Consider the following 229918-nt stretch of genomic DNA (forward strand, 5'->3'; position numbering starts at 1 on the left):
GGGTCACAATCACATGACGCTCGCAGACTCGGGGAATTTGCGTTAGGCTGTATAATATTTTAAACATTGAACTTTAATTTACGTATTAATTTGGTCCATATAGGTAGAGATGGCAACCGCAAGGTTCCGGCCGGGTATTGGTCTCCGTCCCCATTTAAAAATTATGTACCCGTTCCCGTTTAAAAAATCGCGAGGATTTAAACGGAGATATTCATCGGGTAATCGGGGAAAACCGCAGGGAAACGAGTATCCCCGTTTAGCATAAACGGGTATCGGGCCGGGTATCGGGCCGGGTATATATATTTAAATTAAATACATAAATATTATATATATATATATATATATATATATATTAATTTAAATTAAATTTATTAATATTATATATATATATATATATAATTATTATTTTTAATATTTATCGGGCCGGGTAATTGGGGCGGGGATTACGAAACCCGTCTCCGTTTAGTATAAACAATTTTTCCCCGTCTCCGTCCCCGTTTATCATCCCCGAACCCGACCAATTTAGTTTGGTTTTTTGATTTTCCCCGACAAGTTCGGGTTTTTTTGCCATCTCTACATATAGGAAAATTGTCAATTCTCTCGATCATCGTTATTGGTCAATTGATGTCTGTCATCGGTCATCATCCGTGACAAGAGCAATATTAAAACGTTCGCATTTAACTTTTCTTTCTTCTATTTAGATTAATTTTTCATGAGACTCAATCAACATCGATAAAACTTCATTTAAAAGTTCAACATTATAATACTTCAATCTTCTCTGACAGCCATTCAATTATTTTCTAAAGAATGTTTGTCACCGTTTTGATTTTCGAATAAACACCTCAAACCTCTTAAATCCTAGAAAGCCCCAAGGCCTCCAACCATGAAAGAAAGTCTTTCACCATTTTGATTTTCAGGGAAATCACTAAAATTCCTCAAATCCCGAGAGCCCTCAGTCATGATGGATTTTTTGTGTTTTAACAATGTTTTAGGAAAATTCAAACTATCATATAGTCTGTCGTTAATGATTTAATGATTCGGTACTTTAATTGAACCTAGAATTAAATTTAAATCCTAAAAATCCTTGGTATTTGTGATAGTTTATCCTGCAGGTTATATTGTTGATGCAGAAACGATAGTTTGTATTGATAGCAATAGGACGAGAAAACATTCGAGGCTGAGCAACACAACAACTGCGTACATATAAAATTAAGACGCAATAAAGTTGCATGCGGCTCGTTGCGTTAGTCCAAAACCAACTGCTAATTGCTTCCCACCCTGCACTTATTTTATTTTATTTATATCGCTTCATTGTTCATAATTCCGGTAAGCTGTCAAATGGACGATCCTTTTGGGGGCCTACTCGCCTCCTTTCACGTAGATTTGTCAACAAATCATATGCCAATTCCAATGCACCTATGCCCTATGCATCTGTAATACCCATAATAACATGAATGATAATGAGCAGTTCTGCGGTGCGGTTCCTTAGTATACGGTTAAAATAAGGTGTTATCGGTTTTGTTATTATTTTAAATAATAAAACCAGTAAAAAATGATCGAAAATAATATTATTTTTACCGGTTCTAATTACCTATATAGGTAAACACGGTAGAAAAAATTCGGTCACAAAATAATGTCTTTGATAAAATGCTACCTATATAGGACATTTTTTACCGGTTTTGTTATTTAAAATAATAACAAAACTGGTTACGCCTTATTTTAGTCGTATACTAAGGAGCCGCATGTGAGTGTTTCCCAATTATAATAAAACAAATTGAATCAATTTCTCCTCAAGTCATTCGAGGTTGACTCATCGCAAGTCTTTCTCATGTCATACTTATATAGAATAAGTAAAATGCACTCAATGCCTCACTAGTAACATTACTTAGCTATTCTAGCTTCACTTTTGAACCTTTTCTTTAGTTTTAATTTTTTTTTTGATCTCGATCTTCATGTTCATCATTTATACATCACATACATTCTAAAGCATATATTAGTATCTTACTAACGTAGGCACAATCTAATAATGAAGTTCATAAAAATTCTATCGATACTTATTTGATACTAAATTCATTTTAAAACGTTAATGCTAACCGTTAAAATGAATTCTTTTACAAATCTTCTAAACATTTCCAATTTATTTCAAATGGTCCTTCGCAATTTAACTTCAATTACAAGAATCTAAAAACATAATCAAGCATTCTAATCCTACATTTAATCATTACTTTTCAACTTCTTATCCATTTCCACTTCATTTCTAAAATTTTCATATTCTGACAACTTGCACTACATTTAAAGAATCATTATTTTGTATTACTATACAAACTGAAATTTAATTCCATATCTTTCGTTTGAAACTAGATTCGAATACAAATCTAACCATATAAAGCACTCCTTCTAATTCGATTTGTACAATTTATAGTAAATTTCTAATCTAATTTCCAGAATCTGTTTTGATCAGAATTTGTTGCCTCGTTTTCTGACCTATCATTGATTAAAAAATCATATATTTCATTATACAATTCGAAATCAATCATTGTTTGTTTTAAACAAAACTAGATTTACATAGAACACAACAGTATAAAAAATCATCTCCTAATCATTTTTATAGAATTTTCTGGTAATTTTTCAAACTTATTGCGAGATTAAAAAATCTAAACATTTTTCATTATTTTGCATCTTTAATTTCTTCAACAATTCTTACAACTTGCATCTTGGTCCTTTATCATTTTTACTTATTCAAGTCAAACTCCAAACATTTCAGCATTGTAAAATATATTCAATTCAACACCTTCACATTTACATAATTACAATTCAATCCATTATTTCCTAATCCATTCGAATTCAACCACCACACTTTACCAAATCTGCAATTTGATCTTAAATCAACATTCTAACTTAAAATTCAGCACTCAAATATTAAATTTCAACATTGAATACTAAAGCTCCCAATCTCTTAATAACCTCCCAGTGGCCGAACCTAATGAAGAAATTAGGGTGTACTTTTTTTTTCCAATTTCAAGCATGATTTCAAGTTCCTATGATTAAATTCATGCAATTCTAATCATTCAACCACCAAATTCAATCATAATTCAATCAATTCTCCATAAACCCTGCCTTGGCCGAAACTTATTTATGGATTTCTAGGTGGTTTTAATCATCATACAAGCATGGAAATGATTCTCCAACATCAACTACATCATAATCCATCCTTAATTCATCAAAACCTAACCTCCTCTTCATCCATCCAATTTATAAAATTCATCATCCAAGCATGATTTCCATGAAATAATTATACCAAATGATAGAGAATTTCAAGTAGAACAATTTTCTATTTCATGTTTTCATTCAAATTCCTACTAAATTGGCTTGAAAATCAAAAAAAAAAAAAAATCTTACCTTGTATTAGGAGTTCACGGCACTTGAAGAGAAAGTTGAAATTCTCTTGAAAATTCTTCATCTTTCTTTTTTAAATAAATGAATTTAAATTTTATTTAATGTAAAAGTACCAATTTACCCTTAAAATTAAATATATTTACCAGTTTATACTTGAATTTCATGATAATTACTAAATTATCATGCTTTCATCATCCCTTACATCATATATGAACAAACAATTTCTCATTTTTTCAAATTTTACCCTTGAAATTTTTTCAAAATTACAATCTAGTCACTTAAATCCAACGGTTCATATTTATCATGGAAAATTATCTTAAATCCAATGATCCACATTAAATCCTTCCAAATTAAGATATGGAAATGAAATTCTTGACATTGCCTTACCATCCTTCAAAATATCTCATAAATCCAATTCTATCTGATTATCCAAAAAAAATTCGAACTTCATCGCTTTATAGCTTTTAATTCAAAATTCGTACGAAAAATCTGATTCCCATGGAAACGTCATTTTTGGGGGTAAACTATTCATTTACGGGACCATATTACATAACTTTTAAAAATTACACTTTGGTCCCTAAACCTTTTCCAATTTTACACTTTGGCCACTAGACTTTCAAAATTTTCATTTTGGTCACTAGATGAAATTTTGGGGTATTACAACATCAACCTCTTAATACGTTTCTTTATTTTCATCGTTTATTTATCAATGTCTTTGTTACAGTTATAGTTTCAAACAAATTGTTTTCATTCTTATTCATTCCATTCTTTTAATAAACGGAGTACAATACTTTTCAAAAATTGAATTTGTTGATGGGAGAAATAGAATTGTGTTGGTTTTTTATGGTTCATTCCTTTTGATTTCAACGGAAAGCTATATACATTTGTTTAATCGAGAGAAAATAAAAAAACGATCAAGAGAATGTTATTGCAAAACATATATTTGACATAAAATCATCTCAAGTTTTATGCTCTCTGAAGATGTTATTGCAAAACTCATAAAATGAGTCAATTTAATATATTTTTCAAAAAGAGAATGTTATTGTTGATCGACTGACGACACATTTTTTATACAATAAGTCTTTATACAATGAGACAAAAAAAACCCAACAGATCCTGTCATGGTGAATTCACTTTTTGTTTGGTATTTGAATTAAGTTTGATACGAACTTATTACGTAACTTCATTGGTAAAAAGAAATGTATTTTTTAAAGGATTTGAATTTGAATAGTTACGTCTACAAGGTGTATGTGTTGTTAGTGTTATGAACTCAAACAATTAAGAATTACAAATAAATTGGTCTCATTAGTTCAGCCAATCCCAAGTAGCACAAGAAATGTGTTTTAACCTCACAAATGCCACAATTCATTGTCAAACTTCCACCATCCCACTTGAGCAGCTGAAACTGCGTGAACAACAAACAACTCAACCACATTGAAAACTCACCCTTGCTATATCAATGACCCTATTACCTGTGCCCAAGAATCTATTTTTAATTTACCTTTTTCTACTATACATCTTCTTTACACCTTGCCTTTAGGCTTGTTTCACCCTTTTTTATTTCTATATATACAACAACAACATGACACTGATTTGTCTTGAAAGCTTCCCTCATCACAATGAAACATTTCTTCAAAGACAATGATCTCCCCACCTCCATTCCCGACAATGAATCAATCGGTCATGAGACCGGTTCTAGCCCTACGTCACCCAATGCGGATATTTCGATCGAGAATGCCACTTTCCGTTGCTTCCCTCGGGGCAAAGATCTCGACCCTGCTCGTGCGGTAAGAAAACTGATTCCGCGTCCGGTTTATTTACACAATGACGTTACTTACTCACACATGTACATGTACATTACAGATCTTGGCTGAGATGTTGGGGACATTCATTTTAATGTTTTGCATAAGTGGGATCATTGCGAGCACTAAGCAGCCAGAAGGAGGGGAAGCTTTGCTGGAGTATGCCATTACGGCCGGGCTAACCATCGTCGTTCTGATCTTCTCGATAGGATCGATATCCGGTGCTCATGTGAACCCGGCTCTCACCATAGCCATTGCAGCATTTGGCTATTTCCCTTGGTCCAGGGTGCATTTAACAATACCTTGGCCTATTATACGTAATTTGCAGGTGAGAAGATGCATGAAATTTGTTTGGTGTTTTTGGTTGAACAGGTACCGCTTTACATATTGGCACAGATTCTGGGGTCGTTATTGGCAACATTGATGGGAGAGTTCATCTATGGCATAGAATCAGAGCTTATGTTGACGCAACCGAGCCAAGGGTGTCGATCGGCTTTCATGGTTGAGCTAATTTCCACGTTCATCGTCGTTTTCGTTGTTGCGGCAGTCACTCAACAATCAGAATCTGTAAGGGAACTGCCCATATTTACTCCAATATTAATCAGATATTTTTTTAGAAAAATTAAACATCTTATATATATAAATAAATTAAACGATGGGTAAAACACGTCATTAGTCCTTATGTTTTAATAAATTTTGATATATAGTTCTTTTTAGGAAAGGGCATGGGGGCGGAGCAAGACGATTTTCGGACCGTCCCGACTCTAACCCAAAAATTATAAGTTTCTATCAGACTCTATCTGATCCTAACATTTTTTATGTTTCATTCATCCTGAATGCATCTTAATTTTTGGGGTAAAATTATGTCTCGAGATGATATGAATATTTTTGTTTATTTTTATTCAACAAGATAGGAGGATAATTGAAAATATATATAGAAAGAGATATTACAAAAATATCTCTAAATATATATGATAATTATAGTAAAATCCACAATTAAATCGATTCGAGCAGATCCGGGGCTAGGACGTTGGAGGCCCTGTGCAAATTCTTAAAAAGAGGCCCTTAGTAAAATTTGCAAAGCTTGAATGTAGTATATATAGGGAGATTGGTGATATTACTAACTCAAATCCTAACGGTGTGGGATAGGGAGATCATGAAGATGAGCTCATTTCTCGTAAAGTAAATTTAGACCCAAAAACAAAGTGAGATTTTTATTGTAATAAATCTAATTTTTTTGCGGCCATTGCTATTCGAAGGCCCTGTTCCGTCGCTCAAGTTGATCTTGTCATAGCCCCGCCTCTGGATTCTAGATTTTTTACGTTATATTTGACCTCAACTAAACCCTAATTTTATCTTTTATAAAATTTATCCAAACTCATCTCGAATCTAAATTTAAAATAAATCTATAAGACTGAATCGAAATCTGTTAAATTCGAATAATTTTACCCTTCCTAATTATTAGATAAAAATGTTTAAATGAATATTCTTACTTTTTTTTTGAAAAGGAATATTCTTACTTTTCTAATTTAAAAATTCTAGTTAAATACATTGTAATTTTGATGTGGACCGTCGTGCATGAAGGCTCTAGCCTCTAACCGCAAAAGAACTTGGGAATTTTATATCTAGTCCTTCAAAACTTTGTAAATTTTAATTAGCCATCCTCAGAATTTTTAGAAATTGTCATTAGCCCTCCCAAAATTTAAAAAAAAAAACTTAATTAAACCCCAAAACTATTTTGCCAAGCTCAAAAATGATTTTCTTTTGAAGTTGATGTTTGAATGAGTGTACCAATAGTAAATTTTGACGAAAAATATTAATGATGTCAACGAAAGAACTATTATTTTTCCAATTGAATTTATTAAAGTACAAAGATCGACATCATATTTCGACCAAAATGAAAATAAAAATCCAATCCATGACCCTGGAGTTTTGCAGGTTGGTCAAGTATCTGGCTTGGTTATTGGAATAGCCATTGGGCTTGCAGTCCTGATCTCAGGGTACATGTACACGCATTAAGCTCTTGGTTTCTTTCAACTAGGCCAACTGCTGAGAATGATCAACGCTTTCCGGTTTCGATATTCCTTGCAGGCCCGTTTCGGGAGGATCGCTGAACCCCTCGAGGTCCATAGGACCGGCGATCGTCACGAGAAACTTCGAAAACATCTGGATATATCTTACTGCCCCGATAATTGGAGCTGTCCTAGGAGCCCTCGTGTATAAATTTCTGCATCTCCACGGCCAAGCCTGTGGTTCCGGTTCCTCGCCCGACAGCAACATGCTTAGCCACTCCTTGGCTTTTGGAAGGAGCTAGTGAAGAAGACAGTTGATTTTCTTCCTGTGTGGGATGGAAAAGAAGTCATGAGAAGCATGGTTGAACCAATGGTATTATGAAGAAATATTGAGTTTCTCAAAACATACATGTTAAATTTTGCATTGTTACAGATTTATTTATTAGTTGATATGAAATGTTAGTTATATATTTCGATTTTGGCTGAATTTCTCAAATAATGCAGTAAAAAAAATTATTTGTTCGAATAATACAGTCGACAGATTATTTTTTGAAATAGGATGAATGCTACAGTAAATTTTTTCTACTACATTATTTGAGAAATTTAGCCGATTTGGATTTTTAAAATTTTTAATCCATACATATAATGTATCTAAATTTGCGAGTTTAATTAAGAAAAGAAAGGGTAAGAAAACCAACTTATAAAAAGGTACTTGGACTTGAACTTAAATTTTTAGCTAGATTTAGCACTTGTGTTGTTTTCGATACAACGGTGTAATATTAGATATGATTTTAAAATAAAAATTAATTAATTAATTAAAATAAAAAAATGATAATTATGTACTAAACGTGTAATTTAACCTTAATTTTATTAATAAAATTAAATATTTAAAACCAAAAAACATTTTGAAAAACAATTCAATAAAATGTGGAATGCATATAACTTATAATATATATTTTTATTAAGGGTAAATATATAATAATATATATTTAAAATCATTTAATTATTTGATATTAAATATTTATATATTTTTATTTATTTAGTATTCGAATTGAAAAACTAAAAAAATATCAACAATTCATTTAATAACAAAATCTATTGATTGGTGAGATAATATTAAGTTATCTATATATAAAAGAAAGTTTTGTAGGGGTCACTGAACAGTGAAGACGCGTGAAATCCAAACGCCAAACACCATCTGATGATCATAGTCGAGAAGAAACCAAGCTAACTTAACCAAGAAAATATCCCTTTTCTTCTCCCAGAAACAGAAATCAGAGAACCTATAGTATGGTGGATACAGCTCCACCCAGTAAATCAAGAGACCCCTCCTCCGACCGGGAAACCTCGTTGGCCCGACTTTCGACCCTGGCATCCAAGTATACTTCTTTATCTCTCTCTTTGTCATTTTTACGAACAGTTTATTTGCACTCTGTAAATATTGGGTTTTTTTTCAGCTTTAGAGTTTTCATTTTTGAGGGTTTGGTTTTTTGTTTTTGGTATTTGCAGTTACGAGATGATTTACAAGAAATTGTTAAGATAACAAATGATCAGTTAATTTGTTAGTAGGTGGTTAGTAGACTGTTAGAGAATTAGTTAGAAGCAGTTACTTTTCAGCTCTTGTATTATAGCTTGTACATTGTATTATATATTGCAGGTCAGCTAAGCAATAAAAGATACGAGGCATTATTTTAACATGGTATCAGTTACCAGGCTTCTTACAGTTGGGTTACTCTACTTGGCCCATTTCTAAACCAAGTAAGTGTGGTTCAGCTTCCTTCCACTGTTGTTCTCTTCTCCCTCGTCTTTCCCCAAAATCAGTCTCCTAGGGATTTCGTTTCTCCTTCTCCATTGCTATGCCTCCACTGAACGAATCAACTATTGTTGATTTCAATCATCCTCTCTTCTTGCATCCATCAGACACTCCAGGTACTCTGCTAATCTCTCATCAGCTCGTGGGATTAGAGAACTACAATGTCTAGAGCAGATCGATGCGCATCGCGCTGTTGGCGAAAAATAAGCTCGGCTTCGTTGATGGTGCTTGCCAGAAGGAGAACTATGATCTTGATTTACATCCTCAGTGGGAGAGGTGTAATGCCATTGTATTATCCTGGATTCTCAACGCCGTGAGTAGGGAGCTCTCGGCTGGCATAGTTTTCGCCTCAAATGCGGCGTCTGTTTGGAGTGACCTGAAGGAACGATTTGACAAAGTGCACGGTTCCAGGATTTTCTTCCTCCACCACGAAATAGCCACAATTTCTCAAGGTGAATTGAGTGTTTCGACTTACTTCACTAGATTGAAGATACTGTGGGATGAATATGCTACGCTTGTGCCGATTCCATCATGTGAATGTGCAAGCTCGTAGCAATACTCTAGGCACCTTGCTCAGCAGCAACACCTTCAGTTTCTGATGGACTTAAATGAGACCTACTCGTCGGTTCGAAGTCAAATTCTGCTGATGCAGCCCCTTCCTTCGGTGAACCAGGCGTACTCCATGGTTGCTCAAGAGGAGTCTCAACGAGTTCAGCTCTCTGCTGCGCCTTCAAATCTGGATTCGTCGGTGTTCTACTCCAAAAGCTCTGGGACTCTTGATCGTCGCCGGTTTCAAGGCGTTTGTGACTATTGCAAGATTAAAGGTCACAAACGAGATAATTGTTATCGTCTTATAGGGTTTCCTCCCGATTTCAAGTTCTCTAAACGCAAGAACGCACAAGCTGCAGTTGTTGTCTCTGACCCTGTTGCTGCATCCGCTCCTGCTGGTGCCTCTGCCAAGTCGTATTCATCGGTCCCCTTGGCACCGACCTTTACTCAGGAGCAGTACAACCAGATCATTAATCTTCTTTCATCTACTGCTTCGGTTGATTCCGCTGTGAATCTTGCAGGTATTGTCGATAATTGTTTACCTACCTCTAGTAAGTCACTGACATGGGTCTTAGATACAGGTTCTACATATCACATATTATCTGATTTACAATGCTTGCAATCTCCTATCTTGTGTTCCTCCCGGTCAATTCAATTGCCTACTGGTAAAACTGTCCCAATTAAATATGTTGGTTCTTGCTTCCTAAATTCTGCCATAAAATTGTCTAATGTGTTATATGTCCCAAATTTTACTCACAATCTACTCTCCATTTCAAAGCTCACTCGTGACCTGCATTGTTCTGTTGTTTTCTATCCTGACTTTTGTCTTCTGCAGGACCTCTCAAGTGGAAGGATGAAGGGGATTGGTAAAGAGTTTAGGGGGCTTTATTTTTTTCAGTCATCAGCTTTAACTACTGTTTTGTCATCTACACATACTTCCTAAAATGCGCAGTCTTCTAATGTTTCCTCTAGTTTGTCTTATGATTCAAAATTGGTTGACTGTAGTCTTGTGTCTGAATGTATGACTGTTGTTTCTGGTAATAATACAAGTCTTTGGCACTCTCGTTTGGGACATGCTGCTTTTTCAACCATGAATAAATTGCCTTTGTTACATTCTGTTAACTTGGATTCCAAATTACTACACTCTTGTCCCATATGTCTTTTAGCCAAACAAACTAGACTCACATTCCCTGTTAGCTTCACTTCTTCACTAGCTCCTTTTAGTCTAATTCATATAGATTTATGGGGACCTTATCGAATTGCTACACATAGTGGTCATAGGTACTTTTTAACTATAGTTGATGACTTTACTCGTATGACTTGGGTGCACTTATTGAGATTGAAGAGTGAACTATTATCTCTCTTAAAAAATTCATCACCTTTGTCAAAACTCAATTTTCAGTCGTTATTCAAATAATTCGTAGTGACAATGGCATTGAATTTTTTAATTCTCAGTGTTCTAAATTTTTTAGTTCACTTGGAATTCTTCACCAAAGCTCATACGTTCAGACCCCCCAACAAAACGGGGTTGTTGAACGCAAACATAGACATATTCTCGAAGTTGCAAGGGCACTTCGTTTTCATTCAAAAGTTCCTATTAAGTTTTGGGGAGAATGTGTTACTACGGCTTGCTATATAATAAATCGGTTTCCTTCCTCTGTTTTGCATTTTAAAACTCCTTTTGAAACCCTTCATCATAAAGTCCCTGACCTTTCTTATTTAAGGGTGTTTGGATGTCTCTGTTATGCTACCAAGCTAAATTACTCTGACAAGTTTTCTTCTAAGGCCATGCCCTGTGTTTTCATGGGTTATTCTTCAACTCAAAAGGGGTACCTTTTGTTTAGTCTTCAATCAAAACAGTTTCTTGTGAGTAGAGACGTTGTGTTTCACGAAGTCATCTTTCCCTTCCATTTTCCTATCTCAGAATCTTCTCCTTTTTTTCCTTCACATTCTCATATTCCTGATTCTGATTTTCTAGTCCTTGATTCTTCAATACCAACTAATATGTCTCTTGTTGATAATTCTTCTAGTTCTTCCCAAGAATTTCATACTATGTCTCCTATTTCCTCCATTTCTCCTTCTAATTTCTCAACAGGTGCATCTGGTAGTCCATCTAATTTTTCAACAAGTCATCCTCAAGCTAGTACATCTCCTTTAGCACAAGATTGTGTTATGTCTAGACGTTCCTCTCGTGTCTCCAAGCCTCCAAATTAGTTAAACGATTATGTCTGCTCTTGCCAATCTACTTCATCCTCTACTACTTATCCCATTTCTAAGTCCATTTCTTACTCTCATTTACCCTTACCTACTCAATATTTTTTAGCCTCTGTTTCTCGTTTTCATGAACCCACCACTTATCATGAAGCTTGTCAAAACCCGCAATGGCAGCAGGCCATGAGAGAAGAGATTCAAGCACTGGAATTAAATAATACTTGGACTGTGGTACCTTTGCCTTCTGGAAAAGTTACCATTGGCTGCAAGTGGGTTTATAAAATTAAGTATCATGCTTCGGGTGAGGTGGAAAGATTCAAGGCTCGGTTGGTGGCCAAAGGGTACAATCAAAAGGAAGGGGTTGACTATGTGGAAACATTTTCTCCTGTTGCTAAACTCACCACTGTGCGGCTGATTTTGGCCCTCGCTTCCATCTTTGACTGGCCGTTGTGGCAAATGGATGTTCACAATGCTTTTTTGCAAGGCGATTTGGTTGAAGAAGTCTACATGCAGTTGCCAGAAGGCCAGCCAGGGGGAGCGTATGGTTTGTCGGCTGCAAAAGTCTCTATATGGACTCAAACAGGCTTCTAGACAATGGAACAAGAAGCTGTCTGAAGCCCTTATATCAGCAGGATTTCAACAAAGCAAACATGATTACTCGTCGTTCACAAGACGAGTAGCAGACAGGTTGGTTGTTGTGCTGGTTTATGTAGATGATTTGCTGGTTACTGGAAGCAGTACTGATATGATAGAAGAGCTCAAGTGTATATTGAGTTCTAAGTTCAAAATGAAAGACTTGGGTGAATTGAGATACTTTCTTGGACTTGAAGTATTGAGGTCAGAGAAGGAAATCATATTAAACCAGCGTAAATATGCACTAGAATTATTAGAAGATAGTGGGACAGGGGGAGCAAAGCCTGCTTTAACGCCATTGGAACAAAATAATAACCTTTCTGTTTTTTTCGGACACAACATGCTTGAAGCAAGATGAAGAAAGTATGTTAGACAAGACACAGTTTCAGAGACTCATTGGGAGGCTTATATACTTGACTCACACCAGGCCTGACATAGCTTATTCAGTACAACATCTGAGTCAGTTCATGCATCAGCCTAGAAATGAGCATATGGAGGCAGCCTTGAGAGTTGTACGATATATTAAGAAGAATCCAGGACAGGGAATACTGTTGGACTCCTCAAGTGCGTGTTATCTGATTGCCTTTTGTGATTCTGATTGGGCAACTTGCCCAATATCAAGGAAGTCTGTAACAGGATGTTGTGTAAAACTTGGGAATTCCTTGATTTCGTGGAAGTCAAAAAAGCAGAACACAATAGCTCGTTCTTCAGTTGAAGCTGAGTATAGAAGTATGGCTATGACTACAGCAGAATTAGTTTGGCTAAGTGGACTGCTAAGCGAGCTAGGAGTGAAACAGGACCAACCAGCCAAGTTGTTTTGTGACAGTAAGGCTGCACTGCAGATTGCTTCTAATCCGGTTTTCCATGAGAGAACAAAGCACATTGAGATTGATTGCCACTTTGTTAGAGAAAAAATTCAAGAAGTGTTCATCACTGCTGAACATATTTTCTCAAGGGAGCAGCCTGCAGACATCTTGACAAAAGCACTCGGAACACAACAACATGAGTATTTGACAGCCAAGTTGGGGTTTTAAATGTTTTTTACCTACCAACTTGAGAGGAGTGTTAAGATAACAAATGATCAGTTAATTTGTTAGTAAGTGGTTAGTAGACTGTTAGAGAATTAATTAGAAACAGTTACTTTTCAACTCTTGTATTATAGCTTGTACATTGTATTGTAGCTTGTACATTGTATTATATATTGCAGGTCAGCTAAGCAATAAAAGATACGAGGCATTATTTTAACAAATATGCGTGGGTTTTGGTGGTGGGAGCAGGAGGATTGGGTTGTGAGCTGCTTAAGGATTTGGCTCTCTCGGGTTTTAAAAACCTTGAGGTCATCGACATGGATCGAATTGAAGTTACCAATCTCAACCGTCAATTCCTCTTCAGGTTTTTGTTGTTTTTCTCATTGTGATTCTCTTTAATTTTCTTTTTGGTTTTTATTTCTCGATTGAATTTGCTGCTATGTTTACATTAAATTGATTATCTAACTAAAACCTGAAAATAGCTAGCACTTAAATATATTTAAAAGCTTCGAATTTTAGGGTTCGATCTTAGGGAAGGAGATGATTTTTCGTATCTCATAGCAACATTCTGGTGAGGTTTTCTCATTTGTAAAAATAATAACCGAGCACATAAAGATGCATGGCTGTTTTGAAAAAAGATTAGATATTTATTTGGTTTTGTATATATATTATCATCCGAGCTAGTTTTTTGCCATCATTTTATTTGATTTACTACCTCTTTCTGCTGTTTATATCTGTACATTTTCTGTGCTATTTAATTTGTATTTGGGAGTGTTAAACTTGAAGTTTGTGTAATCCCGGGTGTTAACAATACTTGTAGGCTGGAAGATGTTGGTAAGGCAAAGGCTGAGGTCGCAGCAAAGCGTGTCATGGAAAGAATTAGTGGTGTGAATATTGTGCCCCATTTTTGCCAAATTGAGGATAAAGATATTGGATTTTATAACGACTTCAATATCATTTCCCTTGGTCTTGATTCCATTGAGGCTCAAAGCTATATTAATGCTGTAGCTTGTAGTTTCCTTGGTGTGTTCTTTTAACCTATTTCAAGCTGACTTTAATCTCTTGATTTTTGCTTTTTATAGCTACTATGTTTGGCCAATGGCATTTAGAATTTTGGATTTTTCAGAATGCATCTTAAAGCAAGGGATAGAAAAAAAATGCTCTAATACTCATTTCTATAAGTTCATCATCATGGCACATTGATGGCACGTAAGGTTAATAGGTTATAAGTAGCCTTCTAGCATATACTTATGTTTATATGATGAGATGTGAAAAGAGTGAGAGCTTAGAACTATGGCATGTTTCTCAACATTTTTTAATAGCTCAAGACAGTTTTAATCCCGTAATACTTAGCATTGAAGGATGAGTGAATTGATCACTAAAAGGAGTGAATGTGATACTTTGAAGTGCAAAAATGATAGAACCTGGTGGCCGGTAACCATGCCATTTGATTCTTTTCTTTTCTTTTCTTTTCCCTTTTTTGCTTGCATGGTTTTTCTAATATTCTATCCTCTAGGTTCATCTTCATGGCCCAAATATAGTAAATAGGGATAATATATCATACTTAAGTCATATGGCATATGCTCATTGCTTATATGATGAGATGTTAGAAGCATGAGAACTCAGGAGTTGGGACTATGGCATGTCTCAACACGTTTCGAGTCTGAGACATTTTTAATCCCTGTGTGTATTCTTTTTTTTTAATCATGAATTCTGAAAATATATCTTATCTTTTCCATCTACATTTCTTTTCTTCGACGTGCCAGACATTTATTTGTCACAATGATTTTCTGTGTTGAAAGTGGCTAATACTCTAATGTGCCTATTTTATTTAAGAGTATGATTCTGATGACAATCCACGAGAAGAAACTATGAAGCCTATGGTAGATGGTGGGACTGAAGGTTTCAAGGGCCATGCTAGGGTGATTGTGCCCGGGGTCACACCATGCTTTGAATGCACAATCTGGCTATTTCCACCTCAAGTGAAGTTTCCTCTATGTACCCTAGCAGAAACCCCCAGAAATGCAGCCATTGTATTGAATATGCTCACTTAATTAAATGGGATGAGGTAGTAATTTTTCTTGTTTCTGCTTTCTTAAATAGGTGCCGTATTTGTTGATTCTGATATTTCATGGCTATTCTGTTCTCCCAACATTATAGGTTCACAGTGGGAAGGCTTTCGATCCGGATAATCCGGATCATATGAAGTGGGTTTATGATGAGGTTAATTATATGGATCTTTCTAGCATTTTTTTCCTTCAAATTGATTTTACATTTTTCATTCTTTCGCTAATACACCCATATGTCACAGGCTGTCAAGAGAGCTGAGCTTTTCGGCATTCCTGGAGTTACTTATTCTCTTACTCAGGTATTCTGGGATTTGTGATTTATGTATGCTTGATTGACGTGCAGCTACTACTACTGGTGTTCTTACTGATTCCTGAAGAAAATAACTTATATTTAAGTTGTCCAACGTGTCAATGTGGCTTCTTAACAATTTCTTCTTAGCTACTTTTTGAGATTTTGATACTTCTCAACTTATGTATCAGCAAATGACATTCTTATGCCAGATTTAAAGTAATAGTTTTAGTTTGTTACAAGTATAAATTGTTGCATTCAGAGCGTCGTCTTCTTTTTGACAATGGAGTTTTTGTCTTCCTTCTTTGTTGCAAGTGTTATACAAGTTTCTTTGTTACTTGCAGGGTGTTGTAAAAAACATCATACCGGCCATTGCTTCCACCAAAGCAATTATTTCTGCTGCATGTATGTTGGAAAGCTTGAAAATTGCATCTGGATGCAGTAAAACTCTATCAAACTATCTTACGTATGTACAGTTCTATATCATTGCAACTTGTGATGATTTGGTGGCAATATTTGAATGATTTTGACATATAATCTCGTTCAGATATGTTGCTTTCGTTAGTTATTTTCCTTGTATAGTGTGTACATAACACAATGATAGTAACAATTATCTCTGAATCTTGGCTGCCAGTCTCCCTGAAGAAATGCAAAAATGTCGATTTTCCAATTGCGATAAATTGATGAAGTCCATAAGCTAAATTGATATTTGCAGTTGGATGAACAATTATTGTTTTAATTTATCTCTGGCTTTAAGACAATGATATAGGTTTGCTTATTATTATCTTTCCATGTTGCTCATCTAGCTAAACCTCGGAATCCACTGTCAAACTGCTTCTGTAGGTATAATGGTGTTGAAGGTCTTCATACAAAAGTGACTGAATTTGTGAAGGACAAGGACTGTCTTGTCTGTGGTCCGGGTTTTCTCATCGAACTGGATACTACAGTTACCCCGAAAAAGGTGAACTTTTTGCAAAATTTATGAAGCTGTTTGTTTTTGTAAATTTTAATATGCAAATCTCATTTATGCTTTTTTTCCCGTTTGTTTTCAAGCAGTTCGTCGAAATGTTGGAGGAGCATCCTAAGCTGCTGATGACAAAGGCCTCAATCACATATCACGGAAAGAATCTATACATGCAGGCTCCTCCAATTCTGGAATAGATGACCCGATCGAATTTAGAGTTACCCCTATATGATCTCATGGATAATATCACCAAAGATGTGCTCCATGCAACCGGTATAATCGACAAGGACAACAAAAAGTCATCTGGTTTAAGAAAATTACAGGTTGTTTTTAAGGGAGTTGATGGGGTTACAGATATGGACATGGATGGTGGTGCATGATCATCACTAATATAGATCATACTGATTCTTGAACAAATTTTCAATCATAATTGCAGTATTTTCTTAGATCCAAGTATTGTTACATTTTGAACTTTTAAGTTCCAAACTGTTTTCAACGGTACATTTGTTTTAACTTAAAGATTAAGGTGGTCGTCTTATGAACCTCTATTCTATTTTATCATCATCATCATACATGTCTCTTTTAAGTCTTCTGATACCATTTTTGTAAATAAAAATTTTCGTGAACTCGGATGTGAACCCAAGTGCTTCATTATGCCCAAACATGAGCTGATCGTTCGTTGGGGGGTTTTGTAGAACATCAAATTCCCTCAAATGGAAATGAAAAGTGGGTGCATGTAAACGATCAAGACCTCTTATGCAACACTCCTTGTTTGGAGTTTGGAACAAGGAGGTAATCATTAACTGTATCTTCTTTGTGTCATTTGGCCTAAACCACACCTATTTACTGCCGGAATGGGGCTCAGCCACCAAACCGTGCATGGGACGAGTTTCTGCCCCACACAGCTGGGGCCAAAGGCCAGGGAAAGCTTAGCATTAGGAAGTCGGGATCTTGGTCACGCTACCAGAGGTGATGGTATTATGACTTTACTTGAGGGTCAAATTAGAGCTTTTTCGGATTTAAGTCGAACAGAGCAGTTGAATCTGAGACCGAAACCGATGATCCAACCAGTTCAACAGGTGGCATAACTGATTATAGTGAATCGTTAAAACTGAATCATTTTTCACATTTAGATCAAAAGGCCCAAATGAAAGCTGAATGTCAAACTTGTGTTGTGAGTGATCAAATATACAAACAGCATACCGAATAGGAGAGAAAAATAAACACTTTTCCTAGGAGTGATTTTGACAACTAAAGTTGAGACTCTTGGCACATGTATAAAGAAATAAGCAATGCAGGACGCGAGACAACCCGCTAAATCAGTGTCCTCACTTTACGCCACTTGCATTAGATAATATCCATCATGACGAAAAAAGTTATTGCCACCACCAATCAGCCAATGCCTTGTGCCAAATGCATCATTGATCACTCTGAAACACAAACAAAGTCATCAAGGTTAAGCACTTCACATGACCTAATATCCATGTCCAAGGAATATTCAATTTACATATATAAAAAAAATTACTGAACAGAGAAGTGAAAGAAGACGCCCATGTTTCTAAAGGAATGTTGTTACAATAATGGATGCTAGATCAGGTGATTAACCATCAGCAGCAATGAATTGATATAATTTACATTTAGAAAAAGGTTCGGGATACCTGGTGGAGAGAAGCTTCTAGTTTGTCAGGCGTGATACTAGAGAGATGAGATGGTGCTTCGGATTTTAAACCACGAGCAAATTCTACGTGGTTATTAGCAAGACTCTGAGCAATAACATTTTCTTCCACGTCCTTTCCCTTAAATAAAAAGTTTAAGGTGCAGCCTGTGCCACCAGAAGCAGGCTTGGAGGCTCCAGGTCTTTTCGAAGAAATATCTAGTCGCTCAATCATTTTTGCAACCCCGGCACTCATCTCACGCTGCACTCCCTTGCTGACCTCCTTAACAGAGTTATTACGGGCAAGAAGCTTCTCTTTCAGACCTCTGGTACCTTTAGAAATTGATTCCTTATATCTGTTAAAATGCATTAATGCATTTAGTAACAAGTAGATCTGTCTAAAAAGCTCAATGGACACGCAAATACCTGGCTGAAGCATTGGACCATTTAGATTTTATAGACTCGGAGAAAGAGACTGATTCAGCTGAGCTTGGTCTACTTGGAGTACCTACTGGTGGTTGACTGAAGAAAATCAGAAAATTTCACGGCGTTAATGACTAGATAAACAACAATATGAATTGCCAATAAAAATAGACCACTTCAGAGAAAAACCATTTATAGGTTCAAAACATTATAACATATAAGTACTATTATAGTTTAATGAATTTTGATAGGCAACAACTAAAAGCCATGTCAGAAGATCTCTAGTGTATACATAATATAAGCCTCACACATTCTTTGATGGAAGCAAATTTTAAGGATGACCTTCCAATAAGACATGTTACAAAAGGCATGTTTCTAACAAGGTAGGACAGTAATACGAAATAAGAACCTCAATTTGATAGCTTCATCTCCACTGGAAGCAGCACTAGATACCCTGTTAACAGATGGAGTCACGGGTGACCGAGGGCTAGTAATAACTAATGGTATGCCCGAAGCACGTGAATCACACTGGGGTAACCCATGACTCAAGGTTTGGCTTTCATCAGGTGAATTTGGATATAGATGCAGCGTGCCTGGCATGTTTTCAGGAGAGGTAGAAAAAAACACTTGCGAAGGGCCAAGTCCAGAAGATCTTTGTCTTTCCCTTCTGCGAACATAACGAACTCTGCTCGCAGCAAATGCTAGATGCTGCAAAATGTGTTCATCAAAGTCCGAGTCATCTGAATGAAACGCATCCTGAGACCACAAGAAGATTTCATCAATAAATAATTCTGAATGAGTAGAATAATGAGAGTAAATACAGACAAAAACTTCTAAAGAACCAAATAAATCACCTCCTCAACACCAAAGCTGTCGTGGAAGTGATGCAAATCTGTGGGCATGACTGATGTGTTCCTTGACCTGTAGTTCCTTTCAATTCTGACAGCATCTAGAAGCTGTTGACTGCAAAGATGCATAATATATAACCAAACTCGTTGATTAGCTGATGGTTTCTGCCTATTAGCATCGGACTAAAAAGAATACACATATGAACAGAATCAGAGAATAGGCAGGGAAATTAACATGTTACACACCTGGCAGGGTCCTTTAGGACAAATGACTGCCAACATATTGGACACTCTTTGCTTCTTTGTGACCTAGTCGAAAAACAAGTTCAATTAGGATTGACAGCAATAAGAACATATAACTATAACATTATTGCATTCCGAGAAAAAACCATGGAAGATGCTCTGTTTCCTAGAAAGAAACAAGTCTAAGGGACTGTTTGTTTGCCTCTTAATGGAATCATTCAACGCTGAATGCTAAACTGTTTAGCATTCAGCGCGTTTGTTTCGCACCTTTGAATGATTCAGTACTGACTGATTAAGCAAAACAGTGTTGAATGATTCAGTACAGAAGTACATTCTGAATGATTCAGAGCCATTATCAAACAACATGTCACATTCAGAGCTAATTCATACAGAGCCTCTGAATCATTCAGCGCTTAATCATTCTGAAGTAAACAAACATCCCCTAATTTTAAAGTTAGAAAGATACTTACCATTCAAGAATGCATTGAAGATGATATTCATGTCTGCAACTGGTAACCTAAAACAAAAAATAAGATTCAGAAAGCTTGACCCTTCAAACAAAAATCTAGAGGCAGTGACACAACCAGATAGAAGGCGTATAATATAGGTTTATAACATGAAATGAGTAAAACTCATCATAATGCAATAGCAGAGAATAACATAATGAAAACAAGTAAAAATACTCTAATGTTGTTGGCAGTGTTGATATTCATAATAGTAGAATTAACAGAAACCCATTCCCCCTAATAAATAGCACAGATAAAATAATGTGTTCAAAAGTTCGACATCCGAATAATCAGAACTGGCAAAGTTAAATTCATCTCTATTCTGTGCTTTTGAGCAAATTATCTGCCAAAGAGGGAAACACGTACAGAGTCCGTGCATCAATATCCATAAGACATGTGTCCTTCAACTGCACCAAACATATTGCTAAATCATATACTAAGCCTCGGGAGTAGGGGAAAATTAACAGTAGATTTTCAACCTCATAGAGCTAATAATAAATCGAATCAAACAGTAAAAGTAAGCGATCAGACATCACAATTTACCTCAAAGTTAAAAGGTCACAAAATCAAACAATAAATTAACAATCACGGCAGTAAACGCAAAATCATAACCAGGCAGCGAGTCCAACCAATGCTAATTAAACAGTGGCACAAAATCTCAAAGAACTACAATCAACCTAAACTGCAATCTACCAACTCAATCACAAGATTAACAGAGTACAAAAAAAGGGGTTAAATCAATTATTTAATAGGAGAACGAGAAAGTGTGATGATTCGTACACTGGTGGGGTCATGAACAGTGAAAGGCTCGAGACAGATACAGCAGCCGTCTTCGACACCGTCGTCAAGTGCTCCACCAAAAGAAGACGGCGGCGGCAACGACGAAGATGAAGCCGTCGTTAATGCGATCGGCTTCTCGAACAACGAACAAGCAGCAGCAATAGAAGGCGAAGGAGAGGAAGTGAAATTAGCCATGAAAGCAAAAATTTGTTAGGCAGAGCAAAGAAGACAGAGAAACGTGAATTCTGTAAAAAGAAAAGAATCGAAGGAAAGCAACCCTAGAAGAAAAGGTCAGTGTTTGCGTTTGAAAACAAAAAAAGTAAAATACCGAAAGCAAAAGAATATTAACTTATGTAATAATTACGAGAATTAAAAAAAGAAATAAAGAACTGAAAAAAAGGTGGTTTTTTTTTAATATATTACCCGTGAACAGTATATTTTTTGATTTAACATCGATCAGATTATATTTTTTGATCTAACACTTTTAGTAGTAAAACGTGCCTCCTGCACCGCGCTATATGATGATTTGGTGTCACGTGGGGTATAGTGCGCCCTCTGCATCGCGCTATACGGTGATCTAGCATACACGTGGGTATAGCGCGGCCCCTGCAGCGCGCTATACGCCACGTAGGGGTATAGCGCGGGGCAGGTACCACGACATACCTTTACTACTGACATAATTTTATATAGCGCGGGGCAAGTACCGCGACATACATTTACTCCTGACATAATTTTATATAGCGCGGGGCAGATACCGCTTTTTGTATAACTTTCATAAATATCATTCTCCACCGGTTAAGTTTCTCACATCTCTCCTCTCAACTTATAAATTAATACAACAATTCCGTCAATGAGTCAATAATTCTGGCAATCTTCTCATATTTTATTTAGAAGTTCGTGCGATTTTTCGTTATAAGGTAATTTTGTTATAATTTTTTATTATATTTATTGTTTATTATGATTATTTGAAAAAAATATTATGCTAATTATTTTCAATTAATTTTTGTGTTTGTAAAATTGGAAAGCGAGAGCATACGTCAAAATAGTTTTGCGGTGCAGGTAATAATATTAAATTATATTATTTAATTTATTTACGTTGATGTGTAAAAATTTTATTGTGTTATATGTTCGTTCATATATAATTTATTAAATCATGTTTGTTTCATTTATTTTTTTTACAGATATAATAGTGCCGCACTTTTAAACTCAAATAATGGCGCGACTTTCAGCTATTGTTTATTATGATGGTGAAATTCGAGAAGATGAAACCGGCGTTGTTTTCGTATCAAATGAGTGTGTTAAAATATCATTCAAGAGAAACATAACTCTTGAGGAGCTGATAACGAAGATTTCGAGGAAGATTCATGTTGGAAGTAGTAGAAGAGTGTCGTCATTGCAATATGGATTTCCAACATCATTGTTGCCATTAACTTATACAGCGTTCGAACTTTCGAACAATGATGATGTTGAAATGATGGTTGAAGCTCAAAGTAATTATTCAGACGCCGCTATTGAGATGTATGCACATTTTGTTCAAGTGCGTACTGTTCGGGGTCAATCATTAAAGTCCCACTCTGGGCTGACTGAACAAGTTGACAGCCCGACGACAGTAATGTGTAATGATTTTAATGCCATAATGGGGAGACATTCATCCGCAACTTCTTACGATATGTACCGAGGTAGGTCGACGAACAACCCGTATGCCAACATAGCGTCCAGTTCAAGGGGAAGGCATTCATCTGCTAATCCGTTTGACCTTATTATGGAGATGCCGTCGACGCAACCATCTCTGCAGTTTTCATTTAACGCGATGGCTTCAAGCTCTAGGGGGAGGCATTCGACTGCGAGCTTTTTTGATCTCAATGTCGATATGCCTTCCAGTTCAAGGGGAAGGCGTGCAAGTAGTAGGTTCTACGACCTAAATGTGGAGAGCATGGAAGAACCATCATCTCTACCAGAAGAACCGCTTCGTGAGCCTGGTGCGGATGGTGCTGAGACTGGACTATTCATTCACCCATAATCACCGCAATTCAACTCCGATGATGATGAAGTTCCAGGAAATGTGGCACAAGCTGACCCTCCTGCACATATGTATGAAGCTAATTATGGTGCAATATACGGGCCAGAATTTGCGGATATACCTCATCTCGGTGATTATGAGTATTACTCATCAATAAATAATGGTGAGTTATCTTTAGGCATGGAGTTTTCAAGCAAAGAAGAAGCGATGATGGCTATCAAAAATTACAATATCCGTAATTCTGTTCAGTCCAGAGTAGACCGCTCCACGACCGAAAAATATGTATACTACTGTGCCCAGCGTGAAAACGGATGCAATTGGATGGTTCGCGTATCGAAGAGGAAGAGGAAAAACAACAGATGTGAACTAACAGTATACAACGGTCCTCACACATGTTGTGCTGGAGGGGTCAACCAAGATCATCCCAACTTGGACTCTGAAGTGATATGCCAAGCCATCGTGCCCATGGTCAAAGCAAGCTCTCATATAGTTGTTGCAGTGTTGATTTCAGCTATACAATCGCAGTATGGGTACACTGTCTCCTATAAAAAAAACTTGGTTGGCAAAACAAAATGCCATTGTCAAACTTCATGGCGAATGAGATGCATCTTACAACGAACTTCCAGGTTGGTTTAGGCTGGTGTGGACGTTGAATTCTGGGACAATTGTGGACTTCGAAACCTCCTATGCATACCATAATGATCGAGTTCTTCGCGATCGATGCCAATTCTACCGGGTTTTTTGGAGTTACCCACAGTGCGTTAATGCTGTCAAATACTGCAAGCCTGTGGTCCAGATCGACGGGACTTTCTTGTATGGAAAATACAAGCAAGTTTTATTATTGGTAGTTATCCAAGATAGCAATCGCAACATTCTTCCAGTTGCTTTTGCTCTTGTCAAAGGAGAAGATACATCTTCTTGGGCTTTTTTCCTCCAAAATTTACGGGCACATGTTATCACGAGGGAAAACATCTGTGTCATTTTAGATCGTGGAGCTGGGATCAAAGCAGCAATGGGGTATTTGAGTCCAATGTGGCAACCACCCTTTGTCCAACATAGGTATTGTCTTCGACACATTGCCGCGAACTACCATGGAAGGTACAAGAAGAATGATGAGTGTCAATTAATTATGCGCATGGGTAAGTGAAACTTAGCAATTTTATTTTCTTTCGATCGTTTTAATTTTGCAAAGACAACAAGTTAGTAAGTTATACATTTTCTGATCAGGTTACGAACTACTTCCTCGAACGTTTGAATCAATGTTTCAAGAGTTGCGGGAGAAGAACGAGGAAGGATATGATTACATCAGCCTCATCGATAAAGAAATGTGGACGAACGCATATGATGGTGGATATCGATATAGACACATGACGACCAACTTGGCAGAGGCAATCAAATCAACCTTAAAGGGTGCACGTCACTTACCAGTAGCGGCTTTGATAAAGGCTACATATTTTTGTTTGGGGGCGCTTTTTACGAAGCTCGGGGGACAAGCTCAAACCTGGATGCAAGGCGGTCATGTCTATCACCCTAGATTAGTTGCAGATCTACAGAAAAAAATTGTTGCATCAAATGGAATGTCTGTAACAAACTTCTCTAGAAGGCATGAAATGTTTCGTGTTACAGAGTTACCGCGAGCTCTTCAAGGGATTGAAGCTGTGTCGTTAAGAGTAAATCTAAGGGACAGAACGTGCGACTGCGGGTTTTTTCAAGCTCTGAAGTATTCATGCTCTCATGTGATAGCAGCTTGCTCGCATACACGTCAAGACTATAACCATTTTGTGGATCCCGTATACCTACTATCTGAAGTTTTTAAGGTATACGAATTTGAGTTTCCCCCCATAGGTAATGACAAAGACCCTGATGAGGTTCAAGATTGGCTTCCGATTGTACCAAATCCGAGTTTATTGAGGGAGCGTGGTCATCCAAAATCCAATCGAATTCATTGCGATATGGATATTAGAGAAAGATCTAGACAAGACAGAAGATATAGGCATTGTAGAAACCCAGGACACACTAGAAAACCATGTCCACTTCTGTTGTCATCAAGTAACAATTGATGAGGAAATGATGTATTTTATTATCAAATAATAATTCTTGTACTTTAATTTGCATTTACTTCAAGTTAATGTCATTTGATAATCACCGATGAAGAATAAAAAAACAAACACAATCATTAAATTTTAACAAACTAATAACAATAAGTATTAAATGGTAAATGATAACCAAATTAAAATAACTGATATTAAATGGTAATAAACAAAAAGAACTGAAAAACATTAAAAAAGTCCAACAAATTTAACAAAATAAAGTAAGTATTAAATGAGAAATAAAAAAAAATTACAATTTAACAAAATAAAGTAAATACAAATATAATAAAAAACAAAATCTATCGATGCCTGCGACGCGAATGTGTTCCTCAGGGCGGTGGCTGTCGGTCTCGAGGAGGATTTCTTCGTATCATTGGTTCTGACTCCTCGCTGTCATAACCATCTTCATCGTCGTCGTCGTCGTCTTGCGTATGTACATTAGGTTGATGAGGAGCTGATGACGATGAAGCACCTCCATAGAATAAGGACCCTGGAGGTGTATGATTGACTATCCCACCGGCCTGCGAAAACTGGGAAAACTCATAAAACCCAGACATCGCTGAGTGTGAAAACTGTACAGGAGGCGGTATCTGTGCTGCGGCCATGGGTGATGAGGCTGAACCCGCCAAATATCTAGCATATGAACCCCATGTCGGATTTGCGAACATAGACTCATAATAGCCTCCAAGAGGGGTCATCTGTGACAGTGGCGGTGGTGGGGTCATAAAACTAGGTGAAGGCGGCGACATCTGGTAATGGAAAGGCAATGGCGGCATCATATATGGCTGCGGTGGCTGCTGGGAAGGTCCTGCTTATGCAGCTGAGGATGAACCGGAAGCACCTGCTCTCCGTCCACGAGTCGGGGGACGATGGTACTGTGTCGGTGAACGTCTCTATCGACGTCGTGGAAATGTCTGCCCTCGTGCATCCTTGGGAAGTAGAAACGGTTTCCCGTTACTGTTGAACCACTCATAATAATCATCAGCATACATCAAGAGGTTATAAAAAATGGGCTCTCTACGGGGAAGGCGCCGATGTCGATCCTCCCACAACACGACCCACCCATGATGCCTCACCAGCCAATATGTATCTGTCTTGTCGCGTCTATCTAAGCTATGCAACTCGTCCATATTGCGAGGTGCTTCCGGAATTGGTTGAAAACAACCAAACTGCCGGAGCACGCGATCAGTGGAGTGCCACTCGACGGTCGCATAACAGATCAGAGGGACCACCGCCATCCAAACATCTAATGGACCCCTCAACTCAGGTGGGATCACCGCCCTCACATCATCAGTAGAATATGACATCCATTCAAACTAAAATAAATAATATATAATTTTTATCAAAATAATAATCTAATTATATAACTATAATCTAAAATCGATTTTTAAACATTAAAATTCATACATGTGTGCCAGCCTTCTGATCGATTAGCACCCTAATCTTTTTTAAATCATCAGGTAGCTCCTGATGATTTTTCCTATCAGTAGACCACCTATTCAAGGACAAAAATTTGTTATACGCTGTATAAAATTATTAATATACAAAATCAGTTTTATAATTACCTCAGAAGTAGTGGAAATACGAATGGGTTCTTCACAACGGGACATAAAAAGGGCAATCGATACCATGCCCAAGACTGCAGCAGCAGGAGACATCCGTCGATAGCATTACGCCTGTAGTCAGTGGCTCCACACATCTCCCTGTACAGTAAAGCCAAAACTGTCGAGCCCCAACTGAATGATCCGGCGAGACAAAAGTCACTAAGATGTCGCAACCACATGCAGTGAACTAGGTTGCGCGATTTGTCCGGCATCAGCAACCCTCCTATCAGCTGCAGTATGCATTCCTGTGCATACATCTTAACCTCATCCTCAGAGGCGTCTGCGCTCAACTCCCAAAAATTGGCATCTAACCAATTTAACGGTATCCTACCTCCGATAAAATTTTCCGGGACACGTCCTAGACTATCCCGACACAAAATAGTCCAAGAACCGGAAGCTATCCCCGATATCACATCTCCATCCACTTGAAGCCTCATGTGCATAGAAACATCCTCAAGCGTGATCGTGCACTCTCCGCACGAAAGATGGAATGTGTGGGTCTCCGGCCTCCACCGCTCTACTAAGGCAGAAATCAGGTCTGGCTCTATCTTATAGTGACCCTGATATCTACCTATGTAACCGAATCCAGCCTCTACTAAATACGGCAAGACACAGCTGAGTATCACTAACTTAAGATTCCTAATAAAAGAATCTAATATACGGTCATTCTCCTAAAAATAAATAATTACAAAAATTAATTCTTAATCTAATAATCATGTATTAAATGAATCAACTAATTATTACTAATAATTTAAATTAAATTAAAATGTTAAAATGTTACCGTATCAGCAAAGTGTCGAGATATTTAATTCTTAATCTAATAATCATGCATTAAATAAATAACTAAATATTACTAATAATTTAAATTAAATTAAAAAGTTCAAATGTTACCGTATCAACAAAGTGTAGAGATATATGATTTTCATCCGAGCGAAGTAGATTGCCTTCCATTATATATCTGTAAAAGAATTATATTAGTAAAATATTAAATAAAGTAAAAATATAATAGTAAAAATATTATAAAATATACCTTAAAAAGAGAGTATTTGAGAGAAATTTAGAGAATTTGAGAGAATTTGGTGTGATAAAAGTGATTGAGGATGGGGTATTTATAGGGAGGATGGGGACGTGAAGGGTGGGTAATTAGGAGTATAGTACGCCCCTTGCACCGCGCTATACCCCACGTGTCAGATATCCAGGTATCCACTGCCATTGCTTTCAATTCTTGTCCCTTGGGCTTTTCACTGAAGGAAAGTATCCTTCCTTTTTTGTCTATCTTCACTAGACCGAAATCCGAGGCACGGCTGTGATAAAAGCGACAAACAATATCATTACAATTATGGAATGTATGACTGCTTACAATAACTATGAGAAATGAAAATTAAAGATGTTGCCTATCATCTATTGGAAGGGCAGAAATGGTGATGTCTGCACCACTCTGCCTGTGGTCCTGCATGCAACAAGGATGAATCTCAGTATCCGATATTCGGAGAAGCAATGTCATTAATGTATGTATATCAAGTATATAACATGATTGCAACTATATGTATATCTTATGGTGCCTTATTACCTGAACGAAATCCATATAGTCCATTCGATATAAGTGGTCCCCCTATAGAATCAGCACATCTTCGATCTCTTTACTTCTTGCATCCTACAAGAACGGTTAACTTGTAAACCGAAAACAATGAAACCATCACATTCCAATAATGCAGACTATGAATCCATACATCGAAAAGCCAGTGGAACTGTCGCACTGCGTCTGCAGTCCCTTGGAACCATCTTTTACCGGCCTCTCCCGGAGTTTATGTGGCTTCAAGTATCTAGGATAAGGCAATATGATCCTATGAGATGCCCTCTAAGTCAGAAAATCAACCGGCATTGCGCGTACACAAATGGTGAAATGCTCTGATCTCAACGTAGCCATCTCCGAAGTTGTACAAGCGAGAGGTATGTCTGTTAAGTGAAGCCAAGTTAAACCGAGTGAGAATGTACACTTTGTTGATCCCACTGTCGATGCAGTTGTTCATTGGCACATCAATCAGCCTATATGCACCTCCAATTGGAACCTACAAAACAAATGCCATAATTTAACTGCAACTTATATCTATACACATATGATTCGGATTTAGGAAGGTATTGAAAGCTTACCGCCGGCTTTGCACGTCGCTTAGTGAGCGGGAAAAGTCGAGTACCAGCTCCTCGTCCGAGAATAACAGCCACAACGGTCCTCGGGTCCCTCTTTTCCATCTCTAGGTCCCTTCGCTGCATTTTATAACCCCACTAATTAATTATCAAAGAATGATATGGCAAATATAAAGTGTGAAACTACAGTCACCTTGGACTCCCCTGCAATATTAGCAGTGAGGGACATGCAAATGTTTTTCTTCACATTCCTATTACAAACTCTTTGACACTTTGGGGTCATGTTAACCTTCTTCCCCATGAACTCTCCATTGCAAAACTTAGCAAGCCGACATCTCCTCCCGGACAATGCCGACGTGCTACCAAGTTGACCGGTGGCCGAGAGCGATAACGGAGGTTGATATGTTTTAGTCCATAGTTATCCAAATTGAATTACGTCCACTAATTACATTGTTTACCACTTGAATCAAAGAATATTAATGGGCAAAATATTGGGCTGGGACACATGGGAGTGTTCATCAACTGAGTTTAAATTAAGGATAAAGTTCGTAACGTATCATTGAATTATACTTAAATGATTATTTGGTCATTGAATTTATTTTAAAATATACTTATAATTTAATTTCAGCACATATTGTTTAAATATTTAATTCTATGACACTTAATTTTTCAGTTTTTCAAATATCTAAGTTCGGCACAATCGACTTGTCCAAATTATTCTTTCTGTTTAAAAAATAATAAAATACTTAAAAATATAATTTATATCGATATTTATATATTTTTATAATTAAAAGTGAATCAAATGTATTTTAAATTATATTTAGATCGGACTGAACCGACCATCGCATGGGCTAAAATATTTTATTTATGTCTAGCCCAAGTGAACCTTAAACATTGATTTCGGTGGGCCACCTAGTCGCTAGAGAGTTCCAGTCCGCAAACATTGGTGGAGAACTCAGCCCAATTGTAAAAGGGGTAGCAAGCATGAGTTATTTGTCTAGTTCCACAAATAACTCATGAATAATTCAGCTTTTTTTTATCAAGCTAAATAAAATTAACATGAATAAGATTTTTTACTCATATATTAAACGAATTAAATACAATAAAATATGTTATTGGAGAAAATTAACGATTGAATTTTCATGTTCTGTTCAAATAAATCATACACAACGGCGGATTTAGAAATATTTTGAAGGGTGGACACATATATGTTTATAATAAAAAAAATTCCAATAATAAAATGAACCGGTGATATAAAGAAATTCGGATTCCAAGATATGCACGTGCTTACACTGAACAAACCCTACGTCTGCCACTGATCATGCATGTCGAAATTTTAAGTAAATAGAAAATATCCAATTATATATTTATATATATAATTTTTTTTGGAAAAAGGTATAACATAAAATAACTTAATAATTGGAACATGTTTTATTCATTAGCAAAGTGGCAATGATGTTATCCACAATGAGTCGATGTTTATGATCACTTTGAGACCAAGGCTTTCCATCTCATTTTTGGTATGCAAAAATGGGCGTCGTAGTCGATATATATTGGTGGTGACGGCGTCTAATGGAGGATGATGGGTTGCTTTTCCATCACCGTGGTGCATGCTTTTGCTGCTTACGCCACCACCCAAGTTGACCCACAAATATTCGTATTGATAAAAGGATCGAGACAAACCCCCCAACCCACACCCCTAAAGTGTTGAGTGACAATTGAATTGGCTTTACAATGTGGGAAAGATAGTGGCAACTTTCTTTTATGGACATTGGGGGGAAACTCCTTAAGAACTAAGAATGCTCAAATTTATTGCAATATATATATATATATCAACTTTTTTTCTTTGCATTTTTTTTCTTAAATAAAGAATATTGTTGAGTTTACCTAACATTTGACAAGTGGAGTGTCGTGATTGGTTACCAATCTTTGTTATGGATCAGATCAATAATGGTTTGTAGGATTGCATTGTGCAGAAATCAATTACTTAGTGAAAAAGGAAATAAAAAAATAGATTTTGTTTTTTTAATAAAGGAAGAAGAATCCATTTGTTCATGGAGTTGTTAAATCTATTGTATGCAAAAATAAAGAGGGATATATGCAAAAAATTTACATCGATTTTAGAAATTTGATTATCTTATTAAATGATTAATTTTGTTGATTTCATAAAACTCGATATGGTATATGTCAAAATTTATCCTTAATATTTTTTGAATAATCATTTTGATTTTTTTTAAAATATTTTAACCTTTAACATTTTAATTTATAATCAAAATAATATATTTCAATGTAAATTATTAATTAATTAACTATCAGCACTTATTAGTGATAATTATGATATAACATACATCACATCAAAAATTAAATATACATAAAAATATATCGTCAATAATAAGTAATTATCATTAGTCAATTAACTATTTTCATCCTAAAAAGAGTCATTTTAACCAAAAAAAAATTGAAATAATGAGGGCTAAACTATTTAAAAAAAAAGAATATATACTAAAGTAATTATTTTACCAAACGTTAAGAGTAAATTTTTACATTATATCATTATTTCATTCAAATCTTTTCAAATATCGAAACAAAGATAAATTTCAAACATAAGTAAGGATGTGTATGTGCCAGGTCGGGTTTTCGATTGACCCAAATTTGATCTGATCATTTTATCCCTTTACCCGTCACTCAACTCAATTCGGGTTTAGAGAGGTTCCACCCTACTTTTTTTTGTGTGTGTAAAAGTAATTGCACCTGATCCAATATAAATATATATGAGTATTATATTTTTATTAAGTGAAATAGAGACCTAATGAAAAAAATAGAGGTAAATATATTATTGCAATTATCCTTATATATATATATATGTGTGTGTGTGTGTGAGATGATTATACTATTATATCGTGTTGAAGATTTTTCACCCTAAACTCAATCTAACATGATATTATCCTTTAAAAAAAGTGACTCTATTCAAACCCGAATTTTTTATATAAAAAGTTAATCCTATAAAATTAAATCAGATCAAAACTCGTTAAATCTAGATCTTATACTCAACCCTAAACATAATCCTTCAATAATAGCCATCAGATATTACCTCTGCATGTTAATTAAACATAAACTATCTTAATAAAGGATCATGTTTTGTTTATTATTATGGTGGTTATCATATTATCCAGATGTATGGAAATACAGACACGCACAAACATTGACGTCTCCCTTGTCGTTGGTTTACAGTTTCCCCCCTTCCCCTTTAACACCATTAATTTATAAAGTGAAAGCAGGTTCTTTAAAATCTATTTGTGGATTGGCTTGTACTCTGTGGTATCTCCTCCACATATTATATTTTTACTGTTATTTCTTTACATACCTCTGCTACCACTCTTCCACGCGATTAATTTCGAGGCTTAAATTTTTTTAAAAATGTTTTAGGATTCAATTAGAGGTAATCTTGTTACTCTCTTCACTTAACTATTATCTTTTGATATAACTTTTATTAATTTTCGTCGCCCAATAAATCAGTAACGGAGGACACATATTTATTAATAATATAATTTTTTTCGTATGGGATGAACACAGAGTAGGCACATTCAGTAAAATGAACTACTAACATAAAAAAGCCTACATCCGCCATTGAACCATATGATTGATATCAACCACCCTACTACTTGGTGTCATAGATATATATAACCGCACATGCAAGACTTGAAGAGAACTTCAACTCAATACTCACTGTTTATTATATTTTTATTTTTTTAAAATCAATCATCGATTATAATTCTCTATCAATTTAAAAAGAATGAACCGTCTAAAACCATATTTTTTTTATTTAGATCATCAACTTACTTTAATTTTAAGAAAAATAAATAGGTCAATTTAATGCTGATTTCATTTCACATTTTAATAGAAGATTATATATATAAATATGATTCAATCACGTTCGTTTTACTTTAACTCTATATAATATACAGGGAAAGTAAAATCAATTTGCTTGCACTTTTCATGCAGTAACTCATTTTGGACCTTCATGTGCAACGCTGAGAGCAAAAAGCCTTTTCTTCATTACCTATAAAGATTAGAGTAGTTCAATTATAAAATATATATATTTAATATTTTTCCGAGTTAAATGATCATTTTATTAATTAAAAAATTGTTTAGGGTTATTTAACTAAGGGACAATAGGGGTGTATTCGGTTCGGTTCGATTCGGTTTTTTTATCAAAAATTGAACTGAACCGAAATAAACGATTTTTTAAAATTTAAATCGAAACCGAACCGAATCAAAAGAATTGAGATTTTAAACGGTTATTTAATTAAGGGACAATAGGGGTGTATTCGGTTCGGTTCGGTTTTTTTAACGGTTGGGATTTTTCGGTTCGGTTTGGTTCGGTTTATCGGTTTTTCAATGAAAAAATCACTTGAAACTATAATTTTTTTATAAAAAATTTTTTATTCGGTTCAAAATAAAATAAATGAGTTCCATATAGAAAACCCAAACCGAACCGAATCAAAAGCATTGGGACTTTAAACCGAACCGAAAACCGAACCGTATAATGTCAAACCGAACCGAACCGTTTTACTCGATTCATGTCGATTTTTCAGTTTTCTCAGTTTCGTTACTTAACCCTAAGGGTGCGTTTAGTTCACGGAATCTAAGATTACCAGTGGGAATAAAAGATTACCAGTGAATATGATTACTGAGAATGTTGTATTTTGTGTTTGGTTGGTTTAGCAGGAATGTAAGATTACCGTGTTTGGTTAAAGGAATAAAAAATTATTGGAATGTATATTTGACCAAATTGTCCTTATTATATGTTTGTATAATATTACAAATTGTAAAATATTTATATATTTTCTTTAAAAAATTAAATTCATAATATTTATATAATTTTTTTACAAAATTAAAAATATAAAAAAGGTTTAATAAAAGGGTAAAAAAAATTTAACCCCTGAACTTAATATAAAATTTTAATTATAGATTTTTTTTATAAATTTAAAATAATTTTAAGGATAAATTTGTAATTTAACCTTCGTTGAATTTTTATTATTCAATGACAGAAGAATGATATTTTTGACAAAAAATAAAAATTTAAGGGTATTTTAATCTAAAACGTCGATAATATTATAATATTTAAGGGAATGGAGAAAATGACATTCCCGGTAATATACCCAAAAATCTACTATTGATAATAAAATATTACCGAGAATAAGATTCTCGATCAACCAAACATGAGAATGTTGTATTCTTATCCCATAAAAATCACACAACCGTTAAACCAAACACCCCTAAAGGACAAGCGTCCCCAAGTTGAGGGAACTCTACTTGTTATGGCCCCCGTACTCATTAATTAAATAAATAATAAAAGAACCAAAACATGCTTACGTAGGTATTTGTCAGAGGGTACCGTACGGACGCGAATCTTCCTGGGGCAGTGTTTTGTAACCTTTTGGTTTGGTTTATTTACCCTTTTATCTCTTTCTGTCTTTACAGTCGAACCTCTCGTGATGTATATTTTCAAATTTTCTTTTAAATATTTTTTTGATAAATTACTTATTTAGTTATCTAGATATTTCTAAATTTTCATTTGCATCATTCATCTATTTTTTTATAAAAAAATTATATAAAATTTCGTTTTACTTTTATTTTGACCGCTCTCTAATAAAAACTACAAATGTTATCTATCTTTATTTCCTATAAAAATCAATGTGAAATTAGATGTTAAGATATTAATAAAACAGTTATCAAATTTATCTTTAGTATACCAATAATCATTTGATTTAGGGTCTGTTTATTTGCCGTAATTAGAATTACGGAATTGGTTTTCCCCGAATTCCCGTGTTTGTTTCACGTAATTCGTTTTTCGGAAAATATTTTCCCGTGTTTATTTCACTTAATTCGTTTTCCGGAAAATGTTTTCCAGTGTTTGTTTCACGTAATTGGTTTTTCTGAACGTAATTCATTTTCCTAGTAACAAAATTTCCTTTTTGTTTTCTGGAAAATGACTTACGGATTCATTTTCCGTAAGTCATTTTCCAAACTTTTCACTTCAAAGAATAAATACTCAAAATAATTTTATTTTATGAATTTAATATTAATAAAATATTTTAATATCATTTTCATCAAAATATTATTTATTAATTTATTAATATTTATAATAATATAATATTGTATTTTTAATACTATATAAAATAATCAATTATATTATAATAAGATAAGATATTATATTTTTATTTTAATAATATATAATAAAAAAATTATATTTAATAATGAATAATATTATTTATATATTTAAATAATATTTTAATAAAGATATTTAAAATATACTAATTAATATTTTTAAAATATAATATAACACTATTACTTTAATAAATAATTTATAATATTTGTAATATTTTTATTTCACTAAAATCTACAAAAAATTAATATTTTTATTAATAAAATTATAAAAATACTATTTAATAATAAATAAATTATTTTTAATAATAAAAAAGTTTTATGATAAATAATATTATTAAATTGTATTTAATATTTGTAATAAATAATTTTTAAAAAATTCTTCAACTAGTGGAAAAATGTTTAAATAACATCTTTCAAATATCATAAAACGTTTTCCAGATGTTTTTCAGAAAAATGTAATTCATTTTACAGAAAACATTTTTCGGAAAACGTTTTTCAGAAATGTAATTCATTTTTCAGAATTCAAATTCCAGTAATTTATTTTGTAGTAATTCCAATTTCAATAATTCATTTTCCGGAAAACCAATTACAGCCAAACAAACAGACTGAGATGTAATAAATGTTTTAAGTAAGGTCAAAGGGTCAAACATTGTCGTTTACAAATGGAACAAACTAAATTAAGAGAGTCACTCTCATAATAAACCTTTATAAAACTCGATCTAAATTAATCGATCAATACATCAAATATCAGTGATTAATTCAAAAATATATATTTTTGTTATACTATTGACACTCCACTCCATCGCCTCGTTAGTGTAATCTTGAAAATATTATCATACTTGTAGATTCAATTCCTATTCAAATTTTATTAATAATCTCATCAATTTACCGAAAATATATGACGTAAAATAAATTACATCTAGTGGAAAATAATTTATAAAATTATTTTACGATATTTGAATAATTTTATTAAAATTATTTTCATCCATGAGACGATTCGAGTTTTATTATTCCTTCTGAATGTTTTTAATCACATTCAATAGCAATAGTTATCCAAATCTGTTGAGATCCAATCCATTTATTTCTAATGTATTGATTATGATCATATATATATATATATATATATCGAATCTAAACATAAATTATTATCATACAGGCAAATCCAGAACAAAACTATGGATGTAGCCACCCAAAAAACCACCCAATTTAACCATCTTTTGTTCTTCATGTCCACCTCCTTCACACCTCGCCCCGCCGCCACAACCGCCTCCTCTGCTTTCCCTCCTTTCGAACTTTGCCCTCCCCATTTCTTCTTCTTCTTTTTCGACTATGGCGGTGTTGCTATCATTTTCAAATTCTTCTTCTTCACCATCTTTATTATCAATGTTGTCGTTATTGTCATTTTCCTCGTCGGCTGCTGTTTCTTCTTCATAGTCTTTCAAAATGCATAGTCGAAGGCGGCCATTGCTTCGTTCGGCTCGGAAGATAGTGCTGTTATATGGGGCCTTCTCGGCTGTAATTACCAATCTTCCCTTTTCGCGATAGGGCCGAACTCGAAGCGATTCGGCTCCGCTTATCGTTGTCAATGGAGGCGGGAAATCGACCCCAATTGCTTTCTTACCGCCCGATACTCGTCGCGATTTATGTTGTTTCCCTGTCGGAGTATTCGATGAAGGCAACAACGAGAAAATGTCGTCGTTGAGGACATCGTCGCTTCCCGTCTCGCTACCCAAATTCTCGGTGCATAATTCCAGATTTTTATCACTCAAAGCAGACAAAGAACGCTTGACTAAAGGATGAACATAAGTATTCCCATTCCCTTCAATCGACAACCGAGGACCATCGAACATAGCTTGGAGTAAACTCCAGCCACCCGGTTCAGGATTTGAATTAACAGAATGGGGCCTCGACGAAGATAGCGTTAGCCTCAACACCCTCTGCTCGATCATCGGCGACTCGAGACAGGACTGTAGGCCTTGGTGGTGGTGGTGGCAAACGATCGTCGCCATAATACAAAGGAAATAAAACAAAGTCGGAAAGTTGAGTGAGATGAGGTAAAGGGGAGGGACTGGGGATGTGCATTTGTAGTACTCAAAAAGTGGCAGCATATGACACCACTTGGATTATACAAATCTTAAATCTGTCACACACAGGTAAAAGGGAACAAAGAAAATTGACAAAAAAGGAAGCATTTTTAATTTGGTACATTAATTTGTTTTCTCTTTTGTGTAGTTGATAATAATTATTTTTCACTAATTTATATGAAGTAGTATACAGGCTCGTTATAAAAATAATTCTTTAACTTTCACAACGTTAATATTCGAACTCTAAACTTCTTTAAGGGATCTATTAATAAATTTATACAATATACCATATGAATTAATTAATTAATTAATCAAATACAATTAATTATAAAAAAACTATAAGTAATTTTTACCATCAAATTATTTATATTTGATTCCAAAGATTTTACTGAACATGGAAAGCGCAAATAATCCATTGTTTGATGTATGATTCATATGTTTTACGAGTCAAACACCTCAGTTGATTGCATTCAAAAAGAGGAATAATCATACGTACCATCATCAACCCACAGCCTTTGGATTTTCCAGCGACTAAAGTTGCAGAAATGGACATTAATTCTAGCAATACCAAATTCTGTCGAATTTACCAAAACAACACTTTCTTTATGCTAAAACACCACCCCCTGGCCCCAGCATACCCACACAATTAAGGGCAAATTTGTCAAATCATAAAAGTTTGAGATCCTTGAAAGGTGTTTGGACCGACAGCCTCCGACCCCACCAAGGAAATCATTTAAACAAATGGCAAATCCAAGTGTGAGTCCCACAAAGACAAATTATTATTCAAATTGGGTCATGTTACGCCACAATTTTCTCAGTTACAGTTTATTATCAATGGAGAATGCGTTCAAAGAATATACAGTTGTTTCCCTGTTGTAATTGAATCTTTAGTTAATCTTTTTCTGTATTTGAGATTCTTCGATGTTCGATAGTTATAAAAGATTTAATTAAACTTAAATTCGAATTAGGTCGAATTTTATGTTTAGAGATAAGTTAATGTTTTTCTTTTTACATCTATAATGTTTAAATTTAAGATCTATCTTGCTCTTATCTAAAGACTTATTTAAAACAAGAATCATAGTTTGAGGATGAAGTTAAAATGTTCAAAAGTTTGACTTCATTCAACTGAATTGGATAACTTTTAGTCTAAGGTTGGTTGAGTTCGGTTTTGGTTAGCATCATTCTTCTGTTTGGTCCGTGGCTATGGTTTTCATTGAAGAAAAAGAAAAGGAAAACCATGTCCGGCCATAAATGACATGATTCTCCACTAACTCACCCCTTTAGCTTTGTCGGCTAGGGGCTTACCTATGAATGCCAAACATAGAATCTGTCTCTAGACATATAAAAAAACCATCGGTGTCAATGACCAAGAGACTAGGCCATGTGGGCGGACAACCAATGACCTACCCTATAAATGGTTAAACTAATGGCAAAGGAGGGCTTCCCAAACAAGCTGGTCTTTGCCATTTGAGGGTTTTGCGGTTTGTGGGTTTCCTGGTGTACAAAAGCTGCCTTTTTGAGATCACACATGCATGAACAAGCACACATTTTTTACCCTCTCCTGCCATGTTGTTGCTTTGCTGTTTATGCTTACTTGTGCCTAACAAGTACGATGGGAATTCCAGCACTCACATTTATATTCTTCTCCCTTTCTTATTGGTTTGAGACCGCGTGATAAAAGATTAAATGTTAATATTTTGAAAGAATAAGACTCATACACTATGTTTAAACCCTAAACTCTACATTCTAAATTTTAAAAAGTATAGGGAAAAATGAAATTATATATGCCTAGATTTACTAGGTCAAAAAATTAGACGTCTCAGCTCATCTACATCTCCTTTTGGGTGATGATTATGGAATCCATTGAACGGTATATGTCACACCCTAATTTAGGGGTTAAATTTTTAAAATTAAAAATATAGGATTAAATTTATAATAAGGTAGTAGTTGGAGGACTTAAGGTATAATTTTACCATTTTTAATGGGATAAAACTCCTACCCCCATAAGTCCGGAGTAAATCAAGTCACATTTCATATTTATTCAATTTTTCTCTCTCTCTTTATTTTTTTCTTTTTTTTCTTTTTCTCTCTCCTCAAGAAAGCTTCCATCTTCGTTTTGTCGCCGACCAAGCTTCCGGTTGCTACACCACCGACACCGTTGTGTTCTCGGCGTTGAGAGGAGTCGGTCGATGGTCGTGGTGTTGTGGTTGTCGTCGTTATTGAAGGGGGTGAAAAAAGAAAAGTTCGAACATTCCTAAAGGTTGACTTTAGTTGTTATCCGCTGCTCTCGGTCGCGAAAGGATGCTTGCATGAGATTCTCGAGCAAAAGATTTACAATTCTGGAAAATTTCACATCGAACTGACAACCAGAGCCGTCGCACGCGCAGCTCCCTGCGTGTGGGTGTAGTCTGTCAACCAAGGGGTCTATTAGCTGGCTGAACCGATCTGAACTGATTGGATTGGTCTAAACCGGTTGGGCAAGTCTGGACCGAACCATCGAATCGAGCCGAGCTGAGCCATTGACCATGCCTTGACCGTTGACTGAACGTTGGTCGTTGACCAGTCGTTGACTTTTTCCAAGAACACCTATCCTAAGTTTTTTCGATGTCCTGAGTCTGTTTCACCAAATTCGAACCTGGTGAGCTATTTTTTACTGTTTTTCTTGTGATTTGATCCGTTTTTCCCGATTAAGATCCATTTTTGATGTAATTTATCGTGTCATGCTTTATGGAACATGTTGATACTAGATAAATGCATGGATGTATATGATTGGTCTATTATGCATGTTTTGTTATGGATGGACTCAAACTGAATACGGTTTAACTGATAAATTGTTTAAGACTAGATTGAATTACACAAAGGAATTGGTAGATTGATAAGAAATAAATTTAAGGTTAGTGATTAATAGAAAAAAGGAATTAATCTTAGAATCCTTAAACTTTGAATATCATCGTTAAATGTTGTTGAAACATTTTAATATTTCGATATAACAAATTAAGTTAAATTGATTTTAAGATTTTCCAAATGATTTTCTAAGTATATTCGATATAACTATTCGAATATCAAAACATTACTCCAAATATTTCAAAAATCATTTTTAATCCTTACTTAAGTGTAAAATTAAGTTTTAATCATAAAACAATTTCAAAATAATTTTACAAAGTATTTCGAACCAATTCAAAGCCAAAAATTACAGATTGCTCAGAGGGAACCGATTCCCCCCCATAGGAGGAACCGATTCCCCCTGAATGGTTTGGCTCCGAGATTTCCAGAATGCTCGGAGGGAACCGATTCCCCCATAGGAGGAACCGATTCCCCCCTAAACATTTTTGTTCCGAGAATTCCAGTATGCTCGGAGGGAACCGATCCCCCCCAAGGGGGTACCGATTCCCCCCTGTTCAGCGGTCGAAATATTTGAATTTTACACTTAGGGAACCGATTCCTTATGAGGGGGAACCAATTCCCCCCACGCTCCAAGCTGTTTTATTAAATGTTTTCACACTAAAACGGCTATAATATCTTCTCTAATCATCCCCAACGTTCAGAAGTGATCCAAGGTGTATTTAAGCAAGCTTAGAAGCCATTGATCAAAAACAAGAAACATCAAGCAACTAGAATCAAGAGAGAATCAAAGAGAAAGCATCAAACCTCAAGTTTGAGCATTTCAAGCCTATTTTCATTCAATATTCATTTTGCTTTCAAGAACACTTTTTGTGCTCAATTGTATTCATCTTTGAGTGTTCTTTTCTTTGTTCTAGAATTGTGCAAACATCTTACCTTGTGAGGTTTTCTTGTAAGTTTGCAAATTTGTAATCTTCTCTTTGAGAAAAGAGTGTTCTCAAGAGTTGGGGTATACTCTTGAGGGAATTGTAAGGTTATCTCTTTGGCCTCAAAAGAAAGAACAAATTAGTGAATTTGTTGGAAAATCCTTAGAGTGGATAGCTAAGGTAGTGGACGTAGACTTTGTTTGAGAAAGTCGAACCACTGTAAATCGCTGTGCAAATACTTTCAATTTTCTGCAAAAGCTTCCACAAAATTTTTATTGCCAATTCACCCCCTCTTGGCCAATTTCGTCATTCGATTAACTCAACAATTGGCATCAGAGCCTAACTCATTTGAAGGTTTTATCGCCTCTTGAGTCGATTCGGGAAGAGTTATATCGATTATTAAAGTCATCAATGGCCTCCTCTTCAAACTTCGACTCCGGTCTCGATTCGATGCCCGTCAACAAGCCTCCTTTCTTCAATAGAGCTAACTACGCATATTGGAAGAATAGAATGATGTACTTCATTCAAACAAGTGACATGGGAGCATGGAATGCCGTAGAAGAAGGATACATTAAGCCTATCACTCATCCAAGGTTGTGGAGTGAAGGAGATACAAAAATGTTCCAGCTCAACTCCAAAGCCATTCATATTATCTTTTGTGCTCTTAGACCAGATGAATACGGAAGAGTTTCATCGTGTACAACCGCCAAAGAAATATGGGACAAGCTTCAAGTCACACATGAAGGTACCGATGAGGTAAAGAAATCAAAAATTAGTATTCTAACGCATATCTATGAAAATTTCAGGATGAAACCAAATGAAGACATCAAAGCTATGACAGATAGATTTTCAACGATTGTCAATGGTCTCAAATCATATAGAGAGATCATCTCAAATGAAAAGCTTGTGAGGAAGTTAGTCTACTCCCTCCCAAAATCATGGCAATCAAAGAAGACGGCAATCATCGAGTCTAAGGACCTATCGTCCTTAACTCTTGAAGAACTTATCGGTTCACTCCTCACTCATGAGATAATGCTTGAAGATGAGGTGGACCTTGATAAAGTTGAAGAGACACCAAAGGAGAAGGAGAAGAAGAAAAACATTGGAGTTGCTCTCAAATCCACAAAAGATGAGAATGATTCTAATGATGATGATGATGACGAGAAAATGGCATTGTTTGCCAAACGGTTCAGAAAAATGATGAGACCTTACCGAGGAAGAAAATTCAAACGAAATGAAGGCCTCAAAGATGAACCAAAAGAGAAGGACCCGATCATTTGCTATGAATGCAAAAAGCCAGGGCATGTCAAATATGATTGCCCACAATTGAAGAAGAAGGGTCAATCAAAGAATAAGCACAAGGCTCATGTGGCTACATGGAGCGATGAAGAAGGTTCCGATGAAGAAGAACAAGAAGTAGTAAACTTGTGCTTAATGGCATTTGGGGAAGATTCTAAGGTAACCTCTAACTCATCTGATTTTGATGATTTATCTTATGATGAGCTATTAGAGGAATATAATGGGTTGGCTTCGGATTATGAGAAATTATTTTTAAAATATAAAAATGATGTTTCAAAGTTGAAAAATGAAAATAAACTCATATCCAAAACCAACAATGATCTTGAAAGTAAAATCAAAGATTTGCAAATCAAACTAGAAGAGTTTGAAAAGAAAATTTTAGATTTGCAAAATTTACTTTCAAAGGTCAATGATGATCATCAAAAGAAAATTGATGATCTTAAAACTTGTTTTGATAAAGTTGGAACAAAACGTTTTGAAAAAGGAGAAAATTCAAAATCCAACTTTGTTAGAAAAGATTTTAGAAACTACAATCATAGATATCCTCAACGAACCTTAAATGGTAAAATCTTTAGAAGTATATGGGTTCCTAAAGGACTCATTACTACTAAAGATAAAGATATCCTACACAAATGGATACCTAAGGGAACTAGGATTTTGGAAACTAATGAATATGGACCCAAAAGAATTTGGGTACCAAAAATCAAAAATTAATCTATGTTTGTAGGGAAAGGAGCATTGCTACAAGGCACGGGAAACAAATTCAAATTCATGGTACCTTGATAGTGGATACTCAAGACACATGACCGGAGACAAAAGCCGGTTCATAGAGCTTAACGTCAAAAATGGAGGAGATGTGACTTTTGGTGATAATTCAAAAGGTCACATTGAAGGTATTGGTACAATAGGTAATACCTCTTCCATACAAATTAAGAATGATTTATATGTGAATTGATTAAAGCATAATCTATTGAGTATTAGTCAATTATGCGATAAAGGATTCAATGTCTTATTTGAAATTAATGGTTGTAAAGTCATTGACATTGCATCTAATCGGATTATGCTTGTTGGTCATAGAATAGGAAACATTTACATGGTGCATTTAGATTATATTGATATGACTAATTTATGCCTAGTTGCTAAGGATGAACATGATAGTTGGTTATGGCATAGGAGACTAGGACATGCTAGTATGAGTGTTTTGCAACGGCTAATTCAAGGTAATTTAGTTCGAGGGTTGCCTAAGCTTAAATTTGATAATGATAAAATCTGTGATGCTTGTGCTAAAGGAAAACAAAAACGAGTTTCTTTTAAATCTATTAATGATGTATCAACTAGTAGAGTATTACAATTGATCCATTTAGATCTTTTTGGGCCAACTAGAACTACTAGCTTGGGAGGAAAACAATATGCATTTGTCTTGGTAGATGACTATTCTAGATACACTTGGGTTCTATTCTTAAGTACTAAAGATGAAGCATTAGAAAATTTCATCACATTTTCAAAAATAATCCAAAATGAAAAAGGTTACTCTATCACTAGTGTTAGAAGTGATCATGGAACTGAATTTGAAAATCTTGGATTTATTGAGTTTTGTAATTCTAATGGTATTAGCCACAATTTTTCAGCACCTAGAACCCCTCAACAAAATGGAGTTGTTGAGAGGAAAAATCGAACTTTAGAAGAAATGGCTAGAACCATGCTTTGTGAAAATAATTTGCCAAAATATTTTTGGGCGGAAGCCACAAATACCGCTTGTTATGTTGTAAATCGAGTAATGATTAGGCCAATTTTAAAGAAAACTCCATATGAAATTCTCAAAAATAAAAAGCCTAACATTAGTTATTTTCATCCTTTTGGATGTAAATGTTTTGTTTTAAACAACGGTAAAGAAAATCTTGGTAAATTTGATGCTAAAAGTGATGAAGGAATTTTTTTTGGGTTATTCCTTAAATTCTAAAGCTTATCGTGTATTTAATAAAAGAACTTTAGTTGTAGAAGAGTCTATACATGTTGTTTTCGATGATAATCCCCTTCCGAGGAAGGATTCTTCTGTTAATGATGATGTAGGTATTGTACAAGCAAATGACGTTAGACATGACGTTGGAGAATCATCATCAAAGGAAGAAACAAAAGATGAGGAAACTCATGATCCCCTCGAGAATCCAACCATTGAAGAAAGGGAAGTATCTTTTCCAAGAGAGTACAACTATGTCAAGGATGGTGAAATTATAGGTGATCTATCAAAAGGGGTAACTACTCGATCTTCTCTTAGAAATATCTGTAATTATGTTGCATTTATTTCATGCATAGAGCCTAAGAACATCAAAGAAGCATTAAAAGATGAACATTGGATTATGGCTATACAAGAAGAATTAAATCAATTTGAGAGAAGTAAAGTATGAACATTAGTTGAAAGGCCTAGTAATAAATCTATTGTAGGTACTAGATGGGTTTTTAGAAATAAACTTGATGAAAGTGGTAATATAGTGAGGAACAAGGCTAGACTTGTTGCTCAAGGCTATACTCAAGAAGAAGGCATAGACTACGATGAAACATATGCTCCCGTAGCTAGGATGGAAGCAATTAGAATGTTATTAGCATTTGCATGTTTTCATGAATTTAAATTATATCAAATGGATGTTAAAAGTGCATTTTTAAATGGTTTTATAAAAGAAGAAGTGTACGTGGAACAACCTCCAGGTTTTGAAGATTCAAATTTTCCGGATCATGTTTTAAAATTGACAAAAGCTCTTTATGGTTTAAAACAAGCTCCTAGAGCTTGGTATGAAAGATTGTCAAATTTTTTAATTGAAAAAGGTTTTTTAAAAGGAAAGGTTGACACTACATTGTTTTTAAAGAGAAAAGGTAAAGATTTATTAGTAGTTCAAATTTATGATGATGATATAATATTTGGTTCTACTAATGATGTTCTTTGTCAAGAATTTTCTAAGCTAATGCAAAGTGAGTTTGAGATGAGCATGATGGGGGAGCTCTCATTTTTCTTGGGACTCCAAATCAAGCAAAGAAAAGATGGCATCTTCATTAATCAAGCTAAGTACGTCAAAGATATGCTCAAGAAGTTTGGACTGGAAAATGGGAAACCTCATAACACTCCAATGAGCTCTTCAACAAAGCTTGACTTAGATGAAGGAGGTAAATGTGTAGATGTTAAATTATATAGGTCAATGATTGGTTCTTTGCTTTATCTAACCGCAAGTAGACCGGATATTATGTTTAGTGTTTGCATGTGTGCTAGGTTTCAATCATGTCCTAAAGAATCACATTTACTAGCTGTTAAGAGAATCTTTAGATACCTTAAGGACACTCCTAGTTTAGGACTTTGGTATCCTAGAGACTCTAGTTTTAGCTTGCATGCTTTTTCTGATGCGGATTATGGAGGATGCAAATTAGATAGGAAAAGCACATCTGGTACTTGCCAATTCCTTGAAAATATGCTGATTTCTTGGTTTTCAAAGAAATAAAATTGTGTTGCATTATCTACCACTGAAGCGGAATACATTTCAGCCGGTAGTTGTTGTGCACAAGTTTTATGGATGAAACAACAACTTTTTGATTATGGAATTGAAGTAGGTACCATTCCTATCAAGTGTGACAATACTAGTGCTATTTGTCTCACTAAAAATCCCATCCAACACTCTAGAACTAAGCACATTGAAATAAGACACCACTTCATTAGAGACCATGTCACTAAGGAAGATGTAGTTCTAGAATTTGTTGATACTTTGCACCAATTAGCGGATATCTTTACAAAACCCTTAGATAAGGAAAGATTTTGGACACTTAGGAGAGAATTAGGTTTGACCAACCTATCTTCACTTAGTGTTTAAAATAATTTTAGCACTTTTAATAAATCTTGAAAAATGCTTATAATAATAATTTTTGATTGCATTCTTGCTATTAGTTAGGAGTAGTTTGTGATTCTTAGTGAAAATTAATTTTATGTTCAAAAATCGATTAAAGATTAATTTAATTGTTTGAACATAATTAATTTTTGATATATGAGTTGCCAATACCACTAGAAAAGATTAATTTAGCATTTTGTGCTTAAAAATCGAATTTTAGCATTTTGGTGCAGAGGGAATCGATTCCCCCTTGAGGGAATCGATTCCCCCTTTGAAGGGGAACCGATTCCCCCCACATGGGAATCGATACCCCCCTGGGGTTCTGCTAAAATCGGGCAGAACAACCCCCAAATCTCAAAAACCCTCTTCTTCTCTCTTCGTCGTTTCTTTCCTCTAAATCTCTCAAATCTCATTTCTTGCCTCAAATCAACGATATTAATCGAAATTCGAATCAAACATCATCTTCTAAACCTGTTGGAATCATTAAAATCGTGCAAACAACATCTAAATCCCCTCAATCTTCATCTTTCAAGGTAATTTTTCTAAACTCTCTATTTCATTGATTTTTTGAACATAGGATTAGTTTTAATTAGTTCTAGGTTGAAATAGTGATCGGGCATTGATTATTTAGTGATTAGAAACTAGATGTTACAACTAATTTCATCAAAAACACAAGAATTTTTCAAATTTTTTAAATTTTCGAAATAAAAAAATGTTATTTTTCAAATTATTGTGTTTTGATAAATTATGTTGTTGTTATGAAAAACTATACATATATTGTTTCTCAAAACCATATTTTTCAAAAGTTTTTCAAAAACTTTGCCCATTAGGATTGATTTAGAGAATCTTGAAATATTGAGGACTCATTTGAGTTTTGGGATTAATTGAATTGCATACATTTGTTTTTTTTTAAAAAATGCAGGTTATCAATTCTATTCCGATTTCCTAAATCATGTCCAATCCTAAACGTCCTAGGTCTTCATCTAGTCGTTCTAGTCGTCAACCAAATCCTCCTCCTATTCCTCAAAATCCTATTCCAAATCATGATCCCAACTTGACTATCCAAAATTCGTGTTTCAATCATCTTGGGTCTAGAAATCACCGATATTGGTATTATCAATATTTCGATTCTTACAAAATCCGGGAAGAACGTATTCCTTCTCGTCAAGCTATGTTAGCTATCGATTTTAAATATCTTCCCATTTTACAAGAATGGAAATTTGATAAACTATTTGATCTTGAACCCATCGTTTACCATCAACTTGTTCGTATATTCTACTCTAATGCCGTTTGTGTTAAAAATCAAGATGAAACCGAAACCATAGGAATTCGTTCCTACCTTCTAGGACAATTCTTATATATTGACCCGGCATATATAGCCAATACATTTGGATTAGATAATGATGGTATTTCAAATGAAAAACAAATTTTAGGTTCTCGTTATAAAAGAAGAGATAGTGCGAGTGTCTTAGACCTACATGAGCGTTTTCTTCATCTAATGATTTCTTGGTGGTTTCGACCATCCGGAGGTCGTTATTCTACTCTTAGAGCTTTGGATCTTTGGTGGTTACATTGTTTCGAAAACCATATTAAAATTAACCTACCTCAGATTATTTTTGCTGAAATTGTTGAAACCGTAAATCTTGTTCCTACAAGAACTCTGTTCATCTCTAGTTTACGGTTGCTTTTTGAGTAATCTATTTTCCAAAGCTGGGCTTAGAGTCGGTCTAGATGCCGTTTTTCCTCTTAAGAAACAAATCAATCTTCTTTCCTTAACGAGAGCGGGATGGGTAAAGAACAAAGAAACCGGTGAATGGGTTCGATCTTCTACTCCGGGAGCTAATTCTTCACAAGCTCCACCCGAAGCTGACGAAGATCCTGAGTTTGAACAATTAATGAGGGATATTGATGAAGCTGAAGAAGAACCTGAACAACCCGAAGAGCAGCCCGAGGAGCAAGCACAACAACGCATCAAATGCCTCAATATTTTCAATCCTTTATGGAGACATTCGATTTCCGATACGCTACCATGGACTCGCGCTTTTCCTCTATAGAGTCTCATTTATCCACAATGGGAGCTCAACAATTAGAGATTCTTCGGGAGATGCGTGCAAACAATGAATCAACCAACGCTCGTATCAATGAACTAACTCATGAAATGGCTGCTATGCGAGCCCGTTTTCCTCCTACCGATCCGGATGCTTGATTTTATGTTTAGCTTTAAAACTTTGAACAAATGAATATTGTTTCAACATTTTGAATTGTTTGATTTTGTGGATTGTTGGATTTTGGATTTATGGATAATGTGAACTTATATGTTTGGTGTGTTTTATTCGTTATTGCATCATTTACATCATTATTAGCAATATGACCAATTTTGCCATATCACATTATTTATGAATATTGATGAAACTAATGGCTAACCTCTCTTTTGATTGTGATCTTAGCAGCTTAAGCTTATAATTAATAAATCAATTGGCTAAATGATTTCAAAACCTTGTTTTACAATGTCTTTTTGATTTAACAAAAGGGGGAGAAGAATAAGTTAAGTGTTAAATGTTTTACATGATAAATTGAAGAAGTGTTAAAGTAAGGGGGAGTAATTTCAAAACTCGATTTCAAAAATCTTAAAATTACTAAAATGTTTTGTTATATCAAAAAGGGGGAGATTGTTGAAACATTTTAATATTTCGATATAACAAATTAAGTTAAATTGATTTTAAGATTTTCCAAATGATTTTCTAAGTATATTCGATATAACTATTCGAATATCAAAACATTACTCCAAATATTTCAAAAATCATTTTTAATCCTTACTTAAGTGTAAAATTAAGTTTTAATCATAAAACAATTTCAAAATAATTTTACAAAGTATTTCGAACCAATTCAAAGCCAAAAATTACAGATTGCTCAGAGGGAACCGATTCCCCCCCATAGGAGGAACCGATTCCCCCCTGAATGGTTTGGCTCCGAGATTTCCAGAATGCTCGGAGGGAACCGATTCCCCCATAGGAGGAACCGATTCCCCCTAAACATTTTTGTTCCGAGAATTCCAGTATGCTCGGAGGGAACCGATCCCCCCCAAGGGGGTACCGATTCCCCCCTGTTCAACGTCGAAATATTGAATTTTACACTTAGGGAACCGATTCCCTATGAGGGGGAACCGATTCCCCCCACGCTCCAAGCTGTTTTATTAAATGTTTTCACACTAAAACGGCTATAATATCTTCTCTAATCATCCCCAACGTTCAGAAGTGATCCAAGGTGTATTTAAGCAAGCTTAGAAGCCATTGATCAAAAACAAGAAACATCAAGCAACTAGAATCAAGAGAGAATCAAAGAGAAAGCATCAAACCTCAAGTTTGAGCATTTCAAGCCTATTTTCATTCAATATTCATTTTGCTTTCAAGAACACTTTTTGTGCTCAATTGTATTCATCTTTGAGTGTTCTTTTCTTTGTTCTAGAATTGTGCAAACATCTTACCTTGTGAGGTTTTCTTGTAAGTTTGCAAATTTGTAATCTTCTCTTTGAAAAAAGAGTGTTCTCAAGAGTTGGGGTATACTCTTGAGGGAATTGTAAGGTTATCTCTTTGGCCTCAAAAGAAAGAACAAATTAGTGAATTTGTTGGAAAATCCTTAGTGTGGATAGCTAAGGTAGTGGACGTAGACTTTGTTTGAGAAAGTCGAACCACTGTAAATCGCTGTGCAAATACTTTCAATTTTCTGCAAAAGCTTCCACAAAATTTTTATTGCCAATCACCCCCCTCTTGGCCAATTTCGTCATTCGATTAACTCAACAAATGTTTTGATGACGAAAATGTTTGAAAAAGAAAGTACGAAAAATACCCTTATGAAGTAAAAAGAGCATGAAATTGACCCGAATAGTGGAATTAACCTCATAATTCATTCTTGACCTGATAGAAGTACAGATCCATCGATTGAACTCTTGACTTGTTTGAAAGACCTGAAAATCAGTTCATAATCCTAAAGATTAGTAATAACTAAAATAACCCTAAAAAGTCATCCTTGATGTGATAGACTACTTATTCACTTGATAAATACTAGGTTTGTTCAGAAACATCATTTTTACCAATTTTAATTCTCGTGGCGATAAAAGATATAGAATTTCTGATTTTGGAATAATCACCTGATGATTAAATTACTAGAAATGGTATATATGGCTGAATCAAAGAAAATGATTGGAATACCTTGAACTCTAAGATGGTCGAAGCAATCTCGAGTACAAAAATGACCCGACTAACCTCATGACCTAGAAATAATTGAATGTTATTTGATAATTCTGGAAACACCGAGAAAACCTAAGTATTATATCGCCTTTAAAGGTTGTGAAGTATGACTAAAGTACGTCGCTCATTTTGAAGACTGTTGCAATACATAAATAAAACAAATACCATCAGAATACGTGCAGTTCCTCAAGATTCGTTCAACGATGGTTCTGAAGATGATCAGTTCGACTAGTATTGTTAGTATTAAAGTGTGAATATTTTTGAAGTGCACCAATTTAAGTGGTTGACATGTATCGCAGTGCTGGGATTTGTTCAGTTCGAGTTAACCCAATATCTTGATAAATCAACATGAATCTTGAATACCGTAAATCATCGTTTCACCCTTATTGGATTAAGTTGCTAAAAATCCATTAGAAATCAAAGTGTCGGAAATACCCCTGATGGCCTAAATAATGGAATCACTCTGGTTATATCTGAAATATTAATTTATTTTGATGTAAAGGTTCCTAAATACCTTTCTGGTACACCTGAAATCCTAAATGGTCCTGAAGCATCAATCTCTGAATGTTTGTTTAGATCTTTTAGCAATTAAACCCCTTTTTAGTAGGGATCATGTTTCTGAAATCCAATTAACTTAAAGAAGCTCGTGTTCCCCTTCCTGATAACTACTACGTGCCTTCAAAAAATAATTGAATTTTCTAGTGTGTTCCTTATGTACTATATGATTGTTTTATCTATCCTGGAATGTGATTTACCGAAGTTACTGATTTACTGAGTCTTTTAATAGTTTGAAATTATGAATTACTGATTTATTGATTTAATGTTTGTGAACTATGGCTACATGATAGATGCTCTTTTGTTAAATGTTTCCACTGGAAAATATAATTATGCATGATTTATGGATCATGGAATTTACTATTTACGATATGAACCATTTATTAGGATACTGTCTGGGTAGGATTATGGAGTATGAGGTTCAACTTTGATCAAGCTAATTCCTTACGAACCTAAGGTGGCCTTGGGTAGGCTCCCAGACCCCAAGGCATTTCCTTAGGTTGGCTCCTAAGTCCATTGGGCCTAGGGTAAGTCCTTACTGGATGTAGTTCTTGAAAATTGCATATGGTGTCCTAGTAGAGGGCATTTATGTGATTTAAATAACTACATTGTCATTTTTACAATATTATATTGGATCATGATTTTGATATTATAGTTTACTGCTCAATCTGATTTCTACTGGATATTGTATGGGTAGGAGTCTGGAGTACGAAGATTTAGCTCTGATCAAGCTGGTAAATCCTTACGGGCCTAAGGTGACCCTTGGGTAGGCATATAGGCCCCAAGGTACTCCCTTAGAGTGGCTCCTTTGTCGTGTGCTTAGGGTAAGCCCTTATGGATGCAGTTTTGGGGGAATGCTATGAAGTGTTCAGGTGAAGGATATTACAGTGATTTTAAAAATTTGTTTTACTGAAATAATATACTACTATTTTTAATATATGATTTTATTTATTCTGGATTTGTGAGAACACACTAGACATCCTATTTCGATCTTCTAAAACTGGTCCTTTGAACTTTTCCTCTGAACTGTAAGCTTCCTATCTTTTACTTGAAGAAATATCGGTGGAACCTCAGTTCATTACGAAAACCTGTAGATGCTTGTTAATTATGTGCATGTCTTTCAGCATCACCTGGTAGTTCTGTATTACTGAGTTTCCTAAAGCTCACTCTGTTATTCACCATTTCAGGTTAAAAGATCAATCCAGTGCAGCTATCGACTTCAGTTATGGGAGTTCCTTCGGCTTTGCTTATAGAGTATGATACAAGTGTAACTAGGGGGCATGTAGGGCACATTTGATTTTTATATTGAGTCTGAAACTTTTATGATGGGAGGTATGAACGAATTCTGTTTTACGATTTGAAAGATCTCTACACTTGTATTTTTATATGTTTTAATAAAACTTTTAAAATTTTCTGTTATTTTTATTATTACTCTCTCTAGTGGCTCTAATATGACACATCAGATCGGATCAGATCATCCGTATCGATCTGAGGGTGTTACACTGTGTATATATATATATATATATATCATTATAATAAGGCTGGTTGGCATATAAATATTATGGTTTCTACATTAAGCAAAGATATTTACCCCATTTAGTCAAGTAGACCCCATTTAATCAAGTAGACCACCTTCATTAATTATACACCTTCACTTTACACATTCAATTCCCAACCAACCTAACATTTCTCACCAAAGGAAAATAAAAAATATATATAATAAAGGCAAACTTTCATCGAGTATCTATTATGTAGCTATGTGGCCCTTGTCACCAATTACTAATCAGTGTTAAAAGAATTAATATTCAGCGACAAATATTGATAACACAATATTGAAATTTAATTAAAAACAATATATATATATATATATATATATATATATATATATATGTTGAGTGTAGATTTTTATATTAAAAATCGAGTTGAATTTCGAATTAAGTGGAACTTCCTTAAGCCTAAATCAAATTAAGTAAAGAAGTATTATATTTGGATCGGATTTTAGTGGGTCAAAAATTCAACCTAATCCAACCCATAATAATTAGGGGTGTATTCGGTTCGGTTCGGTTTTTTACAAAAAATTAAACCGAACCGAAATAAACGGTTTTTCAATATTTAAATCGAAACCGATTGGTTTTTCAATGAAAAAATCACTTGGAACTATAATTTTTTTAAAAAAAATTGCCTATTCGGTTCAATATGGAACAAATAAGTTCCATATGGAAAACCCGAACCGAACCGAATCAAAAGAACGAAGACTTTAAACCGAACCGTATAATGCCAAACCGAACCGAACCGTATAATACCAAACCGAATTGAACCGTTTTACTCGGTTCGTCGGTTTTTCGATTTTCTCGGTTTCGTTGCTCAACCCTAATAATAATTCCAAAGCAAGAGGAAGAAATAAATGTATTTTAATATTGTAATTTTCTTTTGACACCCGAATTTTATTTTGGATGTATTTTACTGTAAAAAACATATATATATATATATATATATATATATATATATATATATATATATATATATATATATATATATATATTTAAGATTTTATTAATAATTATTGATGTAATGTTAATTTTAAGTTACATAATATAAATATCTTATTTTTTTAACAAGATATTTTAAGTATAAATGTTAACATAGAATATTTTTTTATATAAAAAAAAGTCATACATTAAATTGAAGCATAATATTTACATCAGAATCTATCTGATTTCTCTGATTTTTTTAATTCTGTGCTCCTTGTGACAGAGAGAGGGAATGAAATTTGTTGCATCAACATCCATCTATTTTTGCTCAATATATCACTAAAAAGTCATATATTACGTCATTTTTATAATAAGCAAGCAAACTTTTTTTTTGTACTCTTTTATCATTTCATAAAATATTAAATTGTGGTTTATTTGAAACAAATTAAGGATGATATATAAATCTATCGTATCAGTTGTTTTAAATGTCGAATGTTTTTAAGTAGATTTTTGTAGTGAAGAATAATAGTTGTGAAGTAAAATCTTCTCATCGTCTTCGAATCGTCATAAATATAACCGGTGATTGATCGAAGGAGAGGCGATCATCTTCGTATTTTATATATTTGTTTCCTTAATATAAAATCATATGTTTGCCCTAGATATAATCGATATCTACGAGCGTGGATATTTTTTAACATCGCAAATAATTACCATGTTGTCATCCTTATTAATAATTATAAAATTATTTAGATACAAAGTAGAATATAGAATCTTAATTTAGTAAGTAGTGTAGAGCATTAACCAGGTGTACGTCATATTTATTTGGAATTAAGTGGGAGCCTAAAGTTGAATATATAATTGGCATAACCTAATTATTATACTTGAGACCTTTACGAAAGACGAGAATCCAATTCACAGCTGAAGTAAGCACATATACGAGGCACCTTCAGTATGCTTTTCCACAACCATTCCCACTTATTTTTATTAATTTTAAAATTCGTAGAGACAACGTAATCAATCCATGCAAATAAATTATTGCATTTGGGTTCGTTAATGTTAAAATATAACCCTTTAGTCAAAGGAATTACAATAATTTATTTTTTATAATGGAATTTTCTCATGTTTCTAGGAATCGAATTCGAAATAAAAAGGAATTATTGGAACGTTTAACCTCGATGCCAAGAAAATAACTCAAATCACGAAATCTTTAAGAGAAAACCTATCCTTCGGCATGCAAACAACTTTGTCGATGGCAGAAGAGGATTGACCCGTGATGACTATATCATCAACGTAAACCAGTATGTAGATGGAACCATGTGTATTGAAATGGATGTATATTATTGAAACAATATTGCTCTTCAGCTACAAGAGTAAGTATTCTTTTTATACACACTGCGTGCATGTAGTCTATTAGCCTTAACATAATGCCTAAAAACATTATTTATAAGGGTTTTTCTAACCTTAATGGACACAGGCTGACTAAATCCAAGTAACAACAAGACCAAATAAGACACAAACAAGTAATCCTAATTAAAATAACTCAAGGCCCAATGTAGACCTATAGTAAATTAAATAAATAATTATATGATATATTCTTTTTTTTAATATAGATATGTTCTTCTTTTATATAACTATCGATATCTAATCTATTAATTAATTAATTGGAATTGAATTATGTAGGAATTTATTACGAGATCGAATTTTTCAATTTAATTTGTTTCACTCACAGCATCATAATTCGAACATCTAACCATACTTAAAGAACCTAGTATCTCATCTTACTAAATCAACTTGTAGTCGATAAATAACATATATTCTATTATTATTTATTAATTTACTTTTTTAGGCAACTAAAGTCACTAATTTTATTAAAAGGGGAAAATATTCAAAATTATAATGAAGTTCGTAAACTAAACACAATTAAAATATCTTTCTATAACCATTGACACGGTAAACTAGCTACTGAGGTCATACGAGGACCATACAAGGAAAATGCCAAAATCTATCGAAAAACTCGAATAAAAGACGGATGCAAACAAATCTAATTGCATCGACAAACGAACTACAACATGAGATTAAAATACTAAAAGACCATCGACAATCACAAATCAGAATCAACCGTTACGAGAAAACTATATGTAAATGCAAACGACATATCCAAATCTAATATAAAGGTATAAAGTAGATAAGATAAATAATAATATGATTGTTATCGATGGACAAATAAAGTAATTCGGTTGTAACGTTTTAAAATAAAATAATTTAATTTTGAAACTACTCGTAATAGAGTGACCTATTGTGTAATTTAATCTTTTGTGAAAACAAAAAACCGCCTTGAAACTCAAAGAGTTTCAGAAAAAGAAAAAGAAATACTTGAAATCAAAAGGATAAGGCGAAAGCAGTGGCAAAAAGGACAAGAAAGAAGCCATGGAAGAGAAGCTATCTTCAGTTGCTAAAACTTTTAGTCCTTCTCTAATACAAGAGCTCTCACACCTTGCTCAGAGATGCAATGCCATTAACTTAGCCGAGGGCTTCCCTGCTCCTCCTTGTATCAAACAAGCTGGCGTTTAAGCCATTAACAATGACTTCAACCAGCACAGGTTTAGTTTCTTTCTTTTTTTATTATTATTATTTTTCAAAGGAAAAAAGTGGGTACTAATTCTTATCAAATTTTGGTAATGGAAGGCATGTGCAAGGAATTTGTGATCTGTTGGCTCTTAAAATGAAGGAAATGCATGGTTTAAACATTGGCCCTTTGACTGATATAGCAATTTGCTATGGACAATCTGAGGCATTTGCAGCTGCAATTTTTTCCAGTAGGGCTTCTTCTTTATGTTGCAATTATTGAGTTTCTTTCTTTAATTTGTGCATTTTGTGTATAATTTTGAATTATGGGTTTATCTAGGCAGTTATAGACAAAGGAGATGAAGTATTGTTGTTTGATCCTTGTTATGCAACTTATGAAGGATCCATAACCATAGCTGGAGGAATTCCAGTAAGCATTTTTAGATTATTAGCCATATATTATGTGTAAAACCGAAGCCGATTCTGTTCGTTTTCGCAGGTATATGTGTCGCTCGATCCGCCTCAGTGGACCCTGGACCCTGCGAAATTTTCGAGTTCTTTCACGAGCAGAACAAAGGCTATAGTATTAAACAAGTCATGGATAATTTTTATGTTTTAAGTCAAGATTTGATACTGTAAAGCTGTTTTAAGACTCACATTTTATATTTTTATGCTGGGAATCTTATGTTAATGGATGAGAAGAAATACAACTTAACATATTCTAAAATTGTTCTGATATGAAGGGTACAGTCCTCACAACCCAACTGGCAAAGTCTTCTCCAGAGAAGAGCTTGAAGTTATTGCTGAATGTTGTCATCGATGGGATTGCATCGCTATAACAGATGATGGCGTCACTTGCTTATTCTTGTGATGCATTAAAAAGATCCAGGGCGACGAGTTTATATATATATACATATATATTGTTCTTCCATTGCAGGTATATGAATACATAACATTTGATGACCAAAAGAACGAGACTATCGCCTCACTTCCGGAAATGCAGGAGCGGACAATTATAACATTGTCGTTGTCTAAAACTTTTAGCATTACAGGTCCAAAGACAAAGCTGACATAGTATTTTAACTGCTGAAAATGCTAAATGCATGTTTATATTGCCTCAAGTATTTGTTGCAGTTCCAAAGCTTATTATTGCTTGGTATTCATGCTTGTTCATTTGTTTATATTTCGGATTTAGAGTTCCGCAGTTATGTTTACTCAGCATGGAGAATTGGATGGGCTATTGCTCCAGCTTCTGCTGCATCTGCAATCCGAAACATTCATGTCAAAATTACTGATTCAGCTCCAGCACCTTTCCAGGAAGCTGCCTTGACTGCTTTGAGCAACCAAATACTTCGAAACCCTGAGAATAGTAAGTTTAATGCAGTTTACACATTAGTATATCACGTAATTTGTCACCTTGATTTTTCGTTCATTATGTTGATTAACAGGAATATCAGTTGAAAAGAGGTTTCTGTATGAAGTTGCTCGATTCAATCGGTTTTTGGATTCAGTTCAAGCCCCAGAGTTCCTTCTTTTTGTTTGCATCCAAAGGATTGCTTGCTATCTGATGTAAGTGTATGCAAATTATGTACTTGTATTTGATAAACATGGTGCTTAATTCCACTATTTGTCAGGTGGAATATGTGAAGGAACTGATCAAACAAGCCGGGGTCTTGGTTGTACCTGGATGCGGATTTTTCTGTGGTTCGGATCAACCTTCGGATGAAAATTGCAGATATCAACAGAGGTATATTAGGGTTGCATTTTGCAAAAGTGATGCAACATTGAGCACTGCAGCACTAAATTTCGGTGAGCTTATGAACACCGGAGGTTGCCCCAAGCTATACTGCTAGAGAAAGATAATGGACCAATGCATGCATTAAATTCTCCGATTAAAAACTTCAATTTTTTTTTATAATTTTAATTTAGTCCTTGAATCAAAACACCAAGTGAAGGTATGAATTGCATAGGTTCTCTCATTGTGATGAAAGACTAGAAAAAGATTGTTAGATTTTATATTTTATAGGGTTCAACAGTTTCAGACATGTATTTGTTGTTTCTTCACGTGTTAGATAAAAATATTACTCGTGAAAATATCTTAACAGTTTTAGATATGTATTAGATATGATAAAGGATAAAATTGACACTTATGATGACTTTATGATGACTATATTGATGGAAGATTAAATTATATTATACATCCAAATTTAAGTCAAGTTTCGATTTAGTTGACAATCATTGTTGAAAAATATATTTTTAAGGGATTCCGTGGAAGAAGTGGAGAATATATTCTCAGGTTGAATAACTTGTTCGTCGATGTAAATAATTTTTTTTATTGAGTTTAGATGTTTCATAGAATTTGAGATTTTGTCTCAAACACTTTGTATTTTCAGAATTTGTGTCAAAGGAGAAATTGTTAGAATGACCCAAATTCGATTTGACTCGAATTAATTAGGAAAAGTATGCAATTTAGTTTGATTGAAAGCAGAAAATATATTTTATTTTATGTTAAAAAGTAGATACTTCTACTAACATGATTTCTTTGTAATAAATAACTATTCTTATAAGTAAATATATTAAAGATTATATTAGATAATAAATTAGTAAAGATTCTTCTTGCATTATTTTATTTTTGACATTAATAAAAATTCTCATATGTTTAATTAATCATGCCATTATTATACATATGGTTATCTTTTAACAATAGTACTAGGAGCAAGGTTTGACACCAACATTGTCACAACCGACATAAACTCAAAAGAAGTCGAGGAGAGTGGACAGCCAAGGTTCTTTGTTGGACTCGCCATCAGAATCAGAAACAGCCCATTGCAGATCAGCCCAGCTCGGACCAGGAATCATCATAAGTAGTGGGGCCAATCTATACTCAGATCCATATACAACAGTGTTGGCTAAACAAGCCAAGCGGTTCATAACAACGGTATCAGATTCCAGTAACATGGAGAGATGTTGGATTTCTTTTTTGGAGAAACAACAAACATAACATTGGAAAAAGGAAAGGTCGTCACAATGACTTGTTTTCTGTCTCTGTCCATGTCCTACACATTAAACAAGGAAAGACGCCAGCCGTTTGATGTGTTTCTTTGCATTCTCAGAAGCGTAAACCTTAATATGAAAGGTGTGATCTTCACCATTAACATCCACCAACTCCACTTCCCCTTCCCACCCACTTTCCTTCACTGTATTATAATACAAAATCCCTCTGTCCCTCAATAAATCCTTTCCCGAAACACTAATAAGCAGCCTCGAATATCCAAGTCCGGCCAACCTCGGAGCTCCGGGAACCACCGGATTTATCATCGGATTATCGATACCCCCGGTCACCTCTGGATACACCAAGTGCCAGATGGTGTACGTTGCCACCTTCTGCCGTTGCTCAATATCCTTAATCTCGGACCCAACTGGCTTCGAACCCCAGAAATAAGGGTGTGTTAGAAAAGCTCCTTTGATTTTAACACCATTATGTAAGCCCTCTGAACCAGCTCTCATCAGTGTGTTATGAGCAAGGTTGGCACCGGCGCTGTTACCGCCGATATAAATCGATCGAAATCAACATAAGTAGAAACCCAAGGCTCCTTGTTGGAATCATTGTTTTGAAAACTGGACCGGACCGGCCGGTTCAACCGGAAATCGTTGTCTAGTTCGGTTCAAACTAAATCGATTGAATCGCTACTAGTGAACCGGCCAGAACCATTGAACCGTTCGAACCAGACCAGCTGAAAATCGAAAAAAACCGTCAATTTTGTTTTTTTTTTAAAATTAAACCAAACGACGTCATTTGTTAAACGAGCCAAGTCAAACTCAAATATTACTGAGTGTCGTAACCGTGTTTCGGCGGGGACGATCGTTTGTTGTTTTTTAAAAACAGTTAAGACTTTTATTTTTGGAAAAATCCAGTGATTTGGAATTAAATTGGATAGAATTGAAAAGAGTCGCAATCGACCTTTGGATTAGGTAGGTCGAATACCTAAAAATGTCTTTTAAAAACAATTTTAAGAAAAATCATTTTTTAAGACAAAAGTTAGTCTGCGTTTACCAAAGATTTTATTAAAACGGATTCGAGAGTCGGTTACGCGTGGAGAATGATTAACACCCCCACAGCGCCCTAAATCGGTACCTAGTCGATTAATTAATATCTTTGCAATAAAATTTACAAATTCAAATTTAATTTGGTTTATGATCCCCAATAAAATAACAACACATGAATTTCACCATGTTCAAAAGTACACAAATAGATTAAGTTAAAATTACCCAGCCTTTAGAAAGATAAAGAATATTCGATTATTTAAAAATATCGAGACCATATCTTAAATAGTTATAACAACCTTTTCTCGATAAATTTAAATAGCCGAACATTTCTTTTTCTTCCATTACCAAATTTTAAAGTGACAAGTCAATTTATTAGGTGTCACTGATGGGATACACTTTTATTTTAAAATCGTTAAAAACGAACCTCGAATAAGCTAAGACAACCCACTTAAAACAATTTTAAATTAAAAGGGTATTACCCTTAATTCAATTATGTAATTATGAATCGAGTTATGCACATGAGGGTATCATACAAATTATAAAAATGATGTCCTATAATCATAAAAATACATTGATAAATACATTAAAAGCTATCTTGTAGAATAATATATACATACGAAGATTATACACATATTTAGAAATATTATACATAATTTATACATATGTTGTGACATATAATATATAAAAAAAATATACGATATAATAATTAAAACATATTTAATATAAATATATACCTAATATTTACAAATTAGAATTTAATATGAAAAGCAAGATGGATATAAATTGTTCAGTGCATATATATATATATAGGAAACATTAAATTATGTACTGAATATAACGTAATATAAAATAATAAATGTATATTATGACGACCAGAATAGACAAACAGCAGAAACATGCGAACAAAAGCAAGTTTTAATTACGGATTAAAATAAATTAAAAGTAAAATAGTATGTCAAATCTAGAGAGTACAAATATAATTTTCCTTAATATTATAGGACTAAAGTGATTCTCATTCAAACTAGAAGGGGACTACATGTGTGTTTACCCATTAATTGTGAAGAGCACGTGGACATCACTTAAACACAACAGATTCACAAAGATACATAACCTTTTTTTATTTTGTCTTCTCTCTCTAAAATCACCCAAATCATTTAATATATATGTACTACTTATACTAAAAAACAAAGACCCGAACATGAATTTACCCATAAACTAGTGAGCAAACATGAAATCACGCTAAAGGTATAAGGACCTTAGCGTTATTTCCCCAAAAATTATAACAGTTTAATACTTCCCCATTTGTTTCGTTTTTGCCTGAGAAAACTAAAACCAAAGCCTAAAAAAAAATTTCATCTCCGCTCACCCTCCTCTCAACTGAAACGGCGACAGCCTATAGGACCCTAAGCCGACAACGCTCCGGCCATCGGGCCTAAAGTCCGGTGCTCCGGTTCACAACCCATACCGGTTAAAGGAAAACCGACGACGACCTCCCTGCCTGGCGCTAGATCTCCTATAAAGGGTAAACTACTTTCCTCTCTTCTCTTATGATTTCAAAATAGTAAATAAATAAGCAAATTAGTTACTGGAAAATGAATGACAAAGATGAAAAAAAAAACCTTCTATTTGCTTGGTATTTTGTTTGAATCTGGAAAATCCCCGTGTACATTGCCCCCCCTTTTTTACATTATGATTCGGCCTTTTTTTATAGCCATTTTACATTGATTTTTACATATATATAAAAATACCACTAGCTGTGTGCATCAGATATGCACTTATCTTTTTAGTAGAAGGAAACAACGGATAATAGCATGGTAGGTATGGTGGGGTAAGAGAATGGGAGCATGGTGGAGGCATTGTAGTGGTAGGGTATAGTAAAAAAAATGATACTTACACTGAGCTCGACTCAAACTTTAAAAGTAAGTTCAACTCGACTTAAACTCACAAACTAAAAATAATCAAGTTCAACTCAAACTCGAAATATAATATTGAAACTTGAACTCGAAAAGACTTGAACTAAAAAAAAATTTAGAAGCTCGATTGAAGCTTAAAATTCGAACTTGATTGAAGTGAAAGAATAGTTCACTCTATGCTCACCAAAAGGCTCATGATTTTGAATGTCAAATTACTTCTATTATTTATAGAAATTAGTTTGGATGCTCTTCTATGTTTCTTAGCCATGTGATATTGTTTTGTTCTCATATTTTTACTCTTTAGACTTTTGGGATGTTCTTCTATGTTTCTTAGCCATGTGAGATTGTTTTAAAAAAATTAAACCAACCAATATCATTTTGTTATGATTTTTTTAGCCCTAAATTTATTTTTTAATTATAGTATATAATTATATTTATTATTTAATATGTTTTACCTTAAATATTATGTTGTAGTTAATTTAAATCATTTTGTTTCACTTGATTTAATGGTTTTTAACTCATATATGTTATGACTTGCTTTGAATATAACTTGTGATATATAAATTATTTTTTATTAAATATTTTTGATATTTTTATTTAATTTTTTAAATATTATGACGTCGTCCGGTTCTTTCGACCGGTCGGACCGGTTCGACCGATTGAACCAGTAAATCAATAGTATAACCGGTTCGCTAACCGGCCCGGTTCTGAAAACCATGAGAATCACCGTTGGAATGAGAAACAACCCATTGAAGACCAGCCCAACAATCTTCATAAGCAATGGGGAGAGGGTGTTAAGGGGTTAGCCACTTAGCCTATACTCGATCGATACAACAACAGCGTTGGCTGAACAAGCCAAGCGGTTCATGAACTTGGTTTCGACAAAAGAGAAAGCTGACCCGAAGCAAAAGCCTCCACCGTGGAAGTAAACTAAAACGGGAACCTTTTGGTGTTGGTGGTGGTCAAATATGTGTTTTGGAAGGTAGATTCGAGCTGAGATTTGTGGGTTTTCTGAGATGATATATGATGTCTTTTGATGAGACGCCGGTTTCAGGGTCTGAGGCGGAAGGTGGGACGATGGGAGAGCCTGCTAATCGCTTGACTGAAACATCTTTGTAAACCCGGATGCGAAAGGGAGAATCTCTGTGGCTACTTCCTTGACATTCGAACACATAGTGTTTAGAGGAGGGAACTACGCACAAACTTTGGCAAATTTATGTAAAGCCTTGATATATTTGTTATTGTAAAAATTATCTCTCTAAATACAATTAGGTATCTAAAAAATGTTTCGTTAAAAATAAGAACATGATGTTTTCAACGTTACACTTTTAGTATCTAAATCGTAACGAGTGTTAAATTTAATTGTTATCTGACACGTGTATGTTCTGATCATCATTATGGTAAGTTTAATAATATTTTAGTTCTTCAATTTTTTTTAAAAGCATGTTAATATCACCTTTATATTTTTTTCCCACTCAATATAACATTTAAATTAATTTTTTTAATTTTTAATCAATGAAATATAATATTATGATATTGCCATGACATAAATAATTTTATGAAACACATATGCTCATTTTATGCACTTCTAGTTAGGCCTCATATACGCATGTTTGCACTTCGTGTGTCGTGTTCGATCTCACACCTATATGCATATGAGATTTTAAGGTCATGTTTTGGGTCAATTGTAAGAGATTATAGTGGGTTTTGAACCCTAAACTATTGAATATAGGCCATCATTTTACAAGTGTGGTACCACTTGGGTTATTATTAAAATTATTTTCTATTGAAAGTGACATTTTTTGTTTTATATTTTCATGATTTTCTTTTACTTTATATATCCTTAATTATTATATATGATTTGATACAATACACAATTTTCTAAAAAAATTAATAAAAATATGAAAGTTTAATATAACAAAACAAAACTTTTAGTTAAATGTGATGTATCGAGAGGTTGGATATTCTTTTTCGTAGGGACCATGAAGAATATAAAGGCTAAAATTAACACGAATAATTAAGCAAATTTAAGATGGGAGCATCGGATTCCTTGTTGGAAAACAACAATAAATATAACATAATACAAGCAAATATGCTGAATTTATATTCTGGATTGTTAACTACTTCTTGACTGTTATTGGGTGTCGGCCAAAGCATTGGATTTTGAATGCCAAGTTGATGTTATCGTTAATAATTTATGTTTCATCTTGTTCTCAATCGATTTCTTTCTCTAGCTTGACTAGGTTTTATTGTTATGTCGATAGTTTAGCTGGTTTTGAGTCCAAACTTTTGCAATTAGTCCTAACTAGACAACACATTTGGTTTTTATTTTCCTACACATCTTTTTGATTGTGGATTGATGTTCAAATGGATATTGACCCATATCTATGCTAGATTTTTGGATGGAACAAGCACTGAATTCGTATTCACGAGGCTAAAAAGAAGTGAAGTGGAAATTTTAATGTCTGATAATCGTTGACGGTGACCGATAACATTCGAAAGTGACTAATGAATGTGGTGACCGGTGGTCCGCGGCAGGGGATTTTGATCGAATTTATGGGTTAAATTGATATATGATCTAAAGTTCAAAGGTCAAATTAATATTTTATCTAAAGTTTAAGGGTTAAAATAGTATTGTATCTAAAGTTCAAGGGTCAAATTAAAAATTAACTCCTTCTGTTAACACGTCACATAACCAAATTATTGGTATTTAACTTCTTAATCATTAAAACTTTATAAATCAATAAAATAAGTGACTAAAACAATAATGTAAGTGATCGAAATGTTAATTTTTTAAATTCAATGATCAAAAGTGACCATTTACATAGTTGACCTAAAATCAAATATGCTGAATTATATTCTAGAGACACAGGGGCCCAATTGATTTGATTTTTTCCCATGTTCTTCCACACATGAACCAATGAAAGACGCCAACCTTTTGATGTGTTTCTTAGCATTCTCAGACTTATAAGCCAGAATATGAAACGCATGAACTTCATCTTCAACATTGCAAATTATTGGTGCAGACAGCTTCGTCTGCCCCAAGCTGTTATTAACAAGATCGATCAGCTTTGTCCCGTTTCTTCTGGAAAGGAATAGATTCAGCAGCTACATGTGCGAGAGTCAGTTGGGCTAAAATCTACCAGCTGAAATTCGAGGGAGGCCTTGGACCGAAGAACTTAAAATCCTGGAACCGAGCTTGCATGATTAAACTCATAAAGAATATTCTTGCAGGAGAAGGATCGTTATGGGTTACTTGGATCAAAAAAATATGTTTTAAAGGAGAGTAATTTCTGGCATATTGAAGGAGACTCCAAATTCAGCTGGAGTTTTAACAGACTACTCAAGATACGCTCAGAAGCTTTACCAGCCATTTCGAACAGTACCCTCTCTATAAGGGAAATTAGAATGAATGGGGATAAAGTTCTTGGCAATCCTTGATTTGGTTCCCACTTTATATTCCGAAGCACAGTATAATTGCATGGATGACTCTTCTCGACCGCCTCCCTATTCGAGATCGACTTCAACGTATGGGGATTATTACTACCGGGAACTGTATTCTCTGTAATTCAACAATGGAAACTCGCTCCCATTTGTTCTTTGAATGTTCTATGGGAGGCAATTTTACTCCATAATGGGATAAAGAAAACAATTTCGTCCTGGGAAGACATGATCGATTGGGCTTGCAACACTTGGAAGGGCAAGTCCCTCATTACAACTATTATAAAACTAGCTTGGTGTGCTATAATCTATGTTTTATGGGAGGAACGCAACCAAAGAATTTTCCAAGGTCGTACAAGAACAACTGAATACCTATTTATTTGCGTCAAAGATGTCGTTGGTATCAAATTGAGAGGGAAAAATATAAATAGGTCTGATAATATTAGCACTATCCTTTGTAACTCTTGTGGTATAGATTAAACCGATATTTTATTTTGTAAGTAGTATGTACATATGATTTTGTGATCGGTGATTTTTTGTAGCAGTTTCTGCTTCTTTAGGTAATAAAAATTGAATTATCCAAAAACAAATATAAACTTTGATCAATAATATTTTACTTAGAGGATCTATAAATAAACACACATATGAATCGAATCGGACCACGTCAAACAATTCCTAATCCATCTAGAATATTTGGTGTTGCCAACAATTCAAACTTATATATGTTTTTTTAAGCGTTTAGAGGAGAGGAACTTGTGAAGAAAGGGGGCCAAAAAGAAACAAAAATTTCTGCTAATTTTGTAAAATTTGCAGTTTTGCCCGTGAAATTATTAATCAAGATTAATGGGTTTGAATCTTATTTTATTTAAATAAATAAAATGTTAGAATAATTAATTTTAGCTCAAGTGGTACCACACTTGTAATGGTATATGTCTAATAGTTTAAGTATGAAATAGAACATGACATATACATGTGAACATGTGTGCATGACACATAAATAAAGATTTCGGGATCTAATAGTTACATCGATAAAGTATATGTGTATTGTCAATAACTTAAAAAGATTTAAAATAAGTAACCCTTTATATTTAAAATTACTTCATTAGCATATTTAAAGCATATAACATCATCCATATGTGAAATCATAAAGGGCTTTCAACAAAGTACGAGGGATAAAACCTTAATATCGATTGTTGGAGATTTCGGCTAGTTGTTTTATTTAAATCGAATAACACAAAAATTTATTATAAAGATAATCCTTTCAATTCAATTGGTTACATTCACGATATTTAAATTCAAATTCTTAATTTTTTATTGTCAATAACTTATATCGCACATCTAACATTGGTAGATGAATCTTCTCGTGAGAATTTTCATAATATTTAAATTCAATTCTTAATTTTTTTATTGTCAATAACTTATAATGTTAAATACACAACTAATCTTTAAAAAATTAAAAACTTTATTTTTACAAATAATGCATAAATGGCCAAAAGTTGTCTCGTAAAGTCGTGGGCTACATACTGGCCCTAAACCCCAAATAATTTAGGCAGAACAATTTTTGCCCCTTTAACTTTATCAGTTTTATTATTTTATCATTTAAACTTTTATTGCATTCGTTTTGGTCCTTTAACTTGTATTTTTTTTATTTGTAGAATTGACCCTAATCTGATGAAAAAATAATGCTATTTTATCCCTACTAAAATGCGTGTACCCACCCTTTTTACCATGTCATTAAAAATAAAAAATATTAAATATTTGATTAAAAAATTTAGTTAGAGAAGTTCAATAACGACAAGTGAGGATGAATTTGGCAAGTGCAAGGTCAAGGACCAGTGTCTGTTGGTATTAATTTTCAATTTTCAAGTGTGCTTGGTGTCTCTGTATTTCATGTGGCAAGAAAGAAATCTTAGACAATTTCAAGGTGTGGAGAAGATAATTATACAAATTATAGGGCTTGTTAAAGATAACGTAAAGAGTATGCTTTCGAATTAAAAGATTAAGAGTGGTACTGTTGATTTTTTTTTATTATTATTTTTTACAGATTGAAAAGAAATTGATGTGGCAGATTCCTGCTTCTTGATAATGAAATTGACATCTACGAAAAAATGATAAATTAAAAAGCCAATCACTCAATTACATTTTTCACACCTACTTTACCTATTAAACTTTAAGGGGGATTTTTTAGTTTTATCACTCAACTTTTAAATTATTTCTATTTTGATCATTATATTATTACATAATTAAATGGTTATGGGATAACAGGTAACACTAAAACGACGTTGTTTTGGAAAAAGTCAAATTTACTCCAAATCAACATCATTTTAAATTTATATAATTTTTTATTTTTTCTTTCTTTCCTTTAATTTATTTGGATTTTGACCACCGCCTGTTAGTTTGACCACATACGGGCAATCATCAACGAAATTTGTAATCTTGAATGCGTATTGACTGTTCATTTAATAAAAAATATTTAAATTCCACTAATTTAACATTAAACATTTTGGTTTCTTATTTTTACTTTTGAATTTCGATAATATTTTTGTTTTTATATAAGATTATTGGTATTATCACTTTTGCTTTTGAATTAGACAATATTTATGAAAAGTGAATTGTATGCTCAGTAAATAATATATTTTATCATAATGTTATTTTTAATTTATTTATCGAGTGATTAAAACATAAATAATATTAAAATTAAATGATAAAAGTAAAAGGTTTGAAGTTTTAAAAATAAATTTAGAATAAAAATAAAATTAAACAATTTATTCAAAGCTTCAACTTCGGCTGGCTTGTTTGAAGGCAGGCGTTGTATAAATGGCGTGGCGTAGAGTTCCAGATTACTCGGGGGTTCCAAGGAGCAAAAGTCCACAAACATTTACCAAAATTCGCCCGAGTTTTTGCCTCTTTTGAATATGTGTTCCACTGGCAAGGAAGTAGCCACCGAGATCCTCCCTTTCATCCGGGTTTACAAAGACGGTTCAGTCGAGCGATTAGCAGGCTCTCCCATCGTCCCACCTTCAGCCTCGGACCCTGAAACTGGCGTCTCATCAAAAGACATCATCGTCTCACAAGACCCGCCAATCTCAGCTCGAATCTATCTTCCAAAACACCTACTTGACCAACACCAAAAGCATCCGATTTTGGTTTACTTTCATGGTGGAGGCTTTTGTTTCTCGTCAGCTTTCTCTTTTGTCGAAACCAAGTTCATGAACCGCTTGACTTGTTTAGCCAACGCTGTTGTTGTATCGATCGAGTATAGGCTGGCCCCTGAACACCCTCTCCCCATTTGTTATCACGATTGCTGGACTGGTCTTCAATGGGTTGTTTCTCATTCCAACGGTGATTCCAACGAGGAGCCTTGGGTTTATTATACTTATGCTGATTTCGATCGTGTTTATATCGGCGGTGACAGCGCCGGTGCCAACATTGCTCATAACATACTGATGAAAGCTGGTTCAGAGGGCTTACGTAACGGTGTTAAAATCAAAGGAGCTTTTCTGACACACCCTTATTTCTGGGGTTCGAAGCCAATAGGGTCCGAGATGAAAGATATGGAAGAACGGGAGAAGCTGGCAACGTACACCACTTGGCACTTGGTGTATCCAGAGGTGCCCGGGGACATCGATAATCCGATGATAAATCCGGTGGTTCCCGGAGCTCCGAGCTTGGCCGGACTTGGATGTTCGAGGCTGCTTATTAGTGTTGCTGGAAAGGATTTATTGAGGGACAGAGGGATATTGTATTATAACGCAGTGAAGGAAAGTGGGTGGCAAGGGGAGCTGGAGTTGGTCGAGGTTGAAGATGAAGTTCATGCGTTTCATATTGATGTTTATGATTCTGAGAATGCTGAGAAACACATCAAACGGCTGGCGGCTTTCCTTGTTTAATGTGCAGGACATGGAGGAAAAAAAACAACTCAATTGTGCCACTATGTCACTAGAATATATATTTCGGCATCTTTTATTTTCCCAATGTTATGTTGTTGTTTTACCAAAAGGTATCTAACATAGTTCTATGTTGCAGAATCTGATACTCCTATGTCAAGTTTGTTTAATTATTCGAAATAATTTGAAGTAATTACAAGACTGAATCATTCTGTAACAATATAAATTCGAACTTAATTCAGATTTGAAGTTCTTAGATTCTAATAAGAATTTACCTGCTTAATTTGTATAAGTTATGTAAAATGCAATGATTAAAGACCGACACAATCAACAACTCAATAAAATGTGGTGGTCCCAAATGGTATCATTTTCCTTCTATCAATACAGTGTTCAATTCAGGTTTGATTAGATGAGATAGGAATTTTGATAATTAATGGCATATCTTAGTCTATAAATGATGCATTTAAAATTTAACCGACGGAATCCGTTAGAGATTTACAAATCATATGTTTAAATGCAATTAATTTAAATTTAATGACTTAAAAAGAGATTATAGGTACTTAGATATCTAATAAAGAAACGTTACCATCCACACGTGGTGCAAGAGTTTACTGGACAGGCTTTTCATACTAATGCCATATCTTTCCTTACATCACATTAGCGAATTGATTTCTGGAACAAACTTGTAAGGCCAAGGCTAGTGAAAGAAACGCGCAAATTGCTCAAATTTAACAACCGTTACCGTCGTCGACGACAGACTCCGATAACACTTTCGGTATATCTAATAACCAACACAATCCACGATATTTCCCCAAACGACAACGAATCAAAGAAGAAATCAATACTTTCTTTGCTCTACGAACCACGCTACGAATAATCAATCGGGATCAGAATCGATGAGGCCTGCTACTTTCTGTACAACATACCTAGTCAGAGATCAGGAGTTAAAGACCAAGACTTCTATAGCCGCAGTTTATGTGGGCTGCGTCTCGTGAGTGCTTTAGCGAAGTAATCGCGGATCTCGGGAACAATTTGCTGGACTAGATGCAAGTGCCTGCAAATTATTCAGCATGACAAAACAAACGCACAACGCTCATTTTACATAAACTTAAATTCCTAAACAAGGGCAGTGTCATGGCAAAACATACCCGGGTCTTGCGCTCAATTTATCAAAATGCTCCAAGATATATAAAATGCAAGTGTGCCTCAACGATATGGCATGAAAAGCTTCAGACAGTTCATACATGCTCGAAACATTATCAAGCGAGATATCCTTCAATGAGAACATCAAAATGATCAGATGCCAATCCCCGATTTTAAGGCAACGGAAGGGATTCAAAATATATACGGACAACAACCTTTCGCTCACCTGTGCGATGGTATACTCGCAAAGTCGCTTAAGCCCCTCCAAAAGATATTGATCAGCTGCTCTAAGCAGATCTTGTGCAATATCCAATGTAATATCTACTGATCCGGTATATATAAATCTGTACAAAGAACAAAATCCAAGTAAATAAAATGATGCTCGAAAAGAACGAAAGATATAAATCCAATGTATATACATCTGGATCCAAGCATTTGTAATACCTCATCATCAACTCAAAAACCTCCCATTTAATGTTCGGTATTTCAATATCCCTTGCATCTTTTTCCTGCAACAGAGACCACAAGGAAGTTAAAAAAAGAACATCATGTAGCTCGACAACATCATTTATAAGTTTAAAGCTAAAGTGATAATTATCGTACTATTAATCTCATATTTTCAAAAAGACTAATATAAAGCTACCGTTACAAATGAAAAACCCAAGTTTGAAAAAAAAAATAGATGAGTTTAGACACATCCAGAATCATCAGACTTATCTCACAGATCAGCTGCAAGATAAAGCAATACAACATGGAGTCTACCAGTTGTTAGAAATGTACTTGAATAAATAAAAATACTGGCGTCCTTTTGGGGCGGACGTACAACAGGAAAATTAGAAGGATGCAAAAGGGAACTCACCCGATAACCACCATCAAACATGGCACGAAATGCATCTGAAGAAGCAAGCAGGCAGATTCTGTGAGCATAGAATCGTCTACCTGCAAGAAAAGGACATAAAGGATCTTAGTTGCAACAAAAGCTATATTTTGACATTGAACCAACTATTTTTTTTTTCATATCAAGTATCAGTGCCTTAGGTAAGCAAATCGTATAACCTTCAACTAGGAAGGTAACATCAGATAATGTAGCGTTGTTCACATATTGCTCCCCTAAATAGACCTGCAGAGAAGTTGTATGTTATAACAGGAACATACACAGAACTTCCATAAGTATGAACTATTCTCCTCCGTAAAAAGCCAACTATAAGAATGTTGTCGATCTACCCTTGCAATAACAAAGGAACAGTATATGGCCATACATAACATCAATTTCTCGGAATGATGCTAATTCAGGCAATCGGAATGCACGACACTAGACTAACCAATGTTACAAACTCACTTGTGGTGTTGGAGAAGGGGGAGCTGCATCCATAGGAGAAAGTGTCATAGTTTTGTTGGACAACTTGTACAGAGCTACAGCACCATCAAGTTGCTGCTTAGAGCTTGTAGAACCAAGAAGACCAAGGAGGAGTTCAAGTCCTGCATGAAAACAGAGCACAATCAGCCTTTCAAAGCAACAAAACATTTGCACCCCATTTATGCAGTATGTTATTTTAAATTGCACATAATAAAGAATATGACTGATGTTGAGTAACTGAGGAAGAGACTCTAAGAAAATGACCATTATTATCAATGAATATAGTTCTATGGTCATCAGGGGAACAAAGATGAGCTAGAGCTAAAGCAACTCGTCTTTGGACTGCCTTCTCTGCTACACGCATGAGATACAGCAAATGGTTCAAAACCTACAAAATAAATAAACCAAATAAGACCTAAAACATAAAGAGCATTGAACAGCCAGACATTTGTTTAGTCCGAAAATATAAATATATAAAGGCAAAGGATAGTTATAGGATGAAAATGCTTACTCGCCCATGAATCTTCTCCTCTAGTCTTTTCAATGTCTTGGCAACACAATCTTTTGTTGCCTGAAAGTACCATAAACCAATAATATTAAATCAGTAAGGAACTAAAAACAACGCAATGAGATAGTGAAGTTTTTGATTTCTTATGGATATCATGCAAAGCTAAGAAAATAGTAGCATGGAAACCATGAGGAGTGTAAAAAGGCAACATCTAAAAGGATTGTCATACTTGTACTATAAATTCTCCATCTTGCAGCTGTTGGACACCCCCCACCCTAATAAAATCTGATACATTATCCTACAGGAGAGAAGAATATATTAACAATGTGTACCATGACCCCAAAATATAAGCCCAAGAACTTTGAAAAGGTTAACAGCTACCACACACTACCATACCTCATTATCTGCAAGACCATAAAGAGCAAACGCAGCATTGTGTTGCAATGACCCATTCTTTGAATCTAGAAGCTTCAACAAAGGAACCAAACCACCACTATGTGCAATACCAGCTTGATTGTGTGCATCCTGCAATCAAAATTACTTTTTAGTGACACAAAGCTATCTACTAGTTCCAGCTTGTGAAGAAAGGAAATTTAGCAGAGTATTAAGTTTCTCAGAAGCAACTATAAAGACCTCATCAAGTAAAGGGAAACCCCACAAACAAGAAAAATAAAAGAGAAAAATAGAATGAGCCCTTTCTGTTCAGTGCTGAGGAGCAAAGTTATCTTAAGATATCATGCAAAAATTTGATATGCAAAAAAGCATGCTGAAATTTTGAGAGGCGGGATATTTTAAATAGTGGAAAACAAGGGATGCATATTGGCTACATGCCGACAAAGCCATGATAATTACATGACTTACAACAATCCTGGAACCAAAAAAACAAGTGCTTGGACAGATGCATTAAGTGGAAAAATTGTATTAGAAACTGGAATGAATTCATAAACTAAATTAACTTCAGATTTTATTTAAAAAAATACTTGAAGTAGAGATAAGTGATCACATTATTGCCTCAGCAAAAAAGGACAAGCATCAGCAAGATTTTAAGACAAAAGCCATTAAGCATCTTTCACAGCACAGCACTAACGAAGGCTTGAAATTGTACAACAACGAAAATAGCAATAATAACCTGTGCCAACCTCCCCAAAGCAAAGGCTGACATCTCTTTCAGCTGCACATCAGGAGAGTGAAGCATTTCAATCAAGGGTCGGACAGCACCCCTTTGAACAATATGAACCTGCAAATCCAATGTAGCATGTGTCAAAAAGGAGAAATGATGAAGGTGAAGGGAATGAAATTTATAAGTACTGCATAGAGTCCACTGCTCGTCATAATCACTTAGAGAACAGAGGCAACCATATGAAAAGCTAAATTCATTCAAATAGGGCAGTAATTCCAGAGCCAATAATCATTTTTTTCATCATGTGCCACTAAATTCACAATTATAGCCAAGAAGTATCTTAAGCCTAGTTAAGTACGAAGAGAATGGGCAGTCCACACCTTGCAATCAGAATCAGTTGCGGCAAATTGTCCAAGCAACAAAGCTGCCTCCCTTTGGCTCTCCGAGCAGCAGGAGCTGTTTTTTTTTCAATAAAAACATAATTAATAAAAAATGAGAAACCTGGATAAACTGCAGTTCAAATGAACAGCCAAAGAGTAACAAATCATAACGACATAACCCCATGCTAAAAGTAAAACAAGTTAAAGAACCATGAAACCAAATTAAACATACTTAAGCAAACCAATGACAGGTTGCAGAGCTCCAGCAGCAAGAACTTCTTTCTTTATGTTTGGTGATGAATGCACCAAATTGCCAATCACACCAACCTAAAAGCCATTCGGAAAAACCTTTGATGATGCAACAGCTGGTAAAAAAATTAAACCACAATGGAATTTGCCTAAAAATCATCCAAGTTATATTGCTCCTACTCGTTATTTGTCTTGAAGTACCTGTGTTCTACACATATCCGGACATGGGTACAATGAAATAATCCTTGAAGAACTCTCCAAATGCATGGAAATCTTGAGAAAGAAAATAACATACTGTGACAGATGTATACCCATGACTGACACCTCAAACCCAAGTCTAACATGACTGACACCTCAAACCCAAGTCTAAGTACAAGAAGGATCCAGGGAGTCAATCACAAAGGGGGGCAGTGTTGACAAGTCTGGATGTTTCACATTATTTGTTGAACATTTACCAGAGAAGATCCATTGGAAGAGGTTTGGATCTTTATTTTGCTCTCATGGTTGGGTACTTGATGCTTTTATTCCTAATAAAAGGAATTTAAAAGGAGATCGTTTTGGTTTTATTCACTTCGCATCATTCGAAGAAGCAAGGAGAACGATCTCAAAAATGAATGGATCTAGTATCGACGGTAGCAAAATTGGTGTTTCTTTCGCTAAATTCAAACCTCGAAATTCCTATTGGAGAAAGTCTTCGACAAATGTTCTTCACAAGTCCGGGATGGAAGATGATTCCAGGAAGAATCATTATAAAGTTGAAGGTGTTATAGATGAAGAAAAACTTCAGGTGTTGAGCAATTGTCTAGTGGGGTGGTGTAAGGATTTTGTCAAAATTGGTTATCTCGCTAGACAAATGCAAGCGAAGGGCCTCACTGGCTTCACCTTAATGAGAGCTACTAGAAATGCGATTTTAAATATTTTCAAAGATAATGCTTCATTGAGAAGTGTGAAAAACGACAAATCAAAGATTCTCGCAGAGTGGTTCTCCATTGTCGAAGTTTGGTCAGAGAGTTTGGTAATGGAGTGTCGTCGAGTATGGTTAGTTTGCGAGGGTGTTTCTTTTCACGCATGGAATTAGGATACTTTCAAGAACATTACGGATAAGTGGGGTCTTTTACTAGCTATCGACGAAAGTTGTCAGTCTCCATCATCCTTTGATCGGGCAAAAATTCAAGTCCTCACAAAGGCTGATGCAAGAATTGATGCGATGGTTGAATTGAACGTTGGTGACAACTTCTTCAAGGTCATGGTGCATGAGATAGAGCTTCATTCAAACCGAATTCTTGGGCTCCTAAAGAAGACGAGTCTCTTTAGATCTTGTCTCTTCATTCGTGGTTTTATTTTAGTCTATATGATTGTAGGTGTTGCTTTTATTTGTATTATGTTTTGTGGCGTTGTTTTAGTCCTACTGCTGGTGGTGTAATTAGAAGTATGGTGATTTGATTGTGGCTTTAGATGAGGGTATTTGAGGTTTAGGTGTTTGTTGTAATGGGGTATATCACCATGAGAGGATATTCCGTGGTGTCTTTTGTATCGGGTATTATTATTAATAAAATATGAGGTACTCTTTTCTTCCTTCCAATGTTCGTTAACATACTTTTAGTATAGGAACGAATATGAAGGGAGTTTTTAATGAGACCTCCAACTTCTATAAAAAAAAAACATAAACAACAAGAATCCTACCACTTCATAGTGTATAGCAGGATCCTCTGATCTTAGCATTAAGATGAGAGTAGGTAGAGCATCGCATTCAACAATCTGCAAAGCCATGGTATTCAGTCCATAAACCGGCATGGAAGGCAGTTTTATCCATTCCGACTTCCGAATGCAGATCTGTTACCTGATTCTTGTTTTCATCATTTTTGAATGCTAAGGTTCGTAACGCACCGGCAGCTGCTCTTTGCACCTTTGTATCAGTAAATTCGAGCAACTCAACAAGTGGTGGAATCCCACCTTCCATTCTGTCAAATCAATCAAGATAATTATTAGAATAAACAAGGAGCTATTACAAATAACTTCTGTTAAAAATGCACAATTTTAGCAAACCTGACACGGGTTTTAATGTTGCTATTCTCATGAGCAAGGTTGGTGACAGCATCAGCTGCTCTTCTAATAACACTGGTCACAGCACGAGTAATAGAACTATCCTTGTGCCGACGCAACAAATTCACAAGGTGATACAAGGCCCCCGAATCAACTATAAGTTGCTGATATTCTGGCTGTTATCAGCAACGGCAATAAAGAATTTAGCATATTCAATGATAAAGCAGTGAATAAAAAACATATTTCCATTAATATCAGGAACAAAAACCATGCAAACCAAGAAAAATACCAGACTCAATACATAGCCAATATTTAGTGGTTTAGAAATGAATTCATCTCTACTCTATGTCTAAAATTTTTCTTGCTTTTCCACCTTCATTTAACAGCCTATATCAACAGATTAGCATAACTCGAACTTTCTCAAAGTTTACCATGAACATAATTTTAACGGAGGAAAAAAACTTATATAGAACCTCGAATATTTACTAAAACTACTAAAAGGAAATTCAAATATAAAAAACCATCCATATGAAGAAACAAGTGAACTAATACATAATTCAAATTTCAAAATGTAAACTACAGTAAAAAAATACGTAAATTTATATTAAAGTATGATAGTAACAATTAACGTACCTATTTATTATTTTTTTTGTTATAAAAGAAATATTCAGTAAAATCACCTTTACGGCGAGAAGCCCCAATGCAAAAGCACTTCCTTTCTCAACTTCGTGCTCGAAAGGCTTCGGGCTTCGGTCGTCATCCTCACACGGCGGCGCTTGCAGATGCTTCACTAAAGCCGGAACCGCACCACCTTCAACGATCACATTAACAACTTCCTCTGCCAAGAAAATAAAAACACGAAGATCATTACCGTCAATCGTAAAATTATAAAAAAAAGTAAAAAAAAAACGAAAAAGAGAGGCTAGAAAATTCAAATTAGAATGAGATCGGAATTCGGAAACTGAAGATTTTCAAACAAAAAAATACCGTTTTTGGCGAGTTCAGCGAGCACGTGAGTGGCACGCTTGGCAGCGGCGCGATCTGATTCACGCCAAGAGAAGGCGGAATCGAGCACGCTAACATGAGCGGTTACTTCGGCCAAGAGGGCACGGTGGGCGTCGCCGGTTGGTAGGGAGATTTCACAGCCCTCTTGGATCTCTTCCTCCAGTTTCCGTTTTTGCCCCTTCCGTTCTGGAAGGCCTTGTTCCTCTGGGCGCTGAAGCTCCATATCAAAAGAAGGAATAATAGAAACGAAAGGACTTAAGAAACTGAGAGATCGAAGGTTTTATCAGAAACGAGAAGCGTGATTTGACAGAGAAAAGGAGAGACTGGATCAGGGGTATTTTGGAGATTCAACGAAAACAGGAGGCTTTTTCTTTCTTTCTTTTCTTCCTTTTTCCTTTTTCCTTTTTCCTTTTTCTTTTTTCTTTTCCTTTTTTCTCCTTGAAGTAAAATTTTTAATCTTTTATCATTTGAGGATTAAAATAAAATTTAAAATATTATGTTTAATACATAAATTAGCCCTTGAGGATGGAAATTTTGTCAAAATACAAATTAAAGTTAAATTTTATACAAGGAACAAACATTTGAAAATATCAAATAATGACTAGATTTATTCAAATATTTAAATAAGAGTAAAATATTTTAATTTTTTAATAAATAGTAAATCTTTTTTTTAATTAATTCATGATGATTATAAGGGTTAAATGGTAAATCTTTTTGAGTGTGCTAAATAAGGGCTTTATAATTGTCATATATCACGTTTTAGTTTTTTTTTCTAAGTAATATTCCACTCAATTATCATGTGTTTAATTTTAAAATGTATTTATCCATTAATTTTGTATTACAGACCATGGTAATTATAATGTTGACCCATTTATTATGAGATGTAATTTTATTTAATCATTTTTTACAATTTCTTATTATCCTTACCACCTTAATTTCTATTTTTGTTTAATTTAGTTCGCTTACATATTAATTGCCTTTTAACCCCTATAATTTTTTTGCAATTTAGTCCTCTAATGTTAATTATTTATTTAATTACTTTTAGTACTGTTTATTTATTCATTAATTTTATTTTATGTATTATTATTAGATATTTTTTTTTTCATTTATTTTAAAAAATAAAAAAATGTAATGATTTTTGAACATCGTGCAAGTACTTTAAATTTAAAATGTAGACCTAAAAACTTTTCATTTTATGTAAAATGAAAATGATTTTATATATATGTTATGTCATGCTTAATCTAAAATTATCGATGACAACCTCGTATTTTTTATACACGAACGAATTCAGATAAATTCTTAAACCTTAAATGGTTTCGACGCCACTTTGTATCTTTCTTTTTGAGTATCTGACTACTGATTTTATAAATGTATAGAGTCCTTCAACGTTGATTAAAATGATCATTTTGCCTCTATTTTATTTTTTGTAATATTTTGACCATCAATATTTTATTTTAGGGTAAAAAGACCTTAATATTTGACAAAATAATCAATTTGCCTCATTTCTTTTATGGACATTTTAGCCATCGACGTTTCATTTTAGGTTAAAAATGCTCATATTTTGGAGCATTAATTGTATGTTAACTAATAGTTTTCATCTATAAATTGAGTTTTCTCTTCCAAAGTGGAATGTTATGGTCAAAATGCTCAAAAAAAAGAAATAAGGGTTAAAATGATTATTTTGATAAATATTAGGGGCTATTTTTGGCATTACGCCTTTTAGAAATTAAATGCCAAAAACCTATATTACTACTAGATTTTAATTGATTCTTTTTATTAGTAATAATGATTTGAACTACATTGGACCAATTTAATTAAAAGATGTTTGTAGTTTGCACAAATCGAATCATGCCCGACCTATGGGACAGGTCTGGTTTAAAGCCATCAACCACGTAATTCTCTAATCCTAATGTATATTGCGGCTTAATATACTAATAAACCCCTAAACTTTGCATATTTTCGAAGCCATACCTAATATTTTTCCCTGAACCACTTTGATACGTAAACTAGACAATCGTTCTCAAAGTAATAACTACGATTAACGTCATTTATTTATAAAAAGGTTTAACATCACGAGTGAAGCTAGAAGTTTTTTAGAGAGTTAAATAACAAAGTTTATTAGACCGAAACATGGTTTTTTTTATCATTATTTTAGTTTAATATTATATAAATTTTAAAAGGATTAAATTACTAAATTGAATTCTATCATTTTAGGGTCTAAAAACAATTTTACAATTAATTATCTTTAAAACCTAAGGGTGCGTTTGGTTCACGGAATATAAGATTACCAATGAGAATAAAAGATTATCAGATAATAGGATTATTGGGAATGTTGTATTTTGTGTTTGGTTGGTTTAGCAGGAATGTAAGATTACCGTGTTTGATTAAAAGAATAAAAGATGATTGGAATGTATATTTTACCAAATTGTCCTTATTATATATTTGTTCTTTTAACAAGTTGGAAAATATTTATATATTTTCTTTAAAAAAATTAAATTCATAAAATTTATATATTTTTTTACAAAATTGAAAATATAAAAAGGTTTAATGAAATGGCAAAATTTTATTTTAACCCCTAAACTTCATATAAAATTTTAATTATAGACTTTTTTTTATAAATCTAAAATAGTTTAAGGATAAATTTGTAATTTAACCTTCGTAGAATTTTTATTATTCAATGACAGAATAATAATACTTTTGAAAGAAATTTTTTTAAGGGCATTTTAGTCTAAAATGCTGGTAATCCAACAATACCTAAGGAAATTGAGGTAATGATATTCCCGGTAATATACTCCAAAAAATCCATTATTGGTAATGTAAGATTACCGGGAAATAACATTTCTGGCCAACCAAACGGAGGAATGTGGATTTTATTCCTATGAGAATCTCACATTCTTCCATCCAAACACACTCTAAGGATTAACGTTTACTATTTGGGTGGGGCTAAGTCCCTACCCAATCACCTTGTCTATGTACTTGCATAATATAATAAACTGAGACTGATTTCAAAGTTGAAGTGCTTAATTGGTCTAAGAAAAACTAAAAAAAAGTTTAGATATCATTTTGGGAATGATTGGAAAATGCAGGTACCAAAACGATTCAAAAAATAAATAATGTTAGTCATATGAACCACTTTGATAACAATAGCCAAGTTTAGGTTCCAAAGTAGTCATTAAAAAGTTTAGATACCATTTTGAGAAAGAATACCAAAATTAGGGGCTAAATGATATATTAAACCTTTTACTTTTCCTGCCGAAAGAAACCTTGAGTTTGCCTAATGTACTGACTGAATTCTGTGACGGTAAAAGCGAGAAAAAGAGAGAAGGCGTATCACGTGTTTGGTCCGTGAGTGATAAAAACCTTGGGCACCTCAACAATCACTTGTTTGCAAATCCTGGTACCCGAATTTTTGGGTCGTTAATTTTTCAGCATGTGTCTCGACACATGTTGCGAGTATCAGTAATTGGGTACCCGATATCTTTTTTTTTATATTATTAATATTAAAAAACATATATATAAATTTAAATATTCGAAATTCAAATTATATACTATAACATTTGAACATAAAATTTAAAAGTTTAAATATAAAGTCTAATAATCTATAATATAAATAATTCATTATATTATATATATATATAAAAACTAACCGGTGTTCGGATAATTTTACACACCCCTATCAATAATGTTAGGCTCCACTTTGTTCCGCGTAGTTTTACTAAATCATTAGGGGTGTTTTATTCAAGGATTGTGGGATTCTCATGGGATGGGAATCCCACATTCACATGTTTGGTTGGCCAGGAATCTTATTCTCGGTAATGTTTTATTACCAATAGTATATTTTTTAGGGTATATTACCGGGAATGTCATTACCCCTTCCCTTATGTATTGTAACATTACCGGCATTTTGGACTAAAATGCCCTTAAATTATTATTTTTTTCAAAAATATCATTATTCTATCATTGAATAATAAAAATTCTACGAAGGTTAAATTACAAATTTGTCCATAAATTATTTTAGATTTACAAAAAAAAAATCTATAATTAAAATTTTATATGAAGTTCATGGGTTAAAATTGTTTTTACCCTTTCATTAAACTTTTTTATATTTTAATTTTGTAAAAAAATATATAAATATTATGAATTTAATTTTTTAAAGAAAATATAAATATTTTACAATTTGTAATATTATACAAATATATAATAAGGACAATTTGGTCAAATATACATTCAATAATATTTTATTCCTTTAACCAAACACGGTAATCTTACATTCCTGCTAAACCAACCAAACACAAAACAACATTACCAGTAATCCTATTCCCTGGTAATCTTTTATTCCCACTGATAATCTTACATTCCGTGAACCAAACGCACCCTTATAGTTAAACAAATTGTATGTTAACGTAGAAGATTTAAGGATTTGGGATGTGAATGGTCGTTAAGATGTTGTAATTTTTAAAAAAAAATAATTTTATTTAAATATAATAAATAACACATAAATGAGGGCAACCATTTTTTGAGCAGTTTTCATACATTATTATAATGTAAATAACTAAATGATTTGAATATAATATATTATAATCACTATTTTAAAATATACATATAAATTTTTATTTTTTAATTTTTGAATATATTAATAACCTTCTATTCATATTATTACTTATTTTTGCATAAACCGAGCTAACATATGGAGAAGTATCAAATTTCATGTTTGATATATATAAGGTTAAGATTCACTTACTCTATATAAATTTTTTAAAATTTTTTTACACAAATTTAAGATCATCAGATGAGTAAAAAATAAATATATGAGATTAATTCTTATATTTTTCTACTTAATGTCTTTCCATTTTCTACGATTAATCTCACAATCTATTTTTTTACTCATTTAACGGTTTTAAATATTGTAAAACTAAAAGAGCTTTACACAACATAATTGGATCCTATCCACATACACAAGTCAATGAATCAAAGAGTTTAGGCGTTTTAATTTTTTAAAAAATAACTCGTTAAGTGGTTTTAGTTGTAAAATGAGTGTTGTTATCCTTAGATGTTTTGGATTCGAGCAAACGCGTCTATAGAGTTTGTGTGCATTGTCAACTGCTAAGAAAAGATAACGGTGATACTCATGCGACACTATAAGATATTGTCATGTCATCATTAAAAAAATTGTTATATTTGCAATTTCGTCTATTTTTTAACAGATGGTAACAAAAACGAAATCAGAACATAACATTAAGTATATTTTTTAAAAAATATAAAATTGAATAACCAAAACGAAATAAAAAAAATTATTGAGCGACTAAATATATAATTTACCCTAAAATTTGACATGATATTTCTTTAACACACTAGATCCAAGTTGCCCAACAACAATGCATAATGTTAAAAAGTAAAAACATGTTTTTAAATTTTTAATATACTTCACAATATATCTAAATTGACATTTAAATATCAAATGGTATGTTAAATACATAATGACGATTCTTAGTGTAGCGATCATTGACAATTTATATCTCTCAAATGTTAGAATTAGTTTTTTTTAAAAGCGATAATAGTATAACAATTATTGTGAAATTAATCCGAATATATTATTAAATATGATATATAGGGTAAATATATATTTTAGTACTCGAATTTGAGTTTGAAGTTTAATTTATTCTTTAAATTTTGTTGATCCAATTAGGTAGTTGAACTTAGTTCAATTTGGTACCTAAACTTGTCTATTTGGACCAAATTGGTACTTAAAAGGAATGATTTATTTGAACAAGTTTGAACTATGAAACCAAGTTTAGATACCAATTTGAAACAAAAAGCCAAGTTCATGTACTTAATTGGACCCAAAAAAAAAACTTTAAGTGCCAATTTGAGTCTTGTGGCCAAATTTAGTTATCTAATTAGAAAAATAACTTAGGCACCAAATTGAACCGTGAAACTAAGTTCAGATACCGAAGTATATTTTGTTTTTAGCACTTAAATAATTTATTTTGTTTTTAGTTGGCAAATAACCACTAGAAAATTAAAGAACAAAGAAAGAGCCGCCCTTTGACCTGGTTTAGTATTTTTCCCGCGTCAAGTAAAACTTTTTCCTTTCATCTTGTCCAAACAAACTTCAACCATCTCCAATTCCTTCTCTTTCACGACTCACCCTTCCCCTCCACTTTGACTCGTTCAACACCCGGTCTGACTCAGTCTCCAACTTACTCTTCACTCGGATGCCACTAACTCACCGAAATTTTTAAACAAATTCTTCTTCAATTCTCCCTCCATCTTCCATGTCATGTCCCCGACGTCTTCTCTTTCGCTCTTTCTTTCCTCCCTTTTTCTCTCGTTTCTCTCCCTTTCCCTCTCCCGACGACCCCCCGAAGGTAGTTCATATGTTTATTTCATTAAACGGTGCGTAGAATTTCAGTTATTTCCATTTCTATCCACTTATAACATTTTTTTGAATTGTTTTCGTAGGATATTTGATTGATTGCCGCGAGGCCGCGAGAACAGGAATAGACGGCCGATAATGGCTTACCGACGGGGAATTCATTTCCACGGGTACATCAAAGAAACTAACGGCCCCCCGACCTCTTCCCCACTCTCTTCACCGTCCGATCCTTCCCTCTTCAGAACAATCTGCGCCGTAAGTTCTGCTATGTGGCACGCGTTTACAGAGGTGCGAGGTACCTGATCAGGACGACTTACTACTACGGCAGAGTAAACGGATTGAGTTTTCCTTCGCCTCCCGTTTTCGACCAGATGGTGGACGGCACGTTCTGGAGGGTGGTGAACACGACGGAGGATTATCAGAAGGGAAAGCCGTCGTCCAACGAAGCGGTGTTTGAAGCTAGAGGGACTACCATGAGTATTTGTGTTGCTCCGAATACGTATACGGAGTCCGATCCGTTTATTTCGAGTTTGGAGATGCTTATTTTGGGGGATTCGCTTTATAATACTACACACTTTGATTTCCATGCTTTGAGCTTGGTTGCTATGCACCATCTATTGTTGCTCAAACAACTCTACTTGTTGTTTTGGTTGTTTTCAGGAACTTGAATAGTATGGGTGCTTCGGGATCGTTGTCATCAAGCATTGCTAATTTAACTTCATTGAGGGGCATGTATGGTATCAAAAGTAAACCTCAAGTGATGAAATTCAGAGATAATAACATTCTATTTGAATTTTCCATTCTCTCAACAGTTGGCTTGGTAATAACAGTTTATCTGGAGTAATACCTGATCTCAGTTCATTAAAGCTACTAGAAATATTGTAAGCATATATTTCTCTTGTGCTTTTTGCTCTTTGAGACTTTGAGTCATTTGGCTACCTAAATAGTAGGTACCTGAGCATTCATGTAGAATTGTCTAGTAGTTTAATATGAAAACTACATTTAATATGCTACATTTTTTTGGTTAACAGGCATTTGGAAGACAATCAATTCAATGGAGATATTCCATCATCACTTGGTGACATTGGAAGATTGCGTGAACTGTAAGTCATTCATATTTAGCTAATATATAACCCCTTGAACTTTGTTATTTTATTTATATAAGCCCTTATCTTTTTATTACACATAAATAAGACCCGAACTTTAATTGGCATACTAATAAGCCCCTAATCTTTAATTTGTTTCTAAATAACTCTGTAACCTTTAATTTGTATCCAAGTAAGCCACCAACCTATCTTTAATTAATGTCTAAAACAAAAACATAAATCAACATTTCATTTGAATTAAGGGCTAATTTAAATGCAAATAAAAATATAAGGCTTATTTGGGTATCACAAAAGCATAGGGACTTGGTTAACAAAAATAAACTAGTATTTGTTTTACTGGTTTTGTTTTGATAAAGTTATAAATGATAAAAACCACTTTAGTGTGATTAGTGCAATCTGTAATTAGGTTATATGCTAAACTAATTCAACTCTATTTATTTTGAACAACTAAATTCCTCTTGAGGATTTTGGTAACTTGTTAGATTCAAGAAGCCTGAGAAATTTGGATTAAAGAAATTTTGTTATGATATGTTTGATAAAATATGTGTCATTGAAGTAATCAGAATGATATTATCTTGCGTTACATAAATTGTTTAGACTGCATCATAAAATGGTGGGAGATGAATGCGGTAGACTTAAAAGGTTGTGTTCTATCGACCTTTTTGATGAATTTCCCGTTATCCGACCCTTGAACTTATTATTATTGGACCCATGTACCTGGTTTAATTGCAATTGTTTTTTGTAATGTAATATGGCAAGATAATGACATGAAATCGAAAATCAAAGGAAAGAAACATAATGAACACAAATTTTACGTGGAAACCATAGATGGGAAAAAACCACAGACAGAGAAGAACAAATTTAGAATTTTTATTTTTGAGGAAAGGATTGATTCCATTGTGAGAATGATCAAATCCTTTTTCTCAAAGAATGATCACTTTGGTTGCCAAACCTGAAGAGATCGATCCTCTATTCATAGGAGTCAGTTCATTGGTACTTACAATTGAAAATTTGGATCAACGAGCATAAGTGATTGATCCTTATTGAACAGAATAATTCTTTTGGCTTGAGAAGCAGAAGAATTAGGAATGATCGATCTTTATTCAAATAGAATCTCTTTTTGACTGGAAAGCAAAAAATGATCGATACCGAATGGATCCATCCCTTGTCCCTTGACAGCAAACCAAGGGTCGAGTTTGGAACAAAACCAACAGTTCTTTGTACAATAAATGAAGACATATTAATTATCTTCACCATAGATAGGGCCTTTCCAACACTACAAGTACAAGAGTGGTAAACTTAATTCTTCAAGCATTCGATTGCTAAAGCTTTAAGTTCTTCATCTCTTGCATTCAGTCCTTGTTTGTTATTATCTTGAGTTTGTAAATTTAAGGGGAGTGAATTTCTGAGATTTGGGTAAAACCAAGTGGTGGGTTGAATTTGTGAAGATTACAACTTAACCTTGAAAATGAAGCTGTAATATTGAAGACTTAGTTGATTGAACTTCTTGGTGAGGAAGCCAAGGGAGAAAATGTAGGTGTCTTTGGAAAGGACTGAATGTGAATAAATCTTGTGTTTGATCTTTAATTTCATTTAGAATTGTCCTATCCCTTTCGTTCTTATAGAAACTCATTTTGGTTTAATATGGCTTAAAATTTCTAATCAACCAGAATTCCCTCTTCTTGATTTATCTCTCTCATTTGAGCTAAAACATGAGTTCTGTATGATTGACATGTGATATGTCCTTTATATTTGAGGGAACAGCTATTATTTCATATAGTTTGTGGTCCTTCACTTCTTTGCCAAGCATATGTGGTTAAGGGTTGAGTTCCGTTATGAAATTTAGATCTGTATGGGCTTTGTCCTTTAATTTTTCAGTCATATTTCCATTGTTTAATCTTAATTTTTGTTGCTAGTGGTAGTTCCTAATGTACATTCTACCTCTTATATTTTTCTCCTCTTTTTTTTCCCTGAACTTGAAATTTGCTATATGACTTTGCAAAATAAATAACAAAACTGAAGCATGTCTCTGTTCTTTCCAAATACATGAACCAGCCCATGTAATAACATATGAAAACTTTATGATAGGTGTACTATTTAGTAGCTTAAAAGTTATAAACTCACCAAGTTTGCTTTCATAAAATTGTTAAAACTTACAAAAGTGAAGTGCCAAGGCCTAAAGAAAAAGAAAATCCATTGGTTAGATAAGATTCGAGTCTCGTTAATATCGTGAAAAAATTCCATCTACGACAACAAATATATTATTACCTTCAATTATTTCTTTCTGTCTAGATTGCTTTTACGTAGTTTTCTGTATGGTCTAGATTCTTGCAAAACAACAATCTGACTGGACACATACCGGATAGCCTTGTTGCAAAACCAGGACTGGACATGAGGCAAGTATAAATTTACAGTAGCCACGCCATTTTTAGCTTATAAACTTCAAGCTTGAAATCTTCTGAATTATAAACTGTTGGATTAAAGTATAGTTTTAATTTGTTTTAGGACTTCTGGAAATCAGTTTTTACCCCCCGCACCTTCCTAAGTAGATTGTACATGCATTCGGAGGTAACGTCACACAACTGAAATGGTCAGAATACTCGATTTCACCAAATTCTGTCTATGTTTATTCTGTATAAAAACATATCATCTTCTTCTGAAACCTTGCTGGAAGTTTCACCAATGTTATCTGTTTGATTGTAAAGTTCTCTTATTGTGCATGTTGGAGCATCCTCTGTTCTATTTGCACTATAAATACTTATCCATATTCAGTCAGTCTGTAAATCGTCTGCAAATCATATAGCCATACCTCACCAACTCATTCCATTATATTTTTTATGAGATGTGATTTATTTACTTCACCTGGAATATAAAGCTGTGAATGCTCTTGTAAATGGTAGAAAATAGGATAAATACTTCACCATTCATGTATTTATATAAGTTCGTGTCTAAAGTTACTAGGTCTAGGGTAAATATCATTTAATGGAATTACCATCCATGATGTATTGGTGTTGGTAAAAAAAGTCCTTTCTGTCTAGTTCTTTTTAGAATTTTGGATGGCATTTACCTGTCAGAAGCATTGATAGTGAAGGTTCATTTGCTTTTAACGTAGACATTTGCTTTGTACTTGGATGCTATATGCCTTAGATCAGATACATTAAAATACACCAAAATTTTAAATGTATTTCATAAATGATGAATCAGGAGCCATTTTACCCTTTTCAGATCCTTCCCTTCTTTCCCAAAAATAATTCATTGCCGTTTAGACCCCATTCATCCTTGGCTGATCTTTCAGAGTGGGACCCTGAAAATTCATAAAACTCTGCAACTTTGCATGTGGTGTTCTGTAAATGACTGCTTATTTTTCTAGCTCTGATATTACATTAGTGCCTGACAGGGACGGACGCAGGAATTAATGTTAGAGGGTGTGATTTTAAGAACTTATATTAGAAATTTAGGAAGTGTGAAATTAGATTATCAATGGAAAATATGAAGAAAATACTTAAACTATATAGGAATTTGAAATTTCCAAGGGTGTGACAGCACCCCAGCACCCCTCGGTCCATCCCTATTGATGAAAGTGAAACCAAGCTGGAAAGAACCAGAGAAAAATTTCCAGTCTACACTTACATTGTAATGCATCTGAACTGAACTTCCATCCATCATATTCAAAGATTTTATCTGGACATTAGGGAAAAAAAGAGCAGAAAAATTTGAAATTTGAAAATTAAAAACAAATGGAACATATTGAAGAAGCCTAGATTCAGATCAAACTTAACTCAGCTATGGCTTTGTTTTTTTTTGCCTTCACCTCTCTAATCTTCCTTTCCTAAGAGGAAACAGTGGAGGCAATGCACTGCTCTTGACCTGTGTACAAATAGGCACATTGATCATTGGCCTGATTCTAATACTTGATGATCTGTTCTCTCCAACCCTTTCTTTATCCTCTTCACATGATTATCATCTCTATTTCTAGACCCTTGTTTCCCTTCTTCTGATGCAGCTGCATCGGCCAACGAGCTCGAGGATGATGACGTCGAGGACGAGGAAGATGACGGCGACAGGGACGAAGCGCGTTGTTTCTTCAGCCGCAGCAACTCCTTCCACAACACGGTACATTTAGGTGGCCTCGGGGACGGGTCGTCATCGACAAACCAACTCACCCTACTGCTCTCATCCTTGTTTATAACCTCTTCCACCACCATCCCACCATCATCTTCATCATCTTCCTCTTTGTTTTTTCTTATGCTGATTTGTTTGAGCTTCTCGGAATGGTGCTTCTGCCAAAAGGGGAGCAGCTTTCCTTCGAAGAAAGCTCGTCCGCGGTCAGCATAGCATGGCTGCTCACTTTGCTAGAAAGGAACTCAAAGTCGGCAGCTCTTGCTTTATCTTTCTCCTCTGCATCCATCTCTTCGTCTTGAGAATGTGGGTTGATGGATATAAAGTTGGTTTCATCAAGGAAATCAGCTGAGAACGAAATCCTGGGGCTCGAATTCGGCTCTGTGCTATTTCTAGAGCTTGCTTGAACAGCTTCCATGGCCATTCTTAAGATCCAGAGTACAATGAGATGTGCATGGGATTTGCGATTTATAAAGGAGGAAGGTGAAAGGAAATGTATTTTAGAGTTTTCTTTGCTGTTAACTCATTATCTGAATAGGGTAACTCATCAGATGTCCCCAAACTATAGGGTAACTTCTAATTTAGTCCATAATCTTTAAAATATTACATCAGTATCCTCAAGCTAAGTATCATCTTTAAGGGATTAATTTAAGATTTGAATCTTAGAGGGACTTATGATGGAATTAAGTCAACTATTATGTGGTTGGTTTGTTTATTGTAACTTTGTTGAGTGGACGGTGAGATTATAAAGCTAATGTGGTCTGGCGAAGCCGAAACAAGTGAGCTAATGCGGTGTTTAGTATATTGAAAGCATCACATGGACGCTATACTAAGATTTTTATAGGACAAAAATGTCTTTTCATTTTTTAAAAATTAATATAATGCTTATTTTTATAAAAATAAATAAAACTTTTTTCCTCGTTGCAATTTTATCATTTGTCTTCCTTTGATTAGAACTTATGCTAATCTATTAATATTTTCCTATAAATTAATTGATTGATAATTATTAATTAATATATTTTAAAGATATTTTTGGTAAATTTTTATCTATAAACAAACTAAAATTTATGTTGGGGAACAAAATTCAATTAAAAAATCAAAGTTGCTGGAAAAGTTCAAAATATAAATCAAAATTAAAAATAAAATAAAAATATTAATGTCCAACTATAATATGGTGACTTATTTACCCTTAATCCACAAGAAAAAGAGTACTTAAATCAGGTTATGAAGCTTAATGGCTTCTCGTGTAACTATAAACTTAGAAGGAAATATTCTTTTTTTAAAAAAAAACTTAGTTTCCTTGGACTCATCTTAAGCATGTGATCACATGACAGTAAATTTGAATCATAAGATTCTGCCATTGTCCAATGTACCCCTTGCATAGCTTGACCCATATGGAATGTCTAGTTAAAACCTATTTTGTCAAAGGGCTTTTCCGTCATCAAGAAATATAATCGACAAGTGTCAAATGATCATGTCCATCAACAGAAAAGCTTGTTCCAAGATTTGGCCATCTCTTAATTAAATCCGGACAGCTAAGAATCAACATCCTAATGCTTTATATTGGTTATTAATCACATTCTATGCTCTTTCTATATAGTATAAGAGGAAGACAACGATGGTTAAAGCTTTTCTACACCTTGAAACAAACAACTTATACTTAGCATGTGATTTGTAATCTCAATTATGATTAATTATTTGATGATTCCATTGATCCGGAATACACTCCAAGTCCTCAAGCATAAAGGCCAATGTCCCTAAACACTGCAACGTGTGGGGACCATTAATTATCATGGTATATATATATATATATATTGAAAAAATATTGTATCTGATTCATCGATCGATTAATTTAAATTCAATCTTATATAAATTTACCGGATGGTATTTTAATATAATTTGTTTTATTTACGATATCAAAATTTAATTTTAAATATTATTAAAATAATTTGATATTACATTCCGTTAGATCAAATGACAATTAATTATATTTTAATTACAATGATTGACCATTGTAGTATAGTTTCATCATAAAGCTTAGCTGTTCATATGCACAATGGCAATGCAAGTATTAAATTATTGAAGACACTCAATGTCGACCATGGAAATTATAAATTATGATATATTATGTAATATTATAAATTATAATACATTTTGTTTTACAGGTCCAAGTATTACAAGTGGATATAACCCAGTGGCCCAACATTGATCCAACTCCAGCCCGTTACACCAGACCCAAACAGTGGGTGGCCCAAGTCAAACCCTAACACTTCTCACCCTCGGCGCCGCAAGTCACTCCCAAGGAATCCTCGTGCTCCACGCTTCTCCATCACCGGCAGTTTCGCTCGGGTTCAACAAACAAGTAGGGTGTTGTAGGAAGCTAAGAACAAGCAACAAACCGAGAATTGTTCTCGGAATCAAATGCTAAAGATAGGATCATTTTGTACTATAAATAGGGTATGTAAATCGAACAAAAGGGGGGATACGAAATACCAAGCAAAAGTTTACAACAAATTGCATCCAATAACAGTAGTTTTCTTTTCTTCGAGCATTTATATTTCGACAGAGAGCATCAAGAGGTAAATTCCATACCTTGCAACGTTTGGCTTGCATGCGTGTTCTTTCTTCATTTTTATTTTGGCTCGAATCAACCCAAAAAAATTATTTCGGCCGATGAACTTTTAAGGGAATGTCGAGGTTTTAAAATCCAGATCTAGCCTCCCTTGAGGCCACTTTGCAAAAACAAAAAACATTTTTGAAACCGGGAGGACGAAAGCTTTTAAAAAAGACAAACTTTTTTTGTTTGGCCGCCGATGAACGACGGCCGCCGCCGATCAACGGCGGCGGTGAGGCGGCACGCGGTTGTCGGATTTTGGAGATGGTGGGCCTGCCGTGTTCTTCAAAGAGTGAAGAACAGATGAGAGAATGAGGAGGCTCTCGTATGAGAAGAAGGAAAATGAGAAATTAAGAGAGCAAATTGCTTTTATACAAAGCCCATACCCGGCCTAGCGACCCGCGCTACGACCCGATCCGAGTCTCAGACCCGAGTGTTTACAAGAAAAGAGATTCGCGCTTTGGCCCTCCATGTTTTAAAACATTTAATTTAGTCCCTAAATCGATTTTTATACCCGAAATCTTTGTAAATGACCCTTGAATTTATTCGTGTTCAATTCAATCCTTTTTATCACTATTGTTTTTATTATATATATTCCTTTTTATTATTATATATTTTATCCATATAACTATTATTATCGTTTTCATATTGTATATATTCTTATTTATTGTTATTATTACTTATTATCATTATAATTAACATACATATTTTATTTATTTATTGTTCTTTTATTATTATCATCGTACCTTTTTGATATATTTTTTTTCTCGTTATACATATTTTATTATTTTACTTTATTTACTATATATATATATTGTTTCTTTTCCTTATTATATTCATCCTATTTTTATTTGTTTTTTATTGCCTTTATCTATCTTGTTTCTTATTGTTTTCTTTTAATTACTTTATCTTATTATTTTTGTCACATTTTTTTTTCCTTCTAACAATCTCTACCTTTCAAGGATGTATTTCACTCAATCAGTGTAAGTAATTCAGGATCAAATTTTACCTTTTAATTAAAAATTACAATTTCTTAATTTAAGACAACTGGAAACTACGTAGTACCGAAAGGGCAGTTCAAGGGTGCTAACCCTTCCTTGACTGTAACCGACTCCGAATTCGATACATCTCTGGTAAGACGCAGATCAGTAAGAATAGGGTATCCGATCAACCCATTTATTTTAAATAAATGATCGAACTTTGGTCGACTAAGCAAAATGATTCTCAGCATAATCATGCACTCTTTGCTCCTCTCGTTTCCAACAACTCATATGATCTCTCTACTGTCAAATTTTCCTTTTTTTTAATGATTTAATATCTTTTTCTTTTTATTGATATACTCATTATAGTTTGTGACCTGAATTTTATTTAAAATATCATTTCAATATAATTCAATGATCTATAATATACTTTATTCTATAAGATAAGATATTCATTTATATTAATACCAAGACCAAAGAGCACTTGAGTCTTAATTATTTAATTTTTAGTAATTCGAGATAACAAAGGTAAGTGATGTGGGGTTATGCAAAAAAAAAAAAAATTAAATCATGCACAATACTTGAAGCATAACTCTAAGAAATCTATGGGGACTGATATGTATGATATTTTATATTATTATTATTTAAATAATAAAGTTAAAGGAATGCCATATGATATTTATAATATTTTGTTTGAAATAATAAAGTTAAAGGAAATTAAGGAATGCCATGTATGATATTTTATAATTAATTTTTTAGAAACGTGAAACATAATTGGAAAAATAACGCAAAAGGTACCCAAATTTTATTTTATTTAAAGGAAAACATTTTCAACCACAATCACGTTATTATATATCCCATTTACCCTAAATAATGCAAAAATAATGATTTATCCTAAATTAAAATTAATTTTGGATTATATAAAATTTACAGTATACAATAAAGTTATCTATAAATGACTATTATTTGATACAATATCGGATTAATTTTTTGCTTTAAAAATTTATTACCAGCTTTCGATGATTTTAAAAAAGTTATTACTAATTATGGATGATGTTAGATTAAATTACAAGAAAAAAAACATAAACTATTACAGGTCAAAATAAAATAAAAGTAAACATATGGGGATAAAAGTAGACAAAAAATGAGAAGTTAATTAATTTGTTTATAAAAGAGATAATTTCTTACCTGGTTCTTTGTATTTTGGTTCTATTCATTTCCATCACTATATACTTTCTTTAATTCTTTTTTGACTCTTACTATTTTTTTTGTAATTTAGTTCGAAATTATCTATAACTTAATCAATTTTAATTTTTTAATTTTAAGATTTCAGTTATATCGAAATAATTAGTCAATGAAAATAGAATAAGATATTGAATTTATCATATTTAGGCATATAGTATAATAAAAATGGTTGTCCCTTATTCCCATATGTAATGGGGTAAGGGGGATGTAAGATAGTAGGTTGACCCCAACACCAGGTTGAGAGCAACTTCCGTAGAAGACCTCCGAATTATGAAATGCCCTCCGTGAGACTCGATCCCACGACCTCAAGGTTGCGAAATAAATAAAGAAAAAAACTAAAAATTGAATTATGGACAGTTATACCGTCAACATCCATAACCAAGCAAAAGACCTTAAAACCTCAGCGCTTCCACTGAATTGTAAATCCACCGAAGAAAATCAATCGGTCAATTTTGGTGCCTCGGCCTCTATCTTCCTTATGTATTCTCTTTTGATTTTTATATGATTTTTTTTCAAAGTAAAGTTGAAGAAGCAATATTTAGTCGACCCAAGGTGCTAAAAAATAAAATGAACTACTGCCAACAAATAAAAAGAAAATAAATAAATTCCTTGTCTTAATTTCTTCCTAAAAAGAAAATAAACACATAAACTATAAGGTAAATTGTACTCATAACTATTTAATTATGAATATATTCTAATTTGATCATCGATTTTTAGTCTTGACAATCAGATCATTTAAATGATGTTAATCAAACCATCTGTTGTTATAACATTTGATGAAGGAGTTGACACGACGGATAAAAATCTGATATAATTAGAATTAAATTGATATATTATGTAAGTAATGAGGATTAAATGTATAATTATATCAATTTTATTATTTGTCACGTCAATTTAGAGGTAATCATAGATGTAGTTTACCTTAAGAGAAAATTTATTATGTGGACAGTAAAATATAAGAGATGCTTTTTTTAAACCCATAAACCCTAAATACATATTTTATTGGTAAAAATACAGAATCTTAGACAATAGATTTGTAGTTTTGTACCACATATATCCTACTTTTTCTCTTAATTTAGCAAATAAATTATATTAAAAATAAAATATTAAATTATAACAAAATTAATATAAAACTCAAAACGTTTCTTCAAATAACCTAATATTAAAATAACTTTATTTAACCAAAATAAAAAGAATATTTTATGTCACATTCAGGATTTCAATCAGCCTATACAACTTTTTCATCACATGTTTTAGCTGATTGATCACATGGCCAAATAAGAGATTAATGACCATCCAGCTCTGTTGGTAGAGCACAAGGTTCTTAACCTTAAGGTCGTGGGATCGAGTCATATGGAGGGCATTTCATAATTCGTAGGTCTCCTACGGAAGTTGTTCTCAACCTAGTATTGGGGACAGTCTACTATCTTACCTCCCCTACCCCATTACATATGGGAATAAGGGACAACCATTTTTGTAGAGATATAATCTATGCTAAAGAATTGTTTGCTTTTCAATAATTCAATCTTTCCACGTGTTGCACGTTTATAGTTTATTAGAATTTTATGATTAAAATAATTCCAATGTAATTAACATCTTCGTCGTGAAATTAAATTTTAATATAATTATATATGATTATGTAATAATACATAAAAATAATTATTATAATTTGTAAGTGTTTAATTGAAAGTAATTGGAAGTCTCAGCTACACTTGTCAATTTCCATATGAGATTTGATATAATTATGAGCATAATTACGCACTATAATTTTATAATTAATATTATTTTAGAATTTAAATTTATATAAGTATATAATTACAAATTATATTATCAAACATGATTTATTAAACCTGTGGTTTATTCATTGCTTTGTTGAGTTTAGGTTCTCATACGATTTCCCACTCCATCAAAATCATTCTTCCAATTTGGGGTCAAAAACAATAATAATTCAATGGTGAAAATGAGATCAGATGTTTTTAATGCAATGCTAGACTTGTACTTTTCTTTCAATTACTTATCATTACTTGTACTAAAATACCCCAAGACGAGACATAGAATTGGACATTTGTTAACTCCTTATTGTCAAATTACTTTTATTTTTTTAAATACAAATTTGTTTGTAATTGACCATAAGAGACTAACAAGTTTGGAGAGTTTTGAAAATTAATCTTCCCTAACCATTAAATTATGTACTAAGGGTGTGTTTGGTTGGGAGAATGTGAGATTCCTATGGAAATGGAATCCACATTCTCCCGTTTGGTTGGCCCGGAATTTCATTCCTGGTAATTTTACATTACTAATAGTGGATTTTTTGGGGTATTTTACCGGGAATGTCATTACCTCCATTTTCTTAGGTATTATTAGATTACAGGCGTTTTGGACTAAAATGCCCTTATTTTTTTTTCACAAATATCCTTATTTTGTCATTGAATAATAAAAATTCTACGAATGTTAAATTATAAATTTATCCATAAACTATTTTAGATTTACAAAAAAAAATCTATAATTAAAATTTTATATGAAGTTCAGGGGTTAAAATAAAATTTTACCCTTTCATTAAACCTTTTTATATTTTCAATTTAGTACAAAAATTTATATAAATTTTATGAATTTAAATTTTTTAAAGAAAATATATAAATATTTTCCAATTTGTTAAAAAAAACAAATATATAATAAGAACAATTTGGTCAAATATACATTCCAATAATCTTTTATTCCTTTAACCAAACACGGTAATCTTACATTCCTGCTAAACCAACCAAACACAAAATACAACATTCCCAGTAATCTTATTCCCTGGTAATCTTTTATTCCCACTGGTAATCTTACATTCCGTGAACCAAACACACCCTAAGGGTTATTATTTAATACACTGTCATAAAAAAATTTAGAAATAGTATTATGATAATATCAAATATCTTTTGAAGAAGATTTAAAATTAGAAAAAAAATAATGAGATATTTGACGTCATCTAAGTATTACTTATGAAATTATTTTTTTGTTACTAGTAATATATCGATAATGACTCGTATGTTAATTATTATTATTTTGTCATTGTTGCAAATTTTGCAACTAATTGTCCACCACCTTGGACCAATTTTAAGGGAAAATGAAGAACAACAAGAACCCCATTATATCCTTTTTAATTCAGATATTTTCTTCATATTTTCCATTCAGATATTTTCTTTTGATTTGTTTCCTATTTTTCCACATTGTATTGGAGATAATGAATTTTCAAAAAATATTCCCTGATTTTCCTTTTTAATTTGTTCATTCCATATTGTACTTCTTTTGAAGTTATATTTATACATAAAATTGAACATATATATGTATATACGTTTTACCTTTTTAATAGGTCTGTAAACGGACCGAACGCACACGAACGGTGGTATGTTCATGTTCGTTTATTTAATAAATAAACGAACATAAACGAACACAAATATAAACGAACAATTTTTTGTTCATGTTCGTTCATTAAGGAATATAGCTTGTTCATGTTCGTTCATTTAAATAAATAAACGAACATAAACGAACACGAACGAACGAACATAAATGAACACAATAAACGAACAACACAAACACAAAAAAAAACTTATTCTAACACAACAAACGAATGTAAAAAAAAATAAACAACAAGAATAACAACTTAAAATTCATTAATATAACCTGCAACTTTAGAGTTATTTTGTTCGAATACGACAAACATATATAAATCATAAATAAGTTATATGAACGTAATAAAGTCTTAAAGTTAATTTGTTCAACAAAACAATCTTCTTGAAATCCAAACAACTTCAATAATCTTCGTAACATATTCAACTTGCCCCCTGTTCGAACATAAATTAACATAAATGAACGAACATAAACGAACATATAATCGAACGTTCACGAACGTAAATGAACGAACGAGCCCTTTGTTCATGTTCGTTCATTTAATTAAACGAACGCAAAATCTTGTTCATGTTCGTTCATTTAATAAATAAACGAACTTCCCGCCGCACGGTTCTTGAACGGTTCGTTGAACGTTTAGTTCATTTGCAGGCCTACTTTTTAAGGTTATTATATAATACATTGACGGTGAACTTTTTTATAATACAATGTTTATATAATTTAATCCCCTTCACACCCATAAATAGAAAAATGATGACTTTTAAGTATGATTTTTTAATTTGAGTTTAAGTCGGATTGAGTTTGAGTTTAAAGAAAATATATCTCGTCCCGCTCTATTATGAGATAATTTTAAAAATATCCTTTTATGTATTTATACACTATTAAAGGTTTTGATAAAAATATGTTTGAAAATTAGCATAAAGTACTGGAATTATAGTGTTAAATTAAAATTTATTTTAATTTTATGTTATTAATTGAATAAAATAATATTTTATTTGATTTTTTTATTTTGGTAAAAATAAAAAATATGTTAAACCGGGTCGAGTGAGATTAAAGTTGAGTTTTAATTAAATTTTGGGATGAATTCAAACGAGTTCTTTTTATTCCGATCATATTTTGTTGTTATGATGTCGGGTCAAGTTTAGATAACCAAAAACTTGTCTCGTTCCGTTGGTATCCCTAGTTAGAAAGATTGTTCCTATAATGAATCTTTATAATACATGATACGTATTAATTAATAAAAGAATCATATATCAATAATTATATCTAAAAAATAAAATTAAATAAATTTATTAAAATCATTTTCGTTGAAACCAAACAGGTAAAATTAAATCGTGTGGTGTTAAATGCAGAAATTGCATTTTCCAATCCAATGGATAAACATGAGCCATAAAAAGCACCATAGTTTTCTTCAATTCTTTTACATTTATTTTTCAACACCAATGAGTACTGTTTAGCCGAGTCAATGTCTTCGTCTCTGATTTGATCTTATCGCTTCTTTTTCCCATTTTTCTGATGCGTGCGTCTAACAAGTTGACCCAATACATTAATTTTCACACTTCAATTATCAATTCCAGGTTTATTTCATAACAAATACTCTCCTTCTTTTTTCTTTATAAAAACCTTCAGTGATCACTACGAGTCATATTGTTGAGAGACTTATGGTTTAACTATGTCACCGATCCTTATACTCTTTGAATTTTTGAAATTAAATCCTTTATGATCGTACCTTGTCGATCCAAGGATTTGTGGCCTTGGAATTAAGCCAAGAAGGCCTAAGTTGAAACGATATGGTTGAGGTCTTGAGATATTGGTGTTCAAATTCGAGTCTCATTGTTTATGAATCATATGGGAATCTTATTTAGAACGACTCAAATCTATGTTTTTTCAATGTTTTAAGGACTTATTTGAATGTTATTTTTCAAATAAGGGTCATTGATTAATTATGATAGACTTAAAAACAATGGGATTAAGTTTCCAAAGCATGAAGAGTACAAGGACCGAAAGCATAATTAGACTAAGGTTCGAACGACGGTACCCTTATACAAATGCCGTCTGTTGACTAACGAGCCGTCACAAGAGAATTAAAAAACCAGCGAAAAAACAATAATAGAGAGAAAGAAGAGTCAATAGACACGTGGAAAGATCCTGATGGTGGTGACCCACTACGTCACCCAGTTTGCAGGTGTTTGGAGCTGTACACTCTCCACTTCTATATAAACTCCCCATTGTTTCCTGCTCTGCATATTCCATTTCAGTTTCACAACTCTCTCTCTCTCTCTCTCTCTCTCTCTCTCTCTCTTCATCCTCAGAGCGAAAAAAAGAAGAGGAAAAAACAAAGAGATTTTGTGTTTCAGGTGATATATATATATATATATATATATATATTCAGATAGAAGCTATGCCGACGGGTGGATTCTCATCGGTGCCTCCGGCGGGGGTGGAGTTCGAAGCTAGATCACTCCGATTGTCATCATTTCTTGTATAATGGCCGCCACCGGCGGCCTCATGTTCGGTTACGACGTCGGTGTTTCTGGTAAATCCATTCTTTCGTGTTCGCATGAAAATTTAATTTATATAATATATTTTTTGATTTTTAAAATAAAATATCTTTGCTCCTTTTAAAAATTTCTTCGGTAAGCAAACAGCTTTTAATTTTTTAATCGTCACGTTTAAATAAATAAGTATTTTTAATCAACTATAGGTTATCTAACATATATTTTAATCTGAATTAATTAATTAATATTTATTTATGATTTTCTGTTTAAAACTAAAACAAATACTCCGAAAGAAAATTGTATTTATGTCTCCCGCCAAATTGAGATAGCCATGTTTTAACAGAAAAGGGTAGTTTTGGAATTTCTTGTCATAAAACCGTTGACCAAAGAGTCTTCCAGCTGTTCTTAGGGGAGCCCGATAGTGGTTTAACTGATTTTTTTTTCGTTTAACAAAGAGTTGGAAAGGATTGAACTGGATTATTAAAACTTAAGGGAGACTAAATATGTAATAAGACCATTCAAATAATTAATCTAACAAAAAGACTATTAGGAAAAATTAGTTCATTGTCGTTACTTAGAAAAAATGGGAAAAAAATAATACCAACTGTTTTTATTTTGTAAATTAATTAATTTGTTTTGATATAGGTGGCGTTACGTCCATGCCGGACTTCTTGAAAAAATTCTTCCCGGTTGTTTATCGGAAGAGCCAAAACCCGGAACCGATGGAAACTACTGCAAGTACGATAACCAAGGCCTGCAATTGTTCACTTCGTCGCTTTATTTGGCTGGTTTAACGGCCACTTTCTTCGCATCCTACACGACCAGGACGCTCGGCCGCCGCCTCACCATGTTGATCGCCGGTTTCTTTTTCATTGTCGGTGTCGTCCTGAACACCTCCGCTCAAGACCTTGCCATGCTTATCACCGGAAGGATATTGCTGGGTTGCGGTGTCGGTTTCGCTAATCAGGTAACACCCATAATTTAATTTACTCGATCTTTGTATAATCACGAGTAAATGAACAAAAACAATTCCTCTAAAAATAATAATTTAATTTAATTTACTTATTTTTTTTCAATATAAACTGTCGGTATTCGATAATCCATACTGTTTTTCTTGAGTAACTGGATATTTTATTTTTTTAAAATTATTATTTAACAACAATCACAAATAATTAAATTTTAAATTATACTTTTCAAAAATACGTTTAAAGTATATTTTACGACATTTTTAAATCATTTTTAAATTGGGTCCCCTAAAAGTTTTGGTTTAATTACTTATTAGGTCCTATTAGTTTTAAAGGTAGTCAAATTAATCCCTAATTGGGGTGTCCCTTTCAAAGTGGTAGGTTATCAGTTAAATTGCTCTTTCTAAACTACCATTTTCAGTTGTCTAAGGTAATAATACCATTTGAATTATCCCTTTATCACCCACTTCATTTAGCATGTTACATTTTTCACGAGTTCTTACATCCCAACCAATCCCATCACGACACCTAGCCAAAGAAAAACTTGTCCGTCGGCATAGTTTCTGATAAGAAATGGACCGACATTAATCACCCAATATCACCCCCATAAAGGGTAGTGCCAAATTTTCTAACCTTCGATTTGATTAATTTAATCAATTGTTGTTGTTTAATTAGATTAAGTATTAGTCACGATCCAAGTTGTTGTCTTCTCCATAACTTTTCAAACTCTAAAAATTAATATATTCTTAGGTTTGACGTTTTGTACATGTGATTGTGAGTTGTGCGACTCTTTCGCTCTCCATTGGCTTAATTTAAGGAAAGTATCATGTGGAAAAATATATTTTATCTCTGGATTTATCCATTGAAAAAGTTAAATAAAAATTGATGTCTTCAAAAGCAAATTTGTTTACTCACACATCCTTCTTGCTCTAAGAATCTCCTTTTTTATCCTTTTTGAAAAGTCTTTCTATGAATTACGTCATACTTGATTGACCTTTTTGTTTGGGTTCCTCTAGTCTTCTTTACTCGTCATATGCTGTACAATTTTTGATTTTTCGACCTATATATTTTTTTAATATGATCATGGATATTTGATTCATTGATCCTCACCTACGAGAAGATAGGTTAAATAATTATTGATTAGTTAATTTGATTTTAATTAAATTACAGGCTGTGCCATTGTTCCTGTCTGAGATAGCACCTACCAGGATTCGTGGGGGGTTGAACATATTATTCCAACTTAATGTCACTATTGGAATTCTCTTTGCTAATCTTGTCAACTACGGCACTGCTAAGTAAGCATTTTTCTTCTCTTTTACTCCTTAATTATATGTTTAATTTTTAATTAGCAGCCAAGTAATTGTGAATAATTCCGGCGACAGAATCAAAGGTGGATGGGGTTGGCGGCTATCATTAGGTTTGGCAGGCATCCCGGCACTTCTCTTAACCGTGGGGGCCCTCATGGTTGTCGATAGTCCCAACAGTCTCATCGAGCGTGGTCGTCTTGAAGAAGGAAAGGCCGTGCTCCGAAGGATTCGTGGCACTGATAACATCGAGCCAGAGTTCCTTGAGCTTGTGGAGGCGAGTCGTTTGGCCAAACAAGTGAAACATCCATTCAGGAATCTCCTTCAACGTAGGAATCGACCGCAACTCGTGATTGCGGTTGCCTTGCAGGTAAACACAATAATTCGATAATGTCGTTTGAGTCGTGTCGGGTCGTGAAATGAGTAACGTTTGTTAATGGTATGTCACATGGAACAGATCTTCCAACAATGTACCGGTATCAATGCAATCATGTTTTATGCGCCCGTCTTGTTTGACACATTGGGATTTGGCAGTGATGCTGCACTTTACTCTGCCGTTATTACCGGGGCTGTCAATGTGTTGTCTACCATCGTATCGATTTACTCAGTCGACAAAGTGGGCCGTCGTGTGCTGTTACTCGAAGCCGGTGTCCAGATGTTTTCTCTCAAGTTGTCATAGCAATTATTCTTGGTATCAAGGTTCAGGATCACTCCAATGATCTCCACAAAGGTTTCGGAATCTTCGTGGTCGTTATGGTGTGTACTTTTGTTTCGGCCTTCGCGTGGTCATGGGGACCCCTCGGTTGGCTAATCCCGAGTGAGACGTTCCCACTCGAGACCCGATCAGCAGGACAGAGTGTGACAGTCTGTGTCAACTTGCTCTTCACCTTTGTCATAGCTCAGGCTTTCCTCTCTATGCTCTGCCATTTCAAGTTCGGAATCTTCTTGTTCTTCTCCGGGTGGGTGCTCCTTATGTCGATCTTTACGTTGTTCCTAATCCCAGAGACGAAGAACATTCCGATCGAGGAGATGACGGAGAGAGTGTGGAAGCAGCACTGGTTTTGGAAGAGGTTCATGGACGACGAATATGATGGAAAAGCTGTTACAAATGGAGATTTTGCAAAGAAAAATGGGCATGCTAATGGCTTTGATCCAACATCACAGTTGTAAATTTGAGATGATTCTAAGCACATCTCATCACAATAGAAAATAGACATAATACTATCATATATGTAGCGGAGAAGTCCCCTGAGTAACTGATTTCATATCATCTTTGATGTATAATGCTTGCTATAAAAGAAAATTCAATCTCTGTGAACTTGAATTACATGTCTTTTAATATTTCGAATACATTGATCGTAAAATGAATCTCGATCTTAAATTTAACCCAACATTTTTCGATTTGTCCAATAAAGAATATATATATAAAGATAGCAGGAATGAGGCATCATTGCAGTATAACACTCCTTGTCCAATATGAACAACATTTGACCAATTAAATAATTACTTAACTGTATCTTCAATATGTGTCATCTGCAACTCACCCGACATTCTTTCCTTTCAAGCGTTGTCCTCTAACAATATGGGGGAATGCGAGGGACATCAATGATGATGCCAACAATAAGTTTTAGCATTATTAACTAACATTGTTATACGATACGATACGATTGACACGATACGAATATAATACGAATGGTTCAAAAAGTTGTATATAAACTCCTTAAGAGAAAGAATCCCTCCACATCCTCGTTTTTCTGTTCTCTGCCGGTTTTAGCATGGGTTTTCCTAAGAGCGTTGTGGCTGGGATTGTTGTGGCGTTGCTGCGGTTGTCTGATGCGGCTGTTTACAAGGTTGGGGACGCCGGTGGTTGGACCTCCATTGGGAACCTTGATTACAAGCAATGGGCTACTACTAAGACCTTTCAACTTGGTGACATTATTCGTAAGTTCATAGTTTGTGAACCATCCTTTATTTTAGCTTCTTTTTGCTCCATTTTTTTTTATCTTATTACCCTTACATGGTTTATTGCTTATAGTTAAGGTCGAGTTGGGTTGAACTTTCGATCCGTCTAATTTAAATTGAGAAATATATCTCTTCCACTCGAAATCAACTTAACTTGAGTTTAGAAATATCTTATCATACCTGAAATTTATTTTAAATTTTAGGATAAAAACTAATATCTATTCTGACCCCACATGATACAAATAAAAAATGTTCTTTTTTTTATTTGTAAAATATAGATCTAATCGAAATATATATATATATATATATATAAAATAAGGGACTATAGCAATTATTCGTAAATATATATAATTAAATTACACTTATTTAAGCTTATGTGAGATATAGTCAGAGATTTTCTATTCTAAACTCAATCCAACCCGACCCAAATCCAATTTAAAAAAATGATTCTATCAAATCAAGCCCAACCGAATTCGTTGTCTTCGGATTAAATTATCATACATCCATATATAAATAAATAAATATATGTATATAAAAGAAAATCACACTATTATTTTAGGTCAAGTCAAAGATTTTTCATCCTAGATTCGATCAAATCCAGTCCAAACCCTATATTTAAAAAAATAATTTTACTAAATCGAATTAAATTAAAATTCGGATCAAATTCTCCTCCATACAAAAGTAGTTCTTAGATCTACATTGTTATAAATACATACAAGGGGAGAACGCATGGGCCTTGGCCTCTTTGTTAAATGGTGCAATTGTAATTTTAGTCTCTCTTAAACATCAATAATTCAATTTAGTCCTTTTCAAACATTGTCAATTGGAAAAATTGCATATTTTTGGCATCACTTAAAACCAAAGTTCACATAATAGCTAAAATGAATTTGGCAACAATTTATCGTTACATCGTTCAATGATACCAATATTAATGACATATATACATATACGTATAGATTTTGAGTACAATGCTCAGTTTCACAATGTGATGCGAGTAACACATTCGATGTACAAGGCCTGCAATGCCTCAGCTCCTTTGGCCACCTATGCTACCGGCAATGACACCATTAACATAACCGCAAAGGGTCACCACTACTTTATTTGTGGCGTTCCCGGACACTGTCAATCCGGACAGAAAGTCGACATCAACGTGCTCCGTGAATCCGAAACAGCTGCAACTCCCTCGGGAATGTCCCCTGCATCTGCTTCGATTCCTTCGGCCGGTGGGCCTGTGTCTTCACCGAGCGGTGCCATCTCCTTGAAAGGTTCTTCCAAGGGGAGTCTTACCAACCTTTGTTTAGCAATGGCTGCTTCTGCAGTTTTTGTGTCAGTTTTTCCCTGAATAATTTTGGTTTCTTTTTGTTATACTGCAGAGACATGTATTTTCATGGAATACTCTAATAATGGTATAATTAATATAAATTTTTAACAATATATGTATATGATATATGATTATAAAAAGCCGTTTAAAATGGAATCAATTAGTACCATATTTTTATAAATATTTACAATTAAATTTAAGCATAAAGTTGAACAATTCAACTTAACTCGACTTGAATTTTATAAACTCAACTAAAATAAAAAAAATTAAATAAAATTTAAGTTATAAAAACAAAACTCGCCGACTAACTCAAAATATTTTTACTCGACTCAATTAAATACTCACGCCTACAAATAACTTTTTTCTCGTATTTTATTATTTTATATACTATGAAATAATAAGTCAATCCAATATCGATGTAAACAATATATATATATATATATATATATATGGTTTAAGTATTAAATTTAAGCCTTAAATTCCATTTCATTGTTAGTTCTATTAATGTAATCATTATATATACATAGATATATTTAGCTAAGCTAAGCTTTTGGAAGACAATGGTTATGGGGAAGAGAAGGGAGAAAGTAAGTACAAGATCTCATACACTACCCTCGTCTCCTTCCCACTCTTTCTCTTCATCCTCCTCCTCCGACTTCGAGTTTACCATCTCATTTTCCCCACGCGCCGCCACCTCCTCCTCCCTATGCCCGGCCGACGACCTCTTCTACAAAGGCCAGCTCTTGCCTCTCCACCTATCCCCTCGTCTCTCCATGGTCCGCACCCTCCTATCCTCCTCTTCCTCCTCCTCCACCGCCTCTTGCGACTCCACTGCCAGCTCATCCAACGACTCCCACTCCTCTTTTGCTAGCGACATCCTCCTGCTCGCCGTCGATAACTGCGGATCCTCGAGGCCGAGCTCCGTCTCCGAAGACAATGGGAACCAAGTATTTCCAACTCATCATCAACAACCACCACTACAACAACAACAAATCAAGAAGAACAAGTATTTTTCTTTGTCTAGATTATCTTCAATGCTCAACAAAGAAAACAACAACAACAAGCATAACCAGGTGGTGAACATTGCGGCGCCACCTTCATTGGTTAAAAAGATAAGCATAACAGCAAAACGATTTATAAGCAAGTATTTGAAGAAAGTGAAGCCATTGTACGAGAAACTATCGAATAAACAAGTCGAATCGGTTTCAGCTTTGTCGTCGTCGACATCGGTTCTGACTTCGTTCTCAATCAAACCAATGAGATCTGTCAAAGAAAGCAACAACAATGGCGGATTTTCTCACTCTTTCTCGGGAAACTTGAGGCACCCAAGAAGGAGAAGCTGCATTTCGAGCTAACCGTCGTCGATGCGGTCCTCGCCGAGCCACTCGGGGGTGCTTTCCCGAAACGGGTTTCCGATGAGTACGGGACGGGTCGGTGGAGGCATGCAGTACCCGGACCAGTCGTCGATGGAAGAATTGCAGAGTGCCATTCAAGGTGCCATTGCTCACTCCAAGAATTCTTTGGTTCAAAATAAAAGCACTGTAGTAACTAACTTAATTTAACGGTAAAATCTATCTTTGGATAAATTTTCCCCTCACTTTACAGCATCTCGTAAGATAAAAATAACGTGACATGAACACCTAACTTCTTTTTTTAATCTTCAAATTTTAATTTTACTATCATCTTTTTTGTTTTATTTCAATTTCTCGATAATCTAAAAATTGTTGATTAAGATTATATTATATATATATATATATATATATATTACAGCTGCCGAGCTATAAATTGAAAATGGGTAAGGAAGATTTTCTATAAAATGGATGATGTATGTTTGATATATATATATCGGATCTATGGTTGTGGTTATAATTTAGATTCAATCAGATTTTTGATAAATTTATATTTATTTTGACCATTTCATAATTTTATTTGTTATGTAATTTAATTAAGTTTTTAAAAAATTATTTATTTTGAATCTTGATTTAATTTTTAGGTAAAGACCTATGGTTGTCCCTTGTTCCCATATGTAATGGGGTAAGGGGATGTAAGATAGTAGGCTGCCCCCAACACTAGGTTGAGAGCAACTTCCGTAGGAGACCTCTGAATTATAAAATACCCTCCATGAGACTCGATCCCACGACAACAAATTTAAGAACCTTGTGCTCTACCAACTGAGTTGGATGATAGAGCACAAGGTTTTTAACCTTGGGGTCGTGGGATCAAGTCCCACGGTAGACAATTTATAATTTGAATATCTTCCACGGAAGCTGCTCTCAACCTGGTGTTGAGGGCAGCCTACTATCATACCTCCCCCTTACCCCATTACATATGGGAATAAGGGTTAGCTAATTTGTAAAGACCCATATCCAATTCGACACAAATACATATAATTATATTTTTATTATTTGAAATATAAATCTATTTGAAAAATATAAAATATTATTTTAATTATCTCTAAATATATAAGAGAGGGTTATATTATATTTTCGGATCGAGTCAAGTTTAGATTTTTTTACGCTAAATTTAAATATGACCAAACTCGATCTCATCTTTCAAGAAACATGATCCGACCTCATCATTCAAAAAAGCATGAACCAACTAGATGATAACTCAATTTTTTTTTAAATATCCTACAAGTTGAGTTAGACTAGAACCCATCGAATTCGGGTCATATCACCATCTCCATGTATGATAGGTCAAAAAGTATGTAGTTGGATGTCTTTTAAATAAGATTTTAATTTTATATTTTAAAATTATTATTGAAAATAGTTTTATTTTCGATTTAGAGTTTCATTTTATCATGGTATTTTGAATAGAACAAGTTGAATAAAAAATATTTTATGATAAATATTTTTATTACGTAATCTAAATTATTTGATTAATTATATTAGATGTTAATAATTGATATATATTAATAAATTTAGAATAAGTATAAAGTAGTATCTATTAAAAAAATTAATCTTTTAATAATGACACTAATAATATTATATTTGTAGTGCAGTTTAGGGAGAGGCATGTTAGTAATTAATGTTCAGTAGTTTGGTAGAACTATAGGCATGTGATGCGATGAAGCAAGTACCAAATATATAATTTATAAGCCAAAGTTTGGTGCATTTCATATGCAATGAGTTGTATCATTAATTAATCAATTAATTAATTTTGTCGGTGAAGGATTTTTTCTCTCCATCTAATCCAATTATTTATTTTAAAATTATGTCAATGATTACCTTTAAGATGATTCTTAAACTTCTTTATGTTAAAGTTAATATCTCGAGAAAACTAGAATCCATAAGCATTAAAATAATAAAAGATTTTGATTAAATTTTAATTTAATTAAAATCATTATTTTTCATTTATTTTTTGGTTGCTTTCCCGGTTCCAAGTGTTCACCTTAAGTAATCCGGACTGACCTGTGTCGCACACTTATTTTGGATGATAATATGAAAGTGAATTTCATCGTTGTCGTAACTTTATAACATTAAAATTTGAAGGGACTAAAATTGATATTTAACCATTGAGAGGGGACAAGGTTCCTTCTTCTGTCTAGGGGTATTCAAAATTCGATTTTAATCGAATTAACCGACCGAATCGAATTAGTTCGGTTAATTCGGTCGGCCACCGAATTAATTCGGTCGGGGAACAGTTAAGGATTTTTTTGAAATTCAGTTAACGGTTAATTCGGTTCGAAATCGGTTAATTAACCGAATTAACCTTTAAATATAATTATATTAAGAGGCCCAACCCATTTAAAACCCAAATCAATATTAATTAATTAAAATAATATCAAAACTAAATGCAAAATGTTTGAATCAAATTAATTATATATTATTTATAATTAGATATTATTTAAATTAATTGTAAATTGTTTTTTAATTAAAAAAATATTAAATTCTAAAATTCTAAAAAATTTCGGTTAATTCGAAAATTAACCGAATTAACCGAAATTTATTCGGTTCGGTTAATATTTTCGAAAAAAAATTCGGTTCGGTTAACGGTTAAAGAAAAAAAAATTCAGTTAATTCAAAAATGGTAGTTTGGTCACCGAATTAACCGAATGAACACCCCTACTTCTGTCCATTTTAGTTTGGGTCTAAGTTTTTGTCGGCTAGCCGCTAGCGGGTATCTCTATTATAGAAACTGTATTAGTTTAGTTTTTATATTTTAAAATGGATTAATTTTGTCCCTTAGAAATTAGTTTGAATCATGTTGAGGTGTGGTGGTAAGAGATGGTGAAGGACAAGTGCTCGACGCTGCTTGAAAAATTCTATCGGACTCCAGCGATCTCCGTAGCAAAGGCGTTGGTGATTGTATACGTACTACAACTAACAATTGATTTAGGCTTTCGACTTATCTGGTTGGAAGGTGATTTGCTAGTTGTAATGGAGTCTAATGAATTCTAAGAAATCAGTGCTGTAACTTGGGATACTCTACGAATGATTGATGACTTTGTGGAGATCTTAAGGATCTGGTTCCAATGAAAGGGTCCCACTAATGCTTCGGTGGGACCTGATGTGGGGCATCTTTACCACCTGGTCGAAAAGGCAGCAAAGGATAAATTTGTGGTCATAATTTAGACAAAACTTTCGAGATAATGTTCACGAGCTAATGCACTTTTAAAATTAATTGTTCAAATAGGGTGAAATCCATAATATTGGCTGTAGGTCGCCATATATTCCGGATAACCTTGTAGGTCGCCATGCACTCCGGGCGACCTACCCTTGCTCAAACAGAGAGAATGAACGTGTTGCATGGCACATGCACGTCCCAACACATAGGTCGCCATGCCCTCCGGACGACCTTGTAGGTCGCCATGCACTTTGGGCGACCTACCCTCGCTCGGCTTTCCTCGGATTCCCTCGCATAGCTCGCTCGGTTTCCCTCGGATGCCCTCGCATAGCTCGTTCAGATGGCCTCGGTCGGATGACCTCGGATGGCCTCGGTCGGATGGCCTCGGATGCCCAGCGTGTTGGGACGTGCATGACACATGCAATCTCTTGTAGCTCGCCGGGAAGACATGGCGACCTAGTATGTCGCCCGGAAGGCATGGCGACCTAGTATGTCGCCCGGAAGGCATGGCGACTTACGACCAACACTGTGGATTTCACCTTATTTGAGCAATTAATCTTGGGAGTGCTTTATCTCGTGAATTAATTTTTTTCTAAGCATTATCTCGAAAGTTTTGCCCATAATTTATATGTATGGTTGAAATTTAGAAGCAAGGTTGTTTACAAAATGCATCAGATCCTCCCTCTGCATAATGAAAAGGAGTTGGGATATTAGAAGAGAATATATCTTTTGAAATAAATGAAAGGAATATACAATTTTTAAATATTAAAATAAAAGCTTTCTTTTATAGTAAATAAGAATAATATACAAATTGAATATTGAAGCAAATATAAGGAAACACCTTTCGTTGTAGGGAGGTATGATTATTTGATCCAGTAAAATGCAAAAAAAAATTATCATTCGAACTTTATTTAATTTATTTAATCGAAACAAATTTAAAAAATTAATTTGATTCGAATTGAATAGTTATTTTCAAAAGTAAATTGATTACATTAGAACTTTGACGATAATATAATATATTTGAAAAACAAAATTTAATAGAATACTCTGGGTTTTATAATTGACTTGTTTAATGTATAAACTTAATAAAATTCTAATTAATTTGAGAATTAAATATTATATAACTTAATTTATTTTAAAATATTAATATTGTTTAGGAAAATTATATATTTATAATTTTAATATATTTCATAAAGCTATTATAGACTTTTATAATTTTTTGAAAAGTCAAGACAAAACCTTAGAAATTGGAAAGACAACTAATTTTTTTTTAAATTTTTTCCGAATCAAATCAAATTTTAATAGTTCCTAATCAAGGCCGGAAATGGAAACAATATAGGAAGATGAAGAGCCAAAGAATTATAAGATTCTAAATTTTTCCCCAGTATCAATCAGTACAGTACTTCAACAATGGGATAAAGGCAGCATTAAAATGGATATAAACTGAACCTGTATATCTTATGTTGTCTTGTGTTCCTATTCTTTCTGTTTATACAACATTCCAACAAGGGGACCAGCTTAGAGCAGGGGGTTCAATGGTATTAATCTCTGAAAAGACCATTAATTTATCGGCTACCGGTATCTGAATCCGAATCTGTTGAAGCAGCAGCTAAGTTATCAGCTACCTGCTTATCGAGCTGCTTTTTAAGATACCTCTGAGCAGTTGCATTCACAATCTTGACAAAGAAGTTCATGAGCATAAGCCACACGACGGTATTCCAGATCGATGCGAACGAAAAATCCCACTTTCCCTGTGTAATCATTTAGCACGAGTTTACGAATTTGTTAGATTCGAGTCTGTCATAACTCGGGCTAAAATGGATTGAATTGTTTATACTGGTTTACGAGAGAGGAGTACCTTGATATTTGAAGGCAGTGTGCGTGGGGCAGCCAAGTACTTGTCTTTGGCCGCATGAAGTTTTGCCGTGAGGGTCGGCAAGAAAGTTTCGAGTCCGGGTATGAAGCCCAGAATCCAGATCAATTCATTCTCTATCCAATCAAGGAGTTGATTATTACAGACACAGATAATGAAAACCATCTGCAGAAAACAAAATAGATGCTTCATTAAGTTGATGGAAAAACTTAGAATTTTGTCTTCGTCAAATGATTCGAGAATTGAGACATATTTCGGCCAACGTCAGTACCAAGAATCGGAAAGTAAGAATTATAAGACCAAATCACCACGAACCTGTATGTATGTTTTAATGAAAGCCTTTCCGATCAATGTTGAGAGAAAGAACTCCCAGAATGGAATTCCAAATTGTCCACACATGATGCCGGCAAGGTCAAATAAAGGATTGGGGACCTGAAACACGATTAAGTTCATCAGCAGGTTTACGTAATAACATCAATCAACAGAGGGTTAAATACCAGTGAGCTTAGTACAAAACTTCATAATTGAGACGGAAAATCTTCACAAAGTTTATATTATAGCTTTGGAAAGTTTTACCGTGATGGATGTCGTTGTAAAGTAGGACTTTTACTGGGATAAAAAATTAATATTTCTCGGCAAAATGCACCTTAGGTGTCATCGGACAAAAACCGGACAAAACATAGTAATAGAGAGACAAAATTGCACTGAAGAGAGAGGTGCTGACCGAGGCAAGAACTAAAATGGTAAAGAAGTTCAAGTGTTGGGAGTGAGATAGCAGCCAGCGTTCTATCTTCTTCAGGTAAGTAGCTATGACTCCAGATTCTTCCTCGAGTGAGGAAGCATCCAATTCTTCCATGGCGTCAAATTTTCTGCCCGACTCACTGGCTGCATAAAGCAGAAGATAAACATAAGGTAGAGATATTTAAAAGTATATAACAATCTTTTAGTAGACAATTTTCATAAGGAGAACGGCCAATGCTTTGAACGTCGTACGTAAAATTAATTACCAGCCAAAGCAACATCAAAAGCAGGAAAAGGCATGTACATAGCAAACTCGAGACAGTTTGGTCAAGAAACAACAATGCAAGTACAACATTTTAAATTTGAAGTAAATTGCCAAGCCTATGAAAATCAGAGTGGGGCCTCTTCCAGAAATGCCATCACCGATATTTTGGGTAAACCTTGTTATTGTAAATAAAATATATCAAGTATAAAAGCCGGCACACTTACCAGCCCTTGAGATAAAGTAAGGAGGAAGCTCTCCTAGTGCAGTCCCAATTCCCCATAAGATAGCCTCCATCTGCACCTGCGGTAGTATGCTGCTAAGAGGAACTCTTGAACCATGGGATGTTGAAAACAAAGGAGGTCCAAACTCTTCACAGGATTTATCCAGCCATGAAGGGCCTCTCTTCAACTGTATTGTATCATACGGGGCGCTTTTCAGGTCTACTCGTCCACATTGCATTGCTTTTATGGTAAACAAGGCAATATGAGGACCCAAATAAAGGACAAAAGTATGGAGTCCTGATCCTGAAATAGGACATTTGAAGTAGATAAGTGACAAGTCAGATCAAAGCAAATTGCATTCAGTCCCACGAAAGTCTGCATAGCAGAATGTTTCAAACACAGGCAGACCATAAACAACAATATCGGGAACAACAAACATTAAAGTGCTACTACTACTTTCAGTAAAGCTATTGGACTAGATTTGATGAAACCGGATCAAGATGACCTAAGCCACTTTAGAATCTAAAATGCAGCAATAATTATACAGAAATCTATGTAAAAGCTTACACCCCTGTTTTGAGGTCGACGAAATTGCATAATTCCCTATATGGCATTGGCATGGTTAGCCAGTTTTAGCTTCTGAATCAAACACAGGTAACAGCAAAGGAAAACCGGAAACTAGCTCTAATCATGTAAGATTCGTCAAGCATACTCCTCCAGACTACCGTATAAATCAAGAATAAATTATCTTACCAAGACCAATTGAAGATGCAACACCAAGTGCTATCCACCACAGTCCAAACCGAACATACCGAGAAACTTCCTCAACATGCTGATGAAAAATGTAGTGAAGAAATCAACAGTTAATTATTGTTTCTACTGACCAGTCAAAATAAATGATAAAAAAAAAACATGAGCAATTTCAACTAAATAACGGGAACAAATTTATCACCAGCACCATAGAAAATAAAAGGTTGAAATATATGTACAGCTCATCAAGAGACAAAAAAGAACAAGCACAATAACCTCCACTCCAAATCCCCATAAAAATGAAAAAGGGAGTTGATAATGCACAATTTGCATTTTGCAATTGCATGCCTAAAAGGGGAAGATAGTATGCAACAATTACTAATTCTACAAAAGTAAGACTCTTCTGAACTACATACAAAATTACAAATATATGTTTTGCATCAACAGAAAAATATGATAAAGACAGATGAAAATTTCTAGGATTACCTAATTACCAACCTTTTCATGAGGACCCTCAATGGTTACAAGCAAAACTACAAGAACTGCTATTAGAATGCTTAAAAGCATAAGCCAACCACCCTTTGCCAAAAGATACAGTGTTGATCGCTTTAAATATTGATAGATAGCCAGAACGAAAAACCTTAATGTTTTGAATGGTTGTGTTGTCAATGTCAAATTTTCTAATTCTTGTTGACGACTCTCATGAATATCTGCAGCATTTAACAAGCCTATAAGCTATGAGTTTAAAAGAACACAATTTGAAATTTTCTCTTTACAAGGAACACAAAAATAAAGCTAATATTATTCAGCATGACTGCATAAAGGAAACGTTCATGTTCGCCTATAATTCATTAAGGGGAAAAAGGCACTATATGAAAAAAGAGAACATTTCTTGCACTAGCTACTAGGAATAGAAGTTCTTTGGCATTCTTAGAACAGAAGCTCACATAAGCAAATAAGCTGATTAAGTCACCAATACCATTCCACTTGCCAATGTTAAGATATAACGCTATAAACTCTATACAACATTGCCAACATGGGTCTGTACCAATTTCAGAAATGGTAAGCACATACTCTATATATTCAAATATATAGCCATCTCCCCTTTTTTCTCAATAAAATCCAAATATTCAACAATAATAATCAACCAATTGATCTATATATATCATGTTGACACTATGCCTGCCCAACTAAAAAAGAAGAGAGAGAATCGAGGCATGAATGCTTTCAACTATAGGGAATATGAATTTTGAACCAATCTTATAGAAGGGAGAAAGAAAATTAAAAAAAAATATCCAACACTTATAAGATAGATGATTTCTCTCAACCTCGTCTACAACACAAAAATATTGAATCCACTTGAAAAGGAAATTTATAGAATTGTTCTCCTAACTCCAAACCGATTGCAACTGTGATTAATTGGTCCCCTCCCCCAAAGGGCTTCATCAAATTAAATGTCGATGCTGCTACTACTACTGATTGGAAGAGAAGTGGGATAGGTGGTGTTTTGAGAGATGATAACGGGACAATCATAGACACTTACAAGGAATCCGCAGGACCTGGTCCTCCTACTTTGATGGAATTGAAATCTATCCTTAAGGGTTTATCTTTCTTTCACACTATACGACACAGATTCAAGGATCGGTTGATCATTGAGAGTGACTGCAGGGTGGCAGTTGACTGGGTTAGGGATTTCGTTTCATGTCCTGTTGTTTATGCTTACATTGTTAAAGATATTATTGAAAAACTTAGACTGTGTGAAGGTGTTATTAGATGGGTTAATAGGGCAGCTAATCTAGAGGCAGACGCTCTAGCTAAGGCTGGAATTGGTTGATATTTATGTTGTTTTTAAGGTTGTAACTATTTGGGTTGTCGATCTCCTTCAAGGAGTTCTAGGTTTTTGTAATCTATTGTATTAAGTTTATTATTAATAAAATCCAAGGCACTCTTTTCCTCCTTCCGCTGATTAAGGAATTTTTTCAGAGTTCCATTAATCATGAAGGGGTTTTTTAATGAGGCCTATTATTCCTATAAAAAAATAGAATTGTACACATGTTTTCATCGTGAGGGCAACGAAATGGACGACAAGTACCTAAACCACAATCTCCAAGCATTATATCATCAATCCACACTTAGTTTTCCTCTATTTTCTTTTTCCCCTACTTTTATTTTTATTTTTTTCTCCTGGAAAAATCCATGTTCATATGACAAAAAAATCCCAGAAGCACATAAATTGCACCAGAAGAAAGTTGCTGAAATAACTTATAAGATAAACCAAATCTTCCGTGCTAAACATAGTTCGAACAAAGCGTGAATCTACCTCAGATTAACACACTCTGATAACAAACCAGCTAAAACGTTCATGTCCAAAATATATATAAAAAAATCCATTTTGTACCTTCAAACCCAAAATCTAATTCTTTAGAACTTAATCTGCATCAACTATTTTGAATCCTTCTAATAGTTAAGCAACTAATGATTATTGATTTTGAAACTTAAGTCATAACTAACCCGATTGGTAAACTATAAAAATCCATAAACTAAGAGACATCGAGTAGGGGGGAAAAAGGCAACTTGATTCCAGTTCCTAAAACAAAATTTAATATGGAAAAACTGAAATGACAATAAAGGGAAATAAAGAGTAACAGAAATTATAGTAAAAACAAACTCTGACCCTCGATGGACGATGCCATTTGTCGAGAAGCAGCAGCGCTTTCGCTTGAATCCATCACCAAACTGACATACCACAATGGGTTTTTCTCCTCTCTATTTTGTTCAAATTCCTCAAATAAAAATGGAATTTTTCGTCGATATCTACCGTTTTTAAGATAAAAAGGGTGTGATTCTGGGGAAGAATCCGAGGGCTATAATCGGATTACCTGTAAAGGAATAAATCATTTATTTGTTTAAATCATAACAATAACAACGGGTTTTGGGGTTTAGAAATAAAACAGTCGTAGATCTATAGAACAAGAAGAAATCAAGAGCCGGAAAGAGTAATCTTTGCGTGAAGATCTCTTAGCTTTTGATCGTTTTCTTTCTCCGTGTCTGAAAACAAAATGAACCCAACTCAGTTTTTCTACCATTTTTATCATTATTTTTTAATTTAAGCGTGCCGTAATCAAAGTTAGAGGGGTTTTTTTTTTTCATAAGCCGAAATGTTAAAGCAAAAGTCAAATTAAAATTTAATTATTATTATTTTTTATTATTTTAATTTTGCAAGACAACAATTCTTAGATAATGTATTAGAAAAAATTAGTTTTTTTATAGTGAGAAATTATTTGCAAAATTAAAATGTTAGATATAGTGATTAGAGGAAGACTCGTGGACTATATGATGTATTTGGAAAAAACGTGTAGATCACTCAATGTTTTCTAGATTGTCATCCTATTAGATTTGATGTTTTGATTAGGGGTGTAAATGAGGTGAGTTCAGCTCGATTCGAAAACTTTGAAATGAAGCTCGACTCGAAAACTCGTGATCTTAAATTTTTCAAACTAGACTTAAACTCTAAATCCTGAACTAAAGTTCATGAGCAGCTCGAAAAAGCTCGAAATGAAAAAAAATTCTTAAACTTAACTCGATTGAAGCCTCAAACTCGAACATGAACCTAAACCTTAAATACATAAAAATCTTATTGTATTTAAAAAAATCAATACATAATTGTTAATATTATTAATAATTTATTTTTAAACAAAATAAACATTAATATATTATATTTTCGAGTTGAATATCAAGTAGTTCGTTTCAGCTCGTTAAGAACTCGAGTCGAATCTAATCGATTCGAGTATTTATCGAGCCTTGATTGAATCGATCTCGAGTAACTTGCGATCTATCTCGTCTCATTTACAACCCTAATTTCGATTGCATACAATTTAGGCATATATCGTATCTTTCCAAAAATATAAGGTAATTCGTAATCTTCTTATCAATATAGTAACAAATATTTTATTTCAACACCCTAAATGAGTAGTTTTTTTCATTATATTATCTAAGAAATTTTATAATTATAATTTATAAAAGTACAAGTATTATAAAATTTGTTTACATAAAAAATTTAAGATTTCGAAGATTTTAAAAAAATTACATTTTATATTGTATTATTTCAAAATAAGATATTTTATTTGGATAAAAAAAAGACAGGAAGAGATAATTGGCGGAATAAATGTCAACTGCGAAAGGTGATTAATATCCACATGTCCGGTCGTAATGACATGGAATTAATATTTAACAAACTATCATTAATTCTTTCATTTAAGAATTAAACCGAATTAATATTCAGTGTGCTTCATAATTATTTAGTGTAATTTTGCATTTTTTTATAATGATTAATATTTAATTTATTAGTTAATTAATTTAAATTAAATATTATAAATATTTTATGATGTGAGTTTTTTTTAATCAAACTATTTTATTTTTAACATTAATATCCAAATCTTCAATCTTACTTAAATTATACGATATCTTATTCCATAAATCATTAGTTAGTTATATATATGAATAAGGTTAAAGAACTTTAAAAAAAGAAATAATGGGTTGTGGAATACGTCACACGTGTATCACATGATCGAAAAAGGCAAATAGATATGGCATAGAGACCTTATTGCTTGCTTGGTCTTCCAATTATGTAGAAAGTGACGTTTGACGAATGAAATAATAATAAAGTATAAAAAAGGAAAAAAAAATAAACAATAAAATATATTATATTTGTTACTTTAATATGACCCATGGAATGGTGAGGTTGAGATAATAAGCTGAACAAAAGCAATTATTTTGATGATGATGATTGATGATACATGATAACAAAACATTTTTTTGTATATATTTTTCATTTTTTTATCGAGTATGTGCATGATTAAAAATAATAAGAGGAAAAGAAAAGATTCTCACGAAAAAAAAATTATATATCAATTTTACTTATTTAATAATCTTAAAAAAATACGAATCAAGTGATTTAGTAGTCAAAAGGACGGTTGTCATATTCTTAAATATTTCAAGTTAAATATGACGTTTGCATGAATGTTTAAACGTTCATTGTAAAATATTTAAAAACTTTTTAAATAAATATTATTTCGTGTAATCACTTCATACTAATAAAGAAATATTAAAAATATAAAATAAATATTTTAAAAAATCAAGTGATTTTGGTCATGAGTGGACGAAGCTTCCAAGAAGGCAGTAATTGTGGAGAATGGGGCATCCAACTTCCAAGTTTTTGTTGTATTGTATAGCGATGATGGTTGTGGGACAAAGGAAAATCCATTGCTTTCTCTTCTTGGTTTTTGTGGATTTGGTTGGTGGTGTGTACTCGTTGGGAGGTTTTCCCCCATAACTATATCGAGTTTTTTATTTAGCTCATTAGGAAATCTCGGTTTATATTTTAATATTTATAATATTTTTTTATAATGTTATTGAAATTCGTCATATCGAGAAGACGAGTTCTAATAAAAATTATTTTTTATTGAAATTCGTCATCTCAAAATGACAAATTCTAATAAAATATAATTTTTTATTAACATATATCACATCGATATAAAAAAGTATAATAAAAATATTTTTTATTAAAACTCGTCACCTCAACGTGACGAGTTTCATGTTACTGTAAAAAAATACCATAGATCTCAAAATAAATTATTACTTTCCCCTATTAGGCTAAATAAAAAACCATTGGGCCAATTTTGCCTACTCGTGGGTTCAAAATGGGTGATTTTCCCTTTGGGACATGGGCTTAGCTACAATTATTTATGTATCTATGTCAGGGTCAAAATTAGGGATAGTTTGCATCGACCTTATTTGAGATATTTACAAAAAATATCCTTTTAAGAACTGAATTGTCATTTTGAACTTTGGTTGGATCCTATATTATTATATGATCTTCATTTCAGAAATAAGAATGCAAATAAATAAAATAACTGGGTGGATGATGATTTCGATTTGTGTAAGAATCTACATCAAATGCATATGGGAGATGATTGACTTGAAAGGAGGAATTTTGAGTGCAATTAGATGGTTTGGGCCTTTAACGTCAATACAGAGCTCTTTTAGGGTACAAGGGGACTCGACCCTTGTTAAAATTTATATATTTGATATAATTTTGGTTTAATAATATTTTAATTTATGCAAAAATAAATATTTAAATTTAAAAATATTAAATATTTATTAAATATTTAATCAAGTAAGGGTCTAATTAAATAATGATAAGTATGTGTTCTTAAATTTTTGGTCTAATTACAATTTAAGTCATTGTAAGTTTAAATATTAGACGAATTAGAAGTTGTCTTTTGAGTTTTTTTTTTAATTTAGGGTGAATACAAGATAATATTTGTACAAATACTTTCAACTATTTGACAATGAACACTCATACCCCTACATATGTGCTTGAACTCGGGACCTCAAGGATAACAACAATCCCTTAATCACAAAGGTCGCTTGGTTCATGCTGAATTTCGAGTTTAAATATCTAATAAGTCTTTATATTTTTCTTAAATAGTCTACTATTTCGACCTGCCAATATTTAATTATGGCTCCGTCCCTGACGTCATGATGGTTTTTCTTATAGTGCTAGAAAAAATTATAAAATTATATCAAGTAACATTAAGTTAGGATAGGTTTATATTTAAATTTTGGGTCGATTTAAGATAGATATATACGATAATACTATTTTTCAGAATGAATCGAGATTAAATGAAATATGTAATGTTTTAGATTTGAATGGGACGACAAAAAATTTAACATGTCTCATCTTGTTGTCATCACTAGATAAAATCGACGTTTTAATTAAATTTAAAATATACTGATTATATTTTTTTTATAATTTTCAGAGTATGTTTGAAAATCACTCATTTATTAGTGGAACCACCTTAATCTTATGTATTGTTCTTTGAGTGTGATGAGATGCATTCTTACATGAAAATTCCCAACACCTTTCCACACTCTTTTACACCATCTTTGAATAAATATATATAATTTACTCCATCTTCGTTATGTTTTAGAAAATAATATAAATGAGTATAGGGAAGAAGATGTGGTAAATCTCAGGGGAGATGGAAAAGGAATGCTCCAAGAATGGGACAGAATTTATGACTGTTTCTACAATGACTTGGCAATGCCGGAAAAGGGTTCAGATCATCATCGTCCAGTTCTCGGAGGGTCGATGCATCTTCCCTATCCTAGAAGAGGAAGAACAGGTCGGAAACCACACAAACAAGGTAAGACCTATTTTTTTATGATAGCATCCATTACGTTCACAACCATAGTAAACATGACCCAACCGGAAATGCATCTTACAAATTCCAGGACAGAGAGTAGGCTGTTTCTTCTAAGCTTAAACATTTACGTTCCTCGAGATGAATGGTTTAGCTCGATGAAGTATTCGGATTTGGTTGCCTATGCTTTGAAAACTCAGTTTCAGGTATTTGTAGGAATGATAGAGATATGATTTGTTATGATTTGATATCATTCCTTTAAATAAGGGATTCTGTAAATATATTTATACAATCTCTTATTTTAAGAGATCACATCCTAAGATTAATATATTTCCTTTCTTAAGTGTTTCATACTGTAGAGAGAGAATTTGTATATAAAGATGTAATCTGTCCTATTGAAAATAATAAGAAATTACAGAGAACTACTCTGATTCTTATAGTATTAGTCCCCGAGATTGCAGCATCATGTGACAAAACCGTTAATGAGTTTGATTCCTTTCAAGATGTACTTGATCTCTATGAAGGTGGCATAAAACTGCCTAGTGATGCCACTATTAAGAAGATAAGGGATTGCCTTCCTTGGGAGATGATCAGGGAACTCGTCCGTAACGACGGCGAGAGATTGATGAAGTTCCCGATTCCTGCCGTTATCAAAGCTATGTACCAAACTTCCACCTCCCCTACATTTCTTTCTTTTGCATACGAAAAAGGCCACAGGCCGGAGATAAGAGATTACATAGGATAGGTTCGTCTTACAACTTATGTATGATGTCATGTGTGGTTACAGAGGATAGGTCTGATTGGAGGTCGGACGAAGAGTTTGCACGAGAAACTCTCGCTGGTGTCAACCCGATTATCATCATCTGGCTTGAAGTAAACATCTAACCTTTCTTTTAGCTAGGTCATAAATATGTTGCAGTTTTATCTCATCTCGGAAGCTGTTTATGTTATGTAGGAATTCCCCTCTACCAGCAAGCTTGATCCTAAAGAATATGGTAACCAGAAAAGTACCATTACAAGGGAACATATTGAGTCTAACATGGATGGACTCACTGTGGAAGAAGTACTATATCACACTTCTTCTTTTCTTGTTTGTTCGTAACATTTCTTTCCAGATTACTAATAGATCGAATTCAATTCAGGCTCTAAAGAACAAAAAACTTTTTATATTGAACCATCATGATGCCTTCATGACTTACCTGGGAAGGATAAATTCTACCGCCACGAGAACGGTGTTGAAGGTTCGATCTGGCAATTGGCTACAGCTTATGCCGCCATGAACGATTCCGGCTTCCATCAGCTCGTTTCTCATTGGTATAAATGCCGAATTATTGGGGAAAAAAGCCAGTGACTCCATGTAGTTTAACAATTGTCTTTTATTTTTTCATGATTTGCAAGTTAAGCAGCCATGCTGTGATTGAACCATTTATAATCGCTACTCATAGACAGTTGAGCGTGGTTCATCCCATATATAAGCTTCTTCATCCCCATTTCCGTGACACGATGAACATAAACGCTTTGGCTTGTCAGTCTCTAATCAATGCTGATGGGGTGCTTGAGTTGACTGTCTTTCCTGGTAAATATTCCATGGAAATGTCTTCTGCTATTTATAGAAACTGCTGACCAGGCTCTTCCTGTTGATCTGATTAAGAGGTAAGCAATATAATTTATGTGAAAAATTAAGTATTTGATTTTGTATCTCATAAGGTTTACCTCCATTTTCGGAGCAATGGCAGTCCCGGACTCGAGCTGTCCTCATGGACTCAAACTCATGATAAAAGATTATCCTTACTGTTTACACCGTCGACGGTTTAGAAATCTGGTCCGCAATCGAAACATGGATGACCGAGTACTGTACTTTCTACTACCCATCAAACGAAGCAGTCAAACACGACACCGAACTCCACTCATAGTGGTAGGAGATAAAAAACGAAGGCCACGGCGACCTGAAAAACCAACCATGGTGGCCGGTGATGAACACGAGAACCGACCTCATCCAAACATGCACCATCATCATCTGGATAGCTCCCGCTTTCCACGCGGCTGTCAACTTCGGCCAATACCCATACGCCGGTTACCTCCCGAACAGGCCGACAGTCAGCCGTCGGTTCATGCCGGAACAGGGCTCCGACGAGTACGAAGAGCTTAAAATAGACCCAGACTTGGTGTTTCTGAAAACGATCACATCACAGTTCCAAACAGTGCTCGGCATTTCGCTTATAGAGGTGCTGTCACGGCATTCGACCGACGAAATATACCTGGGGCAAAGGGATACCGAGGAGTGGACGACGGACGAGGAACCGTTGGGTGCGTTTGAAAGATTTGGGAAGGAGCTGATGGAAATTGAAAGGAGGATAATGGAAAGGAACAATGACGGAGAATTGAAGAACAGAATTGGGTCGGTGACGATGCCGTATATGTTGATGTACCCGAATACGTCGGATTATTCTAGGGAAGGTGGACTAACGGGGAAGGGTATCCCTAATAGTATCTCCATTTGAAGCTCTTGGCCAGGCTTTCCATGGCGGGGGAAGGATCGAATTTATGGTAATATAATTGGACCTTTTGTTGTAATTTTTTGTGTGAATCAAGTAAAATTGCTGATTGGTGGTGTCGTTCATTGCTTCCGTACAAACTTATTTCTAAATAAATAAAGGTGATGCTATAAAATTATGTTATTTATTAACTAGTATTTAATTTTTTAATTTATTCATTAAATTTATTTATTTATTAATTAGTTTTGGAATGCTTCTTCAGGTGAAATACTATCGTATTAGTCATATTCTTACGAATTTTGAATGTTGCATGAATTAGATGTTTCTTTGTTTGGATATTTTACTTTCTAACAATCAAAACACCGCCATTACCACCACCGCCACTCATAACGTTCCATCACAAGCATGCAGGAAAGCTACTACGTTAGTCGATACAAGTCCATGAACCCGATGCATGTTGGTTGATACAAGTTTAAGATTCAATGAAGAAAACAAAGGGAATTGGATTATTTAAACAGACGTAATTAGATGATATGTTACAGATTTGTGGAGAACAACATGAATTAAAGCAACGTAGGGTTGGATTCGAAGAAGTTTGCAGGCCGAAGCTGAAAGCCACTGTGAACCGACGGCATCACCGGGAAATCTTCTTGATATGGGCTGTGATGGATGCCTACGGTGTACCATACTACTATGTCTTTGTTTTCTATCACCCTATTCCTGCAACAACATATCCATATATATTAAAAAAAACATGTAAATATTAGTACGATTAGGGCAATAGAGAGTAAAAATCTGTTACCTCTTGCTCCAAATGGCTAAGCCATCATCTCCAAGGCTTCTATCAGCATAAAACCCACCGGCCCATCTCTCCGACTTATTATAAGCCGTCACCCAAACCTGGTATTTGGTATAAGCCGCCCTAATTTGAGGATAATCATCGTCGGTTAACAGAGAAGTCAGCGGCTCCCCGGGTATTAGCCGGTAACCCACTTGATTCCCAAGCTTTGTTTCCTTGTTCGGGTTCACGATCAACAAGTCGGCCTGCTGTAACCCGAGCCGGAACCGGGCATCGGCTTCGGTTTTGGCTGTCTCCTTTACGACCCTCCAATAGCTTTTTCTTGGAGAAGCTTTGAAATCCGTTACTCTTGCCGTTTTCTGTTTGATAAAATAATCTCAGTGACTAAAAATGTTTTATAATATACGATTTTAACTAATTTTTTTTGATTTGCCAAAATGACCAACTAAATCGCAATGCGATCGATAATTCGCAACGTGATCTCCGGTATCGCAAATCAGTTTTCAGATTCGCAACGCGATTTTGACTATCGCATTGCGATTTTCCAAATTCGCGTTGCGATTTATGTATTCACATTACGAATTAGGAAAATCACAACGCGAATTAAGAAAATCGTAACGCGAATTTGGAAAATCGCAATGCGATAGTTAGAATCGTGTTGCGAATCTAGAAACTGATTTGCGATACCAAAGATCGCGTTACGAATTATCGATCGCATTGCGATTTAGTTGGTCATTTTAACAAATCCAAAAAAAATTGATTAAAATTGTATATTATAAGATATTTTTTACCACTGAAATTATTTTCTCTTTCTGTTTTGCCCTGACGAAGGAGTTGCCGTTACCGTCAACGTCGAGATCCAAGTAATACGTGAGGAAATGGTCGTGATTAACGGCCACGGTGTTGTCAGCTACTAACGTGCCGTACACGTCCGCGTCCGCCGTTATTTGCTGCTTATTTGTGTAAGAACTGCCTTTCAATAATAAAATCCCCGTTAAATCCACATGAGAAATTAAATTATACATAGCGTTAATTTCACCCTTTAAACTTTTAAATATTTTAATTTCATCTTAAGATATCGATATATTATGTTTATTGTATCCTATATGTTAATAAAATAATTATAAAAATTATTAACTTTCATATTTAATTAATGTGTATTATGTAATAATATTAAGAGAAAAAAATAATCTTTCAATATCATTCTAAATAATAATTTTTAAGAAACGTGATATAACATTAATTATCCTTTATTCCACGTCAAATTCTTATATAATATACATTAATTATTTTTCAGTAATTATATTAATAGAGACATGATTAGTAAATATTGATGGTTTGAAGATGAAATTGAAATGTTTAACAATTTGATGATTAATTTAAAATGAGGGCCGTAGTTTGCGAGTAAATTTAGAATGTTTAAAAGTTTAAGAACCAATTTAAAATGAGAGTCATAGTTTAAGAATGAAATTAAATATTTAAAAGTTTAGAAACCAATTTAAAATAAAGATCAACTTTAAGAAGATGTGTTACATTTAACTCATACATATTAATTTGTTATTTATAAACCAAACTCGAGACAAGTGTCAACCTAAAATTTAATATTACCATGTATACACATATCACAATAATTTGATTTGAATTCAACGGGTCTAACTCGACACATATCTATAAAATCATTTAAAAATAATGAAATCGAACTAAGTCGAATGTTATGAAAAGTAAAATTGAATAGAGTTTGAGTTTAGAATGAAAAATCTCTAATTCGATTCGAATTCGAGATAACCTTGAATTAAGGTTGAGCCTTACCCCAATTTTAATGGTGCCGCATCGTTTGAATTCCCAATCAAGTACGTAATCATAGTTCCCCACCGTAGTCCGTAGCCACCATTCTAACCACCAAACTTCTTTCCGGTTGCCCACTACTTATCTACCACACCATGACATGCAATTTAAACCATCAATTAATCCCACATTCTGATTACGTATATGGTAAAAAAAAGACGGATAGAGTACCTTACCACAGTTCCAGGGTTATTGATTTCAGCATGTCTCCATCCAATATCACCTGACGATCTTTGAAATATACAGATAACCCTTTGCATTTTCATAGCCTGTCCATCCGCCCCCGCGACATACCCGTCCATGTATTCCGCATCTTCCGGACAATCGATCGACTCGCTGAACGTCCGAACCCAAACTCACCGATATCCATGAATGTCCTGAAATACCACTCATTTTCTGGATCCATGTACGGAACAAAAGTTTCAGACACATGACCCCTATATAAAACCCAGCGATATTTCTTCGTGTTCGGATCGAAAATCGAAGCCGTTGATATCACAGTCCCTGCCCGAGCATTGAACCCCACATGGAATTTCCAGTTCTCCCATTTCACATTGTTTCCTTCGATTTCGAACCCTTTTCCCTTCGTGTTATTATTATTACATGTGACATGATCCATGATCATCCTCGATCAGAAATCGGTTTCCTCGGCTTTAGGCAAAGGGACTCTGAACCTATCGATGTAATTCGTGATTCGCATTGAATCGACGTCGACGAATAAACTAATCCCTTCTATCGGCCTCGAGTAGACATTAACCGAGCCACCTCTATAGTAACATGTAAGCCTAAGAGCTCTTCTTGTCACCGTTTCTCCGTACCAACCAACAGTGAGCGGTACACACGAGACTTCGAATACATTTAAATCCCTACTCGCAATCGATTTCATGAATTTGGGGTACTGAAAAGGCAATCTACTAGCCAGGACGAACTCGATAAAAGTGAACGGCGGGTACCCGTGACCGGTGTAGACATGTTCCGATATGATCAAACTGGTTGCTAGGTCCACGACAAGTTCCCGAGTCTCCCCTCCAGCTCGAACCACCACCTTGGCTCGTCGAGAAACAGCTTTTTGTTCGGTTTCTCCGAAGATAGCCAACGAAAGACATTGTTCTTGTCCGGTTCTTCGAGATCGACGACGTGATACGTCAGGTTCGGAAGACAACCGATCTTAGACTTATCGACAATGAGCTTTATCTGATTCAGTTTCGATGGGGTGAGAGAGTCTAAGGGATGATCATGAAGGTTAAGACTTAAACAACATTGTAAAGAAAACGCTAGGACGAACAATGGAACAGTCATGGAATTATGTCCGAACAAGGACATTTGACCTTAGCTTTCGTGTTTTAGGACAACTAACTGTTTTGAACTATATACATGTGCTCAAAGCACAGGGACTAGGTCCAACTGCTAAATTAACGGGGGAGTTCGCTCACCAGTAAAGCATTATGTATTCATTGCCAACTACACCAAAAAATCTCGAATCAAATATATATCGTAAAAGAGACGTAAAAGATATCGAAAAAAATGGATAAATTCCCATTTAATTAGAATATTCATTGCAGATCTCTTAGAGTTCAAAACTTGGATTCTCCTTTGATTGTTTGTTACTATTTTTACATGTCTTCTTAAACTTTATCGATAATCGTTGTGTTAGTCACGTCACTTTCATGATGACACTATTGTGTAATATTCTGAAATGGAATAACTAGTTTTAGGGTTTCTTCTTCTTCTTTTAAAGGTCTAATTTTCCTCCCAGCCCCTGTACTTTGTATATTTGAAGTTTGGTTTCTCTGCTTTTAGTTCTAGGAAATTAACCCCTCTAATCTTTTGATTTGATAACTTAAGTTCAATTGATAATACCATCAAAAATGCTCATTTAGGGTTGTAACTTGTAGACCTTAGAATATGGACTCTATGAACATTTTACTTTTGTATTTGCTTATTTAGTCTTCCACGCATATACTATGGACTCCATGAACTTTTTTTTATTTAGAAAACGCAACACAATCCAAATTAAAAGAAATCCTTTCGACGATGGACTTCAACTATTAAATCTAGAGAGTAAAGGACTAAGTATCAAATATGTGAAAAGTACAGGGACATGGAGTAGAATTATACCTCTTTTAAATTCGTTTATAAATCCTTGTTTATATAAACGGGGCATTGCAATTAGCACATTGCCGAAACCTTCAAAGGTACTTTACTTGCAAAAAGAGCAAGAATGATTTGACTTTGCTTCTAGCTTTTAAAATAACTGTATAATAATATTATATTTCGGGAGACTTTAAACAACCAGTTTTTTAATTATTAATATATAATTCATTAATCCATTAACTTAAATTAAATAATATAAAAAACGATTTTTTTCCATTTTTTTCATTATAACTCAAACTTTAAGTTTTATAAAACTGATCAACTCTTTTAAGTTTTAATTATATATATATTATAAAGTGAAGACGTGTTGTGCAGGCTGTGCCCTATAAATTCCAGGAGTTGCTCTGCTGGATATATATATTATAATAGTACTGGGACAAGACAATTAATGGAGTTTTAAATAGTTAATGTAGTTCTCATGGTAATTAAAATTTTAGATAGCACCCAACGTTCAAACATTAGTGTGTTGTAAGAGGCAAAGCGGAATGAAGAATATTTGGTGGGGAAATGGTTTGATATCTAGTAATAGAATCTATATGTTTTATAAGAAATCTCACTTATATATTAGTTATATATACATATAATTGGGGACGGAGTCAGAATTATAACTTCAGAGAGGTAAATTATAATTAATCATATAGAGTAAAATATAATTAATTATAGAAAATAAAGAGATAAAATCAAAAATAAACTAAAATTAGGAACTCTAATTTAATATTTACCCACATAATCCATATATATTGGTGTTGAGTACGTCGAATTCCTAAACGAAGAGAAGAAATCTGTTAGCAATATTTTTTTATTGCATGAACTAAGTAATCTTAGTGGTTAAAGAAATGATTGTTATTCATAGAAGTTTCAGGTTCAAACGTTATAAATAACTGAATATTTAAGAGTTAATTGTCAAATAATTATGAGTCTTTAGAACATATACTACTACCACTTATATGCACCGTAAATAAATAGAAAAAATATTATTTTTATTTATAAGAATAGAATTTAAAACTTTATTTAAAATATATTTAACACTGCTACTTATCAAACACTCTCCACCTATTTAAAATATATTCAAGTTTCGTTATTTTTATATTCGTTTTATATTTTATATTTTAAATTCATAATTGTCTCTTTCAATTATATTTTATTTAATTAAAGTTTAATTTTAAATTATTTTTTAAGAATGAAATATGCCTTATCATTTTCCCGGAAATTTGTTAGTGTTTTATATAAATATACATTATTTTTTTCCTTCCTAAGCTGTGTAATAGAAGAAAAATAAAGATTATTCCTTACAAAGTAGAGTGAAAAATGAGCAACGAAGCTCATCGTTATTGATCGTTTATGATGTTTGTGTTCTTCAAGCTGAACCAACTTAATTAACAATTCTCGTGGCAATTAAGACACTTTCAGTTTAAACATTTCATTGTACTCTAAACACAAACTTTTTTTTTTCATGGCAAACCGAGTTATTTCCCACATGAACATAGCTTTAAATCTGAGTTGAAATGTCAAGATCGAAAATACCAAAAGTTACATAGCGGACGAACCCGTTAAATTATTGAATATTGTAATCCAATGAAAAAAATTAATATTGAACAATCAAAATAAATAATGGAGAGAACAACTTGATTAGGCACAATAATTTTAGGGAAGATCAACTTGAATCTATTGGTGATAACTTTCATGATCAGCTTATAGAGAACAATGCACAAACTGATTGGTAGGAAATCAAAGAACGACAAAGGACCAACCACTTTAGGAATGAGGACCAGTATTGTTTTATTGAGCTCAGAATCTAAGAGTTCCCAAAAAAAACCTTTGAGCCAATTGCAAACCAAGCTACCAACTACATCCCATTGATTTTGAAAAAAATTAAACATGCAGTCCATCAATACCAAGAGACTTTAAAGGGCTCATATCAAAGAGTGTACATTTAATCTCCTCGTCCGTAACTTCACCATTAAGGAGATTAAAATCTGAAAGCGAGAGGTGGGGAAAGGCGTTTCGAATCGGAAATTGATTCGAGCTGTTGCCATCCTCACGATAAAGACTTTCAAAAAACTTGGTAGCTTTCCCCTTTAAGAATGTCTTCATCTTTACACAACTCGCCATTATTGATCCGTAAAGCTTGGATCCAATTCCTCCTCCTATGGTTAACAACACGACTATGGAAATACTTGGTGGTCCTGTCACCATCCGACAGTCAAGTACTTCTAGATTTATGCTTCCAAAGGAGTTTCTTATTATCAAGAACATCCTTCAATTTAGCTTGGATATCCATCTCCACCATTTCCAAGTTATCATTATTGTGCTAATCCATAACTGCTTGAATTTTAGAGAGTTAAAACTTTAGAAGTTTCTTCTCTTGGATAACATGCTTGAAAATGTTCTTATAGAGTCAAAAACTACAAACATTAATTCTCTTATTGACCACATACTAACGTTGGCAAAATTTTTCATTGAAAACACTCAAATATACTTGTAACATAACAAGTTTCAACTCATTGCCTGTTGCCTTGACTATCCAATCTTTAATCAAAATGTGGAAAGCTTGATAACGAAATTGAATCTTTTGCAATGTGATGGTCTTCTTGTTAGAGGAGTCCAGATCACTGATAGCGAGCTCTTAAGCTTTCCGCCCCGTCTTAAAGAAATTAAAGTGCAAATTTTGGTAAGTTTTTGTTTCTCTCTTGCGATGAGGCAAGACTACATAAAATGTACTGCGTAGTCTTGAAGAGGAAATGGGAGGAGGGATTAGACAAGAATCTTAGAGATCTTGTGTCTATCCAAAAGAGCATATCTCAAACAGAACAAGATCTCAGCAATATGCTAAGATTTTCTACTGATGAAGATAGAGACGAAATAAATAAGTTCTTGAAGCCATGTGCGTCTTCTTTGAATGTGCTCTCCAAGACCACCCTGCAACTAAAGAATTATATCGGCCAGGGCTACGACTTCACAAACAAATACTTCAGAAAGCTCTGCTCAAGCATATTAGTATTGATATTCTCAATACTAACATACTTATAATTTTAAAGTTTAATTAAGAATATTCAAAAAAAATTAAAGTTTAATATGAATTTCTAAAAAAACTAAGGGGTCCAAATTAATTTTTTTTTTAAATTTTAAGAATCTAAATTATAATTTTAGTATTTTGCCTTGAAAAAAGAGAGGAAAAAGCTAGCCTAGGTACATTCTTTTATCTATTTTCCACTCTTATTACAATGATAAAACTCACTTCTATTTATAGATTTTAGTGACCATTGGATCATTGACACATGTTAACATCTTAGTCATTTAACATTACAAATATCTAGTTTCTTCTAAATGATAGTTCTAGACATAACATTAAATAATACAAATATCTAAATTATTTTATGGATATTTCTAATCATTTACTCTTTATATATTAATCTAGAATATTCCCAATATATATCTCCTAAAAGATAATTATATATTTACCTAAAAGTTTTAATGGATTTCAACAAAATGTTCAATCAATCTTATCTTTAACTATTTAATCTTTTAGTCCCTAAATTTAACATGATAATACCAAAATACATTAAATACCTCATAAACTATCATTTAACATGTTTTAAACAAAGTATAACATGTCTCCAATCTAAGTATATAATATATACTTCCACCATGTCTCACAATATACCATCATTAAATGCATTTGTCCCTTTGTTTTGAAACTCATTCTCAGTCATGTTTCATTCTTGTCAATAATTTTGGGCCTGCAACATTATCAATAGCTCTATCAAATTGGGTGGTAATTTTTACAGTTGCGTCAATAGCAAAGTCAGAGGATGATACGCTTACTTTCGATTTTTTTCCTGTGGAACTCTTCGTTCTCCCTTAGTGCCTTTTTCTATATCCTCCGTAAGTATGTAAATTTCCTCATTTGATGCCTTCTGGGCATACTTAGCATGTATTTCAGCCTTCTTGTGTATCAATCGCCTTCTTTCAACTACCATTTGAGTCTCGTGGTTGATTTCTTCATCTTAACTCAACCTATGGAAATATCATTATTCATTAATTCATGCTTATAGTTTTGTGAATAAACTAGACATACTAACAACAATTTATAAAAATAAGACATAAAAACAGATAAAATAAGCATCATCAAATTAACAAATACCATCTTAGTAATTCGCTTAATCTGATCTTCATATGATTTTCCACCATTTTTTTAAGCTCAAGCATTTCTTGTTTGGAGCGGCCTTTTTAAGAAACATCCTCTTCATTTTGGTGACGAATAATTGCCTCTTTATGTCACTTAAATATAGTCACACACTAACACATCCCTATTGTACACTAAGTTCCAAAAGAAAACACTAACCTTAAGTTCAACAAACAATTCATCAACATACGACTGCCCATCATTTTCTGCAATGACAGTCAGTGATGGAACTCAACATTATTTTCTGAGGGGGCAATTTAAAAAAAATTGAGCAAACCAAGAATATTAATAACATCTATGATGTTTTTCTTGAGAAAATAGATAATTAAAGGAATAGATTTGATACGGAATGCACTCAAGTCAAATTTCATTTCGTTTATTAACTGGATATTCCTACATTGACTTATGTAATTTGGGATCACGTTCTATAAACGAAAAATTAACGTTTTCAACCTCAACAACTGGAGACATAGGAGGAGTGTGTGTGTGCGTGTGCACGTGCGTGCTTGTATGTGTAAATTTTTTTAAAGATTAAAATTTATGAACCCACATAATAAATATATATATTCAAAATGCAATCATAAATATTTATTGAATTAAAAAATATTTTAAAAAAATGTATTTTCAATTGAGATAAAACACTTTATAATTTTATTAAAGTCATTAACTCAAAAAAGATGAATAATTCAAAGAAGATGAACAACAAAAAAGAAAAAAATACATACTTTTTTGTATTTTGTAATAAAAAATAAAAAAGGAAAATAAATAATATTTAATTGATTTCTAAATTCTTGTAGACGATGCTTTGTGCGTCTCCTTCAATGGTAACTTCATCCCGACCATTCTCTGCAGTTAAAGAGATGCCCTCCATGAAAGCTCGGGCTTTCACAAATTCAGCCGATTGATAGCCTTCGAGTCGACGTGTATGACCACCCACAACAAGTCCACGATGATCTTTGGCAATTATTCCAATTGCAGCACTTAAATGTAATTCTAAAAAATTTAGCATGTGATAAGATTTAAGTCAATAATTCTAAACAAAATCTAAATATGATTTAAGTCCACCTATTTTTTCTTGGTCAGTTTTGCCATTATCATCTTGGTTTTTGCTTGACATCTACTTGTATTTTTTTAGGGTGTCATTGGTTCATTAGAGTTATGGGTATCAAAATTGTCTCTCTCAAACTCATTTTTGTGAATAAATAATTTCTTTTAATAAATAAAAGAAAAAAAACTTAATTTTATGAGTTGCTATATATATATTGAAAATTCTACGACACACATCGCACACCGCAACATACCACGCTAAGCACACCACTAATTAAGTTGCCCTTATTAAGTAAATATTAAAGAATAAATTATATGTTTTGTACCTAAATTGTCACTTTTATTTCGTTTTATTATTTAAACTTTATTTTTTTAAAACCATTAATGACAATGCTTATGTGGCATGACATATCAATTTTTTATTTTTAATTACCATATCATAGAAATTATTCTTACTCCTAGTATGAATTGAACTTGAGTCTCTTTCGTGATAATCAAATCAAGAAACCATTGAGCTAAGCTAGTCATTTAGATAAATTTCCTCACATTTTGTATTTAACTTATATAATGGCATCACCAGAAAATCATTTCCCCCCCAATGATTATAAGATTCATAGCTGGTGACATGTGTCACTTTTTAATTGATTGAATAAAATTAATTAAAAAATACTAACAGAGAAATAGAAAGTTGATGTGAAAATTAAAAAAAAATTAACATGTCATATCACATCAACATTGTCCTTAAAAAATAAAGTTTAGATACTAAAACAAAATAAAATGATAGTGTAAGTACTAAACGTATAATTTACCATTTTAATATTTATTTAATAAAAACAATTTAGTTAATGATGTGTTTCGGTATGTCACTTTAGTAATGTATTGCAGACATATATTGTAGACTCATCTTTATTTTATAGACTATATTTGAAGTTCATGAATATTTCTTTAAATGATTGTCAGTTTTATGGTATAAACCTGAGTTGTTTTATTAGAAATATAGTATATCTCATTATTACACTCAAATTTATTAACATATATTTTAACGAAATATCAATGCATAAATTTAACCACGGCTTGAGATCTCATCAAATAATTTTTCTTATAACTTTTAATAAAAGAAATTCTTTGGAAATCTATCATATAATTACATTTGAGTATAATTAGAGTGTGTTCGGACAACTGTTGTATGATGTATTAAGTGTAATTAGATTTCTTGAATTACATTATTTAATTATCAGGGAAGAATTGAGAAACATAGGCCTTAAGACTATTCATGTTAAAACTCACACAAGCCAATGACTTAAATAATCTTGTTTATGATCTTGGTTGTCAACAAGATTGTCTTTTATGCTAAAAGAATCTTGTTTATGATCTTTTTGATGGATTATTAACCATTTTTAGGTTATATGTTATCTTTTGATGGTGGGGTTTTGATGTTTTAGTTTAAAGATTCTCATATTTGCAGAATTTTGATTATTAGTATGAAAAGAAAGTACATTTCCAGTGTTTGTGAAAAGGCTTACATGAATGATTGTTTCTATAATTCCATAGTATTCGCGGTCTTCTAATAAAAATTGCTGCTGTTTGCTTGTTTTGCTGAACCAGCATACACCATGCCATCTGATAGCGAAACAAAAGTGGAGGGTAATTCGCAGTCGGAATCGACATCGGAACTTCGCAATGTAGCGTCGCTTATTGGAATATCTCGGTAGTGGAGATTCTGAGGAATGGTAGGGACGAGAAGTTAATGCCTTCGTTTGTCACTTTCAAAGATAAAATTCCTTCATGTGGAGTGAGGAATACACTCTCCCTTGAACAAGAAATGTTATCAGGATCTTCTGTCTTCAACATGAAGCGTTTCATCGGACGAGTCAACACCGACCATGTTTTTCAGGCGAGCAAAAGCCTTCCTTTTCTGGTTCAGTCACTGGACATTGGCGTTCCTCCGCTCATTGCAGTCTCGGCCAAACATATTTGGAGATACAATACACCTGATGAAGTTCTTGCGGTGTTTCTGATTGAACTAAGAGTGGTGGATGAAGCTCAACTGCTGCGGCCTGTAAGAAATGTTGTTTTGTCCGTCCCGGTTTCATTTACTCGGTTTCAATTGAATCGAATCGAACGAGCATGCAATTTGGCCAGTCTTCATGTTGTATTGTGATGTTTCCGTAATAGACATCACCGGAGGACTTTTGCAGATAAAAGCCTTAGCCGGAAGTGCAACCGGAGGCACTTTCTTCAGAACATGATGCGCTATATATTGCCAAATTACGCTGACCTCTTCTTGAGACGCGAAAATAAAGATATCGAGTCAATGGGGTTACTTCGAGTTGCAACTCAGGATGCCATCAACAAGCTCTCGTTCGAAGAAAGTGTAGAGCTTGAGGTAGAATTGGTTAATGGGACGAGAGTACATGAGATGTTTTCTCTGGGCGAATTCGAAGCGGTAAACCACATAATATTTGAGAAGTGTGAGAGTATGATAAACCAGTGCTCACATGATGCACTGGTAAAAGTGGATGACCTGACCGATGTAATAGTTGTCGGAGGCTGTTCGAAGTTCGAACATTCTGAAATTACGAAATCTTGTCAAGAATATATGCAGGAAAGAACTTTACAAAGGTATGAAATCACTCGACGCAGCCGTTTCTGGGGCAACACTGGATGGAGCAGTGAATACGAGCATGAGTGATCCTTTTGGCAACTTGGATTTACGAATCTTCCAGGTTACACCTCTCGGAATCGGTATACGTGCTAATGGGAACTCATTTGTGCCGATTATACATAGAAACAATTTAATGCCTACCTTTCAAGACCGAGACTTCACGACCGCACACGACAATCAGACTGAGGCGTTGATAGCCGTATACGAGGGTGAAGCGGATAAGGCAGAGGACCATCATCTGCTTGGCTATTTCAAGATTCAGGTATTCCTCCAGCACCTAAAGGAGTTATGGAGATCAATGTCGGCCTTGATATCGATGAAGCAAATGACTTGACAGCACTGGCTGCGGTCAGAATGCCAGATTCTCGATAACTTGTAGCTCCGATAATGGAAGTAAGGATGCCGAATGTCGATGACGGGCACAGTTTGTGCGGCCAAACACTGCACAGAGCTGACGGCTCTTCTCTGGACTTGGTGACAGTGGAAAGGACATGAACTCGATGCTCTCTTGGTCTTCGATTGGAATGTTGGATGCTTCTTTTTGTCTATCAGAGAATCACTTTCAGCAAGAACTGATTGTGTAATGTGTTTTTCGTACTCTGAACATATATAGTTTCATACATGTGATGTGAGGTTGGTGTAATGAAATAAAGCATGTTGCGGCAACTACAATGGTGTTATCTGTGGATCATATAATTTTAAAATGAAAAATTGATCTATAGTCCTTTAAACAACAATGAAATTATAAATTGGTCTAATAAAAAAATTACACTGTAACCTCCTCTTTATAAAGGAAATTATAAATCAGTAAAAGTTTAGAAAAGTAGCCAATAACAATGGTTATCTCTTTTTCAAGTTGTAATAGTAATGATTCAGGGTCAGGTAGGTATACCCACTATGAACACTTTAAAGTCACCCAATAGGACAGGTGTCGTATGGTGATCAAGACCCTTGTAGCTGACTTCTCATCTAGGATATTCAAATCATTGAAACGAGAGAACACAAAACTCTTCCGATGCTTACTTTTTCTATTCACTTAAAGAAAAATGGGGTATCCCTCTATCCACAATGTAGGAAACTAGAAAGATTTGGTGGCTTGAAGCACAAGTGAAGTCAAAAAAGGGTTAAGCTAAGCTGAGCTCTTAAAACCCTAGCCTGATTGGTGGGGTGGCTTATTATTCCACAATTGAAAACGAAATAGGGTTTTGACAATGACATTGTACCATCAATCCAAGATTGGCAACCCAGTAAACTTTGCCAATAAAAGGAACAAAACAGAATTCAAAATTTGTTCATTGTTTCACTCACTTTTCTTCTTGCCACCTACATGAACCAACGCCACTCCTTCTGCAAATGGGGTGGCTTCAATCCCTCTTCTCTCCCTTGAAGAAGCTCTGGTTCCGTCTACACTCGGCTCCGGAAAAAAGTATGTTAACTCCCACCTTTCTCTATGCATTTTTCTTGTTTCTTCGGCCACGACACCGACCGAAACTTTAACTCGTTGAATCGATTTTCTTGTTAGGAAGAGGGATATACATTTTGTATGAAGATGTGAAATCTTGCCCTTGTGAAGATGTGCATATCTTATGGTCAATACTGGTGGAATCAAATGCACCTCCCTCGCCAGCTGCTAAACACTGAAACACCCTTTTCTCGGTAGAAATTTCCATCTTCTCTCGGTTTTTGTACCTAATGTCCGTTATATCCGATATCCGGTGTGCGTCTTATACAAACGTATCCCTTACAAGTACCTATGTCCGAATATGTACCGGATGTAAATATCGATGACGATAGTCGGCGGAATGAAAAATCCAAGTAATTTAGTAAAATTATCTATGATCATTAGTCAGAAATTGTTGGCTCCTTGCTGTTGCTCTGTCAATTTTCTGCAGTTGGTTTCTTGTTCTCAGAATCTACGAATGAAGTGGACTGGGGAAAAGCTTTGAATGGATGTAATAACCTACTTGACTTTCCCATGTCTTTATTTGCACTTAAACAATTGGATAAAATGTTACATTTATTCACACATTTTGCATGTACATTGGCCGGCTCCAATCTTTGTTCAATTTAATAAGATTTTATACTTTGGTCACACGTTTTTCTGATTAAAAGACATTAAAACTCATTAAATCCTTCAAACTTCATACGACTCTACAACCATATTTTCTCTATCGTCAGATTCTTAATCGAATCATCGTGCAATATTTAAGTGCTTGAAAATAAGTTGCGATGAACATTTTATGTTCTACATAATCTTCAGATTGTTTCATCCCTTTTCGAGACACTTGGGATCTATTTGAAGGATTGGAAGACAAAATCATGGGATTCAATTATGAATGATATATGAGATATCATGTGTTTTGATCCAATCCTATAGGGTCAATGTTTTTCTTCAAGTGAATTAGGTCAAGTAGAGTTTTTTAGAGTGTAAGGTCATATCATATGGGGTTTAATTATTGAATGAAACCTCTTTAAATCCGAATCATATAAAATTTTAATAGAAGAAGATATAAATAGAGTTTCAAAAATATAATATTTAATTAATGAAAATTCCGTCCAACCACACAATTGAAAGATCTTTAACATGATCCATTCATTTTCAATTAAATATATAGAGATAGCAAAACAGTATCTAGTCATTTATGTCGCATTTATGTATGTAACTAACTAAAACAATATATATAGATAGCAAAACAATACACACATTATCGAAATTATTTAAATAATGAAAAGTTGGTTATTTTCTTTTGTTTTACTCCAAATCTTCATTAATGATCAACTTTTTTTCTTTGCGCATTCCTTTCAAATTCGTTACACGGAGAATAATTTTTTCTGAAATTACATTCTCACGTTTGATTTATCGAAAATATTATTACTAGGGAATACTTTTTTTCTTCCAAAAATAGCATTTTTTGGTTAAAATGGTGGGAATGTCATTACCTCCAAATTCTTAGGATTACACAATTTCCTCCATTTTGGACAATAATACTCTTGGACTAATGAATTCTTTTTATAATGATCATAGTCAATTTTTTTTTACTTTACTCAACATTATAAACATAATAATAATATACATAGTGTTTGATTTACTAAAATATTAATAAATTTGATAATTTAAAAATAATTTATATTTTTAATATTCAATATATTAATTATTTATAATTTTATGGGATGAAAATAATAATATTATTGTAAAAATGTAAAATAATTTTAATTTTTAGTTATTAAAAATGGATTTTATATATTGAAAAACAATATTTTTGTCCACTCAATATCATAATATTTTTCATATTATATTATATTTTATATAAATAAATATGATATTTATGAAATTATTTTAAAAATATATTTAACATACAAATTATAGTAAGGGTAAAGTATATAAATGGTAACTAAACTTTTCAGGCGCTTGTATTAAGGTCCCCCAACTTTTAAAACTTACAACATATTCATCAAACATTTAGTTCGTTTACAATGTGGTCCTCAACGTAACCGACTGTTTCACTGCCGTTAGAAAAAGACGACGTGGCACGAGAGAAAACTTGTAGCACCTCAATTTAGGGGTTAAATTTTAGAAATTATAAAGTATTGGATTTAATTGGAATTTTGAAAGAAACGTTGGATTAAATTGTAAAATTTCAAAGTTGAAAGACCATTTAAGAAGTGTAGAAAGTTCAGTGACTAAACTCATGGTTTACCCATTTTTATTATGAGTTGAATTATAAATCCCCCATTCTAGTATGTTTCTGGAAAAATTTTCCAGTTTTCCTTCTCAAACAACCCTCCTTTCAACTCCGATCTACTCGCCGTCCGACCTTTGATCGACGAACCAAAACCACCATCGTGTTTGTTGTCGACCGAGGAACAAAACCTATCAAACCTTTCGTCGTGAATCGTCGTCGTTCGTTGTTAATTTCAATCGGAAGTATCGTCGGTAATAACTCGATTTCAGTTGATTTTTCATCGATTCACGACGATCCGATCATCCGTTTACGACACCTCCCACACCATCGTGTTCCTTGCATCGTTACAAGTCCACCGATGTTCTCTATTTCTTCGTCGTCGCCGGCGCCGACGCGTGGAGGGGTGAGACTGTCAAAGTTTTTGACGTTTCAGAATCGAGCTCTCCGTCGTTCAAAATTGTGAACCGAGCTCTGTAAGTACCTCAAAATCGCTTAAAATAATTTTTAGGAAATTTTTCAAGAATTTTCCGACACTGTGTTACTATTCACGTGCCCTACGCGCCACCCCCGAGAGTGTGCATCGTCTGGTTGTAATTAATTTCTGTTTGGGTGCTATTTGTGTAAAATTCGAGTGTTAGTTTAGTAAATATTTGTAGAATGTGGCTAATTTAGTAATTAATTTCTGTTAGGGTGATATTTGTGTAAAATGGTCGACTGTTGACCGTTGACTGGCGTTGACCACAGTTGACCAGAACTTTGACCGACCTTTGAGTTCGACCGAATATACCTATCCTAATGTTTTTCGCGTTCCAAATCAGATTTCACAGTCCGTTTTTTAAAATTCGGATTCGAAGACCTCGAAATTGCCAGTCAAACCCGTTGACTTTGATTTTGACCGAAAATTTTAAATTTTTGAAAAGTTATATTTTATGCTTTCGATGTCCTGAATCCTAATTCGAAGTCCGTTTCGCCAAATTCGAACCTGGTAAACTGTTTTTCACTGATTTATCATCCGATTCGATTCGTTTTTCAGAATTAAGCTTCGTTTTTTTATGTAAATTTTGTTGATATGGATCTAAGGAAATATTGGAAGATGATTTCAAGATTGAGGGTGTTCGAATAAAATTTTTATGGTCGATCAGTATTGTACAGAAATTAAGGTAATACTTTACTACCTCTTTATGCTTTATGGAACATGTTGATATTGGTATATGCATGAATAAGATAATGTTGATCACTTTTGTGGAGTTGAATAATTTATACACTCGAGATGAATGTGGTAGAAATTTTGTAACTGAATACAAATCGAATGACTAATATAAGAGATTGAGGAATTGTTAGAATTAAATTACAAGTTTGTGATTAGTGATAAAGAAATCAGCCATGTATTTGTAACTTATATTTTATATCATCAAAGGTTAAATGTTAAAGGTACTTTGATGGAAAATTATGAGAATACTCTGGTAGGGTAAAATTATGAAAATACCCTTATGTTGTAGTATGACAAGAATTATCCCTGGAAGTTGGTTAATAACTCTGAAAAAAATATATTGATATGATATAATTACAGATGTGCATAAGAAATAATAGTTTTGTTTAGAAAATTTGGATAACTGATTTTTAACGCCAAAAAGGGTTTGCGCAAGATGCTAAAAGTTTGTTAAGGAATAATTTTAAGATCAGAGAATGTTCGGGAAAACAATTGACCATAGGATCGAAATTATCTGGTTAAGAAATTACGAAAATGCCATTGAGAGGTAAAATAGTCCAAGTTGACCCTGAATGAGAAAGTACTTTGAGGATTTGTACTTAATTTGATTAAGTACGAATTTGATTGTTAAGATCCTGACTTAGTGCAGAAAAATTCTTGATATTCCGTTGGTAAAAATCTGAGCAGGCATTTGACCCGAAAATATCTAATTTACGAGTAAATACCTGAAGAACAATTTATCGGTGTGCTCTTTTATCAGAATTGTTCGAAGGGATTGAAATAGATGATAAAATGGTATTAAATAATAAGACATGATGGAAGAAAATGATTGAAATACATTGTATCTGTAGAATGACCAGAATACCCCTGTAATGGAAATGACCCAAGAATATCACCAAGCTCAAGAATGATTGGATATCCTCGAGCTCTGAAATGAATGGAATAAAACTGAACACCAAAATTTCCAAAATACCCTTATGGCCTATACTAAGTAAATGTCTTGGATTAATTAAGGAATCCAAATAAGAATTGGTATTGGACTACCTTTAGAAGTTATGGAACACAGATTAAGTGAGTTGATCAATCTTAAGGATATGTTAGTACCTGAACGGCATAAATGTTACTTGAATACGTGTTCATCTTCTCAAGTATGGTTCGATGATAATTTTGAAAGTACTTAGCTCAACTCAACTTTAGATCACATTCGGTAATAAGAAATGTATATTTGTTAGACAAATCAAACATGAAGACCAAATTAAATTGGACAGAAGTACAATATGTATATGAATTTCAGAAACGTCTGGATTACCCTGGAGAAAAAAAACTCTGAAGTAACTGAGATAACTTGACTGCTAAAAGAATTAAGTAATCTTTATGACTGAGGATTAAATAAGTGATTTGGATGAGTGTGGGAACACTAATGAACTTGCATAATGTATTGTTATTATGGTAACGAACCAAAAATCAAATACGTCATCATTTCTTGATACCGGTGAAATGTGGAAATGAAATAGATACTATTGGAGGATATATTCAACAATGATTCTGGAGATAATCTATGTATATACATTTTGGTATTAAAGAGTTAATGCCATAGAATGACAATGAATTGAGCAGTCGACAGGCATTAGTTATGGGAACTATTCATCTAAGAGTTGTTCGATAATCCGATCAATCAACATAGACTGTAAATATCCTGAACCTTTATTTTTTTATCAACTCAAATCACTCCAGGCATTCTTGAACACTTTCCTGATGCACATAAAAACATAGTGGGATTCTACGTATCAACTTTAGGTGTCCGATTAGATCGGTTAGTAATCATTCCTCTCCAATGAAACCTTGTTCTTGTAATCCAATCAAATTGCACAAGCTTCATGTTATACATACTGATGACTATAAAATGCCTCTGGAAAATACTTGGATACTCTAGTGTGTTCCACGTGTACTACATGACTGTTTTATATGTTTTGAAATGAGTTTTAACAAAATTATTGATTTACTGATTTTTGAACCATGGCAACATGGTATATGATATTTGATTTTAGTTTTTATCAAAAAACTATGAATTATTCCGGATTTATGGAATCATGAAATTACTGGTTTATGAATTATGGGTACCTGAAATGTGTTATCAGATTTCTTGTTTCACTAGAATAAAATGGTGGTTATTGTTTTATGGAACATGAATAATACTGGTTACTAATAGAATTGTTTTATTGGGATATTATATGGGTAGACTGGAGTATGGAGATACAACTCTGATCAAGCTGGTAAATCCTTACGGACTTAAGGTGATCCATGGGTAGGCTCTCAGGCCCCAAGGCACTCCCTTAGGTTAACAATTGGACTACTTATGGTGTACAGGCAGAAATCAGTTATACGGTTTATTTCATTATTACGATTATGGCATATTACTGGATAACGGTCCAGGTATTACGTTTTATGGCTAAAACTGATTTCTATCAGATTTTTATATGGATAGGATTCTGGAGTATGGAGGCACATCTCTGATCCGTTTGATAAGACCTTACGAACCTAATGATACTCTTGGGTATGCCCATGGGCCCCAAGGCATATCCTTAGGTTGGCTCCCTTTGCTGTGTGCTTAGGGTAAGCCCTACGGACGTAGTTCTGGGGAACTGCATAATGGAGTTTGGTTGGAGGGTTTCGCTATGATTTTAAAAAGATTTATATCTTTTTATTATTTTTGATTGGAACACACTAGACAATCTTTTTCGACTCATAAAAATGAGATACTATGAATGCTTCTTATGAACTATGATCTTCATGGCTTTTACTCGATGAACTTTTAATGGAACCCCATATTATTCCGCCCACTGGTATACGTCTGATTCAATAAGGAAATTATGGTTTCCCATATATCTGCATGTCATGTAGCATCATATGGTAGTTCTGTATTACTGAGCTTTCCGAAGCTCACTCTATTACTCATCATTTCAGGTTAAAAGAATTGTACCAGTACAGTTATCGACTTCAGTAAAGGGAGTTCTTTCGGTGTTGTTCGCAGAGAATGATACATGTGATTAGGGGGTATGTAATTGTATTTTGTTTTATATATGAGTATGAAAATCTATTTTATTTCGAATACTGATAAATTTTATTTTGTACTCATAAATGATTTTATGAGTTTACATGTTTTAAGAAAAGTTTTAAATTTTCCGTTATTTTTTTGGTGGGTCGCTCCGGTGGCCCTAATGTGACACTCCAGATTGGATCGGCTATCCGCATCGGTCTGAGGGGGTTACAAAACTATTTGCAGCTATAAAAATTGGGGTAAAGTATATAAATGGTCGTTGAACTTTTCAGGCACTTGCATTTAGGTCCCCAAACTTTTAAAACTTACAACACAATCATCAATTATATTTTAAACCCCAAATTCCAAAATACTTCAATTACATTCTAAACCTTAAATTCAAAAATACTTTAATTACATGCTCAACCCCAAATTCATAATCCCATTATTAAAATTTTCCATATCAAGCTAAACTTGAAATAACAACCCTAAACCCTCAAAACATAACCCTCAATGATAAATTTCCCCGCCAATTAACCCAACATAATCAACAACAACAAAATCCCCAAACAAACCACCCAAATCACTCGCTCAAACCTTTTTATTCTCTCCATGATTCTCATCTTCCTTAGCAAACCAACGATGACAGTACGTTAATGTGGATTCAATGGGGGATCATACCAAACAAAAAAATTACAATTTCTCTTAGAATGTCCATAATTAACGCATCCGAAGAATCTACTTCCAATATTCTTATTCGTCCAAGTTGTGCGTAAAATAGATAACATTCCATATAAACACGTTGGGATTGCATTTGATGAAGTATCCATTGCTTGCAATTGTTGACCAAACAAATAGAATGAGAGGAATTTTGTTTTTTAGGGTTTAAGGTTTCAATTTGGGGAAACAAAATTGAGTTTGTTGTTTTTAGTCTGATTCAATTGAGGTTTTATTTAGTTGCAAATGGTTTCCTCACGTGCCACGTCATCTTCTTCTAACAGCAGTGAAACGATCGGTTACGTCGGGGACCACATTGCAAACGAACTAAATGTTTGATGAATTTGTTGCAAGTTTTAAAAGTTGAGGGACCTAAATGCAAGCGCTTGAAAAGTTCAGTGACCATTTATATACTTTACCCTTATAGTAATTATATATTAAACGTATTTTTCTCAAGAGTTAGGTAGTATAACTATTAAAATATTTTTAGGAATTTTCATTCAAATATTTATAATTTAATATTAAAGTTTAATTTAAGAAAACATGTATCACAATAATAATTTGGTAAAATATGCATCCAAGTAATCTTATATTCCTCTAACCAAACACTGTAACCTTACATTCTTGCTAAACAAACCAAATAAGGTAATACAACATTCTCATAGTAATGTTACATTTCAGTAATGTGATTTCCAAAGGTAATCTTACATTCCGTGAACCAAATGCCTCCTTAGAAATATGTTGGTTAGGTTATCTATGGGATATTTTTTATAATTATTATTATTTGACTCATCAATTTATTAAGATCAAATATTATAAAATTTCATGATAATTTTCACAATTCATTCACAACATCTATTTTTTGTTGTCTTTCCGGTTCTCCAAGACTTTATTATGATAAATCTAGACCGAGCATGTCACACTTTGATAGGAGACGACAGTGGAGTTATTAACGTTACTTGTCGTTGAAGAATCAAACTTAGAAAAGATCTAAACTCAATCAAGAATAAAGGGGAGAGAGATGGATGGGCATCGATAATTAGAGTTTTTAGGGTTTGCTGGAAATTAAATAAGAAGAATAAGATTAAAATAATAAAGATAAAATAAAAACAACAGGAAATAAGAATAACATAACAAAATGAAAGGAATAACTTAGCCAAGTTAGGATTTTGATGGTGATGGACGAGAATAGTGGATTGATGATGATGATGATGAGGATTGATATATAATTGTCCTACGAACCCTCATAGCTGCAATTGACTTGACAAACTCGATAATCGGCTCTAACTGACCTTCCTAATCACAATGAGAAGGCAAACCGAAGTGTGAAGATCTCTCTCACAAAGAACTTGATAGAACTTAATGAAAAGAAACTTCGAAGGCACAAGGTAACCAGCACTTGTAAAAACGAACTCTCGTGTATTATTAATCAAAGAAATTTGATTTACAAAGTTGAATGAAGCCTCTTTTATATAAGGTAGGAGTCATTGTTGTAACATGACTAATGAATAAAGATAATGTTTCGATTCTATCCTAATTCCTGATAAAATAATAATAAACTAAGAATAATGTTTTAACTTGATCTTATTCCTAATAAAATAATAAATCTAATCCTAAAATATAATGCATCATATATTAAATTATATTACAAATAATCAATAAAAATATTAAAAATTCGTAATATTTATAAAATCACGTATTAATCTCGTATAGGAATTTGTGCATGCGTTGTCTTCAGTAAAATAGATGTATCTTTAGTAACTGATATCGAATTGATACGATTTAAAAACTGTTGAAAAGCTAAGAGACAACCGATCATATCTCTAGAAGACATGTTAACCGAATAAGATCAGGATTCCATTAGAAAAACAGTCAAGTCTATTGTTATGTTATTCTTCTTTTCCAAGGCTTGTTCGTCTGGATCAATTGGAATTGCTAGTCTATGTTTCTTTGATGTGAGCCTTGCGATACATGTATCACACTTGGTTTTGGTGGATAAGTGTCTCAGCGAAATGTTTTACATCATCTATTTAAATCTCATTTTTTATGACCATACGATTTATATGGTTATATGATTGATAAATTAATGTCCTAGATTCGAACATTTGTGTCTATAAGGTGTGTTGCGTTGTCAATTATTAAGAAAGATTATGAACAAATATTACCTTATAATCATCTCATACTATTAAAAAAAATACTTTAATTAATATTTTTATTAAAATATTATTGAACTCTTTTTTAATATTAAAAATTAAATTTATCGTAAAAAATGAGGTAAAGTATACAAACGGTCCTCCGACTATAAGGTGTTGTTTTGTTGAGTTCTTCGGCTATTAAAAGTTAAAAATGATCACCAGACTATTCATATGTTCTAAACTCATTCTTTTTCGTTAAAAAATGAAGGTCGTCTGAGTTAAACGTTAACATATTGACTGTAATATAATAAAATTATATTTTAATAATATTTATTGGCATTGTCGCTGCTTTCAAACATTGACTCGACGACATAATGTTTTAAATACTGGCTCGATAGCATAGTGTAAACAAAGAGTTTATTCCAAAATTTAGCTCAAATTATTTTATCATATCTCAATCAATTGGTTAACGTCTAGCTCAATCAGTCGCCAATATATTAATAGAAAATGATGAGTTTAAAACATATGAATAGTTAGATATTCATTTTGTAACTTTTAATAGTCGAATGACTCAACAAAATAGCACCTTACAGTTAAAGATTATTTTATAATTTTTAATAGTTGAGTGACTAAATATAACAACGTCCTATAATCAAAGTACAATTTATATACTTTGCCCTAAAAAAACAACTTGACCATCGTAGTGGCAATAATACGGGGAAACTTTATAATAAAATAATAAAGGCTAGTAATAGTAGGTATAATTCTTAAACAAACTAATTTAAATGAAGAAGATTGACCGAAAAGTCTTTATTTAATATTATTTTTTATTTATTTAAATTATTTTAATCGCAATTAATTATTGTTCAAAGCAATCCTACGATTTTGGTTGAAACAGGTAAAAGGGGCGGCCTAGCTGCCTGTTCTATCAGTTAGTAACAACTCATCAGTTTCCTTAGGGTAATTTTGTAGAAAAATTGTGCATGTTTTCACATATGTTTGGTGACGAAATCAGCAACGCGATTGACCTCTTTAAGTATGTGCTTCAGATCAACCACCCAATTTCTCTTTAAAAATTTCTCAATATGTTGCAGAATAGTTAGCTTTCTGTGTTCAATCGATCTGTTCTTGATAAGGTTGACAGCTTCTTTATTATTAGATTCCAAAATCATGTTCCTTTCTCCCCTCATTCAAACAATTTTTAAGCCCTCATGTATACCCCACAATTAAAATAAAAATAAAATCTTTTGAGTGTTTAAATGATCGGTTCAGTTATAATTGAAATGAATTATTTATAAAAAATTAAATTAAATTTTAAAATTTTTAGTCATTAATTAAATCAATTACTTTTAAATTTAAAAAACCATTAACTAAAATAAATTTAGTTAATTCAATCTATTTTTGAACTAATCATTTTTTAAATAATTTTTTAGTTTTAATTTAAATTAACAATTCAAGTAGTAATAAATTAAAAAAATATTTTGTTAAATTTTTTTGTTCAAAGTCTTTCTTTTTGGGTTGTACTTAATATTATTAGGAATAAAAATATAAACATTGGGTTTTAAATATGAGATTCGGGCTTAAAACTAAAAGTCTATTAGTTATATATTAAATTTTCTATTAATTCAGTTAATTAATCGAATTAATTGATAATTGAATTTTTTAATATTAACTAATTGAATATTTTGATAAAAAAATCGAATAATCGAATTAAATTCGATTTGATCAATTAATTTAATTTTAATTGAATAATAAACATATCTATTTGTTAATATATTATAAATTTAATTGATAAACGATCTATCTAATCGATCATATAAGTTAGATCAAGTTTTGATTATAATGATAAAGTACATTAAATTTCGAATAATGAAAAAATTCAAATCCTAAAAATAACATTCTCTAAATACAGTAAATAATAAAATAAACAAATAAAATTAAAATTAAAATTTCCACGATTTAAGTTGTGTGCGATCCATATTCTTTTTTCAACATTCATTCCCAGAGCTTTCTTTCATTTACTTGAGAAAAATCAATGTGCTGTCATCATCTCTGACGGTCCACTCCTTCATTATACTCATAGAAATTAAAACTTTGGTCTATCTTTGTGCATGGAAGTTTCCCAGAAAGTTCATACAGCACGCCCTACTTGACCCACCTCCATTGATGCATCACTGAAATCAATTATATTATCCCCAAGTCTTGGTGGTTCTCCAAAGTAGCCGACGATCAAACCATGGCTTTGATCAATATCATGTTAGCTTCGAAGAGGAGACGCCGTGGAAAGGGCACTGGTTCATCGTTCTTTGTTCCCGGATCAATAAGCTCGGTAACATCATCGTCAGCGGAACCGGAAGAGTCGGGTTTTTTCCATGAATGGTCTGCTGATTGTCTGGTAGTTGTACTGGTAGTAGTTGTTTCATATTCTTACTTGCTATACCTTTCGATCTTTGGGTAAGCTTGAAGTATGTAACAAGAAGCCGCCTTTGTATAGTTTGTTTTTCAACCTTCTGAATTTGATAGAATTTTCTTCAGTTGGTACACATGTAGACCATGAGTTCATATTAGTTAGGGTTGAAGGAGTGAATAAAGAATTTGTATATAAATTTTATTTAGAATTTGTATACAATGACTATATTAATATTGTAACAATTAAAGATGAGTTTTAATAATTAAATGATTTATTTGATATATTTTTAACACTTAGATATATTTTTTTAACGAGGAATTAGTTTTATTTTTAAAAAAATAAAAAATCAAGAGCTTTTTTAATCCGTTCAAGTCTTAATAACACTTGATTTTCAATCACTTAGTTTTCTCGGTTTATCAAATTGCATCCAAGTCATTAGGCAATTCCAGAAAAAGTTAAGGATAGAATTATGCTATCAACCAAACACTACCTCAAATATTTAACTTTATCTACCGAAAACCTACTTTTACATTCTCCTATATTTCAGCTTTAGCGCCGGCGCCTTGCCCTAAAACCACCTATAACCACTTCCGCCCTTAAAACTTAAGAAAAAACCCTAACTAAAGTAAGCCCTTTGCTCTCTCTCTCTCTTCTTTAGTCAACCTTTATATGCGTATATAACTACGTATACTTATGCATTGCTTTGTTTTCCCTTTTGTACATTCAGAACAATGGCGGACAAAGCTGTAACCATAAGAACTAGGAAGTTCATGACCAACAGGCTCCTCTCGAGGAAACAATTCGTGGGTTATTTTTAAAGTTTTAGTTCTCATTTGTTTTCTCTTTCTTTTTCTTTAGGTTGCTTTATACTGTTTGTTTACTGAGAAAATGTATGAAGAACTTGAAAAGTAAGAGATTTGTCAAAATGGGTTTTTGTTGAAAACTTTAAAAGTTGCCATCTTTATGATTTTTGGTACAGATCATCGATGTTCTTCATCCCGGGAGACCAAATGTTTCAAAGGTAATTTTAATGAGTTATTTGTTTTTGTTCAAGGTTCCCAATGTGATTGTGTACATTTTAACTCGTTTTTGTTATGAACTCGAAATGTAGGCTGAGTTGAAGGGAAAATTGACCAGGATGTACGAAGTAAAAGACCCGAATTCCATTTTTGTATTCAAGTTCCGTACTCACTTTGGAGGAGGGAAATCAACTGGATTTGGGCTTATTTATGACTCAGTTGAGAACGCGAAGAAGTACGAGCCTAAGTACCGCTTGATCAGGGTAAAGCACTGCGATTTTCGATATTCATATTTCGGTTTAAGCATTATCATTTAGATTAATGGTCAATTTGATATTCACATGAAGTTCTTTATGCTTACTGTTGCATTCGATTTGTATAGTTTAAGATTTACTTGGTGTTGTTTTACCTCACCAGTTAAATGGTTTAGGGATTCAAAATATCAAATTATATATATAACATGTGAATGCTGCATTCGTTTTAGAACTTTTAGCATTTGGCAACTTTGGCTTAGATTCGCAGTAGTTGTAGGATGACAAGAACTGCTTCCATAAGTCTTGTTCGTTTGTTCGAATATATCATAGAATATGGTGTAATATATAAGCAGGGAAGCAATGTTTTGCGTATAAAAGAAATGTAGGGTAATAATTATTTGTTACTAAATTTCCTGTTCTTTTTCTTGGTGGCTGTTTAGACTTGAGAGTTGTTTAGTCTAACTTATTTCTTAGGGATTAAATGTCAACTGGGAAGCTTGAATATCTTCGCTAGAGTTGTTTTTCTGATTCTAACTTTAGATTAATTAAGTTTATCTTCTTTGTACCTTCGTTGCGATCTAGTTTGGCCGAGAAGTCATCATAGATGGCATTGCCTATGCTATTTGGTAGCATCCCATTAGGTTGATATCTTTACTTTTGATTGAGTTCATACTTCATAATGTAGAAACAAGTTTTAGAGAAGCCATTAGAACAAGTTGTGTCTCCTGCATCAAATGCATCTTTATATTTGTCCGTTGCATTGGACGATATATCTCTTGTTTTTTCGGGTAACACGAGTGATGAAAATAATAGCTTCCATCAAGTTTTACAAGTCTTGCGCTTTTAATCAAGCGAGTGCATGTGCTAATATGCACATACACGCTTTGCTCGTCGATACTGAACCTCTTTTCTACTGATGACAGAACGGACTTGATACCAAGGTTGAGAAGTCTAGAAAGCAGATGAAGGAAAGGAAAAACAGGGCCAAGAAGATCAGAGGTGTAAAGAAGGTAAATCGGTTTGTTTCATTTTCGACTATTCTTTTTCCGAAATTTATTTCGTCTATTAATTGCGACTTCCCCCACATTGCAGACCAAGGCTGGAGATGCTGCCAAGAAGAAGTGAGATCCCATAGGCATGAGACCAGCCCCTTACTCATTTACCTCACCTTTCTGTTGTTTGCCATTGAGCTTCATTTAGTGCTGAGCTCCTTTTCTTCTTTATTGAGTATCCATTTGAGTTTTATCCTCTGACTTTACCTGTTGCTATGGAGATCTAATCCGAAATGAATTTTTGGGGTTGAAAATCGAAATCTATTATCAGTACCTTTCATGTCACTTGGTGCATGTTTTCCATTGATTTTTTTCCCTTAATACCACCATGAGGGTAAGTACACGCCGCTGCTAAGAATAAAATTATAATTTTATATAATAAGTAGGATGGAACAGAACAGACAATCTCTCCTCGCCGCTGTTGCCGCAATTAGCCTCTCATGGGCTGTTCGATGTGCATGTCAAGGCCACCGGAGACATTCACATTGATGATCATCACACCAAGGACGATGTTTCCCCTGCTCTTTGAACGGTAGTTTTCCTCCATTTGAATTTTATGACTGAATTTATCCATGAAGATTTTGATTTTGAGAATTGAATGAGTTATCTGTTTTCTTTGAGGCATTGCTTCAGTCACTTGGTGACCGGAATGGGATTAACCGGTCCGGTAATTTCCAGCTCCACTTGATGAAGCATTAGTACATGTTTCACCAGCATGACTTTCATTGCCTCGTTATTTCTTAACCATGATCTTATGGTACTAAATCGATTAATTGATTGATATTGTCTTAATCCAAAAATCGATCGATTCGATATTGACTCAATCTGATATCTGATTTGATCTTACTTACCATCGATCTGAATTAAATCTGAACAAGATCCAACCAGGTATAATCTAGGTCTAGATCTGAAACGATGACATCCATTCCTTTAAGACGAAAGGATAGTAATAAGAAGTGAAAACGAAACCCATGATTGACATTTGTCTTCCCAAACCTATTAATCCTTCAAACTTAATTCATATGACAAAATAAAATGATAAAAAGAAAACTTTAAAATCAGAAATTCATGAACCAACCTTGTCATCTTTGATTGTCATTGTCCAATGTAAACGTCAACTGTGGTCGGTTGATTCAGAGGATAAATCTAACCATTTATAACACATTTGTATTGTACATTTTTACACTGGATTGATATTTGATATATTGTTAGTGATATATTTTTATTATTGGAGTTGTACGATTATATTAATTATAATTAGTGATAGATATGAGATCCGAACCCGACCCAATCGAATTAATATTTTTTAAAATTCGGGTTCGGATTAAATTTTTGGTGTCGCCCATATTTAAATTTCCACTCGATGGGGAAATCATTATGCCACCCTCATCCTCACGTGCCCGAACCTTACACCCTTCAAATTCAATGGGTCCCACACTGCAATAATGGACCCCATCTCCTTTATCAATCTATGTACAAACTCCGGAACAATAGAGTGATAAAAAAATTATTTTTCTCGAGAGCTTAAGTTTGTGTAAGTATGTTTGTAAAGCATCTATAAATTAAATAAATTTTGATTAAATATTATTTTTTTTTAAATTATATTTATATATTCTTTCATCTTATTAATTTTCCCCCTCTAAATCTTAAAATTGTAACGTTAAAAATATCTTATTAAAATATTAACAAATAACAAATTTTTTAATTTTTTACCGTTATATCTATTTCTTTTATGTCTATCAAAATAAATATATCAAATATTATTTTTTTGATGATTTTATCATTTCTTTTATTTTATATAATTTGGTACGTGATCAAATTTATTTTTTAAAATTATGTATTTGATTAACATAGGATAAAAATAATAGGACGTTAGGAGTATTAATTAGACATCAAATGTAATTATTAACTTGAAAATTTTTGAACGATAACAAAAAGTATTTTTGAACGAGGATACGCTAGGGAAGGTTGACGGAGACTTAGAGTTCTAAGAGTGCTAATCTAAGGAATAACATGAAATAGATGTTAGAATATAAAAAAATTTTAGGGTAAATTTTATATTTAGTATATTAATTATTATTTTTCTTTTATTTTTATCACACAACTATTTTTAAATCATACATAACGTTTAGTTTTAATTTTATTTTGATCACTTATCGTGAATTAATTAATAAAATTATTAACGTGTCACTATAAGATAATATTTTATCATCATTTAAAAAAATAAAAAAAATACATATCAACAAATTCAATTCTATTAATTTCTTAACGGTAAATAATCAAAATAAAACTACAACGTAATACATTTATATGATTTTAAATAAATAATTAACTATAACAAAATAATAATAATAATTGATGTACTAATTTTTTTTAAAATAAGATATATTTAGGTGAAAAAGCCTACTAAATATGTATTTTTAAATTTCTTTTTTCTGACGCCTCCCATGTGGGTACGTGGACTGCCCACTGGACCATTTGTCCCCCCTCTTACTTTTCCCAGCTTTTTCCTCCTTCCCTGTTTGTTTGTTTCTTTACTTTTTCCCTCCCACTTCGATTTTCGGGAAAAGCACTCCACTCTCTTAGGCCTTTTATCACGGACAACCAAACACCCCCTTATCCCTTATCCTACACGCCACTAACTCCCCCGTGTATCTTAGTCCGATCCTCTTATCCTACACACCAGGTGTAAGATAGAAACACCCACTTCTCGCCATCATTTTGATCTACAGTCGCCATTACACTTGTCTTCATTTCAAGCACCCACGTCACCATCTCTTAAGCCTTTTTTACTTCCTGTTTTTATCCATCGCTAGGTTTTTTTATTTTCTTTCTTTCGTTTTTCTTTTTCGGTTTTCGGCTTATTTAGTCACCGAGCGAGCTTAGGAAAGAGAACGAGTTTCCACCAACAACCATGGGGTCGATCCCCGATCCTGGCGAGTTGACCGAGTTCGAACAGCCGAGTTTCGATGAGTTCCAGCGTCAGACGTCTCTGATGACGAGCTGCACCCTCCTCTGGAAGGAACTCTCCGATCACATAAACTCACTCGAGCAGAACCTGATGAAGCAGTCGGAGACCTTGAAACGCAAGATCGAGACGCTTGACACGGAGACCAAGGCCTCACTCGACTCACTCAAGAAGCGCGAACTCAGCATCGAGGACAGCGTCAAGATCGCACTCAGCAAAGTCGAGTTCAGCACCAAAGCCGCCATGAGAACACTCACCAACGATGTCGAAGAGAATCCGGATGGCGAGGTCGACAACGGAGACGGCCTTTTGCAGCACCTGAAATCATCGTGCTTGAAAATGAAAGCTAAAGAGTTCTGGAACTTCGTGACCGGAAAAAAGAAGGAAATCGACTTGTTGAGAGAGAAAGTCCCTGCAGCTTTGTCTGAATGCATCGATCCGGCGAGGTTCGTTATGGAGGCCATATCGGAGGTATTTCCAGTAGATAAAAGAGACAATGATGGAGGAAGTGATTTAGCCTGGGCTTGTGTTTTGATCCTCGAAAGCTTAATTCCGGTGGTGGTTGATCCGGTAATCGGAAAATCAAGGATGCTGGTCACGCCAAGTATGAAGGAGCAGGCGAAAGAAATCGCGGAGACGTGGAAAAAGAGCCTTGAAGAGAGAGGAGGAATTGAAAATGTGAAGACCCCTGATGTTCATACCTTTTTGCAGCATTTGGTTACGTTCGGGATTGTTAAAAAGGAAGATCTGGAGTTCTATAGGAAGCTTGTTGTTGCTTCTGCTTGGAGAAAACAAATGCCTAAACTCGCCGTTTCTCTTGGCCTCGGCGATCAGATGCCTGGTATGATTTTTCAATTCTAATGTTTAACTGTGATGATAGTGATTATATTGTCTGATATAGTTGAACACTTGTCGGCAGAACTTTCTGAATTAACATAGTTATTGTGAAGATGAGATTTTTAGAACATTTCATGAGCTATGTTGCATTTAGAGTGAATCTCAGATTCATATTTCGTAAGCTAGATGGTGGTATGTCCGCACTGGTAGAATGTTTATCCTTGTATTTGAATCGGGGTCTATAGGTGTGTTGGTACGAAGAATTATAAAATAGGATGCGAATTAGCTTTTGAGTATTGTTTTAACATGTAGCTAAAGCATCTGCCTTTACTTTTGCTAGCTTACATGCTTTCAATACGGCTTTTGCTTGTGTAATTTGCTCATTGTTATCTGATTGATTGGAGTGTTGCCAATAGTTATATATTATTTTTGTTTTTCAGATGATATATGGTCTGTATTCAGGTGACCAATTAGGAGAACTAATATCGTGATGCAATTTTAGCATTTGGAAACTTAGTGCTGCACGTTGTGAAAAGTGTACTAACTTCTTGTTGTTCGAATGGGTTAAGAACTTAACCTTTATTTTAAGATGGGTGAAGCTAGATGCTCATAGGATTGAATATGAATTATGTTCTTTTTTGAAGTCAACAGCTGTTTTAGTTTGTTAGAGAGAAAATATGAATTCAACGGTGTTTGGTGTATTCTTCATAACTCAAACATCACCTTTCAATCCTTAACTTGGTCTATATTTCATTTAAAAACATTGTTTTTAGTTGACTGTTGTGTTTCTGCTGATTCTCTCTCTTTGGATTTATACTGTATGAATTTGCAGTGATTCGTACCATTAAGTTACAATTATTAGGTTGAGTTTTTATAACGCCTTCAATTATCGTATATAGACATGATTGAAGAGTTGATCAGCAAGGGACAACAGCTTGATGCCGTTCATTTTACTTATGAAGTTGACCTTGTGGACAAGTTCCCCCCTGTACCCCTTCTGAAAGCTTACTTGAGGGATGCAAAGAAGGCTGCTTCTTCTATCTTGGATGATCCCAATAATACTGGCCGGGCTGCGGTATACCCATATTTACTCTCCTGATGGTTTTTCTCATACTGATGATTTGTTTTACTTTTTACACTTTATGATTGGATTATCCATTTTTTACTTAATTGAATGTTTCATGCAAGGGTTTCCACCTGAGTTTTGCTGTAAGCTGTAAGCTATTTATTTCAGTCATATATTTGCCTGATAACTGAAATAAATTCAAATATGATGTTTTTTATATGATAAAGCATGCCTCTTATGGTTAATGGTATTGTCATTTCGTATATCTTTTTTTCTAAAGGGGAATCTTTGTTCATGATTTTTGCAGCAACTTGTTGCTCGCAAAGAGCAATCAGCACTTCGGGCCATCATCAAGTGCATCGAGGAGTACAAACTCGAGGCTGAGTTCCCACCTGAAAACCTCAAGAAACGCCTTGAGCAGCTAGAGAAGACCAAGACAGAGAAGAGAAAGCCAATTATAGTCCCTGCTAACAAGCGAACACGTGCAAGTAATGGCGGTCCAATGCCTCCAGCTAAAGCTGGCCGTTTGACAAATGCATATGTCTCATCTTTTCCCGCACCTCCTCCTTTTGTAAGGTCTCCCTCACACACCCAGTACCCCGCTGCAGTCCCGGGATACCCACCCCCACCCCCACCAGCCATGTACGGAAACAGGAGCCCACCCACCAACCCCTATACTTACTCACCAGAAGCAGCCCCTCTTCCCCTTCCTGGTTCATACCCAGGAGCTCCCATGAACTATCCCGCATACGGGGGATACGGTAATGGTTTGGCACCCGCATATCAGCAGGCTTACTACCGATAAACAATGACGACGACTACTCTGGAGATGGTAACCACTGATACCCTGACTACTATGCAGCCAAATCTGAAGTTTATATTTCTAAAATGGTTTGTTTGTAATATCACTAACCGTTTTAATGGTAGCGATGTCTGTGTGTTTAATTATAATTATAACTGCTGTGCTTTCTCGCTTTTTACCAAAAACGAGAAGCTGTATTTTTAATGTTGATCGGGAAAAAAACTCTAGTACTAGGTGATTGTGGTTAAGCGTAACAATGTCTAAACTCAAGACTACCATGTAGGATTAGTTTGTAGAAAAATGTTCCTACTGTTTATCTGATATGATGTGCCTTTTTACATCCTTTATGCTTGTTTCCGAACCGATGACTCGATTATTAGTAGACAGTCTTTGATTCCGTTGCAAACATGCATATTAGTTTTTAAGGAAGATGGGGACTGTTGTGGGGGGACTTTGAAAGGATCCCATCCTGTAGGTGTCTCTCAAGCAAAGTAAAGCCTGAAGGCATGTCAAGCATCTTCTGCTTATTCTCTATCATTCTCAAATTGTGAAGTTTGAGTAGGTTTTACTCGTTAAAGAACACTAGGCAGCTTTGTTTATTGAAGAAGGCACTCAACAAAATGTATTTAAGCGGATATTTGTTGGTGTACCAACTATTCGATGATTTGCCACTGAAAGCTCCCACATCTACTGCCCAATTCGTTCCTTTCTGCCAACTAAGACCCTAACCCAACAACGTTACGTTGCTTAGAAACCATTGCATTCCCATAATTGGAAATTATAGTTCCCTTGCCATGTAGTTTACGGCCCAACTATTTATAAAGAAGACATCTAGTAGCCAACGGCTTCAACAGAATAATATAGTAGGATTAGGGATGGACGTGGGTCAAAGTTTCAGCTAACTCGATCTGATCCGAGTTAAGTATCTGCACTCAAAGTCTGATTCGACTTGTGTTCAGGAACATTTCATTTGATCCGAGTTAATTATCTGCACTCAAAGTTGATATTTAAATATAAAAAAAAAACCTTGATCTTATGGGATAAACTTCATCTACATCCCCTTCACTTATTCAACAAGGTAATCTAATATCGTCCAAATTTGATAGTGTGTGTTCGATGCACGTATATGTCTAAAATAAGTGTTGTAATGATACTTTAATTTTGTAAGTTTAAATATAAGATAAATTAAATATTCTTTATTTAAATTTTAAAGTTGAATATTTAATAAATCTTATATTTAAGAAAGAATATAATGAAATTAAGATTGAAAAAGAGATAATCTTGTTATTGTCTTCTATGACTCCAATTTCGTTCAAGAACAAAACACGGCATCCAACATACACACACAACTGAGAAAAGTAATTCAATCATTGGCCGTTTTCAACTGCAAAGCAAGCAACTCTTCCTCTGGAATAGTCTTGATATGGCAATCCGAAGTTGGATAAGACACACAAAGCAAAGCAAACCCACTCTCCAAAACATCATCACTGAGCATACCTTCACTCTGATCAACGCTGCCGCTCACGAGCTTCGCCGGGCAAGTCATGCAAACCCCGAGCTTACAGTCATGCGGAACGGCCACTCCCTCCTCCAATGCCTTTGATAGAATGGTCTCATCGTCTTCAACCTCTAGCTCCGTCGACTTGCCTTCGTGCTCCAATACCACTTTGTAAGACCTTGCTATTACTGCTGGGAATCGTCCGAGTGACGACCCCTGGTGGTGGGTTTTGGGGCTGAGCTGAGATTTGGAGGTTGGAATCGTAGTGGTGGGGTGTTTTGGTTTGCTGATAATTAAGGGAGATTGAGTGAAACGAAAGGATGCCATTGTTGCTGTTTAGGGGTTTCTGGCAGAAGAGACGATGAAAAGCTTGTTTTCTGCGTTGGGGGTGTGTGTGGTGTTGGAAAAAGATAAGGTTTTGTTTTTATATTTTTCTCCTTTCAATTTTTTCCATTTGAAAATACTAATTTTTAAATGCCATTATGAAATGTAAGATTATATCATAGTGTTTGGTTCATTTATCAAACAAAATTATATTTTTTTAGTTAAAAGAATATAATTTTTAATTAAATTTTATTTTTTCAGTTACTTTGTTCCTTATTAATTTAAAAAATTGAAAAATAATTTAAAATAATAAAAACAGAAGATAATCTAAAATTTAAAATTGCATTCATAATCTTAGGCTAGATTATGATTACTTTTAAGGAGTATAGTAGTATGAAATTACCTGTATTGCACTATTTATAATGTCTTGTCCGCAATGTGAGACTACGCCCTATTAATAATGTTGGTAAATCAAATATAATTTTTTTGTATTAATTTTTTTTAAAATTTTAAAAGGACTAAATCATGTATTTATCATTTTAAGAGTTAAAATAAAATTTTATTACATATTAATTTATATATTATAATTTTAGGAGACAAAATAGAATCGTTATTGTACTTGTAACAAAAAAATATAATTAGATATAATAGTCACAAAGTTGATTGGTAGAACTCCATTGGTGTATCTGAACAAACTGAGGGATGGTTGTGTTGCTCGCATTCCTGCTAAGCTTGAAAGATGGAACCTTGATCTTGTGTCAAGAACAGGCAGTGTCCGATGAGATGGAGAAACGACATGGATGATATCAATCCCAAAGAGAGACGACAACCCGGATTTATCTTCATCCTGTACAATGATGACATTCAAAACTCCTGGGACGAAACCAGCACCTGTTCCTTGGATCTTAAGTGGACCTTGATATGCATAAGCATAAAGCAAATCAACAGTCAGCAAAACAATAAACTTGTGTTTTCTTATAGTAATATACTAGAGAAGGCCAGAACTACGAGTTTAAAGAAAGTGGACTCATGATGCCCGGATCAAAATCTGCAACACATGATATGTACCTTTATGTTGGGATTCTACTCCTTCAGATATTTGCCTACACCTGGTTTGGTACCACCAGTACCTATCCTTGAAACAAGTGCATCGATTTTACCTCCCGAACCTTTCCATAACTCTGGTCCGGTAGTCTCGTAGTGTATCTATATCAACAACAGAATATGTCAATAGACTTATTCAACCAAACAATTGGATTTGGGTCCACTAAAATATGATTTCAAAAACACCTTTGGGTTGGCAGAGTTTTCAAACTGCTGGAATATGTATGCATTAGGTGTCTTAGCCAATATCTCATCTGCTTTCTGTGCAGCCCCTTTCATGCGCTTGGCAGGATCAGTGAGAACCAGTTTGGCCCCAAATGCACAAAGAATAATCCTTCTTTCGAGACTCATCGAAGCAGGCATTTTGATGATAAGCCTGTAATGCTTAGCAGCACCCATAAACGTTAGTCCTATCCCTGCGTTTCCCTTGTAGGTTCAATGAGGGCACTCTTCAAACAACCGTCTCGGGGAAAAGGAAGTTAAAACACAAAATCAAGGGTCATTTTACTTGAACGAGTTTGGCCTTCCGAACCAAACTCGGATTATTTTTGTTCCATTCAAATAATGATCAACCATCCCACAGCAACTAAGGCCAAATACAATTACTAAAACACTTCCCTTATAAACTCCGTCACTCCGACTCTTCATATCTCTTAAAAGTATCTTATCAGGTACACATTCAGACATGATTACTGGGTATAATTGTCCTAATGCAAGGACAAACTCAAAAAATTAAGCATACTCGTATCCGACACTCAATACCATAACTGAGAAACCAATTTTGAAATTTACTAGTAGTTCACAAAAAGAAGCTACTAACCTTTCAGGGGCAATAAGACCCTTTTACTCAGCATCTAAGATCATGCTATAACCAATCCTACACCATAAAAAAACAACTGTTATGTAAAATACTATGATATGTTCTATAAAATCTATGCAGGCGATGTAAAGCTTTAGGGAAAGGTATTTTTCATCAGTGCTGTTTGAATCAGTGAGAACGGAAGCAGAGAGCCTGGCTTTCTAGCCATGAGATACTTTCCATGGCTGATTATCATCAGTTTTTGTTTGCGATTTTAACTTCGGCGTTGTAGGTATGTAATGAACAAAAAACATTCATAATCAAAGCACGGTCATCAAACAAAAGCCTCTTAACATATGAATTAACAATCAAATTACAATTAAAACTGCAATTGAAAAAGAAAAATCAGCTGAAGAAATCTTGGACGCCTTTACCGGCAAAAACACGATCAGAAAGCTCAGCCAAAACGGCATTAACAGTGAGTAAAACGACACTGGAACCGGCAATAACACCAAGGACAACGCCGGTGGTCCCCAACACTTTACCAAACGCGGGCCACTCTATTTCCCTTATCTCCTCCGCAACTCCTCCGGCAAGGCTATCACTGTTCGCTTCTCTCTCCTTTATCGCCTTCTTTATCTCCGCTCCTATGGCGCTCAACTCGCTTTCCTCACTCGACGAAGCCTCCACCTCTGCCTCCGCTTCCTTTGCGGTCACAGAATCTTCCACGCTCTCCTTGCTTTCTTCGATGGCCTTAATGGGAAACAACCGATATTTGTTTGTGTCCCCGGAGACTTTGGGAAGATGTTTGGTTTTCGAAGGGATTGAGAAGACATGGCGACTGGCGATGACTGATTTCGAATGCGAGTAGGTCAGAGTAAGAGCAGCTGTTTTCGTCGGAGATGCGAATGGTAATAGCAGCGACGCCGCCATTCTCCGCCGGAGTTTAAAAGATTGGGCGGATAAGTAATGATCCACTGATTCTTTTGTTTATATGTGCAGATAAGTAATTAAATATATATTCATTGGAAAGTGTAAAAGATTGGGCTATCCACTGATTCGTTAAGGGCAGGTGGTGGCCCAAACTCTTGTGAGGAAGCAAAAATAAAAATAAAATTAAAATTTAATATTTAGTGCAAAATTTGTGCCTTTTTTTTAAAATAATGTGTTCAACAAAATAGTAATTTAGAGTGTGAAAAATTATTTTTTCAAGTAACGTTTTTATTATAGTATTTATCGAAAGTCGTCTGAAATGTACGATGATTTTTTAAAGTCATCTGGAGTGTAGAGGGTTTTTTTTTCAAGCTTCATATATGCACGATAGTAAAAATAATTAATGGTTCTATAGAAGTTATCGGGTGATCTAAATTCTTTTAAAAATCGTCGTGTGATCTAGACGATTTCCAACGATTACTCTAGTAAATACCCTAATTGGAAAATAATTTTCTTACTCTTTACGTAACCAAAAGAAATTCAATCTATTATTGAAACAATTTTACTGCAAAATTAATTAAAAAAATGTACCTATTTTTTTAGTGAAATGGTGTTGTCTTCGAATTTTACAGTTTTTATCAAAATCGTCATGTAAATTTTTTGAAACTAATTGATAAAATAAAAGTAAAATATAAAAATTTAATTGAGTGTAAAGTATTTAAAGGTTTCATTGATTATTTAAAAAGAGATGATTATCCAGCTCAGTTGGTAGAGCACAAGGTTTTTAATCTTGAGGTCGTGGGATCGAGTCACACGGAGGGCATTTCATAATTCGGAGGTCTTCTACGAAAGTTGCTCTCAACCTGGTGTTGGGGGCAGTCTACTATCTTACCTTCCCCTTACCCCATTACATATGGGAACAAGGGACAACCATTTTTTTTATTGATTATTTAAAAAGCTTGAATGCTTCTGCTATATTTTGAAGTGTAATGTAATAATAATAACAACCCAAGTACTATAATTATTCCATTGTTGTTGTCTTTCCAAATAAACATGCCTCCTTGTCTTGATATAAACTAATTTTGCATTGGTTTTAGGGTACTTTTTTATCCCACCAAATGTCTAGAAAGGACTCAAAGACCTTAGGGGAGACACTTAAGGACAAATGGTCTGGTTTTAACATTACCTAAACCAACTAACTTTAGAGATTATTAATTAATTAAAAGGTAAATGAAATTAAATTATTTAATCAATTATTTTTTCTTGCAGTTGTTAGCATCTCTCTTTGGATATTAATTTTTTAATAATCTAGAATAATTATAAGATAATACATATTCAGATTTTTCTTAATCGATTAAAATCATATTTTAATTATAAGTAATAGACATAATGATATATTAGACTGTATTTCGAATAAGAGATTTCATGTTTAAATTTAAAAACATTGTTGGAAGGATCCATAATGAAATTGGAGTATATACTATAAAATAAACATGAAAGATAAAAACACCATATTTTATTTAATTTCTCTTATATTATTATCACTAGTATGAGTAGATAAAGTAGTGGCAGGATTAGGGACGATAATTTGATCCGGATAGGATAGGTTTTGACTTGATCTAATAAGATGAAGCTTTAAAAAAAATTAGATTTGTTTCGTGTTGGATTAGATTTTATAAAGGTGAAATTAGATAGGATCTAGATTTAGGTTGAAAACTCTTCTATTGATCCAAGATAATAATATAATTTTCTTCGATATATTTAGAAATAATTGTTATAATACGTCTCTCTATAATTTTTTTCTGTTACATCTTTATTTTATCAAATGTAAAGATATATTAGTATTGGGTTGGATGTAGACTCTAAAACTAAGATCGAGTGATATCTTTTTAAATTCGAATCAATCAAATTCAATTGAAAGAAATATACTTTTTGAATTGGATCAGCTGAATTTAACCCGACTTATTATTATCCTCGAAGAAGACACATGCCTAAAAAATGATACTATAATATTATCAAAAACCATTTGAAACAAGAGAATCATATAAAAACTTTGTTTGCTTATGCAAATTTCTATTGTTTAGCTATATTATTTGCCATTGAATAACTACAAACATGCACAAGTACATGCTTAGAATTGGGACTTTAATTATTACAACAATCATCACTACATGGACCCGACATGTAGCAGCTAAATTGTCCGAAATCCTAACCCATAAACACAGCCAACCTCGTGATTTTGTGTGCAAAAAATGAAGTAGACTTCATCATCCCATGGACCACACAAAAAAACACAAGCTCAAGACTCTGTCTTCCCCAAGAAATCACCATATTCATCCATGGAGGAACACTTCACTAGAAAAAAAAAATATTATTACACCATTTTCTTTGCATGCTTAGCTATAAAACAGCCAAAATTACAGTGTCTCGAGACATCAACATCCCCATGCAAGAAGAGTCCAAATTCCAAAACACAAAAACAACCGCCAATTTTTACTAGGAAAACGAAGAAGGGTAAAGAGAGAGTATCACCGGCCGTTGTTTTCCGGTGTATCGGATTCTGGTGATGACGACAATAAGCAAACAACAATGTCGGCGAAAGCACTAACGATGAACTTGTGGGCGTTTTTGGGGTTTAAAGTAAGGTAACAAAGGAGTAGTTCATGCAAGAACTCCCAGTCCTGGTTCACATCGGTTAAGTTCTTCGCTTCGATCATTTCTAGCATCGACACTCGAAAATCTTTGTACGGGTCCGGCGAGTACTTCTTCACCGCAACGCCTCCATCCACTGCCGCCGCCGCCGGTGTTTTAGTCTCGGGTTCGGTCCTCGTATCGGGTGACTCGATGATGGAGTTGGATCTTCCAGGCGAAGAGAAGAAAAAACGCTGGGAAGCGAATACGGTGGCGAAATCTGGAGCCGAGTCGGATTCGGAGTACTCGGTCGTGGGGGGTGTCAAAAGGGACTTGTGGGAGGTTGAAGATGAAGAAGAAGAAGAGAGTTCACAAAGTTGGTTGAACTTCTTAAAGCCATCCACTGATTCATCCATTGATTTAAGGTCTGTGAAGCAGCGAGGAAAGAATTTCAAGAACATATTCGACATTTTTTCGTAATCTAAGAAAGAGAGTTTGTTGAAGAAAAAAAGAACCCAGAAAGTGAAGGAGAAAATGGTGGCAGAGTGGGGTTTTAATGGGTGAAAAAGAAAACCACCGGTCTGGGCTAAAGAGAGAGCAACAAAGATTTTCTTTTTGGTGTTACTATTAAGCCTTGTATTCTTCGGAAAATGTAATAAAAAATATAATTATTTTTAATTTACATTATGATATATTATAAATACAATAATAATTAAAAAAGTAATTAACAAATAAATAATTTTCTTTTTAGAAATGAGGGAAGGAAGTGTCCTTTTGATGTGCTTTTTGTGAGAGATTCAGCTTTATTGGATCCCAAAGATCTTCTGTTTTTGTGTAGTTTGGAACCCCCAAAGATTGAAGCTTAAATAATGCTAACAAATGGTCAAGTATTTGAACCCTTGGCTTTCTACCTTATAAGCTAACAACTAGTCAACGCACAATGTTGTATGTAGTGAACAAAATTCATTTGTTTTTAATTTTTCTATATTGATTTTTCTAAAATTATTATTGTATCAATCGTCGTTCCGTCTATCGTCATTGACAGTTGATGAATCTCGAACTTTTTATTAAATTTATTTTGTCTTTGCTAACTCGAATTCAATGTTCGTTAACTAGAAAAACACTATTAACTTCATGAATCTAACGTTGAATGCTCTAATTTTTTATTCTTTGATCTTCATCGTCCGTCGAAATTGAAATTGAAATATGTTACTTCTCGTTCTAAAAGAAGTCTCTCTACTATTAGGACCTTTAAATGACCGTTTCAATAAAAAAAATACCCAATAAAATTAAAGGTGAATTTCTCTTATCTTTTTTCTATTTTTTTATTTAAACTAACTCAATTAAGATTTTTTTATGTATTATCTAAAAAATCCTAAAGTAAGATTAGAAATTAAATTAGTCGTTGTTGATATTAAACTTTTTGCAACAAAAGGTGTATGTATCAAAGGGATGGTTTATTTTTAATTATAATGTCTAAAATAAAATTACGTATAAATATTTGATTAATGATTAATTTGAGATGACATATGACGGAATATGATAACAAACGATACAAACAATTATCAATGAAAATAATAAAATTACTAGAATAATAATAAAATCAAAAATAGAAAAAAATAAGGTGAATCTGTCAGTAAAAAATAATCCATGTCAATAGAAAAATGTCATCATACCTTATTACCGTTTGTGATTTAATGAAATGATATAAACAAGAACAATCTTAAATTTGAGTGATAATAATAAAAAAATTAAGTGATTAAATTGAAAATAATAAAATTTATTGATCAAAATAGGAGTGAGATTAAAGTTGCGTACTGAAATTTGTAGATTACCCTAAAAGGAATCCATCGTCACAAATTTGACCTTATAACACAGTAGTACGAAGTACATTTTCATTTAAATTCGTTGTCCCTGGTAAATTCTTCTTCCCTGTAACAGATCCGAGTCCAGCACTATAGCAGTTGTTTTTGGGCCAAAGCCTTTTTCTTTTGGGTACCCTACATTTCTCAGCTTCTCAACATTTCTCAATGTTAAAAAGATCACACTTTTGAGTTTTGACTTCTCAGTGAGAAGTTCAAAGATCAAAATTTTGAACCTTTTTTTTCTTTCTTTTGGGGTGCCTTGTTTTCTCAGGCCAAACTGGGATTTTTCTTCTAATGATGTCAATTCCATCTCCTCCTCATGCTGGTGATAACCCTACTGACATGAGTAGTCCACACATAGATACCCACCAAGATCTCTTTCCGGAGTAAGCTTTTTTTAGCTTCGTTTCTTCTTCATTCCATCATTTTCATTGTTTTTATGTGCTTAATCCCTTACTTATTTGCTATTGGGATGAGGCTGATGTGACGATAATCATGAGAATTTGGGTTTTCCTTTTGGAAAGTAAACTGTGTTGGAAAATAGAAGTTCTTGTATAGAAATTTAGCAAATTTCTGTTTAAAATAGTTTGCATGCACACTGGTTGATGGTTAGGTACCCGAAATCGAAGAATTTTCAATTTAGGGATGTTAAATATCTTTGCCCTGAGAATGCTCTGGAAATACCAAGGTTGTCATGGTTACCAAAATATCAGTGATGTATTGGTTTTTTCTTTTTGACATTTTAGGGTTTTGTTTGTTTCATCTTTAGTTTCTTTTGGTTCTGTAACTTTGATGGAGAATGGCTGCATATGAATCTAACCTATTTTTAACATGTAAAGACTAGCTGGAATTGGATCGTTTTTAGTAATTAGCTACCCACGAAAGCTTATATATCCGAGCCTGGGGATAAATCATCATTCACGTGCCAAAATGGTCAAGTATTGAACAATGATCTTCTAGTTGTTCTGATGTATTCATCGATTAATGAGCATAGCAGCCTGTGTTGCTCTGATTCTTTAGTTTTCTTGGAGTACCTGTGTCCTTACATATTCCTTAGGTAGGGAATATGACCGTCCAAATACATGGAAATTGAACTTACCAATGTCAGATGCATACCTATATCTGACAGTCACACTCACACCCAAGTCTGAGTAACATTAGTTTTGGGGTTGTAGGTATGAATTTTAAGTATTTGGAAGACTTACCTTCTTAAGTTAAATGTGCTTAATTATGTTTTCTTAAATGCAATTTTATCCCAATTGCAGTTACTGTGGCGGAACAGCTTCTTCTCCATCTGCACCAAAAGATGAATTTCAGGGAAATGATTCTGATAATGGAAGTAACAAAGACGAATTTCTGGGAAATGATATCAATAATGGAAGTAACAAAGGTGAATTTCCGGTTACTGATATCCAAAATGGAAGTAGCAAAGACGAATTTCCGGTAACTGATATCCAAAATGGAAATAACGATTGTCCTTCTGTAATTGAAGAGAATAATTTGCCTGCACCAGCTCCAGTTCCACTTGATAGTATACCTGAACCAGTACCAGTTCCACCTGGCAGTAGCGGGGAAGGTTTACCTTATGCTCCTATACATTGGCCGAATGCTGGTGATATTTGGAGCTGGAAAGTGGGGAAGAGAGTCAACACTTCTGGCTTCTTCAATGATAGATTTCTCAGTGTTCCAGAAAGTCTTCGAAAGACAAATGTTCCAAAATTCTTTACAAGCAAGCCGATGCTTGAACGTTTTATCCTATCAACTTTCCCGGATGCAGATATTGACTCATTCTTTGCTTCATTTGTTTGGAAGGTCCCTGCCATTTTGGAACCTTCTACCAAAGGTTTGCTTAAAAACATATTTGTTTCTCTGTCTTTTTTTCATCTTGTGAGAAAATTTGGTTTCTGACTTCTTTTTTTTCATAAAGAATAAAAGAATCGATAAACATTTCATCGTGTCAAGTTGAGATGAACTGCAGTTATCCAAGTCAATTCATTGTCTTTGTTCTTGTTTCATCTAGTGATAGGGAAATCGTTGACATAGTTGTCCATGCTCATTTTCTCTTGATTGCTTGACTAATTTTTTTTTGGTGATGAATGACAGCTCTCACCCCTTCAGCCCCAGCAGAAGCAGCTCCAGCAGAGGAAGATGACAAAAAAGAAATCGACAAAATAACTCCTCGTAGAACCAATAGGAAGAGGGCACCTCCCCCTTCTCCATTCATTGCTCCGACTCCGACTCCCAGTGACAGTCAAAAAATGCTGAAGAAACCTAAAGGATCAGACAAATCTAAAAGATCAACCAAACCTGAAAGATCAGCTAAACCTCAGGGATCAGTCAAACCTAAGCGACAAACTCGCCAGAGCCTTAAAGATTCCGCCCGGCCTCAAGTTGAAATTCAAGATACAAACGATGGTCTTGATGATGTGTCTTTCTTAGACGATGAAGCGGGAAGAGGTTAGAATTTGGAATATTTACATTTTCCTGCAAATGGTGGTTTGCTTATTTATTTCGTTTGGCTTTTGAAATGGTTGCAGCGGAGTTCGACAACTACCTCAATTCTTTGGATGAAATTCTTGTTCCGACTCGGCCATCGTCTGAAGAACCCTTTTCCCAGCAGGCAGTGACGCATAACATCGATGCAGCAGAAGGCGAAATGGCCGAAGCTCGAAGGAAACTATCTTCGCTTCTCGATATGGATCTGCCTTCATTGATTTGCTTCAAAGACTTCGAAGAACTCGCCAGTCTAGCATCCAAACTCCGGAAGGATCCCACCCTTACCGCCGAACAACTCGTGAAACTGAAGTTAATACAAGAGATCCCAACATTTTGTGAGGTGTTTCTCGAGAACCGGGGAGTAATGGAGCAGGCAGACAAGTTCTTTACAGCCCTCGAGGACAAGAAGGCCAAGGTCAGTTCACTGAAACAAGAATACAGCAAGTTAAAACAAGAAGTAACAAATCTACAGTCCGAGCTGGATTCCAGCACAACGGCCATGCAAGATATCGACAACCAGATAGCAGAACTCAAAGCCCGTCGTGCCGAGCTAACGAAACTGATAGATAAGAAGAGAGACAAGGATGAATTGATATAACCAGAAGTTGGTAGCGAACTCGATTCCGAAAGTCGTACTTGAAGTTCAGACAGCTAACAACAAAAGAACGGAATGGGAGCTGAAGAAGAAGAACGGAGTACGACGCGAGGCCGAAATACTTGCTAAATTTGCTCCTCTGAAAGGGTTTTCCCTATGAACAACCTATAGGTATCGGAGTACTACAGATGTAGCTGAGGGGAAATATTTTGTAGTGATTTGCTTTTGAGGATTATGCTACTTTAAATAGCTATAGCAATAGGGAGTCGTTCCCCTGTAACCCTGTATGCTGAGAACTTACACTATCAATTACTCTCTTTGTACTTTAACTTCTTCTAGAATTCCTATAAACCTATTACAATTTGAATTTGGCTTCCATAATGCCATTTTAAAATTTTAAAATTTTAAGATAAATTAATTAAAATTTAACCCAAATATAGACATCATATCGTAATTGTACAAAGACATAATTATTAAAATAATAATTAAATTATATTTTTATGATGTAAATTATATATTTAATACTTTAACTATCATTTTTGTTTCATTTTGATCATCTAATTATTTTTTTTCTCAAAATCATATTTAATGTTATATTTTGGTTAACCACAGTTAAAAATTTAATAGAACTACTGACGATATTTTATATTTTTCATTGACGGCGTGATATTATTTTATGGTGACACATCAACATTAAATTTTTAATAGTGAGTGACTAAAATGAAACTAAAGCTAAACATTAAATATGATTTTAAAAAATAATAGTTAGATGATCAAAATGAAATAAAAGTGATAGTTAAAATACTACACATATAGTCTACCCATCATGTTTATATAGTTTATAACTATAAAATTAATTTATTGATAATTATGATTAGATTGATAAAATTCATATATAAATTTTATTGAATAAAAATTTTAATTTTTAATTATTTCATTTAAATAGTATATACAAATATAAAAAGAAAAACAATATTATAATTTATTAGTTATAATTTAAAATAAAAATAAATTTTAATTAGATTGATATTAATTAAATCACAATATTAAATTAAATAAACACTTTAATTTCTAAATCAGTTGTATAATGTTTTATATAATAAAAAAATAAGTATCTACTTTAAATTGTAATAGCTTTATGTAAAATCGATTAAACTACATATACAAAACCTCGAAGTCGCTGATCTGGTATCCTACATATGTCAGCTTGTAATTCCAGACATGAAACCTCTCAAAAGATCAAAATTTTCCTTCTTTTGATCTTTGGGGTGCTCTGTTTTCGCTGGTAAAACTGAGCAATTTTCCCTAATGATGCCGATTCCTTCTCCGTCTCATATGGGTACTTTAGCTAATACTGATAACCCTACTGACTTGGGGATTCCGCACATAGATATCCATCAAGAACTCTTCCCAGAGTAAGTGTTTTTTGTAGCTTAAATTCTTCACCCAATTGTTGTTTCATTGTTCCTATTTGCTCAATTTCTTACATATTTAGCTGTTGGGCGAGTTTAATCCGATAAAGATGGGAATTTGAATTTTGTAAGAATGTTTGTGAAGTGAAGAAGAAATATGTTCATTGTTCCTATTTGCTCAATTTCTTACATATTTAGCTGTTGGGCGAGTTTAATCCGATAAAGATGGGAATTTGAATTTTGTAAGAATGTTTGTGGAGTGAAGAAGAAAACTGTTAAAACTTGCAAAAAAGAAAAAAAAAAGAAAAAGTGAGCATGTATGCAATAAACAGTGTTCTTCTAGTTGCTCGGGTGTATGTTGCTCAGGTTTTTCATTTTTCTAGGAGTACCCGTGTCCTGTACGCATTTTGACATGCATGTTCTGATATGGGTGTTGGATATAACCCTCCAAAATACTGGTGTCGGAAACCGAGTAACATTAGTAGCTTCATCATGTGTTCATATGGATTTTAAAGTAGTTTAGAAGATGTAGCTTTGTATGTTAAATGTGCTTGATTGTGTTTTATTGATAGAAATTTTGTCTCAATTGCAGTTATTTTGGTGGACCAGCTTCCACTCCGTGTGAACCGGAACACAAATTTGCAGGAAATGATATCTATAATGGAGGTAGCCATTGTGCTCCTGTAATTAAAGAGAATAATTCCCTTCCACGAGTTCCACCAGGTAGTAGTGGAGAAGGATTACCTTATGCACCTATACATTGGCCAAATGATGGTGATGTTTGGAGCTGGAGAGTGGGGAGGAAGGTCAACAGTTATGGCTTCTACAGCGATAGATTTCTCAAGGTTCCGAAAGGTCTTCGAAAGCCAAATATTCCAAAAGTCTTCTCAAGCAAGCCATCACTTGAACGTTTTCTCCGATCGAATTTCCCAGATACAGATGTTAATGAGTTCTTTGCGTCGTTTGTTTGGAAGATTCCTGCTGTTGTGTCACTGCCTTATCCATCTTGTGAGGAAATTTGGTTTCTAACCCTTCTCTTTCTTTTCTCTTCTTTGGTAGAAAGAAATTTAGAATGCATATTGATTATATAATATTTATTATCTAATTATGGAATGTTTGAGGGGTATTTGAATCGAATGAGTCAAATCTTTAGATTCCATCCTTTGTATTTGCTTATAACTTGGTTGCGGAACTTGTTATAGCATTCTGTGCATCTTCAAACCTCTTTTATCCTTATATGACCAATTGGGTGTAATTACAAAAGCATTCGGGTGTCGGTGGTAATTACACTCAATTGATGTTCTTAAAGGAACTTCTACGTGCATGCACTTTTGAATGATATAACACCTATCTTTTGTTTCATCAGGTAATTGTCTCATAGTAAATGTAAATGAAACCATGACTTTATCGAATGCTCTCCCTTTTGGGCACAAACTTGAATGTGAGAGGTCTGTTTTCTGCTTACATAGTGATTAACTGCATGCCTATTCATTTTACATTGTTTCTGTTCGAGGAAGAAAATGTATTTTTATTGCTTCTGAAATTGTTACTGATAAACTGTGTTGATATATTTAGTATGGTATTTTAATCAGTGACATGGATATTGGCCAATAATTTATAGCCCTATGTTACTCTGTCTCTTCAATCCATGGCTGATCTATATCTTGACGTACATTGAAAACTTAGAAAAAATGAATATATCTGTGTTGGACACATATCCATATCCGACACTTGCACCCAAGTTCAAGGTTCATAGATTTAGCCATCCTCATCAAATATGTTAGTCAAAGATCATTGATTGCAGGCCTCAAAGACCTATGAACTGAGAATTAATCTGTTTCTTATTGCTACTACTGTTATTTTATCTCATATTATGTCAGTGTTGGTGAACTGAATATCATGTCAAAATTTCATGGCAATGAGAGTCCCCTTGGCATTTTCCAAATGGAGGTTTTTTCTATTGGCTGCCGTAACACTTTAGTAGCTCATCTAAAACCTTACCTGAATTCTAAGATTGGTGTCTTGCTATGTGCCAGTTAGGCTGTCAAAGTAAGTGCCTGCTCGGATGCGGATAGTTTTGTGTCTAGCTATGTGCTGGTCAGGCACTTACGAAGTCAATTAGGATGAGGATTTTACGTAGTCCTTGTCAAATTAAGATAATTGTAATTCTGTAATTACATGAGTTGTCCTGTTTTGTGTCCTGGTTAGCCATTTTCAAATTATATCTTCTGTAACTCCCTTTTTAGTGAAAGGCATAGTAGTGTGACCAAGGACGTAAGAACGTTTTAGCAGAACTATTTTCTTGCGGTCTATTTTGCTTCTGCATTTAATCTTGTTAATTTAGACTAAAATTCGTTTCCCAACTAAGTTGACCTGATGTAATGCACGCTTGAATACCTTCCTTCACAAGGAATCAGTAAACATTTCATCGTGTCAAGTTTGAGATGATGTGCAATTATCCAAGTCGATCCAATGCACCTCATTCTTGTTTCATCCAGGGATAGGGAAACTGTTGAAATAGTAGTCCATGATACATTCATTCAGATATCTTATTTTTTGTCTATTAAACATAATTCTTCACTCTTCTGGGAAGTTTGAAGTTACATGATGTTCGTTTTCTCTTGATTATTTAATGAAAATACTTCTTTTCTTTTTATGTGATGAATGCCAGCTCCCACACCTTATGTACCAGAACAAGGAATGGGAGATGATAAAAAACAAATTAACAAGAAGATTCCCCATGCAACCGAAAGGAAGAGGGCTCCCCACACTTCCCCATTAAGTACTCCGAGTTCCAGCGACAGTAAAAGGATGCAGAAGACAACTGAAGGATTTGCCGGACCTAAGCCACAGGCTCACCAGCAACTTAAAGATTCCACCCCACTCCAATCTGAAATTCAAGATACAAATGATGGTCTCGACTTGTCTTTCTTAGACAATGAAATGGGAAGAGGTTAGAATTTGTAATGTTTACATTTTCTCGAAAATGTTGTTTTGTTTCTTCCTTTCACTTGCCTTTTGAAATGGTTGCAGCGGAGTTCGACAACTACCTCAATTCATTGGATGAGATTCTTGTTCAGCCTTGGTTTCAAGAACCATTTTACCAGCCGGCAACAATGCACAACTTCTTTGCAGCAGAAGTCGAAATGGCTGAAGCTCAAAGGAAACTATCGTCATTTCTCAATATGGATTTTCCTTCATTGATTTGCTTCAAAGACGTTGACGAACTCGCGAGTCTTGCGTCCAAACTCCAGAAGGATCCTACCCTTACTGCAGAACAACTTGTAAAACTGAAGTTAATTGAAGAGATTCCAACATTTGGCATAGTGTTCCTCGAGAATAGGGAAGTAATGGAGCAGGCAGATCAGTTCTTTAGAACCCTTAAGGAAAACAAGGCCAAGGTTGCCTCACTGAAACAAGAATATTGTGAGATAAATCAAGTGGTAACAAATCTAGAGTCCGAGGTAAATTCCACCACAATGGCCGTGCAAAACATCGACGATCAGATAGCACAACTTGATGCTCGTCGTGCCGAGGTCATGAAGCTGATAGATAAGAAGAAGAGAGACAAGGATGAATTGATACACAACCAAAAGCTGGTGGCAAATTCGATCCCGAAAGTTGTACACGAAGTTCAACTCGCTAACGCCAGAAAACCAGAATGGGAGCTAAAGAAGGAAAGTGGAGTAAGGCGTGAGGCCGAAATACTTGCTAGATTTGCTCCTCTAAAAGGGTTTTCCCTTTGAAAAATAACAATGTCATTGTCTGCTAAGGTTGTATGATTATGAAACTGCTATTTTGTAGTGCTTCATCAATGGGGGAGTGTTGGAACCCAAACTGATACAATCATTTATTGTTTGTATTTTAACTTACTTTAGAATTGGTATAAAGTGATCATGAACTTATTATAATCTGTGTTTGACCTTTATATACTTAGTTCGTGCCATTCGACTCGTTATACTAAATTCAATTAGAATTGTGTTAAAATACATAACATAGGAATCATATGATTGAAACTGACCTTTCAGTGGGAGGCTACAAAGATGAAGTTTATGTCACCTTGGGAAGATGAAGAAGATGATATGCATGATATGAACTATTTTTGAAACGTATCGAGGTAGATTAAGATGAGAGTGTGGGTTCGGCAACTGGTGATGCAGAACATTGATGGACAAACTGGGTTTAAACATCATTTTTGCCTTGGTATGAATCAATGTGAAGCAGATAATGACAACCCAAAAGGAGAAAAAGATGTCCCAATTGTCTTTTTGGATCAATGGATTGATAACCAAAAAGCATGACTGATAGCTATTTGACATTATGAATCAACAATGGAGTTTCTTTAAGATTACTTTATAGAAAGAAAGATATTAACAAAAAGACTGGTCATAATATGAAAAGAATGTATGCAAGAATGAATGAATAAAAGACCATGTGGACTAAGAGCAGAGATTCTTTTCCTCAAAGTGAGAAAGGGAACTGATTCTAAACAAGAAAATGCAGGCATGTACAAGGCCACGAATCTCCAAGACGAAGACGGTAATGCAATAATTTAGGTAATCACTACCTTGTAATGCATATGATGTAAACAAAAAACATACCCAAAACACTGATATCAAATATGCCGCTCAGCATATCTCATGGTCTGTACCTAAAGGAGGCCTTTCATAGCTTCCCGTATGCCTAAATATGGGATGAGAAAAGAAAAGAACCCAACTTCAATCAAGAACATATGTCTATCAGTCTGCCAATTCTCAATTCCATGGAAACTAAAACAAAAATTAGCAAAGAACACACATGAGCATGTCCATGATCATTTTTTGCATAGTCGAGAACGAATGCAAAGCATGTACTTTTCCATGAACATATCAAAATCTTAGACCTTTCCTGTCCTAATAAAAAAAATGCACCATAAGCAACCTTGATACACACAAACAAAAGCATAAGAACAACTAAACACCAAAGGGATCATCAAAATCATGCCTAAAAAACAATGTCAAACAATAATAGTCATCATGCCAATCATTTGGAGAAGAACAATTCTTGATTTGATTAAGTAATAATAAAAGGTAACCATACAAAAAAAGGGACTAAGCTCCACCATGACCTTCAAAAACTAAAATGAAAACAACACGCAATTGAAGAAGAAAGAAAAAGAAAACAGAGCAAATGATGCCATTGTTATTACTCACTGTACAAGAACAAGCCTATTATTATTGCTATTATCATTTCCAATGCCTCCTCTAAACTCCCCATTTCCTTCACCTCCGCCACCATCTTCCTCCAAATTCTCCACTTCCCCTCCTTTCGGCACCGTCACAATCAGCTCGCCGTCCTCGTAAACCGCACTGGCCAGCTCAGGCCGCGTCGTCTCCGGCAACCTGAACCGCCACACGTCGAGCTCCAAATCATCCAGCAAACCGAAATCCATCAAGCTATTGGACCTTATCACAATCTTAGTGACCCCAGGATGGATTTCCACTGTATGAGCCCTGACGACTTCTCCGATCCTCCCGTCGGTCTCGGCAACGAACTTATAGCAATCGGGGCTCTCCTCCACAGCCACATCGGCATCGGACCTGAAAGGCAGCTCGAGGACGCGGCTGAAGATGTGGGGCAGCCTACGGAGCTTCTTGTTAGACCCACCACCGTTCAACAGGGACTCAGCTTGGGACCTTAAGGTTCTCGGGTTCATCTCATATTGGATGGTGATGTTCCTCGTCTTCGGCAACGGGTGGATTCTCATGGTGCTGTTTGAGGGAATTCGAGATTCGGGTCTCCGGCTTTTCTCACAAAGATTTGACCTTCTGGAGGTGAATCGTGAAGAAGTGGAAGCAAAGGACGAAGCTAGGAACAAGATTAATAGTAACAACAACGACGACAAAGATGCTTTCTTGGAGAAAAGTGAAGAAATTCGGAAAGGAATCAAAATCCTGATCAAGTTGTGGAGTGGAAAAGGTGAAATCATAAAAAGCAATGGTTTTGATTCTTCAGAATTCTTTTGGAAAGATGTTGACAAATCCCTTAAAAGGGCTATTAGAGAAAACTGAGTGAGATACAAGGAAAGATAGTGAGAAAATTTTGTTCTTCGAGATTGAGTGTTCAAAAGGGTAACTGGATTTCGGGTGAATTGGACACCTTTTTGCAAGCACTGGGAAAATAATTGTTCCAAAAACTCATAAATTGCCTTTTTATTTAAGGATTTGCAGGAAAATTAAGAGCCATTGGATAAATTATAGGTGGAAAATAAGAATATAACGAGATTAGGTTTTGGTTAAAGGTCCTTTAATTCTATGAAATTTACAAATCAATCCACCTCCTTTTATTTCCTTTGTAGTTAATATTTAATACTAAGAATTATATTTATTGTTGTATTAATTTAAATTTAAATTTAGCGAACAACACTTGACTTGTGATTAGGGAGGGTTATAGTTAGGGCCTGATTGAGTTTTTGATTTATTTGAATCTATTTCGAACATTATATTTCTTTATTCTATATCTAATTCGATTTAAATTTTAAAAAAAATTTATTCGACATAAAATATAATTTAATTTTTAAGATACAAACATATACTTGACCCGAGACACACACATATATAATGTTGTTAGGTGAAATAGAAACCTAATTAAAAAATATAAACACATGTATTTTAACAATTATCTTTAAAAATAAAATGTAAGTATGTTAATTTTCTCGAGTCGAAAAAATATTTTTATCCTAATTTTGAATCTAACTCAGTTTTGTAAATAAAAAAAATATCCAAACATTATTTTCTAAAAAGAAAGTCGACCCTTTATGTCAAATGTCAATCATATAATTAATTTAAAAATATATATCGGTATATTATTTTTTATGTTATATATTTTTTTAAAATGTCTCTCTTCAGAATTATATTAGTAATTAAATATTAACAAGTGTGGTGTTTAGTTTAGATTAACTATATTGCACTTTAAAAATAAAAATTAAAGTAGAGATATTATTATTAAAAAATAAGTTTGAAATTTTGAATATATATTATAAAATAAACGTATAAGATATTAAAAAATGTTAAAAATGTAATTTAACTTTAAAGTCGGAAACATTCCGTACATTGTAGAAGGATTCAGAAACTTTCGCAAACAGGGACAGGGGATGAAGGTGCCATGATCCTTCCAAGAAATGTGATGAGATACGGTTTCATTATAAAACCATAATAAAATAAAACTATATATATATATATATGTTTTATATCATACGTTAATTTATTATATTATTTTTAAAATTATCGAATTTAATTGATAAAATCTTGATCTAAGAATAAGAAGTAGATTTCTGGAGCTTTGAGGTTTAAATCTATTTCCAAATTTATCTTGATCTTAGTCCGCATATATTATGATTATTAGCTTAATTGTCGAGGAGATTTTGTTCATCTTTGCCTGATTTCAATAATTAATGAATTTTGTTCTCTTTTAATAATTTGACATGGAGTAGCAAAATTTAGTAGAGTTGTAGTTTTGTATATATATATGTAGAGTTCAGTTTGGATGTGCTGATATTTGTGAGTTGACAGTTTAAATAAATTTGATTGTGAAATAATAGATTTGATTTTGATAGATTATGTAATCGGTCAATAATTTTCTCAAGGGAATGTAGCCGTCCAGAGTGTATCAAACTTCGAATGCTTCTTGAAATTCCGAAGGCCACGACAGTCGTAAAATTGATAATAGAGCTGTGATTTACGGAATAAATCTGGAGGAGATGCAACAAAAATAATGATTTGCATCTTAAGTGAGGCCATGGGTTGAACTCGTTGATTTGCATTGATAAAAAAATAATATCAAAATGTCTGATTGGTGTTTGATAGATTGTCTGTTCGGGAATATTGTTGCCTGGACTGAGTACTATGATAAATGCTTATGGTTTTTGCTTGTACTTTTTAAAAAAAAGTTCACTATAAATGATATATTTTTTAATACAAAACCGAAGAGAGGAAGGGATACTGCTTTGGTGCAATTTAGATATTGGTTTTGAGTAATCAAATGTTGAATAAAGATTTTGTTTATAGTGAAAGATATAATTTCTCTCTTTTTTCTCAAGAAAATTTGTGTTTTGATGTTTATTCAGTTTCAATTGATTATGATATGGTATTTTGTTAAGCACTTGTTACTGTTATGTTCTGCAACTTATTCTAAAGTATACAGTGCATTAGATACAACCCCTTTCTTTAATCAATGTAGATGATTGGAGCTTTTTGGGATGAACAGGGTTAATATCGAGGCGGATAAGTTTATTCTTTCCAGTTTTCTTTCGGCTTGTTATCGTGCAGGGAATCTAAATTATGGGAAAGAAGTACATGACTGCATTATTCAAAAATGATAGTGCTGTTATGGCTATGTATGCAACTTGTGGTCGCATGGATATGGCTCAGCAATTGTTTGATCACGTGACACCGAAGAACTTGATTGTAACGATTCCGAGGTATTCGATGCAAACGAGTTGAGTACTGAAAAAGGGCTCGGTGTCTTGGAGTGCAATGATCTCTGCCTCTAGTTATGTTGAGAGTTATCAAGCTATAGGAATAAAACTGATCAGGTAAATTTTCTGAGTGATATACCAGTTTATGTGCATCTTGCTGTACTAGATAACCAGATGGATACATTTATGTGTTGATATGAACGGTTTTGGAGGCGCTTTGCCTATTGATAATACTCATTGATATGTGTGATAAATGTGGGAGTTGAGAAATAGGGATAGAAATTTTTGAGAACATGACAAGAAATGTATTATCTTGGACTAGTATGCTCAACATGCACTTGGCATACATGGGGATGCCAATAATGCTCTAGGCTTCTTTCATTAAATGAGAGGGGCCCATGTTGAGTTCATTTGTGAGTGTGCTTCTATGCTTGTAGCCATGCTCATATTTTTGCACCCATGATTCCTCCTAAACCTGAACTTACAGCTGCATGCATTGTCAATCGTCTCTTCCGTTCTAATCTCTTGAGTGTAGTTGTTGAGATTGTACTGAAACTGCCTTTGGCACCTAATGTTGTCATTTGGAGATCCCAAATGGCTGCTTATCAAATTCATGGTGAGACTGAATTAGGAGCAAACTGTTATGGCGCTCTTGTGGTATTACTAAACATTTATGCCGAAGGGGCAATATCCAAGGAAAAGGCATGCAGTAGGATAGAATCGAAATGAGTTGCAGATACTAACTGAAACAGGCAGACGAGTTTTGTTAAAAGTTGGATGAGCTGGTTATCGAGTTGAAGCTGCTAGGTTTATGCTCCTAATACCCATAGTTTGCTGGATGATTTAGGAGAGAAAGAAAAAAAGGATGTTGCTCTATGGCATAGTGAGAAATTAGTACTTCCTTATGTTCTCATCAATGAGGGAAACCTGTGTTTGCTTAGACTCAGGGTGCGAGTATTGGATAGTATGTGTCTGTCGCAGGAAGTTGTTAGTATCGATACCCGGCCATCGACATTGCTATCAGATGTACGGTATCGATACCCGGCCATCGATATTGGTATCAGATGTATGGTACCGATACCACATGATCGATACCCTAAGCCTAAAATACCCATATTTCTTTATAATATTCAAAGGGTATCGATACTGTAAGAACAACACCTATTTAAATGAAAAATAATGATTTAGAAGAACAAGAAAAAAAAGGAATTTGCTGGATAATTTAGAAGAGGAAGAAAAAAAAGGATGTTATATTGCATAGTGAGAAATTAGTACTTCCTTATGCTCTCATCAATGAGGGAAACCTGTGTTACTTGGACTCAGGGTTTGAGTATTGCATAGTATGTGTCTGTCATGGATATTGTCATTTATTTTTTACTTTTTCCATGAATATGGAGGATCTTTGGAGGTCATATTTTCATATCCACAAGTAGGACAACGGTAATTCAAGAAAAATGAAAAGCCTGAGAAATGTCAGGACATCCATAACTATGTGAAGTCAGTTTAAAAGGTACATGGGAGGGAGATTGTTGTCAGGGACAAGATCTGTTGCTTATTTCACTGCATATGTAGAATCTGATCCCAGATGTCATCGGTTGACCGATAAGATTAGGCATATGGCACATCTAAAAACCAATTATAAGGCCGATATATCGATAACTCGTTGAGTATCACACGGAACATGATCAAATTAGTTCCCTAACTGGTTAAGGATGCCTGCTTAGGATGCTTAAATTTGGTTATTGAAGATTTTTCTAAGACGTTTTTCAAGAAACATATGAAGGTGTTCTTTGATGATACAAATTGTGATAACTAGTGTTGCATCCGTTTACATCGATCGCCTAATGCAGGGGAAAAACAAATATGTTCGAATCGAAGTTAAGATCTTTGAGGCAAGGAAAGAAAAGAAAAACAGAGGAAGAAGCCTTCATTGAAATAACATTCACCTGCACAAGACAAGTTGTAAAAGGTAAAGCTACCAATATTATTCCATCTAAGGAGGTAAAGGCCTTTCCTCCCTTTCATCTTTCTTCACTTTTTGTAATGGCAATTAGTACAGTTTTGTGGTAGCTGATCTTGTTAACTTCTTAGAAGAAGAAGGTGAATTATCTCCTGACCTTCTCAGCAACTGCCTCATACCGTCGGCTACTCGAACCGCGGGATTCGATCTGAATTTGCCACAAAACGACATGTGAGCTTCGACGGCTTCTTCGACACCGAATTGCTTCTTCTTGCTCCTACTCACTTCATCTCTAACAGCTTCCGAGCATAACCCGCAGAGCCATTTCCCGTCGAATTTGGCCTTAACATCGTTGATGTAATCTTGGGTGCAATCTTCTTTCAGTCCACAACACTCGCATCTAACCGATTCGATTTCCATTTTCCTTTGCTTGAAGGTTGAACAAGGATATGGAGTCAACTCTTGTTTCTTTCTTCCAAGTTACAAAACAAAGTGTTGATGGTATGTTAAGGATGTTCTTTTATAGTTGGATTTGATATTGCCAAAGTTTTCTTCCTTGGGATTGATAGTTTTTGTTGGGACAAGAAGTGTATGGACATGTTTGGTATGTGCATGAGAGGTAGCTTTAATGTTTAAACCTGAAAGAAAAAGGGCTTTGGAGTTTAGCTGATAGGTTCCATTATTTACTCCATGTTCTAAGGGACAAGGCCAAGTGGAAATTGTGACCATTTGGTCGGGGAGGGGGGCCTAGCCATAGTGGTCCTTTCTACCATTAAAAACTCCACCATGGCTTGATTAAATTAAACTTTTTTTTATCGAATTCCGAAATTTAAAATATTTTTATCAAAAACGAGTTAGATCTTGTTTTTATGGAAATAACATATTTAAAATACATGTTTAAATAATAAAAAGGACTAAAATAAAATTTTAATATAATAGAATAACACTTAATAGAATTGGATGCGACTTAACTTGAAAATAACGACATGGCCGTGATTTTTGCTTCCTGCATTGTCTTGCAATAGTGCCTACAACTTTTTTCAACTTGATAACAGCATTGGAACATTTTCTTTATTGTATGTTATTATTTCGATTATATATACTCGTATTCCACATTTATTGTCTCTTGTATCTTCTCATCATAATAATTATCTTCCCATTTTCATTTTCAAACTGCAAAGTGCATAATTCATCAAAGCTTCTCCATTAAGATCAAAGATCCTATGCTTGATTTAAATATAAAATGCAATGATGATGATGATGATATGGAACATTTACTTTTCCAATTCTCAAACATAATGTCGATTATTCTTATTTTTAGCTTAATTAAACAATATTTTTTTTATTTTAGGTGTTTAAAATTTTGGGTAAACTACACATTTAGTACCTAAATAATTAATTTTGTTCTGTTTTGGTACCCAAACTTTATTTTGTTTCAAAACCATACTTACCCTTTAGTTTATGTTTCATTTTGGTACCCCACCCTTAAAAACTTATTGATGATGTTGATGCGTCACCATAAGGTAACGTCACCATAAGATAACGTCACATCATCATTGAGAAAAAGCCATGTCAGTAGTTCTGTTAAATTTTTAACGACGATGTACTAAATTGAAACATGAACTAAATATTATGTATGATTTTAAAATAAAATAAAAGTTGAATACCAAAATAAAATAAAAGTAATAATTTAGATACTAAATATGAAATTTACCCTAAAAAATTTGAGTAAATCATTATTGTTTACCCTCTCAATGAATGTTTACCCTTTCAATCATTGAACTTTCACTAGTTGATTGTCCTCTTTAAAATGATAACATAATGAAATGTTAGGGGTTTATTTTGACAAAAAAATATTAGACACTTAAATAAAAATGGTAACTAGTTCGAACATTTATTTATTGGGTATCTCTTCTTTTAATTCTTTATTTTTTTCTTATAATAAATATTTCTTAAAGTAAATGTTTTTGAATAGTTTGGGATAATTATGAAGTATTTATATGTTCATAATCTTGTTTAGTCATCGACAATGCACTAACACTACAGACACAACTGCTTGAATCCGAGACCTTTAGAGAAAGCAACACTCCATTTAATTATTATATTCGCTTAAAAGTAAAATTGGATTTGGATTTTAATATCTATAACTATTTTTTTATCTTAATGTTATACTTTTTGTATAATAACAAAGAAAAAAAAAAGAAATCCCTATTTATTATTATTAAAGGTTGATATTATTAAGTTTGACAAGTATAGTTTTTGTGGTTGGTTTTAGGTTGCTTTCTCTTAAATTGTAGCTTCTAATCATGTTGACTTAATTCGCCAAAAAAATACACTGTCGAATTGGAATATGTGGTTAAGATTAGTTAGTCATTTTATGAGATAAATCACAAAATTAATTACGAAATTCAATTAATACGATATGTAATATGTGAGAAGATCATCCTTATAATCAGGAATGGATAATTTATAAAATTTTAGAGGACGAAAATAGATTATCGGTGGAAATATAAAAAATCTAAAATATAAGAAAACTTAAAGAGGCAACTGTCCCCATCCGCTTCCCATCAGTCCATTCATGTCTATAATAGGACTCTATAATACATAATCTATAGTAATTAACCGTTAAATTAAATATAAGGGATTATAAAAGAAACGTGAAAACCACCTTTTATAATGGCATTCGAAGACTTTGTGCCCTAAACAAGGTCCTAAGTTTTTTTTTCTCATAATACACCAATTATTATTCTTCTAAAGCACACTTAATCATAGTGGAAGCATTGTTTACTTATGACTTTTAGTATGAATATAAATAAAACTAACTGTCCATCATAATTATATGTACCTGCAACCAACCATGTTGACTATAACTCTTTAATATATAATTAAGAATATGCCATGAAGAGATTAGTGTTTGATTAAGTTGGTTCAATTATTGTTTAGATTTGAAAAATAAGTAAAGAAATAAAATGTTAACTTAAATTCCCGAATAAAAGTATAACTTGAAATTAAAAAAATTATTTAGCTTATTACCTTTTATATTGACGGTGAAAAAAATATTTCAGAAACGAAATTTAATATCATTTAAATATGTCAAATGTTGTATATATATATATACTGCGTAGAATAATAACTCGACTATTTTATATAATACCTTAAATTATATATAATTTTACGAATTTACAAATAAAAAAATATTATTCGAACTCAAATCTTTCATCAACAATAATTACACTCTAAATCCATAGAAAGTGAATAAATCCTTGATTACTCACCACTTGGTTGGATTTGGGAGATCTTGCTTGATGATTTCCAATAAAGAAATGGCCCATGCACATAATGAAAGGTAGACCATTCAATTGGTTAATTGTCATCAAATTCTACGGATTTAATGGTTAGAATCTGCTATCGTTTATACTGAACGTCAGTAAGGTATACATGCATCGTTAATGGTTAGAAAAAATTCTGAACAAATATCATCTTGTATCATAAAGAACGCATTTTTAAATATAAATTCTTTTTTTAACTTTCTTTTTTTGAAATTTGAACGTATTGGGACTCATCTTCAAACCTTATCCATAATCAAATGGAGTGGAATAGGGAAAAGGTTAAGCACTTTTTGGGTGCAAGGATTCACGTGCTTGTAGAAACTTTAACCCTCAATTCCGATCAGCAATGATGGTGTATTTTAGCCAGTTTTTTAAGCAAGAATTCAACCCAGGAATCTACACACATGGGGTGGTTACAATCATCCTTTTGATTTGGCATTATTTGTTGGGTTTATTTTCTATACATCATTAGTGTTACAAGTTAATTCGATTGAGTCGGGTCGTGCAAAGCTATAAATTCTTCTGTATTCTTATTTTTCGATATTAGTAAAATTTCTTCTCTTTTATTTCTTTGGTATATTTGTGTCATGATAATATAAATTAAAATTATTTTGTTTAACTATCCATAGGTTTTGTAACCTTAAGAGATACATATATGGAACAAAATACACGTATAAACACATATATTAATTGATCATTTCATCGTAACATGATCGAAACCATTGAATCATGAGAACATAAATCGAAATTACACATTTATGTTTTGTTCGAAATATTTATGTATATATATATATATATATATATATATTTAGACAAAACGAGTGCCAATGGATCAGTTTTTGTTAACTTAAGGTATCGGCATTCAAACATGGTCCTCAAAGCAACAAGACCATGCTCTCTAGCCATGGGATTTAAATTGTCATCGTCTCGACATGACGATACTATTATTATCTTCGAGTTTTAATATTGTTCTTGTTCGTTATAACATTTATCTCAAATATTTATGATCATGTTCGTTACGTATACAATTACATTTATTAATGTTATGATATATATTCGATATTACAATATAAATGGGGTCCATATAATTTAGAGGTCTACACAGACAGACAGGCCATGGCCGAGCACGTGGTGTTGCTGAGGCAATAGCAACCCTAACATGCGAGTAATTGCCCGGTAGACGTCCAGCAACTCCAATGGCCACCACGGTGTTCCCATTAAATGTCCCGATAGGCGCCAGCCGTTTCCCTCTAGTAATATCTCACCAAATACGATTACACGATTCGAATATGATATTAATGAAAAATATTTAATACAATTTAAATTGCATAACCTTATTCGTGTTAATCTTAAATTCTAATCGTATCGTAAAGGATAAAGCTAGAATCAAATATTGAATGGATAAATGATTTTATATCAAAATAACAAGAATCTATTAAGTATTTAAATTTAAAAAATGGGAAGGACGATGCATTATTTGACTAGTATTTAAATTAAAAAAGACCTAAAATGTCATTATACCAAATATTTTGGGAGGGGGCAACAATCCTCCTAAGTAGTTTGTCCTTGCATACCATCTAAATTTTAAATCTTAAAATCTAAACTCTAATCATAACGATCTAAATCTTAAATCCTAAACTTTAATAATAACATCTATACCTTATATCTTAAACCCTAAACCCTAAATTCTAAACCTTAAATAGGGCAACAAAATTGATATACATTTAAACATGTTCAAACAAGCGAGTTTTTTTTTTCTTTGCTTAAATTGAACAAAGCATTACAATATTTCTTCTATAACACTATGTTGTTGATCTAATTGAAGGTGTTTCAGTACTTGATCTGGTGGGACTGCAAAACGGAGTTCTCACAACGGTGAGTCTCGAGACAAAGACAACAATCTATCCGTAATTGTATTATGCGCTCATCGAACATAACCTAAACGCTGAGACGGAATCAGAATTAAATATTGATAGATGTCGAAATTTTAGACTATTTGAGAAAAATATAAAGACTTATTAGGTATTTCAACTCGAAATTCAGCATAAACCAAGTGATCTTAGTGATTAAGGGATTGTTGTTATCATTGAGATCTCGGGTTCAAGCACTGTGTATGTAGGAGTATGTCAAATAGTTGAAAGTCTTTGTATATATACTACCTTGTATTCACCTTAAATTTATATATATATATATATATATATATATATATATATATATATATATATAAAACTCAATATTCACCAGACAACTTCTAATTTGTCTAATATTTAAACTTACAATGACCTAAATTATAATTAGACCAAAAATTTGAGAACACAAACTTATCATTATTTAGTCAAACCACTACTTGATTAAATATTTAATTATTTTTTATATTTTTTAAATTTAAATATTTATTTTTACATGAACTAATTACTATTAAACAAAAATTATATCGAATATACAAATTTTAACATGGGTCGGGGCTCCCTTGGACCATAAGGGGACGTTTGGATGGGGAATGTGGGATTCCCATGGGAATGGAATCCACGTTCCCTCGTTTAGTTAGCCGGGAATCTCATTCCCGGTAACGTAAGATTACTAATAGTGATTTTTTTGGGGTATATTATTGGGAATGTCATTACCTCCCTTTCTTTAGGTATTGTTGGATTACCAGTGTTTTGGACTAAAATACCCTTAAATTTTTTTTCCAAAAATATCCTTCTTCTGTCATTGAATAATAAAAATTCTACGAAGGTTAAATTACAAATTTATCCTTAACCTATTTTAGATTTACATAAAAAGTCTATAATTAAAATTTTATATGAAGTTCAGGGGTTAAAATAAAATTTTACCCTTTCATTAGACCTTTTTATATTTTCAATTTTGTAAAAAAATTATATAAATTTTATGAGTTTAAATTTTTTTAAATAAAATATATAAATATTTTCTAACTTGTTAAAAAATAAATATATAATAAGGACAATTTGGTCAAATATATATTCCAATAATCTTTTATTCTTTTAACCAAACACGGTAATCTTATATTCCTGCTAAACCAATTAAACACAAAATACAACATTCTCAGTAATCCTATTCCCTAGAAATCTTACATTCCGTGAACCAAACGCACCCTAAGGGAGCTCCGTCTTTGCCTAAACGAAACTCCCAATCCCGCTACAACAGTTTTTTAATCACAACAGAAAGGGCATTACTTTTGATGGTCTGAGACTAATTTCAAAAGGCCGCTTATAGTCTCAATATTATCAAATTTCAGTTCTATTGGCTGATAACCAAACCTTGGTGCATGTCGGAAGGCATCCACTGTCGCCCACAGCTCTGAGTATTTTATTATGCTCCGAGAAAATTCAAAGAGTCAATCTTCATGATCCAAACCAAACATAATTCTCACTGCAACATTAGCTGATCCTATTCCCATATGTAATGGGGTAAAGGGGATGTAGGATAGTAGGCTGCCCCAATACTAGGTTGAGAGCAGCTTCCGTGGAAGACTTCCGTTATGAATTACCCTCAGTGAGACTTGATCTCACGACCACAAGATTAAGAGCCTCACTGCAACATGTTCATAAATAATGTCCACCGCGTCATTGTAATCTATCCATTTTGTGATCTCCTCCCTGAAGTGGCAGTTGGAGTTCAAACATACGATGTTTAAGACGCTGCAAGGATAATATTATTAAATGGATTAACGTGTCATATTACTGTCGCGATCGTCTTTCAGTTGGGCTCGGAATTGGACTTCGACTTGAATTGGATGGATTAGAGTCGTCACTGACCATTTTAAAAACGAATTTAGGTGGGTCGGACACCATCTTACCTGATCTGTGTTGTACCAGAAACTTGTCGGGTTCGGGAGTCGATTATGGTTAAGGAATGATTAGCACCCTTGAACCGCCCTTTAGGTACGAATTAATTTGACGGTTGCCTTTAATTGCGAAAAACTAGAAATTAAAATTTAAATTTAAATAATTGATTCGAATTACTTACATTTGATCGTTTGAAATTACCGCTGTAAATGCCAAAAAATATTAGATAATAAAATAAAAATAAATACAAAAAGGAATAAAAAGAATATATATATATATATATATATATATACACACACACATTTTAATATAATAATAATAATACAAAATAGTTGACAAAGATGAACAAAAGCTACTAAAAAAAAGTAAAGATGATGGGAAATAATAAAATAAAAAAAAATTAATAATAAAAGGTTAGTAAACAAATAAATAAATGAGAATAAAAAAGGTAAAAAAAGAAAAATTAAATTAAATTAAAACCGCGAGAAAAATAAAATAAAATAGAAAGGCAGCAAGGACTAAAATTAAAAATAAAACAAAACGAGGGACAAATTTAAGAGAAAAAAAAACAGAATTAGAACCAAATTAATAGTTTCGATCAAATGCTTACAAAACCCGAGGGACCAAAAATGGGAATTGACCCTTTTACAGTTGGAAAACACGGGTATGGGAGCTTAAAACGGCGTAGTTTCGTTCCCCCTATATATGCACATTTCAAAGGCCAAAATGGCCAAGCCTTCTTCATTTTGCCATCTTCCCTCTCTCTCACCTCTCTCTAGAGATTCCCACTGGCGGGGAACTGGCCACCCGCCGACCGCCTCTGTCGACCGCCGCTCGCGGCGGTCGGTAACACCCAAATCACTCAAAACACTCCTCTCTACCCCGTAAACGTTATCTCGATGCCTAAATCCCCAAAAACCCCACCTATCGACGTAGATCTAGCCCGAAAGCTTCTGCTTGTACTTTTTTCGTCGACGACCTTTTGCCTTCTCGGTTGAGACCTCGGCTCTCGGTTTTCCTTGCATATTTGCTTTGTGTTTTTGTTGTGGGGCTTTGGTCTCACTGTTTTATTTTTAGGATGGTTGGTTGTTCGTTTTTGGCTCTCTATTGACGTTGGCTTGTCGTTGATGTTGTGTATCTCGACTGTTTTTGGGTTTTGATTGGTCGTGATTCGATTTGCTCTCGTTGGTGAGGTTTTGGTTTACTGTTTGGTATTGTGTGTTTTTGTTGGCTGTCGTTTACTGTTGGTACTCGATGGTACTGTTCATAATGGGTACTGTTCTAGTGGCTGGTTGGCTCTCTCGTGAGTTGATGATATTCGCTGTCCCCCGCCTCTCTTCTCACTGGGGCTTTTATAGCCCCGTTGTGGTTGTTGTTGGCCCCAAAATAAGGGGGTTGTTCCAATGAAAATGGGGTCGTTCCCCTCAACGTTCACGTGGCCGGGAATCTCGGGATGGTGCAGTCCTGGTTTTCTTGGCCGACCGGTTCTCCCCTTTGACTGTATAACTCCCCATGCGACATTGTTGACTGGCACCATTTTAGGGTTTTCAACCCTAAATATTATTACTAGACCATTTCATTGGGCTGGTTCAATCCCGTTTCTTTGATTATTTGGACCCCATTTTGGACCTGAAACAAACAATAATAAAATAAATAAATAAATAAATAATGAAATAAAATAAAATAAAATAAATAAATAGATAAATAAATTAAAAACATTTTTTAAAACTATACAATATATGTTTTAAAAAATAATTTTAAAAACCATATCATATATATTTTTAAAAAATAATTTTCAAAACTATATAATATATATATTTTTAAAAACTAATTTTAAAACTATATAATATATATATTAAAAACTAATTTTCAAAAAAACTAATTTTCAAAATTATATAATATATATGTTTTTCAAAAATATTTTTAAAAACTATATATTATATATATATATTAAAAAAGTTTTCAAAACAATATAATATATATTTTCAAAAATATTTTCAAAAACTATATATTATTTATTTTCAAAATATTTAAAAACCTCATATATTATATAATTTTTAAAATGATTTCATATTATAATATATATATATATATATAAAAAATAGACAAAAATTGGTGCCTACAATTACATTAATAGAACAAGCATGGCATTTGTCATTCGGTGATACTCTTGCAACGTGTTCCCATTGAAATGCTTGGTTTCTTTAAATCATGGTTTTCAGAATCGGACAGGTTAGCGAACTGATCATGCTACCGATTCACTGGTTCAATCGGTCGAACCAGTCTGACCGGTCGAAAGAACCGGACGACGTCATAATTATTTAAAAAATTAAATAAAAATACCAAAAAATATTTAATAAAAAATATTTTTTATATCACAAGTCATATTTAAAGCAAGTCATAACATATATAAGTTAAAAACCATAAAATCAAGTGAAACAAAATGATTCAAATTAACTACAACATAATATTTAAGGTAAAACATATTAAATAATAAATATAATTATATAACTATAATTAAAAAATAAATTTGGGGTTAAAAAATTATAACAAAATGATATTGTTTGGTTTAATTTTAAAAAAAAACAATCTCACATGGCTAAGAAACATAGAAGAACATCCCAAAAGTCTAAAGAGTAAAAATATGAGAACAAAACAATCTCACATTGCTAAGAAACATAGAAGCACATCACAACTAACTTATATAAATAATAGATGTAATTTGACATTCAAAATCATGGAGTCTTTTGGTGAGCATTGAGTGAACTATTCTTTCACTTCAATCAAGCTCGAATTTTAGGCTTCAATCGAGCTTCTAAATTTTTTTTAGTTCAAGCATTTTTGAGTTCAAGTTTCAATATTATATTTCGAGTTTGAGTTGAACTTGATAATTTTTAGCTTGTGAGTTTGAGTTGAGCTTACTTTTAAAGTTTTCAAGTTCGAGTCGAGCTCAGCAATACTCGAGTTCGATTTGACTCATTTAACAAACGACGTTGTTTGGTTTTATTTATAAAAAAAACAAAAATCCCGGTTTTTTTCGGTTTTCAGCCGATCCGGTTCGAACGGTTCATCGGTTCTGGCCGGTTCACTAATAGCGATTCAACCGATTTAGATTGAACCGGACTAAACAATGATTTCCGATTGAACCGACCGATTCAATCCGATTTTTAAAACAGAACTTTGAAGGTCTTGTTTCATATTTAATATCAAATATTGTACAAAAATGGGATATGATGATGAAAGATCAAGAACTATCAATTGGATTTAGTCATTAATCGTGTGGGCCTCGATTATTCTTAGTATCGGTTTTGTATTTGTGATATTATTTCGTGCTGTTGTCGTATTTAAATTATTATATATTTATATAAATTTTGATATATTACTATAAAGGCAATAATTTTATACAATTTAATTGAATTTTAATAATTTTAGATGAAAATGAAAATATTAGTGAAACAAAATTTGTAGAATGCGAATCACTAATTAATATACATAATCTTGAATAAAATATTATTAAAATAAAAATAATATAAACCCGAAATACATACACAAATCGTAAATATCAAATTTAATGCTTATCTCATGGACACCGCATGCATTCTCATGCCCTGAACTCCAGGCGTTATGTTCTTATCCTCCACAACTCAATTAATTATATATTTTTATAAAATACTTAGTTAAGTTGACATAACATATTACTCAAATATTAAATTAAAAATATTAAAATAATTAATATTATTATAAAATTATTTTTATTTTTTATAAATATTTAAATGAAATCATTATAATATATTATTTAAATATCAAACGCGGGAATGATAGATAATGTGCTAATCATGTAATCATTTTTTTAATAATATGCAGTGATTATATGGTAGTATTTGTTCATAATAATTAACAACACATACACTCTTTACAGGCGTAACTACTTGAATCGAAAATCTCTAAATAAATAAAACTTTCTATAATCATTGAGATCCTTAATCGATTCCTTCGAATATATATATATATATATATATATATATATTATAAGATGGTGACAAAATCTATTGTACATTATATTACATATGAATAATGGGCTACTGCTGAAGTTTTTCAATTTAGTCATCTAATTTTTAGTTTTTTTATTTTGGTCACTTAATAATAAACTAAATTCAATCAGATCACTAAACTTTTGAATTTTAGTTGTTTAAATCACTCAAGCATTAATTCTTTGACGTCGGCATGTTAAAACACCAAAACATTATGTTTTGCAACATTTTATTTCTAAAATTCACGTAATATCTTAGTTTTCTTGTTCTCTTTAGTCAACATTCTTCTCCATGGCGATTAGACCGTTATCAATAGTATTTTTTATTTTTATTTTGGCTCCCCCAATCCGGGGCACCTAAGACCCAATTGAGATTTACATAGGACTTTACAGATTGTCCACCAATAGTGACGGTAGTGAGATTCGAACTTAACCTTACAAGTTCAAATTTCTGAATCCCAACCACTTGTGTCAAGACTCGTTGACATAGTATTTTTTATATAGATAGCACAAAAAATTCCTTTTTCCTCATTGTAATTTAATTTATCTCAAAATCTATAAAATTCAAATCAAAGCTTCAACCTTACCTTGGTTTATTTGATTTACAATTTTCATCGTTTGATCAACCTAAAATCATTATATATTTCTTTTTTCTTCCTTTTCAACCTTTCCATTTTTCAAATTTAGAAGAAAATACTCTGAAAGAGGTTTTAAAATTTGGGACAGAGACTTTGAGGGATGAAAACTTTAAGGGGTTCGTTCAAATTTAGCAAAACTTTTCAATTTTCCTTTTGCATATTTTTAAACAGCTTTAAAGAATCGATGCCGAGTGATTTAAAAGAATAAAACCTTAAAGTTTAGTGATTAAATTGAAAGCTTTATAGTTTGGTGACTAAAACAGAAACATGTTAAAAATAGAGTTACTAAACTAATAATTTACCCTAAAACTAACGAAAGTTGTAACAGACATTATTTCTCAGCTTCACTCGTATAAATAAAAAAACTCTAACATCAGTATACCAAATAATAATTCTATTCGGCATATTATTGCTCAGTTGCCCGATTAATTAATATTTGGCAGTGGTTAGTCATAGATTTATTTTTTTTAAGAAGAGAGGATCATATTTTTAATGTAAATATTTATGTTTAAATTCATATGAGAAAAAATAATATGAATATCTTTGATCATTCGATCAATTAAAGGAACTCTAAACCGTAAATTTCATTGACCAATTTCTTCTGACTAATTAATCAAAACCTGTCAAAATAAGTTGAAGTGATAATTGCTTGATTATAACTTAACTAAAGTCATTAATCATCCATTTATACCCTACCATTTCCCATGCTTCATTATCATTGTCATCATAATTGTCTTGGTTTTTTCTTCTTTGGGAACAGTTATCGTCATAATTGTTACCTCTACAACAACCATAACTTCCACTTCATGATAATAGAACCTTTAATATATTTGTTGATTCTGTTTTTCTCATTAGAGCACTTTTATATACTATAGTTATGTTTGAGATATTATATCAAGCACAAGTACATTATATTTTTTACAAATTACTTTCATGAGGATATTAATTAATCATTCATTATTAAATAACTGATCGGTGAAAATTATGACCTACATATAAAATGATGTTGAGTTCAGCATTTTTAATTTATCGAAATTAATTATTTATAATTTATATAAAAATTATGATATTGTTTGGCTCACAATGTAAATTACTTTATAAGTCGTTAGTCATAGATTAAGTACGGATGAAATGGTAATTTAATCCGAATACAATAAGTTTTGTCTAATTTTATAAGATCAATTTTTTAAATAAAATTAAATTTTTTTATTACGATTGATTCGGGATGGATGTTGTGAAAGATAAAATTGAATCATATTCAAATTTAGAGTGAAAAATCTTAACTCAATCTTACACGAGATAATAATATATCTTTTATATATATATATATTTAAAGATAATTATTATAATACCATTCTATATTTTTTTAATTAAATCCTTATTTTACAAGATAAAAATAAGAAAAAAAATATTTATACCCGGTCGAGTTTGGTCAAATATAGGTTTTATCTCAAAATTCGACTTGGATTTCGAGTCGGATAAAACCTCCTAGCCCTAGTAAATTTTGTACATACAAAAACGTAACAAATAAGATTGAAAGAACCGAGTATAATTAGAAGACTCGAATGTATCAAAATCTATATAACATTACATATATAATACGAATATCAGATCCATGACTTTGATGTTTTTACACTGTAATCTCTGGTTAAAGAGAATGGGCTTCAACTTTGTGGGAAAAAGGTGTCCGAAGGAACTCGTGGAAAAGGAAAGAAAACAACCCAAAGTTCAATTAGATTTCATCTCGCTATCTACATTTTTACCTTAGTAGCAGTGTCGGAATCATCCCGAGGAAGAAGACAAAGTAGTGGCAAAGGCAACAACGACGTGAGGTTGCAGAGGATTATCAAGGCGGCTAAGTTATCGAACTTATACCTAGTTACACCGAATACCTTGGTCATACCAGCGCCTATCAGGCCCCCAAGGACACTGCCTCCGTTGGATATGGACATCAGAGTTGCAAAAAGTGTTGCTTCCATTCCTTCCGGACATAATTTTGCTGCAAGTACGAGAACCGGCATGAAAGAAGCCTGCAAATATCAAGTTTATAAATCACGAGCTTAACTCAATTGATTCATGTAGTCATCATTAAAAAGTAAAATTTGAATCCGAACTCAAACTATTTTAAAATTCGAAATCATTTATTATGCGAGGAAAACCATCTAAAGCCGAATTAATTATCTGTCTGATATCCGAATCCAGTAAAAATCAGCATCTAATGTCTAATTTTTCAAAATTAAAAAATTAAAAATTAAAGCAAATAATGAATTCGTATCCGCAAAATTAAAGTAGATTCAAATAATGGATATCCGAATCTATTATCTATAAAATGTAAAACATATTCGGATAATGGATATTTGAGGGTGAATATCCGCATCAGCTGTAGATAGTAATTAGAATATCAGAATCTTAATATTATCTAATACCATACCATTCATTGTAATCTCTACAATGATACAATCAACACAGGCAGATCAAGTTCCAAACTCTAGTTATAAATAAAAGCAAACACGTATGAAGAAATAACTTCAATTACCTGACTAAGAACAGTTAGAATCAAGGAATCTCCGATTGCAAACCACTCATCACTCATTCCAAACTGCCGGTTCAATCCAGTGACAAGAAAGACCTAAGTAAATACAAAAATTTATAAATAGACATATAAAGCCATGAGCACAATATGCAAATGATCTTAAATAACTTTATGCAAAACTAAATCAAAACACAAACCTGAGTCATTCCAAGAACTGAACCAGCAATTGTAGTGGCAAGAAAAATCTTCCGCAACGGAACATATTTTAAGAATCCATTATACAGTCCAACTCCAACCAGTGATGCAACAGAAGTAACAAGCTTGACACGTCCTAGGAATTCCGGGGTGAAACCCAGTTTATTTGTTCTGAAATCAAAAGAACCTTTTGTTTGAGACACAAAAACTACATGACAAGGAACTTTAAACAAAGTAACAAAACATACGTGAAGAAAAACATGGCAGAGTCTGAATGTGGTGTTGCCTGCCACAAGAAAATAAAAACCGTGGGAAGAAATACGTGGGGCTGTCTGAATGCAATCCACAACTGAATAATGTTCTCTTTTGAGCTTTCGAGAAAGCTAGAATTTACAAAAAGAACATTTGACACTCTTGCTGGGCCAAGCACACGCTGTTCTTTTACAAGAACAGCAACAGCAGATGTTATCAGTGGTAATAATGCAGTGACACCAAAAACAAACCTGAGACATTAAATTGGTAATAAAATGATTAGCCAAAAGTTGTCTTTTGTCTTTGTAAATTATACAAAAGTACCGTCATCCATAAATCACCCTAACTACCTTACACCATAAGCATCCACCAGAGAGCCACTAAAATAGGAACTCACAATTCCACCAAATGCTGAAGATCCCCAACATAGAGACTGAAGAGAACCCGACACGCTTTGTGACTCCCCACGTGCCCTCTCCACAACCATGGAATCTACAACCTACACCATACATCATTTTCAAACATAATTCAGGAACATTCCCAGAATATGAATAGCATGACAGCTGAACAAAGAATCGTTGAAGATTGTACTGTAGGCACGAACACACTCATGCAGTCGTAAGTTGTCAACGGAAAATAAGATATGCCCTAAAAACCAGTCACAACAAATTCAAAATGTACTAAAGTTTCTTATTTTTCGTTTGATGAATGTGTTATTAAAGCAGGATTTCAAGGAATTTTTATTGCTTTGCATTTGAGCTCAAGCATGCACAAAGTCTCAGGCTCTGAGCTCCTTTATGACTTGTAAACGAATTAACTTACTATTTTATTCTTAATCACACCTTAGCCTGACACCAATTCATGATGAACAAATATAGGCAAAAGATCAGGCAACATTCTCTTACAAATGTTGGATATATAGACAGTTTGGATTAGAAATGTAGCCAACTTGGAATATATATCAATGTTATCATGGGAAAAAAACAAGCATCACAAGAACAGTATAAGAAATCATAGAACCCTAAACTGCCCTCGATAGGAATATTTAATCTTTAAGTGAATAACTTAAAATTTCTGAAAAGCAGAAGAAACTTACAACATCAGAGAAGGCAACAGAAAAAGATGAAAGAAGTATGCAGAATGCAGCACCATACTTTCCATCAACAAAGGTGGCCATCAAAATCCATGAGAGAGCACCAAGAAGTCCCGAAAGAACCAAATATGACCTTCTCCGATAACCAAATAGTGGGATTGAATCACTGCCAAAACAGAGTACTGCTCAAAGCAAATCTAGAGACGAAATAAAAACTTCAAAATTCTCAGAGATGATTAGAAACAGAAATAGGAAATTAACAGAGCCGTACCTAATAAACCCATAAAGAGGCTTAACAAGCCACGGTAGTGCAGAAAAACCGGTTATCACAGCTGTCTAGTCAACCACATATATCCAGTCAATTCTTTAAGAAGATCATAAGATAACATGCAATAAAAGGCAATGCAGACTCAATAAATACTTGTCTTAAGCTGCTTTAACTTATCAAATGAAACACATTCTTTAATACGATCTAAGAGCCAAATAATCCAATACTTGACTCTACCATTTCTTTTCCCATAACTAAATTCTAAAACCAGACATGCAATTTCTGGAAAAATATATGAACTTACTTGATAAATCAACTGCATTATAGTCAATGTTGTGTTTTAAGTTATTCCTTCATTTTTAACTAATTCTGATTTTACATCCGCCATTTGCTTTTTCTTTTGCTTTTGTTTTTACTTCTAACAATGTTTAACCGGCAAAACGCAACATACAAAAGCAAGCACAAAACAAGAAGAAAAACAAAACAATTTCCATCTTTAAAAGCCGGAATACAGAAAACATCTTGAAGTATTCTATAAAGGAAAAGTGAAGGGAACCAAAACAAAATCATAGTTTATTAAAATGAATAAATCATTCAACTGCAAAATTGATTCTACCACCATCAATTCATATAAATAATAAAATCAATAACAATAAAGCTAAAACGAAAGCAAATGAAACAAAAACAAAACAATAATTGATTAGAGTAAACAAATTACCTAAAACGTGTAAAACCAATAAGAAAATCACGAATTTTATCATCCAATTAAACAAAATCAAGCCTAATTCAACTTAAAACAAATGCTAAATTATCAACAATAATAGCTTGAACATAAAGAGGGGAGGGGGGGAGAGAAACATACTTCAGCAGGATCAAGATGCAAATCATCTTTCAAATAAAAGCTAACAGCAAGCTTTGCAAGGCCTAAAACGCCTTGAACAAAATACACCATAGCAACTGCCACATTATCTGGCGACAAATCGACGCCGAAACATTTCAATCTGCTATTCTTTTTCCTCGAATTCCCGCCCGAACTCGTCCAAGTACTCGTCCCTTCTTCCATCTCAATTGCTAGCGTGTCTCCATTTCCAGCACCTTATTAAAAAATCCAGAATTAAATTCAAATTCTTCAATTCCTTTTCTTTCTGTAAAGAAATGAAAAATTAGACTTACTAATTCTAGCATCTATAAATGGCTCGTCTTCTCTGGTGGAAAGAGGGAGGGTGACGGACATATTGCTCACTTTACCGAAGAAATTTACGACAGATTAAGCGGCGGTGAGAGGCGTCGACTTCGAAGAAAACTATCAGTTTACGGTGGAGGGTTCTGTGGCGATTGGGAGGAAACAAAGAGACGGCAAAATGGGGGATTTGGGAGGGAGTGATGAGAGATTGAGGACAATGAGGAGACAGAACGTAGAACCATTAGATTGGGGGTCCACCGGACTTTTTAATTTAAAGCATTGACGTTTAGTGGAATTGTTGTGTCCGAATTACTATATTGTCCTTCTCAAGCTTTTCAATTCATTCCTTTACAAAACCTTGAAAAGAGTATGGCTTAACAAAAAAAAAATCTCAAACTATACTACTTCCCTTAAAGTAGTGTTTAATATATTTTATTTGTTAAAATATTTAACTATACAAATATTATCACTTTAGGTATTTTGCTCATAACAATTGTTAAAATATTTTGTTATAAAACACATGTTGTATTTATATAATTTTAAAAAAATTATTTAAAATAAAAAAATTATTTTTTTATTAAAAAAACTATAATTTTCATAAATGATAAAGAAACCTCAAAAACTTTAAAAAACTCATATTTCAATCATATATCAATGTGGGTTGACGCTTTTGTCTCCGTTGTAGTCTATCATCTGGTGCTCAATTACTTGATGAGCAACCAACTGAAATCTCCACCCGACGATAAAATCGACAGTAAACCCGATGAACCAAATGAATGAAATTTGCAACACATGACAACTTTGACAACCATATCGACGACAAACAAGGAAGATGGCAAGGGTGTCGATGATCGTGGTCGATAAGGAAGGTAAGGTTAGGGTCATGGATTTGAGATTTTTTGTAATTTTAGAAAAATATGATTTTTTAAATATTATAATAATTTTAAATTTTTATTTTAAAAAATAAAAATTACCTGAAGATGACATGTGTCACTTAACGAGCTTTTTTAACAGTCGTTACGGCTGAGACACCTAAAACGATAATATTTGCAACGTTAGACATCTGAATTAATCGGAAAAAAGTTTAGACACCACATTGAAAAAACGATATAATTTGAACATTTTTTTTTAAATTAAGCCAAAAGATAATAATAAATGACCATATAACAGATAATAGATTTTTAACGTAACACCTAATAATTTGGGTGTCTAATTTAGGTGGGCAGCGGTCGAAGTGAGATAACAAATAACAAATACCAAGATAATAATAAATATTTAAAATTTTATAAACGTACACGTGTAAGATAACAAATTTTTTAATGACCGTGATGGATGAGATACTTAGATGATAATATAGGTAACGTTAGACACCTAAATTGACAGTAAAAAATTTAAACACTTAAATGAAAAAAAATAATTTAGACAATTTTATATTAAATCTCTAAAAAGTCTTATAAAATTGAATTAAATCTAAACTCTTAAATTTAAATAATTTTACAATCCGTAATTGGCTTGGGGTGGCCAAAACTAGGACGGTAAACGAGTTCGAGTATTGTTGAGTTCGACTTTATTCGAAAAGTGTAAAGCTGAGGTTGACTCGAAAACTCAAGAGCTTAATTTTGTCAAGCTTGACTCAAACTCGAAATAAAAATTAAGGCTCGACACGAAATAAACAATTCAAGATCGACTCGAGCACAAACCTAAACCTTATGTACATAAAAGCATTATATTTTATTTGTTAAGAAAAAGAAAAGCATATAAATTTTAATATTATTAATAAGTTAATTTAAAAAATTTAATATATTATTCTTTGGAGTTGCTTACGAGTTTTTTGAGTTGGATATCAAATGACTCATTTTAATTCGTTAAAAAATCAAGTCAAATTCCGGCTCGAGTTGAGTCTATTCAATTTAAGAATTAACGAGTTGAGTCTATTCGATTTAAGAATTAACCGAACTTTGACCAATTTAATCTCAAATTGGTCAAGATTTGTTTAATCATATTTACGGCCCAGACAAAATCACACCTATCTCTGTTGGGCCAGGGTTAGGCTGTGGGATTTCGTGCTGCATTATTTTTCATTTCATTGGGTCGTCTTAATTGGGTCGTCTTGAACATATTTTATTAACCTAATAATTATCGAATGATGTATTAATATACAAAAAGTAAAACAAAGATGGTATTTTAGTATATGCTTTTTTTCAAGTCACAAATCAGAGTGACGAATCTGATGATCATTGGCTTTTGATCATTTACCAGTCACCACCAACTTGGAAAACCAGAAAACTATTGACAAAAACTGCAGATTCATATCATATTTGCAAACAAAGTGATAAACAACTTTCACCATGGTTTATGAACGAAAGCTGTTGAGCTTGTTTATCTGTAATCAGATTCTGGTTTATCTGCTCCTTCATCTAGCATCATCTCCTGGTACCTGCACTCTTTGCTGCAAAATGCTTTCTCCCCTCTGCAAAATGCAAAATCTCATTGAATATGGATCGAAAACATAAACCCTAAACTCTATGACGCTAACCTGTATATGTAGATGTCTTTTCCTGGAGAAAGATTCTTCCTGCAAGTAAAACAAAGCTTAGGAAATTTTCACCCAAGAATCCATTCTCTTTCTTTGAAGAAGATAAACCAACAACTCCACAACAGGTCTCAACGATGAAATCATAAAAAATATGGGTTGTTCTTGGATTGCTTCCATGAGTTATCACACAGGTGTAATATTCTGAGAGTTCCATTTCAGAAGCTGAAAAAGAAAATGAACCCAACTGAGTTGTTCTTGTCTTGATACTGAACTCAGGTGGTGTTCCTGGAGATTCAGCTGGAGAAACACCATGAGGGAGAGATGGGATTTGGACCCTTAGTTGTGAACCAAAAAGGACAGGCTTTGACAAGCAGGGATCAAAGCAATTATCATCTCTGTGAGAATCAACAATGGTAAGACCAATCCCTTTAGAGTCAAGCTTGTGTTTCGTTTCATGTTCTTGTGGTTTGGGTGTGTTTGATTCAGACCAAAAAGGGTTTTTGAAAGCTGAGAAGGGCTTGCTATCGAGTATAGATTTTGGACTCATAATTGACTCGGTATTATCAGAGATTGCTTTTAGAGTAAAACCAGTGAGCAACTTGGGGAATGAAGTGGGTTTCTTTTGCACCTTGTCACAGTCTGCCGTTGTTAATTAAAATCTATACCTTTCTCTTGCTGCTTCTTGAACTGCAAAACAATGAAAGCATAAATTTAACATAAAGGGAAAAAACCCAAAATGAAGAAGAAAAGATTGGAAATTTACACCAGAAACTGCTGCTGTTGAAAGGATTCAACTTTCTCAAGGAAACTTTGAGCTAAAGAAAGGATTTTCAAAACCCAGAAAATAAAGGGCCAAAAGGGCACAATGAAACCACTCTTGTCTCTCTGCTAGAACTCTTTGGCCTCCATTTTTGGGCAACAAATTTACAAAACCATGAGAATGAAAAAGGACAAGAAAAGAAGCCACTAATTCAGTATCTCCATCATCAGTGCTGAAACATTAGCATGCAAATGTAAAGAGAAAAAAAAGGACAGAAAGTAAGAGTGACTAAGAAAGAACAAAAGAAGAAATAAAGGAGAAGCTTTTTTTTTTGTTACTTTGGAGAGTGTTGGATCAAATTCTGAATAGAAAATACAAATTTTATATGGGAGTATACACGTACAAATCTACTCCCTTTGTCTGCTTTCTTCTGCAATTGCTGATGGTATTGTGTCGCCCCCAGTTAGTGGAAATTACTCAATTTTAACATCCTTGGCGTAGAGGGTTTGCATCATTACATGGAAAGCGCCAACAAAGACTTTCATTAGCTCACTGACGTGATTGCTCAACAAATACATTTAGCTCAACCATGGTTTCTTTCTCAACCTCATCTTGGCTTCGGGTCAAGTTGCATAAGCATAAGGCATCGTTGACATAAGTTTATAAAAAATTATATGAAATGAATGTAAGATTTTTTGTTGGATAAAATTTTAAGAAAAACGAATCTATATGAATTTAAGAACGAAAACAAATACTTGGAGTTTGCTAACAGAGTTAATTGCATGCATGGCATCATGACGAGGACTAGGAACAAGTTTGATGCCAAAAGAGAGCCTATAGAGTATTGGAATACTGCAACTATACAGAAAATTATTGTGTCATCACAGCAAAACTAGTTTTTAGCGGCGTTTTTGAAATATAAACGCTACAAATGTACTGATAAATTACAGTGTTTACTAAAACACGCCTTTAAAGTATGAATCTAGGTGTTTTTAACGACGTTTCTTCAAAAAAACCGTTAATGTTACCAGATTATGTCGTTTGGCTTAAAACGCTGCTATATGCATACAATTATTGGTGTTTCTATCAAAACGCCGCTATAAGAGCAACTACATACATGTTTCACTTTCGTGGTTTTTAGCAGTGTTTTTATAAAACGCCACTATATATTAGTATATTACGGCGTTTTTATTAAAAACACTACTATAGGTGCATGACTATTGAACCGCATCCCAGAAACACCCGAAATTTTGTTATTTTGTGATGTTTGTTCTAAAAATGCCACGAGAGGTATACAATTACCGACGTTTTTACTAAAACTCCGTAAAAAATGCGCATATATATCAAGCTAGGTGCAGTGACAATTGCGACATATATCAACCAAATGCCACTAAAATACGTTTTTAGCGATGTTTTACAAAAAACACCACTATATATCTATTTATTGCGGCGTTTTTTGTAAAAATGCCACTATATGTTAATGAATATTGCGGATCTTTCCCAAAAACGTCGCAAAATATGTTATTTTGTGCTGTTCGTTCTAAAAATGTCACGAGAGGTATAAAGTTACCAGCGTTTGTTCATAAAACGCCGCTATAAACCCATTTTGTTGTAGTGCATTTACAATGAGAGGGTTTCTTATATAGCACCTTACACACCTATTCAAACAATGACGGAGCTACAACTTGGTGAGGGTGGGCACGTGTCTACTCTGAAATTCAAAATTTTTTCGATTAGTTGTTTTATTTTACTGATGGTATCTATCCTGAAATTTTATTTGTGTCCACCCAATTTTAAAAATTTATTTTTTTAATATGTGTGTCACACTAAAAATATTTCTAGATCTGCCTTTATATTAAACGTGACTAACTATTATGCAGTTAACCTCACCAGCCCTAACAACCTATACACGTCAGCCTCACATCTTAACCAACTTTCTTTACTCGCACTCTAACATTCTCCCCACTTATTTCCTCTTCGATCTTCATCAACTGATAGCTTTTTGTCAAAATGCAACAAGCAATGTCTTAACCAGTGGTTTTGTAAACCCATCGGCCGTTTGATGTTCAGCTGGAATGTAATTTACTTGCAACGTGTCATCGAATATCTTTTCACGAATAAAGTGCATGTCAAGCTCCATATGCTTGGAACGAGCATGGAAGACTGGATTAACACTTATGGTCACTGCACTCGTGTCATCACACCAAACAGCCGGAGTTGCAGCAGCTGAAACCCCCATGTCAGCAAGTAGAGACTTCAGCCAAATAACCTCGGAAGCCGCATCAGCTACATTGCGATATTCAGACTCTGTGGTTGATCCTGAAATCGGTTTCTGGCGTCTATGTCACCACGACACAAGATTATTGCCCAAAAATACACAATACCCAGTGAGCAATCATTGATCATCTATATTACTTGCCTAATCAGCATCGACGAACACCACAATTCTGGGTGCGTACTTGGATGCACATAAAACCAGTCCATAATTAATGGTGCCCTTCAAGTCTTAACCAACTTCCTTTACTCACACTCTAACATAGGATCAAGTCATCCTAGGCCCTATTGATACTTGGAGCTTCATCAATTGGTCAGTAGACTCAAAAAGGTTTTCATTTAGCTTCAAAGTCCTTTGAGAGGATTTCACAAAATTTCAATACATTTAGACTATAAATCTATTTCATGTTCAAATCCATAAAAATTAAGAGAACTCGTCAAGTGGCCTCAATAATAAAAACTGATTATTATTTCCCCTAACGATTTTAGGTTCGAGAACCTATGTCTGCAATGTGTGTATATGTTATCAATTTGTTAAGAAAATTATAAAAATATACTACTTTATAATAATTTTTTTTAAATATTCAGGGATCATATAATTATTCATACATAATAAATTATATTTGAATGTTAATAATATAATTTATACTATACATTTAATGCATGTGTTTAGTCGAATTTAATATTTTAATATATGACAAACTAATCAATTAGTCATTATTGATTCTATTTTTATTAAATAAAAATTATCATTTAGGTCATTAAAATTTTAATTTAATTTCAATCAAGTTATCATCATCAACCGTTAATAGAAATGGCCCATCTTATTTGATAAAAATTTATAAATAAAAAGAACTAAATGTGTTGCAATACATATTTATTTAATTATCACATCAATAACTCCATTAACAATTATAGTTATGACTTGATTGAAATTAAATTAAAAGTTTAATGATTTATTAATTTTTTTCAATGACTAAAATAAAAATTGATGATATATGGGGCAGCTTTTCAATCTTAACCCTATTGCTTCGTCATAGAGTTATCATCAAGATCAAGGTTACATCATGGACGAAAATAATGAAGTAATTCCCCACTTGCTCCAACTCTATCTATATAGGGTTAGGTTTGTGTGTGTGTGACATGATGTTGATATTATTGTTAGACAACATATGATGTTGGGTTGGGTTGGGTTGGATTTATGGTTAATACGATTGGATTCTAAAAGTATATTCTTTTTTTTAATTTAAAAGGTTTTTATATGATTTAAAATTTTATTTAAATTTTGAGATAAAAATTGTATCTGATTTAATCCGACATAAATATAAAAAAGTTATTTTTATTTGATAAAATAAAATTTTAATCGAAGAAAAAATTTAAAAAGATGAGCATTATAGCAATTATCATTAAATATATAAAAGAGAATCATACTATTATTTCGAGTTGGATAAAAAAATGTCTTACATATTAAACCCTTTATTTTTCATTGAAATATTCAACACATCTGTTATTGTTGCTGGAAAATTTTGGAAATTTATTAAGAAGGTAAGAGAAGCCATAACTCTCTTCAACATGGACTAAAAAGAGAAAAAATGGACCAATATATACTAAAATAAAGTTTAGAGATTAAATTAAAAAAATATCAAGTTTAGAGATTAAAATTTATTTTATCCCTATCAAATGATCCTTATAACCCGATTGAATTTCTCTTGTAGTGTTGTGAAAAAATTATTAGTTGAAATAGGGTCTCATCGAAATTATTTTTTGGTCTAATGTGGATGCTACAGTACCTGTCGAAAATCGTGATTCTGAAAAGTCACCCTAAAATCGCATTGCATTCAATGTGTCCCCCAATTTATTCAAAGTCTACATTTGCAATTTCAGTGTGTCCCCCCACCAAATTTATTCAAAGTCGCATGGTAGTGCTTGCGTCACATGTCAAAATCGTATTGTGTTCCCGACGACTTTTCAATTACTGTAACATTTACACTCTCTGAAAAATAATTTAGGCAATACCCTAATTCAACTAATAATTTTTTTTCCAAAACCTCACGGCAACAAATCATCCCTGTCCCAGCCCGGCTGAAAAGTAACTTTTATTACGTAATTGGTATTTTGCTCTGCCTCCATGGACTGGCCCAAAACACTCTCTTCCTTATGGCCCAAAAGTGACTGTTTTTAATATATAATAAAACTAATGATCCATCTAATTTATAATTTTATTATAAAATTATTAAACAGATCAAACAATTAATAAATTTTTAAATCTAAATATATTTTTTATATAAAAAAATTGTATAAACAAAATTTAAAATAATTTATATTCTAATAAATCATAATAATATAATTATGTTACAATCTTTTTATCTATGTGCATGAAGGTCTTCGAAGAACTCCGTTGTTAAGTCCCTTAAATAACATCTCTAAACATAGAGATATAGACATAGGTTTTTCGTAGTCTTTCACTTCTTTGGAAGCCGTGATCATTTGATATGATCTTTGGCAGACCCGTGTGATTTGTCAAAATCAAAATTAATTGTCAGTTAATCATATTAATCGGGTCTATTCATTCTACCACTTTATGGATCGTCACCCTGACTAGGGATGGCAAAAAAACTTGAACCCGACGGGAAAAATCGAAAACCGAATTTAACGGGTCGGGTTCGGGGATGATAAACGGGGACGGGGACGAGGAAAACCTGTTTATGTTAAACGGGGACGGGGACTAGGATGGATTTGGTAATACTCGCCCCGATTACCCGGCCCGATTACCCGGCCCTATACCCGACCCGATAAATATTAAAAATAATTATTTTTTATATATAATATTAATAACATATTTTAAATTAACCCTTAAATATTTTTTATTATTTTTTTCACCCCATACTGTCCCACTTTAAAACATCGTCCCCGCTTCAATTTTTAGAATTTACCTCAATTTTCGCTGTCTCATAATATTCTTTTTTTCTTTTAATAGTGAAAATAGTGCTTACGCTTCTTGTTTACGTGTGAACCTTTAATATCTTTTAATAGACAAACATTGTCTAGTTAAATGGGAAAAGTCTGGCTGGTTTGCTGGTATTGTGCCACTTCTAACAAACGTGTACTTGCTGCAGGGTCCTCGTCCAGTACACCATTACACACCTGAAGCCCACCACTAGCATTGGCAAGCTGGAAATTGTGTCTAGCATAATTTAAAATCAATGCAACTTGCATATTGTCTTCGTCTCTTCGACAACAACCCTAATTTTCACCTCGCATTCCAACAATCTCATACAAGCTGTCTCCATTACACAAGCTTTAACGTTCCTCTGACAAAGCGAAGCATGTGAATTAGCCATATTAAAATCAGCCTCGGGACCTATACCAACATCACGTTCTTCCCTAGCAAATGGAACATCATCTGCTCTCTAGTATTAAATTCAAAAATTCTAAAAAATTTCGGTTAATTCAAAAATTAACCGAATTAACTGAAATTTATTCGGTTCGGTTAATATTTTCGAAAAAAAATTTGGTTCGGTTAACGGTTAAAGAAAAAAAAATTCGGTTAATTCGGTTAATGGTAGTTCGGTCGGTTCGGCCACCGAGTTAACCGAATGAACAACCCTACCGATACCCGTTTAAATAAACGTTTATGCTAAACGGGGATACCCGTTTCCCCTCGGTTTTCCCCAATTACCCGATGGAGATCCCCGTTTAAATCCCCGCAGTTTTTAAACGGGGACTTGTACCGGTTTTTTAAACGGGACGGGGACGGGAGGACCAATACCCGGCCCGTTGCCATCCCTAACCCTGACCCTATATTCGACAGTAGCACTAAGTATCAGTATAAAATTTCTCGACCAAGACTGATAAAAATATGTCACTCGTCGTCTCTACTTCTTTCTCATTTTCCTCCTCATGAAAACAGAAGAGTTAGACATCGACCAATTGTCGATCGACCAACAACTATAATTCTCTACTTAAATCAGAATAATTGAACTACTTATAACTGTGGCGTATCATCAACAATATTAATATTTATAATAGATATATTGAATTATAGAGAACCTACTTCAAGAAGAATGTAGGATTTGGTTATCTAGGATTGTCTATTTTATTATTAAAATCTTTTGATTTACTTGTCATTAACCAATCAACCATATACTTAAAAATAAAATAAAGCACACAACAAAATTAAGAATATTAGTTGGAAAATTAGACAATTGCTTCATGATTTGATTAGGCTTCAAGTCAATCTAACTACGTACCTAAACCAATCTCCTTTGTTTTTATTCAATATTAGTTGAAGTAGTTGAGCTTCAAATCCACCTGTTTTCTTACCTAAACCCAATGTTCCTTGTATATAAATTCACCCTTCCTTTTGTCTTCTCAATCATCAAATTCCCCAACAACACTCACAAATCATATAGGTTTCTGTCTCTTTCATTACAACAATGGAGTTCTCCAACACATCTTCGGTTATGGTCTTGGCTTTGACAGCATCGATATTGTTGTTGTCGGTGGTGCCGGTTTATGGGCAGATCAACAACCAGTGTACTCCGACGATGCTTAGCACCTTCACGCCCTGCATGAATTTCCTTACGAATAGCTCAGCGAATGTGAGTTCGCCGAGTGCGGATTGCTGCAACTCTCTTAAAAACCTCACGAGTGGTGGCATGAACTGCGTGTGTTTAATCGTCACCGGAAGCGTTCCTTTCCGGATACCAATCAACCGTACCCTGGCGATGTCTCTTCCCCGTGCTTGTAACATGCCCAGTGTCCCTTTACAATGCAAAGGTACGTGAAATATTGTTATTATCTGTAGATTGATTGAGTATTGTTGATGTTCATTGGTCGCACAAAGTCCTGTCATCCGAATCATAGTTACAAAAATGTACTCCACCACCTTCGAATGACCAAAAGAGGAAACAATGCGTTACGAGAAAATAAGATTATCTCGATAGATCTGCAGGTGAGTTGTAATTAGAGAAGGACATTAGAGTGATGGGTTTCGACCTGCAGGTGAGTTGTAATTAGAGAAGGACATTAGAGTGATGGGTTTCGACCTAATCTTATATATAAGATTGATTTAGATTGGGTTTAGATTTAAGATAAAAAAACATTAGATCCGACTGAGAAAAATAATATAATTAATCTTTATATATTTAAGGATAATTAGTATAATATCCTTCTATTTATATATTTTTTCAATTAAGTCTATATTTTTTCAATTAAGTCTATTTTATCTAATATATATATATTCAGGTCGAGCGCATATTTTTACCCTAAAAATAATGTCGGATTTTAGGTCAGATAAAATTTTCTTAAACTCAGATCAAATGTCGGGTGAAAGAATGTTATACTTGAATCAAATTCGAGTGGACAAAAAACCGACGATGATCATCCTAGTTGTAATGAATATATTATTCAACATCAAATATTGCTGCTGTACATGTGCTTTTACATCCGTTCTAACAAAAATTTTCTTAATTTGTTGGCAGCGGCCGGTGGTGCGCCTATTCCTGCTCCAGGTCCAATCTCAATTCCACCCACGCTCTCTCCTGGAGTTTCACCATCTTTAAGCCCCACAGGTTCTGTCGTACCCGAACCGACACCGTCTGCTGAGGCACCCGATTCCGGCACTCCACCGTCGCTAACTCCACCGTCATCGACAGCCACTACAGGGAGCGGCGCTGATCTTACCCCATCAGCTGCCAACCCCTCGTATGGTTTCTCACCATTCCTTTTGGCGTTCACATTAGGGTTTATTGTAGTATTGAAGTACTACTAGGCTGCAAAGTCTCCAATTCTATGTATTTATTGATTGTTTGGTGAGTGTGTATTCTTTTAGTGGGTAATTTCCTTCCTTTTCTTTAAATGAAATTGATATTTTAGTTTGATTTTTATTTATTGAAAAATAAAATTTAAAATAATTCTAATTTGCATGAGTAAATTAATTTGTAATTTTTTTTATAAAATATTCATTACATTTATTATAATGTTATAATGAATAATTCTATAAAATTAATAATTATTTTATATCAATTTTAAAAAATTTAACGATTAAAAGAGTCATTTGTGCATAGTTTTGTGACCTATGATGTACTTTACCCATGTTTTTATTGGGCTCCACCTTAAGTAACGTCCATTCCCGCCACGTTCATTGCGCCAATTTACTTCAACACCCTCTCTGAACTCATTATTAGCAACCTTAACCAACCGTCTCTCTTTCTCTCATCGTCATGGCCACGAATATCTTCATATTGCTCCTCCACTTGCTCCTCCTTGGTGCGACGGCGCAGTTACTGCCACCAGCACCTCAGCAATCAGACTGCGTGGAGGATCTGGTGGCGTTCTCCCCCTGCCTGCCCTTCGTGTCTGACCCGCCAAACAACGCTACTGACTCCGTTGCTCCACAGTGCTGCGACGTCTTCGCTTCTGCTTTCGAATCCGGTGAGGGTTACTGTTTCTGTTACATCCTCCGGCAGCCGTTGATCTTTGGGTTCCCATTGAACAAAGAAAGGGTCGCTTCACTGTCTTCCTCTTGCGTGGCCAAGAACGGCGTCACTTCTCTGGACTCACTCTGCTCTTCAGGTTTTCATCTTCTTTTAACTCAATTGTTTAATTCCGTGATTTCTTGATTAAAAATTCAGCTGGTTCAAGGCCTTTAATCATTTGACTAGAAAAAAAATAGTTATTTTTAATGCCTTGATTAATGTAACTATGGAATTCTTAATTATGATTATGAATCAGTTGTACCATCGCTGCCGCCATTGCCAAGCACCACAGATTCAGAGATTTCAAAACCATCCAATTCTCGTAAGAAAAACCCAAATCTCCTTTCATTTTTCATATCTCCGTTCATTTTTCATATCTCCGTTCATTTTTCATGTCCGTGGCAATAGGCATCAATCTTTTCATTGGTGTAGTCTCCTTATGAAAACTATTCTACATGTTTAGATAATAGCCAATCGAATTCGACAAACTCTCCACTGGAACCTGCAGTCAGGTCGCCTACACCGCCAAGTTCCCCGGTAGAACAAACGGTGTTTTCTTCTGCGACAAATCAGATTTACAAGCACATCACTTGGTTCCTACTTGGAATGATTAGTTTTCTGCTTAAACCACAATCACTCTTAGTGTGACAGTAGCATAGATTTCCCTATTTCATTCAATATATACTATTGATGTGAATAAACAAATTGGAATTACAGTAAAAGGAGTGCACCCCAACAAAAATAGTAATTGAAATAGTTTTTTTTATCACAGTTTTCTCTGTTGCTCAGTCAAAGACAGACATTGGTTCCTATTGTTGCATGCAAATTGAACATCCGTAATGAAAGAACAAATTAAATTAAGGATGAAGTCTTTAAGCTGAAGGGGCTGCAACATCCTTCACAGATTCACGCCATGTGTACTCCCTCACGCCATCTTTGTCAACGATCTTGATAACAAAGTTCGGAGGTGCAACGACGAGTCGTGACCTTATCTCCATTATGCATTTATCAACTAAGTTGATGGCTTCCTCCACGGTCATGCCACTGTGGTAGTGCCTGTCCATCATTGAGAGAGAAAAATAGGATCCATACCCAAATGCTCCCTTATCAACTTTGTGAAGTGTGGCAATGTAATCGATGTAGTAAAGCCAGGGGCCCGTCTCTTTGTCGTAGCCCGCAAGAAGAATGTTCACGGAGTACGGATTCTGGAAAAGCCAAATTGCATTGTTAAAAATAATAGCAACAAGAACGTGCAGAGATCAAAATTCATCAACGCACACAGAACAAGATTCAAAAGTCTAAAAAACCAATAAGTGCATTGAACACCAGCCATGGCAGCTGCAAAGATAAAGTCACAGAGACCTGAAAAGAACTGCATATACCAAGACTCATTATTGGAACTCCAAAAGAAAACAAAATCTTGTAATCGTAAATTCGAAATTCCTTGGCCCGACCCAAACCTCAGCTTCCAATCCAAAACAACATCTAATCCATTGAAATGAGGCATCATATGGTCATAAGTTTAAGCCATAAAACCATTAACTCCACGAACCATATAACAAGCTTACATGGTATTATAACTTTCCCGCTCAAAGGATTTAGTTTAAGCAAAACACATGTGATTGCTGAAAAAGTATTTTTCTAGTAAATGCCCCAGATGCGAATGTTCTGATTCCAATACCAGTCTGACATATATAATGCCAGATGTGCTTTCCTTTTTTCCAGCTGAAAAGAATAGCCTTATGAGAATCTCATTCAAAAGAAATGGAATGGGAAACCAGCATGCTTCTAGTAAGTCGCACTCATCAGACACACAACTGTAAAGGTGCATACAGTATCGCCAAGGCATGCAACTAGGTGTTTTGCCTTCAGTGTCAGACAACAAAAGGACCTCAAACCCCTTCAGGCCAGGCACATTTCAGACACACGCCTTGTGTATCTACCTGCCTGCCTGGACACACTTTTGAAGTTCTATTCAACCTTTTTTTTTTTAAAAAACTCTTTTAATTAGAAATAACTACATTAGTCAAGAAGGGGATAATAGCAAATACTCTACTACTCAATATTTGAAATTACAAAACAGATATAGGACCATCAGGGAATCATGCATAATGGCCAACAAAATTAAAAATAAAATTTTGCAGGTTTCACAGATAAATTTAACCAATCTATATATAGACAGATACACACAGAAAAAAGGACATACAAAAAAAGACACAAATATATTGCACCTTACTAAAGCGATTGCTTTTTTTGTCTTGTGTACAATCTAAGGTTCTAGCACATAGAGTGCACCATGCGCTCTCGACAAAACTGGGTAAAGATAGAAGGCCATATAAAACCTGGGAGCTAAGATGAATAAGACAGTCTCTTAAGCAAGGTACCATTCAGCAACTTTAAGCATCATAAACAAATCCAGTGTAACTGTCTAACTAAGCGAAGAAAATGATAGCCCAGCAAGTCCGAACTTCCTGTGGTTTAGCTAAACACTGAATTTAACTCACCCGCACCTGGAAGTAGTTACCATCTCCCAGAAATCTCCTCAAAATGGATATATGACATACACAGTGTAGCATTCATTAATAATGTTAGATCTCTAGTCAATATGTTGTGCAGTAAAACGTGCAAAGAAGGGATTGCACCTGATTCTAGTCAAAAGCGAGAGTAAAACACAAAATAGGCTACAGCATCATAACACGATTCAGGGCATGGTAAAGCTATTTCATAATCACCGATTGCTGCCAATTCTAGACGCCTACAAGCTCCAAACTAAACCCTTCCAACATAGTTCTACAAAACAGTTTCCACACTTGAAGCTTCTTCAAATATGCTTATCACCATAATGAGAAATCAAGCGAAGTTAAACAGATTACAGCTAATATCGATTCAAATACACAATACTTGCTTATCCATTGCAAACCCTAACAAATCTTTTATTTCGCATAGATTAATTCATCTTTAACAGTAAAAAATTTCTACAAAGTTTCAACCTCAACAAATGTCAACAGAAATATAATATTAGGCACAACAACAAAACTATTAAACCGAAATTAAAGTCAAAAGCCTCAGTTGAAACACTAGAAAACGGGGATATTTATACCTTCCTTAATGCAGTGGAAAGCTCACCGCGAGTGAAATTGGCGGCGGCGGCAGTGGTCAAAGGAATACCGTTTCGAAACTGATACAAAGCCACGTTTTGAATTGCACTCTGCGGAAAAATAAAAAGGGTTACATAGGACGAATAGGGAACTCTATATACGTAGATTTAAACGGAGAAAATCAAGAAGGAAGGGAACCTGTGGCCGGATTCCCCGCTAGCGGCGACGAGTTTGTGAGAATCGAGGATCATGATCTTGTCTTCGTTGGATTTGTGGACGAGGATGCTGTGAACCGCCGATATGTCCGCCGCTAATAAGGCGAAGCCATTTCCTACTAAACCGAACACGCACTCCATTTCTACTTGGACCTCTGTGGGGTGGATTTTGATTTTCTTTTTTCATTTTAATTCAAATATATGATTTAGGAATTCTCTTGGTGAACGATTGGTTTGGTATAATGTTCCTAATGCCCCCAATCAAACCACTCTCCTATGCAAAATCCAGCAGCAGATGCAGAACCTCCGTTACCATAATAAACAAGAACGGCGATAGGGGATCCCCTTGCCTTAACCCCTTCTTCATTTGAAACTCTTCATATGGAGATCCATTAACAAGGACCGAAATGGGTAGTTTGAAGATTACAGGGACTGAATAAAGAAGAAGACCTTTTTTTCGTGTCGGATAATATTATCTGATACTGCTGCGGTTTTCATAAAAATCCAATGGAGAAGAAGATAAACATCGAGTTTTCGAAGAGTTCCACTAGGATAGATGGGTAGTGGGGCACGGAAGGATAGACATTGAAGACAAAGGCTCATCCAACAACAAAATTCCCATCAAGCATATGGCGGAAGTTATTCTTAGAATCTTAGGGTGGGAAACTGGGGAATTTTGGAAACGTTTGAGGGCTATTTGGTCATTACAAGTAACTTATATTAGCTACAGAAGGTTTAATATATCAAGGTTTTTGTATTATTTTTTTATCAAGTGATTTTAATAATTAAAAGTACAATTATCTATTATTTTTGTTAGAGATTATGAATTGTGGGTCACATCTATAGACACAATTAATGATTAAAAAAATTTAAATAAATATTATTTTATAATTATTTTAATCTAATAAAAAAATTAAAAATCAATTTAATTCAAAAATATAAATATAAAGTACTAAAAAAATTGTTTTTATTTTTTTTTACAATTATTAGATCAAATGATGAAATTATATTATAATTCTTTAAATTGTGATAATTATTTTAAATTATCCTTATATTTTCAAATATGTTAATTCCATCCTAAAATAATAACTGTTATCTTAAATTAATTCTTAATTTCTTTAATATTTTAAATTCATCTCTAAATTGCTATCTTTATTTTATATTAGTCCTCAAAATTGTAGATATTCTAATTTTATTTCTTGAATATTTTAAATTAATCTCTAAATTACTATCTTTATTTTATATTAGTCCTCAAAATTTTAGATATTCTGATTTTATCTCCAGTTTTTTGAATGATTTACGGAACGTTATTGAAAAATTCATATATTTAAGGATTAATTTAAAATAAAAATTTAAAATAAGAATTATATTTTTAAAATGATTTTAGAATGTTCAAAAGTTTAGGAATTGATATAAAATATAAGTTATAAGTTGAGAAACAAAACTTTAAAACTTTAAAAATAAATTTAAAATAAAAATTATAATTTAAAAATATGTGATAATTAATTCAATTTATAAATAAGAATAATATAAAGACTCGTAAAGTTAAATACTATAAAATTTATCCTCCAAAATAAGGAAAATATGATTTCCATTTTATTTTATTCATTAAAATAGGAAAGATACAAAGCACACTCTAAAGCTCATAGTAGCACACTACAAAATGAAGGCTCTCTTCTTTACACAATGGCTACCATATTTATTCCATTGCCTCTCTTGCTTAAACAAAACGACACGTTTAAGCTTAGAACAAGCGAGCAAAGTCCAGAATCGAGGCTACGGCATCCCCCCTACTCTCTTCGGATCCACGATGTTGCCTATGTCTCTGTTGAGACACAAAGTAAGACTCTTGTGGGTTGTTGAATACCTCATCGACCAATCTCGACGGCACCCCGAACACAATCTCCTTAACCGCACTGTCCATTTGTCTCACCATGTTGTCTTTGCCGGTGATGAAGATCCTCGAGTTGTTTTGGTGGTAGAGACCGAAAGCAAGAGCCCTCAGGTTCTGGTTTTGTGAAGAAACGTATGTAACTGGATGGCCTGCTGGGACTACGAACACGTCGCCGGGCGACAATAGTGAACTCACTTTCCTGTATTCTCCACTTCTCCTTTCCTCCTCGTCTTCTTCTTGTTCTTCTCCTCGGGAGCGGCAAACCATTTCGACGTATCCGTTTCCTTCGGTGATAAGGACCACGAATGTCGACTTTGAATTGTAGTGTGGCACAAAGATGGATCCATGTAAAAGAAAGGGTTTGGTTTTAATGTTCGCGACCATCTTTTAGTTGGGCCCGAAATTAGGCTTCGACTTGGATAAATGGCTTAGAGTCGCCACCGATCACTTTAAAAATATTTAGGTGGATCGGACACCATCTACCTGATTTACGTTTTATCAAAAATGTGTCGGGTTCGGGAGTCGGTTACAGTCAATGAAGGATTAACACTCTTGCACTGCCCTTTCGATACCAATTAATTTGTTGGTTGTCTTAATTGTGAAAATTAAAATTTAAAAACGTTTGATTCAAATTATTTACATTCGATTGGTTGAAAGAATCCATCAAAAATATTAGATTGTAAAAAAATATTAAATACATCAAATAAAAATCAAAAACCATACTATATTATTTAAAAAAACTCCAGGTAAATTTTATATTCAATCTTTTTATTTATGTATTATTTTAAAGAGTAAATAAAATAATTATTATAATATATTTATTATCTTTGTTACACGCTCTTAACTTTCAGGAACTAGAACTAGCATTATTATCTAATAGCAGCCAAGGCAAACAATAAACGATACTAGCTTTATATCCATTTTCCTGTGAAAACAAAATTGCAAGCAAGCAACTACTCTCTACAAATGGCAATGTCGAAGCAAATTATATGCAGAGACCAAGGAATGTAAGAATCGAAGTGAAGACAGCAAACGAATGATATATATGCAGTTATTAACATGAAAACTTAGCTATCGCTTCACTCCTTACCTTGACCTTCGGTGTCATCTGCATCATCCAGACCTCAACATCTGTTCAACATGAGCTTCAAGACGAGTGCATTTAAAGTTTCTTGTTCGTCTTCGCAAGTGTAAGGACGGTAAGTTGCTTTCACTTGAGGACTTGATCCGGAACCAGTTGAGGAAGTCTACCGTTATTCCTCTTGTAATCACTCCACGTGCCATGAGGAAACAATAGAAGCACCTCAAGGTGCATTGAGTTGTCAGTTCCTTCAAGCTCAGCGGCAGTGGGCACTGCAAGATTCTCAGAGAAGGTGAAGAGTGAAGGATGCGATGTCGCTTCATCGATTATAGGACCAAGAACTGAACCCTTCTGAGCGTATGCTTGCTTCACGAACTGATCAATTAACTTGCTTGATTTTCTCGATTTCCATCTTCATAAATAATCACAGGTCACAACCAGGAAAAGAGATGAATTAATTTTGAAGAATATTGTTGGAAATTAGTGTTTGGATTTGGCACCGAAGAAGGTGGATCAAGCGAAAGAAAAATCTAGATATTAAATAAATAAATAAAATGTTAGGGATTTCGTGCCATGACCGAGAGGCCATAACACCTCTCTCTCTCACACTTCCCTTCAATTCCTTTTCTTCCTTCCCTCTTCCCCCCGTTCAATATGCAAGTGTGGATTATATAGATATGATTGATGAAGAGGTGATAACTTTTGTGAAGCACTCAACCCACAACAGAATGGTCAAGGTAGGTATGGGAGAGGCCGAGAATTGTGGAAGATGGGTGGTGAACGTGAGAGAAAAGGGGTAGTGGTTGTTGTTTTTCAACTAAGTGGGTACAAAAAATATTTAAAAAATATATATGTTTGTATGGTTAAAAAAAGTGTGTCTACAGCTGCCCCTCTTTGCCTATAGTTGTATAACGGGGATAGGGCAAAGATTAAAAGACACACTTTTCGTTTAACATGAATGTATCTAAATTTAAAACCATCCATACAGGGTAATTCCCATCTTTATTGAATATCTCTGTTGTAATTCGATGTCAATACTGGTTTGTCAATATGAAATAACTCCCTCGCCGTGAGGTTGAGTTGAACTGAAAACTTATGAGCACAAATTCTTCGTCGTGAAGTTGAAATCAAACTCAAAGTATTAGAAAGTAGCTCATGGATCGTCTTCTGGCCCAAGATACTTCGTCGTGAAGGTGAAACTTGAACTGAAGACTTTGGTGTTGATGTGTTACAGATGACTCATTCGTCGTGAAGTTGTGTCAATCTGTTTTGTGAAGTTGAGCTTTAGAATTGGATATCCTTCGTCATGAAGTTGAAATCCAATGTAAGTTGTGTTTTTTCGATGCCAATATCCTTCGCCGTGAATTGAAATTGACTCTGAAACTGGAAAGTTTATTGACTACTCATTCTTTAAGTTGAATATCCTTCGTCGTGAAGTTGAAATCCAATCTAGAGATGGGTGCTGTTGTGTGCACGATTCCCTTCGTCGTGAAGTTGAAACCGCGGGTGGCCCCTAATTCGTGAAGTTGAGCCTTGACTTGAATATCATTCGTTGTGAAGTTGAAATCCAATCTTGTATTGTTTGAGGCCAATATCCTTCGATGTGAAGTTGAAGTTGACTTTGAAACTGGATAGTTTGTTGAAAGACTCTCCTTCTCTGAGTTGGATATCCTCTGCCGTGAAGTTAAATCCAATATGGAGATGGATGCTGCTTGTGCATGATTCCCTTCATCGTGAAGTTGAAACCGTGGATGGCCCCTCCGTCGTGAAGTTGAGCCTTGAATTGGATATCATTCATCACGAAGTTAAAATCCAAGTAAGTTGTATTGTTTCGAGTCCAATATCCTCCGCCGTGAAGTTGAAATTGGCTCTTAAACTGGGAAACCCCTTCGTCGTGAAGTTGAGCCTCAAATGGCACGATATCCTTCGTCGTGGAGTTAAAATCGTGGATGTGTAGGTAAGATATCCTCCATCGTGGAGTTAAAATCGTGGATGACCCATTCGTCGTGAAGTTGAGCCATGACTTGAATATCCTTCGTCGTGAAGTTGAAATCCAAGTATGTATTGTTTCAAGTCCAATATCCTTCGCTGTGAAGTTGAAATTGACTCTAAATGAAACTGAAAAGTTTTTTGTTGACATACAGTCGCCCCTTCGGTGAAGTTGAGCTTGTGTTGTCTTGAGTCTAATATCCTTCGCCGTGAAGTTGAAATTGACTCTGAACGAAACTGAAAAGTTGTTTGTTGACAGTCAGTCGCCCTTCGCTGTGAGTTACTTGTGTTGTCTCGAGTCCATTATCCTTCGATGAAGTTGAAATTGACTCTGAATGAAACTAAAAATTGTTTTTGACAGTCGCCCCTTCGTTGTGAAGTTGAGCAACCACCATCAATTTTCTGAATGCGCTTTTGAATCGAGTATCTTTCATCTTGAAGTTGAAATTTGACTTAAAAGCTGTAAAAAAATTATGTGTGCTAAAAATGATAAATATGATGCTCTTAAGTATGTCTAAGATGTATGCAACATGAATGAGTTATGTTTTAGCTCTTGGATTGGAGTCTCGTGCTTTGTCTGTCAACTGGTCCTTGGAATCGAGTTTTGGCTTTACAGACCTTTCATGTCTGAGACTGTTCTGTTTGAAAATGTTTTTCTCCTTTTTTTTGTTTTAGGAGGGAAAATGATAAAAATTCTGGAAAATATTGTTCCTTAATTCAGGCTTGCAATTGAAACAAATTGTAAACATGAGTTCAAAGTATATCGAAGGAATCAATAGCTCTTTTTAATGCTTTCAGAGTTATAGCTCTTTGACAAATGTTCGAAAGGATGAGTTGGCTTTCTAAAAAATGTCATTTTTCGGTCATTGATTAACTTGGCATTTGAATTGGATGTGGACAAAATGACGCAACTAGCATGATCAATTACTAGACCTTCTATTTCAGTACTCTGAAATCTTCCATTTGTTCAAGTTTTGTAAGTTCTTCTAACAAATGTAGTGCAAAAATATCGGTCTAAAAATGAAATTCTTGAGTGCTCATGTAAATTTGACTATAACTGGTGCTCCTTAACTCCCTTAGTCCATCATTACCGAAAATTTCTTGTTTAGATAAATTTGATTTAATTTGCCATTATCTGGCTAGCCAAATCCATAAAGTCGGGGCGTTTAACCAATTGCTTTAGAGGGAAAGCTTAATATATAATCATTTTTATCAGGTTAACTGAAGGGTTCATCTCATCACAAAGTCTTCAGCTTGACAATAGCAGTGGAGCAAACACCGAGTTTGCCAAGTGTCCGAGCAATGTCATGGTTTGAACGCAATCTATTCATAAAGCCAGGGCTTTTTTCCTCTATAACCAATTGCCTTAGTAGAATAGCTCAGTTTTTACGGATTTAATTTCTTAAGATTGTTAAGAAGAACCTGTTATAGCCTAGGTGTTGTTAAAAGTCAAGAAATCTCATCTTTAGAGTTCAATTTCCAAGCAACTGACCTAAACTAGATTTGGTTACTCGACTATTCCATCTGTGAAGATACTGATCATCATTGAACGTCTTAAATAAAAGTATACTAATGTCATATGCAAAATGATGTCCCATGTTGTCCGCACCTTATGAAAGGAAAATGTTATATTGGTTTATTGCAAGAGCAGGTATGGTGTTTGAGTGCATATTCTGGGTAAAGTCAAATTCCTTATTTTAAATCATTACTTTCGTCAAAGATCTGTAACTTTGAACCATTTACAGAGTTTATTAATTCAGATGATATTCAAAGAATTGCAAGTTTGCAAATGTGATTCATTGCTTAACGTCTTTAAAGTAACATAAATTTATTTAAAAGTCCTTACAAAAACTTGAGAGAAAAAATGAAAAACAAAGTCAACAGAATGCCTCAAATGATGAAATGATCTTCCTTACTTGGATGCCCCCAAGTTGTTGAAGTCGATCCAGTTTATGGTTACACATCTTCTGCACGACTCTCTTGAATGCGTAACAATTCTCAATTGTGTGCCCTAAGACACTGCAGTGATATTCACAATGAGCATTCTCGTCATACCACTTGGGGTATGGGGACTTCATTTTTTCCACCAGGTATGGTGACTACATGGGTGTCAAGAAGTTGCTGGTAAAGCTCTTTGTAGGTCCTGGGAATATAATCAAAATGTTCCCATTTTTTATGAGACATGTGAATGTAATAAAAAAGAAAAATAATGCAAAATATACAGGAATGCATGATGCATGCAATGTTCGAGGCATTGATCAAAAAGGGAACATTTATCCTGACAGCTTCTGACATGTTGATTAGTTTTCTGCCTTCGTCTGTCACCGATTGAATAACATGTCGAACCGCTCTGGTTTCTCTGGATGAACCGTGCAAATGTTGAGTTTTTTGTACTGGCCCAATAAGTCTCGAATGATTGCATCTCTGACATTTATCTTTTGTTGAACCTGTTCCCAACGAATACATCATTGGAGCCCTCAATTGATAGGAACTATGTGAAATTCATTTGTATGTTTCTTGAATTCGTCAGCAAGGGTCTCCAATTTCAGCTATCGTTTTTCCATTATTGTCTTTGAAGGGACTCCCTTCATCTTGCCCCTACAACATATGCCAGTCAGTTCTTCAAAGATAGACTTTCATTGTGCTTGATGTAGACCCGGTTCATTCTGAGTCCTTTATAATGCAGCAGAGTGATACACCCTTCAATTATGGGCACCACGTCTTCTGGATTGAATGCGACACATAGTCGCCTTGTAGAATGTCCTCTGTATTTTCATTTATTGTATTACAACCCCTTTGTCCATTAATGCAGATTATTCATGTTTAACAAACACATTTTTGTGGATCAACACCCCTTTTAAATGATGCAAGTGATGAAAATAAAAAAAATAAAAAGAGTTAGTGAGGTGAAAATAATCAAAAATAATCATGAAAATAAAAGTCATACCCCACATGATATTTACCCCACATGCTTTAATTCATACCCGGACATGATCTCTATCCCGCATGCTAATTTCAAACAAATCCTAACAGCATATTTCTAGTTTGCATGCTTTGAACAGAAAGTAAGGCAGGAAACAAAGCAGCCTAGGGTTTGGAATGTGGTTTTGGGGTGGGCTCTAATTTCTTGTACTCTTCCGGTTTAGGTTCTAAAAAATACTCGAGTTCTCCTTGCTGGTGCCCCCTTGGGCTCGCCAGACCCTTCCCTAAGCCCATTACAAACTTATGTGGACTAAGTTAAACTCGAGATGATACATTCCCTTATGCCCATACGGAGAATAAATTCACAAGAAGGCATAAGGTATATGAATCCCGAAAGTTACTTGCTAGGCCCATACGGAGAATAAATTCCACGAATGCGTCGATTTCACCCCCACTTAAAAGGGTTTGGAGCTCGGTATATAGCCTAAATGAAAATTTTGAAAAATCTGAAATCATTAAAAAACGTCAGTACAACTATTTATTTGAAAAATATCAAAGATAAATAATCGGAATCGAATAAAAAAATTAAAATTAAAAGTTACTATTTCCGCATAAAAAAGACAACTGAAATTAATATCGACCTGACTCACTTACCTGTCCCACGTAGAGTCGCCAAGCTGTCAGAACCGTCTTTCGGTTGGGCCCCGGAATTGGGCTTCGACTTGGATAAATGGGTTAGAGTCATCATCGATCACTTTAAAAACATTTAGGTGGATCGAACACCATATTACCTAATCTGCGTTTTACCATAAATGTGTCGAGTTCGGGAGTCGATTACAGTCAAGGAAGGATTAGCACCCTTGCATTGCCCTTCGGTATCAATTAATTTGTTGATTATCTTAATTGCGAAAATTAAAAATAAAATTAAAAAACGTTCGATTCAAATTATTTACATTCGATTGGTTGAAAGAATCATCAAAAATATTTGATGTAAAAAATATTAAAAACATCAAATAAAAAAATAAAACCATACTATATTATTTTAAAAAACACCACGTAAATTTTATATCAATCTTTTTATTTATATATTATTTAAAGAGTAAATAAAATAATTATTATAATAATATTTATTATCTTTGTTACATGCTCTTAACTTCAGGAACCAAACTAGCATTATTATCTAATAGCAGCCAATGCAAAAAATAAACGATACTAGCTTTATATCCATTTTCCTGTAAAAACAAAATTGCAAGCAAGCAACTACTCTCCACAAATGGCAGTGTCGAAGCAAATTATATGCAGAGACCAAGGAATGTAAGAATCGAAGTGAAGACAACAAACGAATGATTATATGCAATTATTAATATGACAACTTAGCTATCGCTTCACTCCTTACCTTGACCTTCGGTGTCGTCTGCATCATCCAGGCCATCAAACATCTGTTCAACATGAGCTTCAAGACGAGCTGCATTTAAAGTTTCTTGTTCGTCTTCGCAAGTGTAAGGACGGTAAGTTGCTTTCACTTGAGGACATGATCCGGAACCAGTTGAGGAAGTCTACCGCTATTCCTCTTGTAATCACTCCACGTGCCATGAGCAAACAATCGAAGCACCTCAAGGTGCATTGAGTTGTCTTCAAGCTCAGCGGCAGTGGGCACTACAAGAATCTCAAAGAAGGCGAAGAGTGAAGGATGCGATGTCGCTTCATCGATTATAGGGCCAAGAGCTGAACCCTTCTGAGCGTATGCTTGCTTCACGAACTGATCAATTAACTCTGCTTGATTTTCCTCGATTTCCATCTTCATAAAAATCACATGTCACAACCAGGAAAAGAGATGAATTAATTTTGAAGATATTGTGGAAATTAGTGTTTGGATTTGGCGCCGAAGATGGTGGATCAAGCGAAAGAAAAATCTAGATATAAATAATAACAAAATGCTGGGGATTTTGTGCCATGGCCGAGAGGCCATAGCACCTCTCTCTCACTACCCTTCAATTCCTTTTCTGCCTTCCTCTCCCCCCCCCCCCCCGGTTCAATATGCAAGTGTGGATATAGATATGATTGATGAGAAAGAGGTGATAACTTTTGTGAAGTACTCAACCCACAACAGAATGGTTAAGGTAGGTATGGGAGAGGCCGGGAATTGTGGAAGATGGGTGGTGAACGGGAGAGAAAAGGAAATGGGGTAGTGGGTTGTTTTTTCAACTAAGTGGGTGCAAAAAATATTTATATATATATATAGTTTGTATGGTAAAAAAAGTGTGTCTACAAACTGTAATGGAAATGGTTTTGGGTTTACTTAGTTTATCTCGAAGCCTACACGGCAGCATCAGCGTTCCGAAGTAGCTCAAATTCACGAGGGCAAGCCTCGAAGAATTTTTCGTTTTGGTTGGTATTTAGTGTTTCGGTCAACAAGTTGAAGGCGAATCTCTTCTTTCTCCCTGGGAGTGGTGCTCCTTGGCTCAATGATCTTACCTGTTCTTGGCTGGCTCTACGGAACATTCCCTGTTGGCTTTGCTTCCCATGTGACGCCAGACAGAATAGTGATTATCCTGTAGGCTGCTCCGACAGACGATTCACAAGAGAAAATTCGCCCAAAAACCAGAGAAAAAAAAGTCTCTAGGGTTTAATAAAATATTATAAAATCAATAACTGTCAAAAGCAGTCCACAAGCCACTGTTATAGCTAAAAAAATCGTCTTTATTCGAATTTTGCCAAAAATAGCAAAAATCGTATTTATTCGAATTTTGCCAAAAATAGCAAAATCCCGAAAATCACTCTAAATTGAAATTCGAAATAAAATAAGCAATCTCCCAAAAATCCGGTCTAAATCGGATTTAAATTGACTTCCTAATTAACAATCGAAATATTACCATAAATAGTAAAAAATAACTAAATCTAGTGATGGAGGGGAAAACGGCAGAATTTGAGGTTGAAAAAAAGGCCACATGGAGCGTAGTGTGGAGAGAGCGTGCGCGTCGAAAAGAGCTTTCCGGATTGGGGTCTTATGCGCGATTCTGACACTGTAGCCAAAGTTATGGCCAAAAGACTGAAACTACTCAAACGACCCCAATAAGGAACATGTCACAATCAATTCAAAATGAGATAGGTTGCAATGATAAGATGTATGTAAACAATGCAATAACCAGAACCATGTTTCTTACACATATACTTATCAAATTCACATTCATAAGTTCACATTATTAAGTTCATTAGCCCATGGTACCATACAGAGAACCTAAGGTATGTGAGTATTGTGAGGTTGTGCACTATGTTGTCACCACATCTCATATAATTACACCGAAGTGCCACGTAGAATTACACCAGAGTGCCGCGTAGAATTGCACCGTAGTGCCATATAATAATGTCCATAAGGACCACTATCATTCCTTAAGAATCATATACATATATAGGGATCAGTATGTGTCTCACCAGACTTCACATGTTCCAAAAATACATATATGTCCCGAAGGACCACATATCATTCCTTAAGAATCATATACATATGCCAAGAATCAAGTATGTGTCTCACCGGACTTCACACATGTTCCAAAAAATACATATATGTCCCGAAGAACCATATATACCCTCTACCCTTGGCATGCCAACTATACCTATAGTTCTCATTTACATAACATGGGCTTTCACAATTTATCTTATTTGTATCACGTAGACATATTTTTTCATACCTTATCACATAACTCATAAACTTTTCTTGCATATTCATGTCCCATAATGCATATGGTATGAATTCATGTCATATATCACAATATGAAATACTATCATGTATCAAAATATTGAATCTAGACTTATCACAAGTCTATAACTGAATAAAATACATATTCATGCTATGCATATGCACTCACCTAGATTTCTTTTTCTTTCCCTCGATTGATCCTACTTGTTGATGGTTCCGGAACTCGTTTAGGCTCGATATCTACATAGTAATTCATTGATACTTATCAGTATACTAATTAATATATTCTAAACTATCATTTCTTAGGCTAAAAGAAAAGCTATTTTCATCTTTTAATGGAGGTATGCATCGATGCATAAATCTTATTCGATGTTTGTATTTAATGGGGATGCATCGATGCACTCCTTATGCATCGATGCATAAATCCTATTCGATGTTTTCTTTTTAAATTAATGCATCGATGCACTGCAGTGCATCGATGCACCTTAAACAATTTCTGGGATTTATCATTGATGCATCGGTGCACAATGAATGTGCATCGATGCACATTGCCCAGAATTGTCATTTTAGCACGACAATCTCTTCTTAGTCTACTTAACACTTTATATTTCCCCTCTTTATATATCCTTAACTTGCATACTCTTACTTAAACTAATTATTATCCAATCCATACTTTTTAAACTTAAAAATCCAATTCTCCATGTAGAATTTAAGAATCTAACCCAAATTCCAACATGTTCTAATTTTAATTCTAACACCTCATACTTCTTAGTTAGCTTTATGACAAGTCAAATCCCACTTCTAATTCTTATTAGGAACTCTAATCCAAGATTTCACTTTTCTACTTCCTTTCTTTTATTCTTCATATTCTCTTCATCTTATGGTTTTAAGATAATCTAAGCTTTCCTTAAGCTTAGTTATCAACTAAGGATCAATAAGAAACCTTAAATTCATCAAGAATTTAATCAACAAGAAAACTCACCTTTAGCTTGGTCTCTCGATGGAGAAGAAGAAGAGAAATCTGGAAACTTTTGTTCTCTTCATTTGCCTTCCACATGGATTTAAATATCTTCATCTAATATTTAATTATTTCCCCTATTAAAAGACTCCTTTACCCCTTTAGTTCCTCATTCTTTGTTAATTGATCCTACACAAAACATTCCCATTAAATCTTTCAACTATTCAATTTATCTACTTTGGTCGCTAAATTATATAATTTCACAATTTGATCACTAACCCGGTATGGAGGATGTTACAAATCTCCCTCCCTTAAAAAAATTCGTCCTCAAATTTTCATTGTACGAACAGATTGGGATATTAAAGTCGCATATCTTCTTCACGTTCTCACGTAGCTTCTTCTACTTTGTGATTTCTCCAAAGAACCTTGACCAACGGAACTGTCTTACTTCTTAACTGTTTGACTTCAAAAGCCAATATTCATTGGTTCTTTTTCATATGTCAGATCCGATTGGACTTCTACTTGTTCTGGTGCAATGATGTGAAAGGGATCGGACCTATATCTTCGTAACATGGACACATGGAAGACGTTATAGATCTTCTCCATTTCCGGTGGCAAGGATAACTGATATGCCACAGGTCCTATTCTCTTAACAACTTCATATGGCCCAATGAATCTAGGACTTAACTTTCATTTCCGACCAAAACGTAATACTTTCTTCCAAGGAGATACTTTAAGGAAAACTTTATCTCCAACCTCGAACTCAATCTCTTTTCTTTTAAGATCAGAATAGGACTTTTGTCGATCATAGGCCACTTTGAGGTTATGCTGAATTTCTCGAACTTTTTGTTCTACATCTTGAATTAAATCCGGACCAAGAACACTTCGATCTTTGAGTTCATAACAATTTAATGGAGTACGATATTTCCTCCCATATAATGCCTCATATGTGTGGCCATCTTTATACTAGACTGATAACTATTGTTGTAAGCGAACTCTGCCAGCGGCAAATACTTTTCCCATGATCCTTTGAATTCCATTACGCATGCTCTCAACATATATTCCAATATCTGAATAGTTCTCTCTGATTGCCCGTCAGTCTGAGGATGAAAAGCCGTACTAAAGTTTAAACGAGTCACCAACGCTCCATGCAAAGATTTCCAGAATCTAGAAGTGAATCGAGGGAGGCACTCCATGCAATCTAATAACTTCTCTAATATATAGCTTTGCATACTTTTACATAGAGAAATCTGTTCTAACCGGAAGGAAATGCGCTGACTTAGTTAATCGATCAACAATTACCCATATTGATTCTCTTTTGTTCAGAGTCAAGGGTAACCCCAAAACAAAATCCATCATAATATTTTCCCATTTCTATTGAGGAATGAAAAGCGGTTGCAATAATCCTGACGGAACTTGATGCTCATCTTTTACTTGTTGACATATCAAACACTTAGACACAAATTCGGTGATGTTTCGTTTCATCCATGACCACCAAAATCGATCCTTCAAATCCATATACATCTTGGTTCCACCCGGGTGCATCGTTAATGGACTGCAATGAGCCTCTGTCAATATTTCTTGCTTCAAGTCTTCATTGTCGGGTATCACAATTCTTCCTTTACAATATAGATTTCCATCTGACTTAACCTCAAAATCCTTAATCTCTTTATTCTTTACTTGCTCTATTCTTTTCAAACACATTTCATCTTTACTTTGCAATTATACTATTCGTTCCAACCATGCTGGTTTAAGTGTTAAATCTGCACAAAGACCACCGTCTCCCGTTAAAGATAATCTTGCGTCCATAGCTCATAAAGCTGCAAACGTCTTTCTACTCAAAGCATCTGCTACCACGTTAGCCTTTCCGGGATGATAGTCAATTATCACATTATAATCTTTTAAGAACTCTACTCATCTACGTTGCCTCAAATTCAACTCTTTTTGAGTCATCAGGTACTTCAGACTTTTATGGTCTGTATACAAGTAACTTCTTTCTCCATACAGATAATGACGCCAAATCTTGAGAGCGAAACACACAGCAGCCATTTCGAAATCATGGGTGGGGTAATTCTTCATATGGTTTCAACCTCGATGCATACGCACCTTCCCTTCTTGCATTAATACACCCCAACCCGTTATGGGATGCGTCACTGTATACTACAAAATTCTTGCCAGATTCCGATTGAACCAATATCGGAGTTTCTGTCAGAATTCTCTTTAAAGCTTCAAAACTTTCTTGACATTTAGAAGTCCAAACAAACGGTACATTCTTTCTCATCATCTTTGTTAAAGGCAACACTATCATCGTAAAATTCTTAACAAATCTTCGATAATAACCGGCAAGTCCAAGGAAACTTCGAACTTCAGATACATTCTTTGGAACTTCCCAGTCCATTATAGCTTTAACCTTCTGAGGGTCCACTCTAATCCCAACTGCCGATATCACATGCCCCAAGAAAATTACTTCGTTTAGCCAGAATTCACATTTGGACAATTTCGCATAGAGTTTTTATCCCTGATAATTTGCAAAACTAGCCTCAAATGTGCGCTATGCTCTTCAATAGACTTCGAGTAAACCAGCATGTCATCAATAAAGACAACAACAAACTGATCCAAATAGGGCTAAAAAATCTTGTTCATGAGATCCATGAAAGAAGCTGGTGCATTCGTTACTCCGAATGGCATTACGATGAATTCATAATGACCATATCTCGTTCTGAAAGCCGTCTTCGGAATATCTTTCTCATGAATCTTCAATTGATGATAACCCAAACGTATATCGATCTTCAAAAATACTGAAGCTCCTTTTAGTTGATCAAACAAGTCATCAATGCGCGGAAGGGGATACTTGTTCTTGATGGTCACCTTATTAAGCTGTCGATAATCAATACAGAGACGCATTGATCCATCATTCTTCTTAACAAATAACACCGGAGCTCCCCAAGGTGACACACTTGGTCAAATAAATACCTTTCCTAATAACTCTTGCAATTGATTCTTTAACTCTTGCAATTCTTTCGGAGCCATCCGATAAGGTGCCATTACAATTGGAGCGGTTCCTGGCATTACTTCAATTTGAAATTCTACCTCTCTATCTAGAGGTAATCCTGGCAACTCAGCCAGGAAAACTTCAGGAAATTCTTAAACTATTGGAATCCTTTATCGCTCTTAAATCTATCACATTTACAAGAAATCCTTGACATCCTTGTAGCAATAGCTTCTTAGCTGACATTACATTTGCTAAAGGATTAAACTTTTCACTGCTCACACTTATCTCTGTTCCTATTGGACTTTTAAGGGTTACCTTTTTCAATCTGTAATTAACATCTCCATAGTAATGGAACAACCAATCCATTCCCAGAATCACTTCAAACTCATCAAAGGGTAATTCCATCAGATTAGCAGGGAATTCAATTCCATGAACCTTTATGGGACACCCCTTACAGACTTTATTCACCCGAGCACTATTGTCTAAAGGAGTTGTTACTATAATCTCATTACTCGTAGCTTATAAGGGAATCCTCAATTCCTTTA

At 33.9% G+C, this 229918-nt stretch overlaps 20 protein-coding genes and 12 pseudogenes across 30 annotated transcripts; 15 read left to right on the plus strand and 17 right to left on the minus strand.

The window, feature by feature from the left end:
- Positions 1 to 4988: 4988 nt before the first annotated feature.
- On the plus strand, positions 4989 to 7514 carry LOC120197667 (probable aquaporin NIP7-1; the record flags this gene model as incomplete). Its single annotated transcript, XM_039199109.1, has 5 exons — positions 4989 to 5183; positions 5260 to 5484; positions 5571 to 5765; positions 7137 to 7198; positions 7290 to 7514. Coding segments are annotated over 5 exons (900 nt in total), but the record flags the coding sequence as incomplete, so codon positions are not given.
- A 971-nt stretch (positions 7515 to 8485) lies between these two features.
- On the plus strand, positions 8486 to 17247 carry LOC120198691 (annotated as a pseudogene).
- A 638-nt stretch (positions 17248 to 17885) lies between these two features.
- On the minus strand, positions 17886 to 21492 carry LOC120198692 (E3 ubiquitin-protein ligase RHF1A-like). The gene is made up of 8 exons (XM_039199970.1): positions 21221 to 21492; positions 20405 to 20451; positions 19938 to 20000; positions 19698 to 19806; positions 19253 to 19599; positions 18847 to 18942; positions 18425 to 18776; positions 17886 to 18196 (listed from the first exon to the last, which is right to left on the minus strand). Exons 1-8 carry the CDS (start codon positions 21413 to 21415, stop codon positions 18185 to 18187), a joined length of 1221 nt encoding a protein of 406 aa, XP_039055901.1. The 5' UTR covers positions 21416 to 21492; the 3' UTR covers positions 17886 to 18184.
- Positions 21493 to 22882: 1390 nt separating this feature from the next.
- On the minus strand, positions 22883 to 29471 carry LOC120197678 (annotated as a pseudogene).
- Positions 29472 to 36299: 6828 nt separating this feature from the next.
- On the minus strand, positions 36300 to 37430 carry LOC120197688 (annotated as a pseudogene).
- An 18487-nt stretch (positions 37431 to 55917) lies between these two features.
- On the plus strand, positions 55918 to 57958 carry LOC120197373 (annotated as a pseudogene).
- Positions 57959 to 59161: 1203 nt separating this feature from the next.
- Positions 59162 to 63238, minus strand: LOC120197381 (annotated as a pseudogene).
- A 5106-nt stretch (positions 63239 to 68344) lies between these two features.
- LOC120198693 (2-hydroxyisoflavanone dehydratase-like) lies at positions 68345 to 69503 on the plus strand. Its single transcript, XM_039199971.1, has one exon. The coding sequence runs from the start codon at positions 68421 to 68423 to the stop codon at positions 69393 to 69395; it is 975 nt and encodes a 324-aa protein (XP_039055902.1). The 5' UTR covers positions 68345 to 68420; the 3' UTR covers positions 69396 to 69503.
- Positions 69504 to 70259: 756 nt separating this feature from the next.
- On the minus strand, positions 70260 to 77488 carry LOC120198694 (ARM REPEAT PROTEIN INTERACTING WITH ABF2-like). 3 transcript variants are annotated; one of them, XM_039199973.1, is made up of 19 exons: positions 77180 to 77488; positions 76873 to 77030; positions 76196 to 76368; positions 75990 to 76110; positions 75833 to 75907; positions 74133 to 74227; positions 73901 to 73976; positions 73530 to 73637; positions 72797 to 72925; positions 72639 to 72698; positions 72404 to 72463; positions 72157 to 72280; positions 71875 to 72014; positions 71592 to 71655; positions 71395 to 71474; positions 70980 to 71044; positions 70762 to 70879; positions 70541 to 70665; positions 70260 to 70446 (listed from the first exon to the last, which is right to left on the minus strand). In XM_039199973.1, the coding sequence occupies exons 1-19, from the start codon at positions 77418 to 77420 to the stop codon at positions 70353 to 70355; spliced, it is 2106 nt and encodes a 701-aa protein (XP_039055904.1). In that variant the 5' UTR covers positions 77421 to 77488; the 3' UTR covers positions 70260 to 70352. The 3 variants fall into 3 exon arrangements, with proteins under 3 accessions (XP_039055904.1, XP_039055903.1, XP_039055905.1); XM_039199972.1 differs by having other exon boundaries at positions 72630 to 72698; positions 77180 to 77420; XM_039199974.1 differs by lacking the exons at positions 70260 to 70446; positions 70541 to 70665 and having other exon boundaries at positions 71563 to 71655; positions 72630 to 72698.
- Positions 77489 to 83764: 6276 nt separating this feature from the next.
- Positions 83765 to 88767, plus strand: LOC120197697 (annotated as a pseudogene).
- LOC120198697 lies at positions 88158 to 89243 on the minus strand (annotated as a pseudogene).
- A 10088-nt stretch (positions 89244 to 99331) lies between these two features.
- On the plus strand, positions 99332 to 103031 carry LOC120198698 (sugar transport protein 13-like). The gene is given in 8 exon segments (XM_039199975.1): positions 99332 to 99387; positions 99420 to 99563; positions 100171 to 100223; positions 100226 to 100492; positions 101661 to 101785; positions 101873 to 102164; positions 102252 to 102450; positions 102453 to 103031. Coding segments are annotated over 7 exon segments (1497 nt in total). The 5' UTR covers positions 99332 to 99387; positions 99420 to 99514; the 3' UTR covers positions 102965 to 103031.
- A 526-nt stretch (positions 103032 to 103557) lies between these two features.
- LOC120198701 (mavicyanin-like) lies at positions 103558 to 105168 on the plus strand. Its single transcript, XM_039199979.1, has 2 exons — positions 103558 to 103735; positions 104713 to 105168. The coding sequence occupies exons 1-2, from the start codon at positions 103570 to 103572 to the stop codon at positions 105096 to 105098; spliced, it is 552 nt and encodes a 183-aa protein (XP_039055910.1). The 5' UTR covers positions 103558 to 103569; the 3' UTR covers positions 105099 to 105168.
- Positions 105169 to 105643: 475 nt separating this feature from the next.
- On the plus strand, positions 105644 to 106676 carry LOC120198700 (annotated as a pseudogene).
- A 4354-nt stretch (positions 106677 to 111030) lies between these two features.
- On the minus strand, positions 111031 to 116536 carry LOC120198699 (vacuole membrane protein KMS1-like). 2 transcript variants are annotated; one of them, XM_039199977.1, is made up of 8 exons: positions 116168 to 116536; positions 113992 to 114203; positions 113497 to 113575; positions 112747 to 113046; positions 112241 to 112401; positions 111832 to 111948; positions 111502 to 111681; positions 111031 to 111394 (listed from the first exon to the last, which is right to left on the minus strand). In XM_039199977.1, the coding sequence occupies exons 1-8, from the start codon at positions 116220 to 116222 to the stop codon at positions 111209 to 111211; spliced, it is 1290 nt and encodes a 429-aa protein (XP_039055908.1). In that variant the 5' UTR covers positions 116223 to 116536; the 3' UTR covers positions 111031 to 111208. The 2 variants fall into 2 exon arrangements, with proteins under 2 accessions (XP_039055908.1, XP_039055909.1); XM_039199978.1 differs by lacking the exon at positions 116168 to 116536 and adding an exon at positions 115586 to 115622.
- A 2190-nt stretch (positions 116537 to 118726) lies between these two features.
- LOC120197707 lies at positions 118727 to 123249 on the plus strand (annotated as a pseudogene).
- Positions 122572 to 151692, plus strand: LOC120198708 (40S ribosomal protein S24-1-like). Of its 3 annotated transcripts, XM_039199992.1 has the most exons (9): positions 122572 to 122581; positions 128294 to 128297; positions 142656 to 142661; positions 149690 to 149706; positions 149809 to 149884; positions 150061 to 150102; positions 150193 to 150363; positions 151278 to 151364; positions 151447 to 151692. In XM_039199992.1, exons 5-9 carry the CDS (start codon positions 149813 to 149815, stop codon positions 151477 to 151479), a joined length of 405 nt encoding a protein of 134 aa, XP_039055923.1. In that variant the 5' UTR covers positions 122572 to 122581; positions 128294 to 128297; positions 142656 to 142661; positions 149690 to 149706; positions 149809 to 149812; the 3' UTR covers positions 151480 to 151692. The 3 variants fall into 3 exon arrangements, with proteins under 3 accessions (XP_039055923.1, XP_039055922.1, XP_039055921.1); XM_039199991.1 differs by lacking the exons at positions 122572 to 122581; positions 128294 to 128297; positions 142656 to 142661 and having other exon boundaries at positions 149601 to 149706; XM_039199990.1 differs by lacking the exons at positions 122572 to 122581; positions 128294 to 128297; positions 142656 to 142661 and having other exon boundaries at positions 149664 to 149884.
- On the minus strand, positions 123709 to 127221 carry LOC120198710 (annotated as a pseudogene).
- LOC120197717 lies at positions 130707 to 136384 on the plus strand (annotated as a pseudogene).
- On the plus strand, positions 149904 to 174647 carry LOC120198702. 6 transcript variants are annotated; one of them, XM_039199983.1, is made up of 5 exons: positions 149904 to 150019; positions 170630 to 170739; positions 171329 to 171744; positions 173408 to 173689; positions 173770 to 174647. In XM_039199983.1, exons 2-5 carry the CDS (start codon positions 170633 to 170635, stop codon positions 174480 to 174482), a joined length of 1518 nt encoding a protein of 505 aa, XP_039055914.1. In that variant the 5' UTR covers positions 149904 to 150019; positions 170630 to 170632; the 3' UTR covers positions 174483 to 174647. The 6 variants fall into 6 exon arrangements, with proteins under 6 accessions (XP_039055914.1, XP_039055915.1, XP_039055916.1 ...); XM_039199984.1 differs by lacking the exon at positions 149904 to 150019 and adding an exon at positions 166471 to 166548 and having other exon boundaries at positions 170654 to 170739; XM_039199985.1 differs by lacking the exon at positions 149904 to 150019 and adding an exon at positions 166501 to 166532 and having other exon boundaries at positions 170638 to 170739.
- LOC120198704 (FRIGIDA-like protein 4a) lies at positions 154220 to 157416 on the plus strand. Its single transcript, XM_039199986.1, has 3 exons — positions 154220 to 155215; positions 156111 to 156286; positions 156585 to 157416. Exons 1-3 carry the CDS (start codon positions 154321 to 154323, stop codon positions 157080 to 157082), a joined length of 1569 nt encoding a protein of 522 aa, XP_039055917.1. The 5' UTR covers positions 154220 to 154320; the 3' UTR covers positions 157083 to 157416.
- Positions 158316 to 158967, minus strand: LOC120198707 (ferredoxin C 1, chloroplastic-like). The gene has a single exon (XM_039199989.1). It carries the CDS (start codon positions 158902 to 158904, stop codon positions 158443 to 158445), a length of 462 nt encoding a protein of 153 aa, XP_039055920.1. The 5' UTR covers positions 158905 to 158967; the 3' UTR covers positions 158316 to 158442.
- On the minus strand, positions 159580 to 160813 carry LOC120198709 (cysteine synthase-like). Its single transcript, XM_039199993.1, has 3 exons — positions 160192 to 160813; positions 159970 to 160107; positions 159580 to 159816 (listed from the first exon to the last, which is right to left on the minus strand). Exons 1-2 carry the CDS (start codon positions 160402 to 160404, stop codon positions 159985 to 159987), a joined length of 336 nt encoding a protein of 111 aa, XP_039055924.1. The 5' UTR covers positions 160405 to 160813; the 3' UTR covers positions 159580 to 159816; positions 159970 to 159984.
- On the minus strand, positions 161102 to 161774 carry LOC120198706 (preprotein translocase subunit SECE1-like). The gene has a single exon (XM_039199988.1). It carries the CDS (start codon positions 161735 to 161737, stop codon positions 161210 to 161212), a length of 528 nt encoding a protein of 175 aa, XP_039055919.1. The 5' UTR covers positions 161738 to 161774; the 3' UTR covers positions 161102 to 161209.
- LOC120198705 (transcription repressor OFP12-like) lies at positions 164124 to 164838 on the minus strand. Its single transcript, XM_039199987.1, has one exon. It carries the CDS (start codon positions 164836 to 164838, stop codon positions 164266 to 164268), a length of 573 nt encoding a protein of 190 aa, XP_039055918.1. The 3' UTR covers positions 164124 to 164265.
- Positions 174648 to 175769: 1122 nt separating the features above from the next.
- On the minus strand, positions 175770 to 176947 carry LOC120198712. The gene has a single exon (XM_039199994.1). The coding sequence runs from the start codon at positions 176702 to 176704 to the stop codon at positions 175925 to 175927; it is 780 nt and encodes a 259-aa protein (XP_039055925.1). The 5' UTR covers positions 176705 to 176947; the 3' UTR covers positions 175770 to 175924.
- Positions 176948 to 181076: 4129 nt separating this feature from the next.
- LOC120197389 lies at positions 181077 to 181705 on the minus strand. Its single transcript, XM_039198935.1, has 2 exons — positions 181241 to 181705; positions 181077 to 181174 (listed from the first exon to the last, which is right to left on the minus strand). The coding sequence occupies exon 1, from the start codon at positions 181569 to 181571 to the stop codon at positions 181242 to 181244; it is 330 nt and encodes a 109-aa protein (XP_039054866.1). The 5' UTR covers positions 181572 to 181705; the 3' UTR covers positions 181077 to 181174; position 181241.
- A 12894-nt stretch (positions 181706 to 194599) lies between these two features.
- LOC120198713 (folate-biopterin transporter 1, chloroplastic-like) lies at positions 194600 to 198616 on the minus strand. The gene is made up of 9 exons (XM_039199995.1): positions 198469 to 198616; positions 198158 to 198390; positions 197299 to 197363; positions 197031 to 197193; positions 196285 to 196433; positions 195931 to 196185; positions 195685 to 195853; positions 195491 to 195583; positions 194600 to 194984 (listed from the first exon to the last, which is right to left on the minus strand). Exons 1-9 carry the CDS (start codon positions 198527 to 198529, stop codon positions 194706 to 194708), a joined length of 1467 nt encoding a protein of 488 aa, XP_039055926.1. The 5' UTR covers positions 198530 to 198616; the 3' UTR covers positions 194600 to 194705.
- Positions 198617 to 200842: 2226 nt separating this feature from the next.
- Positions 200843 to 201660, minus strand: LOC120197727 (annotated as a pseudogene).
- A 6782-nt stretch (positions 201661 to 208442) lies between these two features.
- LOC120197400 (non-specific lipid transfer protein GPI-anchored 19-like) lies at positions 208443 to 209881 on the plus strand. The gene is made up of 2 exons (XM_039198945.1): positions 208443 to 208827; positions 209532 to 209881. Exons 1-2 carry the CDS (start codon positions 208485 to 208487, stop codon positions 209819 to 209821), a joined length of 633 nt encoding a protein of 210 aa, XP_039054876.1. The 5' UTR covers positions 208443 to 208484; the 3' UTR covers positions 209822 to 209881.
- A 391-nt stretch (positions 209882 to 210272) lies between these two features.
- LOC120197738 (non-specific lipid transfer protein GPI-anchored 25) lies at positions 210273 to 211175 on the plus strand. Its single transcript, XM_039199155.1, has 3 exons — positions 210273 to 210624; positions 210784 to 210849; positions 210991 to 211175. Exons 1-3 carry the CDS (start codon positions 210273 to 210275, stop codon positions 211173 to 211175), a joined length of 603 nt encoding a protein of 200 aa, XP_039055086.1.
- Positions 211176 to 211300: 125 nt separating this feature from the next.
- On the minus strand, positions 211301 to 214432 carry LOC120197432 (proteasome subunit beta type-2-A-like). The gene is made up of 3 exons (XM_039198967.1): positions 213824 to 214432; positions 213628 to 213778; positions 211301 to 211732 (listed from the first exon to the last, which is right to left on the minus strand). The coding sequence occupies exons 1-3, from the start codon at positions 213979 to 213981 to the stop codon at positions 211400 to 211402; spliced, it is 642 nt and encodes a 213-aa protein (XP_039054898.1). The 5' UTR covers positions 213982 to 214432; the 3' UTR covers positions 211301 to 211399.
- Between the last annotated feature and the right edge of the window lie 15486 nt (positions 214433 to 229918).

This window comes from Hibiscus syriacus, unplaced genomic scaffold (assembly GCF_006381635.1).
Source record: "Hibiscus syriacus cultivar Baekdansim isolate YM2019G1 unplaced genomic scaffold, ASM638163v2 tig00004779_pilon, whole genome shotgun sequence".
In the NCBI taxonomy this organism is placed as follows: Eukaryota; Viridiplantae; Streptophyta; class Magnoliopsida; order Malvales; family Malvaceae; genus Hibiscus; species Hibiscus syriacus.

Coding starts and splice junctions, on each gene's coding strand:
- LOC120198712 (XM_039199994.1), bottom strand. CDS start 176,704: ATGATTTCACCTTTTCCACTCCACAACTTGATCAGGATTTTGATTCCT.
- LOC120198708 (XM_039199992.1), top strand. CDS start 149,813: ATGGCGGACAAAGCTGTAACCATAAGAACTAGGAAGTTCATGACCAAC. Junction 150,103..150,192: donor GGAGACCAAATGTTTCAAAG/GTAATTTTAATG, acceptor CTCGAAATGTAG/GCTGAGTTGAAGGGAAAATT. Junction 151,365..151,446: donor AGATCAGAGGTGTAAAGAAG/GTAAATCGGTTT, acceptor CCCACATTGCAG/ACCAAGGCTGGAGATGCTGC.
- LOC120198699 (XM_039199977.1), bottom strand. CDS start 116,222: ATGGATTCAAGCGAAAGCGCTGCTGCTTCTCGACAAATGGCATCGTCC. Junction 111,949..112,240: donor CCATTTTAGTTCTTGCCTCG/GTCAGCACCTCT, acceptor ATCGTGTTTCAG/GTCCCCAATCCTTTATTTGA. Junction 111,682..111,831: donor TCATTAAAACATACATACAG/GTTCGTGGTGAT, acceptor TGTTTTCTGCAG/ATGGTTTTCATTATCTGTGT.
- LOC120198704 (XM_039199986.1), top strand. CDS start 154,321: ATGGGGTCGATCCCCGATCCTGGCGAGTTGACCGAGTTCGAACAGCCG. Junction 155,216..156,110: donor CCTCGGCGATCAGATGCCTG/GTATGATTTTTC, acceptor TATCGTATATAG/ACATGATTGAAGAGTTGATC. Junction 156,287..156,584: donor ATAATACTGGCCGGGCTGCG/GTATACCCATAT, acceptor TGATTTTTGCAG/CAACTTGTTGCTCGCAAAGA.
- LOC120198693 (XM_039199971.1), top strand. CDS start 68,421: ATGTGTTCCACTGGCAAGGAAGTAGCCACCGAGATCCTCCCTTTCATC.
- LOC120198705 (XM_039199987.1), bottom strand. CDS start 164,838: ATGTCGAATATGTTCTTGAAATTCTTTCCTCGCTGCTTCACAGACCTT.
- LOC120197432 (XM_039198967.1), bottom strand. CDS start 213,981: ATGGAGTGCGTGTTCGGTTTAGTAGGAAATGGCTTCGCCTTATTAGCG. Junction 213,779..213,823: donor AGCGGGGAATCCGGCCACAG/GTTCCCTTCCTT, acceptor CTACGTATATAG/AGTTCCCTATTCGTCCTATG. Junction 211,733..213,627: donor TTTCCACTGCATTAAGGAAG/GTATAAATATCC, acceptor TGGCTTTTCCAG/AATCCGTACTCCGTGAACAT.
- LOC120198692 (XM_039199970.1), bottom strand. CDS start 21,415: ATGGCTAATTTCACTTCCTCTCCTTCGCCTTCTATTGCTGCTGCTTGT. Junction 19,600..19,697: donor ACAGCTTTGGTGTTGAGGAG/GTGATTTATTTG, acceptor TTGTGGTCTCAG/GATGCGTTTCATTCAGATGA. Junction 18,943..19,252: donor GATGAAGCTATCAAATTGAG/GTTCTTATTTCG, acceptor GATTTTCTTCAG/TCAACCACCAGTAGGTACTC.
- LOC120197389 (XM_039198935.1), bottom strand. CDS start 181,571: ATGGAAATCGAATCGGTTAGATGCGAGTGTTGTGGACTGAAAGAAGAT.
- LOC120197738 (XM_039199155.1), top strand. CDS start 210,273: ATGGCCACGAATATCTTCATATTGCTCCTCCACTTGCTCCTCCTTGGT. Junction 210,625..210,783: donor GGACTCACTCTGCTCTTCAG/GTTTTCATCTTC, acceptor ATTATGAATCAG/TTGTACCATCGCTGCCGCCA. Junction 210,850..210,990: donor TTCAAAACCATCCAATTCTC/GTAAGAAAAACC, acceptor CTACATGTTTAG/ATAATAGCCAATCGAATTCG.
- LOC120198694 (XM_039199972.1), bottom strand. CDS start 77,420: ATGGAGCTTCAGCGCCCAGAGGAACAAGGCCTTCCAGAACGGAAGGGG. Junction 72,699..72,796: donor ATGGTCTTGCAGATAATGAG/GTATGGTAGTGT, acceptor TCTCTCCTGTAG/GATAATGTATCAGATTTTAT. Junction 70,666..70,761: donor GCGAGTATACCATCGCACAG/GTGAGCGAAAGG, acceptor TTCTCATTGAAG/GATATCTCGCTTGATAATGT.
- LOC120197400 (XM_039198945.1), top strand. CDS start 208,485: ATGGAGTTCTCCAACACATCTTCGGTTATGGTCTTGGCTTTGACAGCA. Junction 208,828..209,531: donor TGTCCCTTTACAATGCAAAG/GTACGTGAAATA, acceptor ATTTGTTGGCAG/CGGCCGGTGGTGCGCCTATT.
- LOC120198709 (XM_039199993.1), bottom strand. CDS start 160,404: ATGGGTGCTGCTAAGCATTACAGGCTTATCATCAAAATGCCTGCTTCG. Junction 160,108..160,191: donor AAAACTCTGCCAACCCAAAG/GTGTTTTTGAAA, acceptor TTGTTGATATAG/ATACACTACGAGACTACCGG.
- LOC120198701 (XM_039199979.1), top strand. CDS start 103,570: ATGGGTTTTCCTAAGAGCGTTGTGGCTGGGATTGTTGTGGCGTTGCTG. Junction 103,736..104,712: donor TCAACTTGGTGACATTATTC/GTAAGTTCATAG, acceptor ATATACGTATAG/ATTTTGAGTACAATGCTCAG.
- LOC120198702 (XM_039199980.1), top strand. CDS start 166,528: ATGATGTCAATTCCATCTCCTCCTCATGCTGGTGATAACCCTACTGAC. Junction 166,620..167,498: donor CACCAAGATCTCTTTCCGGA/GTAAGCTTTTTT, acceptor TCCCAATTGCAG/TTACTGTGGCGGAACAGCTT. Junction 168,077..168,336: donor TTTGGAACCTTCTACCAAAG/GTTTGCTTAAAA, acceptor GATGAATGACAG/CTCTCACCCCTTCAGCCCCA.
- LOC120198713 (XM_039199995.1), bottom strand. CDS start 198,529: ATGTCCGTCACCCTCCCTCTTTCCACCAGAGAAGACGAGCCATTTATA. Junction 196,434..197,030: donor CTGTTGCCTTCTCTGATGTT/GTAAGTTTCTTC, acceptor TGTATGGTGTAG/GTTGTAGATTCCATGGTTGT. Junction 194,985..195,490: donor TTCTAACTGTTCTTAGTCAG/GTAATTGAAGTT, acceptor TGATATTTGCAG/GCTTCTTTCATGCCGGTTCT.
- LOC120198707 (XM_039199989.1), bottom strand. CDS start 158,904: ATGGCATCCTTTCGTTTCACTCAATCTCCCTTAATTATCAGCAAACCA.
- LOC120198706 (XM_039199988.1), bottom strand. CDS start 161,737: ATGGCGGCGTCGCTGCTATTACCATTCGCATCTCCGACGAAAACAGCT.